This window comes from Mytilus galloprovincialis, chromosome 1 (assembly GCF_965363235.1).
Source record: "Mytilus galloprovincialis chromosome 1, xbMytGall1.hap1.1, whole genome shotgun sequence".
NCBI classification, from domain to species: Eukaryota; Metazoa; Mollusca; class Bivalvia; order Mytilida; family Mytilidae; genus Mytilus; species Mytilus galloprovincialis.
In genome coordinates, this window is record NC_134838.1 from 114,784,097 (window position 1) to 115,072,454 (window position 288,358).

At 31.7% G+C, this 288,358-nt stretch overlaps 12 protein-coding genes across 23 annotated transcripts; 7 read left to right on the forward strand and 5 right to left on the reverse strand.

Annotated features, from left to right (window-relative positions):
- Window positions 1–26,582: 26,582 nt before the first annotated feature.
- Window positions 26,583–30,457, forward strand: LOC143055642 (plasminogen-like). Its single transcript, XM_076228836.1, has 5 exons — window positions 26,583–26,902; window positions 28,262–28,399; window positions 28,741–28,977; window positions 29,311–29,505; window positions 30,213–30,457. Exons 1-5 carry the CDS (start codon window positions 26,605–26,607, stop codon window positions 30,428–30,430), a joined length of 1,086 nt encoding a protein of 361 aa, XP_076084951.1. The 5' UTR covers window positions 26,583–26,604; the 3' UTR covers window positions 30,431–30,457.
- Window positions 30,458–32,364: 1,907 nt separating this feature from the next.
- Window positions 32,365–70,612, reverse strand: LOC143052548 (uncharacterized). Its single transcript, XM_076225605.1, has 28 exons — window positions 70,536–70,612; window positions 70,173–70,294; window positions 69,356–69,457; window positions 64,386–64,553; window positions 63,421–63,559; window positions 61,368–61,509; window positions 60,849–60,909; window positions 60,225–60,330; window positions 59,130–59,221; window positions 58,317–58,443; window positions 57,639–57,770; window positions 56,902–57,174; window positions 54,962–55,165; window positions 53,999–54,136; window positions 53,175–53,284; window positions 52,464–52,600; window positions 51,976–52,097; window positions 50,631–50,757; window positions 49,967–50,085; window positions 48,798–48,932; window positions 45,995–46,174; window positions 44,786–44,942; window positions 39,090–39,196; window positions 38,530–38,634; window positions 37,177–37,311; window positions 35,460–35,642; window positions 34,258–34,459; window positions 32,365–32,746 (listed from the first exon to the last, which is right to left on the reverse strand). The coding sequence occupies exons 1-28, from the start codon at window positions 70,576–70,578 to the stop codon at window positions 32,431–32,433; spliced, it is 3,984 nt and encodes a 1,327-aa protein (XP_076081720.1). The 5' UTR covers window positions 70,579–70,612; the 3' UTR covers window positions 32,365–32,430.
- An 18,554-nt stretch (window positions 70,613–89,166) lies between these two features.
- LOC143055760 (melatonin receptor type 1B-A-like) lies at window positions 89,167–91,367 on the forward strand. The gene is made up of 2 exons (XM_076228881.1): window positions 89,167–89,502; window positions 90,184–91,367. The coding sequence occupies exons 1-2, from the start codon at window positions 89,247–89,249 to the stop codon at window positions 90,978–90,980; spliced, it is 1,053 nt and encodes a 350-aa protein (XP_076084996.1). The 5' UTR covers window positions 89,167–89,246; the 3' UTR covers window positions 90,981–91,367.
- Window positions 91,368–93,889: 2,522 nt separating this feature from the next.
- LOC143052597 (spindle assembly abnormal protein 6 homolog) lies at window positions 93,890–113,296 on the reverse strand. The gene is made up of 16 exons (XM_076225664.1): window positions 112,946–113,296; window positions 109,273–109,333; window positions 108,732–108,811; window positions 108,338–108,442; window positions 107,287–107,461; window positions 106,662–106,739; window positions 105,992–106,111; window positions 105,311–105,427; window positions 103,352–103,621; window positions 102,744–102,887; window positions 102,019–102,144; window positions 100,937–101,018; window positions 100,053–100,165; window positions 98,118–98,225; window positions 97,432–97,577; window positions 93,890–96,893 (listed from the first exon to the last, which is right to left on the reverse strand). Exons 1-16 carry the CDS (start codon window positions 113,008–113,010, stop codon window positions 96,686–96,688), a joined length of 1,998 nt encoding a protein of 665 aa, XP_076081779.1. The 5' UTR covers window positions 113,011–113,296; the 3' UTR covers window positions 93,890–96,685.
- Window positions 113,297–113,532: 236 nt separating this feature from the next.
- LOC143052558 (uncharacterized) lies at window positions 113,533–128,165 on the forward strand. 2 transcript variants are annotated; one of them, XM_076225617.1, is made up of 4 exons: window positions 113,566–113,623; window positions 121,864–121,951; window positions 122,166–122,735; window positions 125,253–128,165. In XM_076225617.1, the coding sequence occupies exons 2-4, from the start codon at window positions 121,947–121,949 to the stop codon at window positions 125,254–125,256; spliced, it is 579 nt and encodes a 192-aa protein (XP_076081732.1). In that variant the 5' UTR covers window positions 113,566–113,623; window positions 121,864–121,946; the 3' UTR covers window positions 125,257–128,165. The 2 variants fall into 2 exon arrangements, 1 of the variants encoding a protein (XP_076081732.1); XR_012971155.1 differs by lacking the exon at window positions 121,864–121,951 and having other exon boundaries at window positions 113,533–113,623; window positions 122,166–122,739.
- A 5,166-nt stretch (window positions 128,166–133,331) lies between these two features.
- Window positions 133,332–136,680, reverse strand: LOC143052572 (PAT complex subunit Asterix-like). Its single transcript, XM_076225629.1, has 4 exons — window positions 136,461–136,680; window positions 135,171–135,270; window positions 134,789–134,886; window positions 133,332–133,697 (listed from the first exon to the last, which is right to left on the reverse strand). The coding sequence occupies exons 1-4, from the start codon at window positions 136,514–136,516 to the stop codon at window positions 133,631–133,633; spliced, it is 321 nt and encodes a 106-aa protein (XP_076081744.1). The 5' UTR covers window positions 136,517–136,680; the 3' UTR covers window positions 133,332–133,630.
- Window positions 136,681–141,268: 4,588 nt separating this feature from the next.
- On the reverse strand, window positions 141,269–168,822 carry LOC143052578 (endoplasmic reticulum metallopeptidase 1-like). 4 transcript variants are annotated; one of them, XM_076225642.1, is made up of 14 exons: window positions 168,084–168,734; window positions 166,612–166,739; window positions 165,340–165,445; window positions 164,719–164,865; window positions 161,373–161,465; window positions 160,913–161,134; window positions 159,831–160,057; window positions 158,912–159,095; window positions 158,372–158,562; window positions 157,397–157,552; window positions 150,775–150,974; window positions 149,059–149,180; window positions 145,401–145,588; window positions 141,269–144,359 (listed from the first exon to the last, which is right to left on the reverse strand). In XM_076225642.1, exons 1-14 carry the CDS (start codon window positions 168,679–168,681, stop codon window positions 144,189–144,191), a joined length of 2,733 nt encoding a protein of 910 aa, XP_076081757.1. In that variant the 5' UTR covers window positions 168,682–168,734; the 3' UTR covers window positions 141,269–144,188. The 4 variants fall into 4 exon arrangements, 2 of the variants coding, with proteins under 2 accessions (XP_076081757.1, XP_076081764.1); XR_012971164.1 differs by lacking the exon at window positions 141,269–144,359 and having other exon boundaries at window positions 145,451–145,588; window positions 150,836–150,974; window positions 168,084–168,810; XR_012971163.1 differs by lacking the exon at window positions 141,269–144,359 and having other exon boundaries at window positions 145,451–145,588; window positions 150,830–150,974; window positions 168,084–168,810.
- Window positions 168,823–169,926: 1,104 nt separating this feature from the next.
- LOC143052626 (zinc finger Ran-binding domain-containing protein 2-like) lies at window positions 169,927–198,362 on the forward strand. 2 transcript variants are annotated; one of them, XM_076225693.1, is made up of 9 exons: window positions 169,927–170,058; window positions 183,166–183,218; window positions 185,972–186,077; window positions 188,905–188,987; window positions 189,523–189,608; window positions 190,046–190,207; window positions 192,151–192,377; window positions 193,271–193,360; window positions 194,283–198,362. In XM_076225693.1, exons 1-8 carry the CDS (start codon window positions 170,006–170,008, stop codon window positions 193,356–193,358), a joined length of 858 nt encoding a protein of 285 aa, XP_076081808.1. In that variant the 5' UTR covers window positions 169,927–170,005; the 3' UTR covers window positions 193,359–193,360; window positions 194,283–198,362. The 2 variants fall into 2 exon arrangements, with proteins under 2 accessions (XP_076081808.1, XP_076081816.1); XM_076225701.1 differs by lacking the exon at window positions 194,283–198,362 and having other exon boundaries at window positions 192,151–192,411; window positions 193,271–193,364.
- Window positions 198,363–201,158: 2,796 nt separating this feature from the next.
- Window positions 201,159–213,678, reverse strand: LOC143052604 (leucine-rich repeat-containing protein 42-like). 3 transcript variants are annotated; one of them, XM_076225683.1, is made up of 6 exons: window positions 213,494–213,678; window positions 207,822–208,264; window positions 206,209–206,327; window positions 205,120–205,208; window positions 202,872–203,049; window positions 201,159–201,575 (listed from the first exon to the last, which is right to left on the reverse strand). In XM_076225683.1, the coding sequence occupies exons 2-6, from the start codon at window positions 208,220–208,222 to the stop codon at window positions 201,247–201,249; spliced, it is 1,116 nt and encodes a 371-aa protein (XP_076081798.1). In that variant the 5' UTR covers window positions 208,223–208,264; window positions 213,494–213,678; the 3' UTR covers window positions 201,159–201,246. The 3 variants fall into 3 exon arrangements, with proteins under 3 accessions (XP_076081798.1, XP_076081796.1, XP_076081792.1); XM_076225681.1 differs by lacking the exon at window positions 213,494–213,678 and adding an exon at window positions 213,448–213,468; XM_076225677.1 differs by lacking the exon at window positions 213,494–213,678 and adding an exon at window positions 212,856–212,961.
- On the forward strand, window positions 213,153–219,168 carry LOC143052641 (intraflagellar transport protein 25 homolog). Of its 2 annotated transcripts, XM_076225710.1 has the most exons (4): window positions 213,153–213,310; window positions 216,097–216,203; window positions 216,516–216,584; window positions 218,941–219,168. In XM_076225710.1, exons 1-4 carry the CDS (start codon window positions 213,219–213,221, stop codon window positions 219,087–219,089), a joined length of 417 nt encoding a protein of 138 aa, XP_076081825.1. In that variant the 5' UTR covers window positions 213,153–213,218; the 3' UTR covers window positions 219,090–219,168. The 2 variants fall into 2 exon arrangements, with proteins under 2 accessions (XP_076081825.1, XP_076081832.1); XM_076225717.1 differs by lacking the exon at window positions 216,516–216,584.
- An 8,688-nt stretch (window positions 219,169–227,856) lies between these two features.
- LOC143052656 (glucosidase 2 subunit beta-like) lies at window positions 227,857–246,376 on the forward strand. Of its 4 annotated transcripts, XM_076225731.1 has the most exons (17): window positions 227,857–228,015; window positions 229,625–229,747; window positions 230,401–230,496; window positions 232,863–232,920; window positions 233,231–233,348; window positions 233,936–233,999; window positions 234,358–234,423; window positions 234,975–235,059; window positions 235,525–235,603; window positions 235,967–236,125; window positions 237,871–237,993; window positions 238,542–238,619; window positions 240,316–240,370; window positions 240,755–240,824; window positions 241,421–241,585; window positions 244,102–244,201; window positions 245,639–246,376. In XM_076225731.1, exons 1-17 carry the CDS (start codon window positions 227,916–227,918, stop codon window positions 245,777–245,779), a joined length of 1,680 nt encoding a protein of 559 aa, XP_076081846.1. In that variant the 5' UTR covers window positions 227,857–227,915; the 3' UTR covers window positions 245,780–246,376. The 4 variants fall into 4 exon arrangements, with proteins under 4 accessions (XP_076081846.1, XP_076081855.1, XP_076081857.1 ...); XM_076225740.1 differs by lacking the exon at window positions 238,542–238,619; XM_076225742.1 differs by lacking the exon at window positions 237,871–237,993.
- Window positions 246,377–281,038: 34,662 nt separating this feature from the next.
- LOC143055886 (doublesex and mab-3 related transcription factor 3, truncated-like) lies at window positions 281,039–283,128 on the forward strand. The gene is made up of 2 exons (XM_076228967.1): window positions 281,039–281,452; window positions 282,056–283,128. Exons 1-2 carry the CDS (start codon window positions 281,101–281,103, stop codon window positions 282,796–282,798), a joined length of 1,095 nt encoding a protein of 364 aa, XP_076085082.1. The 5' UTR covers window positions 281,039–281,100; the 3' UTR covers window positions 282,799–283,128.
- The last annotated feature ends 5,230 nt before the right edge of the window (window positions 283,129–288,358 follow it).

Genomic DNA, 288,358 nt, shown 5'->3' on the forward strand with positions numbered 1-288,358 from the left:
TAAGTTAGGACCCAGGGGACTCAAATAAAAACATTCCAGGGTTATACGGTTAACTGTTTATGAGTTAAATGAACATACCGACAAATTTATTTTGTAAAGGTAGATAACTCCTATAAAATTTCATCGAATCGCTTCGATCCAAATTAGCCAAAAAGTCCTAAGGATGTAACGAACAGTTTGTAAAAAGAATTTTGTCACTATCTTTTTTTGTTACGAAGAAGATGCACACAGAGGGTAAACAGTGAAAAGGGAGATAACTCTTACATAAGAAATGGATCGGCTTAGCAGGGTGAAATTTAAAAGCGCATAAACTATACGATACCATATGGGAAATATCTAAGCGACATATTGCGAAACAAACATTTTGCGCAAGAACAAAATTTGGCGGAAGAAAAAAAAAAAATAAAATTAAAAACCAATTGTTCAGAGAACAATTGAAAGTCTTTCCACACCAAAGAAATTTTGATAAGATAGTTTCTTCATACTGATGCGATAAATAATGGTTTAATTATATTAATGAGTGATGTAAGGGAGATAATAAGCTACTTCCGGTGAAATGAATATCACTTCCGGTCTCATATGATAGCTTCTTTGACACTGATTCCAAAAATATATAGTTTCTATATACTTTTATATGTAGAATGGCAGATAATTGGCCACTTCCGGTTTGTTGGAAGTCATTTTTAGTCTTCAGTAATCAGTTTATGTATCTATATGACAAAATATATGGATTCTGAGTACTTTTATATGAAAAAATTGCAAAAAAGGCTACTTCCGGTTTTCTCAAGGTCACTTCCGGTAGTCATTTTTCAAGGTCATTTGTCACCTTACCTTTTGTACAAGGTCAAATGCCTTTATAATGAACTTAGTTGAAGTTATAATCAAATAACTTCATATCAAGACATATTAGGGGCACCAACTCCTATAAGATGCCATTAAATTGTATCAAACTTAATGTATCATATCTTCATAACAATAAAGCAGACATTTTGCAATTGTTTTTCTTTATGTATCTTTCAAAGCGTCAGAGAAAATGCAAAAACAAGCAAAAGTCACAAATTAGAACTTGACCTTGACCTTTGACCTTGACCTCATTTTCTAAGTTAGGACATAGGGGACTCAAATAAAAACATTCCAGGGTTATACGGTTAACTGTTATTGAGTTAAAAAAACATAACGACAAATTAATTTTGTAAAGGTAGATAACTCCTATAAAATTTAAGCGAATCGCTTCGACCCAAATGAGCCAAAAATTCCTGAGGACAATTTGTAAAAAGAATTTTGTCGATATCTTTTTTTGTTACGAAGAAGATGCACACAGATGATAAACAGTGAATAGGGAGATAACTCTTACAAAGAAAATGGTTCGGCTTAGTAGGGTGAAATTTAAAAGCGCATAAACTATACGATACCATATGAGAAATATCTAAGCGACATATTGCGAAACAAACATTTATCGCAAGAACAAAATTTGGCGGAAAAAAAAAAAAAAATAATAATAATAATCAGAAGAAATACAATAAGTCTTTTCACAAAAAAGTGAAAAGACTTAATAATCAGAACAAATACAATAAGTCTTTTCACAAAAAAGTGAAAAGACTTAATTAGTTGTCTCTGTCTCCTATCACAAACTCATTCATCTCACAGAATTCAACTACTAGTAGCTTTTCTCCATCCTCATTTATTTCTCCTAGACCATGTTTTCCTAGTGTTTTCTCTCTGTCCTTGTTCTCTTTTCCAATCTTAGCATTCATATCACCCTTGACTATTTTGATGTCTCTTTTGGGGATGTTGTCCCAAACATGTTGTAGTTGTTCATAAAAACATTCCTTTACATCATCTTCGGCATCATTGGTTGGTGCATAACACTGTATGATAGTCATGTTTTGGCATTTAGCTTTTAGTCTCACCCACATTATTCTCTCACTTACTGGTTCCCATTCCATCGGGCTCTTCTTTGATGTGTTTGAAAGCATTATTGCTACTCCTTTGGTGTGGTAATCATTTTCATTTGGGTTTCCCGAGTATAGAATCTCCTCACCTGTTACCAGTGTCAAAACTCCACTTTGGTTCCATCTTGCCTCACTTATGCCAAGTATGTTAATATCATAATTTCTCATCTCCTTTGCTATCTGAGCACATTTTCCACATTCATACATTGTGCGTACATTCCATTGTGCAACTTTGGTGACTTTTTTGGGAGAAAACAGTGGTATCGGTCTATTAGACGTCATTCTCTGCATCGCATGGCGGTCAGTTGCATTAAAAACAACTTCTGCTCCAACCCTAGAAGGGCAAGCATGTTTATCGACTGTATTAGTTTCTGCAATCAGCTTTTTTTTTACAGGCTAAGGTGATTAGCCTGACGCCAAACCCCCTTACCAGGAGGGCCAGGGATTTTTTAATCAAGGTTTCCTTCCTCTAGATAAGCTGCTAACCAAAGCTTATGACTCCCATCTAGCCATTGGGTTTGTATCAAGTTGTCCTTCTCTTAGATGAACTTCTTTAACAGAGCTATGATCTTCATCTGACCAACTATTTACCCATAGCTGGGGCAAGGTTGATGAGTGCTAGGGCATATCCACACGCTGATGGGCCTACACACTGCATCTCTGGGGCCCTTGCTGCTCCGAGATCCTCTACAATTATGCCTAGGGTACTACCGTGTGCTCTCGCGTGGAGGCATTGTAGAAGTCTTGCATAGTGCAGAGGCTATGTACTGGCAGAAAGACTTACTCACTCGACTTTCTTTTTCACCTCCACGTTGGTACCATAGTAAAGGTGCATAAAGAGTTACTCTAATCCGTTCGTCCCGAACGTAAAAAAAAGGGTTCCGTTCTCTTAACTTTAGTTGCCTCAACCAAATACTACAAAACTTATACACAAAATAAAAAAGAAGATGTGGCATGAGTGCCAATAAAAACTCTCCACAAAAGACTAGATGACACAGAAATTAACAGCTATAAGTCACCTTACGGTCTTCAACAACGAGCAAAGTCCATACCGCATAGTCATACCAAATTGACAATGTAAAACAATTCAAACGAGAAAAGAAAAGGACAAATTTATGTACAAAACATGAACAAAAACAAATCTGTAACACATAAACAAACGACAATTCATGAATTACAGTCTCCTGACTTGGGACAGGCACATACAAACAGAATGAGGCGGATTAAATATGCTAGCGGGATCCCCACCCTACACATAATGTGGCATGAGTGCCAAAGAAGAACTCTCAGTGTTCTGAATGATTTAACAAATTATATAAACAGCAAATCAATGTCATGTCAACACAAAAGTGTCATTGTGCTGGTAAACGGGAATGTAAGCTAAGGTGATCGAGTAATTTACTTTTTTACGCAAGGTTTATAACCGTAACTTTACAAATACTGCGTGTTCATTTTTATTCGTTTTCCTAAATCGTCGAAAATTAGTACCTTCGAAAATAAATGAATCAACTTTTAGTCATGAATTTTACATTATCTAATACCTCATACAGCATACTTTCAACGCAAATGGCTGCTTCATACTTTTGGGTTCTTTTTAGTATCATTCAGTTGCCACTATGAAATGTCCTGAGGGAATAATGAAGCAAACTATAAGCAATGTACAATGCAATAACGATCGATTTATCTTCTGAAAATCCTTTTTTTCAGTGTTTTGATTACAAAAATTCTGCAAAATATCATTTGTTCTAAGGTTCTGAACATGTATCAATGATCGTCTATTCTGTCTGTTCAGAATTGATAGTTTCCATACGATTGATATCTTTATAAAGACAATTGTCGAGTAAAAAAAACATGTTGATATAACTTAAACAACTACAAATTACTAGTGACAAAAGAACACATTTGCATAGTAATTTTGCAAATTCAAAATTTTAACATACTTATGAGAAACTGACCAATCACAACATGCACCACAAAGCATTACCGACTTGAACGGGTTTAACATCATTTCAGAATACGTGAAATTTTATTGAAAGGTGTCATTTTGTACTGTTTATGGGAGTGTCGTGTTTTTATGGGGGATTTGTCTCAATATGTTTTTTTTTTTCATTAAATGTTGATTATGTACTGTAAAGAGCAAAAAATCTCAATTGGTATGCTCAGAGTTGAATACTACAGTTTTCTCAGTGTCAGTATTCGACTCTTTCCGTCTCGTTAAAGTTTTAAAGCACATGTTTTGTCGATGGTTAAGCGCGGTACCTGGGCTTTTAGTTCACTCTAAAATTAATAATGATGTATCCATTGGCCAGTACCTCCTTGCGCATTTTAAACTTACTCACAGAATGATCCGGCAATTTTGGAAATGTGTATTTTTATCTTCCTAAATTCTCTTCAAAAATGCAAGTGTATTTTTATCTTCCTAAATTCTCTTCAAAAATGCAAGTGTATTTTTATCTTCCTAAATTCTCTTCAAAAATGCAAAAAGACAACTACAGTGCTTTTCTGCTTGATGTTAAGCATGCAGAAGGCATAGCGCCATTGGTTTAAAGACAAACAAAGAATTCCTCTACACCACTGGTTGTTTTGACTTTTTACTTGACCTGTAAATGAAGCAACTACATTCAAATTAGCCTACTTGGAATTATCTATTATTTTTCATACAAAATAGATCTAGAAACCTGTCTTCAGTGTGAAAACTTCATGCTGACATCTATGTGTCTTTAGGGACTACCGTAGGTTTGAAATTCCAACAATTTATCAATGTGGTTGTTTTTTAATTATTTTTTGTCGTTTAATTGCTTTCCGAGTGACATACGTCACACTTTCTTTAATTGCGGAGGTTAGACCATATTGATGAATAATGATAAAGGGGCATATCCAAATTAAACAAAAAGTATCAATATTAAGTGTGTATTTAAGTCTAGACACTGTCTTATCAAACAACCAGATGACCTTCAAAGACTTGCGTCTGTCATATTTACAAAAAAAAAACATTATAAGAAATATGAATATAAATAAATTGACCTATTTAATTTTTTTTTGTGGATTGAATCAGTCAACAAAATGTTTAACCTTTGTTTTGTTAATAACAGAACACACCTAATACGTGCGCAATTAATCTCTGCTAAGGGGTTTAACTGTAGGGGTTATATTAATAACTTATCAAATGATTAATAACTTAGCAATATTATGATCTTATTTTGACAAGTTTGGGTCAAACAGGCTGCTTGTAAAGAAATATGATTTCAAACTCGGCTTTTATTTATACTTAAAAAAATAGGTTTTTTTCAAATAAAGAAAACAGTAGTATATGGCCATATTCCTGACTTGGCACAGGATGTTTTAAGAACAAATGGTAAGTTGAACCTGATTTTATTGTTAGCCAAACCTCTCACTTATATGACAATGTTACAAAATCCATTGCAAATAAACACAAGTACACTCAGTACAGAGAAATACATAAATAAATAATATAATAGTAAAAACAAAAATTGTAGGAAACATAAATGACTTTATGATGTATTACTTCATGACACAAGAAATACACTTTCCACAAAAGAAAGAAAGATTTAAAAACAAAATGCATTTTGGCAATTATTGACAATGCAATTTTCATTAGGAACTCCCTTTTCGGCTAAAAGTGTGCCCCTTTTAGTATGAAGTTTTGTAAATGTTTATATCCTAGATCACCGTGTAGAACGCCACATGCGGGGTGTCGGCTATGTTTGACATGGGGTGGCAATTTTGAAGCGACGAAAAGGTAACAAGGTAAGTTCAAGCATCAAAATTGCTTATTTCTAGAACTCTCAGTACCATATAATGTATTGCACGGAAGGAACCGCAACATAATCTATTTCCTGAAAGCAGATGCAGTCGTTTTCAGTGCTCAGTTTTCTCAAACACCTCGCCCTAGTTTTCCGTGTTGCAGATTTTGAGGGTTTATATGCAAATTTCGGTATAAAAAACTACTCTACACAGCCATCCCCCGTATCATTTATATAGAATTGTATTCCTCTCATTGACTTATACAAAATACCAGTTTCTTAGTTAAAATTAATTGGTTTTAAAACTGTTATTCATCAAAATATTAAGTGTCGCTCGGGGTGTCAGATTTTGCGTCGTAAGGGGTAGAGGCTTGTCATAAAAAAATACATATTTGCTTGTAAATTAGTCTTCATATGATACATTTTATTTCAAACACATCTACTTCACCATGACAAAACAAGGATTTTTCATTTTGCCTGTTTTTGGTCTTATAAAATATATGCTTTTGATTTCATTCACATCTACTTTACCATGACAAAATAAGGGTTTTTCATTTTGTCTGTTTTTGGTCTTATAAAACATGTGCTTTTGATTTCATTCATAGTAAAAAAAAATGGCTTAAAATATTTAGTTTTCAAGCTGGTAAACGATTTCTTTTCCTTTTCAGTCACTATCATGGTAAAAAAAAGTAAAGGCTATGTCTCAATAAACCAAAACATCACAAAGTAGTCCTCAATATAAGATATGCCCGAAGCCTTCACCAGCCAAAATGCATCATAGTTCGTCACCAGGTTCATCTAAGAAGCAGTCGTGTACGCCGCAAAAATCCATTACTCCTAAAAGAATTAGAACACTCTCTCCATTTAAACACTCACCAGCATCTTTTTCAGCGAATGACAACACAACTTCAAGTAATCCTGAAGACGATGATACTACAATTGTCAATGAGAAAACAACGACTTGTACACAAATATACAACGGAACAGGTTTACAAGAAAAAATGATTCAAGACAGTTATTTCTTTCGTAATCGCCCAGCTAGAACTATCCGTTTTCTGTTACACATCTATCATATCATATCTACTTTGAAGGTCTACTCTGATTATATACATATTTCTAAACGAACCGGAATTGAATAAAATTTGAAGAATTTGATGTAACCTGTGTTTTTCTAGGTTGAATTTCTGTTACATTAATGTTCATATTTGTGTAGGTGTGTTTGAATTGAAAAGTATCAGATAGAGATCGATTTATAAGAAAATGTATTCTTTTTTTATGACAAGCCTCTACCCCTTGCGACACTTTATATTTTGATGAATAACAGTTTTAAAACCAATTAATTTTAACTAAGAAACTGGTATTTGGTATAAGTCAATGAGAGGAATACAATTCTATATAAATGATACGGGGGATGGCTGTGTAAAGTAGTTTTTTATACCGAAATTTGCATATAAAGCCTCAAAATCTGCAACACGGAAAACTAGGGCGAGGTGTTTGAGAAAACTGAGCACTGAAAACGACTGCTTCTGCTTTCAGGAAATAGATTATGTTGCGGTTCCTTCCGTGCAATACATTATATGGTACTGAGAGTTCTAGAAATAAGAAATTGTGATGCTTGAACTTACCTTGTTACTTTTTCGTCGCTTCAAAATTGCCACCCCATGTCAAACATAGCCGACACCCCCCAAGTGGCGTTCTACACGGTGTAGATTGGAAAGTTGATATGCAAAACTTTTCTATGGTCAACACATAGAGCTGTGCGGTATTTTTCATCATTTATATTTACCGAAACTCCCGAAATCTTACACTAAAATTCTTTACTACCCTTTTCTTCACATTCAGCTTTCCTCATAATTCAACTTTTGGCGCGACAATATGTTTTCATACTTGAAACATTAAAAAATCATGTATCTTAGAGAAAGAAAAATAGAGATCATATCTTTAAACCAGTACAATTTATTTTAACAAAACAAAATATCTATGTGTTAAGTTTAAGGAGAACACATTTTCATTCTTTCATCCACAGTCTTTTAATTTCATCTCCTGGACTTATATCATGTTTAGAATGACGATTTGGGGACTTTGGAATGCATAACCACAAAAATGCACTTTGTGAGTACAGCTGTTTCACAAATCACGCCTCTTTTGGGGGAAATGTGGGGACAGCTGTATTTACAAAGTGCAATCTTTGTTGTGGTTATACATTTTTTAGTCCCCATATCTTCATTTTAAACATGATGGAAGTCGAGGAGATGAAATCAAAATTGTGAATAAAAGAATGAAAATGCGTTCTCCCAAAACTATTGTACATTTATAGAAATCATCAGTATTCAAAATAAAATAAAGCTTGCGAAATTTTCAAGGATTAAAGAAACACTAGAAAACATTTTCTAATAATATTTGAAGACGTGCAGTATTTGTCCTCAGTTTTTTCTTTATTTAAAATCTGATTTATTGCACTATTGTTGTTATAATAAATCGCATGTCTACAGCATTGTACAGGGCACCCATGTAGGGTTAGTTCCTCTGTAATTTCTTTTCAACATAAGTATCCTATAAGTTAATGCATTTGGTTTTTAGAAATAACTCATATTTAACAAATGTTCATGAATTATGAAAACAACGTACTTTTTGCTGTATATTTATCAATTGAAAAGTAATGCGTTTCATATCATGATTTCCCTGATACTAGTAATCGGTTTTGCTCACAAGGGAGCTATTAAACCAAGAAGATTTTACGGACGCCATATCAAGTTGGTCGACCGCTATCGATTATCTTATTTACAAATGTCGACTATTATATTCCTTTTCAATCTTCGTTAACATGATCTTATCATTTTTTCCTTGAATGCTACCTACTAAAAACACTTATTACTGGGTTTGCACCTAAATGAGCAATACGATGGACGCCACACGTGGAGCAGGTTCTGATTATTCATCCGTAGTATCTGAGATAATCCCACTTTTTTTTGTTTTAAACTGTTGTTGTTCTTTTTTTCACCAAGGCATGGTCGGTTTATTTTCGATAATCAGTTTAAATATTCCTTTGTAATCTGTTTCCTATTTTGTAGAAATCAGAATGGTATTCTTAAACAACACACAGGATCATTTTTGCGCGTGGGTTGAGACACAAACACAAATTGTTTACAGTCATTTTTTTCAATCATGTACATTACACTTTTACGAACATTTGTTAGTTTTCAATTATATCTGCACGATAGATGTTGTCGTATGTATGTCGAGTTGGAAAAAACTCAGTTTTGATTTAACGGGCGTAACATGAAGCAGGATCTGCAAGCCTTTTCTTTGGCTTATGATTGTGAATATTTCTTTCCCTCCATCTTGTGTCTTGATGTTTCATCAGGACACAAAAGGTCTTTAATGTTTTTTTTTTATTGTTTCCCTTCTATTTCTATTTACTCATTCTTTCCTCTATCAAGAAAACAGTAAAATAAAAAAAAATGAACAAAAAGGCAAGTTCCTAATCAAATGGAAAAACCAAAAGTTTCAAACACTTCAAACGAAAGGATAACAACTGTCATATTCCTGACTTGGTGCAGGCGTTTTTCTTTTGATAGAACTAATTTCCAAACTAAAAGACAAATTGAAAGAGTTGGTATGGCTTTGCTTCGTAAAAAAGAATGGCCAACGTAGATACAAGTATCTTGTCTTAGGGAGGGATAAATCCTACTTTGTAAAGGATCACTCTGACTCGAACAAAAAATTCTCTTAAACTGATATTATCAAGATGCTTCATTTCTTGATTGACAACATACTTGTTACATTCAGAGGACGTGTTTTTCAACAGACTGTCGGCATTCCAATGGGAACAAACTGTGCCCCTCTACTTGCCGACTTGTTTCTTTATTATTATGAGGCTGACTTCATGCAGGAACTTCTGAGGAAGAAAGATAAGAAGTTAGCAATATCCTTTAACTCTACTTTTCGCTTTATAGATGATGTTCTTTCACTAAATAATTCAAAATTTGGTGACCATGTGGAACGCATCTATCCAATCGAGCTACAGTTAAAGGATACTACAGATACAGTTAAATCGGCCTCATATCTTGACTTACATCTAGAAATTGACAATGAGGGTCGGTTGAAAACAAAGCTTTACGACAAAAGAGATGATTTCAGCTTTCCAATTGTGAACTTTCCATTTCTAAGTAGCAACATTCCAGCAGCACCTGCATACGGGATATATATCTCCCAATTAATACGATATTCCCGTGCTTGCATTTCCTACCATGAGTTTCTTGATAGAGGGTTACTGCTCACAAGGAAGCTATTAAACCAAGAGTTCCAAATGGAGAAATCATCCCTTCGTAAATTTTTGGTGGGGTTCCTGTTGTTTATTCTTTAGTTTTCTATGTTGTCTCGTGTGTGCTGTTGTTTGTTTGTCTTTTTCATTTTTAGCCATGGCCTTGTCAGTTCGTTTTAGATTTATGAGTTTGACTGTCCCTTTGGTATCTTTCGTCCCTCTTTCAGAAAAAGATCGAGATTAAAAAAATATCTAGAAGTTCTTTAGAGTTTTCTATAACCCACATATGGTTAATACCACTACGCGAGTAAACAGTTTCACAGTATGTCTGAAGACCATCCTTAACTGCGGACAGAATTTTAGTCAATATAATGGGCAATTCTTTGGTCGAAAATGCAGATGATCCGGCAATGTACCGTTGTTTGTACGGAATTTTGGTATCCAATACAAACAAGGTACGTCCTCCGATTTGTTGTTCAATGCCATGTTCATTGAAATTATGGAAGACTTATGATTCGTCCAATTCTCATCCTTATCAAACGATATGTCTTTGTATGTTGGATTATCTGAGTGTTCATTTATTCTTATTCTTTTACAAGACACTCGTAGTAGTACGATTTATATACAGAGACAATATTATTTAAAGCTTTGTCCAAATGAACAACAACATACTTATCATGAAGAGATAATAGACATTTCACAGCCTCTTTGTCTCCGAAAACGGACTTTGGTCGATCATTCACACAGTATTTCAACTTTTGAATGCGACGTTTTATCAGAGACCATAATGTTTTGACCCATTCTGACAAAGTGTCAAGTTTGACTTCTTCTCATTTAGCTCGGGCTCTGGCGTAGTCCTCATGGGAATTCATAATATTTTTTGAAGTTATGGTTCCAATTGATGTGTTGGTGTTCTCTGAACTTAGGACCACCTTTTGAAACTTTCATGTTGATTATGTTTAGATCCCCAGTAATAACATAGCCAGAGGGTCTGTAATTATAAGTCACATGTCAGAGGGTGTTTTAGGTATTGTTCTAAATCAATGTCGTGCAATGCTTGTTTATAAATAAATATTGTGGGTGCAATGTTGCGAAAATAACGCTTCTTCCAGTGGAACGATTGTATTTCCTTGGCCTTAGTGGTGATAGTAGCCTTTTAAGAAATTGGACACAATCCAAAACTTACACAGAACCAATATACACTGCAAAGTAATTTCATTACGAAACTGTCAAAAATTGTCATAAATAAATTTGATTATGTATGTTGATCGCTTACTTGTTTCTTTTATAAACATGAAGCCATTGGTGTGTTGATGTCTTTTATAATACAGTGCATAAAGAATTGAAAAAAATCTCAAATTCATTTTCACCTTTTTGTTAAAAAAGAGGGACGAAAGATACCAAAAGGACAGTGAAACTCGTAGATTGAAAATAAACTGACAACGCCATGGCTAAACATAAAAAGACAAACAGACAAATAATAGCACATAAGACAAAACATAGAAAGCTAAAGAGACTAAGCAACACGAACTGGGAGTAATCTCAGGTGCTCCGGAAGGGTAAGTAGATCCGGCTCCACATGTGGCACCCGTCGTGTTGCTTTAATTATTACAAATCCTGTAAATAGTCTAATTCGATAGGTCACAGCCGTGAAAAGGGAAGGGTATTGTAGTTATGACTAAGGCAACATATCATCTATTATGAAACGGTTATTCCATAACGGTCAACCAACTCGCAATCAAGCATTTCATTATCACATCTAGGCCTAATGCATCTTTTCAAAATTAAAAGGACTCAAGTATGTTATTATTACCTAAATTACACAAAGTCCCTTAAATTGACATTTCATCTCGACCTCATATAAGTGTTTTACAACGATTTTTTAAAACAGTTAAAAGAACATATCAATGACATTGTATAAAAAATATTCATGGATCTACAATCTGTCGATACCTGTAACTTGGCATTGCACAAGGTCATGGTTTTCTCTGACTGTTTATGACGTCTTTACACTAAATCCATTGGATGTTGGATGTGTATTTTTGTCCATCTGATGAGTTAAGCCTTTTTCAACTGATTTGTATAGTTCGTTCTTATGTTATACTGTTATACCACTGTCCCAGGTTAGGGGAGGGTTGGGATCCCGGTAACATGTTTAACCCCACCACATTATTTATGTATGTGCCTGTCCTAAGTCAGGAGCCTGTAATTCAGTGGTTGTCGTTTGCGAATGTGTTACATATTTGTTCTTCATTCATTTTTTAGATAAATAAGGTCGTTAGTTTTCTCGTTTGAATTGTTTTACATTGTCATATCGGGGCCTTTTATAGCTGACTATGCGCTTTTCTCATTGTTGAAGGCCGTACGGTGACCTATAGTTGTTAATGAATGTGTCATTTTGGTCTCTTGTGGACAGTTGTCTCGCTGGCAATCATACCACATCTTCCTTTTCATATATATGAAAATCGTCGAATTAACATTGTATAGAGTGTTAAAATTTGTTTAACATTAATATGGTTACCTATGCTCCTAGTGCTCCTATCAGCATTTGACATGTCAATTGCTTGTCAACGTTAAGTCACAGATAACTTACGCCTTGCCATATTACACAATGACTTGATGAATGTCAAATTTCACCTGTACGCGGGACAGTAGGAAGATTATTAAAAGGCACTAAAACAGTGATTCGAAAAAATGCAGATGACCGTTAATAAAAAGTTGCTTGGAGTGTTTATCGAAATTTATTTTTGATCGTTATGAATTTTCTTATGCCCGCGTCACACTGTCCCGATTTTTATATACGATGGACACCCGAATGCGAAAATTGTACGTTCGCACGAAGTTGGTCCCGATCTCGTTAAAATACCCAAAAGTGACCGAAGCAAGTACGATGAATAACGCAGTCAATACGATTGTGCCGAAAGTATATACGATAGCAAAAGATGGACATACGAATGTTAACCGAAGACGGTATTTAATCTTCATATCTCAGCCGAAGCCTACAAGATGGATCACGAAGGCTACACGATGGATTACGATGATGGCGCGATGGCCATACGATGTTTAAAAGACGTCGTGTACAGCTTACGATGCATTTACATTATATGCCGAAGGCATCATGCGTTTTAAATTGTTTGATCAATATTGAATATACATTATATTGTACATTTAATTTTTGGTTTAATCATAAAACGGAAGACCGTGGGTATTTCCAGTTACTGAATAATTTGGTTGATTTCTAAAAAAATAGTTTATGTATCAAATATGCGTATTCAATTTATCATTTTCTGCATGTGTCATATACAAATATAGTGTCCATGTTTGTCCCCAATATGTTACATACGAGGGGATGCCACGCTCGGCATTGACTTGTTTAAACTGTAAAATGTGTGCACTAGTCTGAATAATCACCCATAATTATGCCCATGTTTACTGATCTATCTTAAAGGTAAGGTAAGGGGTTCGTTGATCCCTTTTATTGAAAAGGAAAGGAAGGATGTGGGGAAAGCAACAAATGTGGCAAATATGACATATAGAAAACAAAATGTTTATGGAGTAAACATTCGTGTGACAACAACTCAGACGATACATAAAAAATCAGAATAATGAAGAAAAAGTTGGTTTCCCTATATACGTGTACCTGCAGTGTTGGTATACGAGGCGCGTTTATGATTTTTATTATGTTATTTGATATGAAAAATTGACAAAAAATAATATTTTATTTGTAAAAGTAAATCCTGAGCCTGTAATACCTGCTTTTCTTGTTCCATTTGAATTAATAGAAACAACGCTGTCGCCTTTCTTGTTTGCATAGAATCATATGATATGAGGTCCATGTTCTTTCTTAACTGTCGTATTAGACTGACCAGTGCATATCGCGCATGGCACTTTAAATGTATTTAAGCGCAAAAATTAACTTACATTTAGCTGGATTTATTGCCGTCGTAGTTCCATCTTGTCACCTTCGTACTTTTATTCGATGGCATCACGACGGGATTACGAGGTCTTCACGAAGTCGTGTTGCCATCGTAAGACCTTCGGTTATCTTCGTGATTCATTCGTGTAGACATCGTAATGTCAAAACTGCCCGATGGAAACGATGAAAACACGAATGCAATACGATGTTCAAAGATGCATTCCCGGTGACATTACGATGGTGAGGATGGTGATACGAACTCAATACGAACCCTAAACATCGGACGCACCTTCGGGGATTTTTTAACATGTTAAAAAATTTAGAACCCTTCCCGAAGTTGTCCCCAAAGGCTAGAAAAAGTGGCCGATGGTTCTACAATGGTTAAAGATGGCACTACGAATAGCCCGATCTGGATACGATCAGTCCCGATTTTGAAAATTTCCATAATCGTGTTGCCATCGTCGTAAAAATCGGGACAGTGTGACGCGGGCATTTATGTATGTTTTTTACATCACTGGATTGATACCTCTGCTGGTGGACTATCAGTCCCAAGGGTATCATCAGCTCAGTAGTCAGTATTTCGGGACTGACTTGATTAAACAAACTTTACTAAAATTGTCTGTTTATAAATTTTGAAATTATTAAGAAACTAAGGTTTCAACTCCCTCAGGCAAAGATGGCTTTAGATGCATTTGGCTATTTATTTTAGTTATTTTTGACATATAGCTCTTCTACGGTTTCGGTAACTTATTCGGATTTCAAATGTTTGGCTTTGAGCGTTCCTGATGAAAGTAAATCCAGAAAAAAGCGCTTCAAACGCAAAAAATTATTCAACGTGTTGTTTTTATTTTTTTATAGGCAATTCATAACACCAAACATAAATATAAGTTTGGCTGACTTTATATTATTTTATTCACATACGTGACACTTTCCGTTTGACATATACATTATTTTCAATCTATTATCGGTATATATTATTCTTTGTATAAATATCTATTGACATTCTTTAACTATAGATTGCATTTCTGTAAATATTGACTATGCATTTTCCCATAGGAACTCCCTTTACGGCTAAAACTGTACCACTTTTACTATGAAGTTTTGAAAAAAATCATATCCTAGAATGGAGAGTTCATATGCACTTCTATTTTTTTCAAAGGTCAAAATATAAGGCTGTGGGGCATATTTCGAAGAGTTTAAACTAACATTAAATTTCTTAACTACCACAACCTCGACTGTAGGGTTACCACATATTTCAATATAAACAATATCCACATGAGATGCAACCTACAGATCAGAACTAGGAACCAGTATGTTAACAAAATTATATATCTATGAATATTATTAATCTCCCCAAAAGAGGCGTGGTTTGAGAAACAGCTGTATTTACAAAGTGCAACCTATATTTTGGCATTGAACAATATGACGTTTTTGGTAAATATAAATGATTATTTTTTATAGACTTTGAACTAGCTTTCATTAGCTGCACATACTCTCAGATATGTACATTTTTTTTTTCGTGTTTTTGTTTGTTGGTAGAATTTGAATTTTAAATCTTTTGTCCGTATTTTAACAGACGCCTCCAAGAATTGGTTGACTGTTATTGTTTATCTGTTTCATCTTGAATGTGACCTACCAAATTCTGCGTATCACTGGGTTAGTAATACACATAAGCAACACAACGAGTTGACCTTCTGGAACACCTGATATAACCCCAGTTTTAATTACTAAATCTTCTATGTTGTGTTCTGTGAATTATTGTTTTTCTTTTTCGTTTTGTCTTGCCATAGCATTGGAAGTGTGTTTTCGGCTAAAGAGTTCGAATATTCCTCTTACATATTTTGCCTCCCTTTTATATCTTGTTATGTGGTATGGGTTTTGCTCATTATTTAAGGCCGTAACCATTTGTTGTAAACCTTCAACGTTGTTAGGTCTTTGGAGTAGTTTTCTTGTCACTGCCAATAACTTAGTAAACATTTTTTTCTATCTGAAACGGTCCTTTTCAAACTTATCCACCGCGGTCTATTAAGTACAGTTCAATCGCTTGCAGGAAATAAAGATCTATGTTCATACTTATTATTTATTTGCCCACATCTACAAACTAACAGTACTGAATTGACTGCACGCGAATTGTAAGAACAGTTCTGAGATTTTCGCAGTTGATAATTCTGCAACTTGACAAAAATACTGAACATGAATTTGATTACAATTTTTTTCAGAATTTTCAGATGATATTTACATCAAAATAACCATTTCATATCAAAATTATTTTACTAGTGAATAACATCATCTTCTTTTTTTCTTCTAAATTGCATGGCTTTGAAAATGTTATATTGATACATATTTTCAGAATAAAGTAAACTTCAATGTTTCTAAACTTAATAGCAAATGTTCATATAAATACTGCTCGTTTTACGCAACTACGCAAATTGTGCTAATTCTTAATCTGGCAAATTGTTTATGGAATTATGTTTCCTAAACAATATCAAAATCAAGCTTGACTTTAAACGCATTCTCATAAAGTCAACTAAAAATCTCGAAACGATATCGTCATTACAAGCAATCGCAAATGTCGTTATATTTAAGAATTGAATTCTTCTTTTTCTAAATTTATTGGGGTGTAAAAGCGTTGACCGAAGTACATTTTGTATGAAGCGCAGAAGCGCTTCATTCTAAAAATGTACGCACGGTCAACGCTTTTACAACCCTATAAAGTTACAAAAAGAAGCATTCAATACTTATAATTACATTTTTTAGCTATGATCATGAAAACACGAATTTTATATATTTTATTATTTAATTCACCTGTGAACTTTATTGTTGGAGCACGTGTTATCATGAGTGAAAAGTTGTATTGAGCAATGCAACTGCTTACGGAATAACACGTGATGTGCAGTTAGCCAATCAGAATAAAATATTATAATGAAACATACATCTAATGTAATTATTTTATGATATAAAAGAAGAATATCGGTGTATTTCAACTCATGAAAAACTTTTTTTACTTTTTCTTTAATACTCGTTCTTAAATTTTTCTTAAAAACGGTCTGAAATACTTGAAATAAATACATATAGTACAAAAAAGATGTGAAATAAATAAATGTGGTAGTGTAAAATATATTTTTATGTATCTGAGTTTACTAGTAACTTTTTAAAATTTTCGAGATATAACATTGCTTTATGAAAGAAATTTCACTGTTCTTTTTCACATTTGACTTCTGTAATCATAGGTAAATGTCACTAAAAGTGCATATGTATTGTCTTTTAATAAAGAAAAAAGATAAAAGCATATATGAATACATCACCTAATAATATTTTACTTATTTGCTTTGATTTTCAAAACATTGGAGTAACGATTGGGGATGTTTAACCCTACATTTATAAGTCAATAAACTATAATTACAGTAAGTGATGTGTTAATATGTATAAAAAATAGTTAAGTCCTTTAAAAACTTTGATATTGTTAACGTAACTTTTAAATGAATAAAGTGCTATTTGTTCATGTGTCCATAAAGCTTTTAAAGTGATTTATTACAAGGAATGGTGTTAAATGTTTTCCTTTTGTATGTTTACACTTATGCGATAGACGACAATGCTGAAACAGAAACTGATGGTGGACTATCAATCCCCGAGGGTATCATCAGCTCAGTAGTCAGTATTTCGGTACTGACTTGATTTAACAAACTTTACTAAAATTGTCCGTTTATAAATTTTGCAATTATTAAGAAACTAAGGTTTCAAACCCCTCAGACAAAGATGGCTTTAGATGCATTTGGCTATTTATTTTAGTTATTTTTGGCATATAGCTCTTTTACGGTTTCGGTAACTTCTTCGGATTTCAAATGTTTGGCTTTGAGCGTTCCTGATGAAGGTAAATCCAGAAAAAGTGCTTCGAACGCAAAACATTATTCAACGTGTTGTTTTCATTTTTTTATAGGCAATTCATAACACCAAACATAAATATATTAAGGTGGTGCTTACGTTTTGGCGGACTTTATATTATTTTATTCACATACATGACACTTTCCATTTGACATTTGCATTATTTGCAATCTATTATCGGTATATATAATTCTTTGTATAAATATCTATTGACATTCTTTAACTATAGGTTGCATTTCTATAAATATTGACAATGCATTTTCCAATACGAACTCCCTTTACGGCTAAAACTGTACCACTTTTACTATGAAGTTTTGAAAAAAAATCATATCCTAGAATGGAAAGTTCATATGCACTACTATTTTTTTCAATGGTCAAAATATAAGGCTGAGCGGCATATTTTGAGCGTTTATATGCCCCAAACTTCTAAGAGTTTAAACTAACACTAAGTTTCTTAACTACCACAACCTCGACTGTAGGGTTACCACATATTTCAATATAAACAATATTCAAATGAGATTCAACCTACAGATCAGAACTGGGAACCAGTATGTTAACAAAATTAATTATCTACTAGTATGAATATTCTTAATCTCCTCAAAAGAGGCGTGGTTTGAGAAAGAGCTGTATTTACAAAGTGCAACCTATATTTTGGCATTGAACAATATGACGTTTTTGGTAAATATGAATGATTATTTTTTATAGACTTTGAACTAGCTTTCATTAGCTGCAAGTACTTTCAGATATGTACCTTTTTTCTTTCGTGTTTTTGTTTGTTGGTAGAACTTGAATTTTAAATCTTTTGTCCGTATTTTAACAGACGCCTCCAAGAATTGGTTGACCGTTATTGTTTATCTGTTTCACCTTGAATGTGACCTACCAAATTCTGCGTATCACTGGGTTAGTAATACACATAAGCCACAACGTGTTTGACCTTCTGGAACACCTGATATAACCCCAGTTTTAATTACTAAATCTTCTATGTTGTGTTCTGTGAATTGTTGTTTTTCTTTTCGTTTTGTTTTGCCATAGCATTGTAAGTGTATTTTTCGGCTAAAGAGTTCGAATATTCCTCTTACATATTTTGCCTCCCTTTTATATCTTGTTATGTGGTATGGGTTTTGCTCATTATTTAAGGCCGTAACCATTTGTTGTAAACCTTCAACGTTGTTAGGTCTTTGGAGAGTTTTCTTGTCACTGCCAATAACAAAGTGAACATTTTTTTCTATCTGAAACGATCCTTTTCAAACTTATCCACCGCGGTCTATTCAGTACAGTTCAACCGCTTGCAGGAAATAAAGATCTATGTTCATACTTATTATTAACTTGCACACATCTACAAACTAATTTTTTTAACAGTACTGAATTAACTGCACGCGAATTGTAAGAACAGTTCTGAGATTTTCGCAGTTGATTATTCTGCAACTTGACAAAAATACTGAACATGAATTTGATTACAATTTTTTTTCAGAATTTTCAGATGATATTAAATGACATCAAAATAACCATTTCAGATCAAAATTAATTTACTAGTGAATAACATCATCTTCTTTTTTTCTTCTAAACTATATGGCTTTGAAAATGTTATATTGATACATATTTTCAGTATAAAGTAAACTTTAATGTTTCTAAACTTAATAGCAAATGTTCATATAAATACTGCTCGTTTTACGCCACTACACAAAATGTGCTAATTCGTAATCTGGCAAATTGTTTATTCAATTATGTTTCCTAAACAATATTAAAATCAAGCTTGACTTTAAACGCATTCGCATAAAGTCAACTCAAAATCTCGAAACGATATCGTCATTACAAGCAATCGCAAATGTCGTTTTATTTTATGATATTAAAGAAGAATATCGGTGTATTTCAACTCATGAAAAACTTCTTTTACTTTTTCTTTAATACTCGTTCTTAAGTTTTTCTTAAAAACGGTCTGAAATACTTGAAATAAATACATATAGTACAAAAAAGATGTGATATAAATAAATGTGGTAGTGTAAAATATATTTTTATGTATTTGAGATTCACTTGTAACTTTTTAAAATTTTCGAGATATTGCATTGCTTTATGAAAGAAATTTCACTGTTCTTTTTCACCTCTGACTTCTGTAATCATAGGTAAATGTCACTAAAAGTGCATATGTATTGTCTTTTAATAAAGAAAAAAGATAAAAGCATATATGAATACATCACCTAATAATATTTTACTTATTTGCTTTGATTTTCAAAACATTGGAGTAACGATTGGGGATGTTTAACCCTACATTTATAAGTCAATAAACTATAATTACAGTAAGTGATGTGTTAATATGTATAAAAAATAGTTAAGTCCTTTAAAAACTTTGATATTGTTAACGTAACTTTTAAATGAATAAAGTGCTATTTGTTCATGTGTCCATAAAGCTTTTGAAGTGATTTATTACAAGGAATGGTGTTAAATGTTTTCCTTTTGTATGTTTACACTTATGCGATAGACGACAATGCTGAAATAGAAACCCGGAAAAGGAAGTGTTTTTATACATTTTTAAACGGAATATAAATGAACAAAGCTGTACTTATTAGCCATTATATATCTTATACATTAAATTAAATGAATACAAGTAATCGATGAAAATGTTATCTTCTATGTTGGTCCTAGATTCACCAGCTATATAAATAAACATTGATGACTCCACCAAATTGATCAACGAAAAGGCGAAAATACAGTTGAATAAGGGATTAAAACTTATATACCAATTTAAAAAAAATATAAACACCGAGTTAAAAAAAAACTAATGCTCATTTCATGATTAGAGTATAATGAATAAACGTTCTACTTCTTTATCTTATTTCTAGAAATTGTAACGGTTATAACATACTGTTGTCCTTTGATTGTTTTTCATTATTTTGCAATAGTATGGTCAATTCGTGTTCGCTTTTGTCTTTACAGAATACCGAACAAACCTACTGAATATTCAATGTGGGTTCGCACAATGCTAACAATAATGAATTTATTGTTCTGCCAATTTCTCGACATAGTCTCTTTCCATTTTCTAAAATTATTTTCCAACCAAACACTGTTTTTGGGGTTAAAGTACACATTTAAAGACGGGTTTAAGCATATCATTATATTATAAGGGAAATATATATTTTTGAGTACTTTTGATCAATTTGCGTTAACGCAACACTGTTATCGAAAAGCTTCTCTGGTTAAAATTGTTTTTATAAAATCATAAAATAACGATTTATTTTTAGAATATAGTTTTGTTATGATACACAATAAGTTAACGTTCATGTACGATTATGATCCTCTCATCATCTACCTAATCTTATATTCGCATGAATATTCTTACGGAACCATTTTATGCAACAATAAAAAGAGAATAAGATGCTTACCTGCGTTTCGATGCACAACACTATGGGGAAAATACAATTATAGCAAACATACGACCAATAGTCCTGAAGGCAAAACACGGACTACAAAACATTGAACTCTACAGAATGATAGGGCATGACTGCAATCTTTAGGTCTTTAGGGATACCCGTCATGACCAATTCTAAACGAGAAACATAATCCACAAATTAAATATAACTTTTTTTAGTTATAAATGTAAATTATTTATTGTAACTAACGAATTAATCGTGAAATTAATAATACCACATGTACTGATAGCGCTGCTTTATACCTTCGACGTTACGCAGGTTATTGCGTTAATACAGTGTAATCAACCAGTCCGGACTAATAAACAGCTTTTCTATAAAATCATAACAGTTAATTATATAAAAATTATATCCATAGACTAGACAGGTAAATACTTTTCCGAAAAAAACTACAAATTGTTTTATCATATTTTACAATAGTCTAAAATAAGGACAACATGTTGAAAAAACGTCAAAAATATACGTGTCAGACGTAACAGACTATACGCATGATAACTTAAGCAGGGGTGTTTGTGTTCTTCAAAACAGTGTTATATCCGCGAAAATTCGAATGAATGATATGCTTTATATATAAAGTATTACAATATTACTGAATATGCGAATATGCGAAATATTACTGAATTGTGTAAATTATGCTCACAAAAGTACACAAATTGACCATACCAAAATCCCCCAAAAAACTTTCACACATAAAACAAATGCAACGGCTTCAAGCAAATGTCTTGCAAGATGTCCAATGTCGGATTTCGCCGCTTTTTACAAATAAACTGTCATTTTCGACGTAATCTATTGAAAACTTAGATTTGTTGAATGCCAAATAGTGTTTTTTCGTAATTGTACTTTAACTCCTAAACAGCTGAATACTTTTTGATAATTTGCGTAGTCAAAACAACTAGATAACATTTTTGTTCGCTTTGGAGATTCCGTATATCGTCAGGTTATCGGAATTCCAATGGAGACTAACTGTGCACCACTTATTGCGGACCTGGTTTTGTATTGCTATGAGTTACAATTTATGACAAAAATCAGCAAAGACCCATCGAAACAACATCTGATACACAAATTTTATAATACTTTTAGATATTTGGATGATATTTTGGCTCTCAATAATGACGACTTCAGTAAGTATACTCAAGAAATTTCTCCTGTTGAACTTACTTTGAATAAAGCTAATACTAACAATGACCACTGCCCTTTCCTCGATCTTGATATATATATATCATTAACGAAAAGCTTAATACTAAAATTTATGATAAAAGAGATGATTTCTTCTTTCCTATCGTTAATTATCCATTTTTAGATGGTGACGTTCTCTTGTCACCATCTTACGGAGTTTATATATCTCAACTTGTACGATTCGCTCGTGTATATTACAATGTTTTAGATTTTTACGAGAGAAATTTATGTATTACTGAAAAATTATTACACCAGGGTTTTCGATATCACAAACTAGTCAAAACATTTACTAAATTTTATCATCGGTATAAGGACATCATTCGGAAATATAGCTCAACATGCAAACTTGTTATACGTTCAGGTATTTCACATCCAATATTTTATGGAAATATTCTGTATAAAGCACAAAAACGTCAGTATTCACCTCAGAAGCTAAAAAAACCTTTAAATAGACTTATTAAGAAGGATATAATTACGATACTGTTGTCAGGTCATTAAAGATTGCATATTTTGGCGTTAATATTGATTCACTTATAGGGTCTTTGCATCGGAACTAAACACATTTATTATTAATAAACCAGTTGTTGGCATGACACGGGTTATGTTCTTCTCATATATGTTATGATGGTATGATACTTAACCCCTCACATGGGGGATTGTGCCTGATATTCATATGATGAAGACATAATTTTTCAATCAGTTTAATTGAAGTCTGGAGCAGGCATGTCAGTTAACTGCTAGTAGTCTGATGTTATTTATGTATTACTGTCATTTTGTTTATTTTCTTTGGTTACATCTTCTGACATCAGACTCGGACTTCTCTTGAACTGAATTTTAATATGCGTTTACTTTTCGGCATTGGCTAGAGGTATAGGGGGAGGGTTAAGATCTCACAAACATGTTTAACCCCGCCGCATTTTTGCGCCTGTCCCAATTCAGGAGCCTCTGACCTTTGTTAGTCTTGTATTATTTTAACTTTAGTTTCTTGTGTACAATTTGGAGTTTAGTATGGCGTTCATTATCACTGAACTAGTATATATTTGTTTAGGGGCGAGCTGAAGGACGCCTCCGGGTGCGGGAATTTCTCGTTGCATTGAAGACCTGTTAGTGACTTTCTGCTGTTGTCTGTTCTATGGTCGGGTTGTTGTCTCATTGGCATATTCCTCATTTCCATTCTCAATTTTATTTCGTTTTCAAAGAAATTAAATGTCTTGCAAGTTTGTCCACTGGTTCAACATTGTCGATTCGGGACACTATTTATGGTGGATTATCGGTATATTATATTTCCTCAGATATAATTTTCTTGATAGTCAGATGCCTCTACTGGTGGACTATTAGTCCCCGAGGGTATCACCAGCCCAGTAGCCAGTACTTCGGTACTGGCATGAAAATACGGATTTTTTGTGTTATTAAAATTTGCTGTTACAAAATATTAGAAATTATTAGAAATTAAGGAATGTATCTCCCTCATGCAAAGCTCTGATTCCTTTCACGGATTTGGCTATACTTTTTGGACCTTTTGGATTATAGCTCTTCATCTTTTATATAAGCTTTGGATTTCAAATATTTTGGCCACGAGCATCACTGAAGAGACATGTATTGTCAAAATGCGCATCTGGTGCAAGAAAATTGGTACCGTTAATTTTATTACTATTAACAAGATAACACAGCATAAAAAAATCCAATGACTGGGGTTGTTCGTTTTGATGAGTTTCTTAAGTTTGAAAAAAGTGTTTAACGAGAGGATAAACAATCATCTTTTTCAAATTTTCAAATTTGTGATAAGTTAAATTGCGATTTGTTTTATTTCTCTGCAACAAGATTCATATAAATATAGAACTTGAAAGTCAAAGTAAAATTGGGCCTGAAGCGTGGTTATATAACTCTTAATATCATACAAAGCTTGTAAACCTGTGAGATGAATAGAATTAACGTTTTTTTTGACAATCGTTTCATTTTTTAACCTATAATTTGTTCCGTTATTAAAGAGAGTAACGTGAATTTTATAAGCAAGACCCGTTCAACTTGTTATTCACGACAAACTTTTTTTCATTAAAACAAAATATATATTTTCTTCCTTTTCAGATCTAAATGTAGAAACATTGCATTTTATTACGTTTTATGTCAATTGGTCTCTGGTAGAGAGTTGTCTCATTGGCACTCATCATACCGTATATATATCTTTTCAATTCAAATAGACTAATGCATAATTACCCAAATACGATATATTTTGTTGTTTGTTGCTTACGTTACTTCTAGTGAAATATTTCATGCATATTCAGTACAACAAAAAAAGTTACCATTTGAGACGCAATATCGTGCGTATCGTCTTCATTCTCAAAAAGGAATTGGAAGTGAGACCGGATAGCCGAAGGGAAAAGAATGAATAATTATTGTCAATTAATTCTATGGAGTATATCTATCTTAGTTAATTTAGCCCAAGGACTTGAGATGGGTCGTTGGCTGATGCCACGGCCAATATGGAAATTGACATGTAATAATCTATTTACCACATATTTTCAAGCTTGAAAAAAAGAAAGCATATATCAAACTATGTTTAATATTTTTTTTAAATATTCAAAAATCATTTGAATCCCCTTCTCCCTTCCCCTAAAAAGATGAATCAAATGTGAGTAAAAAAATTTCTGTGAAAAGTTTACCAAATACGTAAAGATATTCATATTATTTCTCAGAGTTATGAATATTTAGTGTTACATTTAAGATTAATGCTGAGGAAAAATACACATTATCGCTATTTGGAAATCTATTTCGCTTGACCAAAAAATCTGTTCTGCTTGCACTTTCGATGTCATACAAAAATAACCTTTTCATTTTGGCGTCATGTTTTTTTATTACGACGTCAAAATTTTGTGATGTACAGTAATGGCGGACAAATAACTATTTCCACTGTTTCAAAATAACAAGCTTTTTAAAAGATTTGCTAGAGATATAGAGGGAGGAGTGAGATCTCAAAAAGCATGCTTAACCCCGCCACCTTTTTGCACCACCTGTCCCAAGTCAGGAACCTCTTGCTTTTGTTAGTCTTTTATGATTTTGAGATTTAGTTTCTTTTATATATTTTGAAGTTTAGTATGACGTCAATGTTCACTGAATTAGTACCTATTTCTCTTTTGGGGTCAGCTGAACCACGCATCCGTGTGGAGATTATTTTCTCGCTGTATTGAAGACCCATGGGTAGCCCTCGGCTGTTTGTATGCTCTCTGGTCGGGTTGTTGTCTCTTTGACATATCATACATTTTTTTTCTTTTAATATCATTTATTTTCATGACATGTGAACACTTGATTATTTCGTATTTGAGAAGTCCTCGCTAGTTAAACAATTTTCTTTATTTTGAGAATTAAAAAAAATGAAGTAAGATTCCCAAACAGAGTATAGATATTTAGAAAGACGTGTAGTTTAGCACACACAAGACAGCAAGAAACTGATTTTTTGATAGAATTTACACAACTTTTAAAAATCAGCATTAATCTTTTGCGCATCTGAAAATACTCCACCAGAATCTTACGCGGTACGGTTCTTTTGTAAGATCCAGCAATTCCCAATCTAATTTACAGATATAATCCAGTGTAAGATATTTGCATTCATCTTGAACACATTTAATGCATATTTTGAAACCAACATGTGGTGGCGACCAATTATTCAGTTATATTATATCAACCCTAGCTAAGCTGCCGTATTAAAAAAAGAACTGCAATGGAACATAAATATTTGGGCCTTTTTAGTTACTCAGAGACCGACACACTCTTGAAGGACGGAATATCTCATGTGATTATGTTTCGTTATAGGAACGAAACCTTCGCACAAATATACATTAAACAAAGAATATGTTTATTATTTTGAAAAAAATGTTGTTGAAAAATTGATATATTTATTGCAAAAGTTCTACAAAGTCAAAAGATACAACTTTCCTTTAAAATTAATCAATATATTTTATATTTTTTAGAGACTATTTCAGGTTCCCATTCTTTGCACTAATTTCACAAATATATCAATATTTCATCAACCTTGATGAAACATCTGGTCCTTGTCTTATTTTTATCTAAAACCAATAGTTTCCTATACAAGACCACACTATACTGTCATTGGATATTGGACTTAAAGTACTAAACTTATGGACTCAACCAATCAGCATTGCGTTTGGTACGTATTTCATAGAAGTGTGTATATTATAGAACACAGAATTGAAAACCATAGCATAAATTAAGGATGGCTATGTTGCTTCACATTTTACCATGCTTTCTTATAATGTCACACTGTTACCAAATACATGAGGAACAGTTTACAGTATGGCAAGGGTATCGCTTAAATAACACTGTGATTGTAGAACTATCGGTGGAAGTAAAAAACATGGTTTACTGTGCATCAAAATGTGTTAAAAGTCCACATTGTAATGCAGCAAGTTATAACAACTTATCTAAAGCATGTGAACTTCAAGGAACAATTTATTCAACTATTTTTATTACAAATGACACGGACGAAAACCAACATTTGGCCATTCCGAAAGGTAAAGTAATCTCAGTAAAACTACAATCTGTTGAAAATTTGTAAAATGTGTTATACGATGCTCAGATATAATATAAAGTTAGATTCTTTAAATACCATACGAAAATAAATACTTGAAATAATATAACAATTATAGGGATAATACGGTATATGCAAAATGTTTGTTTTTTACAACTTTTTTCTTTCAAAGTAACACACCATTCTCGGTTTGATGGTTATTAATTTAAATGGGCATGATGAATATGTTTATGGATCAACCTAAGAAAGCTCTTCAACCTAAATTGTATTTTGAAGCTTCATATGTAATTTTGCTCTCAATTTATTTTAAATGAATCAAACTACTTCCTTACTTCATGTGACAGTAAAACATGCAAGATTTATAATACTTGTCTTCGCAGTTATAGCATGTTATCTTCTTAAAGACGGTGTATTTTCAAACCATTTGTTTTCTTAAAATTCACAATTTTGCCTTATATGTTGAATAATTAAAAACATCTTTAAAATAGATTTTCATAAGAAAAAATTTAGCACTTGAATATTTCTTCTATCAATATGAATATTTAACAATGCATAGGAAGATAGCAAAGCCACAATTTAAATCTTAATTCGAAAATTACCAGACAACACTATCAACAAAAAATGTAGTTTGAGTAGGCAGTTTTCTCCACCACGTACTGCAAGACAAATTGAAGTTAAGCAACAATAATATTCCAGGATGAACTCGTCACTTTTCAATTTATCAAGCAATATTAAATGAAATGGACAATATTCTGAATTATGTTGTGGAATAGGTCAACGCTAACGTTTAAATTACTTAGTGCAGTATATTTGTATTTCTATTCTTAATAAACTGATAAGGGAAAAGAAATATCATAACATAAAATGGTATTAACTTTACCTCATTAGATGCGTGTTTGAACAAACAATATAAAAACAAGATTATGTGGTATGATTGCAAATAAGAAAACTCTCCAAAATGACGAAAAAGGTAAATAAATATATCTTAAAAAATGATCAAGGTCAAAATATTTAGAAATCCGTAACCTCCTACAACACTTTATTTTCTTTCCTTCAGTTTACTATAATATGTTTTGTGTACTAAGTGTAGTCTGTATGTGTTTGAATGTCCCTCTGATATCTTTCGCCTCCTTTTTATGAGTTGTATAACTGTAAGCTACGGAAAGTATAACCATACCTAGTAAATAAATCAGAGCTTTGATTAAACCCTGCATTGCAAGCGATTTTCGTTTTATCTATGCGTATTTCATGGCTATCAATATCCACGGTTTAGAAAATACCAGAAAATATCAATTGACTAACATTCCGCCAATAAAGGTATTCAATTATTTTATTTTTTCAGATATATATACGACAACGAATTTTGCGGAGACTGTACAATTTGAAACAACTGAAGACAAATCTCTATCCACAGCACAAGAAACAGCATTAGAGACTTCTACTATTATTTCACAACAAAAGAACTGGACAGTACTAGGAGGTACTTCCTATACAAAATTTTACCATTAGATTCACCAATCATTGCGTCATCGAAAAATGAAATACATGTTTCTTGGTTCGATTTTGTTCATCTATTCTACTACTAGTATCGTTTCTTTATTTCTTTACAGGTTATCAAGCTTATGTTTCGCAAAGAATTGTATTGAAATTGCACTTCTACAAACAGAAATATGTGTAGTTTGAAATAAGGTCATTTTTAAACACACTTTTTACATACTTAGTACTAGTAGTTCTTTTTTTTTAATATGTGGTCTATCGATTTCAAATTAAAATATAGGGCGAAAATAAATAGTATGATCAATTTTTGTTTGCCTCTTTCAGCGGATGATTGCTATTGGACAAATAGTTCCGAATATAGCGGTACAATCAGTTATACAACCGGTGGTATCCAGTGTCAGTACTGGAACACCGATAATCCACATTACAGGAACTATTTACCTTTAGACACAACAGCACATGACACAAACTATTGCAGAGAAACAAATCATTACGAAGGTTGTCCTGTGTGTTACACTACTGATCCATCTGTGAACTGGGATTATTGTTACATCGTGAAATGTAAGTATATTGAATTTTGTAGTTTTGAAAAATGCAATCATTAAGCATATCTGTTATTACATTTAACCAGATTAAATAATAACTGAGACATATTGAGTTTTATTTTAAGAAATTTGTTATTACTTACATTCTAAAGAACCTAAAAAAAATGCATGGAGAATACGTTATCTTTGTAAATTCCAACTTTTGGATATAATGAAATAACTATAATACTTGAAGGTAAAGTATTGGGAAACAGTATGCATTGAACTCAAAGCGTCTGTTTACAACTTCCAAGAAAAGTTTGAATATTAATTCTTGTGATTTTAACCAACACATATTTTGTATGAACAGGTGATGCTTGTGGTGTGGATGAAAGACTACCTGCGATACCGACTGGCACAACGTCCATTTTCCAGGTTGGTAAATTCATCGGAATGGTGTTCACATGCGATAAACTGACACCTGGAATTTCTGTGGATCATTGTCCCGTGTCTCAGTGTGGTTCGGATGATCAGTGGACTACTGACTATTCTGTTTCATGCACAGGTACTTTTGAAATATAAGTGGAATTAATTTGTATAACAATCCGTCAAAGATAAAATAAATTTTTCCAATCATACAATAAATCCTATACAATAGAATAAATCAATACTAAATTTTAATAAAACATGAGATGCAATTTCATAAAAGTTAGTATCTGCAAACCGTTCAATAAGACAAGTGTGTGAAATATAAATAATTCAATTTACTGGAGTTTTATGAAAAGTGAACTCTATACCACACTGACCAAGAGTAGCCACACGATTTAAAGACACAAGTATAATATATTTGACATGTATGTCCAGTTATAAGTCATAGACCAATATCAAGACTTAATAAGTTCCAAATTGTTTCAGTTTTTGAACGAAAGATACCAGTGGGATAGTCAAACTCATAAATTGAAAATGAAAAGATAAAAAACATGGCTAACAAAGAAGAACCTGACAAATAATAGTACACAAGAGACAACATAGAAACTAAAGACTAGGCTATGCAAACCCACCACAAAAAGTGGGGGTGATCTCAAGTGCTCCGAAACGGTAAGAATACCTGCTTCACATGTGCCACCTGCCATGTTGCTTATGTTATTACAAACCCAGTGAATTATCTTATTCAAATACAATATTAAATCGTTCATGGTTTAATATATAACAAGTGTCTAGTAAGATTGTATATGAAAGATTGAACTGTGTTTTTTCTTTTTTTTATGACAGCTGAAGATTGTTACACTGATAGCACTACCTATCAAGGAAAAGTCACCTGTACGGTTACTGGTATTACATGCGACTTCTGGACTTTTGAAGGGGCAATGCCAGCAGGTCCAGATAAGAATACCAACTATTGTAGAGATCCAGACAACACTGGAGCCCCTTGGTGTTATGCTGCTGATCCAAATGTACGCTGGGAATTCTGTCCAGTACCAAAATGCTGATTAAAAAAATATCCAAACTAAGCTTTCTGTAAATTATTTGCGTTAATAAAATTTAATATTTAAGGAAAAAGCCTGTGTAAAATATTTTTTCTATCTTTTACGAATGAACCTGTTCAACCTTAATTTTGAAATTTCCTTTTTTATACTGGATATGACAGGTCACATTTACTTCTATTTTTTGCAAATGTCAAAACATCAGGTTGTGTTGTTTATTTTCCTATGAATTGATCGCTATCCTACTTTAATTTGTACTGGGAACATTCCCAAGCTATGATTCTATAAGATGAGACATGGATATCGTATCTGAGAACAAGCATGTGAAAAAAATATCAATGAGTATCAAATATCTCATGAGAAAAGGCGTGGTATGGACATCAATTAACAAAGAGCAACCTTAACCCTTTCATATAATATGTGTGTCTGTTCAACGTCAGGAACGTGATATTCAGTTGTTTTCGTTGGTTATTGTCTGCCTTTTCTTTCGTTTATTGTTAGGTCGTTAGCTTTTTCTTCTGAATTGTTCTTCATTTTGTCAAAACGAAGCTTTTATACTGTGGACTCATTTATTTTCATTGGTACCAATTTTTCTGGATTGAGGAAAACTGGAAATTTCGGGGTTTTGCCAAAGACTTCTTACAAGCCAATGTAAAATTCGTTGCACTTTTATATTCATGATTAACCTGCAACAATGAAATCCATGAAAATTGGTATCCAGCGAATATAACTGATTCCACAGTAGTTCAATGTGCAGTGTTGGTTAATACTAAAATTCTAAGATCGCCGTCATTTAAACTGTCTGATTCCGGCACTTATTGTAAATCTGTATCAGAACATCATAAGGTTATTTTCTATACTATGTGTCATCCTGATTCAAAAGAACATTTATTTAGAAAGAGTGGATCACAACCATTGAGGGGAAAATAAGTATTTCTGATCAAGTAATTTTTAGTCTATCAAATATCATTGTACAAGACAGGACTAAACAATGTAAAGATGAAAAATAGCTGTCATAGAACGCTATCAAGAAACTGATGGGATATTCAAACTCATAAAGTCGGGGGTGGTGGAATGACAACATCATGGTTAAAACAAGACAAACAGACAAACAATAGTACTCAAAACACAAAATAAAAATTTAACGGCTATGCAACATAAACAGTACTACAACTTGGGGTGACCTTACGTTTTTATTTTCTTGGATTTCTTCCCACAATCCGTTACGAATGTAAGATATGAAAACCAACAGTTTTGACAACAACCTAAAATTGGGTCAAATGTTTTTGCTAAATTATGTATGTTCTTTTTACAATTGCCACTAAAAACCTTGATGACGATTGTTACAAATTTACAAAATAATATTTTTTTTTGAAATACTAAGGATTTTCATATCCAAGGCATAGATTACCTTAGCCGTATTTGACATAAATTTTTCGAATTTTGGTCCTCAATGCTCTTCAACTTTACTTCTTTGGCTTGAAAATTATTTTGATTTCAGCGTCACTGATGAGGCTTATTTCGACGAAACGCGCTTCTGACGTATTAAATTATAAGCCTGGTACTTTTGATAACTATTGATAGTATTTACCTTATTTTCTAAAGGAAACGTCAATAAATATAGGGTCAGTGCAATTTTAAAAAACTCTTTTCACGAATGACGAATTTTCATCAATCAGTTATATTTTGTTAAAACAGAAGTCGTTTGGTAACATAATCATATAAATGAACTGTACTGTGATAAACACAAAAAATCATTTCATGCAAAATTTTTTCTAAGATTTTTTCCGTATGTGACACTTGAATTTTGTGTCTTGGACATGTTTCATTTCATCACTCGTGACAATAACTATCACGGATAGCGGTATACTACTGTTGCCTTTATTTATATATAACCGCCATATTCAAACTAAGGAAACCTATTTATAAATCAAACATAAGACGCTGCAATGATTTAATGAAATTAACATAATTTACTCATATACAAAACATAATATTCATAGTATCTACAAGACATAGGCTCGTAGTGAAATTATTTTACAATCTTTGTCCTTGTCATTTTTCACAGAAAACACATCACCAATATTCCATTCTGAAGACGTCTTAATTTTTGTTTTGATTTCCTTTTGATTTCCAAAATCACCATATGTGTACCTTGTTACACATTTGTCAAACGTTATTCCCCCTTTGTTGTCCTTTGGCAAAAAGAATCCTACCAGATCACCTTTCTTAACAGCAATTTGCTCCTCAACTGGAACGTCTACTGATCTTGAACGATGATTCCCTGTACTAGCTATGACATTTTGTCCAATTAATTTATACCTAAAACATACTGGGATATTAACTCAAAACACAATACATAAAAAGCTGTAAGAGAGCAAAAATGATTCAACGGAAGTTAAAGACAAACGCACACATTACTACAAAAGACGAAAACACAAAGACACATCTGAATTTAATCATATAGCATTTGAAAATGCATTTGTTTCGGTATTGCATGCATATTTTAAACTTACTGACAATGCAAAATTTCGGTAGCGATTTATTCTGCATAAAATGCAACCAAAATCATTCCTTTTAATATTTGAAATTTGTCATTTCGTTAAGTAGAAAACTGTGGTTTAAACTTGGTTTTATAACCAACTGATCCTCTCACTAGTATGACAGTTGCATTAAATGACATTGTATTGAAAGAATAAGTGAACAAAACAAACAGACATTATAGGTAAAAATGTCAAAAACAGGGTACATCAAACAACTTTGTGTTTTTAATCTGTCCGTTTATGGTTGTTGTTTTTTTTAGGTGTGTATTTTTGTAATCTCATTTTTTTTATATTAAATGGGATCTTTTCCTAAACAATTTCTATAGATACAATTCGTTATTTTAGATCGCAAATTAAGAAAATTTAACCAGGAGAATAAACTATCAAATCCTACGTTATGTTAATTAGCAATGTATCGACATCGAAGAAAACATAAAATTACCATTTAAATTATATCTGATGAATGTGTTCAATTTGTAAATCATCCATATAAGAAACATGGTTTAAATTCATTCAGGCAAAGCTGACTCACGTATTTGACTGTTCAGTTTAGGTCCCTTTTGATAATACCACCCCTCAAGCATTTTTACATTCTCCTGACGCAAGTTAATCTAAAATTGTGAATTGCATGCCCAAAGTGCCCTTCGTTTCTATATTAGAATTTTCAATCGATAGAAAGATTTAGTTTTAATATATTTCATTTGCTCAAATCAAAACAGGATCAGACAATTTTGACCTATAATGGTTTACTTTTAGGAATTGTGATTGGATGAAAAATGTCTCATTTGCACTCATACCACATCTCCTTTATATATATATTACATTATTATGCCCTTTTCCATATTGGCCATAGTATCATCCCGAGACTCCCATATCGGCCTCGAAGCTTTAACCGAGGTCCGATATGGGTCGAGGGATGATACCCGGGCCAATAATGAAAATACATGTAATAATCTTTTTATCACATATTTAAGATCTGCAGAAAAGAGAAAAAAATGTCAATTATAACAATTTAATGAAAAATAAAAGGTAAAACCTTAAACGTTTTATCACAAACGTGTCGTTAAGGATGCAATGACGTCACTTCGTTTGGAATCGGGGCACAATAATCAATAACCTCTCTTTTTGCTCCGGGCAATTTTAAGGTTATTACATATGCAAAACCCGACGCATTCGTAACAAATATAAGGTAAATATAAATATAGGATGGTAAATCGATACCAGCTCCAGGGAATACTGTTGTGTTGGGTAATATAACCATACAAAAAAAATTCCTGTAATTTCACTTACTTATCACGTTTACCGGTAGGTCGCCATACTTGTAAAGCTACTTCACCATTATACACACTATAGAATTCCCATGTTACTAACTTTCCAGACCTATGAATTCTTAACGCGTCATTATCTGCAGTATATGCCATCCCTTCCCTACCATCTAATGTTCTCTGACGTATCTCTATTCTGTTGTTTGGTGAAGGTACTAAATCTTTATCTGGGATAAATATTATTACTGAACTTAATAGCACCTGAGATCACCCCTAGATTTTGATGGGGTTCGTGTTGCTTATTCTTAAGTTTTCTATGTTGTGCCATGTGTACTATTGTTTGTCTGTTTTTCTTTTTCATTCTTAGCCATGGCGTTGTCAGTTTATTTTAGAATTATGAGTTTGACTGTCCCTCTGGTATCTTTCGTCCCTCTTTTTTAACGTAATGAAAATGTCTTTATAAGAAGGTATATATCCTTGTTGAATTAGTGAACTAATATGTGCTATTTCTCGTTTGAATTGTTTTACATTTGTCATATCGGTGCATTTTGCTCATAGTTGAAAGCCAATCATTGACCAAACTTTTATCTCATTTTGTCTCTGTTGAAGGGTTGTCACATAAAGATCCTACTACATCTTAATCTATGATTTTGCAACCCTTATGTTACATATTCTACAACTAATTTATAATATATAAGGTTTCATAAAGCAAACTTGAAACTAAGAAAGTGATAAGCGTGAAGTAAAACTTAACAGAATAGCTCTGTGTGTGTTACATTTTAATATGTTATTTCTGTGGTGTCGTAATTCACCTCTTATATTTGATGCATTTCCCTCAGTTTTAGTTTGTAACCCGGATTTGTTTTGTTTTTACTCAATCGATTTATGAATTTTTAACAGCGGTTTGCTACTGTTGCCTTTATCATTCAAATGTATGAAAGCACGGCTTAAACGTCAAGCGATTCTGTTCACACAGGTTTAAAAATCCGTACTTGAAAGACTAAGAATAAGTTAACTTGTATGCATTGTTTTGTTAAATCATTCAATTCTTTTTCTCATTATGATAGCATAACGTTAAAACAAAAGAAACTCATGTTCTCTAATGTGATTATAATCAATCGAACAAACATATATATAATATATTCACGGAAAAATATCATTAGATCTTTTCTCTACAGATACTACCAACATTTTAACTGAGAAATAAAAAAAAACGAGACATCATACCTATACAAACCGGTTCATTTCCTGTGAACTTTTTATTAAGTAAGCAGGCCCGTCTAAGATTTCCATTGTCAAGAACGAATCCGTGTTTACATTTGTATTCTATCATTGTACCCGGATGGAGATTCTTTACCTTATTTAACAGTTCCACGTTCTTTGGTGTAGGTGGCAAAGGGCATGTTACGACTAGGAAAAATTAAAACAAAATGTACAAATAAACTCATCATATATACCCAGATCAACATTTTATATTTACGCAAGACAGGAGATTCGTCTCCAAACGATTCATCAGTAACGCTCAAATCAAACAATGTTTATAGGACCAAATAAAGTACGAATTTAAAACGCATTGAGGACCAAAAATTACTAAAAGTTTTGCCAAACACAGCTCAGGTAATCTATTCCTACATAATCATTCTACTATCATAATATAATTTTCCTGATCAAAACGTCATTTCATTTGTGAGATTTTAGAATAGCACATGACTATTGTGGTATAACAAAACACAAAGGTTTATTTTAAGTCTAAGATCAATTGGTTTGTTTCTTCGTGTTATTGTCATATGTAGTTGATGACAGTATATTTATCATATTAAGTCTTTTAAGAAATGTAACACTGTGATAAAGAAAATGGAACGTCTTATTATTCAGAAGATACCACCAAAATAGTTTCATTATATTTATATTCAGCTTACTATTCCCTCAAATATGAAGTTTTTATGTTTTATTATAAGTATGTTAAACTGTGACAATACGTTTTATCTAGAAAGTGTTTTGTATGTTGTGCCTTACAATTAAACAATAATAATAATTAATTTATTCAATTTATCCTACCTCCTATGTATTTATAGAGACATGATTGCTTAAAGAACTACACGTGATGACTATATATATTTGATATAGGGTGTCCTAAAAAATAAAGGGTTAGCAATCATACATGGTTAGTTACCATATGGCGTTAGTAAGGAGTTTCTTCCCTTTCAAAATAAAAAATGATGCCACAAACTTTCATGAAAACAGCACGGAGGAAAAATCTGAAAGGATTTAACAGACGAAGAAATTGATGATGAAAGATTGAAATAAGTTAATAAACACATAATTAAAGCTTACAAATAGTTCATGCTGGCATAACGAGGGTTACTTCCTTTTCAAAACAAAAAAGGAATCTGAAAGGATTCCACGGACGAAATAATTAAAATACATTTAGTTAACGATTGAAATTATTTCGTAAAACAAATTTAAATCTAAAAAGTTGCTACTGTTATCTTTGTTTTCTATTTAGTTAAATGGAACTAGGGTCTTAATACTAAGTATTGAAGACTTGATCACTTTGATAGGACGCTAATCAAAATATCACATGTGAAAATAGTCGGTAAGATAAATTCGTTACACTGTGTGCCAGTGACCTAATCCGAAATATACGGGGTCAGTAAATTCCATATAGAGATTCGAGCTTTGCTCTCACCCCATATGGAATTTACTAACTCTATATATCGTATTAGGTTACTAACACTCCATGTAACTAATATTATATCCCTTTATTTTTCTTTCATCATTGAGTAGCACACCTACAATGCTACTATCCTACTAAATTAATTATTCATACTGTGGTAATGCTTATAATTTTAGGTTATAAGGAATTTATCAAATATTTGTTTTGACATTTTGCAAACGCGAGGTTTTTTATTAAATAAGTGCTTAAATAAATATATAAAGTTACCTGATTCGTCAGGACAGAGATTACAAGATTTTGGACAAACGTGCCATGCAAAGTCTTGATGTGCTCTACATGCTCCAGGATCTTCTTTGATAAATTCCTCACAGTCATCTCTAGCATCATTACATACTGTTCTATCTATAGATTATAGAAGAGTCAAATATATTTAGACGACATCTCCATTCGTGTAAGGGGTGTTATAGAGAGTGGAAGGAAACTATTATCTTGTTTGTAAGTGGTTTCAGAGTTCCTAATTTAATTCATCTTTTATATAAGCTTTGAATTTCAAATATTTTGGTCAAGAGCATCACTGAAGAGACTTGTGTTGTCGAAATGCGCATCAGGTGCAGGAAAATTGGTACCGTTAATGTTATTTGTTTTAAATGATTGTGTAAAGAAATTTCAAATAAAATAAAAATTAAGGAAAGGTTTAAATTCGTAATCAAATTTTCTTGCTATTTGATGTTAGATTATTTGCCTATCGCTGGTTTCTCACTGATTCTGCCATTTGTCTTTTTATCGTTTAAGGTAGATAGGGTGTCTTTCTCCATCTTGGATTTTGAAATACCAGAAAACATCGATCTAGATCTTTGACAGAATTTGCAAATTTTTAGAGTAGTAGGTAATTCATGTGAAAGAATTTTTATTTTAATGTAGAAAATGAGATGTTTTATCATATTCATGGTTGTATTTTACAACAAAACAGAAACTTTTGTTTGATTCAATTTTTTTAAACCTTGCCACACAAGGGGAGGCAACTCAAATGTAAGGACAAATAATTCAGATTTAGGAACATTACAATAGAGTGTGTTTTTTTCTATTTTATTATGTAGCAAGAAACAAGGTCCGGTGACCTCATTTTTTTTCTTTTTCTTATCAGAAAGCATACTATTAAAGCTATCTTCTCATATTTTATCTCAAAATTCTATGGTGCATTTTTTCCTTTGATGGCAGAAATTGGGTTTTTCATACACAATCTAAACAAAATCTGTCAATTTTGAACAACCTGTAGCATGAAAATAAGCCCCGTGTCTCATTCTTATTATTCTGTGTAAAAGCATGCTGTAAACAACATTTTGGCAAATTGTTAAAAAAAAATCTATGGATTATAATTTAGACACCCCATCTACCTTAAAATTACTAAAGAAAACCAAAGAAAAACAATTATGAAACAAACTAAAACAAGACGTTTTAAATACTGAATAGACTTATAAAAAATACGACACCGATCGAAATATCTAGATATATGGAAATTGATGAAAATTTTAACACATCTGAAATGTGTCAAATAAAATATGATATCGAATATTGCTTCATATTCTATAACAAATATATGAAATAATATATATAGCAAACCTGATGTAGACATTTTACAGATAACAGAGAGATATTGGACACTGTTACAATTGACCCCCTTCCACTGTCCGATCTTATCCACATATCCACAACCTTTATCGTTTCCTAAACAAAATAAAACAATGAAGAAATTCATCGAGCAGTTCCATTTGAAATTATTTACATTGTTGTGTATTATCTAAAAATTAAACATTTATAGCTCTTCAACGGGTTCAGTATTTATACATCTTCGGATTTCAAATGTTTGGCTTTGAGCGTTCCTAATGAAGGTGAATACAGAAAAGCGCTTCGGACGCAAAAAAATATTAAACGTGTTGTTTTCAATTTTCTTAACTGATTATAGTTAGAAAATGAGTGGATTTGTTCTAACAATAAGAATATTCCATTTCGTTATAAACTGAATATTTCATACTTTAGACTAGAGATATATGAATGGCTTTACATTTAATTAATGATTCCCTATTTTCATTCAATATAAGTAATTATTATTATTATTTTTATGATGTAAGCTTTGAAAATAATGATTAAAACATAATAATATGAATTACATATTTTTTCACCTGAAACCCATTTGTTGAAAGTAACTGTCGTACCATCCTCAAGCCAAACTGAATCTCCTAAACTGTCATCAAACCGTAAGCCAAGCCAGAATGGACGAACATCAGTCCTGAATAAAACAATTCAGTTAGATGGTACTAGGAGCTAATCCAAAAATGAATTAAAGTTTGTAAATTGTTGTCTCAAGGAATCAACATTCATTACAATCAGACCTGCCATTGAAAAAAAAGTTTTTATTTTAAATTCAAAAGGTTTTGTTTTCTATAAAAAAAAATTGAACTTATACAAAGTAAATGCTAGTCCTGGTAAAGATTTTGAAAATTAATTGTGCCTAAATTCTTATTTTATAGAAACAAACCTCACAATGATAAATATAATTTACCGTACTTATATTATCGAGGAGATTCTCTTTAGTATGAAGAGATGATTTTTATTTCTTATTAAATCTAAAGTTAAATCATGTGACGAGTTTATATTACGAGTAAATCAGTAACGTTTTTTATACATTTGCTTGCTTATTTATTATTTAGAGGTTTGTAACTGCCCAATATTTTTCAAATTGTTGTTTCTTTTATTGAAAATACCAACATTTCTTATACTTCCGTTTTATTTAATGATGCATCTGAGAATTCAGAATTTTTGAAATACTAAGGCTTTCTGTCTAAGGCATAGATTACCATAGATGGATTTGGCAAAACGTTTAGGAATTTTGTCCTCAATGCTCTTCAACTTCGTACTTTATTTGGACTTTTTAACTTTTTTGCATTCGAGCGTCACTGATAAGTCTTTTGTAGACGAAACCCGCGTCTGGTGTATATACAAAATTAGTTCTTGGTATCTATGATGAATTTATTTTCTGATGTACAGTAGTTGTCGTTTGTTTATGTAATTGATACGTGTTTTTTGTTTCTCGTTTTTTTTTATATATATATATCGATCAGACCTTTGGATTTCCCGTTTGAATGGGTTAACACTAGTAATTTTTGGGGTCCGTTATAGCTTGTTGTTTGGAGTGAGCCAAGGCTCCGTGTTGAAGGCCGTACCTTGACCTATAATGGTTTACTTTTATAACTTATTTGGATGACGAGTTGTCTCATTGGCACTCATACCACATCTTCCTATATCTATTGATATATGGTACAATTGAAATAATTTTTCCTAAAACATAAATTACGTACAATTAAGACTTCAGCACTGCATTTTAAAAACAACTATCGCAAAAAACTTCATAGAAAAAATCCTGAGAAACGTAGACCCTCACCAAAATAGGGATGATCTCAGGTGTTGCGGGAAGGTAGGTATGTCCTGTTCAACATTTATCACCCATCATATTGTTCATGGTAAATACACATTCTGAGATAAATTCCAATCGGATATAACGAGGAACGAATGGTGGATACGACAATTGAAATATATCGTTAGTAGTTCAATTCCTCTGGTGATATACTGTAATTATACCATGGTATCAACACTTAAAAGCCAGTACTTTGGTTTAGGCAGGAAAATACTCATTCTGTGTTATTTACATTTAAATTTGTTGAAATAACTTAAATTAAGAAAAATATCTCCCTAATGAAAGCTCTGATCTAGAATCAGTAAAGAGACATTGATTGTCGAAATGCCCATCTGGCAAAGAAGCATTGGTACCGTTGTCACGTAATGATGTAATTTTACCGATAAGCATTCAAAATTGCCATATAAGCGGGAGGTTTGACTTACACCATTTTTTTCTTAAAATGTCCTGTACCAAGTCAGAAATATTTCAAATATATTCAAATGGTTCGTTTCTATGTCTGCTCCATTGGTGTTTCCTTGCACTTCATTCTTTCTGCCGATCCGTTGTTTTCCTCTTATAGTTGACGTGCTTCCTAGGTTTTAGTCTGTAACCTGGATTTGTTTATCTCCATCAATTTATGACCTTTGAATAGCGTATTACAACTTAGTCTGTCTGATACTTTTCATCCGATGACTGTAACTTCACCAATTAAAATAATTAAATTTTGGATATAACGCGTCTTTTGATTGGCTGACGTTATTTTGTTTATAGACTTAATTTCGTCATGTGACCGAGAAGTCATTAACGTTTTTTTATGGTTTACACCGGTTTAAAATGGAAACTAGAATTAAGTTCTAAGAAATTACTGTGATATTTTTTTCTGTCTATTAGAAATAACACCATTTAAAATTACCCGATACGCGTTTTATTAAGTGTGCACCACATTTTTTATGCTATTTCTTCATAGACATAAAAAAAAATTAACTGTCATTCCTTAAATCAATGGAATTTAAGAAACGCACGTTCTATAATATTGCATCAATTTAGCTGTATCTACTCCATAATGTAGTCAGAAAATTCAACTGTGTTAATACAAAAACAGTATTATTGTTAATAAAAATTTTATGCATTTAGTATGTTAATAACTTTTTGGGAAGGGGGGGGTCGTATGTTATGCCTTTAGTTAGTAAAATTATCTAAAATAAGTCCCATTCGATGTCATAAGATATCACGACGGCATTTACAATTCTTTCAAAATAAGGACCTCTACTTTAACATTAGGAATCATGATTCAATAGCTTTCTTAAACGCACCTTCTATCTTTTAGGTCAATGTTGACATGAAATCTTTTGGAATCCAGTATCAACATGGAGTTGTACATTCGATATGCATTTGGTTCTAGAATATTGCCATCTAGAAACGGCAAATTTCAATGATGAAAATTAAATATAATCGTTTTTACCAATACGGTTTATTCTTTAGCTACCACATCAGAACAAAAAGGCATACAGACAAAGCACACTGGTAAGAAGGAAAGAAAAGAAATACAATTAATATTGCAGAATAATACAATGGCAGGATGTTAAAGTTCAGAGTCTTTTAGTATGTATCAAAGAAACATAACAAGGCATATAGACACAGGACATTAGCAAAAACAAAAAGCAATACATAAATTATCATAGAACAATAAAACAAAGACGAAATGTATAATTACATAGCCACTTTATCTGTTATAAAGAAACACAAAAATGCATATAGACAAAGCATATTAGCAAACATGAAAGACAAGAATACAAAAACAACAATAACAATAACACAATGACAAAGTCAATAACCTCACAGCATTTGCGGTTTTCAAAGAAGATTTTCCAGAAAAGCAGGACACCAGGAATTTAACTTTAAAGATATGTTTTTATTGATAAAAAAATCAGCGTGATAGAAACATCACCGCAAGAAAAACAAAGCAATATTCTGAATACTTACAGATATATACTTTTAAAAGAGATTCATTTCACTCAAGTTCTGATTGATAATAAAGTTACTAAAAACCATGTTTCATTTTTCAAGTTTGAATTTTCTAATTTTTAATCTTTTGTTAACTCAAACGTCATACAGATATGATGGCCAAATGTCTTACGGCTACACTATTCACAAACTTTGCGAGAAGGGGAGAAAATTGCAACAAATTTGATATTTAACTTATTGAATTGTAAGACGATTTTCTGGCTTTCAAAAAACTAACGGTTTTAACTTTCGCAATCAAGCAAAATTCAGAAATGCACTTCCGAAGCACGGTATGAATGAAGTGCTATGTTAACATTCTTTTTAATAATGAATAAACTCAGTAAAAACGATAGAACTTAAATGATTGGTCAAATGTGTTCAAAACAAGAATGTTTTCTATTCTCGATCAAAAGATTAAATGTTTTATGAAGATTCTTCATTTCCTACAATATTAACATTATTTTTTCATTTTAATGAAATATGCTGTGTATAAACTATAATATTTTTAGTTGATAGTGAATAAATTGATATACCTTCATACTTCAAATACTGCATCAAAATAGGCCATCTAAAGATTGCTTTAGAAGTGTGAGGTCACGTTTGACAACTTCAGCCTCAGACCAGTTATGACCGCGGTACAAAAATGTCCTAATATGATAATCGGTATTATATAAGGAGGGTGTGGATCAACTGGCACCGATTAAGGTAGATCATATAATCATTTTTTACTATCCAGAAAAGTTGGCGTATCGTCGTATATAAGGAACGAAATTAATGTTTTGTTTCTGTTTATAAGGAAGTTTTAGAAGTGCTGCGTTACAATATGGAGTACAATATCCTTCAACCGTCTTATCGCATATCGGAAAAAACTAAACGGCTAAACGTTATCGAAAAGACTCATTGAAGCCACATATTGTCAGGGTTTTTTGACCGATAGAAGGAGATGTTTCAGCAAGACGTTGTCTAGATCAATACACGAATGATAACAATACGGGAACCAAAATTAATGTTTTGTCATGGACATCAAGGTTGACTGAGTTTAACCTCATAGAACATCTAAGCCGAACTTAATGTTCGTGTCAGTCAACCCTCACCTCAACATAAATCATTGGATCAACTCAATCAAGTGTTGAAATATGAATGTCAAATAATACAATACGTCCAAATGCAGAATGGAAAACACTGTTAGCCTTATATGGTGGTCAAAATAGATACAGACATTAACATCACTGGAAATTGACAACTATATCGTTCTTGGCCATTTTTAAGATTCTGTTTTACATTAATGTTTTAAACTATTGGTCATTACAACAAAACTTAATACAAAACTATTCTGCGTTTCATTTTTTTTACAAGTACGATAGTATATCACGCTTCAGTGCAATGGACCAATATAATAAGGTTCGACGGCTTAAAATATTAAAATGCAAAAGCTAGTATACTAAGGTATAACAAATGTGATATGCTTTATGATTTAGCGGTAAGCTTAAGTGATAAGTTCTAATTTTAGAAGATCGACCACAATGTCGGAATAAGTAACATTTATTTGTACAAGGCGTTTAGCTTTCATCTTTAATGAGATAAAAAGGCGATAATCGTCAAGCTTTCTCTTTTTCGTAAAAAAATACATGTTATATTTTCCTGCACTGTACAAACTATTTTTTAGTCGACAATTTATAATTTACGCTTAAAACATGAACTTTTATTTTACTGACGTTACTTTTTAATAAAATCGAGAATATTTTAACGGAGACCGCAATGTAAACTGCAACGTAAACAATGATTTCAGTGCATCCGTTCGCTACCAATAGGAGCAGGATATACGGTACCTATGCATATACTATGTTGTATCTATAAAGTCAAATGGTCCACTACAAGACACAAGTCCTTCTTGCAGCATCCGAAATAAATCAACACAGTTGCTTTAGACGACTTAGCACGGTTAGGTCTGAAATTAAGTAATGGACATTTGGTTTAAAAGTTGTCAATCAAATATTTTTAATTTCTCTTCCGGCATATTCATTTTTGATTTGTATAACCGACTGTTAACGTCATAATCCAAGTACAATGCTTACGTCTATACTTTCGCGGACCATCGGACTTAGCGTATGATCGCACTTTAGCGTATACCATCTCACTTTAGCGTGACCATCGTACTTTAGCGTCCCCATCGCACTTTAGAGTCCTACATATGTATTTTGAAGAAATAAACATATCATAATAATTAAATGTGTGTTTCTCAAGACACATATTTTGTTTTGGTTTCTCTTTTCCTTGCAAAATACTACATTTGAAAATAAACACTTTTTGTAGATATAGTATTCATCATTTCTAAAATTCTTACCTCAATCGTAACAAAAATTTGAATTCATCCTCATCTTTTATTGATAAAGTATTCATCATTTCTAAAATTCTTACCTCAATCGTAACAAAAATTTGAATTCATCCTCATCTTTTATTGATGTCATTACAGCTGAATGACGCTTACATATCTCGTTAGATAGTGTCATATTCTCATATGTGTCAAACCATCGATAACATTTTCCATGAAAAGGAAACCAACCATTTGGACATCCTAAAACAAATAAAGTATAATAATTAAGAATATTACGGTTAGTGAAATATTAGACTAAATGTAATTAATAAAGCTTATTTTTGGAACAGTCATTATGATTCACCACAGACGCATTGTAAAAAGTCATATGAAGTGGGAAGCACTGATCACAGGTAACAGAGACAAAAATTTATTAAGAGAAGCACTAAAGAAAAACTAGAGTTTGAGTAAAAGATAATCTTCAATTAAACACCGTGGTCGATCTCTATATTATAAGTTAGGGCAAGTAAATTCGTTATAATTTCAAAAAAACATGGCAAATATACCAAGTAGAATTATAAACATATATTTTATATTTTTCCTGATTGATGATCTTATTTGTCCGTCAATGTGACATTACTGCATTACACTTATTATTTGACTTATATAACTAACACGACAGGTGCCACACTTCTATCCTGCAGAGGACAAGAAAACTTAACTCGTCCTCCTGGATCATGGTGGAACTCGGGTTTCTTAGTTTTAAGTGTTCTATGCTGAGTTAGTTGACGGTTATACTTTTTAATGTTTTTAGGCAAAGATGTTGTTATGTCTTCGACATATGATTTCAGAAACAATATATGTAATTATATTGTTAGAGCATTTTGGTCAGTAATAAAATCATGAGAATATTTCAAAAGATACACATGCTGATTAAACCTTTTCTCTACAGGACTACACCGAAAACAGTAACCCATCAAGTAAAATAACCAATAATGGTTTAATTCTTTATAACTATCATAATTTCTGGTCATATACAAGTGAAGTTGAGAAGTAAATGTATTCAAAGTAAACAATGATTTAAAATTTGCGTTATTTTAAAGCAAACATTATTTGTATCCAGTAACTTACAAAATGTTTATTTCTGTAACTTAATTTATAAGGAGGAAACATGTTCATTATTTTTTTTTTTACTTTATTGAAGCTCATTACCGAACATTTTTGAAAGGTAAATTTTAAAAGTAATTTGTTTGTTCTCTACAAAACAAATTTATATACGAAAGAAATCCTGATAGATTAAATAAAAAGCGTACTTCCACAAACAAAATTTCCGCCAGACCAACTTCCATCTGCCAAACATATTCGTCTCTCAATTTCTATGCCTGTTTTACATTTAAATGTGACGACATCACCAACTTTGTAACGTCTCCTAATACGTTCTGTACTTATAGCATCATATAACACAGGTGGGGAATGGCATTTTACTTTTGAGACTGGAAAAAAAGCACAGTGCATCACATTAAAAAAAGCAATTTGAACTAATAGATACAAGAATTATATGGCGTTCTTCTTCCGCTATGACAACACATAGGCATGTTCTTATTATAATAAAATATGGGCTGCACGTGATTGACGTCACAATTTTCGTTTTCTATAATGGATGTTTAACTAGCAATATTTATATAACTCGATAAACACTGCGACAGAAATTCAATTTAATTCAATATTTTATTGGAAAGAGCACAATAGAGGCGTGATCCAAATACAGACAATTATAATATTAAAACAACACATAAATGAAATAAAGATTCATGTAACAAGTCATGAGCCAATTCTATGTATACAAATACATTATAAACTGATATTGATACCATAAACTTATATTTCAGTATTATTCTAGATTTTCATATATTTACTTAAAACACACAATATAAGATTTATATATATATATATATATATATATATATATATATGCATATGCACAAACTAATGTAAAAGATTATTATCTGGTGAAACGGTATGGTGGTCTCTCAAATCAAGAGCTTCTTCAATATACATACAAATAGATTTTAATTCCTTTTCAGACATAGGATTTAACATTTTGGTAAAATTTTCATTCAAATTATTTGAATTAATATCATTAATTTTATATTTAGATCTAATTTTGTTATATTGCGGACATTCAATCAAGAAATGAATCTCATTTTCAATTTTTCCTGTGCAAAATTTACAAAAATCTCTCATTAGATGGTATTTTTGGTCTTGCATACCTCCCAGTTTCTATTGCTAATGAGTGTGCACTAATTCTTAATTTAGTGAGTTTTTTTCTAAGGTATTTAGGAATATTAAAATTTAAATATTCTTGTTGTTTAAATTTAGTATAAATTTTACTAAAAAATAAAAGTTTACAACAGTTTCCATCTTTTAGAACCTTAGATTATCAATAGAAAAAAAGGAAATTTCTTCGGTATTTATGATTTCCAAAATAAAACAACTTGACGAAATTTATAATAGTCATCAAAGTCATATAACATTTAAAATGTTTATCGGTGTACTTCGTAGTTCTGATTGGATGTATTGAAAACCATCAAATCAGAACCACGAAATACACAAAATATTACCAATGTTATTTCACCTGATCGGGCGGAGCTTACATTTTAATTTGCATAGGGACAGTCTAATTGAAGTTGTGTGTGATAAGGATGATTGCCGTTATAATTATTACTGATTATTACTGATTTCTAATCACCTATCAGTGTCTTCAAAGAAATTTACAAAACAAAAGACTAGACACTTCATTGATGAGTTTGTCTTAAAACACCTATCTATATATGGACTGGTATATAATGAGCGAACTGGTTAAACTCCGCCCAGTCGAGTAATACACGAGGAGTAAAACATTTGTTGTAAGATTCCGTTATTCTTTAAAAATTTGATTCAAAAGGAAAAAAGTGTTTCAAAAAAGACAGATCAAACTATCTAAGTACTACAAACACGAAATATTGGGTAAGAGCCACATTGGTCCTGTTGGCTTTAGAGCTAAACTGAATTTTAGGATCATAATTTTCCTATAACCAATATTATCTCAATTGAATGGATATTTTATAAGGAATAAAAGATTTTTAGTACTTTGTGTACTTGTACCTGATACGCATGCATTTACTTATATAAATTATTATGTTTTCTTGCAATGAAGCAGCAATGTTTAGTGTAACAAGTATTGACACAAACAAAGGTTATTTTATCGTAAAATCTTCATAAATTTATCAAAACGTTAGATTTTTTATTTTCTTAAAAATCACTATTGTATATAGCATTAAAAATGAGATCTACAGGAATAGATTTACTAATAAACAGAAAAATGAAGTCTTTCAGACGGTTTTAACATTGACATTAAATCAATGTTGCGTTTTGTTGTTGAAAATCCAATACAATTTGTTATGATTGTAAAGTTTACACTTATGTAAAGAATAGATTTTTGAAGACATATTTTAATCGTTTTAAACAATAAATATTGCTTTAATGCATTTGGACTCTGTAATACAGTATTGATGTGTGGGAATTATGGATGTAAAATAAACACGTCTTGTTATAGGTTCCTTATGATGAAGGCATGCATTATTCAATATGTAATAATTACTCATTTAACAAAATTAATCATCAACTGAGGTGGAAAGAAAAAAAGATAATTATGTCTTTAAATGAGTTTATTGTAAGAAAATATAAAACAAATTTAGATATGTTTTAAACAGTTAAAATATCCTTTCAACCGCATGTTTCATCCATAAATTAACCTGTAATAAGATATTGCAGTATATTAATATCAATTTAACAATGTCCACCAATTATGTCTTAACGCAATTCAGACAATGTAGGAGTCAACGATTTTTTAGTGTTTTTTTTTTTTTAAAGATGTTGTTCAGTCATTTTTGATTTTTGAAACCTAACAAGGAAAGGAAGTTCAAGAAAAACAGACCAAAACACAAAAACTTAACACTGAGCAATGAACCGTGAAAATGAGATCATGGTCAGATTTGTATTAGAATCTTCGAGAAGGATGAGAACGCATAATGTTAAATCTATTAGTTGAAAATAACTTTGATGATTATTATATACCTGGTTTTGGTTTCCCCATCATACAAAATCCACAAGATTGTCTACATATTCTTTGAGCTTCTACATTGTTCAGACAAAATGTTGGTTCTTCAGCAACAAGCATAGCACAGTCATCCAACAAATCATAGCAACTTTCTGTGAACAAATGTAATCAAGATCAATTACATAGCTAATAGCAAAATATTCATCTTGAACTAATGTATACTACTTCTAAGAATCTTGGAGTTGTGGAGATATCACTACTTTTCATGTTTAGAAATTCATTTTTTTATTAGTAAACTTTTTTCATATTACAAAATGTTAAAACTTTAAAGTGTGGAAACATTTACTTTATACGTAAAAAAAATAAATGTCTCTAAAATAAAAGAAAAAAACATTAGTTTTTTGTTCATTTAAATTAATATTCTAACAAAAAATAAAATCACAAAAATTCTGAACTTAGAGGAAAATCTGATCGGAAAGTCCATAATCACATGGCAAAATCAAATAACAAAACACATCAAAAACGAATAGACAAGAACTGTTATATTCCTGACTTGGTACAGGAATTTTCAAATGTAGAAAATGGTGGATTAAACCCGGTTTTATAGCGCTAACCATCTCACGTTGATGACAGTCTCATCAATCTCCGTTATATTCACAATGATGCGTGAACAAAACAGACATAATAAATAAAATAGTCAAACTATGGGTACAGTCATGAACAGTTGTATAACTGTATCAAATTGTTTATTTCAGGAAAAAAATGACCATTATGTTTAGCCATTTACAGTCTCAAATTATTTTGTCATAACTTTATTTCTATAAAATTTCATCTATTCATCTAAATTTTTATATTTACAGTATTGAAATGATTAAAACTTCTTAAACATGATGAACGCCATATTTCAGTTAAATAATTTAAAACTGCACTTTCTCAACCACGATTAAATTTTGAATAATGCATCTGTCTGCTCTATAATATATATTTTTTCCTCTTTACACAAGATAAATATTAATTTCAATTTCTTAATGATTTCTATGATTTCAGTTGAAATAAGTAAAAAAGACAATCTTTTAACAATGTAACATCAAATTTCTCAGAGTTGATTTAATTATGCTTTTAAAAGATGAAAACGATTTAGTTTTCCCCATTTTTCTTTTCATCTATTTATGTTTATGAATGTTACCTAAACCACATGGATCACAATAATTTCTGTTACAATCTTCATAGTGAGTATAACACCATGGTTTTGTTCCACTTCCTGGATTTCTACAGTAATTGTCAACTAAATCATCGTCCAAATCACTAAATATAATATAAGAAGTACACAAATAACTAAAACTCTTTATGTGTTGGTGAATACATGTATACTTCAAGAACAATATTCAGATATAGAAAAATTAGATACAAAATAATAAAAAATCAAAAGCTATTCTGTAATTCTTTTGTCATTTAGAAAAAGTCTCTCAGGCTTCATTCTTTTCCTATCATTTATTTGTTTTGATAACATTCTTATATATGACAATTTTAACAAAGGGTATTGTGTAAAACTAATAATGACAGTTTCATTTGTTCGATTGAGTTTAAAATTAGCAAGTTAACTAAAGAAAATTCGTCTTCAAACGATAATGAAAACAAAACAAAGTACCAATACTAGAAATTACAAGAATAAAAACATGAAGCTTAATGACTTATTCTAGCAAAAATTAAAACTTGAAGGTTTTTCTACCAAACGGTATAAGAAGATTGACTAACAATGTCATTTTTCAATTTTATAATTTTAAGAGAACGTAACGGAACTTGGTTAAAAGAGAACAAGTTTATTGTAACTTTTAAGAGACGAGTATTACCCAGAATCAAATGCGTGATGAGGACAGTTTTGAACTCTTGTCCAAGGTAAACATGATTCGAACGTTCTTGTGACATTGACAGTGCCGCGGTAATCATCGCCTTTTCCAGTGTAGCACATGTCTTCATCTGTTATAAGAAAGAGAGGATTAAAAGACATGTTCTTGTAAAGATCTACGGAAGTTTCCATCCGTCCTATATCGTTCTGACCGGAGTAGTTTAGCTATATCAATAGCTGTGTGTGTTGTCTTGATGGACACATTTCTGATAAAGTTAAACGTTTGGGATATTTTGTAGATCTTAAAATGTTCATATACGTAAATTGTAACAGAAATGTTCATGTTTATATTGCGTTTTAATGTCGTACAACAACGAATTGACCTTGCATATCGCAGTCAAGGGGAGGGAAAATTACATTGTGATAGCGCTATATTGTATACTTATTGACTCGGTATGAGTGAAATAGTAAGTTTATTGTCCCGAGGAGCAGCTATTGTCCTGAGGTGTAGCCAAGGACAATAGTTGTATCCAAGGGACAATAAACTTACTATTCTACGAATATCCAGTCAGTAGGTGTTTTATCATATCGAAAAAGACAACAGACAATAAATGGTGGTGATAAATCAACTATCGTAATATTAAAAAGAAGAAACCAGCCCATAACGTTTACTTCATAAATATGTTCAAATGCTAAGGCAACCCTATACTAGATACAATAGGAAAAAACGACGACATTACTCCCGCGTTATTTTAAAAAATTCTCCAATCGCGTATCTGCATCTAAATTTCCCCGAAATATGATGACGTTTGCGGTCAAATAGTTTCACCCAGGTCCAATAGTTCAAAGCTTGTAATTTGCAAAATAGTAAAAATATGTGTGTACTTATTTTATATAGAAAATGATAACTTAGGTATAATAAAACGTGTTATCGCTGTCCTATTTATATAATGATTCCTTGTTAAGAAAGAAATCCAAGACAATTGTTTTCATTTGTCAGTTTGTTTGATTTAATTTGGTCAGTTGTGGTATATTTTAATAATGTATGTTTTAACACAGGTAAAGCTGCTAGATCCCGAATATTGTCATATTCGATTTGTATAGTATTACTCGTCGTTTCCTATGAAACTATATCATAATATCAAAATTGGATGTCGCCTTTCACTTCATAACAAAAACTGTTTCAGATCTTTTTAGTTCCTTTTAAAGATTTTACTCAGTGTGTTCTTTACATGTTCTTATGTACTTAGATTTGATTTTATTTATGAACAGTATATTCATTATTATCAGAGATCGAACTCTATCTAAATCTAATCGATATTCCAATGCAAAATATAGAATATACTTACCAGTAATCAATGACACAGAAGCTTTAAAACCATTTCCAGTTCCTGTTACCCCGGAAGATAATGTTAGTCCAATATAATTCACTTCTGAGATAATAACAGAGCTGAACCTTCGTCCACAATAGCTACAAAACATTTTCCCAAAATAAATTGTATCTTTTTTTATGGATGCGTTATTCTAATATACTTTGCTTCCAATATTGTTTGATCTCATTCTCAACAAGACTTCTGGTTTTTATCATTTGTCAGAATTAACTTGCTTACACGGAAAAAAAATGTGAGAAGAAAACTATTTTGAGATTTACTGCACAAGTGGGTTGAGTAAACATGACTTTATGTTAACATTTTGCTTTTTGTATCAAAATATTTCATCTATATAATTTCTTAAGAAGTGATTCAAATGTAGTCCAAAAAATTGTGCATAAAATAAAACGTCTTACATTGGGTCAAAACACAATAAAAAAACATATTTTGATGACAAAAATATTTACTTGACTCCTGGATGACCTGGTAGTGTAAACCGTACTTCTAATGAATCCTCGCATATGGGAAATGAACTTTCACCATCAACAGTGGACTGAATGTCAAACTTATCAAATGCCAGTTTCATTTTGGTATTTTCAGGACTCTGAAAGTAAACATACGTAAAGCCATAACCATTTTTTTTTTTGAAATAAGATATATATTAGAATGAAAAGAACAATCTCTAAAATTGTTTTGAATAAAGCAACATATTTCACAAATTTAGATCGAGAGGTATTTTATTCTACTTACAGTTATTTGCTATAGAACAGTTTATTAAAAATGTTTATCATTGAGTTCTGCAGCTTACCTTTTAGAGGTATATAGGTCATTTTTTTCAAATATTAACAATATGACCAATTCTGACAATTCTACTCTTTTTTATCCAGGTGGATGGTTGAGACAAAATCAGTATCTTTTATGAAAAGAATTTTTTCAATAATTTGATATAAGCATGTTAAAATTGAAAGACAATTCAGAAATTTCACAGACAAACGAACGTGTGTTTGGAGTTCTCTTAGAGTCTTTACAATGTCAGGGGAAATAACTGCTAGTATGTACAATAATTACTACGGTTAACCATACCTACGTATTTATGTTATGATATGCAATTAACTTAATAATAAACTGTCATCATAGTTCTCACAATTTTCTACAGTTGTGTTAGTAATAGGTTTTACCTTTATTGTCCAGCTACATTGTTGCTTAGAATTATAAGCTTGTGGAAAGTTTGGAGAACTTATGATGGCCTTCGGATTCCTCTCTGAAATCGTTACTATACCACCGCAATCTAAAATGTGATATAAATGATTAAACCCGTCATGTATATCTGTATTATAAGAAAGGAATTTCGACAGTAATTGTCACGCCCATTATATAATCTGTTTTTTTACATGATGTTAAAGGGGTAATTTGGGTGTTGTTGGGGTTATGTTGGTGTTGTTGTTGTTTTTAGATACGTGTTCTTTTTATTAAACAATTTAAAATGAACAATGTATACTTTCGTAAAATAGACATGGCACCATTCTATGAATAAAAGCTATATCATTCACTATTGATAAAGGCTGTATCATTAACTATTAAAAAAAAGGCTGTATCATTAACTATCAATAAAGTCTGTATCATTAACTACTAATAAAGGCTATATCATTAACTATTAAGAAAGTCTGTATCATTAACTATTAATAAAGGCTGTATCATTAACTATTAATAAAGGCTGTATCATTAAATATTTATAAAGGCTGTATCATTTATTATTGATAAAGGCTGTGTATCATCAACTATTTTTATGTTTATCTGAATGAATCTTTTCATTAACCATATTTATCATATAATTGATAGTATGGAAAAATAAAAGTAAGTAACAAAATGCAAAAAATAAAGGTTATGAGTAGTATTGTACTTTTCTTTATCTTTATTTCTGTCATTATCTTAACTTTGTTGCATTCTAATTAAAAGAAAACATTATATTTGTATATATAGAACTAAAGATATAGAAGCATACCGTAATTAATTGGCCAGTAGTAGCAAACATTGATAAAAACCGACGTTTTCCTTGCTATCCGTGAATTAGGTGCTAGTCCAGCAATTAGGACTCTGCTGCTACCCTTCAGCATGAACCATTGCTTTTCTGCTTTCATATCTTAATTTGAAGTATAGATATATATAAATCACAATTAAGCACACATTGTTAATCAAACAACAATAAATTCCAGCTAGAAAGATTACAAATGATGTGTTGCTACACTTTGGCACAACTTTTAGGAATTCTGAATCCTCAATGCTCTTCAACTTTGTACTTGTTTAGCTTTATAACTATTTTGATATGAGCGTCACTGATGAGTCTTATGTAGACGAAACGCGCGTCTGGCGTATTAAATTATAATCCTGGTACTTTTGATAACTATTTGCCATACTTGACGGACTGCGAAATTTTAAGATTTGAATAGTGGCAAACAGCTGTTTGTTTGTCAATTTCCTTCTTTTTTACATTATTTTGCGTGTTGAAACATCGTTACAGGTGTAAACCGGATTGTATTCTTTTATCCTTGAAGCTTCATTTTTTAATAAAATGAATGTGTGGTAAAAAAATTATACACTTTGGTTTACCATTTGCACGTTCAGCAATGCATGTTAGTAAAAACTTGATGATGTAATTCAAACAAAACGCATTAGGTTATACTCAGAGTGATCTATCACAAGAGTGGTCCGTTTATGCTTTGCAAAAGTAGGTTGTTATTCATTTGAGCAAATGTAAACTTGTGCATTCCTTATACGTTATTTAAATTTCTATCAAACATTTAACAAATGCCAAGCAAGATTACACAATAAAGTAGTGCAAAAACGCATAGAACAAGCAACACTACCTCTACCATAACGAAACATATATCATCTTAATGACATATATAAAAGTTATATACTAACATTATGCATAGATAATAAGAAACAACCAACAAAGATAAGTTACCTTTGACCTCTTGACATTCACTATCTGTAGGAAATAATGTGAATGGTTCTTTAGTTGGGAGATATACTGGATCTTTCCAACTACCGTCTTCTCTGCAACAGAAATGCCATATCATGGAGTCACCCGTAAACTTCCCGTCCGGTATTGGTTTCTTAACTATCTTCACATCGCCATTGCCAAACTTTATGAATCCCTCAGTAAATCCTGCAATAAGTGTAACACAACTGTGTTTTTATATAGTTTTATTCATGTTTAATGTCTACTCCTTAACATGTAAATTATATATTGATATTTGAAGACATTGGTATGCGTGAATGAGTCAGCAACCCAACGGCATGCTACACAAGGTCAAATTGTTTGTTAATGAAACACTTCAGTCTGTAGCTAATGTCGATTGATATTAGCACAGAATGGCCTATTCACGGTTTGTAAATGTTCTGAAGTAACAGCACATTTTTTAAATCTTACAATGATTTCAGGGGAACATCAATATTATTCAACCGTCTCAACTACTTAAATGTTTCTGGTGCATAAAGTCTAAAAAGTGTTATTTTTCATTTATATTGTGATGTCAACTATTATGATTATGTTGCTTTCCTAACATATTTTTTTTTTAATTCATCTCAAGATGCATGATACAGATACATTAAGGAGTCGATAAGGCCCTAATATGATCCCTTCTTTCAGTTGAAAATTTCAAATAAATACGCACGGTGACCTATAGTTGTTAATATCTGTGTCATTTTGGTCTTTTGTGGATAGTTGTCTCATTGGCAATCATACCACATCTTCTTTTTTTATATTTAGCTATTTTCATTTTGAATCATAGCAACAACAAAGATACTCGCTTTGAAACGGGTCTCTTCGTTGAATATATAACGCGCGTCTGGCGTACTAAACTATAATCCTGGTACCTCTGATAACTATTTACACCATTGGGTCGATGCCACTGCTGGTGGACGTTTCGTCCCCGAGGGTATCACCAGCCCAGTAGTTAACACTTCGGTGTTGACATGAATATCAATAATGTGGTCATTTTTTATAAATTTCCTGTTTACAAAACTTTGAATTTTTCGAAAAACTAAAGATTTTCTTATCCCAGGCATAGATTACCTTAGCCGTATCTGACACAACTTTTTGGAATTTTGGATCCTCAATGCTCTTCAACTTTGTACTTGTTTGGCTTTATAAATATTTTGATATGAGCGTCATTGATGAGTCTTATGTAGACGAAACGCGCGTCTGGCGTACTAAATTATAATCCTGGTACCTTTGATAACTATGATTGTTTGTGTTTCGTTTTTTTTTTCATTACGACACCATACGATGTGTATCTAGATTACATGAAGACAGGATTGTTCCCTGCAAATATTAGGGCCAGAAAAATACAGAACATATGTCAATAAATAAATATAGATAAGAAAACATATAAACCCAAAGATCAACGTTTTTTCAGCCAAGATATAGTTGAAATCTGGACAATTTTGTGAACGTACATCTATATGTATTTGTATAAATGTTACGTTCTATTTGAACTGTAAGTTCCATTTATTTATCTATTTTTTTTTTTGTATGTCCGTTGATCAACATGATGTTTTCATCATCTTGACACAATGAACTAAATAATCGTGGACATATCGGGCCATAACTGAACTAACTTATCTTTATAAATTTGAATGTCTGTGCAAAGAAAAATAACTCAACGTATTCATTTTTGATAAAATGGTGTAGAAAATATTGGCAAATAAATCATGCTTGTGATATTTTGGAAAACAGTATTTTTGGCTTGGTTTTCGTAACGTCATTTAGTGTTGTTATGCAACTTCTGTTAAAACTTTGAACAATAGTTTTGACAAAATACAAACCTTGATGCCACCTCATTGTTAGAGTTTGAATCTGGGAATACAGATTTTAAATTCAGTAAAAATGCTACTACATACCCTTTAGACACAATCCGTTGTGACTTAGAATGCAATATTGACCAGGTTCCCAAACTGCCTGACTATTGGTTTTTGTTTCTGTTCTCTTAGTACAGAATTTGAAATCGAAGCTTGTTTTTTCGTTTCTAGAATCAAGGTTAAATTTCGTTGATGTCCTTATGCTTTCTACGGATTGAATTATATTTCCTTCTTCATAGTTTGAGGGACATCCGTCTACTGGTTTCAAGATTGAAAATGTACCCAATGGCCATCCCAATCCTTGCAAATTTGTATCTGAAAATTTTTAAAAGAGCGTAAACATTAAACTATGTTGCAAAACTAAAAATAATAATAGTGTTATATCTGGTATACACAAGTCAGGAGATTCTGGACTGTGTTAGTCTGGTATGTTTTATGTTTAATTTTTAGTTCATTTATATGTTTTTCCAACTGTTTATAAAATCTGCGTTCACAAAAAACTGTCCATATATTAGCTAGTAGACCATCGATTATACCACATAGAGACACAACACTATAAGCAAGGTCATATGTATAGGTCTTAGAAAAATAAATACAAAATATATAATGTTAATTTGTTTCTTTTTATTATCTATCAAAATGAAAAACAGGGTCTTTCCCTCTGTCGTACCACAGATTAGGTAATATGAAATAAAAAAGTCTACATTCTTTTTTTCTTCAAAAAGGTAGTATTCAAAGCAATGATATGGTTAATTTTGTTACTCTTTGTTTTTAATTACCTCCATGATAAACAGATGAGCATCCTGTTATTGGATCAAGACCTTTGGGACATCTGCATGTACAGGTATCACGAACAAATGCAACATATCCATCGTTTTTACATTCAGTTGCAAAACCTGAACATTTCATATCTAAATAAAAAAGTAATAAAAACAGTTTTAATGTTGTGTTTCTGTTGTGTCGTTGTTCTCCTCTTTTATTTGATGCATTTCCCTCGGTTTTAGTTTGTAAAATGTGTTTTTTTTTTCAATATATTTATGAATTTCGAACAGCGGTATACAACTGTTGCCTTTATTTGCGTCCTGTGTCATACAGTTGAAACAATGTCTGCTATAGATATTGATTCTTCATTACGAAATAAAAAATACTTTTTCCACTTTCGGTTAACAAATACTGAGATGATAATTGTTCTTAAATTCTGTTGTATAATCTAAAATAACAATTAAAGACGAAGCGCAATAAACATGCTGAGAGAAAGATGTTTTTTCCATTAATTTCACAATCTCCTTACAAACAGCCTATATAACTCTGTAACATAAACCGTCTGAGAGCCAAATACTTTTAAATGGTTTAAATGTTTCACGAATTTGCGAAATGATAGTATAAAACGAAATACAGAATTGAATATACTTTTTTAATGAAGTCATTGTTAAAGTAGAAAGAAATGTAATACTTGCCTTTACATTTATACAGAGATGTTACTTCTTTAAACATGTAATACATGTGTGGATCTGGGTTGGTCAGAAGGTACTCCATATTGGAATCAAACAACGTTAATGTTGGCATGCCGTTACTTGAAAAAGCCTAAAAACCAAGATATTCGAATTGTCCTTTTATTATTTAAAAGCCTTTATGTCAAGGTGAAAGACAAATGAAATCGTAAGCCATATGTATACTACTATTAAAGAAACATTTTCTGTTTTCTGGTGCCACTGTAACGACAACATGTTTTGCCGAAGACAAGATTTAACATATGGAATGAAAGGAGTGAAATTTTAAATGCCATAGGAACATCAGGATATGTTGGGTAGGGACAGAAGTTTGTCCTTGCAACAGGCCACCCTGTGGAAGCCGCAATTTTTTATCAATCGAGGTTTAGTACTCACGGACTTTATTTCAAACAATCATTTAACCATGCCTATACTTCTTACAGTAATAAAAAAAGAGGTTATTTTTATTTTTAATCTCTCTTGATAATGAGAAGCATTTCATATCAAATGATTGATAACCCCTAAAAAATAATATCAGCACTTAGAATATCGTTAAACCGAATGCCGAATGTGTTAAGTTTAAGACATTAAGTAATTGAAATATTTAACGACAGTTCACATTCAAATGTGTTTTTTATATTTTTTTTATGCTACCCATATTGAACAGTTAACCCTTATTCGAGATTGTGCATCAAAAGGTGTCAGTAGTCTATACTCTTTATAGAAGTTGTGTTACTAATCATCTGAGATTTATTTATTTATTATTCAATTGTTACTTACGTATTTGTTGTACAACATAACACTGGCCATATCAAAGTATCCAAAGGTTTTGGATTCCATTGGTTCAACCTCATTATATCCACTTATTTTTTCTGTAATATAAATACTTGGTTTGATGATAAACAATAATTTTACATTTCAACAAATGGATGTTATGAAGCCTAAATTCAAATGCATACTACATTTGAAAGTGAAATGGTATAAGCTATTGAAAAAGGTAAATAGTTTATCCTTAAAATATATTCCTTCATACCTTATTATTTCAATTAGAAATGTGCCTGACAAATAGATATAAGAAGATGTGGTATGTACTTGCCAATGAGACAACTCTATATCCAAGTCACAATTTATAAAAGTAAACCATTATAGGTCAAAGTACGGTCTTCAACACGGAACCTTGGTTCACACCGAACAGCAAGCTATAAAGGGGCTCCAAAAAATGACTAGTGTAAAACCATTCAAACGGGACAACCAACGGTCTAATCTTTACATAAACAAGAAACGAAAAACACATAAACCAAATCAACAATCGACAACTACTGAACATCAGATTCCTGACTTAGGACAATTGCAGCGGGTTTAAACGTTTTAATGGTACCAAACCTTCACTCTCATCTAAAACAATAGTGTAATATCACAACATAGAAAGACACACTACAAAATATCAATTGAAGTGGTTTAACTCACTAAGCTCCATTATAAATAAGAAGATGTTGTGTGATTGCCAATGAGAAAACTTTCCCAAAGAGACCAAATGACACAGAAATTAACAACTATAGATTACAGTATGGCCTACAACAATAAACAAAGCCCACCCCGCACATTTAGCTTTAAAAGGTCCCGAAATGACAAATGAAAAACAATTTAAACAAGAAAAACAACGACCAAAAATATTTTTTAAAACGAAAAAATAAATATGAAACACAGACACATAGGACGACAACCACTGAATTACAGGCTCCTGACTTGGAATAGGCACTTACATACAGAATATGGCACAATTACACAAATTGTTGATAGTGAACAAATAATATTTGAAAATATTTTTGCAGTTCATCAAAAACAAGAGATTCGATGTGTATAAAAGATATCTACCTGGTTCAATGTTCTCCTCGTTAACTCTCAAATAGACATCACGTAGTGGACTTTTCTGTTCGTGATGAAGACCAATCGCATGCCCAAGTTCATGAATACACGTTACCTTAAATTAAAAAATACACCAAATTACCAAAACTCCAGGAAACAGAATGCTAATAATTTACATCTTCACTTGCGACACGAAATAAACATTTAGTAAGTAAGTTCACACATCCAGCGAATCCATATAAAGGAATAGAGCTCTACACAAAATAAATTGTTGTCGTTTCATAAAAACGAAAGCAGCGTGGTAAGTTACGTGTATGCGTTTTTGTTTTCACCTTGATATATTTTGATAGTATGTTGTAGCAATTCTTGGAGAAAATTGGCCGCAAAGGTTTTTATTTTATTATTTTGCATATTACAATTAAACTTCAGTTCCTTCGGTTAAACATTTGTTAGTTATGTAATTAAGAATTAGCTAAATATAGATTTACTTCTTCTTACTTTTTTCTATGATGCGCTATAATGAATATGTAGCGAAATAAACATGAAATCTTCTACCCTGTTGTTGAAGAATCAAGTCATCCTGCATAAACTCAAAGATGTCAAGAAATATGAAGGAGATTGCTGTATACTTACACCTTTACAACATGAAATTTTCTGACCGTCCATCTTCATATTTCCAACATGTGACCAGCATCTAACAGATAAAAAAGCATTGATTCTACATATGTGCTTTAATTGACATAATTAACATCCCATTGTTCAAAGAATTTTTTTCTCACACTTTTGATTGTAGTGTTAAAATACAAAAGAAAACGTATTTTTCATTTTTAATTGCTTTTTTGTTTGTTCTTTTGTTGTTGTTTTTTTTTTTTGGGGGGGGGGGGGGGTCGTCTAACTAGAAGAGTGTGCGCTAGAACCAACAACAAATTTTGCGTATATTGCACACTGTTGAAATTATACATGCAGATAGTTTTTAAACATTTTTGTTAGCTCACAAGGGCATTAAAACATTTCATTATTATTATTGTAATTTCATTTGGAATCAAATTGAGTAAGATATCTACGCGTGTATAAATTGCTACCAATTTTTCATACATTCATTATTTGCAATTGTTGTTGATGGAAAAGTCGGTGTTTATTGTTTAATCTTACCCCTTTTTCTCAACATGTATTAGATAATTATCATGGTCTAACGAATATTGTTGACTAGTAGTTGATGTCCAGGGAACAAATCGGATACAACTCCAGTAATGGAATCTACTTTTAGCTCTAATCTTGGACATTACGTTAGACTCTACAATAAAATATTTGTTATATGGTCATTTTTACAAATTTACTGATTGCAAAAGTATTAATTATTCGAAATACCAAAGATGTTCTTATCCCAGGCATAGATAACCTTAATCGTATTTGGCACAACTTTTTGGGAATTTTGGGTCACCAATACTCTTCAACTTTGTACTTGCTTGGCTTTATAAATAATTTGATATGAGCGTCACTGGTGAGTCTTAAGAAGACGAAACGCACGTCTGGCGTACTAAATTGCAATCCTGGTACCTTTGATAACTATTTACACCACTAGGTCGATGTCACTGCTGGTGGACTTTCGTCCCCGAGAGTATCACTAGTCCAGTAAGTCAACATTTCGGTGTTGACATGAATATCAATAATGTGGTATTTTATATAAATTTCCTGTTTACAAACTTTGAATTTTTCGAAAAACTAAGGATTTTCTTATCCCTGGCATAGATCACCTTAGCCGTATTTGGCACAACTGTTTGGAATTTTGGATCCTCAATGCTCTTCAACTTTGTACTTGTTTGGCTTTATAAATATTTTGATATGAGCGTCACTGATGAGTCTTATGTAGACGAAACGCGCGTCTGGTGTACTTAATTATAATCCTGGTACCTTTGATAACTACTTTAACTTTAATCTTTGTTTGACTATCTAACTATTCTGATCTGAGTGTCACTGATGAGTCTTATATACACGAAACACGCGTCTGGCGTATTGAATTATACGCCTGGTACCTTTGATAACTATTATGTCAAAATGAAAAATACCATAAAACAAATAACGATAGACAAAAACAAATGAAACCATCGGGGTTTTTTTTACCAACAAAAGGAAAGATTCCCGGATTTTTTCTATGTAATATAAAAGAAGAAAGAAACAATGAATTTTTTTTTCGATTTGCCCAAAAAGTTGTTCCTTTGGATTAGTAATTTTGAACAGCCTTGCTCCATTCCACAAACTGACAATACCATGACAAACCCAACTACAGGCTCTAAAGAGCCTGTGTCGCTCACTTTGGTCTATGTGAATATTAAACAAAGGAAGCAGATGGATTCATGACAAATTGTGTTTTGGTGATGGTGATGTGTTTGTACATCTTACTTTACTAAACAGTCTTGCTTGCTTACAATTATCTCTATCTATAATGAACTTGGCCCAGTAGTTTCAGTGGAAAATGTTAATAAAAATTTACAAATTTTATGAAAATTGTTAAAAATTGACTATAAAGGACAATTACTCCTTAGGGGGTCAATTGACAATTTCGGTCATGATGACTTATTTGTAAATCTTACTTTGCTGAACATTATTGCTGTTTACAGTTTATCTCTATCTATAATAATATTCAAGATAATAACCAAAAACAGCAAAATGTCCTTAAAATTACCGATTCAGGGCAGCAACCAAACAGCGGATTGTCTGATTCATCTGAAAATTTCAGGGAAGATAGATCTTGACCTAATAATCAATTTTACCCCATGTCAGATTTTCTCTTAATGCTTTGGTTTTTTAGTAATAAGCCAAAAACTGCATTTTACCCCTATGTTCTATTTTTAGCCATGGCGGCCATCTTGGTTGGTTGGCTGGGTCACCGGATACATTTTAAAAACTAGATACCCCAAAGATGATTGTGGCCAAGTTTGGTTTAATTTGGCTCAATAGTTTCAGAGGAGAAGATTTTTTTAAAAGTTAACGACGACGGACGTTATTTACCTCATATAGCTGATGTGTTTCCCTCGGTTTTGGTTTGTTACCCGGGTTTGTTTTTGCTTAATCGATATATTACTATTGAACAGTGGCATACAACTGTTGCCTTAATTTTTCATGTGTTAATAATAAAAAACAAACATGAAAAATTTTGGCATAAACATTAATTTTATCGCAATACACAACCAAAGTAACAACAAACCTTCAATTGTGTCTGTAAATGTATAAGGAATAATTCCTTTATCCCAGTACTTATCAGAATCTTCAATGGCGAGTCTCTTTGTTCTACTTGTCTTCTTTGGCCATTTATTTTTGGAAGATTGTCCAACCTGATAATATTTCTGAAATGAAATGTTTCAGTCATTATAAAAGAGTGTTATCGGTTAAACTCATAATTCATCGCCTCTTTCCTACTCCCCTACCAACTTCAAAAACGCCAAAAAAGGAAAACATGTAATCAAATAGCATCAAAGATCAACAAAAACATCAACTTGGGGGAAAAAATAAGACAAAATGTTTCCTTTTACACAAAATCGTCCACCTTTTGTGTTGTATTCGATATTTATTTACAGCCATTAAAGGAAATTACATGCAGTGATTGAATTAAAAATTTTAAAAAACGTTTTGACATGAACCAAAAAAATCAATAACAAAATCGGAAATTATAATATAATATAATATAATCCGATAACATATAATAGCACCATATTCTTTTCATTAGGTAGCAATGAGAATTTAAAATATACAAAAATGCAGTTAAGGTTCCCAATTGAAATATGATATTGGAACTATAAACATCTTTTTAAGATATCATACATGCATAATATGATGTCTAAAAATTTAAACTTGAATATAATCTAACTGCTAATAATTCTGATTGTTACATTGACTGATTTGACGCCACCTTACGCACATTAGCCTTTTTAATGTGGTGGTGATCAGTTTCATTGATGGAGGATGTTGCATTAATCTGTTCCAGGAGAGACCCACACCATCCATAATTTTTTAGGAAAACTAACAGTTTCAGCAAATAAAGATTGAGAGTCGAGAGCACCTCGGTGTTGACAGGCTAGTGATACAGTCCGCCTACTTAGACCATTTGTTAATTGAGGTCCTTTTTATAACTCTGATATTATTGAATGAGTATAAAACATATTGCGAACATACTTCATAGTGTTTAGCATCATACGATTCTTTAACGTTGTCTGGATCGTCTCCCTTCTCCCTCGCTAATTTTCTTTGTTCCTGGTAATCTAAATATTTCTCTTCTTCCCTCTGTAATTCAAATTCGTATCCAGACGTTTCATCATTTTCCTCCTTTGCTTTAACTTCTTCCTGTCATATAGTGAAACAAAGAATGTGTTTTAATTTCTTCATTTTTGTCCATGATTTCTGAGGAGAATTCAAATTATCTAATAGATGTTGCCTGTCCGAGTTTTGGTCAACAATTGCCTTTTGAAATGTTCTTACCAAACGATTTTTCCGCAAACCTTATCGTTCAAATAATAAGAATGCATATTCTCATCATCAACAAAAATACAGAATTTTAATAAAATTTTGATTCGTTTATTTTTTCATTCTAATATTTCAAAGCTTAATGACAATCGTTTAATTCAAATACTATGTTCGTTAATTTCTTTTTTAATCTATTTTGTTTGTTACCCCGATTTTGTTTTTTTGTCCATGGATTTATGAGCGGTATACTACTGTTGCCTTTATTGTATCTGGGATTATCTGTCTACAATCGATGAATCGTTTCCAAACAAAAATAAGTTTTAAAAAATTACAAACATATCATAAATATGGCCGCTAGTTTTTTTTTCAATTGAATTTATTCCTATTTGTATGTCGAGGCCTTCTATATCCGACTATATGGTATCGGTTCTCGTTGTTGAAGGCCATAAAGTTGCCTTTAATTGATTACATCCACTTTATTTGAACTAAGGTGGATAGTTGTATCATTTGCAACCATACCAGATCTCCTTTTTATAAGTATAGGTTTTTTAATATATTTTTTTATGTATTTATGTATTCATATTTGTACAGATTTTATTGGGATAGTGAATAATTAAGTTCTGAAAAAATCAGTAACTAATGTCTAACAGTTGGATAACAAACCGTAACACAGTGTTGTTAGCCACCGTTAATCTTTATAAAAAAAATCTGTTCCGCTGTCCATGTGGCAATTAATATATTGATTGAAATTTACATATTTGACATTTTAATTGACAATTCTCGTCATAGGAAAGGAGGAAAAAAGAAACCAAAACATGATTTATATCCTATGCTGATGAATCAAAACGAATTTACATATGTATCAGTGATCGTACATCGTCAGATGTCGTTGACTGGTAACGGGTGAATAAAAAGGGAATCTCTTCAGACTTTGAACATAATAATATAAAGCAATTTTATTAAAATCGCTTTTTTCTATATACTATGTTCGTTATTGTATTTATTGGGAAACAAAACAGTTTAAAATAAATATTCATACCTTTTTTTTTAGCCTACTTTTAATAATACAATTTCGAATAAAGAAATTTCAAAGGTAAAAAATGTATTTATAATTATACTCTTTACATGTCATAGCAGGAATTAAACTTTTCATAGATTGGTGAATACTTAGGTATTATGAATATTTTAATTACAGTCGTTCTCTTAAATCTATGCAATTATCGAAGTAATTATCAGTTTCTTTAAAAAGACTTCAATATATTGAATAACATTCTATTTGTTTGCTTAAAAAAGATTACAGATTAAAGACCACTGTTTGTGGAGGTTTCGTCCCAGCGTATCACTAACCCAGTAGTCAGCAATTTAAAGAAAATGTGTTGGCGTGATATATGTTTATTTGGTCTTTATCTAAAAATGGTTGTTTATGAAATGGTATATTCCTTAAAAAAATTGTTTTTTTTTTCTACACCATGCATATATTGCACAAGCCGTATTCAATTTTATGAATTTTTGGTTTTTAATGCTATTTAACTTTGTATATGATTCGACCATCCGACTGGTTTGATTCGAGGTTCACTATTCAATCTTATCAAAACAAAACAAAAAGTGTGTGGCATCCCGAATTATAAATCTGGTATCTTTGATTAGTTTAGACTACACGTTCGAAGCTCCAGTGAAATGCACAAACTGAAGATTTAAGAATGTATTTTTTTTTAGGCTCCTCATAATTACTGATTTTTTTTTTAATTTAGTACAATTTTCTCTAAATGCAGACCACTTTTTCAATCACTTGAATTCGAAAATCAATACTATATAAAAACATATATTCACTAGTCAGGATTCTTCCAGACGTAGGCAATACAATATTTGGATGAACCATATTTATGAACCATACCAGTTTTAGATCTCCTTATTCTTGCTTTTTTAGTCCGGCAACCTATCACAATTGCCAAACTATGTTTTAAGAAAGGATAAATATAGATTTTTTTGAAGGATTTTGATAATTGACACTGAGAGAACTCTACAATACCACAATGTTACATTGCTTGACTTATTCCTATTACAAAAACAAGGACCATTTCCCAAGTCTATTGTCTAGAAAGTCCACTTTCAATACACCCGATAACAAGATCGAAACTCGGTTCATTCAGCGATAGTACAATAATAATGCAATGATGGAGTACAATTGAACAACACCGGTTGTCTCAGTATATAATTTTCTACTGACAGTCTAAACGTTAGTACGCAATTTTATTATTAAAGAAAGGCGACAGATACAAAATGAATATTGAGACTTGTAAATAGTAAAAAAACTGACAATGCCATGGTAAAAAAAACCTGGTCAATACTTCTCATTTCAGATACTTCATATAAACGAATACATGACTAAAAGGGTATGTTTAACGACCTTCACATTATTTTCCTCTATCTGCTTAATCAAAATGTTCAAAATATTGGACATTCCATTGAATTATGCCTATACCATATCTATTTTCTTGGTAAACTATATACTTTTCTGATACAAATTCTATTTGTGAATAATGCACTTCAAGCATTCACTTAGGGGGAGCAACCATTATCTTCAAAATGGGGGGGGGGGGAATAGTTTTTTTCTCATTCAGATTTTTTTCCGAGCATAGCGCTTACATTTCTTTTAAGTTTGTCGATGCTATCAATCACATCAGTTAAGTTAAATACTACAAGATATGGGAAAAATCTGGATCAGAATAATTTTTTTTGTCATTTGCTAGACCAGATTTATTTTGATTGGCATATTTGGGATCAGAATATTTGTTTTAGGGAGAAACAAACCATAAACTCCCCCTAAAAGTTAAAAGGTTGATCCCTTATTCCTTCGCATATCTATTATAATGATTTCTCCTTGTATTTATGGTTCTTCGCACTTAATCACAACCAAACTTTAACAGACGGACAGGATAACAAGATCGAAACTCGGTTCATTCAGCGATAGTACAATAATAATGCAATGATGGAGTACAATTGAACAACACCAGTTGTCTCAGTATATAATTTTCTACTGACAGTCTAAACGTTTTTACGCAATTTTATTATTAAAGAAAGGCGACAGATACAAAAAGAATATTGAGACTTGTAAATAGTAAAGAAAATGACAATGCCATGGTAAAAAAAACCTGGTCAATACTTCTCATTTCAGATACTTCATATAAACGAATACATGACTAAAAGGGTATGTTTAACGACCTATTTTGATTGGCACATTTTGGATCAGAATATTTGTTTTAGGGAGAAACAAACCATAAACTCCCCTAAAAGTTAAAAGGTTGATCCCTTATTCCTTCGCATATCTATTATAATGATTTCTCCTTGTATTTATGGTTCTTCACACTTAATCACAACCAAACTTTAACAGACGGACATATAAATACAAAACTTTTGGTACAATTGAAATTAAAATGTTTGCAAAGGTTTGTGTTTTTTCACGTTATACGCAAACAAAGAATGAAATTAAATAAAAAACAAAGGTATGGCGCTAAAACGCTTTCGTAGATTACCACTTGGAAGTAAACGAATTTGAATCTCAAACGGTCACTTGATCTTAACATCATTTGAAAAGGCTGAAACTAAAAAAAAATGTTTTGTCCTTTTAAGTTGTTTAGAATAATAATAATACTAATTTATAAAGTGTCACATAGTTGTCTACAGATTTTTATACAGAGTATATAAAATACATTGCACAATAATGAAATAAGACAAATACTCAGCCTAGAAAGGCATATGAGACACTATATATACAAATATATATCTTTTTAACAAATACAAATTGAAAAACATAGTAAAATGTTAAAAATGTTTAAAATTACCCGGATATTTCAAATCATTAAGTTCATATTCCGATAAACAGCTAAACAGTCTAAATATCAACTGAACAGATGTACTGCAAGTGAATTGCCTAAACAGTACTGAATTAATCACAGAGAACTTGATTTTGACGACTTGGATACAGAACATTGTTATTAATATAGTGCTGAGTCTTTAAGCGCTGTTGGTACCAAATTGGCCGTTGCAGATTATCTAAATAGTGCCTTGCATTAAAAAGAGAGTTAATTTCAAAACGGATCAAATAACTATAAAATATTTTAAAACAATGATTCACTACATTATGAGATTTCCTTGAGCAACAAAAACCTCCTACACATAAACTTATTCTTCAGGGGTATACTGATCTAACCCTGTATAAACAAGTTTTGTAATGTTTATATAAAAAAAGAAGATGTGGTATGATTACCAATGCGAAAAGTCTCCACAAGAAACAAAAATGACACAGAAATTTACAACTTATGTCAGTTTTGAATCTGATATAAACATAACAAGACTTTTACAGTCTTCTTCATAGACAATCGTATAAGAAACTTATCAACGATGCCAGGTTTATAACCGAAAGTGGTCAGTGTAACATTTATTTACTGTTTTCGACCTTTGCATAATTATAAATTTTGGCACTTGAAGTTACGCTGCTGTTATAATACCAGATATAAGGATATAATCCCCCTATACCACTTCTATTTTTGAAGGACATTTCTCATTGAAACATATATATTATTATTTGTAAAAGGTCTATTGATATATTATACTGTTACATATACGAGAGTGAACAATTTTGGTCCAAAAGGCACAGACCTTCTTTCTGATTAAAGCATTACCTCTAATTCTTCTTCTTCTTCAAACGCCTCTCGACTTTGCCCAACTGGTCCCATGATTTTATAATATCTCGATACTGCTTTAAAACCTATTCCATTCGGAGCCTGTTTAAAGAGAAAATTAAATTAAAACACAATGTTAAATATCATTCAAATAATATTTTATTTTTGTATTCTTAATTAGCTTTAGAAAACATTTGAATATTCTTATCAATATGAGAAACATGGTTGTCTAATTTTTGAGATAAAAATTGAGGAAAAGTATTTCCTAACATCATTATAACACTGTTAACGTAATGTGTCCGTTTCGGTGTTGTTTTAATTTAAGGGACCTAAACTCCATGTCTATTTGTGATATGAACATTCATCATAGTATACACTGTAGCCGCATGAAACAAGTAGGCTACATCGTGTAAATCTAAATTCATTTTATATGAGTAATTATCAATTTAATAAAAGGATCTCTTATTGTCACTAACCTAAACAATATTTTTAAAATGTATATGCTACAAAGCAAGAGAAATTCGAATTCATACTGATGTTTCTTAAATCAAAGTCATTTTGACTATGGTGGATTATTGTCGTCTTAGAATACCAGATCATCTTATTTAATACTGATTCAATAACTATATGAAGGCCCATATCGTTAGTGTTTGTCCGGAGAGCGTAATGCATGGTCTTTGTAATAACTAATACTCGTCGTGAACCATTTAAAAATTAAAGTACTAGTTCTGATCTTTAAATTTTGTTCTTATCCTTACTTTAAAAATTGGTTAAGAGATTTACGTTTTTTAACAATTATAAAAAGTTTAGTACTTACCATGTCTGTAATTTCTGCAAATGTAGCATACCAACCAACTTGGAATAGTACAAGTAATCTTATTAGTTGGAAACTGTTCATTTGCATTGCACCTTCTTGTATGTGGAAAAATTCAATATCCTCTGAAAAACATTACGTTTATGAAGATGTCTTTTCACTAAATAATGTTTTAATTTGTTTATCTATCCGAAATTTACAAACAGATCCACGGGATCACAGTAGTTCAAGGTTAAATAAAAACAGATGATTTTTTAATCCAGTTTATCTTTTGATTTTTATTAAAATATGTATTTTCTTTTTGTTGAAAATGAATACAAATTGTGTTCTGTCGATGAAACGTGAATTTTAAATGTTTGAACTTACCATGTGTTTCTTCGCATTTACATGTCTCCGATAGTTGTGTCATGAGACTCTGGTCCTCTCCTTTTTGTGAAACAACACCAAACAATTAACCAGTCAACAAACCTATAAACAAAATCAAAATTAATTCCGGGCGTTTATTACTTCGCTTCAAACAATATTGACCATACAATATTGAATCTATAGACGACTTCCCTTTATAATTATATCGTTAAGTTACAATATTGTAACCGACCATAAACTAAATGAAAATATTAATGAGCAATAGGTTATAAAAATTTTCATATTATAAGAATATCATTGTATACCTGGTTGAAACTAGACTACGTAAATTAATATTTTCTCATTATATTTTTAAAGACGAATCTAGTTGGTAATTTTACAAATAATAGAGGAAATTCACAATGTGTTTTTTTTTTTTTTTTTTGCACCAAAACAATTTTATCATATAGGTTAATGAAACCTTATTTGGTAATACTGTTCAATGTGGTCTTATTTTTCCCAAGCTCGCTTTCAATCAACGCAAATAAAGATATATTTAGAACATAATAAATACTAAGTAAATGCAAGTAATATGACCTGTGATATTTTGGATAAGGTACGTTTCAAGCTTCAATCAAGATGTCAACATCTCCCTTTTTCTCTCACGTTGTTCTGAAACTGCTGTGTCCTCCCTTTGATTTATTTTTATATTTTACGCCTCTAGTTTTTTACTGTGATGATTGTTTTGCCTATATATGTTATTGTTTATTTGTAACATTGCTTATTTTGTAAAATATCTTAAATTGTAGTTTTGTATAATAACTGAATGGAATAGATGATAGAAAATTCACTGATTTTGACTTGGGAGTTTATAAACTGAAGGAAATAATTTAGAAGGAAATTTTTCACAACATTCACTTCTTAAATTCATGATTTTGTTTTTATAGAATCATTTTATGAACATAACTCATTTTTCGCTTTGGTTTCAAATTACTTCGATTTCACAGTAATATTCAAAAATTGATTTATAAAAGATAAAAAGAATTTGTTTTTTTTTCAAAAACAATTATTTGTTTTGTAGTATGAATAATGGACACAGTAATTAAAAAATAGATATCGGATTGTTTTCTTTTTTTTTGTAGGAAACGAGGCCCCGGGTTTCAATTCATGTTGTAGAGGATTACTAAGACATTATGGATGATTAGAATGCGCGTCTCTTTTCTTTGTCATTTCATTTCAATCGGCAAATATTTGTAAGTTCGCACGGACCTATTATTATAACAAATCGTTAATTATAAGCCTGGTATCTTTGATGAGTTTGTTCTTTTTATATTTTTATATCGATGATATTTAGATCCACATACAAATATTCTTGTTCTGATATTTTAATCATTTCGGGAAGTTTTGTCTAATCATAATGGTGAAAACAATTATACTACAAGTCATCTTAACTTTGACACTTATGATGTTGGTCAATTCTCTACAGCACGAAGATTATTTCAATGTTATGCCAGGCCTACCTCCTGGAAATGAATATTTGATAGGCGTCGAATATGCGGAGAGTAGTATACGTTGTGCCTCCTTGTGTGGAATAACCTCTACCTGTATGACGGCAGTTCTCAATTCTACAACAATGATGTGTGGATTGTATCGTCAATCTCAGCCAACATCTGCAAACAATACTTTATCTCAAGATGCAGTTCTGATCCTACAAAAAGGTAAAATTAAGATATGTTCATAAACTGTGTTTCTCTGTATAGAAGATTTTTTAATTTCACATTGCAAAATATTAAAAAAAAATTCTAAAAAGCACTTGATATAGAATGATGTCTATCTATTATATGATACAAAATTCTTGATTTACTATTTTCATTACATTTTTGAAATTATAAATTGAATAAAATTTAGAAATGTTTTTTTTAATCAAATCGATCAGTGCATGTTATATCATTAACATAAAACACAAGAGATAAGAGTCTTTATCTTGCCTTATATTATGAAAAAAGAAAAAAAGTTAACACAATACTCTTAAGCGAGTGAACACTAACTCAGTAAGAAAACAATAGATTTTAAAACTGTAAAGTATAAAATTTGATGGACAAATAAATCGTTACAAAACAGTATACAGCATCATAATGTGACCGTATTAAATAACTGATAATCGCTGCGTTCATTACAATGATATAATAAACTATATTATTTCAAATATCATTAATCAATGTACAATTAGGACACATTATGTAGATAATAAACTCATCATAGATACCAGGATTGAATTTTGTATTTACGCCAGACGCGCGTTTCGTCTACAAAAGTGACGCGCGAATAAAAAATAATCAAAAAGGCAAAATACTTTTTAGAAAATCTAATAAAATTTGTAAACCTCTGAAAACCAATGTAATACCAAATTTTGTGAACAAAAATATATTGTCAATTTAAATAAAATGTAGATGTTTTTATGTCAAGATTTTTTTTAGCTGTAGAATCTGAAGAAACTATAGAAACTTCAGTATCAACCATGCAGGAAACAACAGACGAAACAGTAACAACATTATCAACAGAATCTACATCAACTATGCAACAAAAGAACTGGTCAGTACAAGGAGGTATACAATGTTTAATTTCTGTTATTGAGTCGTAAAAATAATCAATTCATACATTTGACATCAAAGTTTACCAATACAAATCCATTGTATTACCAAAATACAGACCATTTTTTAAAGAAAGAGAAAACAAAATGTGACACTTAAACCTTTACGAATAATTAAAGAAAAAGTACGTTTTAGAATCTCATATGGTCTATTCCAAATTAATATACCATGCTTAATTTGAAACTAAAGTGATAGTGAAAGTGTTTCCTTGAAAGTGATCCGATTATCTAAGAATTTTGTTCATTAGTATTAATGATTGTTCGTGAAAGGTACAGCAACGCATTATATTGATCGTGATTGTCTGATTGTCAATGGGTAACCGCACCAAATGATCACAAATTTAGTTTACTTTTATCAAGATATCTACTATTGTAGTTTCTATTTTACACATTTGCTACAAAATTACTGCATGCCATATGATACCAATATGTATATGTTACAGTGAATTTGTATAATCAGGGATTACGTAGAATCACTGATTTTTCAGAGAATAAGTAGAATCACTAAAATCATTAGTAATTATATATAATCCCTGAAAATGAACAGTGATTTTACATAATCATTGAACATTTTAATAATTATTCTACAAATTCCCTAATATGATTTCAGGGATTATGAATAATCTAATGATCCTTTGTTTGATAAAAAAATAATATAGACAAATTATATTTTTTTCTTTCATTAATTCCTTGCCAGATGAAATAATTTTGCTTTTAAACACAGAGGATGACCTACAAGATATAACCAACACAGGGTTTCGAGATAAAGTTGAAGACTTCAAAATTAATTATATCAACATCCCCTTTATAGCAATAGCTTTACATGTATTGTTTGTTTATTAAAAGCCAGCGTCAAATGAATATTCAGGTAAAAAAGAAGATGTGGTGTTATTGCCAATGAGACAACTGTCAACAAGAGACCAAAATGACACAGAAATTAACATCTATATGTCACCGTACGGCCTTCAACAATGAACAAAGCCCATACCGCATAGTCAGCTATAAAAAGCTCCGAAATGACAATGTTAAAAATTCAAATGAGAAAACTAACGGCCTTATTTATGTTCTATTTTTAAATCCACAAAGCATTTTTTTTTTGTGATACATGTAAAGCAAATGGTGAAAGGGAAACCCGAAAAACATAATGACAATTGTTTAAAAAAAAAGTCTGAAAAAGGATATCGCCTGACTACAAAACATGGTATCTTTCTTGCTCGAACCGGTTCAAGGTTGCAAATTACCATCTTTTGTTGGGGGTACCTTCAGACTGAACACTTTATTTCACTTAGGCGTGTCATTAAAATCTGATTTCGATACGTGCAGGAAAAGGTTTTCTAAAATGTGGATATTGTGGTAATAACAGATGTGAAGCATATTATTATGATATATTGTGTTTCACATTTTCATGTAGTGTGCCTAACATTTTAAAAAATTTGGGTTATCATTTTGATATATTGTGCTTAACATTTTACAATTTATGTTACTTTATAATGATGTTATTATGTGATTTTATAGAATAAATAATTTCAATTTTATTCATTTTCTTTATAAATAAAACTATTTCTTCATTTCAGTTATTATGTAGAATCCCTGACGTTTTTTCTAGTGATTATACATAATCCCTGAAAATTTTAGTGATAATATATAATCCCTAAACTAGCCAGTGATTCTACATAATCCCTGAAAATTTCAGGGATTCTATATAATCACTGATTATACAAATTCACTGTAACATATATACAAATAGTACTGCATAAACTAATAAATTATAGTTAAGTTATCACATCGAGTTTTCTTATATCGGTACTGTGTGTCTTTTGTCTAATTTGTTATTTGTTTGTGCTCAGTATCGACTCAATAAGTCAATCCCTTTCTATATGATTTTTACAATTTGTTTTTATTGTATAATGTTGCACAACTGCTCATATTTGTAAGCCGTACGATGGCAGGTAAAAGTTCACAAGCAGGTCATTTGGTCTCGTCGGATAAGCAATCTTACTACATCTCATTTTATATTATGATTTAGGTCAAACATACATAGTGTTGAATTATAATGACAGAAACAATGATGATTCAAGACAATGGTGCCAGGACAACGGTAACATGGAAATGATTATGATAAAGACGGTCACTGAATATAACGAAGTAATCAACAAATTAACATCAGAATCTGTTGATATCAAGTGAGTTTATAGAATGATATACATACACACCGTTCTTAAATAGGTTCAGTTTCGAATGTTTATATACCAGATATTTGAATCGATAATTTAAAACGATGTTTGTTTTAAAGGAATTAGGATATATGAACTATGTTTTATTCCTCGACATTTCATTAAACATCAATTGTAATACTTTTAACAAAGCTCGTGTGCATTCTTTTTTTTCATAAAGACATTACAATAGCCTTATGTCATTAAAAACATTGCATTACACAAAAAAAATTATCCCGAGACTTACACTTGGTAATGTATTTTTTTTAATAGTTCATTCTAGTTATTAATGTTCTTAGGGGTAAAATTGGAGAGAAAAATAGCATATACGATCTGGACTATTGTATCATAATTGAGAAATGTATAGCACTCAATTACATTTTGAATTAATGGGTACATATAACATTGAAGTATTTGTTTGATGGTCCATATTATTTAGACACTGTGGAGTTTTAATTCCACCAGGTTTTATCACCTTTTTTTCGTTTTTATCTCCCGAGGTAAAACAAGTGCTGGAACAATTTGTTGACCATATGTCATCTTTGTTAGAGGGTTTGTATAATTATCATATAAATAAAATAACCTTTGCAGAATTTCCAAAAGCAAACTGAAACACTGAGCAAACAAATGGCACTATACTCTAATTGTAAAAGCATCCATATTCAACAAAGCGCCAATGCCAAGCTGGCGTATGTGAAAATCCCATATGCAGTCGTCTATGATACTTTATTGTCTCTTATAATATTTCTAAAACTGAAAAAGAAGAAATTTTCTTACTGTTTAACCCATTAAAGGTTAATGCAGTTTGATTTTGATACGTTCGCAATACATGTGCCATAGCAAACTATAGTCATGTAAAAAAAATTCAGATAAACTGATATAAGGCTTTGTGATGGTGTTTACTTTTTAAATACCGAACTGGCAACAGGAAAAGAAAGAACAAGGATTTGAAGTGAAAAGTTTGTCCGAGAAGGTTATCATGCCTTTTCATGGACAAGTTTAACAATTGAAAAATGTATATTGATATAATATATCCGAAACAAAAACTAAAAAGAAAAAACGTCATCGTTTATTTCTTTGGTTAAATGTGTGCGTTCTTTGTCTTACGTAATTACCTGTCACTTTTTATAATTCATCTTTTTAACTTAAATGAACGGACACGATATTTTTACTATGAAGCAAATGCTTTTCTGTTCTTTTCATTATTGTTGAAGATGTTTTGGTATTGAACTATCCAATTCAAAGAACTAATAATAAAATATTTATTAAAAAAATATGGCCATTAAAAAAAGAAACTATTTAAAGTGATAGAAGAAGAAAAGAAAAGAAAACGATATATTATTGCTTTCTGTTCTCTATTTTCACTTCTATTCTGAAAACGCATGGTGAAATATGCTACTTCCGATTTTCGTATTATATTTGATGGGACATTGTGGTTGGGGCGTACCTGATAAGAACTTTGGTAGACAGAACGCGTGTCTGTCATTAATCCATAACCGTATTGCTCATGGTAGATACACATATGGCGATACATTACTAAGATTTAGTGTCCTAAATGCAGATAATAATTTAATCTATGCTCATTGAACTCTTGTTAGTTGTTCCACCAACGCATTACTAAATTGATACATAAGAGGTTCATATTAGTTTCATGATATCATTAAGAAAAAATGAACGACATTCGATTTTCTTCCTAATTAAAAAAAGCCAAAGTTTATAGCAGTTTTGTTACTTAGTTTTCAGTTCTGGATTGGTCTGAAATGGGATCCTGTCCAACAGAACTTTTTTTGGATCGATGATACCCTTTTGACCTGGAGCCATTGGTGTTTTGAAGGTCAAACAAATTCGGATGAACCAGACTGTATGACATCTTCCTCTAGATTTTGCAATTCGATATTTGAGCCACAACAAGACTGTGTAAGACTTACGCATTACCAACAATCTACCTGGTGTTTTGCCACTCGTCCTTGTAGTGGTACTTATAACACAATGTGTCGTGGATGTAAGTAGTAATTTAAGATATATATTTATTCTATTAATTATTGTACAGTAGAGCTCCGTAAATATCAATGTAATCGAAAGCTTATATATTGTAAACAAACAAGTGAGGACACAGATACGTGTTGTCAGTGGAGCAAAAACGGATACAGACGCATAAATGTCTTGACTGCAATGTACGTTTTTTTTGTCCTCCGAAAAGTCCAAAGATATTGCTTAAATTTTGCTGCTAGAGTTTTTCCCTATTTTTGTAATATGAGGTCTTTTATCAATATGCAGCCAATTGAAGTCAAGGTCATCTATTCTTTTTCATATTTTCTTAACTTATCAGAAACCTTAAAAATCATCGACATAAGGTTTTAGGAAAAGTTTAATTTGTGACATGACGCTATAGAGGTTTAGGTGGAAATGCTCAGATGATTTTTTTTAATAGTTGTTCAACTTAAAAATCCAAATTATCTGTTTGAGACATGTAAGATAATTTTTAAGCACACATATTACGGACCTGTGATCTTCTGGTATGACATGCATGACTTTATACATTTTTTCATCTATATATAATGTGCGCTTTAAAAGTACTTTACTAGATAAATATTATGTAATATCAAATTTAGACAATATATGTTTGGAAAATGTAATAAGAAAATGTTGCTAAAACATGTGAACAGTTGGTTTGCACCCATGGTACTGTCAACTTTTGGCTAACAGAAGTGTAATGTGAATTTTAAAAAGTAAGATTTTTTTTTATGTCAAGACAATTTCTTCTAGCTGTAGAGCCAGGAACAACTAAAGGTACATCAGTATCTACCATCCAGGAAACAACAGACGAAACATTCACAACATTAGTAACGGAATCTGCAACAATTACACAACCAAAGAACTGGACAATACTAGGAGGTAATATATGCTAAAATCTAAGAATACCTACAAGAAGACAATTTATTCACCGAAATCGTCACGTATCATTTATTGCAAAATAAATAATTCCTCAAACAGATACTAATGAAGTCCATAACAGACATCAAGAAAGATGAAGTAGCGCTTGGTTTGATCTGTTTAATCTGTCGACTGTATGGTTGATTGATTTAGCAAAGGCTAGCTCAATTAGACTTAACAAGGAATTTTAATAGTTTTTAAAAGGATTTTACCTCTTTTTAGAGTCGTAAAGGTGTGCGTAATGTAAGGGAATTTGGAAACATGTTTCATTTTCAAAATGTTAAGTGCATAGGTCTTTTTGTCATTTTAACGATAAACACAAACTTACTATGAATAATCTCAAGTCATTGTTTTGTTTTTACCGACTAGGTTAAAAATGTATGGATGATATAATGCTGAGAGAGAGCAGGCTATCATTGCTATTTTTTATTCACACAGCGGATGATTGTTATCCGTCAACTAGTTTGGAATATAACGGTACGATCAACTATACATTCAGTGGTATTCCATGTCAGTCCTGGAATACCGACACCCCACATTTCAGGACCTATTTGCCTGTAGACACCGCAGCACACGACACGAACTATTGTAGAGAAACAAATCATTTGGAAGGTGGGCCTGGTTGTTACACCTCCAATCCTGCTGTCAACTGGGAACACTGCTACATTGTAAAATGTAAGTTAATATCTTCATAGAATTAAAGTAAAAAGTAAAATAACAAAAACACTGAACTCCGAGGAAAATTCAAAAAAGAAAGTCCCTAATCAAATGGCAAAATTAAAAGACAAAACACATCAAACGGATGGATAACACCTCTCAAATTCCTTACTTGGTACAGGCATTTGCTTATGTACAAAACATAGTATATATATATATATATATATATATATATATATATATATATATATATATATATACGTACGTCTGAGTCAGTGACAACTCTACAACAGATGTATCCATCGGATCGCCATCAATGATGGTGATACATGGCTGTGTACATAATGTATATACAACTCGTCTAAACATCAACCCAACAATGTTAGATCTGTAAATTTGCTTTCGCAAATTTTTGGTTCTTCCCTCGCCGGGATTCGAACCCATGCTACTGTGATATCGTGACACCAAATCGCCTGCACTGCAGCCGTCCCGCTAGACCACACGACCACCTGAGCTCTCAAAAAAAGAGCTTTCGCTGGCCGTGTGTTACCTTTCCTCGTCAGTTTTAATCTAGCGGCGTACTACAGTACAAAGCATACAATATGATTACATATGAAACCAATATGGTAGATTGAACTTATTGTAGAATGTTGGTGTTTTTTTTTACTACAAAATATTCGTAAGTTCTGATCACACAGAATAAATATATGACAGATCTATCAGTAACTCAAACAACAAATATCTTATATCCATTGGAGGTTGCATTCAACTACTTGATACATTTATTAATTACACTGTATTTTTTTAAAGACAAAAATATGGCTTTAGTTTAAAAAAAATGTTTAAGTCATGAACAACAAACAAATATTTTGTATGAACAGGTGATGCTTGTGGTGTAGATGAAAGACTCCCTGCAGTACCGACTGACACAACGTACCTCTTCCACGTTGGGAAATTCATCGGAATGGTGTTTACATGTAATACACTGTCACCAGGAACTTCTGTATATCATTGTCCCGTATCTCAGTGTGGTTCGGATGATCAATGGACTACTGGTTATTCTGTTTCATGCACAGGTACTTTTATTATGTAGTAGTTGAAAGTAGTGTCAGAACGTACATTTTTTTATAAAAGTGCGTGATAATATTTTGTGAGGGAATTCGATAATTGTTATACCACTGTTCATTCAAGCTAAATTTATGACAATACCACTTTGTCAATCAGAATGATTTTTTTATTTTTTGTAGTGTTTTAAGGAAGTTCGCTTCTCAGTTTCAAAATAAATAGCTTTTCATAAAAAAAAAGTAGTATATATTGATAGGGGATTAATTTAGGAAGCAAAAAATAAACAATATATAGAGGTCAATGTGCTTGTTTTCGAAATATTAGCCATTGAAATTTTAGCGGGTAAATGTTCTCTCTTCGTTTGTCATAGCTTTATCATTGACAAGTTAAAGTTATCAAAAACTATTAAAAAATAAATAAAATTGTATAACACTTTTACAGATGGCTTATAATTATACATGGAAAAGATTTATAAAAAGAAATATTGTGGTCAATGGGCAAAAATTGTTAAGGCATTCAAATGAATGAAACCAGAGGATTCCGAAAATCTGACAAAAAATCCAAAACATGAGAAACAAACATCCTTAAGAAATGATTTTTCTTTGTAGTCAAGTATTATTTGTGAAACATTCAATGTTTTAAAAAGGCGAATGTTTTGTATAAGGTCAATAACTATGTAGACTTTTGAAGTACAAACTTTCCAAATCAAAGATCAAGAACTATACCAATACATAACGACTTGGTAATGAAATTATAGCAAATCTTTTGTTTGACAAATTTTTATTCGTGATTGCAAAACAATGACCTTACAATTTCTGACATTTTCTCTCTACCCAGTTTATCCCTACTACTTTTTATGATGTTGACTGGTCATTATTTTGAATCTTAGGCAATTTGGTTGGATTAAGTTGTTATCATTTTACCTTAATCTGTTTCTGCTTTGCATACATGACTATTTATTAATCAGAACGTGCATGATGCATGAATATTTACGGTAACTAAAATGACCTCCAAACTGGTCACTGAACGAGTCAATATTATTTTCAATGTAAGTAAAGCTATAAAAGGTAAAAATTGTCACTTTTTCTTTTTTCACAAAATTTTCCGAATACACAGTAAATAGATTATTTTTTAAAAGAACTATTGAGGAGAAAAATGAGAAGACTACAAATAAGACGTTTTATTCCATTAAACAAGTCATTTTTCGAATAGAAATGCCGAAATACATTTTATGCACGGCTACGCCAGGTAAAATTACTATTAATTTTAACCAAAAAAACCATTTTACAGTATTATTAGAACATATTTTAAATCACAGTTAATCCCAAACTTATGTAGTCAGTAAATAAAGCTCTGGTTTCTTTTTCCTTTGTCAGAGATACGACTTGTCAATGCATGCAATTAATGTAAGCAAATAGAAGTATGGAAAAAGCTATAGGTTACGTACATGTCAAACTGGTTTCATGTAAAGTACGTCGTTGTAAATACACGGGGGGTCTCTTCCTATATAAAGGTATATACATATGTGCCGCTGGAATGGGTCCCTTTTTTGATCCGTCAAATATATCAATGGGGTGCAATTTTACCGAGGAAATATATCAATAGGTAGTATTAATAAGATTGTATATGCATATAGGTACTATTTGAGCTGATAAATATATGAATGGGTTATGATTTCGCTGTGAAATATATGTATAGGTAGGGATTTCACAATTATTCAATATATGAATGGGGGGTGTTTTTAAAATCCCAGCTGCACACCTGTACCCAAAATCCCATGTTGAGACCCCCCCCGTGTGTAAATATCTCAATACGTACAATTATTTCTTTTTTATTTGGAGTTTTTGCGCTTCCTTCAGTTGTTTTATTTTTTCGCTTGTAAACGTGATTTGTCTTCTTTATTAATTTATTAAAACACAGTAATGTGCGCATGATGATTAATAAAAATTGAACATCACTATGGTAGCATTCCCCTTTCTTGTGTATAAACAGTTCATTTAATTAAGAATTAAGATTTTAACTCGCCCTCAAAACTAATGTTTGGGAAATTATTTATACGTCCTTTTTTTTGTCATTTAAGCTGGGAAATTATTTATACGTCCTTTTTTTTTTTTGTCATTTAAGCCTTGAGGTATTAATTTCCGGCATTCCACTTTACAATCAATCTTTGTGCAAGTAACTCCATAAAAAACATTATGTACAGATCAAATGGATAAATTGTTGAATAGTTTGGTAACATTGAAACTTCAACGATTTGCAAAGAAATTTGTGAAATAGTAAATCCATTTTTTTTTTTCATTTACAGTTGAAGATTGTTACACTGATAGCACTACATATCAAGGAAAGGTCACCTGTACGGTTACTGGTATAACATGCGATGTCTGGACATTTGAAGGGGCAATGCCAGCAGGTCCAGATAAGAATACCAACTATTGTAGAGATCCAGACAACACAGGAGCTCCTTGGTGTTATACTACTGATCCAAATGTACGCTGGGAATTCTGTCCCGTACGAAAATGTTGAAGAAATTATTCTTAAAAAATCATGATGTCAAGTTCACACAACTAATTTTGCTAATACAAATAATTTTTTTCTGTGTTTTTCAGTTAATAGATAAACATTATTTTCTATTAATAGTTGTTCTGGCTTTTAACTAGCTGTCAGTAACAGCGAGTACTCTCAACTCGTACTTTATTTGACCAGTTGATACTAATTGTAATGCATGTTGTTATTTAATGTTTACTTATTCAAGGTTATATCTGGTCTATATACCTGCTTTGACAGGAGTTTGGCATTACAATAAAGTTTCACTTCTTCGTACCATGAACATCAAAATTATTTATTTTATAAAATTTTTCTTTTCTCCTTTTAAACTGTATACCAAACAACAAAATTCTTTTATTCACCTGTGTATAATATTGTAAATGGTGGATTTTTGTTCAAGCTTATTGTTATTTTTTCTGAAATTGTTTAACATTTCACAGCGGTATAATACTGTTACTTTAATATTTCATCCCTTATTTTATTGATTTTGTATTTACATTGTATAGTAGATCAATTTTATTCATTCAGTGTATGTTTACTTGTGTTAATATGTCTTTTGATTGAGTTAAGCCATTTTAATGATATTTATAGTGTGTCTTTCTATGTTGTGATGTTACACTATTATTTCAGACAAGGGTGACAGTTTGGTACCATTAAAACGTTTCAACCCGCTGCAATTGTTTGCACTTGTCCTAAGTCAGGAATCTGATGTTAAGTAGTTGTCGTTTTTTTATGTGGTTTATAAGTGTTTCTCGATTTTATTTAGATTAGACCGTTGGTTTTTCCGTTTAAATGGTTTTACAAAAGTAATGTGTGTGGCCCTTAATGGCTTGCTGTTCGATGTGAACCAAGGCTCCGTGTTGAAGACCGTTCTTTGACCTAAAATGGTTTATAAATTGTGACTTGGATGTAGAGTTGTCTCATTAGCACTAGTACCACATCTTATTATATCTATTATATCTAAAAGTAAACAATGTTAGCTGTAGACTATTGTATTCCTATAAATTTCAGATTTATGCCTTTACTTTTTTACCTGTACGAATTATCCGCTTTATATTTGTTGTATTCATTTTAACTGTCCTCTTCGAGACTTATCATCAAGTTGTTATATGTATCATTCGGCAACTTATGATTTTTATACATTATACTATTAAAATATTATCAAAATACCAGTAATGCATTTCAATTATTTTATTCGCACATTAGTGAAAGAAGTGAAAAGTAAAATAACAAAAATGATGAACTCCGAGGAAAATTCAAAATGGAAAGTCCCTAATCAAATGGCAAAATCAAATGATAAAACACATCAAACGAACAGACAACAACTGTCATATTCCTGACTTGGTACATTTCTTGTAAAGAAAATAAGGTAATTCAATAAGCGACATAAACTATAAGGTTTTTGTATTACGTCATATTTTATGTCTTGGTTGATGTTTGTATTGCTTGTTGGTCTAATTTTCGGGTATTGGTAGTAATTTGTGGCAATTCTAAGTATCCCTTTAATGTATTATTTCAAAAATTAACTAAAACTGGCCGATTGCGATCATTTCTTAAACTATAAAATTTTGATTTTGTCATATCAATGTAAAATAAAATGTTCATTTCACGTTCAACAATAAATGACACTAAAAGTGCGTTTTTCTAAATGATGTTTCAAAAAGTTCATCGTTCAGAACAAAGTTAATAATAATATACAGCTTTTTCATTTATGTAATGTAAAAATGTCAAAATGTTCTTCAGGACCATTTTGCCTATCATGGTGCATTTATGGCGTACGAACTGATAATATTCTAAGAATTCCAAATGAAATCTTGTCTTTATTCATTACCAGCTGGAAGTGAATGAAACAGCACTTTATTAGTTTGATGTGACTTCAAAAGAGTAGGCAAATGATACCAAGGAGACAATACTTAAATCAATACGTCGAGGGAAACCACCATGACTATAAAGAAATAATAAAAAGACCAAACAACAGTTCACAAAACCTCACACTGTAAAACAGAAAGCTTAAGACCAAACAACACAAAAATACGGTGACTACCTTTAATTTTGTGTTAAATAAACGGAAATTTCAGTAGCTATAAAATGTCATTGTCAACGAACATTCAAAAAATAGACTTTCGAGAAATGATACTTTAAAATAAAATTACGGAATATCATTTTGCTACAGTTACATGTATTCTATACATGTGTTTGTCTATTTCCGGGTTACTCAAATTGCTTTATCTCGAAAAGTATAAATGCAACATTTATTATTTTTTCGAGACTGGTTTTAGGTAATTAGGTAACATAATACATATCTTCATTTGTTCAGAATGTTCCTCTTTGGTTAAACACAAAAGACTTAAGATACAAAACGCACAAGTCAAAATTCAAATAGAATTTGGCAACGTCATTACAAAACACGAAAGACAAACAATTCCACTAAACAACTTTGGTGGGAAACTATGTTGTGTTTCCAGGTGCATTATCTATACCTTAAAATGATACTTTAACAGCTGAACTAAAGATGTCTTATAGAATGCAGAGTAACTGACCTCTTTGTTTCTTAATGATGTCATTAAGTTGTTCCAGCATACATTTTTATTCCTAGGGAGTTGAGCATCAACACATCATTTTCGAACACCAATTCGTGATGGTAACCGTAAAACTTATGCATTCTCGATTTCAGTCGTTCTTACTTGTACATCAGTTTGGGCAGATTTTGTATCGGGAGCACATCTCTGTTAACGAAGTCGTGATCATACACGAAAATAACGTATCAGTTGAGATATGTAAACATCATACAATTGAACAGGGGTATGAAACTGCTAGTGTATGATTGGGAGTTGAGAATTAGAAAGTTGAAATCGCCACGTTTTTTATAGATTCTATTTGAAGTCTTCAAACTCCAACTATAGCATACCTTTCGTTGCTGGTTCAATTCGGCAATTTAAATGAATGATATACAAATTAAAATAGACAATGTTTTATTGACAGGTTGTCAGATCAAAGCATCATGAAAGTTGAAATAAAGACCATCAACATTCAAATTCAACATTGTTTAAATTTGCAACATTCGTTTTTTTTTTAATATTCAACATTAGTTTTTCAACATTCAACATTCAAATTCTGGCTTTTATACTTTTTTTTCACTGTTCACATTTTTATATTTCAGCTTTTTATTTTGATTATTTTTTTACATTAATTTTTACAACATTCAATACATGACATTAGTTTTCAACATTTGAAATTCATACTCCTTTTTTCTGTTTTTTTATTTAACATTCAATATTCTAAATCGTATTATTATTGATTATTCGTTTAAATAACAAATATATTATCATTTGTATATAAAATCAAGTCAACCAACAGTGGTCTACCACTTTTCAAAAGTCATTAATCAATTGAGAAAAAAACAAATCCAGGTCACAAATCAAAACCGAGGGAAACACATCAACTATTAGACGAAAACAAGTAAACAACAGAACACTGAATTGCAACAAAAACAAACAACAATGCAACGTACGAAGAAACGAACAATTAGATAATAAGTGTCATATTCTGGAAATGATATAGGATATTTTAAAAGAAAAAACGGTTGGTTGAATTTGGTTTCGTAGCTAGCCAAACCTCCTCGCTTTATTGCAATGTTAAATACACCACTAAAATAACAACATTACTTAAGGATAATACAGAACAAATAAATATAAGAACACTCAGGACAAAGAAATACATAAATAAATAATATAAAAGTACAGTTCGACATGTTAATCACAGAGTAGCAAGAATAACTATACTTTCGTTTTTCAACATTCGACTTTTTTTTATCAATCCAATTTTAAATGTATATCAATCTACATGCAACAATTCAATGGTCAAAGGAGTAGGGACATTAAGGCCATGGTTTGGGTTTAAGTAAATAGACTGCCTGGCAACAAAAAAAGTATTTCAACTTGGTACATAATGTTTGAATGCATAGAGAGAAGAAAAATAAATGAAAACCCTTACATTTTTTTTTTGACGTCACAATTACGTCATTATTTATAACGATGAAAAAATACATTTTCTGTTTTCAATCATTATTTCCATTGAAGAAACATCGTGCGCTGCCAAGAAACAACGATTTAAGAGTAAATTTTTATATAACTATTCGAATATTCTCCCAAAATATACAGTTGGTTCCTTAGTGCGCACTTACTTTTCAAACTTGAATGTACTTACAATTTGATGGAAAATAAGAAAATCAAGACATTAAGCAAAATATACAAGTGTTTTACGTCATTATTTGTTGACATGTGTTATGTGAATGTTTTTGTATTATATGAATACCTCGTACCAGGGTCTTTTTGAGAAAATAAGAATATGTATGATAACTTTGAAATATGCAAAAATATTTGGGCCTTCAACCTAAACAAAAACACACAATTGAAATTACTATTGGTTGTTTTTCAATGTTTCGATTTCCATCAAATTTTAACATATTTTATTCAACATCCAACAAACAATTTGGTTTTTTTTAACATTCATACTTTTAATGATTATCATTCAACATTCAACACTAATTCTTTTAGTAGTTTTAAAAATTCAACATTCATATTTTCAGTGCTTGTTTTTTAACATTCAACATTTATATTTCGAATGTTGAAAATTTAAATAATCAATGTTGCCATCTAACATTTAATGGTGAAAATATATATGGTGAATGTTGAAAATTTACAATTTATGTTGAATTTTAAATATAAATCTAACTTTACATCCGTTGTTTCAACAAAATATTAGATAGATAATATTTCTCTTAAATTTCTGATAAGCGAAATTTCATTTACTTTTTTTTTTACTTTAATCATAAGCATGATAAGAGTATGATTTTCTCAATGTCATTTGATAGAGGGGCCCATAAGACACACTTTATCAATAAAATCGTAACTGATTTCCTTAAAAGTATAAAAAGTAGACTCCCTTACCCGTAAATTACAAGCAACAGTAGTTACTCGGTGTTCAAATCTGGTACAGTCATAAAGAATAAACAAAAACATGAAAAAACATGAGCTGAGAGAATTTCATGAATATAAGACGAAGCCAGACCGGGTGAATCGACAGAATAAATCTATTTTTCATAATATATGAAATGTTATGATTATGATATTAGCCTAAATAATTTCGTATTAAAAAAAAATTACTGGCTTTTTTAAGATTTTCAGCATATATTAGCAATGAAATACCGTGTCCATAAATCCTTTTATCAAATATTTTTAAGTAGGTAAACCATAGACAGAAACGAAACATTATTTTTTAAATTGATCAATTGTGCTTAGCTCAATTAAAGCATAACTGTATGTCTCCTTAGTGATATCCGAGAACAAATAATTCAAAATCCAAAATATAATGCAAAAGTTGAAAGTCTGATCAAACAAAAAAAGGACATACAAAATTCTATTCATACCAATAAGACAAATTAATACCCTAAACAAAACAAAATTAGTAATAACAGTATCAAGGGCAACATATGCTCTTTAACATTTAACAAATGTCTATACCATCAAAATCCCAAGCATCTCTATTATTTACAAATTGTGAATAAATAATATTTAATATGCAATGAATATGGAATCTTCCAAAATACATTTTGCAAAGAACCAAGGACATGAAACTGAAATATAAGCAAGAAAAACAACTGGCAATGTGTATAATTCAAAAGAGAGCACAATATGTAGCAGGTTAATTAGTTTTTGAGTTTTTGAGAATCAGAGGAAAAACAAACTAAGTAAAATGCTGAAACTTGTTCAATAGAATATTTGCATTCATTAAAAACAAGCTCAAAATACACAATTTGCTTACGCTTCATCCTTTCATAGCGTCTATCTCATTGCGGGGAACTTTCAGGTTTGAATAATGTAATGATGTATTTTTGTTCATGCTTCAAATTGAGTGTCTGAAATACCTAATCAGTGCCCCATATCTATTATCTTAGAACAAAACATAGACCAAATAACAGGATAGGAAGATGTATTAATAGTTGTGCCCTGCAATTGAATGACTTTTGGGACAAACATTGCTTTGTTGAATTTTCCTCGTAGTCCATGTCACCGACGGCAACAGATATATGCCATTTCTCCTCATTTCCTCATTAATTGAAATCCACACATGATCCTTGTAATGATACTTTACTTGTCATTGGCAGTACATCATTGGCACTTGGTGATAAGCAATTATTTACACATCCGGAGCACACAATTCTGGAGAGATTCATTTTGTTCAATTTTTAGACTTATGTGTATATTTTGTGGACTTTGTTTATTAGTCGTTTACTTTTCTTGTTTGATCATGACGATATCGACCGCATTATTTTGATTTATAATGTGTTATACCCATTTGTATTTTCTTATTTTTATGACATTCATGATGATATATACAAAACCATTTGATATTATGAATATAACTTTAAGGATGTATATATATTAGTGGATCGTGTTTTAACTATTTACTGATAGTAAGCTTTTACTATTTATATCTTCAATTGTTTTTAGGTAACATATTATAGTTTGAAAACATCGATCCTTATATCAGCTAAGTAAAATACCTTTTATTTGATTAATCAACTTAAAGGGAAATATTATTGTGAAAGTGAAAACTTCCTTATTAGTTTTATCCTACCAAGACTGATTATTTTTTTTTACTTTAAACATGAACCTGACTGGTTCTTCACCATCAGAACTAATATTTGGGAGATATGAATTTGTTGACGAATCTCCAGCAGTTGCTATACCTATACTTATGATTCTAGTTTTTGCGTCATTTATCGGTACGTTTGGCAACATTCTTATACTTATAACAATCATCGCGACAAAGAACTTACAACGATTAGAATGTATCTTTATGGCTAACCTTGCTTTCTCGGATATGTATGTCACGTTGATAGCTGATCCATTGAGTATAGTAGGTAAGTATTACTTAACTATGTTAGTGCTATTTTTATATTTAAAATTATTTCAAGCTGTCGCGATCATACGAAACGAGAAAGGGGCTATACCTCAATGAAAGAGCAAACGAAATTTAATAATACGTGTACACTACTAGCAACAACAACAACATATCTACGGGAAAAAGTTAATAATATCGTACGAAAGGATAAAATTTATTCGATTCATACTACTGGTGCCTTTATTTAGAATAAACGTTCCTACCAAAAGAATCATAGCAAGCAAAGAATACAAACATATGGCTCAACTTTATTTGTTCTTTGCAAATGATTTTTTCTGTAGAAATATATAGTAATAAAAATGAAAAAGGGAGGTCAATTTGTTAAAATCACAAATTGACAAGTACAATTATGTAGTAACGTCACATGAGGATTATAAAACAAAATGAAGTCAAACTGATCCTCAAAAGACCGTTTAGCCTATTCAAAACTTACCCCTAAAATTATATTATATTTTTTCGTTATAAGACAACTACACAGTTAATATTCGTTGAATATTTACTGTATGCAGACTTAAAGCAAACTGTATTGTGTAAATTAAGAAGTTTGTACTACGCAGCATGTTAAATCAAAATGATCAAAACTTATTAATTGTAGACAATTCTTAATGTTGTTTTAATAGTTAGCAATTTCTTTTTTCAGCCAAACTTGAGGGCGAAGAGTTTTTTGACAAATTACCAGGATTTTGTCGGACAGTGGCCTCTGGATGTACAATAGCTTGTATAAACTCATTAGGAAGTATCACTCTTCTTAGCTTCAACAGATACGTGTTTATATGTCACCACAAATACTACTTTCAAATCTTTCAAAAGAAAACATGCATAATTATGTGTTGTTGTCTGTACGTCATCGGATTAACATTGGTCTTGTTGAACTTTGCCGGAATAGGTTATCATTCATTTGATAGGAAGAGTTTAGAGTGTATTTGGGATCGTTTGGATACATATCCATACACTGTAATATTTTCTGTTGCTTTGGTATGGATTCCTGTTATAATAGTTGGATTTTCATATCTTGGTATATTTCTATCCGTTCACAAGTCACGTCAAAATATAAAGCATAAAAGTTCCATGCGAAAGACGTCGTACTCGAGTGGGCTGGCTAGAACTTTATTCATCATATATGCAGTTTTCACTACTTGCTGGATACCATACGCACTGATAATTGTTTTAGATAGATACAACACATTTCCTCACGAAGTTCATATCTATATTACAGTGTGGGCTCATTTGCATCCTTCTTTTAACTGGCTAGTTTATTATTTTACAAACACAAAATTTCAAGCTGCATTTGACAGGATAGCTCACCTGGACAAAATATTTGGCAGATGCAGAAGAGGGCAAAGTAATGAAGAACTATCAACATCGGGAGGACTACAAAAAGCAGATACGAGTAAACAACATCACGAGACTTCTGAGTTAAGTGATATAACAAAATAATAATAAATAGGACAGTGTCTGATGTTGGATAAAAGTATACCATGGTTTGTATCAGAAGTTTGGACACCCTGGTGTCATATAAATGCGGAATACGAGTTGAGAGATAGTATTTGACACCAGACGTTGATGATTCGGCAATTATGTTCAATGTTTTCTTTTTATAAAACAAATGTGCACTCAATATTGAATTCTTCCAACATTTATTAAGTTATTGATTTCAACGATTCATTTCGCGTGTGCATCATGTTAAAAGAATAACATTATTTACGAAATTGAAGTAATAAGTTGTTCAATTGCATTGCACAACACCTGGTATTTATTGCTTAATGACTAGAAAAAAAACTTCAATGCAAAAGTTCCAACGTTACAATATTTTATAAACATAACACTGGGAAATTTTGTTGAAATATAGTCTTATCGAGACTTTAAAAGTTTATATTGTTCAATCTTTAAGTTAAAAAAAAAAACCATTTCATAAAGATTATACAAAGAAAGATAGTTATTTGAACAACAAAAAACTGGTTGATTTTTAATATCGATCACTATCTTTGTATTATCGGATTTGTTTTCAATATCTCTAAATAATATGAACGTATCTGGTATGAACCAAGATCAACCAATGTAAAAACATTAACTTTAAAGAATAATATATTTTAGAACAAATTACTTGTATTCATATAAATGTATGTGTATAAATTCAATGATTTGTATATGTGTACCTTTGGCTTAGGTAAATAATTGTCACATTTCTCTCTCAGAATAGGGATCAAAATAGTTAATGTCTTTTGATTGAGTAAATATTTGGTTTGGTTCAATTGAGTTTTTCAAAGTCAAGAAGACTATTTGCCTTATCAAAAGACAGCAATTGTAAAGTATAAAATTATATATAAGATTTTTAACAACTTTTATCTATTTCAATTAAAGTAAAATGCAATTCAGCCCTACACTATTAGTAACACAGTGTGCAATTGTCCTAATACAAAATGTAAAATTCCGTATTAGGACAATTGAACACTGTGTAACGAATTTATCCTGATTTTGTTATATTACATATTATTATATTCAAATTCAATATTAGGACAATGTCATCCAAACATATTTTAGATATTTAATCTAAAACTGTGAAAAATTTTTAAAAAAAATAGGGCTATATTATTATTATTTTATTATTTATCAGGTGAATGGTATAAGGGAGATAATTCCAATTGACGTAATAAAAAAATTGTACTGACATTTATTAGGACAATATCAGCCAATCAAATTGCGAGAAATTACTCTAAATCAGGATAAATAACTAATCATGAGAAGATAAATCATAAATGCCTTTTATGTTTCAAAAATAATAAACTGATATCACAGAGATATGTCTCGCCTTTTTGTAATTTTGATTATGCAAATATAGAAATCAAAACAGCAATACCTTAACATCTTACATAAGTTATGCAAACATTCAAAGTCAATGAACCATGACTGAGTTACGTGGCTAAACAATCTCCATGTAAATTATATGTGCCAATGCTAATACAACTGCATACCAAATACTATTGACTTATGTTATAAGTCGTTCCCAAATCTAAATACAAAAATTAGCTTTTAAACTATGTAAAAGTTTCAGTCAATGAAGCTTGAAGAGGGGGTCGGGCTATATGATCTCCATGGAACAATACTGGCAAATTTGCATACCAAATATCATTGATTGAACATTAAATTAGCAGTTCATCTTGAACTGATCTAATCACAAACTAATACATGTTAACTAAGATAAGTTTCAAAGTCATTAGACTATGACTGAGGGTAGAGACCAAATATTACCCATGGAAATGAGATGTGCCAATGCTTATACAACTGAATACAAAATATCATTGACCTACCACTTGTGGTTCCCCATAAACTAGACCTAATCACAAACTAATACATTGTTGATTCCATCGCCGTCACCGCCGCCGCCGCCGGAAACAGCATACATATGTCTCGCTTTTTGACTCCGTCAAGGCGAGACAAAAACGTTTCTTGGATATTTCAGACAGTTTTAAAATAAAGCAAGTAGGGAAACATGTAAGAGGCAATTTTTTATTTAATTTCTGAAACATTTAAGCACTATGAATGTATTTATCTAGTTCTTGTCCTGCCTTAAAACTTGTTTTGATGCACATGTGTGTCTGTTCTTAAAAATGTATGTGGTAAACATGGCCATATTTGTAAATTCTTTCAGACGAACCTTAAGTTGTTTTTAAAGACATCAGTCCATTTACAACAGAACTTTTGTTGTAGTTTAGAAGGTCATTCATTTTAATATGAATACCCAAAACTGCATATTTGTTTTGTGAATAACTCGGTCCTGTATTTTTCAATTAATTTTAACATTTACGAAATTTGTTTAAGAACATGTAGTTTCTCTATCATTTTCTAGTGTTCACTTGATAGGATGATCTATCAAAAGTCATATCAGAATCCTTAGGATTCAAACTTTTTAATAAAAGACTGATTATTATGTCCAATTTGTAAATCTGATCCTGATAAACTGATCCATGAGCAAGTACCTGCAAACAAATAGGTGCTGTTGTCAGAACTGGTCAAATCAATAAATTTCTAAACATATTACCTGATTCCAAAAAGAGAACAGACACAGGTACATTTCACATTTGGTTAAAATAATTCCATTGAAATAATATAAGCACTTTTGTTTGTCCTAAAAGGTTCTTTTTATAGTACTGGTTTAAAGAAAGGTTAGTTGGCAGACATGCTATTTAATAAAGATGGCAACAGCTCTTTGGCCAGGTTAACTAACAACTTGTCAATATTAACATCTATATTCCAATATAACGTGAATGACATAAAACAAAAGAACAAAAGAAAATGAGGCTTGTTGTTGTCTTTTTCTTATCCTTGATTTAATCAATACTACAAAATTTCAGTTTGTATATGAATTTATTATATATTATTTATATAAATAGTTAATACATTTACATAAAATTATGTACACATTTGTATATATTTACAATTATTTGCTTTAGTGCAGTACATGTCAACAAGTCAGTAATTGCTCTCAATAATCTTTAATAAATAGTGTTAATGATGTAATAACATATCTAATACCTCTATAAACCAAGAATTAACAATTACCTCACCTATAACTATATAACTTCAATAAATCATATAAATTTGATATATAAACAACTGTTTTACTGACCAATAAATTTTTGGATGATATTTTATTACAGTTCAATAAGTTGCAGGCAACATAAAAGTTGAATTTGCTGATCTGTTAGTTGAACCACTTGTTCTGTATTAGCTTTGGTTAATATGGAAATAATATAGTGAGACTAGTTCTACAGAGATCCCTTTTTACACTCTTTCATGATTTAACAATAACTGTAAATCAATGATTTCCTGGTCTTCCTTAGAATATAGCAAAATGAAGTAAGTGTCCTTTCTTTATACACTGACAATTTAACCTGAGCAAAGATAATGATATAAATAACATTTCAAAAGAAATATCATCAATACCTAAAGAAAGTGCACAGAGTGATAAAATGTTATCTACATTGTGAAATTCAATGTCATAAATCTGATTTTGGTTATCAGGCTGTAAGGAAAGCACCTCAATAACCTCTTATTTTTCTAAAACACATCCTTCTGTGTAACAAAGTCATTATTCACATCAAAATAATTCAACTGAAAACTAGGTGCAAATAGTGTAGTGGACTAAATTGTGTTTCCCCTCCATCTTAAGTCCCTCCAGGAAATAACATCCACAACAAACGCATTCTAATACCAACTGTAAATTCAGCAATTATTGCCATGTTTTTATTATTGCGAAAAATGCAACAGGGTTACAATCACATTAATTTAAACTTACATTGAAACATTTTATATGAATGAAACTAGATTTTCCTCAATTTCGCAATAATTAAAATTGCATTTTACTCTGAAATGACAAAAGGGCAATAATAAATTGACGCAATAATTTCTGAATTTACAGTAACTAGTTAGTAATGAGAAGGAAATCCAGAATTTAGGTAATAATCAGTGTTCACTAATATAGTGAGCTAAACAAACCTTAAAGGCTTTAAATGTTGTCGAGGACTGGAAATCACTAAACCCATATGATTAAAATACGGTGGAATTTTTCATAAAAAATGTTAATAGACATTATATAGAAACAAAATTTTATGGCCAATAAATGAAAATGTACAAATTTAAGCAGGCACTGTTTCTAATATCTGCCAACATTCACTTTTTCCAACATATGGCTTGAATTTCATCTTTATTACAGAATATCAAAAAAGAATACACACTTTGGTTCTCAAATGGATTTAAAATGTTTTCAAAATCCTTAATGCTAAGTAAAACAAATCTTTACATAAGAGTAAAACATCAGTAAAACATTGGCTGTAACCTGGGGTCCAAAATTACCAGTTTAAAATGAATCCCATGACACAATTCTTTGATTCCAGTGGCTTTTTACATATAACTGGGACTAAAACTATCTATGCTAAAACTATTATAAATTATGAAAATTGTCTTAAATCTGATGTTAAAAAATAAATAATGCAAGTTGAAGGGGTCATAACTTTTAAGGTTATATGAAAAAGAAGTTATTCCATATTATTAGTTATATCAAAATTATTTGTAGGACACAAAATGTCAGATTGAAACAAGAGTGCACACCCTAAAATTGCTTCCCTGTTTTGTTGATTATGATTGAATTTATGTTGAGTCTGTAATATGAAGGTTTTAGTACATGTACATGTATCAAATAAACTTTAATTCATTAATGATCTATGTAAATGATTTCAATGTAAGATAAATCCAGTCAATAGACATGTACACCTTACAATCAACCATACACCATCTAGTTGATATATTATTTATACCATCTGAGATAGAAATGAAAACTTAACTCTGGTCAATGAACCATGAAACGAAGTCAAAGTCAGGGGAAAACTGTCTGATGGAATTTGAGGCCTTGCAAGGATCAAATATAGTTACTCATAATAGGCAATTATTTCACATAACAAAAAACTACCTGGTAATTTTTTTTTAAAGTAGTCTTTGAACTATGAAAATGAGGCCAAGAGCAATGCTCATAGCCTGATAGAGTAAAACTTTGTAACAAAAGGCATCTGCATAGAAATATGATACATCTAGGTCAATCTCCCTTCAGGAAAATAAAGCTTTATATAAATAATTTACATCGTAGCCTCAAATAGTAATCCCTATGTCCAGCAAGCTGCAAAAATTTAATACTATGTAAACCTATTTCAAAATAAATTTGAAAATGTCATCAAAATCCTAACCAACCATACATTATTTATTTTTGTAGTCTTTCAACAATATTTTCTTATTTCTTTCTGGGAAAGGTCTATACTGTATGAAGTTTTTAGATGTACATTGGAAAGCATAAAGTTAAATAAGCTAGATTTATAATCATTCTTGAATCCACTTTTTTTGTTGTTGTTTCACACAAGATAATAATATTGTCACTAAAATGTATCCTCTTCAAATAACACTAGAACATATTGGTAGAGCGTTTGAATTGAAGCATATAAAGTTGAGAATTGACTCCTTGTTATTCTGCAAGATGTGAACTGTTACAGAAATGAATGTGTTATTCTAGTCAAGGTTCTGAACCGACTAGAATTGTTTGTGTACGACACTGGCAAAATTGATATTTTATAAATCTAAAAAATATCTTTTAAACATCAAGACATTTTTTGACCTGGAAAATAAGCTGAGGCAAGAGGAGGTTGTGTAGTCCTTGGTACAATACCCTGCTGACTAAGTCGGGCAGAGTTCAGATTTGGTGCCGAACTAGATATTGTAGGAGGAGAATGTGTCCTAGGTCCTAGTCCTCGGATGTGTATTGCATCATCACTTTTCTGTAAATACTTGGGGTCTAAAGGTGGGTCACTGAAAGCAGAAAATAATAGTATTTATTATAAAGTCAAGCATATTCATGTGTTTAACATCAGAAACATTTATTCTGGGTCAATTGCCATTGAAATTTAATGGAAATTATCTATTTTCATTATTTTCTCATTTATAAGTCTTTGTTAGATAACTTTAATTGTTGTCAATCACTTTATATTAAAGATGCTCATTGCAATAAAGGTAACTTACTACACCATGATAAAATTTCTAGTAAAATTAGAGAATAACCAAAATTGGGACATCACTATATTATAAGAATTCAAATTCAAATACAACTATTCTACTAAAAGCTTAGGAATTCCTAAGTTTATTCAAGTTGGGCAAGGGTTGGTCATGGACTGGTCAGATCTAAATGGTAACTAGATATGGTATATCTCCTTCATTGTTAAATAATATTGGTCAAAGTGTTCAAAGATTCAAGATAGTTGTCTTGGTTCCTCTGATATAACATAGTCTAAGAACCACTAGTACTTGTGGATTGTCATAGTATATTATACAAGTGGCTGAGGTTACTTACTTTTCTTTATCTCCTCCTGAATGGTTGGAAGCAGGTGAGTGGTGGTGAGGTCTTATCTCCTCTGGAATGGGAGGAGGGGGACCACCTCTACTTCCTGATGGCTGAGGTATTGTAGTTCTCCTAGGATTTCCTGGGTTGTATTGCACCTGAAAAAAATTGCTTGAGTTGGATTGTTGTAATATTTTTAACACATTATCCAATGAACTTACAACTGACTTCAGTTCATTTGAATAATTATAACACTTCATAACAAAAGTATAGTTTATTTCATGTAAAGTAGCTCTACCTTAAAGTTTCCATTTGTTTGACAAATTAAAAAAAAAATATCATTATATTCCAAAATGAGTAGTACTTAAGAAAAATGAAAAATGATTTACAAACCTTGTATCATAACAGCAAGTCAGAGGTTTTTTTCAACATCTACTTTTAACATTTTTTTAAGGATATGCAATACACAAAAGTTTAACAATATATGTAAACAAATGTGGTTTCAAGCTTGACTAATGCATTTTTGGGGGGGATGTTTTAATAATTTTTTACACTGTGTTCTGTTTTTTCATCTTTTTTTCAGTATTTGAGATTGATCCTTGGTCATCTATTCCATATATATACCATTTTTAACTTTTGTTACTGGATGTAGTTTCTATCTGTGGCATACTTATTAACAGGAGTTATAATTAACTTACTTGTGGTTGTCTGTTGGGATAATTTCTTGGTACTCCTACCCCTGAGTTATAATGGTGTGAGTCTGTGTGAGATCCTGCAGAACCATAACTAGATGTACTATAATTGTGCTGTAAGATAAAATCAACTGTACATTATGAGCTATCTATGTATGTTTTCAATTGTACAAATTGTACAACTAGAAACTGTTAACTTATAATTATTTTCAAAATCCCTAATATTTCAAACAAGAGGCTGTCACAACGACAGCAAACCCGATTTATTAACATTTATTTGTGTCCTGGCAATATCACAAGAACCATAACTGATGAACGATGAAATGAAAATCGTCAATATCAAATTTGACCTGCATTTTGTCATCAGTATCAACATATTAAAATTTGAAAGAGCTTAAGTTGAATGGTTCATGAGTAAATGCAACAACATGAATGGAAACACCATTTTTTGATCTTTCAAGAACCATAACTCCTGAACGGTAAAAGTCAAAATCGACATTCTTGAACTTGACCTCCATTTTGTCATCAGTAACAACATATTAAAATTTGGGAAGCTTTGATTGAACAGTTCATGCGTAAATGCACAGACACGACTGGAAATGCCATTTTTCAATCTTTCAAGAACCATAACTCCTGAACGGTAAAAGTCAAAATCGTCATTCTTGAACTTGCCCTCCGTTTTTTCATCAGTAACAACATATTAAAATTTGGGAAGCTTTGGTTGAACAGTTCATGCGTAAATGCACGGACACGACTGGAAACGCCATTTTTCAATCTTTCAAGAACCATAACTCCTGAACGGTAAAAGTCAAAATCGTCATTCTTGATCTTCATTTTGTTGTCAGTAACAACATATTAAAATTTTAAAAGCTTTGGATCATGAGTAAATGCATGGACAACATTTGTTTGCCGCCCGCCCGACTGCCCGACCGCCCGCCGTACATCCCCAAATCAATAACCGACATTTTTGTCACAAATATCTGGTTAATAAAAGTACTAATACAAAAAAAAAAACTCATAGAGAGAAGTAAACATATTCCTTTCACAGTCTTTTTCTTGTGTTAACCCTTAGACTGCTGCATTCATTTCTATTGTACTTTTGTGTATTGCTGAATTTTAATCACTGATGAAATAAACATGTTCACTTAAAATTGCTGTATCTTTGTAAATATTGAATATTCATCGATAAAAGTTATATACAAAGTATTTTAGATTCTGTATTTTTTATTTATTTTATTTTTGGGTGAGTCTGTGGTCATTTATTACCTGTACAGGTGCAAATAGAGGTAAACAAACGTAAATATTTTTTATGTTTTATTAACAAATCCATCAATGTAAAAACTTTACAAAAGTATCCATGACTTCAGAATTGTAACAATATAGTTAAAAATCTTTTTTAAGAACTAGTTCTATTGTGATTATCAAAAGAAAAAAGTTTCTTCTCGGACCAACAGCCTTTTTTATGCAACTATTTTCCAGTATTTTTCTTCCGACTTTCACTGCGCCGACTTTTACTTCTATGTACAAATATATTTATACGACAAGTTCATTGTTATAGCTTTCATCAATAAATAATCTTGACAAACTTAAAGTTTGGATATTGATGTCAGTGATCAATATTGATTCACATTTATAAGGCGCAATGATAAACATTGCAAATCCTGTTTCATGTTATCCATTTCAAACAAAGTCTGGGGAATCCCTGTGGTTCTTGCTTTAAAAGTCTTCTGTTCGCAGTTTTGGAGTTACGGAAACGAAAAATAGTTACACGTAGCAGTAGCGGAATGCTTTATAGGAACGACAGTAGTCGCGCTTAGCAGTCTAAGGGTTAAATATCCATTTCTACCATTGTAATTATTATTTTTTTCAGACATAAACATTTGTATATCTTAAATTTAAACACATGCTTCTATTTGTTTAATTGTTAATAATTTTACAAACCACAGCATTTCCTGTAGGTCTAAATTTCGATGTGGCTCCTGGCATTTCAAATGTTCCTAATCTCTGATGTGTCATCTGTGTCTCGTTAATCTGTTTATTTAACCAGTTAATCACTAAATAAAATAAAACATTAATAAAGTACATTGAAAGTACTTATTTGAGAATGGTTGATAGCAAAATTTATGATATCATATGTTATCTACACATTACAATAATAATTGAAAAAGTAGTATAAAATCATAACAATTTTGAAAATGGTACAAATTCATGTAACGATTTACACCACTTGGTCGATGCCACTGCTGGTGGACGTTTCGACCCTGAGGGTATCACCAGCCCAGTAGTCAACACTTCATTGTTGACATGAATATCAATAATGTAGTCATTTTTATAAATTTCCTATTTACAAAACTTTGAAACTTTCTTATCCCAGGCATAGATTACCTTAGCCGTATTTGGCACAACTTTTTGGAATTATGGATCCTCAATGCTCTTCAACTTTGTACTGGTTTGGCGTCACTGATGAGTCTTATGTAGACGAAACGTGTGTCTGGCGTACTAAATTATAATCCTGGTACCTTTGATAACTAATTAAATCACAAAACATTTCCATTTACCTTCATAAGGAACATTCAAACCAAAACTTTATTGTAGACCTGTACATACAGATAAGCTCATTAAGTGCCTAGTTCAAAGAATTTCTGTCTATAAATATATAAAAGAATAATTTGGTAACCATTTATATTTTTCTTGCATGTTTCTAATTGACTGATTTGCATGGGAACTATAAATCTTCACTTAAATGTATGCTAATACAATGCATTGGCATTATCACTTATAACAATACATACACCATTTTCACATTTCACTTATAATACACATACCATTCTCGTTTGTCTTTAACAACTGTTTACTTTCTTCTAACTTCTTTATAGTTGTCTCTAAGTTTTCACTTAACTTTTTATTCTGAAAATATGATGTAATATGAAGGAGAATGCAGTGATTTGTCAATATTGAATAGCCTTTTCAGTGATTTTCATACAACAAAAAATTTGTAAGGGTTCTGCGGAACCCAGTGTCTCGCCTACTTTTGCTGTAAATTGCAGGCTCAACAAAAATGAGGGAAAAAATCAATAAAAATATTCCGCTTGATACTATCTTTTGATTGTAAGAAGCTTCTGTCCAAGTTCGGTAAAAATCCAGGATAGTTAATGAATCTAATAAATGTTTTAAAAACTTTAACCGCAGACTGGATGTAATGTTAACTGGAAGAAAAACTAAGTCCATTTATAAGTAAAATACAGATACACAGGTACAAAATATTAACAAAATTTCCTTCTAGCTACTAGATTTTGATCGCAAACAAGCTTCTGTCCAAGTTTGGTACAAATTAAAATAGTATAAGAAAGTTATAAAAAAAATTAAAATTTAACCACCGAGTGAATGTGTTGTTTCCTGGCAGAAAATCCAAGTCCATTTAAAGTAAAATATGGAAAAAATGGATTTATTGTTTTACAAAATTTACTTCTGGATACTATCTTATGATCATAAACAAGCTTCTGTCCACGTTTGGTAGAAATCCAGTATAGTTTAAGAAAGTTATTACAATTTTAAAAACTTTAACCGCAGAAAAACTAAGTCCATATATAAGTAAAATCAGAAAAAATGGAATTTTATTTTCACAAAAGTTACTTCTGGATACTATCTTATGATCATAAACAAGATTCTGTCTAAGTTTGGTAGAAATCAAGTATGGTTTAAGAAAGTTATTAAAATTTCAAAAACTTTAACCACAGAGTGAATATTTGCGGACACCGTCGCTGACGACACCGACGATGATGGAACTTAGTCTCGCTTTTTTAGACTAAAGTTGAAGGCTTGACAAGAATCAATTTAGCTAAAAGTAGTGAAATATTTAATATACTCATAATTTTAAGCAAAACCTGTAAGTAATTGTCTGACAAACCTCATCATCTGTGGTCTTGAGAGTATTTTTCGTTGTTGCTAAATCTTGACGTAACTTTTCTAGTTCATGGTCTTTATCACCTAAAAGTTTTTCTTGTTCTGTGGCAATCTGATTTCTCAATTTGATCTAAAACAAAGCAAATCATATAAGTAACAATTGTTATTTTTTTCATTTCAACTTACAACGTATAGCATACATTTCTAAAAAAAAAAATTAAAGAGGACTGTTCTTTAGTGATGCATCTATTTCTCTAATCCTTTGTTTGCCTACTACTAAAAAAATGAGGTTTACTGTACTTTTTTTTATTTTTTTTAAGTTATTACAAATTCTTTTAGATACAGAATTTTATTTAAGCCCTTGCTGTTTTTACATTTATATTTCATGAAATTTTCATCGCTGTTTCACAATTTTGAACATTATTTAAAGCACATAACATGACAAACAAGAATGTGTCAATAGTATACCAATGCCCAACTTGCACTATCATTTTCTCTGTTTAGTGGACCATGAAAATTGGGTCAAAACTCAAATTTCCAATACAATTATACGGATCATATCATAGGGAACATGTGTTCAAGTTTAAAATTGATTGGACATCAACTTCATCAAATTTTAACCTAAAGCAGGACAGAAGGACAGACAGACGGACGAACAAACAGTTGCACAGACCGAAAAACATATTGCCCCTAGGTCGGGCATAAAAACATTTCATTAATCATAATAACCTTAGCATGATAATTTTTAATTTCTCCTTGTAATTTTTTTATTATTTCATTTCCCTTCATGAGTTCCTCTGACATTGCTTTAACTTTATTTTCTAGTCTCTGTTTTTCTCTCACTCTACCATCTAATTCTTCTTCATATTTTCTCTGTAAAACAAATAATGAATATATAATGAATGTAAAATAATGAATGTAAAACAATGAATGTAAAATAAATAATAAAACCTGGTGTCATACATACAATAAAATATTTCAATAGAATTGTGTGTACCATGTTTTGATATTTTTATCAACTTCATACCTCTGTTCATGTATAGGATATAAAGGTATTTCAAAACTTGGTGGAAGTATCAGTTACCGAGAATTTTACATGAAACTAAGTGATGTTCAAAAGATGTTACAATTTGTAGACTTTATAGCCTTTAAATTTTAATGTCGGCAATAAACTTTAATCAAACCACTCTTGGCAAATATTTTAAAACGCAGAATCCAAAACTGGCTTTTGTTATCAACCAAAGATTAGTTAAGATACAGTTAAAAAAATCAATCAATACATATGAGATACAGACAGTAATATTTCTGTAATCAAGATTTTTACTTTAATAAGATACCTTTTGGTCCTGTTCTGATCCTAACAAATCAGAAGATTTTGCTATAAGATTTTCCTTATCCTTCATCTCCTGTTCTAACACAGCTAACTTAGTTCTCATTTGGTTTATTAACTTTTCTTGTTCATGATATTCACTGTCCAATGTAGTATTTTGTTTCCGTAAACTCTGAAGTTCCTGTTTTGCCCTCAAATGTTCCTCTTCAAGAGAAGATAATTTAGATTTCAACTCTCTTATAGAAGACTCAGCTTTATATTTCCTGTCTGTTAGATCCTATGATATAAATACAATAAAATAGACACCTAAAATAGCAACAATCATTCTTAAGAATTATCGAAAAAAAGACATTATGTATATTCAGAACATCAGATATCTTCATTTGTTAAGTTTGTGTATGTTCAGAACATCAGATATCTTCATTTGTTAAGTTTGTGTATGTTCAGAACATCAGATATCTTCATTTGTTAAGTTTGTGTATGTTCAGAACATCAGATATCTTCATTTGTTAAGTTTGTGTATGTTCAGAACATCAGATATCTTCATTTGTTAAGTTTGTGTATGTTCAGAACATCAGATATCTTCATTTGTTAAGTTTGTGTATGTTCAGAACATCAGATATCTTCATTTGTTAAGTTTGTGTATGTTCAGAACATCAGATATTTTCATTTGTTAAGTTTGTGTATGTGCATCTGCAAAGTTAACAGAACAACAACCTTTAAAAAAATTTAAATCCTTAACATTCTCAACCCAAACAGTTGCTACTTTTTTTCTTTAAATTTCAGCTTTATGTGTTGCACATGAATATAGGTTGAAAAACTTCAACAAGGTAAATCAAGAAAAAGAAAATCTAAGGAACCTATTGCATTCAAGTATTTGTAGATATGCAAATGATATAAGACTTTTAATTTATTAACATAATATGCACATATTTCATGAAAATGGAGAAATAACTGATTTGATGCAGTTTTATATCCATAATTCCTTTGTGAAAACATTGGGAAAATAGTTATAAAATTTAGAGAATGTTTCTTTTAAGTAAAATACATAGACATCTTCCAACCAAATATAAAGTTGGTGTGCCATCATACTTTTCTAATCCAAAATATACTCAAAATAAATATAACACAAGGAAAATCAGTAACGTGACGGTACCCAAATTGCACCTATTTTGACAGTTTTTTCACCTAAGTTTTTTTAAGATCAAGAAAAAAATGTCCATACTGTGTTTATTTTGTAGCCCTATCCTTCCTTATTGTATAGGTACACCAATTTAATTTTGAATCCATATTGAGTCATAAAAAAATGGGTTTGAATCAACCTCCAAACTATCCATGATTCTGTAATGAGGAGTACCCAAATTGAATCCATGCTTAAATTCACATCATCAAAAGTCTAATAACCGAGCTTTTGTTTAATTTCTTCAAATATTTTAAACAATTGGATATTAGTCCATGCTTACTCTTCATATTTTACGAAATAGATACTTATAATATATTGTATTTGCTAATTTTAAAAAGATGACGTTTTGATGACGTCGCCTGGTGACGTTTTCGTACATTTTGCTTTTTCAGTAAACAGGCCATCTGTTGATAAATACTGTGAACGTTTTGTGTATATCTAAATATGTTTACCTATGTTGAAAGACGTGCATAATATCAAATCATAAAAATACAAATTGTTTAGTCTCTAGGAAATCTTGTAAGATTCCCGCTGCTAATTTTTCTAAATAGGTGCAATTTGGGTACTCGGTGCAATTTGGGTACCCTTACGTTATATCTACAAAATATAATAATTACGTCATGGATTGTTATCATGGTTACTTTTTGAATAGCAGTGGTTTTTCTTTCTGAACTTCTTTAACTTCAATCATGTAAGGGCAACTTTAAGATCACATATGGTAACGTAAAATATGCACTAAATTTAGGCCAATAATTGCCACTGTTTCTTTCAGTCTAAACAAACCTTATTAGATCCTTCAAATTCATACAAGCGTGATTCTAATTGCTTTACAATCTTCATGTGTGCTTGTTCTAAATCTTTTCTATCTCGCTCCTGTTTCTGTTGGAAATTACTCTGCATCTATCAATAGAAAACACTTCTTTCAAATCCGTGACCAAGAACTGTTTGTTCTAAATTCATTGAAATTAGCAAATTGTATAAGAAAGGAAATGTGAACACAATATTATTATACAGCTCTTATTCTTTAAAATGTCTAAAAGTGTTAAGCTTTATAACTGATAAGCAAAATTTATCATGTTTAGATTTGTGAATATAGCCAATACAAATATAACTGAAAGGTCGTGTCAAAATTCAAGAACCTAATATTATTAGTATGCTCATGGGGATATAAAATGCAAATGGGACAGTCACTATTTCAATATGTATAGGACCATTTGTAATTCGGTTGTTCCTTACAGAATTGAAAAATTGATTCATATCGTTGGTTGATTATTCATTAAGCTTTGGTGTATGGTTTTTGAAATTTTACCCCAAAATCTTCAAAATTCTATTTGGTGACTTGGAAAGGCTGTCACATTCCAAACTCTGTGCTCACACTTTCAAAGATATTATATATCATTTTAAGCAGATTCCCTACAATACAATATTAACATGGTTAAACCAATGTTTTACTATATAATGTACCTGCAGCATCTTTTCTTTTTCTGTTGCCATTTCATTTTTATGTTTAGCCGACATTTCATTTAATCTGGCTGACCATTCAGCTTTATGGTTATCTAGTTCTATTGTCTTACTGCTTAATGTCTGTAAAATTACAAGAAATATTTGTTTTGAAAATGCACACAATAGATCAACAGAACATAAATATTCATTCAGCAGAATTTAGTGGAAATTTTGAATAAACAAAATAGGCAATGTGGCAAGCAAAAGCATCCACAAAATCAGACATGCACAAATAGCACACCCATAGTATAACTGCTAAATTATCTTAGGGAAGTATGATCTTAATAAATATTTTTATGATTCATTTTTAAACTGAATTGATGAATAATTAGACTGTATTAAAAATAACACCTATATGTTTTTATTCATTATAGTATTAAATCAAAAGAATTTTGAGATTATGCTCTGCTTTGATTCAATTCTATAAGAAAATTATCGTACAAACTTTCAATCTATATTTATTTAGCTCTTTTTGTTATATTACATCATTGTGTATAAAAAAAATATTAAAATTTTACATGCTAAACTAAGAAAATTTCTACTTTTTAAAGAATTTTGTTTGCAACTATGTTTTCTTGTTAACAAGCTATGCTCCTTTACCTTTTAAGTTCCAGAATATATATTTTCCTACCTCTTGTGTTTGTTGCAGTCTTTGATTGAGATCTGTATCTGTATGCTCTAACCTCTGTTGTAGTAATGCATTGGTATCCTGAAATATACATACTTTTAATTTCAATAATAGTTACTTTTGTTAAATGTTTGTTTTATATACTGTTTTGATTGTAGCAAATAATTTCCATAAATAATGGTTAACTTACTGTGAAGTAATCAACGTCCATTACAAATACTTGGACAAAACAAATATCCAAATACATTTGATTTCACAATTTTCTGCGCGATGATCACATATTTTTTTACCATTTGTTTGACACATCTGAATAAATTCTGTAGTCTACTTAATAAGATATATAACAGAAATTGTTTTAGGCACCGTTCTTGATAGATTTTAAAGTAAAATATATGTATTTTCATTTTCTGATTAAAGCAACCTTCAAATTACAGAAAGATGATAGAAAAATATGACCTCTACATATCTAGATAAATCCTAAGTATAGCATGATGCAGTGAACAACAGTATTCTTTATTCATAAAGTTATCAACACTGTCAAACCAGTACTAAAATTACAAACAGAATACGAATCAAATATGAATGTAATTTTATCGTAAAACTATTTTTAACATCTATGAAATATTACCTTTAGTTGTTTAAGGCAATCTGCCAGATATTTCTTGACATCTGAATCTGTTCCTGGTATAAACTTGAGACTAAGATGAGTAAGATGTTTGAATGGATTTGTCTCTATAACATTTAACATTCCTGTAGTTCTCTCATTAGTGTAACTACCTTGACTTACAAAATGCAAGATAAATCTGCAAAATATCAAATTGACAATCAAATGAGAAAGAAATTTGATCACCAAAAGTATTTATCAACAGGTCATATTCTTTTTTATAAAACACAAAGATATTTTTTCCCAAAGAACATAAAAAATATTGTTTTGTTAGTAATTGTGTTTTATTGGACTTTTTTTAGAGCAGTGGACAGAAAAAAAAGTCTATTTATTCAGTTCTTTATACATGTGTACATGTACTTATATTAATATATAGTTTTCTTCACATGCAGAGTGCAGTGTTTAATATGTATAACCAGTAGAACTGAATTATTGCTCCCTAATGAAACCCATGCTTTAAGTATCTGGTAAACCTGTTGAAGACCAATGGATATATGAAGATATATTTCCCTATGTCATACACTATTTTATTTCATAATTTAATGTATGATATAAAAACATTTATAGAAAAAATAATCTGATCATTGGTCTTAAGGAAGTTCGCTTGTCATGTTTTGGAATTTGTCAGATTTTCGAATTCCTCTGGTTTAATCTATTTGAATGCCTTAAAAAAATTTGCCCATTGACCCCCATTTTTCTGTTTTTAAATCTTTTATATGTATAATGATAAGCCATCTGTGAAAGTCTTATAAAATTTTGATTATTTTTTAATAGTTTTTGAAAACTTAAATTTGTCCATGATAAAGCTATGAAGTCAAGAAAGAATATTTTCCGGCCAAAATTTCAACATGTGTTCAATGGCTATTATCTCGAAAACAAGCACATTGTCCTTTATGGGTTTTTTTTCTTTTTTGATAACTTTATTTATCATCTATCAATATAAACTAATGTTTTGAAAAGTTAATTATTTTGAAACTGAGAAGCAAACTCCTTTTACAAACTTATCTTGGCTTACTTAGGCATTTCCTTGTGTTCTTCACGTATGCACATTTCTAACAGATCTACAAACTTCTGAGGAAAAGCAGCAAAATCCACCAACAAACCTTGCTGAGTTTTCAAACTACAAACAGAAAAAAAATGAAATTTAAATGAACTTGCACATAATAAATAGTTCATGTTTTATATATAATCTATTATCATATTATCATATCATGTTAAATATTAAACAAAAATTGATAGATGGCTTCACAGGACTGAATACAGGTTTTATGTGCACTACTTAAACATCATTCATACTGTATCTCATCATCCTAGGTTAAATGTATGGAACACAAAATATAATTTAGGAAATTTTCCTAAATATTTTGTTAAACATTCTACATGAAAACAAACAAATATGAGTATTTTACCTCTGAAAATCTTCTTCACCTAATCTTAATGTGTACAAGAAAAATAAATCCCTCTCATCTGTCAGTCTTACTACCAGCTCCTAAAATAATAGAAATTAATAATAAGTTTACAATAAATATTTATGACATTGTATTCTGAATTTAAAGATTTAAATAATTTAAATCATATGTGGAAAGTTTATCTGTCTGTCACATTGTTTATCATCATGCTCATAGCACTGTTGTCTTATTTTCTATTAGAACCAAAATTTTAAGTGCATTGTATATGACTACTTCCATTGACTTCGTTGTATACAGAGGTGATGCATGTAACATAACCTTTCCATGAACAGTCAGCCCCAGAAGTATACCAGTAATCAACCATCCAGCCATTTAAGTGTGAACATTGTAAAAGGCTATTGAAAACAGTATAGAATAAGTACATGTATAAATAATATCCGGTAAATATCTTACACAAAAATTTAAAACATCTATTGAATTTTTTTTTTTTTTTTTTTGTTCTGTACAAAATAAAAAAGAGAACAGTGTAATTTGATTTTACCTTTTTGTGGAGAGGTGAGGACAGGGTTTGAAGTTCCATCTTCAAATAAACATGTTCTCTCCTGAAGAATATAAAAAATATGTAATGTACATGTAATTATTACATGGTTAAACAAATTCGTTTATTCCTAATTATCTCTCATTTGTTTGATGCCAAAAATTACAAATACATGTATAAACAAAATCTAATACATGTACATTTGTACATTTCATTTATATATACTTGTAATTTCAACCAAGGTCATGAAGGTCACAATTTACTCCTTGCATTATACAATCCAAAAACCCAAGTGCAATATTAAAGAAAATCATACAAAACTGGCATACATGTGACAATGTCTGACATCAATCCATAATCTATAATTATCATCAGTATTACATTTTTCAAAATATTTAACCTGACTGGTAATTAAATAAATGGTATATTGAAGACAATCTTAGACTATAGAGTCAAATGAGCCAGGGTCACTTTAATTCCTAACAACTAAACTTAAAACTTTGTTGGATCATGAACTTGGTAAATTATTTTTATTCACCAAAAGGAAATGATTGAAGGAAAGGAGACTTCCTAGCTTAACCCCTAGGGTGGTACCAACTAAACACATTTTGATTTATTGCATCAATTAAAATCAAGACAGTAAAATACATGTAAAACTTAATCAAGCTAATGATGTACATTTACATGTTATGATGATGTAACAAGATTATTTTTGTAAATAATCAAATTTTTTTCAAGGAGGAAAATTGCAAATTGATCATGTTGATTGCATAAAAAGTCTCAAATATTTCATTCTTTGAAAGCAATAACTGAACCAATTTTAAACTAGAGGCTCTAAAGAGCCTGTGTCGCTCACCTTGGTCTATGTGAATATTAAACAAAGGAAGCAGATGGATTCATGACAAAAGTGTGTTTTGGTGATGGTGATGTGTTTGTACATCTTACTTTACTTAAACAGTCTTGCTGCTTACAATTATCTCTATCTATAATGAACTTGGCCCAGTAGTTTCAGGGGAAAATGTTAATAAAAATTTACACATTTTATGAAAATTGTTAATAATTGACTAGAAAAGGACAATAACTCCTTAGGGGGTCAATTGACCATTTCGGTCATGTTGACTTATTTGTAAATCTAACTTTGCTGAACATTATTGCTGTTTACAGTTTATCTCTATCTATAATAATATTCAAGATAATAACCAAAAACAGCAAAATTTCCTTAAAATACCTATTCAGGGGCAGCAACCCAACAACGGGTTGTCTGATTCATCTGAAAATTTCAGGGCAGATAGATCTTGACCTGATAAACAATTTTATCCCTGTCAGATTTGCTCTAAATGCTTTGGTTTTTGAGTTATAAGCCAAAAACTACATTTTACCCCTATGTTCTATTTTTAGCTGTGGCGGCCATCTTGATTTGATGGACGGGTCACCAGACACATTTTTTAAATTATATACCCCAAAGATGATTGTGGCCAAGTTTGGATTAATTTGGCCCAGTAGTTTCAGAGGAGAAGATTTCTGTCAAAGATAACTAAGATTTACGAAAAATGGTTAAAAATTGACTATAAAGGGCAATAACTCCTAAAGGGGTCAACTGACCATTTTGGTCACGTTGACTTATTTGTAAATCTTACTTTGCTTAACATTATTGCTGTTAACAGTTTATCTCTATCTATAATAATATTCAAGATAACCAAAAACAGCAAAATTTCCTTAAAATTATCAATTCAGGGGCAGCAACCCAATAACGGGTTGTTCGATTCATCTGAAAATTTCAGGGCAGATAGATCTTGACCTGATAAACAATTTTACCCCCGCGTCAGATTTGCTCTAAATGCTTTGGTTTTTGAGTTATAAGCCAAAAACCCCATTTTACCCCTATGTTCTATTTTTAGCCATGGCGGCCATCTTGGTTGGTTGGCCGGGTCACGCCACACATTTTTTAAACTAGATACCCCAATGATGATTGTGGCCAAGTTTGGTTTAATTTGGCCCAGTAGTTTCAGAGGAGAAGATTTTTGTAAAAGTTAACGATGACGGACGACGGACGCAAAGTGATGGGAAAAGCTCACTTGGCCCTTCGGGATCAGATAAAATTTTAAACAAGATATTGGTAAAGGCTAGCCTACAAAAGACAACTTGGCTACTCACGGAAGGTCATGAATACACAGCATTGTCTAAAGGAGCATTATAAGGAAAATAATTATTTATGAATCATTATTTTAATAAATATTTTTCTGTTATTTATTGCCATATGGGAGTACCCTATTTAGACCCGAAAAGTTTATGATTTGATTGGTTCGGATAACATGCTAAAATCAAAGAGCAGATTGCTCTGAGGGATACGATTGCCATTTTTCATTGACGCATGTATACATGTAGCTGGATAATATTCTTTTCAAAACTAATTCAACTGCACATGAAAAATGTAATTTACGTAATCTGAATAGTTACAAAATAGCCAATCCCAGTTAAGTGTATGAACAATGTACTTAGGCCTATTGTGTTTTATTTTTGTACTAACAATTCCAAGTTTACTTTCCACAGCAGTCACTAAGACTCAGAGTGAGAGAAGTATTTCACTTCGTATCTTATCACCTATTTTCTTACGATAATTCTATGAGGAACCCCATTCCTAACTCTTTAAATATTTAAAGGGAGACAACTAAAAACGATAATATGGGGACGAAGTCCCCTATTACAGTAGAAAATTCAATAAAAAAAAAAAAAAAAAAAATCGGGAAAATTTCCCGAATTTTTCATTGTACTAATGAACTCAAAATCGTTCAATTTTTTTTTGTCGTGTTTTTTAATTTCCGGATCTGCGCAGAACACATAACTCTACTTCCTTAGACCGGTCTTGTTGTCGTGAGACTTTGATTAGCAGTCTAGTAAAATATAGGAACTCAAGGAACACAATACCAATATTTCATTTTTAATCATTCTTTGTCTTTGGTATGAATAAACGTTAGGCCTACCTGATGCATTGCGTTTCTTTGTTTACATTGAACATGACGTCATAACTTAAATAACGTCACAAGTAAAATCCCTAACAACAGAACCAAAATTGGAAACGTTACGGTATTTCCGTATCTTTTTTTTAACAAATTAATATTTAAAGTACAAAAAAAATAATTTAAACAAACTTCTTCCCCATTCACAGGTAATGCCTGCCTCATATTATGGAAGACTCCATTTCGCCTGAAGGGGTGTTTAAGTTAAACCTTTACGATATGGTGGAATCCGACATTGTTACTACCAGAATTGTTGCCAAGGAGTTCCACATGCTCTCCATTTTCTTGTGTCTCTCAGAGCTTTACGTAAAAAGAGCGGGAAATTGTATCATCAACGACAATATATTACTGGGGAGTAACGAATGTTATGGAATAAGGGATCCTCATAGAAACCAAGATGGCGGTTTTACAATGTAAATAATCTTGAAAATGTGAAGGTCAGGATTATACAGTGCAAACACAATAAAAGGTAGGACAGTAGTAGATATTTGGACAGGATTTTACTTCCGCTAAATGAAAAAAATCATCTTGAGTAAACACGGCTGACATTTCAATTTTTTTGGACAAAAAACATGGTGCCAATTTTACATGACAGGGACTTTAAGCTACTGAGGTTCTCCCACTGCCCTGCGTCATGTGTATGCCGTGGAAAAGTTTACCTGTCCTCCCTGTCTGGACTCTTGAATAAAATTGGAACACGCTTTGTAAATAACTCATCACACATCTTCAGTTTATTTCTTTTCTCTCAATATTAAAGAAATGTTATTTCTGATAATACAATAACATTTATTTTACTGGCATGACTTCACGACTTGACTCATGAGCCTAATTAAAGGAAATTATTGTCTATTGATAAAAAATAAACTTATATTAATAATTATTTCTTTGTTGATTAGTTTGTCAGAGTTAATTTCAGTGTATCATAAGTGTTTCAAAGGAAGATAACCACAATTCCATCTGCCATTCCAGTTAAAAATATCAGTTCAATCAAAACAATTTATTTTGACATGTTTGTGCAGCCCGCTAGATTATTACAAATTTCGTACGGAAATGTTAAAAATTAAAACGAATACTTCGATTAAAAAAAAATATGTATCGATTATCACCGAACAAATTCAACCCTTAAGAGTTGAAAATTTTTCAATAACATTGTTGTTTTCTGATTTTTATTTAAAGTCAATATTTTACGCTTAAATTTCTTAACTATTTTAAAATTCGTTTTGTATTTTTCTTCTTAGAAGATGTGAAGAGATAAAGGGAAGCAATCAAGTTTCGCGGGAAATAAAGATGAGATGAAGGTGACAACATCAAAACGAGCCTAAACGAAGAAATGAAAGGTTGTCATGAGGCTACCCACTTTGTCCTTACATTAGTTTGATTTAATTAAGTTACTAGTAACATCTGCAAGCAGACATGTCACTATAAGGACTATAAATAATTTTACACACGGGCATAGCAGAGTCAAATTTTTGAAAGTCTTCCATCTACATCTACATCGTTGAAATGCAAAGGGTCTAAGACCCATAACGCAAGTAATGGGTCTTAGACCCTTTAAATCAAGAACCAAAGTATTTGCACTGACTGACACTGTTCAATTTATGTAGAAGTTAATCATACCCTTTCGACTGCCAAAGATACATGTATGGCACAAAATTATGTGCACCTGCATATAGGTACCGTATCTTGTTTTGTTACCCCCATTGAAGCAATGGTTACATTGGTTACACACGGATACATGTCAACTCGTACTTTCGGCAACTCTTACTCAACCAACTCGTACCCTATTTTTACCAACTCATACTTCTACTAAGTCGTACCCAATATTTTTTGACATTATAATATAAGTTATCGACGTTCATATCCGTAGATATGGATATTTTAACACCCTGAAGTATCCAAGTACACCCTGAGGTAGATCTATAGAATATTTGAAAAGGATATTTTTTACCGAATATTGCGATGGACATGTCGTTGTTTTTCCGTGATAGGAGAAACTATTTTTCCATTATAATGCTTCATATTTTATTATTTTCTAGCTTTTCTACTGATAAGATTTATATCTTAAAAAATTCCTCAAGTGTCAGAATATTTGAAGAGATTTTTTACTGAATACTGTGATAGACACGTTGTTTGTTGATGTGTTAATATTTGTGTTATATGAATATGGCAGTCAATTCGTTTTCTCGTTTGAATTGTTTTACATTGTCATTTCGGGGCCTTTTATAGCTGACTGTATGTGGTAAGGGTGGGCTTTGCTCATTGTTGAAAAACGTACGATTACCTATAGTTGTTAAAATCTGTGTCATTTTTGTCTCTTTTGGAGAGTTGTCTCATAAGCAATCATACGAAATTTTCTTTTTTATATGTCTTATTTCATATATTTTATATATATAATGAATGCATTTCTAATCCATTTGAAACCATAAAGCACATGCATGTATACAACTCTTTAGAAATGCCTATAAGAAGTAACATGTATTGGTTTAATGTTGTATAATTATGATATATAATTTTATTTTATAATTCAATTTTACTAAGGGCAAATAAAAATATATGTGTGGTTCCAGTTACATACTTTTAAAAAATAGGGTCGGAAGGTCGGCAAATTTTTTTTTTTTTTTTTAATTTTTATTTTTGAATGTCAAAATCCGGAAAAAAATCGTGTGTTTACTGAAATTGTTTCCGGTATTATACACGCCCCAACCGGAAGTCCGCCATTTTTACATGTGTTTGGTTGTAAAATAAACAGTCATGATACGTTTTTAGTTAATTTTGTTGCATTCTGTTAAGAATTGTTGCATTTTAGCCGTAACAGATACTTGGGATGGAAATTCAGATGACAGAAATCTATGAATTTAATTATTTTAATTCACAATCCTCAAAATTTGATCGTTTGAAAATTTATTTTTCAGAAATGAAAAAAAAAGTTCTAGAGTCGGGGGGGGGGTTTAACTAGGGTCGGTCAGGTTACTGGAACCACACATATATTTTTATTTGGCCTAACACTTATATGCATGCAAAGGCACTTGCCATCACGTTTATTTAAACATTATTGTTCCTATAAGAAATTGAAAAGTAAATATGACACTTTAATCAACAAGTTATTTTTATACGACCGCAAAAATTTTAATTTTTCATCGTATATTGCTATCACGTTGTCGTCGTCTTCGTCCGAATACTTTTAGTTTTCGCACTCTAACTTTAGTAAAAGTGAATAGAAATCTATGAAATTTTAACACAAGGTTTATGACCACAAAAGGAAGGTTGGGATTGATTTTGGGAGTTTTGATCCCAACACTTTAGGAATTAGGGGCCAAAAAGGGCCCAAATAAGCATTTTCTTGGTTTTCGCACAATAACTTAAGTTTAAGTAAATAGAAATCTATGAAATTTTGACACAAGGTTTATGACCACAAAAGGAAGGTTGGGATTGATTTTGGGAGTTTTAGTTCTAACAGTTTAGTAATTAGGGGCCAAAAAGGGGCCCAAATAAGCATTATTCTTGGTTTTCGCACAATAACTTTAGTTTAAGTAAATAGAAATCAATGAAATTTAAACACAAGGTTTATGACCACAAAAGGAAGGTTGGTATTGATTTTGGGAGTTGAGGTCTGAACAGTTTAGGAATTAGGGGCCAAAAAGGGGCCCAAGTAAGCATTATTCTTGGTTTTCGCACCATAACTTTAGTTTAAGTAAATAGAAATCTATGAAATTTAAACACAAGGTTTATGACCACTAAAGGAAGGTTGGGTTTGATTTTGGGAGTTTTGGTCCCAACAGTTTAGGAATAAGGGGCCTAAAGGGTCCAAAATTGAACTTAGTTTGATTTCATCAAAAATTGAATAATTGGGGTTCTTTGATATGCCGAATCTAAATATGTACTTAGATTTTTGATTATTGGTCCAGTTTTCAAGTTGGTCCAAATCGGGTCCAAATTAAACTTTGTTTGATTTCATCAAAAATTGAATAATTGGGGTTCTTTGATATGCCAAATCTTTCTGTGTATGTAGATTCTTAATTTTTAGTCCCGTTTTCAAATTGGTCTACATTAAAGTCCAAAGGGTCCAAAATTAAACTAAGTTAAAATTGAATTCTTGGGCTTTTTTGATATGCTGAATCTAAACATGTACTTAGATTTTTGATTATGGGCCCAGTTTTCAAGTTGGTTCAAATCAGGATCCAAAATTATTATATTAAGTATTGTGCAATAGCAAGAAATTTTCAATTGCACAGTATTCAGCAATAGCAAGAAATCTTCAATTGCACAGTATTGTGCAATAGCAAGAAATTTTCAATTGTACAGTATTGTGCAATAACAAGAAATCTTCAATTGCACAGTATTGTGCAATAGCAAATATTTTCAATTGCACAGTATTGCGCAATAGCAAGAAATATCTAATTGCACAATATTGTGCAATAGCAAGAAATTTTCAATTGATTGGAGTTATCTTTCTTTGTTCAGAATAGTAGTTGAATCAACTTAAATCATTGTTTTATACAATATACAATGTATATTCACTTTTACTACCAACTGATAAATTAAAACAATCTTTACCATTCAGTGATAACAAGCACCTTTTGTTACATTTTAATATTTTATGATGTATTTAAATGAGTAGTTATTGTTGCAAACTCCATTAGAAATTTGAATTGAGATCAGTTTTGGAAAAAGGGAAAGGGGGATGTGAAAAAAAAATGGGGGGAGGGGGTTTAAATTTTTCTCATTTTAGATTTCATAAATAAAAAGAAAATTTCTTCAAACATTTTTTTGAGAGGATTAATATTCAACAGCATAGTGAATTGCTCAAAGGAAAAGTATTTTAAGTTCATTAGACCACATTCATTCTGTGTCAGAAACCTATGCTGTGTCAACTATTTAATCACAATCCAAATTTAGAGCTGAATCCAGCTTGAATGTTGTGTCCATACTTGCCCCAACCGTTCAGGGTTCAACCTCTGCGGTCGTATAAAGCTGTGCCCTGCGGAGCATCTGGTTTATAGTTCGCGTGCCAGTGATTAATTGATCATTGTTTCACACCTGAAGCATGTCGATTACCAGTTAATCGGCACTTATTCACACATGAAGCGTGCCATTAATTAACTTATCAACACAACTTCACACCTGATCTAATCTTTCTGCATTTACGTTTGCACAAAATACAGTAGCACATTTCAAATTGTAAAAGTATAAAAGTTAAAAAAAATAATAATGCCATTTTAGAAAGAAGCATGAGAGGCATACTAAAAAAGAACTGGTATCACTAGTATTTACACATTGTGAGAGTTTAATAATAAAACATTTTTACAAGGCTTTGTTGCTATTAATAAAGGTAATAAGGGTCCTACAAATATATCTTTTTGAAAATTTATATATACTCTTATTGGCCTAATAACAGGATTATGTACAAAATATTCTTGAGATACACAATTTATATATAAGCCCAGGTGGTCGTGTGGTCTAGCGGGACGGCTGCAGTGCAGGCGATTTGGTGTCACGATATCACAGTAGCATGGGTTCGAATCCCGGCGAGGGAAGAACCAAAAATTTGCGAAAGCAAATTTACAGATCTAACATTGTTGGGTTGATGTTTGGACGAGTTGTATATACATTATGTACACAGCCATGTATCACCATCATTGATGGCGATCCGATGGATACATCTGTTGTAGGGTTGTCACTGACTCAGACGTACTTATGTATATATATATATATATATATATATATATATATATATATATATATATATATATATATATATATCAAAAGTATGCATGGAATACAGCATAATACATGATAATACGAGAGGAGAATGGTATTTGACTACATCAAGTACATCAAGAATAACTATACAAAATTCCTTGACTACATACGAAAGAAAATTACAACAACTATGCATATAAATAATATCAAATTAAGCAAGGGTACGAGTTGGTTGAGTACGAGTTACTGAAAGTACGAGTTGTCGTGTACCCGTTACACACATGGACCTTCAGTAAATGATATGCAATAGCAGCTTTATCTGTTGCAAACTGTACATGTATGGCTGTGCATGGGGAATCATGTAAAAATCATGGTTACATACATGGAGAACAGGGTTACAATGGTTACATACATGGAGAAGTTGGATTACAAGGGTTACATGCATGAGAAAGTCGGGTTACAATGGTTACATGCATGAGAAAGTCAGGTTACAATGGTTACATGCAAGAGAAAGTCAGGTTACAATGGTTACATGCATGGAGAATCTGGTTACATTTTGTAAAATGGTTCCATGCATGGTTAAGTTGGGTTACAATGGTTACATGCATGGGAAATCAGGTTACAATGGTTACATGCATGGGAAAGTTGGGATACAATGGTTACATGCATGGGAAATTAGGTTACAATTGTTACATGCATGGGAAATCAGGTTACAATGGTTAAATGCATGGGGAATTTGGGTTACAATGGTTACATGCATGGGGAATTTGGGTTACAATGGCTACATGCATGGGAAATCGGGTTACAATGGTTACATGCATGGAGAATCAGGTTACAAATGGTATATGGACTGCCATCTAAGACTTATGTGTCCAATTCGGGGAAGGCTTTTATAGGTGGTGCCTGGTGGTAATGTTGCTACTCTTAGATGATAGTTCATGGAAAGAATAAATCTCGGTCTCTTCATTCAAAATCATGTAAACTCCTATTCTCCTTCCCCCTCTTGCATTCACACCTTTTTTGGTGGAAGACAATGGAAGAAGACTTTTAAGTCTTTTGAAGTCCTTTACTGCTGGCATCTAAAATCAATTAAACCGTTACCATGAGTGTTGCTGTATCCCTTTCTGTGCTCAACTATGTGCCATTTCTTTACACTGATGTTAACATATATGATCTAAGAAGCATCTGCATTATTTTATAAGTTGGGCTTGAAAAAACAATCACTATTGTTAACATGGCTAGTGTTATAATTTCTCATGTTAAATTTAATGTATTAGTTAATATAGATCTACCCTTTTATTTATGTGATTTATTAGATTTCCATAGATGCCAACCATTACGATTTTTCCGTAGTTTTTCCGATTTTGTGATAAAAACTACGCTATTACGGTCAAAGTCGAATAGTTACGGATTCCCAATCATCGACGTTCAATTTTGTAAAACGCGGATTTTTATCATTACTTTTCCGTCCTGGTCCAGTATTTAGGAAACGCCAATGTAATGCTTCCGGTTTCTCGGGAGTTATCAACCTATTGTTGGGTAACTAACTGACTTCCGAAGAGGCAAACTTGCATTTTATTAAGTAGCTTTCCCGCTTTCTCTACTTCTCCTTGACAAAACAAAAATGTTTGAGTCGAGAACATCTGAACAATTAATGAATGGAATACATACTACAGACAACATGTTAAATGACAAATTTTAGTGTACATCACTTTGCAACCACTCGTCCTTAATTTTTATTGGTAAATGCACGTTTATGAATGATTACTGAAAACTTTCCAAAAATACGGAAAATTTGATAGTTTGTTACTGATCGTGTCAAAAGGGGGTTGGCATCTATGGATTTCATCTCATCTTGCATGAACATTATTTGTTTAATGTTAACCAGATGCTTTTAAAGTAGATTTGGTAGTAGGTATGCATGAATTTAGTACTAGGTCATTTCGCCCTGATTGCATGTCACCCTGAGTTTGTTCACCCTGGGTTTCGTCTCCTTACTTTTATCAAGGATGTATTATACATCCTTACTTTTATTAAAAAATATTAATATTATGAGTATTAAAGTTTAAAACACTAGTAATTTTGGGGCCCTTTATAGCTTTTTGTTCGGTGTGAGCCAAGGCTCCGTGTTGGAAGGCCATTCATTTACCTATAATGGTTTACTTTTATAAATTGTTATTTGAATGGAGATTTGTCTCATCGGCACTCACAGCACATCTTCTTATAGATATTTATATGGTATAAATTCTCAAAATTCAGGTTTTTTAATTTGTGGCTTTAGGGATTATTCACATGAAAAAGTCTTTCTAAATTAAGTCTGCATTTCATAAACAAGAAAAACAGATCCATGTTGGTTTATCAAAATCAGGAAACATGGTGAATAATTATCTTCAAGCATGAAAACAAATAAATAAAAATTGTAAATATGTCATATAAAAATAAGCTGTACCATCAGTCAGGGGTACTAATTATACAAGTAATTTTTATTTACTTGAGGAAGTAAAAATAAATATACACATAAGTTAATTTGTAGGATACTTGTACAAGTGAATTTTATTTACTTGTATAGGTAAAAAAAAATGGCTTTAGTTATGTCCCTTAGACATTCAGATTTTTTTACTTCTATAAGTAAAAAAGTCATCCTATCTTCTTTTCTTGAATTCTTAGGATTTCTTTGCTCTAAGAGAATTTTAAATTGTCTGCCCTTTGCAATTGTCTTAACTAATCATTTAAGTGTAATTTCATGGACAATATAATTCCATTTGTCTGTTATCTCCAGAACACTGCTCATTTACAAGCCCCCAAGGAGCAATTTTTGAAGGCCTTACGCAAATACGCCAATACTTAATATTTTTGTGCAATCAGTTTCTTTGTTGAATGATTGAGATGAAACATTGAACTGTAATAAAAAAATTATGAGCAAACCTGGGAATAGTCATTAAAGGCATGAATTTACATCTCAAAACTTGAGAATTTTTGTGGGATTGTAAGAAAAATTTACTTGTACAAAATTCACAATTTGTGCAAGTAAATTTTTAAGAAAATTAAGGGGAAATTATTTAAGGAATAACAGTACTGTAGTTGAAGAGTTGCCACCGTCAATTGTAGATTTGACGGTCGCAAATGCAGTTTTACTGGCGACACGTAACAGAGACAGTAAAACGGAGATTTGCGACCGTCAAATCAAAATTGAAGGTGACAACTCTTCAACTACAGTACTGTTATTCCGATTTTAATGCATTACAAAAAGAAAAAATATGATAAAACTTGAAAAAAAGTCTGAATTTGACAAATAGAAAAAAATCTGCAAAACTTTATGATAAATTTTGGCACAAAGACATCATGGCTAAACGTGAAGTCATACACATGAAAACTTCCAAACTGTAGGTTATTACGTTACCTGTACGCTTCAAATTCGGATACAATTACATGACAACGGCGAATTCGATGTAGGTGTTGTTTTATTTTCGATTATATAGTAGTAATCGAACATTTGTTGATTCAATCAATTCAAAATGGCGGGTCCCTCCTTAGTTACGCCTGGTCAACTGTGGATTTGACGGAAACTTTTAGCCAATGAAAAAAATTGTTACATGCAAATTGCATTAGAATTAAACATTATAATTAACTTATATGTGTATATTTTTTTTTTTACTTCTTTAAGTTAATAAAAAAATACAAGTAGTACCCCTGACTGACCATCTGTGTCAAAAACGAAATAGACTCGTTCACTGGAAAGGCAAGGAAATCTGTTGTCATGCATTCCTGTTTTTCATATCCAAGTGCATGAATTTTTTTAAATATCTATCAAACAAGAAAATTTCAATTGGTTGTGAATATATGTATCTAATACTTGACATCTTTCACATTTGGACAGGTCCATTTCATCCAGCTAGAAATTGAAAGGGACAGGGTGCAAAATGGAGGGCAGGGCACTTTTTTTAGCTAGGACATTGTAGGATGAGGTAATGCTTAAATTTTTTGGGGTCTACATTTGTGTGTGTATCCGTCTTGGCTTTATATCACATGTTTGCATTGGTTTTTTTTAAATGTATATGTTGACAATTATATACCGCATGTTGTTTTGATTATTTATTCTATATAATTTAAATTTAATAAGTCATTCATACATTTATGATCTTTCTTTGGTTTGTATCATTGCTTATTTTATATTTTCAGAATGCCACCAAAACTTCAACTATTTAAAATGCATCGTCGAGACAGACAATCACCTGTGAAAGTCCCTAAGGATTTTCCTAATAAGTATTCAATTACTTTAAATAATTGTGCAAAAGCACTCTCTGGAGAGGATTTGTCATCTCTGAAACTAATTTTACAATGTAACTGGCTTATTACAGTAAAAGATCTTGAAAACATACACAATTCTTTTGAATTGATGTCTTTCTTAGACAAAAGAAGTTTTGTAACAGATACTAATTTAGACTTCTTAAGAAGTTGTTTTAACTCCATCCCTAGAATTGATTTGATAAGTAAGTATATAGATGGATATACACCTTCCAACAACAGCTGCACTGAAAGACCCGATATGCTACCTTTATTGAATTGGCAGCCTTCAAGTGCACATGGTAGTGCTTCAAGTTCTCAGGAGAACTTCACAGAAGCAAAAGAATGTTTGGATGGTGCCACAGCAGCTGACTGCATGATGGACTTGATGGAGGATGAGGAAAGTGACTTTATCCCTGATTCACAGGATAGCTTGACAGATGATGACAAAATAAAATTGACCTTGTAGGTAAATAAGTTGTTATGATTTTTAAACCTGTTACTTGGTTTTGTAGGATTGCCAATGAGACAACTATCCACCAAAGTTCAATTAAAGTGGATATATGCAATTTTATGCAGCTTTACAGCCTTCAACATTGAGAAAAAAACAACTTGGCCGGGCATGAAAAATTTGAAACATTTCCCAGTGGACATTTAGAGAGAAAAGAAGGCATATATCTTGTGACAAATGCCTAGCTGAATCACTGCTATTACAGTAACACCTAACTAAAACACTCCCAAATAATCATGAACTATTTGCCACTGGACATTTACGAAATAATAAGCAATCAACACACATGAACAAGTGACAAATTTATGAGCTGTTTTTATTAACCAACAAAAGAGTAAAGTGCAGGGAAAGGACACAGTTATCACCTTTGGTTTTTCGATGTCTTTAAATATAGTCCCTAGAGAAAACAGTGTATAACTTGCAATTTTTTTTATACACATGAACTTTTCCAATTTATTTCTTGATATTTTATTAATGAATAATTGTCGAGCCTGCAACTTTTGTTGCAGAAAGCTCGACATAGGGATAGTGATCCGGCAGCGGCGGCGGTATTAGCTAACTTCTTAAAAACTTTATATTTTAGAAGGTGGAAGTCCTGGATGCTTCATACTTTGTATATAGATGCGTCATGTTACGAAGTTTCTGTCAGTCACATGTCCAATGTCCTTGACCTCATTTTCATGGTTCAGTGACTACTTGAAAAAAAAGTTAAAATATTTTGTAATGTTAAATTCTCTCTTATTATAAGTAATAGGATAACTATATTTGGTATGTGCGTATGTTGCAAGGTCCTCATGCCCGTCAGACAGTTTTCACTTGACCTCGACCTCATTTCATGGATCAGTGAACAAGGTTAAGTTTTGGTGGTCAAGTCCATATCTCAGATACTATAAGCTATAGGTCTTGTATATTCGGTGTATGGAAGGACTGTAAGGTGTACATGTCCAACCGGTAGGTGTCATCTGACCTTGACCTCATTTTCATGGTTCAGTGGTTATTGTTAAGTTTTTGTGTTTTGGTCTGTTTTTCTTATACTATATGCAATAGGTCTTCTATATTTGGTGTATGGAAGGATTGTAAGGTGTACATGTCTAGCTGGCAGGTGTCATCTGACCTTGACCTCATTTTCATGGTTCAGTGGTTATTGTTAAGTTTTTGTGTTTTGGTCTGTTTTTCTTATACTATATGCAATAGGTCTTCTATATTTGGTGTATGGAAGGACTGTAAGGTGTACATGTCTAGATGACAGGTGTCATCTGACCTTGACCTTATTTTCATGGTTCAGTGGTCAAAGTTAAATTTTTGAGTTTTGGTCTTTTTTCTTATACTATATGCAATATGTTAACTATATTTGGTGTATGGAAATAATTTATGATCTATATATTAGTTGTGCAGGTTTTATTTGACCTTGACCTCATTTTCACGGTTCATTGCTCAGTGTTAAGTTTTAATGTTTTGGTCTGTTTTTCTTAAACTATAAGCAGTAGGTCAACTATATTTGTTGTATGAAAGAATTGTTAGCTGTACATGTCTTTCTGAAATGGTTTATCTGACCTTGACCTTAATTTCATGGTTTATTGGTCAATGTTTGGCTTTCTTGGTTAATGTGAAGTTTATGTGACAGTTGTAATAAAGTTTTATATTTAGGACTATCAACATACTATCAATGATTAGTAAAGAAGGCGAGACATTTCAGTGTGTGCACTCTTGTTAAGTAGGGGATGAAATAACATGTTGAAAATAATTTGGGTGCTAAATCTTTATGTGAAGTAGTGATAAGTTCAATCTAATTAAAAACCGATCTCTCATAGCTCCCGTTTTCTGATATGTCGCGTGGGAGATCTAACGAAACCCGCTTTGAGGTCACATGTGAGTGACCTCGTAGGTGTGTCTTTTTCGACCAATGAGATTGAGTCTTCCACGATCTTGGAAGTTTAACGTAAGGTAAAGGGATGTAACTCATTTTATTTACGACAAAATCGTCAGTCAAAATAATTCATAAACTTTTTTGATTGGCTTATTAATAGGTCGTCAACTCATTTGCATATCATTATAAATTCATAACTTTTAGTTCACTCACATGTGACCTCAAAGCCGGTTTCGTTAGATCTCCCACGCGACATATCAGAAACAGGAGCGATGAGAGATCGGTTTTTAATTAGATTGTGATAAGTTAATGAAGGTAAAAAAATTAGTATTATGAAACTGTCAAACTGAATTTTATACTCCCTTAACATAGAATTGTCCATATTATGAGTTAGAGCTGGTAAACTTTTCTATAATTTTGATATTATTTGTCCCAATAGTAGTACACTACACTGTAACAATCTTTTTGAGATAGAGCAGATGCAATTTTTTTAATTTGAATTTATTGTCTAAAAGAAAGAAATGCACTACAAAATAACTGTTAAATGATTGGTTTTAAAGAGTTTGAAGCAGTATAAATGTTAGTTATCTTATTTGTTTTTCAGGTAACACTGTTTTGGACATTGGAAATTCTTATGAATTAAATGTTTATAGAATTTAAGTGAGAAAAGAGAGAATAGGAAGAAAAAGTATTTTATTGTGCAAAGAGGTGAATCAAAGAATGTATACTTCAGGCATATAAGAAAAGCAGAGTGATACTTCAAGAATTAAATGATAGACATAATGAGGTTTCAGAATTGAGTTAACATGGTTATGCATGCTCAAGATTTTTGACATCTGAATGTGATTAAATATTCTAATCTTTGTTAATGATAAGTAATATATATATATATATTTATAAAGCAGTACTGATTTAATAGGGCTTTAATGGATATTTGTCAAAGTATGAAGATATAATTTAGTTATGGACTTGGACAGTATTATTTTTGTGAATTTTAAACTATTTGTTAGCATGGTAAGGTGTATCATTTATACCATTGTTTAAAATTTTTGCTGGCTTATCAACATTGCTATGTCTATGATGATATGATGCAGATGCAGCCATTTTAGCTGAAGCATGTATGTACTCTGAGAGTTCAAACCAATTACCTTCAGAAATCATTTATTGTAATGAGGTTTCAACAACATGTGGCTGAAAAATGCTTTTGGCAGATTTTTTTAGTGCAGAAATTATATTGATCATGATGAGAACCTTAATATTTATATTAATCAAGTCATTCAATGTACAATGTATGTTGGTGATCATTTGTGGTCAATTTGAAAGAAAACAAATGGGACAGACAGTTATGTCTTGTGTGTGTGTGATTATTTAGCATTTCATAATCACATTTGTATATAAGTTTTTGTGCAAATGTTTGTTGCATTCAAGCTCAGTAGCTTAATTTGATATCACTTTAGTTCATCATGTTCATCAAAGCTATGAAGGTCAACACGAACAAACATATGGCATGTAAAAATCAGGGTCCAAATTTTAAAGACATATTTATTACAGATTTATTGTGAAGAAGTTTATACTTTGGGATTCAAGTCAAATTGGTCTCAATCTGATTGAAATAAAGATCATGTATTCACTTAGCTTTGCTTTACTAGAATCTGAAAACACTCCATTCTTGTTTCCATTTTAAAACCTTTTTGGGGCCTCTAGTTTTGTCAGGTTTACACATTCAAAATGAAGGCTGAAATTTCATTGGTTTAATAATTATTAGGACAGAAAGTAAAACAGTGTGTTTAGTCTTAGATGCATGATTTTTTTATTAGTTGTTAGTGGCTATGAACTAGCTGTCAGATAACTGTGAGTAATCTCAGATCTGTTCATTGTGTCTTGTTGTGTCGGGATGTATAAGTACCGGGCCACGTCCACTTGTATTTTTGTCCATCTGATGAGTTAAGCCTTTTTCAACTGATTTTTATAGTTTGTTCTTATGTTGTACTGTTATACCACTGTCCCAGGTTAGGGGAGGGTTGGGATCCCACTAACATATTTAACCCCGACACATTATTTATGTATGTGCATGTCCCAAGTCAGGAGCCTGTAATTCAGTGATTGTCTTATTGAGGCCTTTTATAGCTTACTATGCGGCATGGGCTTTGCTCATTGTTGAAGGCCGTTCGGTGACCTATAGTTGTTAATGTCTGTGTCGTTTTGGTCTCTTGTGGACAGTTGTCTCATTGGCAATCATAACCACATCTTCTTTTTCATATTGTCAGATCCATGTAAATAATGTTTGGAAACAGGATCTGTATTTAATTAGATTGAATTGGTTTGAGTAATTATCATTGAGCAATTGAGCCTTTAGTTACCTTAGGCATGTGCTATTTTGTAAAATAAGTTGTGAAATGAAAATCAATGTATATAATTTTTTGTATTAGCTTATTTCTGTTGTTCGATGTTTATTTTGAAAATTATGCTCTGAGTTTGTGCATGAACAATCATGAAGAAACATTTTCTTAGTCTGAAATGTTAAAGAGGAGAGGTTTGTTAAAAAACAGTATACACCAGATTTCTTAAAAAGTTTACATGATAAATTAACACTGTTAGACAAAGTCTCTATAGGCAGCCAAGTCCAATTTAGTTGATTTGTAATTAAGGGACAAGCATTTTTAAAATTTGCTAACATTAAGACAGGATTCTTTAATATCGATATGGATTTAAAATAATAATTGTTTTACACTCTATTAGAAATATCTTAAATAATATACTTTAGAAATACAAGAGAGTCCTAATTTATTTACTGTGGTTTAGACTTAAAGGGAGATAATGTGTTCAAATCAGGGGGACATAATTGATAATACATGTCAACACATAAATACATGTCTTGTTGATATTCAACATTCCTTATAATCATGGCAATAATAATCACAACTAATATTATTTGAATGCCTTGAAAGTTATTTGCATGTCATTGAAATGTACATTTGGTTTAGTAGGTATATGATGTGTATTATGTGTATAAAGTCTTATGACTCTAACAAATTCCTGGAGAGTTAAAATTGTATTATGCTTTTGAAATGAACCAACTGTGTTCGGTTATTTAAAATGTGTTCAAGTATTTGTGTATAGATTAATATGGAATATATGTACAGTGAAAAATCTTATAAACTGGTTTACCATACATAAAGTAAATAAATTGGACATTTGACAGCTTTCCTTTGATGTCCTAGAATTAAATTAGAAAATTATTGAAATTGTTTGTCAATTGTAGCATGTCCAAATTAAAAAAAATATATTATGGGGATCTTGAACCTTTCTATTTTTATTATGAATTAGGGATCCCATGACAATTGTGGCTATTACTTTCAGGCCCGTGTATGATATTTAAGTTTCCATGTATTTAATTTTTTTCAGTAAACATATCTGAAGGGTTGTTTGTTTAAAGATATTACACTGTATATGCATATTTCTGAATTTTGATTAAAAAAGAGGCATGTAAAAAAAAATAAATGCTTGTGATAATATATTTTTGTCTGTTTTCTTATTGTCATCTTCCACAACAGATATTAAATAAAGAAAGGTTGTGTGATGATAACTTAGTAATACAACATAGGATTACATGCAATCACATGGCATCTTTCTTTCAGTAAGTCTGTTTACTTTTAAATTTCTCAGGTATGTTTCTTTCCTTGTGTTTTTTCTTTGCTGCCAATTTGTAAAGCAAACCCAACTAATATGCTCCATCAGAAGCATATCTTTATACATTGTTTAATATGATTTTTCACATTCTGTACATCAAGGGTTCTGTCAGCTGATGCCAGAGTTCTTTTTTTATCAAACCCTACAGGAGATTTAGGACAACTTTCAGAACTATTAAAGTGACATAAATCATGCTGGAAATAAGTCACGACCATCAATTATTCTTAAGGTTGATTATGAAACAAGCTACGGCCTTCAACATTGAGCCTTGGCTCACATCGAACAGCAAGCTATAATAGGCACCAAAAATAGTAATGTAAAACCATTTAAACAGAAAAACCAACGGTCTAATCTATATAAAAACGAGAATAAAATTGAGAATGGAAATGGGGAATGTGCCAAAGAGACAACAACCCGACCATAGAGCAGACAACAGCAGAAGGTCACCAACAGGTCTTCAATGCAACGAGAAATTATCGCACCCGGAGGCATCCTTCAGCTGGCCCCTAAACAAATATATACTGGTTCAGTGATAATGAACACCATACAAAACTCCAAATTGTACACAAGAAACTAAAAATTAAAATGATACAAGACTAACAAAGGCCAGAGGCTCCTGACTTGGGACAGGCGCAAAAATGCAGCAGGGTTAAACATGTTTGTGAGATCTCAACCCTCCCCCTATACCTCTAGCCAATGCAGAAAAGTAAACGCATAACAATATGCAAATTAAAATTCAGTTGAAGAGAAGTCTGAGTCTGACGTCAGAAGATGTAACCAAAGAAAATAAACAAAATGACAATAATACATAAATAACAACAGACTACTAGCAGTTAACTGACATGCCAGCTCCGGACCTCAATTAAACTGATTGAAAAATTATGTCTTCATCATATGAATATCAGGCACAATCCTCCCCGTTTATTGGTTTATTAAGAATAAATGTGTTTAGTTCCGATGTAAAGACCCTATAAGTGAATCAATATTAACGCCAAAATATGCAATCTTTAATGACCTGACAACAGTATCGTAACTATATCCCTTCTTAATAAGTCTATTTAAAGGTTTTGTTAGCTTCTGAGGTGAATACTGACAATTTTTGTGCTATATAAAGAATATTTCCATAAAATATTGGATGTGAAATACCTGAACGTGTAAGAAGTCTGCATGTTGAGCTATATTTACGAATGATGTCCTTATACCGATGATAAAATTTAGTAAATGTTTTGACTAGTTTGTGATATCGAAAACCCTGGTGTAATAATTTTTCAGTAATACATAAATTTCTCTCGTTAAAATCTAAAACATTGTTATATATACGAGCGAATCGTACAAGTTGAGATATATAAACTCTGTAAGATGGTGACAAGGGAACGTCACCATCTATAAATGGATAATTAACGATAGGAAATGAGAAATCATCTCTTTTATCATAAATTTTAGTATTAAGCTTTCCGTTAATGATATATATATCAAGATCGAGGAAAGGGCAGTGGTCATTGTTAGTATTAGCTTTATTTAAAGTAAGTTCAACAGGATAAATTTCTTTAGTATACATACTGAAGTCGTCATTATTGAGAGCTAAAGTATCATCCAAATATCTAAAAGTATTATTAAATTTGTGTATCAGATGTTGTTTCGATGGGTCTTTGCTGATTTTTGTCATAAATTGTAACTCGTAGCAATACAAAAACAGGTCCCCAATAAGTGGTGCACAGTTAGTCCCCATTGGAATTCAAATAACCTGACGATATACGGAATCTCCAAAGCGAACAAAAATGTTATCTAGTAAAAATTCAACAGCAGATATAGTATCAAAGCATGTCCAATTGACATAGTTTTTTTGTTTATTGCTACTAAAAAATGACCTAAAAGAGTTTGAACATATATATTCACATTCTGACTTTTTAAATGCCCATTTAATTAGGTGTGTGAATTTTTTCTTAATGAGAATGTGAGGCAATGTGGTATATAGAGTAGAAAAATCAAAACTTTGAACAGATTCAAAATCACCAATATAAGCATGCAATTTATCAAGTACTTCCAACGAGTTTTTGACACTCCAAAAGTAATTAATTCCACTATTTTCGAAGGCTTTATTTGAACAATTTATTATCAGGTTTTTGATTGTACCAAGTGTACTGGTAAGAAGAATAGATAATTTAGTAGTGGAACAATGACTTGAAGACGAAATAAATCTATATTTGTAAGGTGTTTTGTGTAGTTTCGGAAGCTGTATGAACTACATAAACAAACGACAACTACTGTACATCAGATTCCTGACTTAGGACAGTTGTGTACAGTTTAAAATTAGGAAGATGTGATATGATTGCTAATGAGACACATCAAGTATAGACCAAATTATGTAGATGTTATCAACTATAGGTCACTGCACATCCTTCAACAATGAGTAAAACCCATACTGGAAGCAAGCTATTAAAAGATCCACAATGACAAATGTAAAACAATTCAAATGAAACAATTACGACCTCATCTCTGTACAAGAAAATAAAGAAAAAAAGAAAAATATAAGCAACAATAAAGTGCTAAAGTGTTTACCTTTTAGAATAAGTTTAATTAAAGGATTGATAAGTTTACCTGGATTATATCTCAACTTTCTTGCTCTATATAGACAACATTGAGGCAAAAAAGATTTTTACAGGTACAGCCAAAGATCCACACCAAATCTTTGTATCTGTGTCAGAATGAGGTTCACATGTCTGCAGAAAGACATCTTGCCATACCCAGACACATATTTTTCTTGTTCTAATTAAACCAACCAGTTGTTGCTGTTTCTCTGTATGTTTGTGGGCTTTGCTGAGAAGCAGCAAATATCAATTTTCTAATATAACCAATGACATTATTTTTATGTGTTGAGCTTCCAGGCTTTTCAGGTACATTCTTGTTCACACATAAAGTGCCTGTTTCCAACACATTAGGGACCAAAACTTTGGAACAGCATAAAGTGAAAATAGTATTTATCAAATTATCAAACTACATTCAGCTGTAGCAGTATATTAAATTAAAGTGTTGGTAAAATGGCTCACAAGTTTTTGCACAGAAATGAATTCTTTTGGATCACTGTTCATTCATCATACTTCATCATTTTAATTGGAAAATCTAGTTAATAATGCTGTGTTTTACAAGAAACGAGTGACCGGTGAAAAATAATGTTCTTCCAAATTCTTGAACCAATGCATACAAACATCATAAACTTAGTCTTCTTTTCAAGAATTTTTCATTTTTTTCTCATAAATTTCGTATACATGTAATAGTCAATTTTTTTCCAATCGGTCAGTGTTGTTGTGAAAATATGGCAGGTACTTAAAGTTCGTGTTTTGAAGCCCAGGTTTAACGATTGTCACCTGTTTGTCAAAAATCAACAAAAAGCATGGAAATTGAGCATGTGTTTAACATGTAAATTCAGGTAATAGTTTATTTTAAGGACATCCATGTGTATTGTGATCACTGGATTTTTACGACATGGGTCACACTGAAGTCACTTTGCATACGGAAAATATGTCGGGGAAATTGCTTCCTACACGACTGGAAGGAAGCAATTAAAATAAAGTAAACTTCTTCTAAATATGAATAAATTAAAGAATTTTCTTCAGAAAAAAGTTTATGTAAATAAGTTTTATAATGAAAACTATCCATTAAGTTATAAAAAAGCATATGCATTATTTTTTTTAATTTGAGGTTTCTTATGACTTTAACATTGACTTTGAGAAGTAGTAGCTTCATTTAATATTTTCACACAGTAAATGCTAAACAAAACATTATTGCATAAACATACATGTAATTGAATAGGAATTTTATAACACTCTGAAATTCATGCTGTAAGTCTGTAATGTGTAGGTTTTATTAAAAAATATCACATTTAATTTACCATAACCAATGTTATATGAAAATGAGGTCATAGACAGACATGTACAACTTATAATCATTCCATACTCTTATAGTGATCATTGCTAATATAACCTGAGAAACAGATCAAACCACAAAACCTTAACATTGGCCATAGAACCCTAAAACAGGTCAAGGTCCCTATGAGACAGACACCTTACAACTGTTCCATACACTTAATATAATTCATCTTTTGCTTACATCTTGGAAATAGATCAAACAACAAAAACTTATATTTGACCAATGAACCATGGAAATGAGGTTAAGGTCAGATAAAACCTGCCATACACTGAGGCAGCCCAGTACACTTGAAAATCATTCCATACACCAAATATAATTGACCTGTTGGTTAAAGGATGTGAACTTAAATTAGGAACTTTAACCTTGATCACTAATCCATAAAATAAGGTCAGTCAGGTGAACCCTCCCTGACAGACATGTAGACATTTCAGGAAACCCATATACCATATATAGTTATCCTATTACTCATAAGAAGCATATTTTTCACCTAACAAAAGCTGGGTGTTTTTTTTAACAAACAGGGTTTTAAGAATTCATGTCTTCTACCTTCTGAAATACAAAACTTTTAAAAAATAGTTTACACCTCAACAACCAGATTGTAATACCTAGATGTCTTGTATACTGCAACTTTCCTCACAGTTGAAACGAAAAATGAGCTGTACTTGCATAGCAATTAGAAAATGGGAGCTTACTGTAATACACAAAAGAAGCTGGAAATTGACAAGCTTATGTAAATGAAATTTTTAGTACCTAAAAACAAAACTGATGTTCTTAATGGTAGATTATATCCTGCTTTGTAAATATTAATGCCAAATGCCACAACAATACACCATGTTTCTGCTTAACAGATTTAAAATTACTATTATCTACATGTACAGGATATGATTCTACAGGACTGCTCAAGGTGTTATTTACCAATTACAACCATTGGTATCATTCAATCAGTAAAAACTGTCTCTCACTTATTCCTTATTCTAAAATCATTTTCTTTGGGTTTTTTTTTTTACATAGCACTATATAACTTAGGTGAATATTTGACAAATGAGTACAAAAATATTCAATTACATTTAAATTTATAAACATCTTTATTGCACTGAATACATTTTTATTTTACACTTTGTACATGATTTCAACAATTCTGTTTAAAAATAGCATAGGAAATTACATGGTTATATTGATCCATGTTCTAAAATTTTATTTTTTGTGTTATAAAAGTGAACATCAATGAACATAATGACTATTTGGACCATTTGAATGGAATTACATATTTTCTTCAAAGAATGTAGACTCAATACAATGTATACACATTACAGATCACAGTTCTCAACTTTACTCAATGAAGTTACAAGGTTCTGTTAAGAAATGCTACCATGGTGGTGACATCGGCTGAGGGTTCTGTAAATATGACATCACAACTGCTGATATTGATAACCTGAAAAATAATACATAATGTATATCAAAATGGACTCAAGGCTCAAATTTGTTAAACAATAGAGAATGATTTATAATCATAATGAATATTTAAATATATTTATAGTTTTTATTTCTGTTTCATTTGGTCAGTTGTGGAGAGTTGTCTCATTGGCAATATACCACATCTTCTTTTTAACATACATTTGTATAAGGAAATATAAAATATATATGAAAGTTAGAAAAACAGGACAAGTAACATAACCACTTCGCACAACTTCAATATGTGTGAAATATTCCATCTGAAGTATCTGGATTGAAAACAAGGATGAGTGGCATACATTTTCAGGTTTGGAAAGAAGGAAAAACGTCATTATACAACTCCATTAAAAAAAGGTGCAAAAATAAAATATATAATGTAAACCAAATTTTTTTTGGAGCTATTTATTTTGGCTAGTAGAAAAAATTGAAAGTATGTAAAAAGTGGATTATTTCTTAATGAACTTCCTCTGGTAAATTTGAGAATCCTGAAATTTAATTGCGCAATATGGTAAAAAAAAGGGCTAAACGTGAAATAAAGTTACTTAATATCCACGAAAAATAAGTTGGTTTATTGTTATTAACTTCTCATTCAGTTTTCAAGTTAGATCCTTGAACTTTACGGAATTCTATAAAGTTCAAGGATCTAACTTGAAAACTGAATGAAAAGTTAATAACAGAAAAATATTAACCGTCTTGTGTAAATTTTGCAAGATGGAAATATATGAATAAAATCACCAGTAAGCTTTGAAACACGTATGGAACATACATGTAGTAATTAAATTCCCAGTAAATGGTCTTCAATTGTTTTATGCACTTTGGTTGGGTTGTTTTCTCTTTTGACACATTTCCTGTTTCAATTTCTCAATTTAAATGGTAGAACATTTAATACCGGTTTTCTACCAAGGGTCTTTTAGCATCATGGTAATGTGTATTGATTGCTAAACTGTGATGCTATCTGAAACTATTTCCTTATACATGTACATGTGTGATGCTATAATATCTAGAAGCACCATGGTGTTTCACATCCAAGGAAGATATAAGAAATTTGTGAGGCTAACACTGAGTACTTACATAAAACTACTGAGCATCTGTTTGGTGTCTTCTGATGTACGAGAATTTGCAAAACTAATAAAAGAACAATAAACTGCTGCCCAAGCACACCATTTTAACTGGAATACAAAGCATGTCAATTTTATATAAGATATTCATAGACTAGTCACTACATAAAAAAGATCTTCATAATATACTAGGTACCAGTCTTATTATTTCAACAAAATGAAAATCCTGTTTTTATGTCTTGTTTGTATAACTTTTAATTTGTATAATAAATAGTTCAACTTTTTTATGATATTTACAATATCCTTGCTAACAATTACTCATTTGTTACCTATAGTGAAGAAAAGAATTTGTAGTTCTGAATGATAAGATTTATCAAGACATGTCAAAATCGTACCTTCATCATAAGTCCACACATACTAAATATCATTCCAAGAAGGTTCATATAATCAGGTGTAGGATCATCAGATGGGCCTCCTTGTTGTGGTGGCTTATACCTAAAAAAAAATTTAAACATGTAGTTTTGTTTATTTGTAATTATTTCATCTCACTATTTTAACTGGATTACATTTAGCAAGATACAGTAACTGAGACATACATTTGTATGTACACACTATTTGCCGTTTCAGAATCTAATGCATTAATTTGTGAATGATATTTTTAAAAGCATACACAAAAACTTTATGTTTGGTTGTTAAGGTACTTTACAATGGAAATTTAACAAATGATTTAACTTTATTTGATCTTACCCATCATGCCCATATAGTCATGACAGTCCTTTAGAGTCTAAAAAGGCAAAATGAGAAAAGTTTCTCAAATGAGTCATTATAAAAATCATTGCAGAATATAAAAAAAAAATGGTCTCAAAATTAAGATAATATGACTTGTAATTTGAAGTTTTCTTAGTTTAAATCTAATTTATAAAAATAATTGATTTTGCAAGGATACATAGATATTTGTATATTGTACATGTCATAATTTTTCCCAGTTTTTTTTTTTTTTTTTTTTGAAAAGAAAGCCACATTATTGTTTGTAACAGGCTATTATCATGATTATTTCATAGTTCTCGTCCTGAATATGCATGAAATATTTGCCACTGGACGTTAAGCAACCAACAATCAATCAATCAATCCGCTTTGAATTATTTTTAATTATGGAATATATATGCAAAATTTCTTCAATCTTGTGCTTGAATTTTTTTTTAATAAGTTCCATGTTTATTCTGCATTCTAATGTGTTGAGTAGTGCATAACACTTTCCATTCAATGTATTTTGAATAGATTTTGGTGTGCACCACACAGTACATGTACATACTATTTTTTCACCTTCTGCAGGTACTGAAAAAATGCCTATCAAAATCCAAAAAAAGATTTGTCTTTCTGAAACAGAAAATGCATGAAAATTGTATATAACTAGTGGATGCTAGTCCTTAAAACCTTCCAAACAGCACATGTTAGTCTGTACACAGAGCATATTTTGATATCTAAGATTTTGAGGTGTATATATGATTATGATATAATATTTTTGTCCATTTGTTATCATGGTTATGATTGACCACAGGGGCTTGTTACAATTGCCGGGTTTACTATCCATACGAACCCCTAAAAATGGTGTTTTTTTAGGGGTTCGTATGGATAGTAAACCCGGCAATTGTAACAAGCCCCTGTGGATTGACTAAAGTTATTACCTGACAACTTTATTCGGTCTTCTAGGGTCAATGACATTATTACCCGCACCAGTCATTTTAATGTCCGCTTTGTGTTATATTCTTCCGAGGTTTTCAAAAAGTATTCGAGGAAAAATAAAAAAGACCCAAAAAATCGGCTTTTGCGTATGCATAAAAAATCAATAAATTTCTTTAATTTGTTGACAGATTTGTGGTGATTTAAAACGTTTAGCTGAAAGACGCTTTTTGAGTTATAAAATTAAAATCGAAAGCACGTGAGGCGACGGTAATATCCGTGAAAATCAATTGTTTTTGTATCTATCTATCTATCTTCATATTTCCGCACTCAGTCACAACTTTGACTATTACGTGCCGTTGCATGCGTTGCTTATTTACAATTTAAAAGAAATAAATTTGCAGTAATATTACGTTACATTGCATTGGTGCTTAGAAAAAATAAATAAAGTAAAAATATGAGTGATTTAATTAAAAAAAAATGTGGATTGTTATCCTATGTATATTTCTTGGTAAAACTATGTACATGTTATGCAGTTTTTAGAATATTTGTGAAAGAGGAGATATAGAAATCTGCTCTTTGAAGCCGTCGACTGTTGTACAATAAACTCATCATAGATACCAGGACTAAATTTTGTAAACACGCCAGACCGGCCCGTTTCGTCTAAAAAAGACTCGCCAGTGACGCTCGAATCCAAAAAAGTTTAAAATGCCAAACAAAGGATTGCTGATGTAGGAAGTAGGTTTCATTGTACTATTGTATGTGGATAAAATGAAAACTTGTAAGAATCTTTATTTGTTTGGATTGGTTGGTATGTTTATGTCTTGTTCTACTGTCTGATTTAACGAGAAGATCTTTAGGGTAGATTGCTATGTGTTGGTGTATGATCTTATAGAATACCACTAGTCTGCTCCTAGTCTTGTTTGTATACGTCTCAATTCTAATGTAGGCCACTGTAGGTGATCAAGCATATTTGAGACAGAGCTGGTATTGTGATATCTATTACATGTATAGCGAACAGCTCTTCGTTGGACCATCTCAATTTGGTTGATTTGATTTTTGGTGTGAGGGTCCCAGACGTAAGAGCTGTACTCAAGCTTAGGTCTGACTAATGACATGTATTTGATTTCTTTGATGTTTTGGGATGAAACTTTAAGGTTAATTAGAGGCGACACTACTTTAAATCAGTGCTGACAGTTCATAGATTTTATTCACCTAGACATTGCTTATAATATCAAATCTATATTTGTACATATTTGCCAACATACTATGACTGCTTCATGCATATGTTTATGATATTAACATTCCTGTTAATAAATTTTGTGCATGTGCAAAGTTACATTGTAGGATTTTCTTTCAACATTTCAACTTTATAATAAATTCTACTTGAATACATTAACATTTAAATAAACAGCTGGGCCATTAATGTTTTATAAATAAATAAGTATGCTTTTATAAGCTGTACCAGAAATTGCAAAACTATACAAAAAAAATTATTCTGGAAATTTTATGTGTTATGTATCTTTAATGTTGTTATGGTTGAACAAACTAGAGGCTTCAAGGACCTTGTGTCTCTCACCTGATATTTCTTTTTACAATTGATGCATGAGCTAATGCAACCATTATACATTGCTTTAGTTTCAGAGATATAAGTTAAACAGCATTTTACCCCTATGTTCCATGTTGGTTGACAGGCTGGGTCATCGGACACATTTTAAAACTATATACCCTGATGTTGTGGCCATTTCTGGGTAAATTTGTCTAAGTAGTATCAGAGGAGAAGATGTTAAAAATTGACTTAAAAGGGCAATAACTCCTTCAGAGGTCAATTGACAATTTTGCTCATGTTGACTTATTTGTAAAATCTTACTTTGCCGAATTTTTTGCTATTACCAATTACCAATTTAGGGGTAGCAACCACCCAACAATGGGTTGTCTGATTCATCTGACAATTTTATGGCAGATAAACCTCAACTAGATGAACATTTTTTACCTAGTCAGATTCCCTCTAAATGCTTTAGGTTCAGAGATATAAACCAAAATCTGCATTTCAACCCTATGTTCTTTTTTTTAGCCATGTGAGCTAAACAAGAGTGCACACGCTGAAATGTTTCGCCTTCTATACTAATCATTGATATTATGTTGATAGTCCTAAGTATAAAGCTTAGTTTTATTACAACTGTCTCATAAACTTAACATTAACCAAGATAACTAAACAAAGACCAATGAACCTTGAAAATGAGGTCAAGGTCAGATGAACCATGCCAGGCAGACATGTACAGCTAACAATGCTTCTATACAACATATATAGTTGACCCATTACTTATAGTTTAAGAAAAATAGACCAAACACAAAAACTTAACACTGTGCAATGAACCGTGAAAATGAGGTCACCGTCAAATAAAACCAGCGCGACTGACATAAAGATCATAAAATATTTCCATACACCAAATATAGTTGACCTATGGCATACAGTATTAGATAAAAAGACCAAAACTCAAAAACTTAACTTTGACCACTGAACCATGAAAATGAGGTCAAGGTCACATGACATCTGCCCGCTAGACATGTACACCTTACCATCATTCCATACAACAAATATAGTAGACCTATTGCATATAGTATGAGAAAACAGACAAAAACACAAAAATTTAACTATAACCACTGAACCATGAAAATGAGGTCAAGGTCAGATGACACCTGCCAGTTGGACATGTACACCTTACAGTCCTTCCATACACCGAATATACTAGCCCTATTGCTTATAGTATCTGAGATATGGACTTGACCACCAAAACTTAACCTTGATCACTGATCCATGAAATGAGGTCGAGGTCAAGTGAAAACTGTCTGACAGACATGAGAAACATACCAAATATAGTTATCCTATTACTTATAATAAGAGAGAATTCAACATTACAAAAAATTTGAACTTTTTTTTCAAGTGGTCACTGAACCATGAAAATGAGGTCAAGGACATTGGACATGTGACTGACGGAAACTTCTTAACATGAAGCATCTATATACAAAGTATGAAGCATCCAGGTCTTCCACCTTCTGAAATATAAAGCTTTTAAGAAGTGAGCTAACACCGTCGCCGCCGCCGTAGCCGCCGCCGCCGTAGCCGCCGCCGCCGGATCACTATCCCTATGTCGAGCTTTCTGCAACAAAAGTTGCAGGCTCGACAAAAAATTAGAATCAGCCTCTGTGTGTTGCAGATTCCAAAGCCCTGTTATAAAGCAGACTAAAAACGTGTCAACAAGGATGAAGCTGTTAAAAACAATAAATAACTAATTAAGACAAATTAAACTTTATTGAAAAGGTTCATGGAAATTTACAACATATAAACATGCATAGATTTTTATTTATCATTGTAAGAGTATCACACAGTTTACAAGAACATTTTGTCAAAGTCATTTATAACAAGGTAAAATATGCACTTCTTATAAATAAGTATTTAAAAAATTATAAAACATCTAAATCATTATAAAATTTTTATATAAATAGATTCAAAATATTGTTAATATCATTTAAAAATACACAGAATGAAGAATATATCATACAAATTTAACAAAGTAAAAGTTATTTATATTGAACACTTTTTATGATATAGTTGTATGACTTCTTTTAAATTTTAATTCAAGGTTCTTCATTTTCTGAATAGGTTATATGTACCTTTATGTTTTTTCCTGAGGATAACTGATGACTAAAACAATTGTTCTTTACACTAAATTTATATCATATTCTAGGAGGGTCTGGATGGGTATTGCAGAATAGAGAAGCAACAACAAAAACAAAAAGAGAAAAAATGAGCAAAAAATGAAGACTAGAGAATAATAGGGTGCCAAAGTAATATGAGTTACTGTGGAATATTAAAAAAATAAGAGGTAATATAAAACTGATTACAGAAATTAACAATTTACAGAATAAAGAAACCATCTTCATGTTATTATTGATTAATTCAAAAGTAAAATATTTTTCATGAGAAATTAACAGAATAAGCATTTATTTAAAAGATAAAGAACCAGGTGCTCAGCAGGGTGCAGCTTTATACGACCGCAAAGGTCGAACCCTGAACAGTTGGGGCAAGTATGGACACAACATTCAAGCTTGATACAGCTCTGAATTTGGATTGTGATCAAATTTTTGGTATAATATGAGTTTCTGACACAAAACAAATGTCAAGATCTTACAAATCTTTTGCACAATATTGTGCAATTAAAAATTCCCTCTTCAAACTTTTTAAGAATTTTGAATTTGAGAAATTTGGAAAAAAAAATGAAAACAACTTCTACCCCCCTTTTTTTGCAATTAGTTTAAAACCTGACATTTCTTTATACATAATTAACAAGAAGTGTAAAGGAGGTTAATCCGAACATACCCAACATTGTATGTTGATTGCTTTTGAATTACCTTCCTTACTCTGCTTTTAAATTGTCTTAATTGTCCATTGACCAGAAAAACCTAGTTTTCCCCCCTTTTTTTGCCCCTAATTCCAAAACATTTTGAACAATAACCCCCCAAAGTCAATACTAACCATCCCTTCATGGTATGGAAACTTGTGGTATAATTTCAGAGAGATTCATACACTTAAACACAAGTTATTATTTAAAAACTACAAAAATGCTTAATTTTGGCCCCTTAATTTCTCAACTATTGGGACCATAACCCCCAAAATTAATCCCAACCTTCCTTCTGTTAAAAATTGATAGAGATCCATTCACTAAAACTAAAGGTTTTGTCCGGAAACTAAATGCGTCTTTGGACGACATGATAGCATTATATGACGCAAATTTTTTTTTGGGGTTGGAATGAAGGTCTAGCTACCTAAACCCTATTGTATTACCTCATTTAACTGTCCAATTACTATATCAACAATAACCTACATATACAAAACTGATAAATCGTCAAGTGTACAGAAAATTCATAACGGTAAATAAAACACAACAAACATTTAACAATATAACAGTTAAGTACTAAAACATATACTTTATGCATATGGAAAATATGCTTTTTCAAAATAGAACTCTATACTTTTGTGCATTCAATCTATATTTATGAAAGCATCTTACATGACTATTTTCAGACAAATATATTTTGTTCAAATGTTGAGTGAATCAAAAGAAAATAACTTTTACTACACTCTGAGAAAGACCAAAGAAAATTAGGAATGAAATAAATAAATACAAATATCACAGAAAAAAGCACTCATCTCACTCAACAAATAAAATTATCAAAATCAAACACACTCAATTATTTACATGCAGTTTATGAAAAATTGACATAATCACAAAAACTTAATGTTTATCCTTGAACTTTGAAATGATGTCATGGTCAGGTTAAACAAGTCTGATAGACATTTTTACCTTATATAAGATGATGTGGTTTGAGTGTCAATGAGACAACTCTCCATTCAATTCATAGTTTGTAACCATGAAAATGGGGTCAAGGATATCTGCCAGATGGAAAGTTCAGACCATAAGGCATCTGTATACTAGATAGTGATTATCCTCCTCTTTTACCTACAGAAATATAAAGCGTTAAACAAAGAGCTAACATTGCTGTCACCAACAGGTTAGCTTACCGCTGTTTCCCTCTCTTAATTTCCACGGCTAAACAAACATTAACACAATTGTCAAAGAGTAGCAAAATAAATTGTAACAAGTTAACATGCTAAAATCCAATTAGTTTTTATAAATGATTGCTTAGGTTGAGGCTTAACCTCCTACACCTCTGAATATTGTATTTCATACATTAAATTCTACCAATAATTCTAAACCTGATCTACTTTATTGACACAAGTCAGATTGACCATTTTAAAACACATTAAACCAGAGTATAGTCTATTTGTGCTACTCTAATTCATACTGAATGTGGTCATGGACAGCACAGACAGTCTTCCAATCATGAACATTGCATTGTATTGGAATATCAAACATCACTTTAAAACATCATGTGGTTGTTGTCTGCCAATTAAAATGATGGAATTCTGAGGAAACATTAGGGAAATGAAATTATTCAGCATCAAAATATTATTTAGATACTCAAAAAGTTATCTATTTTGAATAAAAACACATTTACCTCTAATAAATCTACAAAATGCATTCTTACTATAAAATATATTTCAAATTCAACATTATTACACATTTAGTACTATACAAAACTCTCTAACAAATTTGATATGAACACAATATAAATATAATTAAGTAAACAGGAATATCAAATTTTATAAGCAACTATACACGTAAATTTTAATTTAAACTTTAAAAAAAATCACATTCAACATGATAAATCTAATAAATCAAATAAACAAAACAGCATAAACATTTCACCTGTCATGAACAATAGGCACTTTATGCATTGAAATTGTTCTATCACACTAAGTTACAGAGACAGTACTTGCATTACTTGAATAAAACATTGAGGTAGAGAGCTGGAGAATGGATATTGCTTATATTGGGACTTATATACTACTCAGTGTAAGAATATAGGATATTGGGACTTATAAACTGCTCAGTGTTAGTGTTTAGGATATTGGGACTTATAAACTTTTCAGTATTAGTGTATGGGATATTAGGAATTATGAACTATTCAGTATCAGTGTTTAGTATATTAGGACTAATGAACAACTCAGTGTAAGTATTTAGGATATTGGGACTTATAAACTGCTCAGTGTTAGTGTTTAGGATATTGGGACTTATAAAATGCTCAGTGTTAGTGTTTAGGAAGGATATTGGGACTTACAAACTGCTCAGTGTTAGTGTTTAGGATATTGGAACTTATAAACTGCTCAGTGTTAGTGTTTAGGATATTGGGACTTATGAACAACTCAGTGTTAGTGTTTAGGATATTGGGACTTATGAACAACTCAGTGTTAGTGTTTAGGATATTGGGACTTATAAACTGCTCAGTGTTGGTGTTTAGGATATTGGGACTTATGAACTTTTCAGTATTAGTGTATGGGATAATGGGACTTCTAAGCTACTCAATGTTAGGATATTGGGACCATCGGTCTTTAAGAGAAAAAAACAGACCAGATAACCAGTTGTTAACAGACTTTTACATGTTAATGACCAGTGGGGAGTGACCATGTTTATCTGTTAAGAGAGATGTTCTTTTAATAAAACATTTTCCTGTTTTCAATTTTATACTGTTAAGTTGTTGAATTGTTTACCATATGTTTTCTTAAATTATAAAATTATAGAAAACTTTATTTTTGTATTTATATACTGAAAAATTACCCTCAAAACTATTATTTAATAAGTGTTTAAGATATAAAATCTTATGAATTACATTTACCCCTCACATCTTTACATTAAATTAACAAGGATTCTTGTCAATGATTGTCAATATTTAAGGATATGTCTGGACATACAAGGGTAAAACATAATCTCAATGACCCCTCCGCTATAATGGGGGCATAAAAATGTGGGTAAAGAGCGACAATGGTAGATATATATCACTCATTTATCATTGTTGACAAAATATAAGTACAAAATTGTAATGATATGTATACATGTGTTGGATTTATGACTCTGAACAACAGTGATCTATAAAACTTGATTGATAATACATAACACAATGATACCCACTGATTCATATATGAAATTGATAATTGACACAGGAATCAAGCTTAGTCTAATTGAATTTGAATTCACAATATAAAAAAATTGTAAAATTCTAGAAAACAATGCTGTAATACACCTGAATACTGATATATAAAACAACAATTTTCAAAACAAATATGAATCATAAGAACAAATCCATGACATGGAGACCACCCAATCTGGTAGACTCTTTTTAAAATCATCTAATTCAGGAGATGTCTTGTCTTTGCCATGTGAGTAGTGGCCATTAAAGGCAATATCAACCAATGGCTTGTCCTCTGGATATCCAATTGGTGCCTACAAACCACAAAACTCTGATAAACTGCTAAGTGCTACTAATCATCATTCTAATGCAACAATGTTTGTAACGTTCATTTTGATTGGATAACGTCACTTATTTACATGGCATCAATTGACAATTGATGCTATGGGACTTACGCGCAAGTGCAGACGGCATATGACAGATTTTAAATACATGTTTTAATGTTGTTTTCGGTCAGTTTCATTAGAATGGAGATAACAATATTGTATTTTAAGCTCCAACAGCATCAATTGGGGATTTGATGGTCGCAAATACCCGTTTACTGTCTCCGCTAACGCGTCGCCAGTAAACTTAATTTGCGACCATCAAATCCCTAATTGATGCCATCAGAGCTTAAAATACAATACAGTTATCTCCTAAGTATATAGTACATGTAATACTAATACTATTGGTAAAGATCATTATCAGTATATAGTACATGTAATACTAATACTATTGGTAAAGATCATTATCAGTATATAGTACATGTAATACTAATACTATTGGTAAAGATCATTATCAGTATATAGTATTAGTTATACCATTACTTATTTTAAATTCATACTATCATTTATATGTTTATGAGTTTAGTATGACATCCTTTTTCAATGAAATAAGACATATTTTTATTTAGGGGCCAGCTGAAGCCAGCTTCCAGGAGCGGGATTATCTTTCTGTGTTGAAGACCCATTGGCAACTTTCGGTTGTTATCTTCTCTTTGTCAGGTTGATATCTCTTTGACATATTCGCCACTTCTGTGTAACCCTCTTAAAATAAAGTATTGTTGTTGTTGTTGTTATTCTCAATTTTATCGTGAAAACCAATATATTCATACTGAGTTTTAAATAATAACCACATTTTTTCAATAGCTGTTTAAAAATGTCAAGCAGAACAAGGGTAAAACCCCTCTAACAAAAATTTCCACCTATTGTATAGTTTCAATAGCCATTTAAGTCTAAAATGACAAAGAGTTAACTGTGTTATTCAATTTTTGTAGTCTGTAAATTATGAGTTTATAACATAACAATACTACATACCTTTATATCAACAAAGAAATTCCATGGATGGTCTGGTTTTATCCCATAAGAATAGTAAATGAAGTATGTAGATCCTGAAACACCTGATGGCAGTCTTGTTGGATAGAGGTCAGAATCATTAGTTATAGACCATCTTATTAGTTCAGCACCAGGAACTGGAGTAATATATATGGACATATGATCTGGTCCTACAAATATAAAACAATTGATTTATTCAAATTTGAAGTGTATTAATTTTTTGTATACCTACTGTTGATTTATTTATTTTCGTGGGTACCAATTTTCATGGACTAAGCAAAACATGTTATTTTGTGGATATTTGATTTTCTGGTTTTGTCAAAGACTGCATACAACCCTATAGAAAATATGCAATTCCTTGAACATTTAAGAAATGACATAAAAAATTTGGTGCACACTGAATAACATGCGTAGCGGGTTATTTAACAGTGTGCACCACATTTTTTATATTATTTCGAATAGACAGAACAAATATTACAGTCATTTCTTATAATTTAATTCTAAATTCCATTTTAAACCGTAGAAAACCACGAAAAAACGTTGATGACGTCACGGTCACATGACTAAATTATGTCTATGTGCTGATAACAAAATAATGTCAGCCAATCAGAAGACGTGTTATTTCCAAAATTAAATTATTCAAATTTGTGGTTCACCTGAACCCATGAAAATCAATTTTCCAAGGAATAAAATCTTATCCCCAGTAAAACATGTTTAGCATGGAAGAATGTCATGCTCACCTTTCTTTACATTATTCGCTGAAGACTTATTTCAAGGTATTGTTTGTCATGGGTAAATACAGAGCTCCAGATAAGCTGCGTAATTGCGTGATCACGCAATACAAATAATAGAAAACCCAATGCAATTGTCCATTGAAGGGTTCAACAACCCAATTCATTCAACGGAAAACCCAATTATATGCCAAAATCATGAGTTTTCAACCCTTTTATTGGCTACCGTTTGTGTTATTTACCCTTATCCGTTTACAGTCGTCGCGTAAACTATTTTTATAATATTTATAATTGGAAATTTCCTGTCGTTCTAAAAATAGATCCCTGCATCAAGTAGCTGGAATGGGTCCCTGTTTGAGTTTTCCGTTGCTCATTAGGTACACGTATTTTTGTAAACATTTCAGTCTTCTCGGTGTTTATCCTATTAGCGTGTGTCTTATAGTCATATGGTTTTCGCATTGCTCTGGATTTTTCATAACATACATTGAATTAAAACGAAAGTGAATGTCCGGTTAAAATATTGAATAGAAGCATGTTTTCGGCTTCTTTTGGGAAAATGAAGGAAAGTTATAATGATAATAAGACTCATCCAGTGTTTTTGGGAAGCGTCCATCGAATGCAAGGGCGTGTGTGCGTACCATAACGAGAACATTGCTAATAAACACGGGGTCTCATCAAAAACGAATTCAGTTGGAAAAATTGAAAGGCCAAATCGATTATGAAATGATAAAGCATCAGAAACCAAAAGTTCTAATAAAAGACAACTAAACCCAGATTTATGTCAATTGAATGAAAGAAAATCATTCAAGTATAATACGAGTTTATATACTATTTTTTTATTCATTTAACGGTTAATATTAATGAATACACACACCTAGTCCAAATACTTATGACGTCTTGAAAGGCTATTAGACGTCATAATTATTTGGACTAATACACACCATGCACACAGCCACTGATCAGGCACTGGTCTCAGAATTTATTATATAAAGGGATAAGACGAGTGCCTGTGAGTACACATATCCTTTTTGTAAGAAAATACAAAACTGACATTAATTAAAGGTTTGAAACGGGACACAAATTAAACCTACAATTGCTCCTCAGACTCAGTGAATAAACCAAATAAAACAGCTAGCAAATAACCCTAACCATAACCCTAAACCAAATAAAAGAGCTAAACAAAGACAGAATCATATTAATTTAAGATGGAAAAACATTAGGGTTGATATATTGCCTAAATATTCAATATTGTGTCGATGAAAAAACCCAATACATTAAGGAGCTTGGTGGTGAAAAACCCAATTTGATATTAACCTGAGGGGTGAATTGGAATTGATAATGCAATTAAAAAACTTTGTCACCCAATTATATAAGAAAATGGTGGGTAAAAACCCCAATTTATGAATTCTTATCTGGAGCTCTGGTAAATATAAACCTAATGTCTAAGACTTTTCTTAATTACATTATCACAGCTTACAGAATACTGATGAACTGTTATATTTATTGAGGTCTGAAAATTTTCATTTTTCATAATATCAAAAGTTATCTCCCATTTCTTGAATTTATAAAATATATATCTCTCAATCATGAGTTTTTGATAGATATATATATATGCAGGACTTTGGCCCACTATGGTACACCAAACCATGATGGTCTCACTGAAGTGTTTTGGTGGTAACACAGAAGTGTGTGATAGATCACATAAACTGTATTTCAAATATTCACAAGTTGATGTAGAAGTCAATTTGTTAACAACAATTTTTCAGATTTTAATAAAAGCATATTTAATTCAAAACAGTTACGATAAATAGCCATTACAGTTCCAGTTTAAGCAGCAAAACTATTAAGCAACTCTGAATAAGAGCAAGAAATAAGTTAGATTATGGTAGGTAGTTTTTACTGCAACTGGAGAAAATATGAAATGTTTGGTAGGGACACAAAATATAACTCTATACATAATGGCATTTGCTCAATTATTGTTCCATCAATTGTCACCATCTCAAACACTATGTGGTATTCTGAGAAAGGCCCATAGTGAAGGAAGGGGTAGTATAAAATTTTATAAGTTTAAACTCTTAGAAGTTCAGGGCATATAAAAGTTTAAAATATGCCAAACAGCCCCATGTTTTTACCTTTGAATAAAATAGTAGTGCATATTTTACCAAACTTTGTAGTAAAAGTGGCATTGTTTTGGCAGTAAAGGGAGTTCCTATAGAAAAGTGCATTGTCTATATTAACAGAAGTGCAACCTTTATTTGTGAGATGTATATAATGTTTTTTTACATACAAAGAAGTGTAGCATTATATAAGTGATACAGTGCAGCAGACAGACTCTCAGTATAATAATATTACAGTAAACATTAAACTAATGATAGGAACAAATTTAAACTAAACTGTTAACACATAATTATGTTCACTTGCACCAAAATTAAAGAGTACAATCACTCATTTATCATGAAATTGTAAATAAGAACATACTAAATATGAAAAATATTCTTGTTTTTCAAAGTTGCAAACATCAAACAGATGGACATTAGATAAGATAAAAGTATAATATAAGCAGGGTTCTAACAATTGACATTCAAACAACATACAATAATTACATGATCCTAATTTGTATGGTAAACTGGCTGATTGCAGGATGATAATTCCTTAAAATATGATTCTTTAATTCCACCATACACATAACATCAATCCAGATTGTAAACTAGCTATCATGGGTCAACTAGAACAAAATACTTCCAAATCTTTGCACTTCAGATTGACTATCAAACTTCAGCATTCATTATAAATATATATATCATTGTTTCTTTCTCTCATTTTTTTCCCTGGTTTTGAGTTGTATAACTTTATTGATCTTTATTGGTTTCTTTATTCTCTAATTTTAGAATCATTTGCAAGATACTAACCTGTCACATCAATGTGAAATCTGATTATTCTTGGACGGTCCTTGACAATCATTTTCTTTGTCATTGTTACAGTCACAGGAATTCTAATAACTGGAGGTGGTTTTGAGCTATATAATGAAAGCCTGAAAAATACAAAATAGACAACTGTGAAAGGCAGGGGGAAAAAATCTACCAAAGAATAATAATGTGTATTTTTAGGGAACCAATTTCTGTAATAGTTTTAATGTACAAATGTCTATTGTTTAATTATCATCTGAAAAATGTATTGCTCAAAGCAACACACATTTTTAAGCTACACTTTTTCTGAATCAATTAAAAAAACTTAAAAAGTAATTTACAGAAGGACTGATTATACAATATACATATACTTTGTATGTACATAATAAACATTTTTATTAGTTATTAACTTATAAATGATATTGGATAAACTGTTGACTAAATACGAAGTAATTCTATTCTGTAGAACTTGAGAAAAGTGTGACATTATTTTTTAATTCATTTAACATATTGAAATATTCAAAGTACTGAAAAAAATCTTGACAGAAATATTAACCCCAAATATCCCATATCCCAAAATAGCGTCATCTTTACATGAGTGATTTTTCTGTAAACACTTTAAAGAGTTGAACTGGTATGTTTAAGACAGTTATATTTTTTTGTGTCATGTGGTTGCCAAATTCATGGGCATGTTGAAGCTACAGTTAAAATTGGAATCTAGTAAAGTCCAGAGTTCTTTAAGTACAAATTGAAATTCAAATATCTACCAGCAGAATTTGAATTCTAATTTACACTAACTAAGATCAAGTTCAGACCAGAATACCAATGCAATATCTTCTAGTAGAAATTGGGACATCTAAATATTTACTAGGAGTAAGTATATAGGGGGATTCTGGATTGGTTCTAGTAAAATGTTTTTGTTAAATTCCTTCCAACACAATTTTGGTTTTTGTTTAGAAATTAAATTAATAATAACTCAAAATTTCTGAAAATTGAAGTATTTAACCCTGTATGGTTATAATCAGTGACCACTGACAAGAATCCTGGTTAATATAAATATAACAATGTGTGGAATCAACTAAGCTAGTGATAACAAAAAAATGCATGCAAATTAATTTAACTAAAAATGTTTCCTTTAGCTACCAGTAAATAGATGGTCTGTAAGAGCATGTTTGTCAGTATAGGAACAGTGTGTATATGGAAGCGATGTTGATTATAATACATGTATGACATAACAGTTCATATTCTATGATCAAATTATTATAAAACATTATAAAGTCTCTGTTAAAGTTATTATAATCATGTGTTAAGTTCGAGGTTCTGCAAGTAGAGAAAAAGGAGTTATTGTGGACTTCTGTGGCTCTAAGTTCTCTTATTAAGTACTGGTAAAAGCCAGTCTTTATTTTATCAATGATATTAACTTTTCTACATCAGATTATTACAGCTACTGATTGTTGCTTAAAATAAAAACTGCTAATTTAACTCATTCATTGTTAAGTTCTTTATAATGTGATATTTTCTTTATTTTCTAGTAAAAAAACTTTATTCTTCAAATACTTTTACACCACCCTTCGTACATTGGACTCTCAAAATATGCAGCAACACAAAAATAAAAATCATTGACACTTTGAAATGCAGACAATTTACAAAACAAGTAAACAAGTAACATTTAAAAAAAGCCACAATAACAAAACATGCATTTTAATATCCCACACCCACCTAGCATCAATTACATGTATAAGCGGGTACATGTATGGCATGCCACAGTAGTTACCCTCACACTTGACATAATGGCTATCACGGATCACTGGATTGTCTTGCATTAAGCTGGCACCATTATGATCGAATTCCAAATACCATATCCCTGAATCACTCCTATTTATACTTCTATCAAGGTTGTGAAAGTTTCTGTTAATATGCTGAAAAAAGAAAAGATACAGCTGATTCATATTATTAAATTCAAATAGAATGACAGCATTCCCAAGTTATTTTATGATCCAATATCAAGTTTAATAATAGTCTTTTTAAAGGCATATTATTATAGAAAATACTCTTCCTTTTGATTTGATTACATAAACAAATAAGAGGTTCAAAGCAACTGTGTTGTTCTCCTCACATCTATGCTTTAATTTAGATTTAATAGAAATATTTTTCCATCAACACTGATAACTAAATTATGTTAATAATAATAGTCCTAAATATAAAGCTTCACTAAAACTATCACATAAACTTAAAGTGATCCTAGGAAAGGAGGCCAAGGTCATATTAACAAAATGAGAAATACATGTACTATTGCTTATAGTTTTTAAAAACAGACTTAACAAAGAAAACTATACAATTACCAATGAACCATGAAAATGAGGTCAAGGTTAGATGAACCATGCCAGGCAAACATGTACAGCTTACAATTCTTCAATAAAACAAATAAAAACAGACCTTAACACAAAAACTTAACACTGAGCAATGAACCGTGATAATTTGGTCAAGGTAAAATAAAACCTGCGAGACTGACATGTACATCATAAAATATTTCCATACACCAAATATAATTGACCTATTCTATACAGTATAAGAAACACAGACCAAAACACAAAAACTTAACTATAACCACTGAACAATGAAAATGAGGTCAAGGTCAGATGACACCTGCCAGTTGGACATGTACTGGTACACCTTACAACTCTTCCATACACCAAACATACTAGACGCTTTTGCTTTTAGTATCTGAGATATGATCTTGACCATCAAGACTTAACCTTGTATGTACCTCATAATTTGCAAGAAACAATCCTTTTCATGACCTTACCTAAGTACAGGGTCTCAAGCATAACATCTGTGGTCCAGTATAATTTTATATCAGATTTTACATTGACACCCATCAGGAAACATAAACCAAGAAATGCTTTCATCACTACAGTTGTTGAAGTAATCCATTGGGATTGATTTTCATCAGGATGCTCATGAATTTGTTTATTAGCATACCTGTCTGTCTGTCTCCTGTATGACTTATTGCAAAATTTCATTAGTAAACAACAATGAGAAAAAATCAACAGGCACTTTATTTGGTTCTAATACTGTAGTAGGACATGCATTCTCACATACTAGAAACACATAAGGTAAATCCCTTTTACAATAGTTAAAATTATCATGCCACCCATTAGTTTCAGCTGGAAAGTCATTAGCCTCATGAACATAGGGTATTATTATCATCAGAAAATTAATTTTCACTTTTAATTGCACCTAATTCACCTATCCAAATTTGTTGAAGACTCTAATTGTACCACTGTGCAGTGCCAGCAGCATCAACTTGGTTTTGGGAAAATCCTTCAAACTCTTCATTCGAAGATTTAAACATTTTATGCTTTTCACTTAGACGACAATACTTTGTGTTTTACTACAATTTTACTACGGGACCGACTAAGGGACCCACTTGTAGCCTAGAAAATTTGATTGGCTGCACAAAAAATTGATATTCATAATTTGGAATATGACCTTCAGGTTGTGTGAAATTTATTTGTCGACAAAAATTGTAAACTTCTGATTGTCAACAGAGCATAAATAAAAAACACGCCAAGATGAGACAGAAAGAGACATAATAATGGCTCATCTTTTTATTAAAAACTCTTTAAGTACAGATAATTATTTTTTTAAATAGCGATACATCAATGGTTTAAAGATTTCGCGGGTAAGGTAATCAACTTTCATTTTTAAAAGCGATCATATTGACTGCACATGTCAGACAAATTTGAAAATGGCGCCACATAAACGCAAATCGAAAATACGAAGGAAATGACATCATTATGATTTTTAATTTTTTAAATTTATACATAATATAAAAAATTGAAACTTTTAACATACTACAGTAACATACACTTTACAGCTTTACGTAAATTGATCTCTTATTAAAAAACTGAAAGTAGGCAGTGCATTTTCCACGTTCCATGATGCATTCAAGCATCACATAGATATAGGAAGATGTGGTGTGAGTGCCAATGAGACAACTCTCCGTCCAAATAACAATTTAAAAAAAAGTAAACCATTATAGGTCAATGTACGGCCTTCAACACAGAGCCTTGGCTCACACCGAGCAACAAGCTATAAAGGGCCCCAAAATTACTAGTGTAAAACCATTCAAACGGGAAAACCAACGGTCTAATCTATATAAAATAAAAAAACGAGAAACGAGAAACACATATAAATTACATAAACAAACGACAACTAACGACAACTACTGTACATCAGATTCCTGACTTAGGACACGTGCAAACATTTGCAGCGGGATTAAACGTTTTAATGGATCCAAACCTTCTCCCTTTTTCTGAAACAATAGCATAACATCATAACATAGAAAAACACACATTAAAATATCAATTGGCAGGCTTAACTCAATCAAACAAGAGGCTCTCAAGAGCCTGAATCGCTCACCTGGTAAACAATGCCTTCGGCCATGTTTTTTGACGAAATAGAAAATAAAACACAAACTTTATTTTATACACCCTACTGATCATTCAAATGAAGTTTGGTTGAATTTGGTTGAGTAGTTTTAGAGGAGAAGATTTTTTAAAGTTAGCAAATATGATGAACAAATTGTGAAAAATTATCATTAGGCCACACCAATTTGATTCCTTGTTCGACGGACCCGCCCGCACCTATTTTTTTCAAAACAGATTTTTTTTATTTTTTTTATATTCCCGCTTCCCGCATCCGGAAATGTAATCATGTCCATTTCCTGCACCGTTTTTTTTTTGTAAACATTATAAAAAGATATCAACATTTGTTTTTAAAATCACAGTCTAACCTGTAAATAACGATTTTAAACATAAAAGCACCCCAGCACACTTTGTAAATATCTGTGAGAATATTTGTTTCAGCATGAAACCTACTTATCCAAAGCGGGAGTGCTCCGATCAAGGATTTGTATCTCCGATATAAATCTATATCAGCGGAAATACCGGAGTAAAGAACAAAAAATTGGTTACTTCCCCCTTTCTTATATTCCCTATCAAAACATGTTCGTTGTTAGAATAAAGTACAAAGAACCTCTGAAGGATTTGCCTTCAACTGCAATTATATTGTATGCTGGCGAAACAAAACTATCCATAGCCTCTGCATGTTTATGCACCTGTCCTGATTGATTGAGGGGCCTGTCGTTCAGCAGTTATCGTTTGGTAATGTTGTTCATTGGTATTTTCCCGTTTGGATATACATGATATATAAATTAGATCGTTGGTTTTCCTGTTCGAATTGTGTACGCTAATAATTTTGAGTCCTTTATAGCCTGCTGTTTGGTCTGTATCAAAGCTCTGTGTAAAAGGCCGTACTTTGACCTGTGTTTGTTATTTATATCAGGTTGAGAACAACCCTCCCTCAGACAACATGGACAAGAGGTCATTTTACTGATGTAGAAAAGAAAATAGAAATACCAAGGATTTGTATAGTTCTTCTATACAAAACCTTTGAAAACTTAGAATTTTGTACTCAAAAAGAGGAGAGTTACATCATATTTTAAACAACTTTTTCTAAAAGAGGGGTCCACTTATTTTGAATAATATTAAACTGTTAAAGTAAATGTGTTAGCATGGTTAAAGTCCAGGAATATTACAAAATTCTTGGACATGTTTTGACCATTTAATACCAGATAGATATATAGTTCTTTGAGAAAATATGAGCCCTTTTGTACAAACAAATATATTATAACATATTATAACTTATATTGATCCCTCATAAAACATGTAAAAGGGATATTTATAACATTAAAGGGTTGTCCCCAAACTGATTATGACTTGGATGGAGAATTGTCTCATTGTCAGTCACACATACATGTCATACATAGACCAGATTTAATTATTTCTTGGTGAACAGGGAAAAATACTTCAGAAATTAAAGAAATGTCAAAGTACAAGTGATAAATCAAGCTTTAATATTGTCAAAACCTACTATTTTATGTTTACAAAAAAAAATTATAATCGCTCGCCTCTACTTTTCAAGCTTCGCCTCAAAAATTTGCAAATTAAATATTTTTTTATTTAAATTTTCAAATCGCTCGCTCGCCCCAAATTTTGAAGTCCAAAAATCCGAAGAACAAGAAATTAAATTGGTGTGGCCTTAAAGGACAATAACCCCTTAAGGGGTCAATTGAAAATTTTGGTCATATTAACTTATTTGTAGATCTTACTTTGCTGATCATTTTTGCTGTTTACAGTTTATCTTTATCTATAATAATATTCAAGATAATGACCAAAAACTGCAAAATTTCCTTAAAATTACCAATTAAGTGGCAGCAACCCAACAATGGGTTGTTTGATTCATCTGAAAATTTCAGGGCTGATAGATCTTGACCTAATGAACATTTTTACCCCATGTCAGATTTGCTTTAAATGCTTTAGTTTTTGAGATATAAGCCAAAAACTGCATTTGACCCCTATGTTCTATTTTAAGTAACGGCGGCCATGTTTTTTGACAGATCAAAAATCGAAGCACAAACTTTGTGCAGGATAATCTAAGGAACAATCATGCTAAGTTTCATCCAAATCCATTCAGTAGTTTCAGAGGAGAAGATGTTTGAAAAATTGTTAACGACGACAGACGACGACGACGGACGCCAAGTGATGAGAAAAGCTCACATTTCCTTTAAGGAAAGGTGAGCTAAAAACTGCAAAATTTCCTTAAAATTACCAATTCAGGGGCAGCAACCTAGCAACGTGTCGTCCGATCCATCTGAATATTTCAGGGCAGATAGATTTTGACCTGATAAACAATTCAACCACAGTCAGATTTGATCTTAATGCTTTGGTTTTTGACATTTTACCCCTATGTTCTACTTTTAGCCGTGGCAGCCATCTTGTTTGGATGGCCGGGTCAACCGACACATTTTTTAAACTAGATACCCAAAAGATGATTGTGGCCAAGTTTGGATTATTTGGCCCAGTAGTTTCAGAGGAAAAGATTTTTGTAAAAGATTACTAAGATTTACGAAAAATGGTTAAAAATGGACTATAAAGGGCAATAACTCCTAAAGGGGTCAACTGACCATTTCGGTCATGTTGACTTATTTGTAAATCTAACTTTGCTGAACATTATTGCTTTTTACAGTTTATCTCTATCTATAATAATATTCAAGATAATAACCAAAACAGCAAAATTTCCTTAAAATTACCAATTCAGGGGCAGCAACCCAACAATGGGTTGTCCAATTCATCTGAAAATTTCAGGGCAGATAGATGTTGACCTGATAAACAATTTAAACCATGTCAGATTTGCTCTAAATGCTTTGGTTTTTGAGTTATAAGCCAAAAACTGCATTTTACCCCTATGTTCTATTTTTAGCCATGGTGGCCATTTTGGTTGGTTGGCCAGGTCACCGGACACAATTTTCAAACTAAATACCCCAATGATGGTTGTGGCCAAGTTTAGTTCAATTTGGACCAGTAGTTTCAGAGGAGAAGATTTTTGTAAAAGATAACTAAGATTTATGAAAAATGGTTAAAAATTGACTATAAAGGGCAATAACTCCTAAAGGGGTCAACTGACCATTTCAGTCATGTTGACTTATTTTTAGGTCTTACTTTGCTGAACATTTTTGCTGTTTACAGTTTATCTCTACCTATAATAATATTCATGATAATAACCAAAAACAGCAAAATTTCCTTAAAATTTCCAATTCAGGGGCAGCAACCCAAAAACGGGTTGTCCGATTCATCTGAAAATTTCAGGGCAGATAGATCTTGACCTGATAATCAATTTTACTCCGGTCAGATTTGCTCTAAATGCTTCGGTTTTTGAGTTATAAGCCAAAAACTGCATTTGACCCCTATGTTCTATTTTTAGCAATGGCGACCATGTTTGTTGATAGATCAAAACTTCGGATACAATTTATAAACTAGATACCCTAAGGAACATTCAGTTAAAGTTTGGAAGTATTTGGCCTAGTAGTTTCAGAGGAGAAGATTCTTGAAATAGTTTACGACGACAGACGACGACAGACGACGACGATGACGCCAAGTGATGGCATAAGCTCACTTTGGCCCTTCGGGCCACGTGAGCTAAAAACGTACATTAATACATTACCAGTTGATGCTTTCAGGCATCATACAGGGATTACCAGGTAATGCCTTGAAGCATTATATGCCTTGAATGGGGTAACTGCCAAGGCTCTGTGTTGAAGGCCGTACATTGACCTATAATTGTTTACTTTTATAAATTGTTATTTGGATGGAGAGTTGTCTCATTGGCAAAGAAAACAAAGAAAAATAAGACCAGTCAAAAGAAACAACTAATTTATAACAATTCCCTATTACATGATGAATTAAATAAGAACCGGACTAAGAAAAAAATGTCTTACGAAGAATAGTCCTCTCTGTGACGTTGGACTCTCCACTTTACCACTGTAAGGGAATCCAAGATTAGTAAACTGTGTAAATACAAGACTACTAACTAGTATCACACCTAATACAGCAAGAAGTGGCTTCATATTAGAACATAAATATACAAAACCAACCTACAATACAAATAGTCATTTGATTTAAATCACATTTATATATATATATGCATGAGTTCAAATCCCGACAAGGGAAGAACAAAAAAAATTGTGAAAGCAAATTTACAGATCTAACATTGTTGAGTTGATGTTTAGACGAGTATGTGTGTGTGAATGTGTGTAAACTAAGCTTAAATGCACTAAAATTTGAGATGTTTAGAAATAAGACTCTACAAACAAATGCATCATCACAACTCTGATATTTACAATGATTTAATATCATGCCTTACATATGATGAATAATCAGCACTTAACAAATAAGCATAGCACCAGTACTTTCTTTAAGACAATTGAATTTAAGTTTATTTCCTGTTGGCTTTAAATATAGGAGTTGGGTTAACTAGCACATTGTATTTTTTTTTCTTCATTTGAACATGTTTAAGTGCTGTTCCAGGTAGGCATAGGTCATATTTTTATTAATTAACACTGGATTGTTTTACATTTGTTATCTATGATTCTTAAATCATTCTATTCTATAAAGAACTAATAAAATATCCCAAATCTCCATTACATAAACATCAAAGAACCCATACAATCTTCCTGTTTGAATGGTTTTACAATAGTCATTTGTTTGGAGCCCTTTATAGCTTGCAGTTCGATGTGAGCCAAATCTCTGTGTCAAAGACCGTACTTTGACCAATAATGGTGTACTTTTCAAAATTGTGACTTGGATGGAGCGTTGTCTCATTGCCACTCATACCACATCTTCTTATATTTAATATCTCTATCAATATACAAAATACAAGTTGTATTTACAACAATTGTTTTACAAGTACTTACTAAATACTGCATACATATTAGAACAGTAAAAGCTGTTAACATTGCTATAAATACATCTGGGTATGAATTGCCTCCTGCCCTTCCTGCTATGGGTATAAATAATGTATAAACAGCTTCTATTGAATGAAGTGTGAATAACAATTGGAACAGCTGACCCAGTAAGGTTATAAATACAAATAAAAATGATGGACCTGCAAAAAAAGTTGAATCAAATTAATTAAAATTTTAGATCACAAATTATACCATAATTCATGTAAGGACAAAACATAAGCATTGCAATATGAACTCTAATCAAGAAAAAAAGTTGCCCCTAAGTTTCTTTCTGAAATAGATGAATTATACAAGATTTCTCTTTGAATTATATTAACACTGGATTGTTATACTATTTTTACACATTTTTATTTGAAATCCTGTTTTTTTATTATATACTTTAACTTGACAATAGATGTTTTTAATTTTCTGAACAAAGTTAAATAATATTTCAAAACTAAATTGGATAAAAACAAATGTTGTAAATTAACATTTATAAATAATACATACCTTGAGTGTTATCTATTTTGAAAAAAGGCACAACAACATATCTGGCAAAATATGGTCCTAATATCCATAACATTGGCAAAAAAGCTGATGCAAAGTCCATGTAAGTCAGAAATAATGTTATCAAACAAAATATGATCATTGTTGCATCATGGTAAAGGGATTCCACATACCAATCTGGTGTAGTCTGCAAGACAGATAATATAATAACAAAATGAACTTACTTAGTAAAACATGATACAAACAAAAAGAAGGATGCAATAAAGATAGCCTAATTACAAAATGTACATACTCAACAAAACATGATACAAATGATGTCACAAACAAAACATAGGATGAAACAAATGGTTTACTTTTACAAATTGTGACTTGGATGGAGAGTTGTCTCATTGGCACTTATACCTCATCTTTTTATATCTAATAAAAATTATTAATAGAACAAACCTCTAGGTATTTACTTTATCAATGATGAAGCTTATATTAAAAGGTAAATTTCACATTGAAAATATGTAAGTGGAGATTACTGAAAATTGATTTAGGGCAAATAAAAGTAGTTTAATCACTCCAAAATCTGTATGTCTATCCTAATATAAAAATAAGGAGATGTGGTATAATTGCCAATGAGACAACTATCCACCAAAGTTAAATGCAATTAAAGGAAATGGTACATCCTTTAATAATAAGATAAACAAATATCATATAATTGACTAAAAGATGACCCTACATGAAAAATGTGAAATATTTACCGGTAAGTCAGTTTTGAGCTCCTCGATATTTTATTAGATTTCATAAAATGATACTTTCTGTTATCTTTGTTATGTACTTTGTTTTTGGGTTTTGTAGTTTATGACTGTGATTATTCACTTCATTCAGACATGCATAGTGCATAAATCAATCAAATTTTCTTAAGAGCCCTTTTTACCTTATAAATTGTATATTTCAGCAGATAATGGAAGACTAAGATGATAGTAATTGACATGACACCATACACAAGTATGATATTGTATGGCCTTGAGAACCAAAACATAGGTTGTCCCAGTAAGTCAACTGTAACTCCAACAATGGCTGCCACTCCAGACAACAATATCCAACATGCTAATGACAGAACTAAAGCTTGTAGTAAGGTTTTATCTGTTGATACATCCTGATCTGTAATGTATAATAACATACTAATGACAGAACTAAAGCTTGTAGTAAGGTTTTATCTGTTGATACATCCTGATCTGTAATGTATAATAACATACTAATGACAGAACTAAAGCTTGTAGTAAGGTTTTATCTGTTGATACATCCTGATCTGTAATGTATAATAACATACTAATGACAGAACTAAAGCTTGTAGTAAGGTTTTATCTGTTGATACATCTTGATCTGTAATGTATAATAACATACTAATGACAGAACTAAGGCTTGTAGTAAGGTTTTGTCTGTTGATACATCTTGATCTGTAATGTATAATAACATACTAATGACAGAACTAAAGCTTGTAGTAAGGTTTTATCTGTTGATACATCTTGATCTGTAATGTATAATAACATACTAATGACAGAACTAAAGCTTGTAGTAAGGTTTTATCTGTTGATACATCCTGATCTGTAATGTATAATAACATACTAATGACAGAACTAAAGCTTGTAGTAAGGTTTTATCTGTTGATACATCCTGATCTGTAATGTATAATAACATACTAATGACAGAACTAAAGCTTGAAGTAAGGTTTTATCTGTTGATACATCTTGATCTGTAATGTATAATCACTAATATAACCTTCTCTTTAAATACCAAATGACACAGTATTTTCTGTTTACTGGGAGGTAAACATATGATATTAAGACTAAAAAGGGATTTTTATTTTTATGATATTGATAAAAATCCTGTTTAATTCATATAAAAAAATCAAAATGCAAGTTTTAATTATTGCGATTATAACCCTGTCACATTTTTCGCAATAATAAGAACATCGCAATAATTTCTGAATTTACAGTACTGATTTGTAAAACTCACAACTTAAGATCCTTTTAGTCTTAATCTTGTATTTCAACAGTAGAGTCACTGTTACAATCACAAGAATACCACAGTTAAATACAGCTCCTATTCTGCTAGGATAATGAATCATGAAGAGTCCCAAAAAATCAAAGAACACCATAGTTCCATGCTTATCTGCACCAGGGTCCTCAAGTTTCTCACTGGAACACAGATGTTTTATCACACTCAACAAATTGTCTCCTACAACAACAAATAAAGAACATTTAGATAAATGTATATTTTAACGTTCATGATGGATGCTCCCTGTTTTAAATAATCAGTAAGAATGCTTTTTAAATATGATCAGATATGACTTATCAAATACAAATGCTTGCAACCTGTCAACTTGTCAATTTGTCTTAATATAATTATCATTCTGTTATAGTTATTATAATTCACCAGTCAGTTTCACTATATAATATCACTAATAAGTACTCACCAGCTCTCTGAATACTGCCAGATGGAATATACTCTGGTTTATCATGTTGTGTGTGATAAATGTAGCCATTAGCAATATAAGCAATATCTAACCCTGAAATGTAAATGAAGAATTATATACACTACTGGTTGAGAATTTGAGATCCAGATAGTCTGTGACCATTAACCATCATTAATTGTGCAATAAAACATAATGCATATATACAGAATGTTTACTTCATATAAAATTGTTGGATTTGGTTCTGACAGGAAAATGAGTATAATATTGTTGCTAATGGATTGTGGGAAGGTAACTAGATGTTTCAAAACAGAGCAATATCTAATACCCCGTTCACACTATGTCTTTTTAAACCGGGTTCAACCCGAATAAGTTAATCCGGGTTAAATTTAGGTAGTATGAACGCCTTATCTCATTTGAGGTGGAGTTAATGTGGGGCTAACCCTGATTAACTACCTCACTTCTAAGTGTGAATGCAAAGTGAAGTTAATGTGAGGTTGTTGCTATAGTGACATATATGACGTTTGCTTAAATGTGACGTTAAATATTGAATGACGTCATATTTTGACAGACTTCCAGTTACCCTATATACTGGGTCATGAATTATATAATCATAAAAAAATAACGACAAAAGGAGGGATAAAGTTTTATGTTGAAAATCTGGACAATGACAAGCGATGAAACCTATATTTTTCGGCGAAAAATGGGTGCAATTTGGATAAAGTGACGTTATTTGAAGAAGAACTAGAGGCTCTAAAGAGCCTGTGTCGCTCACCTTGGTCTTTGAAGGAAACAGATGGATTTATGACAAAATTGTGTTTGTAGATCTTACTTTACTGAACATTCTTGCTACTTGTAATTTGTTTTATCTATAATAAACTTGGCCCTTTAGATACAGAGAAAAATAATTTGTAAAAATTTACAAAAATTTACCAAATTAATGAAAATTGTTAAAAATTGACTATAAAGGGCAATAACTCCTTCAGGGGTCAACTGACCATTTTGGTCATGGTGACTTAGTTGTAGATCTTACTTTGCTGAACATTATTGCTGTTCACAGTTTATCTCTATCTATAGCAGTATTCAAGATAATAACCAAAAACAGCAAAATTTCTTATAAAATCACCAATTGGGGGTCAGCAACCCAACAACCAGTTGTCCAATTCATCCGAAAATTTCAAGGCATAAAAGTTCTTCACTTGATAAACAATATAACCCCTTTGTCAGATTTGCTCTTAATGCTTTGGTTTCAGAGTTATAAGCCAAAATCTACATTTTACCCCTATGTTCTATTTTTAGCCATGGCGGCCATCTTGGTTGGTTGGCTGGGTGATCCCTAGATACTAGATACCCCCATGATGATTGTGGCCAAATTTGGTTGTAAAAGTTAACAACGACGATGGACAACGGACGCCAAGTGATGAGAAAAGCTCACTTGGCCCTTTGGGCCAGGTGAGCCAAAAAAAAAAGGAAAGCGGTTGATTGTGATTGAACTCCTTAAAAGCGACCATGTGGGTAAAATATTTCAGACTTTAAAATAATCATCTGTGATGAAAAAAAATATGTACAGTGGACATGCAGATTCGATTACAATTTTGATGCCTTACCTCTTTTTTTTTTGTTGAGAGGGAAAATCCCAAACCGGGTTTATTTTTATCAAGTGTGAACTGGGGTAATTAATTTCAGGATAGTTAACCCAGCTTAGCCCCCGGTGCAGATTTTATAGTGTGAACACGGTATAAGTTTAAATTATAAACAAGTCTTATTAAAAGGGGTTTGTGAATTTCAGAATCAAAATTAATACTCCACTACGTCATATCATACAAATAGTACCATCCTGATTTTCAGTGAAATTAACTCATGATAGATATATGTATAGCGTGAAGGAAATCACACATTTACCTTTCATTTTGTTACTAAACAATGCATCTATATAATAGAACAAGAGTGCACACGCTGAAATGTCTCGCCTTCTATACTAATCATTGATATTATGTTGATAGTCCTAGGTATAAAGCTAAGCTTTATTACAACTCTCACATAAACTTATCATTAACCAAGATAACCAAACAAAGACCAATGAACCTTGAAAATGAGGTCAAGGTCAGATGAAACATGCCAGGCAGACATGTACAGCTAACAATGCTTCTATACAACATATATAGTTGACCCATTACTTATAGTTTAAGAAAAATAGACCAAAACACAAAAACTTAACACTGTGCAATGAACCGTGAAAATGAGGTCACGGTCAAATAAAACCTGCGCAACTGACATAAAGATCATAAAATATTTCCATACACCAAATATAGTTGACCTATGGCATATAGTATTAGATAAAAAGCCCAAAACTCAAAAACTTAACTTTGACCACTGAACCATGAAAATGAGGTCAGGGTCACATGACATCTGCCCGTTAGACATGTACACCTTACAATCATTCCATACAACAAATATAGTAGACCTATTGCATATAGTATGAGAAAAACAGACCAAAACACAAAAATTTAACTATAACCACTGAACCATGAAAATGAGGTCAAGGTCAGATGACACCTGCCAGTTGGACATGTACACCTTACAGTCCTTCCATACACTGAATATACTAGCCCTATTGCTTATAGTATCTGAGATATGGACTTGACCACCAAAACTTAACCTTGTTCACTGATCCATGAAATGAGGTCGAGGTCAAGTGAAAACTGTCTGACAGACATGAGGACCTTGCAAGGTACGCACATATCAAATATAGTTATCCTATTACTTATAATAAGAGAGAATTCAACATTACAAAAAATTTGAACTTTTTTTTCAAGTGGTCACTGAACCATGAAAATGAGGTCAAGGACATTGGACATGTGACTGACGGAAACTTAGTAACATGAAGCATCTATATACAAAGTATGAAGCATCCAGTTCTTCCACCTTCTAAAATATAAAGCTTTTAAGAAGTGAGCTAACACCGCCGCCGCCGCCGCTGTAGCCGCCGCCGCCGGATCACTATCCCTATGTCGAGCTTTCTGCAACAAAAGTTGCAGGCTCAACAAAAATTGTGATATTTCAGATCAAGTAAAAATTTCTGGCATTTAGCTGACACAAGTGATGGTAATTGGTCATTGTAGCCTTGAAACATCAAGCAAAAATGGTACATATTTACAAAGCTCTTGGTTAACTTTTTTGATCAAGGCTGTTTTACTACTCAATGCATTTTTTTCCAATTTGTACAATTGTAAGTCATTTAATATGTATTTAGAGCCTTTTATAGCTGACTATGAAGTATGGCTTTTTCTCATTGTTGAAGGTTTTAAGTTGACCTACAAACCTACATATCATAAACATTATATATTACCAGGAAGATTTCCAAAGTCTCTAAATATTCTATAATCTGTATCAGAAGGAATGACACCACTCTGGAACAGCTCTTGACCAAGTATGGAACCATAAGGATATAATGCTGACTCAGCATATGCCTTGACTAACCATGGATGTTCTGGCCCTAGAAAATAAACATCAACTAGTTAAAGTACATTACTATGGTTGTGGTGACATAAATAAGATATTAAAATAATTCTTATTTCCAGTGCTTCCAATAATCTATTTGTTGTTGTTTACATGGTTTAGTTTGTTTTTCATTCATTAAATTTGTCATTATAAATAATCAATATATACCCTAAAACGACACCAATATTTCTAAATCACTTTTTCTAAATATCTTATTCTTTACATTTATTGATGGCACCCAAGGAAATGATTTTGAAATCAGTATCCACTTACAAACTTGAGTAATAGAATTAAAGAATCTGTGTCTCATTTGTATATTTTGTTTAAACCTCCACCAAAAGATGTGACTTCCAAGAGTCTATCCTAGGTGACAAGTGTACTAACAAGAGGCACACCTGTGCAAGTATCTCACACCAGGTGAAAAAAGTCACCAGTTTGCTGCTAAGAATCTTTACCCCATTAAACCTACCAGTCTGGAAGACTGTTTCCCAACCTCCAGCTCCTGCTGAATCTAAGTTTATAAAGGCTTTAATGGATGGAACCCATGGATGCTGTGTTATAAAACCATGACTTGCCTAAAATTATAGTATCTTAAGATTAACTTGAAACCAAATATTGCAAATACTTCTACTAAAATAACTGTAAGCTTCAATTATAACTGAACATTTTATTTAACTTTTTAACTTTGTATTGACTTTGACAGTGGATGTTCTGAATATCTTTCTCTATTACAAGTTTTTTTTTCTCTCTACAAAGTCTGTGTCTGTCATCTTATTATGATATGGGTTTTTTTCAATGTAACCCTATTATAATTGACAAAAATCAATTCACCACATTACAGTTTTACAATGGTATCAATTGTGCCACTCTCTTTTTTAATCTGATAGTATAAACCATTAATTGTGGCAATAAATGGAATCAAATTGAGTCGCATTTGTTTATTTTTCTACCTATATTATACATGAAACATGTACTATGATTAACCTATTGACTTTAGATTTAACTGAACACTCATCAAAATTAAGAAATCTCACCAGAGACATATAAGTTTATCTCACCAATAAATAAATTGTCCACTAATAGATATATATATAGGCCACAACAGACATTAAAATCTGAAGTGCTAACTCAGAAACTGTGAGAAGATTACATCGACTCAGAAAAAGAAATCTTTGCTTTAAAAAAGTGCCAGTCAGAGAAGTATATGAAAGCAGAAAGAAATATTATATAGTTACAAATACCAGCCATTGGTTTAATTTTGAACAGAAACATATTATAGTTTAAACTTTGTAAATATGAGTGAACAATTTTATTCAGCACATTTGTTTGTATCAAAATGACTTTTAACTTCAACCGTCCATAAACTGCCAACCCAGATTGCAAAGAAGATTTAATCTTCACTTCAACATTGCATTCCACAATTGTATGCAGTTAACATGAACACGTACATAAATTTAGGCATAAAAAATTACAATTAACTTCTTCTATACCCAGCAGTTCTTAAACATGTGTTTTGAAAGATTGTTATACCATACCATACATATTTATCACCAATGCACATGATGCAGTCAATATGTATTTAAGTGCATGGGAGCGGAAAGATTGGATTTGTACCAAATGCACTGCTTATTTACAAGGCTAAATCTTGCATGTCATGTACTGTATCAAACTTATCCCTTCCAAAGACAGAATTAAAGCAATGAATGTTAATAGCTTAAATGAATTGTTTCTACATTTAAACCTGCAAAATATTTTCTTCTGCTCCATTGAATAAGAATATAATGTTATGTTTGAGAGGTTCTTTTGATATATACAAAACTCTCAGTAGTTCTAACATAACAGCACAGCTAGCAATGTTGTCTCCAGCTCCTGAAAAAAAGATATTTCACAAGTTTAATCACAGAAAAACATGAACAACAATTTATTCATGTTTATAAAAGTTATCCAAAATATTGCTTAAAGGTATTGTAAAATATGTTTTCTAATATGACATGCTGCTTTTGCTTTGTACAATGTTGTAAACAACAGTGTGATAAATTTCATGTTACATGTATATCTATAATTAGAGCAGACTCACAAATGTACATATTAATGGCTGTTGCAGTTTAAAACATGATGTCCTAAGAATGAAATCTCTCAAGTTGATTTCTTTACATGTACATGTACACATCAAACTTGGATAATATTTATTTAAAATTGAGTTTCATAGGTACATGTACATGTATGTAGGTGTAGTTTCATTATCTATTCTATTGCAGCAATCACCTGTTAAGTGTGGATTTGACAGTATTGGACTGATTGATTGATTGATGGATACTTGGTGTACAGTGGCAAATATATCATACACAAGCAAGTAAATGATATGTTGATGTAATAAATATGAAAATATTAAATTGGTTTTCTTTTGATCATATTGATCATTTGATGGTCAGTTACATTAATAGGCTTATTAAAGCAGTATATCTACTACATGTATATCAGCTACATAATGTTTTGAATCTAAATCTTTAATTAATTACATAACAATGACATGTCAAAGAATTGGTATTGTTTTTAATAATTGGAAGAAATCAATTAAATGAAAATGAAGATTATTACATTCTATAAAAAAATTGCAGTATCTAGCAAAGACATGTGTTAATTTTCTTACACATTAAAAATATTAACAATTAAAGTTCAAAATGAAGTATAAAAAGAAATTCAAATCAAAGTAACTAATGCATACAAATTTAAAAAAAATACATAATACATGTGTGAGTGCTTCAAAGAAACAACAAATGATTTAAACCTACAATGGTATTGAATGTAATTCACAAATAATTCATGTAAACTACATCATTTTTTGTACATCATCAACATGCAATGACATATAATGCTTTTAAAATAATTAACATGTTTAAATTTTTTTGATGATAATTTTATTGTGAAACTATATTGATATGTACATAGCATGTGTTAAGTCAAATTAACGACTGGGTATATGTGACACAATAATATTTTTTTTATTTTTTTTTATTTATTGTTGAATATTTTTCTCTATTTGAATTCTTCGATTAGTTATACTATAATTACATGTAATTAATAATATACTTAATTACACATTAATTACTGTACACATTAATTACTGTACTTTAAATTATTTTCAAATTCTACAAATGTAATTACTGGTAACAGTTTTGATTACCCCAGGTCTGGTTATTACTGTAATATTACCTGGGCTGTCAACCACTGAATCAAAATGACAGTTAATGAGAAGGCTTGACTTGGATGTATTTGGTGGTTCAAGCAATACCACAACATTCTGAAGATTTTCATACACAGAGTAATAGTTTGTCTGTACAAAATTCTTCAAAAGGAATGATCCACTGACTTTCTGAATGTCAATTGTCAGAGAATTCACTGGTGAATGTTTTTGATTTGATTCTTTTATAATATCTATTTGATTAACAATATATTGTACAGTTTGAACCTCATTCGCATTGCTTCCAGCAGGCTTAGGTCCAAAGCTACACAGTTTCAGCAAATGTTTACGTGCTTCATCTTCAAAAAATTGGCCCTTCTCTGCATAGATTGCTGAGTATTTAGGCTCTGGATATTTGTTATATTTTACTTCATGCAGAAACACAAAGGTGACTGTATATAATATGACCACTGTTGGCCAAATCAAAAGTGCACTTATCTGTTTTTTGTTACGTGATTTGGTGCTTTCAACACTAGAACTTCTCCCTGATGTATCAACGTAAATATTATTAATGTTAGTGTTCCCTTTTCTTGAATGAGCTTTGGAATCGTTGTCCGTGGAGGCTGTCATTTTAACAACAGAATAAGGGGAGGGTCTAAAACGCGGAAGTGGAAAACGCGGAAGTAAAAATTGGGTGTATTATAACAAATATCTCTGGAACCTCTAAAGCTAGATTGAAAAATAAAACTTATTTTGAAAGCTAATATAATAGACTATCAGATAAAATTAAAACATAATATATTTAAATATGCTTTTTTAACGAAAAGTTGACCGGAAGTCTTTCTTAGCGTGACTCTGGCAACACATTTTTGCACATTAAAACTTAATTTCCTGAAAAAGCATATAACCCAGTCAAAATCTGTAAATTGATTCTTAAAAAAAATTTAGTGAAATATAATATGATTTAAAGAAAAATATGAATACATTACGTAAAAAGGGTAAAAAGTTGACCGGAAGTCACCCTTGTATAGAAATGATGAAGTCAAATTTTCAACTTTGAACTAAAATTCACAAAAAAATAAAAAGCCCTATCAAAATCAAGAACATGATTCTGAAAGACAATTTAATGACAAGTAATATGATATAAAGAGAAATATAAATACATCACGTTAAAAGGGTAAAAAGTTGACCGGAAGTCCCCCTTGTATATTAATGATGAAGTTAAATTTTCCACTTTGAACTAAAATTCACAAAAAAAAAAATAAGAAGCCCGGTCAAAATCTTGAGAATTATTCTGAAAGACAATTCAATTACAAACAATATGATATAAAAAAAATATGAATAAGTTCGTCAAAATTGAAAAAATCTTGCCCGGAATATCTTGTGTATAAATGAAGAAGTCGAAATTTCATCTTCAAACTCAAATTCACATAAAAATACATAAATCGAACTGAATCTATGATAGAATATCGAAAAAAAAACTAGATAAAAAATATCTAGATTACATTTAATAAAATTAATGAGCAAAACATTAGAATAAGATAGCAAAGTCTTGACCAACAGTCTTTTTAATTGGTATGCCTAAACACTGCTAAGGACTCCTTAGTGCTCTAAGGCTATTATACTATGCCACTTAGAATTGTTAATAGTATATTTTTTTTAAAGAAATAAAAATAATTGATCGGATCAAAAGCCATAATTTTGATTTCTCAAGGCTACAAGTGGTATCGGATATATTTCAAATATTAACGTGTTTCAAATTTTCAAATGTTTTATATTTATTTAAACGTTTGGTTTAGAGGTGTTGATATTATTTGTTTTTTTTACAGTAAAGAAATGAAAATATTGATCGGAATCAAAAGCCATAAATTTTATTTTTCAAGGTTACAAGCGACAATCAGCACTCAGCAAGGCGTTTTGCAAGGAAGAGCATTTGCCATCTATTCACATAATAATGTCGTCGAGATTTAAACCTAATGAAGGCGACTGGATTTGCAACGATACCAAGTATATAATTTCATGCATTATTAGCTGAAAAAACATATATAGCATACGAATCTATGACAACTCGTCCCACTCTTGCTTACCAACTCGCCCTGCATAATAAGAATAAGAATTTTAGAATGTAGGACAGAAAGTCAAAGGACAAAAAGTCACAGACAAAAAGTCACGGACAAAAAGTCACAGGACAAAAAGTCACAATTCATTTTTTCTGATTATTTTCTTAGAATAAAAACTGCTTACTTCTAGAAAAATATTTTTGTATTTTTCTTGAACTATTGTATATAAACTAACTTTGTTAACAAAATTTATCCAAAAAAATATCAAAGATGATCAAATAATTGTTAAAAAAACAAAATGTCAAAATGGCTTGGCACTTAAATGGCTTCATGGTGCCAAGAAATATATCTTTTGCATGATTAGAATTAAATAAATCTTGATTTTTCAAGTATAATGACACATTTCCTAAACTTTAATATGAATATATGTATTAAAAAGTAAATATTTCAAGATGTTTCTCTTATATATTCAAACACATTATTTGTGACTTTTTGTCCTGTGACTTTTTGTCCTACCAAATTTGTGACTTTATGTCCTGTGACTTTTTGTCCTGTGACTTTCTGTCCGTTTACCGAATTTTATTAGTATAAAATCCAAACAATAGGATTGTTACTAAAATACAAAACAGAAACAAAAACAAACAGACAGAGTGAGACAGGCATATTAATTACAAAACGATAGACATTAAACACCACAAACATGTAGCATTGAATTTTGAAAGAAATTTTTTTTTTTTTATAGATTATTAATTTTAATTATAATACTACTTTTGACAGCATGCCTCCTCTTTAAAATTATTAATTCAAATATTATGCTTATATATAATATTATAAGTTGAGACGACAATTACACAGTTCATATAATGACATTATAATTGTTTCTCTCATTATACATTTCACTTATATATAGTTAACAATAATAAGAAAAATATCACATTCTTCACAGGAAAATATAAAATCAAATTTGTTTTCTTCACTCATTGAATTAAAACTGGGGACAATAGTAGAAATTTCATTAAACATTTTATGTCAATAAATACGTTACCATCATAAATTCTGAGTACATCCATCTGCAGAGGCGGATTTAGGGGGGGGGTGGGGCCCGGGCCCCCCCTTTTTGGGAAAAAATTTGGTTGCTTATATAGGGAATCACTGAAGCGTGACTGGAGCGGGCCCCCTCTTAGGTCAGTCAGTGGGCCCCCACTTATGAAAATTTCTGGATCCGCCACTGCATCTGCGCAAGTCTGACAGGCGGAAAACCCCAAATAAAAATATCATCCAATGAGAAGAGGGATGACCAAGCAGTGCCCGTATAACCATGCCTTTATATCATCCATTTAATTTCCGCCTGCGCATCAAAACACACGTGAAGTATTACAGAGAAGACTTTTAAGTTTTTTTTTTTTTTTTACAATAGTGAATATTGTACGTATCCCCATACGTTTATTTGACAATTTTGTTTTTGTTTGTTATTATATTATTGTTTACAAGTGTTTAACTTCATACTTCATTAATTATGGAGTTTAATGCTCTCAGTCCTTACGAGACCATTACAGGTAATGATGTTTTTTTAGATGGTTCGTTACCCTTTTCTGTGACCGCAACAACGGTAGGGCAGGGAACCCCTCCTAATAGTAGTCAATTAACCGACGTTTTTACTTCGGTGACTTCTAAGACCGGTCAACAGACCCTGAATGCAGGTTCTGTCGGTTATCATGGAGGTGTCCCTACCATTACCACTGTTACGCACACTTTTTCTAGGCCAGTTGACACCACAGGGTCCATTTCATCTTACCCTGGTACCTCTATGGGTTTAAACTTACCTGAGTCTAGAGCACCAGCGTCCTATTGTGGCTTCATTTTACCCGCTTCGGCTAGTAATGCTATGTGGTGGGCTAGACCACCTTGGTCTCAGGGTTATCCTTATTCAGGCTTCCTGGTCAAGGGTTTCATGGTCAAGGGTTTCCTGGTCAAGGTTTTCCTAATCAGGTTTTTCCTAGTCAGGTTCCTAGTCAGCCCTTTCCAGGTTTCTGGCCTTATTGTGGACCAACACCAGTTATTGTTCCTCCGAGTACTACACCTAATCTGTCAGTTCCTGCTCCTCCTTTAGCAGTGTCTAGTTGTAGTGTATCTGTACCTGCTGCTCTGCCTACCTCTTCTGTTAGGCATCAGTTTAATCAGGTAGCTGACTCTGGCCCCTCCTTAGATGGGTTCAAGAGTATTTTGGACGATTTTCGTCAGTCTATTTCTTCTGAATTGACTTCTTTCTCCAACCGCCTGGGTGCGCTAGAGAACATTGCCAGTAAGTCAGATTCTCCAGTGATTTCACTCCGTCCAGATCATGATATTGGAAGTGACCTGGAGGACAGTGATGAGGAAGAACGCTTTTCAGTTGCCCCAGGCAGCAAAGAAGAAGGTTTTTCTTCTGAGGAAGATGACAATTCAGTTCAGGTCCCTCAGAATGTTTCGCAACCTTCTGTTCCTGTGTCTACCTCGTCATCTGTAGTTGGTCAGTCTTCTACCAACTCCAGTAAAGAACCAGAGGCTGAAGATGCTCCTTCCACTTTGAAGGATCTCAGAGATTCTGTCTATACAATCATGAGAGATGTCAACATGGTGCCATTTCAGTCTCCTCCAAGACCCAAGAAACTAACCTCTACTTTCGAGGCTTCTTGTGGTCTGTCCATAGAGGATACTAAATCTCATACTAGTTTTCCACAATATAACCACATGTCTAACTCTCTGCAGATTATCAATGATGGGATTGTGACTAATGAGTCCCAATTTTCCCAAGTTAGTGGTTTTGGTCTTTCCTCATTTACCGACCAATTCCGATCTAAAGACTATGACATTTTTGACTCTACATTGGGTAAACTGGTACCCAAATGTGACAAGGTTTTTTCATCTACAATGTACTATTGCTTCTAAACCCGCTGATGGACTGCGTCTTACTCAGTCTGTTTGGTCTAAAACGGAGAACCTTCTTAGAAACGCATCTCATGTGTTAGGCACTGCTGAACACTTCTTATCAGCAGTTGCTCCAGTTCTTAAAGACGCTTCTCTTCCTCCAGAGGTCAAACCTTTTCTATTACAGGTAGACAAGGCTTTGGGTGCCTCCCAATTGTTGATTATGGGTTCCATCGCCAACTGCACCTTATCCAAAAGATCTGAAATTTTGGATAAAGCAAAGGTGTCAGATAATCTTAAGGATGCTTTAATCAAGTCTCCATTGGATGATAAGATTTTCAAGTTACCACTTGATGAGGTACAGAAGCATCTCAATCAAACTCCAGCCCCAGTGAAGGTAAATGTATCTCTTTCTGGAAATAATTCTTAACGAGGTAGTTATTCTTCCGCTGGAGGCTCATCTTATAATTCTCAAGAGAAGAGGAGGAAAATCACTAATGATGGAGGTAATAAACCTAAGAAATCTTCAATCCCTAGGTCTAAACCTAACAGTTTTAAGAGAGGTGGCAAGAGGGCCAATCCCTCTTCCTAAGAAGTTGCCCCCTCGTACGTTACTGTCAGAACCCAATCCAGAGATGTACTACAAAACTCCTCTTTTTCAATTGCCAGTAGGGGGGAGGTTAACTCATTTTCTAAAAAAATCGACAAGTATTACCTCAGATTGTTGGGTTCTGTCAGTAATTTGAGGGGGATTGACTCTTCAATTTAAAGAACAACCACCTCTTTCTCCTGTTCCTATCCCACTGTCCAATACTCAAGATCCACAGAAGTTTCTTCTTTTGTCAACAGAAGTAGAGACTTTTGACAAAGAGGGCAGTGGAATAAGTCCCTGTATCTTCAATAGATCCAGGTTTCTATTCTCGTCTCTTCCTTGTATCGAAGAAGACCGGAGGAATGAGACCAGTCATCGACTTGTCTATCCTCAATTCTTATATGATTATTCCCCACTTCAAAATGGAGACCAATCGTTCAATAAGATCTTCTATTCTTCCAGGTATGTGGACAACATCCCTGGATCTGACAGACGCTTATTTTCACGTTCCAGTTTGCCATTCATACCGCAAATTCCTTCGGTTTGTTTGGAACAAAAGGGTTTACCAATTCAGGGCTCTCCCTTTTGGTCTGTCAACTGCACCACTAGCCTTTACCAAACTCATGCAGGTAGCAATTGCTCACCTTCATTCACAGGCTATTCAGATTCATTCTTACCTGGACGACTCACTGATCAAGGAACTTTCTCCCGAGAAACTCTATCTCAATACCGATGTAGTCATCAGATTGCTGCTCTCTCTGGGGTTTCTCATTTCTTGGAAAAAGTTGGACCTCATTCTGTCTCAGGCCTTTATTTTCCTAGGCGAACATTACCTTACTCGTCAGTGCATAGTTCGACCTCCTCAGGAAAAGTTTCAGAATCTTTGTTCAAAAATTCGTCTGTTTCTATCTCAAAAAACAGTTACTGCTCGCCAGTTTTCACAACTGCTAGGTCTCTTGAACTCACTAGCGGATGTTGTTCCACTTGGTCGCCTTCACATTCGACCTCTTCAATTTTATCTACATCAACATTGGCTCCAAGCTACACAGGATTGGGAATTTCCAGTTCCAATCATTCATCAGGAATTGTTTCCTCATTTGGTTTGGTGGACTTCCCAAGCAAACGTTTTGAGAGGCCAATTTCTGTCCTCTCCAGTTCCAAATCAGACTCTGTTCACAGATGCCTCCAACCTCGGTTGGGGAGCTTATCTGGAAGGTCTTTCAGTGTCAGGAGTGTGGACTCCAGATCTTTTGAAGGAACACGTCAACATACTAGAAATGAAGGCAGTTCTTCTTGCACTGTCTCATTTTCAGTCCCTGCTGCAGAACAAATCTCTGGTTCTAGCAACGGACAACACCACTGTGGTGGCTTATTTGCGAAACCAAGGGGGAACTCATTGTTACGAGCTGTATCTTTTAGCAAGAGAAATCCTCCTTCTTTGCAATCACCTTCATCTACAGATTGTAGTTCGTCACGTCCCAGGGAAACTCAATGTGTTAGCAGATGCTCTGTCAAGAACACTTACCCCAGTCAATACAGAGTGGGAACTTTTCCAATAAGTATTTCAGGCAATAACACTTCAGTGGGGGTCTCCTCATGTAGACCTGTTTGCAACAAGCCTCAATTACAAAGTTCAAGTGTTCATGTCTCCTGTACCAGATCTGAAGGCTTACGCAGTAGACTGCATGAGTGTTCCTTGGGACGGGATGTTCGCTTACGCCTTCCCACCAATCAGATTTCTGTCACAAGTTCTTCGGAAGATCTCAACAGAGCAAGGGTTGATCATTCTTATTGCTCCAGCTTGGCCCAAACAAGCCTGGTTTCCAGATCTTCTTCATGATGGGCCATTTTAAAAAAAATGAGGCAAAAGTGTGACATGGGGGGTCCAATTTCAAACTCAATATTTTGTATTTCTTTTTGTCTTACCCTATTACCGATACTTTAAATTTTATGATTCCAAAGTTTCAGGCAGAATGAAACAGACACATTGAATAATCTTAAATTTCAATAACATACATCTCAAAAATTTTGAACAGAAACCATACTACTTATAAACAAGTTTGGTAATAAAACAGTTAAGAAAACATTGCTCAAACCTTTTCCAAATGAAAGTCAATAGAAAATGAAAAATTTTAAAACCAAAATTTCCATCTTTTCTGCTAAATCATATGATAACAATCAAATTGAATAGCTTAATTTGAAAAAAAATAATAACAACTAGTGATTGAAGTTTTTGCCAATAAAAAGAATCTTAATATATTTCAGTTAAAATAGTAAACTTTGAAAGCCCTGAGTTTTTGTGATCATTTGCAAAAAAAAAATGTCATTTCATTGTACCGTTTTTACGTAATTGTATGTAGAAAAAGCCTTCTATTTTCAGTATTTTGTCACACTCCTGAAATATGTTACAAAGATTGAAAATGCTTTAAACTTTCACAAAAATTCACTTAACACATTGCTATATCATTGATTTCAATACTGATATCTTTTGCCATAGAACAGGACTTTTTTTTAGGGCCATTAAAAAAAAAATACAAAGAGAGGCACCCAAAAATGTCAGGAGTGTGACAACTGTCTTTAAACATCAACCAAAGAATACAAAGGACTTAAATGTTTTCTTCTTCTTTATTTTTCAGAAGTGGCTATTCCAAAGAGAAGAAAAAAAATTATTACAACTGTGATATGTTTATATCATAGATGTGGTAGTGCATTATATATGTCAGGAGTGTGACGCTTTTTTTAAGACATTTTCTGTCAATTCATAATTTCACAAGGACAAGTCCCACAAGTTTCTTTGTGTTAAAAATGTTGAAACCAAGTTATATTCCTATCATTTACCTCTTAAATGTGTTATTTATCATGATTGTTTTGGCACAATGAGTTTTAATTAGTAATTTTTCTATTTTTTGTGCACAGTACTGCAAATTTATCAAAGGAAATAAGTGTGTACAACTATAATATCATATAGGAAAGTGAGAAAATAAATTTTGTACAAAAAAGAACAATTATTTTGATTTAAAATGGTATATTTAAAGATGTTTCAAGGATTAACCATTCAGATGTAATTCGTCACACTCCTGACATGAATTTAACAATTTAAGAAAAATATGAAAATTAGCTTTATTTTTAGGACAGATAATTGAAAGACAGCTAGTAAAATGAAGGAACTTTTGGTAAAACTTCCATTCCTTAAAACATCTACTAGACTTGCTGAAATAAGCAGGGCAAAATTCTCTAGAAGAAATCAATCAAAGAAATAGACTTCGAAAGAGAGAACCCGCAAATACTGGCTGAATCTGAAATTAAAAGATGATCATAGGAAGTTGGACCATCTTTAACAAAATAAAAACCTATAAAACCAAGCTAACAAAAAAAGGCTTAAAGAAAGAAGAACTTTGAATTCCAAATTTGATAAACAATATAAAGAAAAACAAAGGCAGTGGCAGAGAAACAGAAAAAAAGGAAGAAAGATGAAAAAGAAGTTGGGTTGAATAAGGACTTAGAATTGAACAAAAACAGCTCAAAAATTCAAATGAGAACAGATCTGTGACTGTGTCAGATTCCAGATCTACAGTGAGAAAACCTGCACAACATACAAGAAAACAACTGCCACAAAACCCAAATGCTTATGAATGATCTCATCTAGAAGGCCCTTTCTTCTTGGTGTAGCATTTTTTATGATGTGTTTCAAAGTACTCATCCAAGCATTTGGGTTTTGTGGCAGTTGTTTTCTTGTGTGTTGTGCAGGTTTTCTCACTGTAGATCTGGAATCTGACACAGTCACAGATCTGTTCTCATTTGAATTTTTGAGCTGTTTTTGTTCGATTCTAAGTCCTTATTCAACCCAACTTCTTTTTTATCTTTCTTCCTTTTTTTCTACTTTTTTTCTGCCACTGCCTTTGTTTTTCTTTATATTGTTTATAAAATTTGGAATTCAAAGTTCTTCTCTCTTTAAACCTTTTTTTGTTAGCTTGGTTTTGTAGTTTTATATTTTGTTTAAGATTGTCCAAATTCCTCTGATCATTTTTCAATTTTATATTCAGCCAGTATTAGCGGGTTCTCTCTTTCCAAGTCTCTTTCTTTGAATCATTTCTTCTAAAGAATTTTGCCTGGCTTATGTCAGCAAGTCTAGTAGATGTTTTAAGGAATGGAAGATTTACCAAAAGTTTCTTCACTTTACTAGCTGTCTTTCAACTATCTGTCCTAAAAATAAAACTAATTTTCATATTTTTCTTAAATTGTTAAATTCATGTCAGGAGTGTGACGAATTACATCTGAATGGTTAATCCTTGAAACATCTTTAAATATACCATTTTAAATCAAAATAATTGTTCTATTTTGTACAAAATTCATTTTCTCACTTTCCTATATGATATTATAGTTGTACACACTTATTTCCTTTGATAAATTTGCATTACTGTGCACAAAAAATAGAAAAATTACTAATTAAAACTTATTGTGCAAAAACAATCATGATAAATAACACATTTAAGAGGTAAATAATAGGAATATAACTTGGTTTTAACATTTCTAACACAAAGAAACTTGTGGAACTTGTCCTTGTGAAATTATGAATTGACAGAAAATGTCTTAAAAAAAGCGTCCCACTCCTGACATATAGAATGCACTCCCACATCTATGATATAAACATATCACAGTTGTAATAATTTTTTTTCTTCTCTTTGGAATAGCCACTTCGGAAAAATAAAGAAGAAGAAAATATTTAAGTCCTATGTATTCTTTGGTAGATGTTTAAAGACAGTTGTCACACTCCTGACATTTTTGGGTGCCTCTCTTTGGTGTCCATTAAAACAATAAAATATGTGATTTAGAGCACCAACATACCCTTAATTATAGTGCTAATATACCAATACAAACTTATTTCACATACTGACATTATTGGACTTTAAAACATGGTTACAAGGAAGCTTTAATTTTAAAAGTGTCATTTTTTGAAAGACTTTATTTTTTGTACATACCTTCACAATAAAGGTCAGTGTTTACTTATTTTAAAATTTTATTGGACAAAATTACAAAAATATTTAAGAATAATAATGTAGCAACTACCAGAAATATTTCAGTATAGCATAAAAACGATCCACTTTTTTCAATACTACTTTGAAAATTTCTAATTTTTTAAATGTCACGCTAAAAGTGTCACACTCCTGACAAAAATGGCCTGTTTTTAAAACATTTCTCTGAAGTGGTTTGAGATATCTTCATGAAACTTGGCAGCAAGCTAGCCCTGACTATCCTGCATTTTATAACACCTGTGTTATAATTCTAAACTTAACTAATATAAAAATATACCACAAAAAGTAAAAAGCCTCATTGTTTTTGAAATGGCCCTCATCTGTCTTGTGCTCGTCCACTAGTTCTACCAGTACGACACAATCTTCTGTCCCAGTTCAAAGGCAAGATACTTCATCCCAATCCAGAGAAGCTACATCTGTTCGCGTGGCTTCTCTCAGGGATAGCTTCAAGGAGAGAGGTTTTTTGAATGCGCAGCCAGACATCTCTCAAGAGCAGTCAGAGATTCCACTAACATCGTTTATGATGCCAAGTGGACTATCTTCAGTAGTTGGTGTAGTGAGAAAGAAATTGATCCTTTCCAAATATCTGTACAACAACTAGCAGACTTTCTGATCCACCTTTTTGAAGAGAAAGGATTATCTCCATCTACTATTAAAGGCTATAGATCAGCTATTTCTAGGACGATTCAACTGTCTGGAGGTCCAGACTTTGGTAATAATGAATTCATTTCTCTTTTAGTTAAGAATTTCACTCTTGAACGCCCTAGACAGAGAATTTTAATCTCGTCTTGGAATTTGAGTCTTGTTTTATCAGCTTTAAAAACCCATCCTTTTGAACCTGCTGAAAAGGTTGAAATCAAGTTTTTATCGTATAAGTGTTGTTTCCTTCTTGCCTTGGCCTCTGGTAGAAGAAGAAGTGAAATTCATGCTTTTTCCACTGCTGATTACTGCCTTCGTTTTAATAGGGATAAGTCATCTGTTACCCTATTAAAGAATCCAGCTTTTTTAGCCAAAAATCAAATTCCGGGTAGAGGTTCAGAACTGATAGTGATTCCAGCCCTTCCTCATGATTCAAGTTCTAAAGTACTCTATCCTATCCGAGTCTTACTTTTATATCTTCAGAGAACTCGAAGTCTCCGCACCTCCTCAAATTCCAGGTTATTTATTCCTATTAACAAAGGAAAACAAGATTTGTCTGCTAAAACCATTTCAACTTGGATCTGTAAAACTATTCAATTAGCTTACAGTTTTTCTAATGAAGAACTTCTGAATAGTATGCATGTTAAAGCCCATGATGTTAGAGCTATTTCTACCTCCTGGGCCCTGTTTAATAACGCTTCTTTAGAGGAAGTCTTATCTGCAGGTTTCTGGAGAACTGAAAATTCTTTCATTTCTCACTATCTGCAGTCTTTAGCTACTCAAGCTCAGAGTTTGTACTCCTTAGGACCTTTAGTCTCCGCACAAAGAGTTGTTTTTCCTCCTGCATCTTCTGGTTCAGGGGATTCAGCTTTGTGTTAGATTCTATTTTTTACTCAGAATTTATGATGGTAACGTATTTATTGACATAAAAGTGTACATTTTTAAAGTAAAATGAGATTTTATTAAATAAATACTTACCATCATAAATTAAAGGTCCCTCCCAACCTCCCCTTCATCCCCTGGTCTTTTTTCCTATGGCTTCTTGCTTACATTAGGAAATTAAATGGATGATATAAAGGCATGGTTATACGGGCACTGCTTGGTCATCCCTCTTCTCATTGGATGATATTTTTATTTGGGGTTTTCCGCCTGTCAGACTTGCGCAGATGGATGTACTCAGAATTTATGATGGTAAGTATTTATTTAATAAAATCTCATTTTACTTTAAAAATGTACAATTTTGATCCTAGTTTTATTAATTTCTGAACATGTTATGATAAAATGAAATTCATCTTCTACCTCTTTATGGTATAAAGGACATATTCTATTTTCTAAAGCTGTTTTGTTGTATCTACCGCGTTTTGTTGTATCTACCGTGTTTTTAGCATATGAAAAAGGGTAAAATCCCATTGAACTCAGGTCTGACAATTCGTCCCTTTAATGAAAAGGGTTCAAGATCTCATGTAGTTGTAAAAGATATGATGGCCAGTGGCGGATCCAGATCTATTCATAAGGAGGGGGCCTGCTGACTGACCTAAGGGGGGCCCGCTCCAATTATGCTTCAGTGATTCCCTATATAATCTAGGTCGCACACTAATTCAGAATCATAGGGAGAAGTGACTCTTCTCTTTTTGAAACTGATGGGGAGAATGGTGAGATTTGAAAAAGAAGTGCCACTTCGCGCTGCACTACAATGTTTGGATTTTACTATAGTTATAAAGGGTTATATGTAAATAATGTTCTTTTTTATTGTTCAAGTTATATCTTAGTATACAATTAAAAACAGTTCAAATTCAAAGTTGTTTATGTCGTGTATGTTCTTGTGAGAAACTCCCAACTAAATAGGGGGGGGGGAGGGGGTAGGAGGGGTCTGAATCTGATCCCGAAATCCTGGGCTTAAAAACATGAAATAAATTTAAATCCCAACATCCTGAAATTCAAAAAAAAAAATTCCCGCATCCCGAAAGGGTCAATCCCGAGCTTAAAAACATCTGATCCCGGAGTCCTGATAAAGGTCCTATCCCCCTCAAATATCTAGCACTACACATTGCTACAAAAGAATTTTATTTTTATGTCGAAAAGTTAAAGAAATTATAATATATTAATTACAATTTGATTAAAAACTCTTTTTATATGAAATTCAGTGTTTCTCATCAAAAGATATAAGCTGGGTCATAATTTATTGATATTACAATGTATAATAGTCTCAGAGTAAAGTAACATTAATCAATATTTTGAAACAATCCATATAAATTATATGGAATTAAGATGTAACCAAAAGTCTGTTAATGGGTGTGGAATGCTTAATCATTCCTTTTGGGATCAATATTCTCCTGCAGTGGCGAATCCAGAACCTTTCATAAAGGGGGGCCCGCTCCAGTCATGTTTCAGTGATTCCCTATATAATCAACTAATTTTTTCCCACGAAAAGGGGGATGGGCAGGGCCCCCTCCTGGATCCGCCTATTTTCTGTCATCTGTTCCATCCATGCATAGTAGTTATTATTGTAAAAACATGGATTTCAGTCATAGCTGGTCTGGTTCTAATCCATAGTTAGTAAACTGTCAATGGCGACAGATGCAAGAACATTTACAAAAATAAACAATGTGTGACTAGCTATTTGGAAAGAAACATGACGTTTTTAATGCATTAAATGGATAAAACATTTACTGGAGGCAACTTTTATAACGTTTTAATGAAGAACAAACTTATTTTGCCGCCGAAAGTTAGGTTGATGTATGTTTTCGAGTAACAAGCACCAGAAGTGCATGAAGTGATAAAAAGTTGTCTTTATATTAAATAACCTGCTACACACTGTAAAAACAATGCTTCAACCTCTTTTCTTGAGAAAATGAATCGTTTATGTCTGAATTTCTTTAATTATCAATAAAACATTGATGTTTCATCAACTTGGTAAAAATTGAAAATGTCTGATTTAGAACGAAAGTGAGTATCGAAACAACAGGTTTTTCGCTTTTGAGAGTAGGGAAAGCGACTTCTTTGCCCTAGTTGCCTGGTAGCGTGAGCCCTGTAATCAACCAAATGTTTCCCATAAAAGGGGGGCCCAGTCAGTATTATGATCACAAACGACAAGAGATTCAGGGTTAAATCCCGCTGAATAAAGGTCTGACAACTCACCCTGGACACTTCTCGTGCTTATGAAAAATAGAAAAACCATGATGAATTTAGTCATGACAACTCTTCCCACCTTTAACTTTAGTTAGCATAGATAGTGAAAAAAGATGCAATCTCATTATATAGGCCTAGGTCTGCCAACTTGTGAATAGGAGTTTTATTCCATTGATTAAATATCTGTCAACTCGCCCCACTAATAAATAAAAGAATTCAGCTGTACTGAATAAAGGCCTACCATCTCACCCCACTTTTGAATAAAGAAGAATTAAATGTCAGAATACTTATTGTCATCTAATTTATGGATTCTGCAGGTTCTAAATGTGTATTTCAGATAAATATTTAATACTTAATGGCAATTAATTTCAAATATGAGAGATGAAATTTTACAGAGTGACATGTTATTAAATATGAATTATTTGTTTACCAGGTAAATAACAACATGTTCTAATGAATTTGAATTGACACCATAAGCTTGTACAAGAAGTGATTGAATGGTTACTGTACCCAGGAGGCTGGAATCTTCGAAAACAATTAATATTTTTCAATGGTACAAACGATATCTTGCTGTGGTATTTGATTGTTTGCCAATTATTTTGTCAATATTCCCTATAGCACTGACATTAACATGGTTTTCTTTTGCAGAATGAAATTTTTTCTCAACTATTTGTTGATTATAAAACTTAAAGTTATATGTCATGTATGTATTAAATGTATATCAGTATATGTAACTGCAATATCTATATTACAGGTGTGGAAATGTCAACTTTTCCAGAAGAACTCAGTGTAACAAATGTGGCAAAGGTAATTTATAATTTTTATACGCCTGTCAAAATTTTGACGGAACGTATTATGTTATACAAATGTCCGGTGTTCGTCCGTCTATCCGCCTGTCCGGCGTAAACATGTCGCACCGTAACTTGAGAACAACTTATCCAAATTTCATGAAACTTAATATAATTGTTTCTTATGATGGTCAAATGATCTGTATACTTTTTGGTGAAAATAAAATTAAAACTTCTTGAGTTACGGCACTTTGTAACTAAAACAGGGGTGTGGTTTTTTTTCACATGTCGCACTGTATCTCAAAAATGATTTATGGTTATTGCTTAAAACTTTACACACTTCTTTGTTATATCAATCTTAAGATCTGTATACTTTTTGGTGATGATTCAAAATTTTATTTTTGAGTTATTGAGTATTTTGTAAAAAAGGGGGAGGGTTTTTTTACATGTCGCGCCGTATCTCAAAAACAATTTATGATTATTGCTTTTAAAAAACTTTACACACTTCTTTGTTATATTAATCTAAAGATCTGTATACTTTTTGGTTTTGATTCAAAATTTGATTTTAGTGATATTTAGTTTTTTTTTTTTTAAAAAAAAGTTTCACATGTCCCGTTGTATCTTAAAAATAGTGTTGTCAAATCGTACACTTTTGCCTAACCGGTTACTCGGATAATCGTTCGACCGATTAACCGGTTAACCAGTAGTTGGAGTTGGTGTTTGAAAGCCTTATCAATAGAACCCTTCACATAGATATAAGATATGGTATGAGTGTCAATTTGACAACCTTTCATCCAAGTCATAAATTTACGCTTTTAGAATTGAAGTTTGTCCTTTGGCATTATAAGGCTTGTCTGTGAGGATTCCTAGCGAAGTTTGACTTTTAATAATCAACTACAACTTATCAACTATAGCGTTTGTACCAACTTCAGATTGAAAAATAAAAAAAAAATCTTGATCTCGTAGAATTGAACATGTCTGAAACTGATTATTCTTTCCTTTTCACTTGTTGTCTCCGAAAATAATGTGGAGTGTTTCAATTTGAATGATTAATTATACAAAAAGAAGATGTGGTATGATTTCCAATGAGACAATTCTCCACAAGAGATCAAAATGACACAGAAATTAACAACTCAGTATAGGTCACCGTACGGCCTGTTTCTTTACTTTGTTTGCATGTTACTCGTACTATCATGTATACATTGAGTAAATTCACATTGGTTTTCATTTCACAATTTTTGGGTTAGCATTTCGTTTAAAATAAGACTAAGCCTTACACGACGGAGGTTGCACATTTAGATGTAGGTTTACACAATATTAGATCAGAAACGAAATAATGAAGTAAATCGTAAAATTTAATCGCATTACTGATTAAGAGTTACTGTTAAAAAACATGTATACTAATTATGTTTATTTAAGATTCTGCCCCGAGCTGAGAGACAAGTTCTAATTAATTTTATGTTTATAAAAGCAATCAATACACTGGACAATTGATCTGTCAAATTAATTACCGTGACGACAATTTTTCAAATAAAACATAACTATTTAATGATTTCAATACAAATTTATATCAAATCTATTAAAATTGAAAAAAAGTCCGGTTAACCGGTTAGCGTTTTTGGTATTCGGTATTCGGTCGTTCGACCGGTTAACCGGTTAACCGTTGACAACACTACTTAAAAACAATATATGGTTATTGCTTAAAACTTTCTCAGAAACTATTTATGATTATTGCATTAAACTTCCACACCAGACGTTGGGGGTATCATGCGCTCATGGCGCAGCTGTTTATTACTAACTTTTCATTAACTGACATGACTGACATAATTTGGTATCCAGTTGTCCATCCATCTGCATATTAAGCATTTCTCATCAGTTGCATGGCATTGTCTGTCGTGGTCTGTTAACTTTTACAAAAAATCTTCACCTGAAACTACAGGACCAAATCTAACTAAACTTTTTTAAGACACAAGCATCATTTGATATTCAGTTGACTGATGGATGACATGGCTTAGAATAGAACATGGGGTAAGATTCAAGCTTCTTCTATTATCTTGCAAACCACAATGCACAGATAAAATCTGATCTTTTTTTTGTTTGTTCAAATTGTAATTGTTAGACAAATTCATATAGAAATTATTACCCTTAAATGAAAAACTTAATTAATGATCAATTAAAACTTTATTATGATGACTTATACTGTCACTGTTATTAATTTATAGATCTGCAGGGCACTTCCTGTTTAAAATACTTTGAATTTATATGATACACCTACAGGGGGTCTCATTGGGGGGTTCTGATCCCAGATCCCGCTTACTGTTTTGTCAGGTTCCTGTATCCCGCTTACACTATGTACATAAGCAATTCTCATTTTTTTGTAATTTCCTGTGTCCCACTAGACTTCATTTCCCGTTTTCACGGCACAATAATTTGACTTTCACGTGTCACGCTTACAAAAAATTGCCAATCCCACGTCATGCTTAGATCCCAACAAGACCCACCCTATAGAGCATGACATTTCTCTATCTATATAAAAGAATGATTCATTATTTGATCTTGAACTTTTTATAATGAGTTGAAATATGTTAGTAATGTTCACATCAGCCTTCTGCTTTGAAATTTCCAATAGGTTTAGTCCATAAAGTTAGTTCATATATATCAACAGGCAAATTTTCATGTACAGAAAACACAGACCAGTTCGCAAGACTGAGAGCAGAGTAAATGAAAAATTGTTTAATTTGAACTACTGTAATATTTCATTTCTTATTACAGACAAGAAAGAGGGATTGATTTTTAAGAAGGGAGGAACAGAAATTGGAAAAGGATTGGCAGAAAAAAGTAAAGGTTTATTTAGTGCTGATGACTGGCAGTGTAAAAGGTAAAAAAATGGTGCAAAAAAAAACTGCTCATATACATACAGTATATACCGTAGGTACTCGAGTATAAGTCGATGCCATTTTCAGCTTAAAAATCTAAGGATTCAGTCTTGACCCTCCTATAAGTCGGTTAAAATTGGGACTCTTTTTTTGCAGCAGACAGTAACTGATCATTGGTAAAATCTAGAAATTAAATTGAGTTTCATGCATTGAATGAATGTTTGTTTCTTTAAATAAATACATAGAATTGATGTTCATCCTGGTAAGTTATTCTGTTGATGATAATAAAGATGTATTCATTTCTTGTTTCATGTTTTTATTCACTGTTTTGCCTCATGTTGTTTACGTAATGCATCGATGATTTTGTAGTGTATGACCAAACACCTATTGTGTATAAGGGATTTATCAGTGTTGATTGTGTATAAGGGATTTATCAGTGTTGATTGTGTATAAGGATTTATCAGTGTTGATTGTGTATAAGGGATTTATTAGTGTTGATTGTGTATAAGCAATATACATACAGTGTATAAGTGATTTATCAGTGTTGATTGTGTATAAGTGCTTTATCGGTGTTGATTGTGTATAAGTGATTTATCAGTGTTGATTGTGTATAAGGGATTTATTAGTGTTGATTGTGTATAAGTGCTTTATCGGTGTTGATTGTGTATAAGGGATTTATCAGTGTTGATTGTGTATAAGCAATATACATACAGTGTATAAGTGATTTATCAGTGTTGATTGTGTATAAGTGCTTTATCTGTGTTGATTGTGTATAAGGGATTTATCAGTGTTGATTGTGTATAAGCAATATACATACAGTGTATAAGTGCTTTATCGGTGTTGATTGTGTATAAGGGATTTATCAGTGTTGATTGTGTATAAGCAATATACATACAGTGTATAAGTGCTTTATGGGTGTTGATTGTGTATAAGGGATTTATCAGTGTTGATTGTGTATAAGCAATATACAAACAGTGTATAAGTGATTTATCAGTGTTGATTTTGTATTATAAGGGATTTATCAGTGTTGATTGTGTATAAGCAATATACATACAGTGTATAAGTGATTTATCAGTGTTGATTGTGTATAAGGGATTTATCAGTGTTTATTGTGTATAAGTGATTTATCAGTGTTGATTGTATATAAGCTATAAAGGAGAAAGTGTATTTTGGGACTTATTTGGTCTAGTAAATTCACCAAAAATAAAAGAAATATTAAATATAATTAACAATCACACTTTTAAAAATTTTCTTAACTTTGGTTTTGAATTAAATCATTTGTACAGCAACCCCTTTATTTCCTCGACATTTTTGTAACGTTAATAATTAGGAGATTGCTCTTAGTGCTCTTATTGTTTCTCATATATTTTTATACAATTTATGGTGACTTAAAAAATTATTCATCCTGTAACTTTACTCCATCTTAAACCCCTAAACCCGTTATTAGAATTTATTGATATTTTCTCTGAATCTTGGTCATATAATGCCATTCAGGCATTGTGCACCATATCTGCTTTTTATTGGAATTATTTAGGAGATTTTCTTTACCAGAGGCTCAATATATCATTTTGTGAGCATAGCTAGCAGTACTCATAATTCATATTAATTTTGTGTATTTTATATGTAATTACACCTTATGTAAGAATCCTGGGTTTTGATTGGTTGATAGCAAGTGTATTTTTCACCAATTTACTGTTATCAAATGAATATCGTTTATTTTTTAAAGCTGCCGGGGTATAAGCAAAAAGGATATGCCTATTTTACCCTCTCTGCCGTGGTATTTGCCAAAAAATACTCTATCCGACTTGATGCTTGTAACATCATGATCATCAATGCAATTTTGAAAGTTAACATTCGGTGTAATTAAACAGATATAGCATGTTCTTAAGGGGTATTTGCAAAAAATACCCCTCCTTAATATGATATATCTGTTTACTATCCAATTAAAATGTGTCAGATCATTTATGAAAAGAGTAAATTCTAGCAACTAGCATTTGCATTGAAAAGTATGGACCAAAAAGATCACAAAGTTATTTGATTCCAGATTTTACAATGGTGTAAATAACTTAATGTCAAGCTTATTTTTAGCTCACCTGGCCCGAAGGGCCAAGTGAGCTTTTCTCATCACTTGGCGTCTGCGTCTGTCGTCCGTCATCGTTGTCCATTGTCGTCGTTAACATTTTACATTTTGAACTTCTAGAGAACCACTGAATGGTGCTGACCAAGTGTTACTTTGTAGCCGATCCATCATCCAAGATGGCCGCCAGCGGGGGGGACTTAGTTTAACATAGAACCCTATGGGAAATGCATACAAATGACTTCTTTTAGAGAACCACTGAATGGAATGAAACCAAACATAGCATGAATGTCCCTTATGAGTTGCTGACCAAGTGTTGTTACTGTGTAGCTGATCCATCATCCAAGATGGCTGCCAACGGGGGACTTAATTTAACATAGGACCCTATGGAAAATACATCCAAATTTTTCTTTTAGAGAAACACTGAATTGAATGAAACCAAACATATTTGTTCCTTTCCTTTTGAGGTGCTGGCCAAGTGTTGTTACTTTGTAGCCAAATTTTATCTTTTTTTTTATATAATTTCAAAAACCCAAGAAAAGTCAGGTTAGCGATACAGGCTCTTAAGAGCCTCTAGTTTTACTGTGAAGTTGCAATTGTTGTTTTTCAGAGTTCTAAGTCATTTTTCAAATAGAAAAATTGAATTGTTCATGTAAAAAATATATATATATATACTTTTAAGCATATATACCGGTACACATTTTCAAAACAATCCAAACTGAGCAAAATGTAACAAAGTCAGTATTTTGTAGTTGTGGGAATGTTAACTGGGCCAGAAGAATGACATGCAATCTATGTAATGCTCCTAAGTATGGAAAAACAGAGCAAAGAACAGGTACGATAAGTTTGTTTTGTTTTCCTATTTTCTGCTAGAAAGTTAGACATTTTGAAAAACTATATTTAAAAGAAATATTATACACGAAGACAAAATTCTGTGTGTCTTACCATAAGTTAATTGAACATCAGTTTTGTGTATTTTACTTACAAGCAAGCTGTATTGTTCATCCATAAACATGAATTGTAATCTTGTATAATTCGATTTACTAACACATGTATTAGTATTTATCTATCATAATTAAAGCCTGTGTGCAGTTTTAGATTTTTCACTTATATATAGATATTGATTATGTATGATTTCACAATATTTGGTTTATGTCAAGTGTTTTACTGCAAAAGATGTTCATCGGTTTTTTTTCATTTTTTTGTTTTCTTCTGTATTTGGCATTTGGGACCTCTTGCTGTATTTTCTATCTGCGTTTTAGGGTTTGTCATAGCACATAATATATTACTTGGATTATCCATATCTTCAATTATTCAAAGGATTACAGCTTTGAAATATGCAATACTGATTTAATGTGTCTGTTTTGCAGGATTTGGAGGAGGTTATATGGAGAGGGATGAGGTTGTTGAGTATGTACACAGGGATGTTGAAGAAGATGATTCTTTAGTTGATGAGGTTATTTTTTTTTTATCTTTGAGATTTTTTTTTTATAATTTTTATTTTAATCTTGCATGTAACTATTCACTGAGAGCGTGACATAGGGATTGATTTTCCAGTGATGGCGTCAGCAATTGATCAGTTTTATGCTTAAGTTATTTAAATAGCAACTACTTCATTGCTATTTAATTTAAAGTTGCATTACAATCAGTACATATCAGTTTGATGTTTACGATCATTTTGAGGCTCTGTCCAGTGACTTTGAATTAAAGTCAAATTATTTTACTATCTAAATTTATGTACAGCATTTATATATACATTTAAACTTCTCATAGTGATGAAACTCAAAATGTCTGATCAGTTATTTTAAGATATTTATTCATATTTGTACATGTAATCCATTTGAATACAATTGTGAATGTTGTCAGACTTAATGCATTTTTGTTGTTGTTTAGTTTGGTAGAAAGAAAAAGAAAAGAAATTCTATTGAAACCAAGGTAATTGTACCAGAACCAAAGCATGAAGAAAATGAGGAACAAGAGGTAGAGGAGGAGGAGGAAGAAGAGGATGATGACGATGATGAGGATGTATCTAAATACCAGCTAGATTCTGATGAGGTTAGATTTCTAGTATGTTAAGAATGTTTGCTACTCTTATTTATGACTCTTTGTCAGAAATTCAAAATCCTGTAGTTTATCCGTGAGCTGACAATATGAAATTTGCCTGCTAATCCCTTTTTGAGCTCACCTGGCCCGAAGCTTTTCTCATCCCTTGGTGTCCGTCGTTGTTAGGTTACTGCCCCAGAATTGGTAATATTAAGGAAATTTTGCTGTTTTTGGTTATTATCTTGAATATTATTATAAATAGAGATAAACTGTAAACAGCAATAATGTTCAGCAAAGTAAGATTTACAAATAAGTCAACATGACCAAAATGGTCAGTTGACCCCTTTAGGTGTTATTGCCCTTTATAGTCAATTTTTAACCATTTTTGTAACTCTTTGTAATCTTTTACAAAAATCTCTCCTCTGAAATTACTGGGACAAATAAACCAAACTTGGCCACATTCATCATTGGGGTATGTAGTTTTAAAAATGTGTCCAGAGACCCGGGCAGCCATGGCTTAAAATAGAACATTGGGGTAAAATGCAGTTTTTGGCTTATATCTCAAAAACCAAAGCATTTAGAGCAAATCTGACATGGGTGAAATTGTTTATCAGGTCAAGATCTATCTGCCCTGAAATTTTCAGATGAATCAGACAAACCATTGTTAGGTTGCTGCCCCTGAATTGGTAATTTTAAGGAAATTTTGCCGTTTTTAGTTATTATCTTGAATATTATTATAGATAGAGAAAAACTGTAAACAGCAAAATAGGACCAACAAATAAGTTTATTTGTCCAAAATGGTCAATTGACCCCTTAAGGATTTATTGCCCTTTATAGTCAATTTTTAACATTTTCATAAAATTTGTAAATTTTTAATAACATTTTCCACTGTGGGCCAAGTTCATTATAGAAAGAGATAATTGTAAGGCTTACAATTATCTCTTTCTATAATGAACTTGGCCCACAGTGGAAAATGTTATTAAAAATTTAAATCTTACTTTACTGAACATTCTTGCTGCTTACAGTAAGCAGCAAGAATGTTCAGTAAAGTAAGATGTAAAAACACATCACCATCACCAAAATACAATTTTGTCATGAATCATGAATTTAAGAGCCTCTAGTTTCATTTCATTTATTTATTACATGTAATATTTAAAGTTTAAAAAGCCATTCTTGAAGATCTCATAAAAAATCCTTGTTATATCTTCATTTTTGTAGAAAAAGTGAAATTATACCTCATACATATTTTGCATTCATCTTGCCCATCCTTTTTTGTCTGTCAGCTCTTTCAACACATATTACTGTCACATTTTTCTCGGGTAATACTAATCAGAATAATTTCATATTAGCTCATCAGATGAGTTGCAATATTTCAGCACTTTTTAGATCAGCCAGAATACCACTTCCTGTATGAAAATACTTTGAATTTTCCAATATGTTGAATGAATATAACATTTTTCATCACACATATTTTCTAAACTACTGAACAGAAATGATAAATAGAATGGCACAGTCAGATTTTTCTGATACTTATAATTGTGTTCAAGGTTATACTTTACATGGTGACATGTGCATTCTTGTTATCTTTGTCATTTGATTTAGTTTATATGATGTATCACCAGCCCAGTAGTCAACACTTCGTTGTTGACATGAATATCAATAATGTGGTAATTTTTATAAATTTCCTGTTAACAAAAAATTGAATTTTTCGAAAAACTAAGGATTTTCTTATCCCAGGCATAGATTACCTAAGCCGAATTTGGCACAACTTTTTGGAATTTCGGATCATCAATGCTCTTCAACTTTGTACTTGTTTGGCTTTATTAATATTTTGATATGAACGTCACTGATGAGTCTTATGAAGACAAAACACGCGTCTGGCGTACTAAATTATGATCCTGGTACCTTTGATAATTATATGCAATTATAATATAACCCTTTATCAATTAATACAGGACGATGATGATGGTGGTGATGTAAGCAAATATGACCTAGAAGGAAGTTCTGATGAGGACGGCAAGAAAAGTAAATCATCATCAAGGTCATCGTCAAGGTCATCTAGATCTAAATCACGCTCATCATCAAGATCAAGCTCATCGTCTTCCTCTTCATCAAGGTCAAGGTCTAGATCAAGGTCATCATCAGGGTCAAAAAGAAAAAGAAGTGGGAAGTCCAGGTCAAGGTAACAGTAGGGTTACATTGGTAAAGGTTAAAAGGTCATTATCAATTTACATACTATTCTTCTATATGATCTATATGTATAGTAAGCAAAGGGTATCAAATGATTCACAGGTAAGTAAATGTTTACACACAGGACCTTAGTATAAACAATATTTTAGATATTTATACCCCCTTTAAAAAAGTGAGTAATGCTGGTTAACTCTGTCCATCTGTCAGTCCGTCCATCCGTTTAATGAATATTTTTCAGAGCATCTTTCTCAGGAACTACATTACAAGGATTTCTGAAGTTTGGTTTCAGGGATTATATGAGTCAGCTATAACATGTGATGCATTTTCAGATTCATCACTCAACAACTTTCTGTTTACCTTAAATACTTTAAGCTGGGCGGGGTATCGTTAGTAAGCAGTAGCTCACAGATTAACTTGTTAAAATCTGTATTTACTTCCAAATACTTGTGTCTAACTAACAAATCCACTAGTATGACTGACATTTGAAATAGCACTTCACTCAAGTTAATTCACCATTACCAGTTCTAAAAGTTCTCTTTTAGGATTAAAGTTGAAGTAAAAAATTCCAGGTGTCTTTAATCTTATCTATAATTGAAATGTATCTTTGAATAAAGATTAAATAAAAATTTAATTATATTTTTCTTTGAATATATGAATGGCAGGTTGAAATTTAATATTTTTAGAGAGAAAAAAACTGACCTATAACATTTATGTCCATTCTTAAATTTTCTATTTTAATAGAAAAAAAATAACTTGTAACAGTAACTTTTATGTCCATTCATAATATATTGTATATAGTGAATGTACCTTTCTTAGAAGTTTGGGTTTTTTTTCTTTCTTTAAATCAGTTGAATATTTTCATTGTTTAGATATTTTCTCCCTCAGGTCAGGATCACCCAGTCCTAAAACACGCAGACGGTCAAGATCAAGATCATTGTCATCTGAGAAAAGAAAATCTGGATCAAGGCGGTAGAGGTTTGGTGATAAAATGTGTCTTTTGAAAGGACATATGTTCAGCTGAATTTATTATTCTTTTCTATATATATAGATATGTTTATTTAATGTTATTATGAGTTAAGCCTAATGATTGTAATACAGATGAGAATTATAAAGTTTTAGATAAAATATGTCATTCTTAAAAATTATATACAAGACAAAACCAAAACGAAAATTATTGATCAATAAAATAATGGCAGAAGACCAAAGATCATACAATGAATGATGAACTCAAATATGAGATAAATAGTTCCTGCATGTGTTATGGACACAAAACAAAAGCAGAGATTGGTTCATATTGCAATTTAGTTTTAAAAGATGAAGTTAAATTTTAATATCTTGGTTAGCTGGTAAAATAGTTCAGGAATTTGATTTTAAAGTAAAATATTCCTGCTTCACATTTTAGTTTCATAAGTACAAAAATGTACTAGGTCAATTCTGTGACAGTATACACACAAGTTTGAAAGTCTAAATGTTGTAATTATTATGTGAAGTGAATTAAAGCACATCAACTATTACCAAGAAGAGCCTATTTTCAACTATTTAGACTATTTACCGGATTTGTTATCACATAAGCAACACGACGGGTGCCACATGTGGAGCAGGATCTGCTTACCCTTCCGGAGCACCTGAGATCACCCCTAGTTTTTTGGTTGGGTTCTTGTTGTTTATTCTTTAGTTTTCTATGGTTTGTCGTGTGTGCTGTTGTTTGTTTGTCTTTTTCATTTTTAGCCATGGCGTTGTCAGTTTGTTTTAGATTTATGAGTTTGACTGTCCCTTTGGTATCTTTCGTCCCTCTTGTATAGATGATGAGAGAAAATCATTACAATGATAATTTGCTATAAGTTTTAATAGAACAATTATAACTAGTTTTTAAGTAAAATATCATTTTTCTTTTTAGATAGTCTGAAAGTTAACAGCTCAAAATTGAAAGAACCAGTGACATTATTGGAGAAAATTCAAAATAGAAAGAACCAGTGACATTATTGGAGAATAATATCAAAGAAGCTTTGTTGTCTTATTGTTGAAATGACCAGTAATAAGTTTAAAACGACATTGGCCATTTTAATATGCAATAATATTACCGGTATCCTTTTCCTCCATACTTATAACTATACAGTTTTCTTTCTTTGTGTGGGTTGTTATGATGTTTACAACCAGCTTTAGATATCCATTCTTATATCGTAACAGCTTTGACCATTTGTGAAAAGGGGGGTAATTGTTAAAAAAAAAAAAACTACTTATTTCCCTTTACTTTATTGGGTATAATTACAATATGTTGCTTGCAATTTTCTTAAAAACCTGAAACTTTGAGCAATATTTTTTTTCTCTCAGAAAATGGTTGTCATTTTAAATGAAACCAATAACTCTTTAAATTTACCTAATCAGAACGGAAAGATTTATAATCAATTAATCTTAAGTATTTTTTAACAGGGAATTTTAAAACTTGTAAAAAATTGTATAATCAAGTTATTTATAACAATTTTTAGTGATTTGGTATGTAAATGTTGATATGGTTTTGCAGATTCACTACAAATTTATTGTGGAGTAGTTTTTTTACATTATATTGCATGTTTCACTACATGAATGAAATAGTTTTTCCAATGAATATATAGTATATATTCTATTGCATTGTATTGAAAATACCCTCTGATTGCTATATTATTATGTTTAATTATGTGTGGTAAGATTAATTTAAATAGACAGAAATTCATGAAATCAAACCTCACCTGATCAAGTTTTAGTCATAGGTATGAAATACATAGTTGGTCTGTAACTGGTCAATACACTAAACTAAATTAGATCAATTTCTGCAAAGCATAGTGAAAAAGAAGTTGGAATAATATAAAGTTGTCTAAATCAATAACACATAATTCTGTTGGAGAGGTGTTTGTCAAAACCAAAATCCAAACTTGATCTGCTACTCGTTATTGGATTACAACTGAATAAAAATAAGTTACATATTTGAAGGAATAGCAAGAAAAGTAAAGACAAGTGATACATTTCATTAAAATAAAAATACTAAAGAACAGACATCAGTGTCAAGGTATGTCATATATCTATTGGCAGGGACAGAAATAATATCAATTTACTGTCAACATTTGTATCTTAGTCCCTAAAAATGAAATAACCTTTCCATAGATGAAAAAATAAGTCTTACGGCCAATCAATTTAATAATTTCAGGGGATATTAGCTGTTTCCAAAAAGTCTCACACAACAAGACATGATCTAAAATAAAATAAACATGGTTAAGTGAAAGAAAAATGCTGTCAGACACGCTTTGATTTACTATAATAAAAATATGAATATAGAGTATAATTGTTTAGTAGTTTTGTTATAAACATTATTGTCTGTCTAATTATGATTGTTTTATTATATATTTTTGTTACATTTGTTTAACGAGTGACATTTTTACCAGTAATATATAGACATACATAGATTAGTCATATAACATGTGTTGAGTAATTGATCTAGTTTTTTTTATAAGAGTAAGTGGTTGTTTAGGTCAGACTGTTCACCAAGTGTTCATTCGAAAGAAAGAATGGTTCTTGACAAATAACCTAGCTCAAGGGATACAGAACTGTAGCTCACTTGAATCATTTTGAACTTTAGAATGAAGTTCAGAATTGTTCAAGGAACTGTTCTTTTATTGCTGTATTTTACTAAGTATTAATTTATGTCGACAAATGTCATCTTTCAAAGGTATGGAATTGTCAAAATGCATTTACTCTAACATCTCTATAGCAGATTTTTCTTGTTATTGGAATGAAGCTGTAGTGTTAGAAAAAGAAGTTAGTTAGTCTTAAATCATTTTAATTCTCATAGAGATTGTGTGCAAGTGGATTGTGTTTTAATTATAATATGTAAGTAGATTTGGGCTCATTTTGTTTTGTTTTTTGAGCATTTTTTATATTTTTAGAATAATATTTTTGGTGCTGCAAAAAGGTAGGTATTGAAAAGGATTGTTTTGATTTCGAATTATGTAAAAAAAAAATGGTAAGTGTTATTTGAATAAAAGCAGGTGTTACATGTACATGTATTGGATTAAATTGTTGATTAAACTTAGTGACACAACAAAACCAAGAGACATTTGGAGGTAAAAAATATATGTTCTTCAATGACAAAGTGACCATACCATTTGTACATCTCTGAATCACTCTTATTGGGGTATCTAGTTTAAAAAATGTGTCTGATGACCTGGCCATCAAACCAAGATGGCCACCATGGCTAAAAATAGAACACAGGGGTAAAATGCAGTTTTTGGCTTATAACTCAAAAACCAAAGCATTTAGAGCAAATCTGACAGGGGTGAAATTGATTATCAGGTCAAGATCTATCTGCCCTGAAATTTTCAGATGAATCAGACAACCCGTTGTTGGGTTGCTGTCCCTGAATTGGTAATTTTAAGGAAATTTTGCTGTTTTTGGTTATTATCTTGAATATTATTATAGATAGAGATAAATTGTAAACAGCAATAATGTTCAGCAAAGTAAGATTTACAAATAAGTCAACATGACTGAAATGGTCAGTTGACCCCTTTAGGAGTTATTGCCCTTTATAGTCAATTTTACCCATTTTTCTTAAATCTTAGTAATCTTTTTACAAAAAATCTCCTTCTCTGAAACTACTTGGCCAAATTTAACCAAACTTGGCAACAATCATCTTTGGAGAATCTAGTTAAAAAAATGTGTCCGGTGACCAGGTCATCCAACCAAGATGGCAGCCACGGCTAAAAATAGAACATAGGGGTAAAATGCAGTTTTTGGCTTACAACTCAAAAACCAAAGCATTTAGAGCAAATCTGACGGGATTTAATTGTTTATCAGGTCAAGATCTATCTGCCCTGAAATTTTCAGATGGATCGGATAACTGGTTGTTGGGTTGCTACCCCTGAATTGGTAATTGTAAGGAAATTTTGCAGTTTTTGGTTATTATCTTGAATACTATTATAGATAGAGATAAACTGTAAACAGCAATAATGTTCAGCAAAGTAAGATCTACAAATAAGTCAACATGACCAAAATTGTCAGAGAACTCCTTAAAGAGTTATTGTCCTGTATAGTCAATATTGAACAACTTTTCGTCATTTTGTAGCTATGGGCTGAATTTAACCAAACTTAGTCACAATCATTACTAGGGTATCTATTTTTAAAAAAGTGTCTAATGACCCTGCCTGCCAACCAAGATGACCGACATCAGTTAATGCAGTAACAGGTGAGCGACACAGGCTCTTGAGAGCCTCTAGTTTAAAAAGGGGATGTTTCCAACCTAGGATAAGTCTCCGTTCAAAAGCATTGATTGTCAAAAACTGGGGGTTCTGATTTGACCCCCAGAACCTGGGGACCAGGGGTCAGCTTTTATATGAAACTTTTTTTTTAAGAAATCTGAATGAAAAGGTCTGAACAAGTATTCATGAAGTAAAAAATAATGGGAACATTTCCACCATGGTTTTAAATATTTCATTTAGTTTGCACATGGTAAGGACCCAGATTATTTTAATCTATTTTTAAAATACAACAGTAAGACCAATATTGGTAGGATAGTCAGCCGCTATTCTCCAGTTCATAAAACTAATATTATTTGATGCTTCTGGTAAGTGACTGTTCCAGTCTGCAGTAATATTTGTATGTAATGCTATTGGTAAGTAACTGTATCCTAGTCTGCAGCAATACTATTGTATGATGCTATTGGTAAGTGACTATCCCAGTCTGCAGTAAAACTTGTATTTAATGCTATTGTTTAGTAACTGTTTACAAGTCTCTAGTAATACTTGTGTGTGATTTTATTGGTAAGTGACTGTATCCCAGTCGGACAATGTGATTGTTCTAGGTGATTTAGTTGTCTGCACATTTTGTTATTACTTAATTTTGCATGCATTGATGAATTTGTCGATCATTAATGAAATAAATGTATTTTACATGTGCCAGAATTAATAACTGTATTTAGACAATAATAATCAAATAAACTATTTGAATTAGATCTGATTTGGAATGATTTGTAGTGAGGTTTTAGATTCTCTTCAGCAATCATAAACCAGAGTTCTTCCCAAAAAAGTTTGATGCAAGAAAATTGGTTGAAGTAAATTTTGTTCAATTAATTGCTACACTAATTTTGTATATGCTCCTGTTGTAATACACCAAAAAAATGTTCATACAAGTTCAAGATTTTGGACTCTGTGACTCATGACCTAGTGATTTTGTATTGTAGCATCAGAATTTTTCTCTTGTTTAGCAAATTTTTACAGGAACCTGTGTATTAAATTGTCAAAAAGACCTATACTTTTAGTTCTTCATCAGTATACTTATGAAGATGTGGTATGATAACCATAAGACAACTCTCAACCCAAGACCAAATGACTTGAAATTGAGCAACCACATGCCACCATACTGACTTAAACAATGAGCAAAACTCGTACCACATAACAAGCTATAGAAGACCTTGAAATGACAAAAAGTCTTGGAAAACATTGTTTTTACTGTCGAGATAATGATTTTAGTTGCAGAAAGCTCAACATAGGGATAGTGATCTGACAGCAACGTTAACTTACTTCTTAAAAGCTTTATATTTTAGAAGGTGGAAGACCTGGATGCTTCATAATTGTATATAGATGACTCATGTTATGAAGTTTCTGTCTGTCACATGTCCATTGTCCTTGACCTTATTTTCATGGTTCAGTGACTACTTGAAAAAAAAAATTTTTGTCATGTTAATTTTGTCTCTTATTATGAGTTATAGGATAACTATATTTGGTATGTGCATACCAAGGTCCTCATGCCCGTCACATAGATTTCACTTGACCTCTACCTCATTTCATGGAACCGTGAACAAGGTTTACTTTTGGTGGTCAAGTCCATATCTCAGATACTATAAGCAATAGGTCTAGTATATTTGGTGTATGGAAGGATTGTAATGTGTACATGTCCAACTGGCAGGTGTCATCTGACCTTGACCTCATTTTCATGGTTCAGTGGTCAAAGTGAAGTTTTTGAGTTATAGCCTGTTTTTCTAATACTATATGCAATAGGTCAACTATATTTGGTGTATGGAAATATTTTATGATGTGCATGCCAGTCTCTCATAAATATTTGACCTTGACCTCATTTTGGCAGTTCATTGCTCAGTGTTACGTTTTATGTTTTTAGTCTGTTTTTCTTTGACTAAAAGCAATAGTCAACTATATTTGTTGTATGGAAGGATTGTCTGCTGTACAAGTCTGTCTGTCATGGTTCATCTGAACTTGACCTCATTTTCATGGTTTGATCTGTGTCTTAGAAACTATAAGCAATAGGTCAACTATATTTAGTGTATTAAATGATTGTAAGGTGTACATGTTTTCTTGACCTCATTTTCTTGGATCATGTTAAGTTTATGGGATACTTGTAGTAAAGCTTCATATTTAGGACTATCAACATAATATCAATGGTTAGTAAAGAAGGCGGGACATTTTAGCGAGTGCACTCTTGTTTATTGGAGTATGACAGAATTATCTTTCAATATAAACTGCAAGTACCCTTTGGTCAATACCATATGCTTTTGTTTTTTTATTAGTTATTTGGATTTTTGTTGGGTTAGTGCCTATCTGTTAATTTGAACCTTTCCAAAAAGAATTTTGATAGTTTGTCATTCTGATGTGCTGTTACGCCACTGTCAGGGGTGAGTTAAGTGAACTCAAACATGTATAAACACATCATACTTCTATATGTGCCTGTCCAAATGTGAGCCTGTAATTCATTGGTTGCCATTGTTTGTTGCCTGCCTTTTTTAAGCATAATACAGGACACTGATATTTTGAAGAAATTGCTTCATATTCTGTATGCTAGGCCTTCAAAAAGCTTACTATATAGTGAAGGCTTAATTCTTCCCATCAAATCCCCAAGCTTTTTTGCATTACTTGAAACATAAGTCATACACATAGATTTTGTCTAGCTTGTGAAATAAGTATTGAAGTTAGACATGTTACTTTACCAACAGTCTCATTCTCTGATGATGTCCATTTCGGGATAACATATTTCACATTTATTTACAGTCATATCATCCATGCAGCATAAGATGTTCTAGTGATGATTGATATTTGGAGAGTTTAAGCATAATATTGTAACTACATTTCATGCAGAATATAAGGTCCTAAGTTTCAATTAGTAATGCATCAATGAGTTTGAAATTTTAACATTGTTAAACAATTCTTATAAGATTTATTCATAAATTATAGATATTTCTGGTAGATGATGATGATGGATGACTGTTTAACATTCAGAGGTCAATTAAATGCATATTCAGCATGAGAACATTATAATGTGATGTAAATATAAACTAATTCAAACATATCAACGTTTTGTTTTCCTAAAGGCATCTGTTTCCTTATGTTGTTGTTAGAGATTTCCTTGGGGTCCATGCTCTCATTGTTAAATAGAAAACAGTTATGAGGTTACTCATGAACAATGAAAATGACTCCATCCAAATTCTAACAAAGAAAAGTCCAAATGTGCAAACAGCAAATTCAGCATTTTTTCCATGTATAAAGGGACATAACTCAAGACCAGTGAAAGCGACACCACCCAAATTTCAAATGTGATCTGTGTTTGGGAGTAATGCTCATTGTGTATCAGTTTCAAAATGTTTATCTAGGAAGTAAACAGAGGCCAATTTTGGAATGTACAGACAGACAAGGCACAGTGGGGTCATAAACATTACATATAACCAGGGAGACACAAACAAACTGTTAAAAAAATCTGTATATAATGATTATCAATTTCTTAGCTATATTATTCAAAAATAAAATTTATAAATATATTTATTAATTAAATAATTTTTACAAATATTCTTCCACTCAGTTCTATTGCAGTTTATGTAATTTTGTTGTGTTTTACCAAGCCCCAGATTTCAGGGCAGACTGCAGAGTCATCTTTTGGCCACTTTTTTTTGCATGAGCTGGGTTTCCATACATACTGAGCAAATCAGTGTCTGAATTGTCCATATCATCACTGTTATTTTTTGACTGATTTTGTTGTTTTAATTTGTTTATGGAATGTTTATCAACATCACTACAATTTGTTTGTTGATTGTCGTCAGGTACTGTTTTACTGGTTATTTCCAGTCTGACTAGATGCAGTCTGTATCCAGATACCTTTCTGATATCTTTTGACTCGGTGTCAATCAATTTGTCTTCAGTACTTCTTTTTCTCTTCTTTGAATCTGAAATTTGACAGAAAAGAAAAAATATTAGAACAAATGAAACTTGAGGCTCCAAAAAGCCTGTATTGCTCTAAGTTTATGTCCAATGTCAAAAACATAGGGACTTCAAAACCAGGATTTCATCTAAAGGGAATTTGTGATCACACAGACACAAAAACTGTTCATCATATTTTTGTATTTTCTGTCTATGTTAAGCATATATAACCTTGAACTTACCAAACAAACAAAAAAATTTTTTCCAAACATTTAAATATTTTTTGTAAAAGACCCTGACCTTTGACTCAATGATCCTAATATTAATTGGTTCTTTTCCTTCCTTAGATGTTTCATCTGAATAAGATTAATGCCAATCCTTCAAGGGATATTTAGGATAATATCTAGATACAAATATTAACCTCAAAAATAATTTTAGTGACAACGTCTTCAACCTTTGACAGTCTGTATCATGTTTAACATACTGAAGGAATGAAACACGGAAAAAGCAACAACTTTATGTATATGTTTCTCAATTTTTTTGGATGAACCATAATAATTCTATGACACAGGTGAGCTAACTAGGTGAAATATTCATGTAAATGATGCTTCTATCAATCAAGTGTGTTCTTTGACAAAATAACTTTTATTCAGGCTGATGCAACTAGCATCTTATTTGCCTTAAACTCCTGAACCTCATCAGTGGTTATCTAAAGGTACATGCATTGTTTGTCCTTTCATAAATGTTGTTTGAAGAACTTTGGTAGTCTCTTATAAATCTATTCACTTGTCTAGACTCTGGGTGATATATTAAAGTGCTAGACATATGATATAGATACTTGTCAGTTGATGAAACTTATGCTTATCATTGTCTTTTGGGTTTTTTTTGTGTTGCTAGCTTGCTGCTGTGTCTTCAACATATACTCGATATTTGCTTTTAGTCATATATAGTTTTAATTTTCGAAAGTACTCTATCCTCAATAAATGATAAATCCTAAATTTTCCTCAATGGATTTGAAGATTTATAGTGAAATATTTTGTAAATTGCATGAAATTACAAAAGTATCTTTCATAACCTTGCTCATATGTATCTTTTACAAACCATCTCTTAATATGATAGATGAAAAACAACCATTATTAATTTGTTTTGTATTTGCCAAGAAATAATGTCTGTTCAAACTGATAGGTTGATGTTGAATTTGAGATGAGCCATTTTGGTTTGTTTTCTTGGAGACTGGCCAGTTTTACAACATGTTTTATGCAAAAATAACAAAAAGATAAATAAATATGTCTATAGAGCAAACAGATTGACAAATAACTTACAGAACTGTTGTGTCTTTGTTAGTTCCTTCTTCACTTTTACACAAGTTGCCTTATAAACAGCTGTTTTCATCCATTTCTGAACCACATCTGAAGCCCAACCTACATTGGATATTGTTTTCAAGGTACCATCATCTTTTACTGGCTTAAATTTCCAGGTTTTAAGAAGCTCTTGATTCCCCTGAAACAAATGACAAATTATAAGTCAGATCTTTAAAAGACTATAAAGAACCATCTGGCCTACAAAATGCTTTAGATAAATTAAATATATTTTGTGAAAAATGGAATCTATCTGTTAATCTTAATAAAACCAAGATTATAATATTCAATAAAGCAGGGAAAATTATTAAAAAGCACAAATTCTATTATAATGGAAAATTACTGGAGTTAACTGATGAATACAAGTATCTAGGTATAACTTTTAAACCATCTGGATCTTTTACTTCAGCAATTGATCAGTTATGTAAAAAGGCTAGCATATTAAAAGCTATATTTTGTATTAGAAAATTATTATTTTCTGAAAAGATGAATTTACTACCACATTTAAAGCTTTTTGATTCATGTGTTAAACCTATTCTGTTATGTAGCAGTGAAGTTTGGGCTACTATTAGTTTAGTGAAACAAAATACTACCATCAAGTCATACTATGGATGCAAACTTCAGTCCAAATAAAATTCAAACAAAATTTGCTAAATTTTTATTGGGTGTAAATAAAGGTGCTGTTAATAATACTGTACTTTCTGAATTAGGTTTATTCCCACTTTCATTGTCAGCCCTTAAAAATACAATTAATTTCTGGCTTCAAATCATTAATATGGACAGTGAGAGTATGGTAAAGAAAGCATACAATGAAAACTTAAAACTTTCCTAATGGTTTTTGTAGTAAATTAAAAGTGTTATTAGGTAAACTTGGTTTTCAGCATGTCTGGGAAAATCAAAATACTATGTCAAAGAAAAAATACTGGAAACAAGCTCTTTTTTGTGACTCTAATAATGGTAATAGTCATGGTAATAAACTAAGAACATATCGCAAAGTTAAAAATAATTTTGAATTAGAAAAATATCTTCTACTGGACCTTAACAAAAGTGTTATTTCTAAAATGGTAAAAATTAGAATAAGTAATAGCAAATTACTAATTGAAGTTGGTAGATACATGTATACTAGAACACCTTTAGAACAGAGAATTTGTCCAATTTGCAAGGATGGAATTGAAGATGAGTTCCATTTCCTCATTCAATGTAAAGTGTTAGAACTTAATAGAAATGTACTCTTTTGTAACTTAAGTGATATGGTTCCATCTTTTGTTAATATGTGTGGACAAGATAAGTTTAGTTTCATTTTAAAAAGTAATGATACGGACATTAGTACTGTTTGTGTACCTGGAATAAGCGATATGTATGATTTGAACATTCTTTTTAAGCAAACATAATGTTGTTAAGAGCTTTTATAGTATTAAAGCTGATTGTAATAGCTTAAATTAATAATATTGTACCAATGACACCTCCACGCAATGTAAATATAAAATATGTATCTCTTATCATTGAGAAAATATGGGTTTTTTTGGTGTTTTTTTTGTTTGTTTGTTTATTTTTGTATTTGTATTTTGTAAATGTCGGCTGGTATCATTTCTGTATAGGAATTTACACCAATAAAATTATTTGATTTGATTTGATTTGATTTGGTAATAAAGAGCAAGCATGTTCTCACAAGCAATAGACTACAAAATCTTCCCATGAAATCAACTTTTATTCATACAGGTGATAAAAAATGAAAAATTGTCACCTTTCTTCTTTATTACTAAAAATATGCTTTTAAAATTTTAGACTATATAGCATGCTAATGTGCACAGAACCTTTATATAAGGAAAACTTTACTTGATCAAATGGGTGAGGAAATAATATCAAGTCATCATGGTCATACAATATGCCAAGTGGTATTTTTTTATATTTACTATGTCAAACTGTCTTTGATGGATTGTTGTTCTTTTCAAAACTTATAATTTCTAATATACTGTGGATTCATTTATTTTCGTGGTTACCAATTCTCGTGGATTAAGGAAAACATACATGTTCATGGATATTTGATTTCGTTGTTTTGCCGAAACCTGCATACAACCCTAAAGAAAATATGTCATTCATTGAAAATATAATTTCGTGGTTAGTCTGTACCCACGAAATCCACAAAAATTGGTATCCAACTGATAATAATGAATCCACAGTATTAACAATTTATACATAGATGAGAACTTACTTTGACCTGTGTTGAAGTGACATCAATTACTGTCAATTTACAAAATGGATTTAGATACTTGTAACATTTTCCTGTAACCTCCCAGTTATCTGTACAAATATAATTTATCCATAAATAATGTTGGTAAACTGACTATCTTTAATACATGTGACATCATTATGTCAACATCATAGCACAAACATTTCAATAATTATTATCATGAAAACAACAGAAAAAGCTTTCTGATCAAATTGCTTTGCACGGGATTTTGAATTTAATAAGATATCTTGTAATTAAAAAGATATGATCCAGGTGTTTGTTTCACCAAAAAGAATATGACTTAGATTGATCGTAAGTATACTGAATTGTTCATGACTTATGATCAATCTTAGTAATACGATTTTTGTGAAACCAAATCCAGGTTCATAGTACATGTACATATTTTTTTATACCAGATATATATTTTAAACATCCTTACGATGACTGTGGTTAACACTGGTCAACATTCAAATAAGCCCATTAATATCTATACATTTTGGAAGGACAGTATATTTGTTCTGGTAACTGTCCTTTGTCACAATTTTCATTATTTCTGGTTACATCTTACAGTAACTGTATAACTTGTGTAATATAAACAAATATAACCTCACACAAACTGAATTCAAGGTACATGTAGTGTATTGCTGTGTATGTCTAATCTACATTGGCTAGAGGTATAGTGGAGGGTGGAAATTTCACTAAACATATTTAAACCTTGTCATTTTTACGCCTGTCCCAAGTCAGAAGTTTCTGGCCTTGGTTAGTCTTGAATTTTTTAAAAATTTTAGTTTAATTATGTTCAGGAGGTAAGTGTGAAGTCCACTTTCACTGAACTAGTACACATTTTATTTAGAGGCCAGCTGAAGTCTACCTCAGGGTTCAGGATTTTCTTGCTGTGGTGGACTTTGGTTGTCTTTTTTTCCTGGTCGGGTATTGTCCATTTCCATTCTCTATTTTATGAATGAGTGTATTTCTATTTTTCTTTAGTTTCAATACGGTAACTTAAATGTTTCACAGATCATTTTATATTTATTTTTCTAATCTAATATTATATATTTTTGCTCTATTTACCAGATACATCCAGCTTAGTCAATCCTGCTGGTCCCTGACCACACACTCTGTAAGGACAAGTCAATCTCTGGATCCCTTTATCAGATAAACTGTTGTCACTCAGACACAATATCTCCAACCTTCAAATTAAGTGCAAGTACATATCATAATAAGTGTAATAAGTTGTCGAATGAGTTAAAATACAGCAAGGCTAATATGAAATTCAGAGAACTTTCATACAAATTATCTTCAACATAACATATTGCTTTTTATACGACCGCAAACATTTTTGCGGTCGTATATTGGTATCAAGTCGTCGTCTGCGTCGTCCGAAGACGGATGGTTTCCAGATAATAACTTTAGTATAAGTAAATAGAAATCAATAAAATTTTAACATAATGTTTATAACCACAAAAGGAAGCTTGGGATTGATTTTGTGGGTTATGGTCCCTTAGGTTTAGAAATTAGGGGCCTAAAGGGGCCCAAAACAAGCATTTGTCTAGTGTCAGTACAAAAAGTTGTGTATAAGTATTTCAATTGTTCTGAAATTGTACCACAATGTTTAATATCATAAGTAGAAGGTTGGGATATATTTTGTGGGTTATGGGGCAACAGTCTAGGAATAAAGGGCCAAAAAGGGGCCAAAACAAGCATTTTTGTAGTTTCAAGACAATAAATTGGAGTTATCTTTCTTTGTCCCAAATGGTTGTTGAATCACCTAAAACTAATGCTTTATGAAATCTTCTTTGAAAATTGGAGTTATCTTTCTTTGTCCAGAATAGTAGTTGAATCAACTTAAATCAATGCTATATACAATATACAATGCAATATTCACTTTACTACAAACTGATAAATTAAAGCAGTCTTTACCATTCAGTGATGACAAGCACTTTGATTACCATTCTAGGGTTATGCCCATTTACAAATGGAAAACTTGAAGAATTTTTTAGTTTCTGTTCTCTTAACTTAAGTTTGTCTCAACTCAATTAAAAAGAAAATTTCTTCAAATATTTTGTTTTGAGAGAATTAATATTCAACAGCATAGTGAATTGCTCAAAAGCAAAAAAAATATTTTAAGTTCATTAGACCACATTCATTCTGTGTCAGAAAACTATTTAAACACAATCAAAATTCAGAGCTGTATCCAGCTTGAATGTTGTGTCCATACTAGCCCCAACCGTTCAGAGCTCGACCTCTGCGGTTGTATAAAGCTGCGCCCTGCGGAGCATCTGGTTAAGTTTTTTTTTTAAATGGTGTTTTCAATCTTTATATACCTCAACTTCCAAATTTCAATAAGTAAATAGAAACTATACTATAAAGTATACCACAGATTGTAAACAGATATTTTATCGCACTATCAATTAGAACTGACCAAATGGATAAGCGCAGTTACAAGTGTTTACTCATAAGCCTATGAACTCCATACATGAGGGGCCTGATTGGGGGTGGGGGGGGTCGTATCACTATTCACGAGTTGATATTTTTGTCAATCATGATTCACAGAAAAAAAAATCTGTAGAAAAACGAATCACGATAGCGAAAATGCGCTGATCACGAAAAACGAAAATAACCCATCAGGCCCCTCATACATGTACATTTTCTGTCAAACTGCAGTTTTATGTGGGGAATCTTACCTCTGAAGTTGTCCCAAATCATTCAAGAAATCATGTTCATCTCCTAGTCTACAACCAGTCAAATCTATTTCTCTAAGGGATGTCAACAAATTTAAACGATCCTGACAGAAATTAACTCCAAGGTATTGGTTACAGAGGTTTAAACTTGAAATGATAAGGTCCTCATATACAGTAGTAAATATTGAAAGTGCATGAAAGCTGTTTTTGTCATCTAAATCAAACTTGTCTAAGGATTCTGCTTTTCTGAATATCTGTTCTGCTATCAAATCTGGCAATCCATAAAAAGAGTCAACATAACACAGATTGTCTGCTACATAGTGTATGCACTGTGACAACAAACGTTCTGGTGTTTTTTGTCTTTCTTCAGATATATCATGTGTCTTAAGTCTCTTCCCATTCATATCATTTCAAAATAACTATTTATTATTCAAGTTACACTGTACCTAAAAAGATAAAATAGGTACATTGTTAATCTATTTTTTCAGAATGCCTTACATGACAGAACAAAGGTTCCACCTTTTATCTGTTAGAATTTTTGTTACATAACAAAAGCTCTATTGGGAACTTTCAACAGATAATATTTTATCCATTGCCATACAGCCAGTACGTTGGTACGCGAAAATATTAGGCAGAAAGATCAAAGGGAAAATATACGGATTACCGATAAAATGAAAGTATCAGAACTTGTGTTACATAATAAAATTACTGTATATTGACAAAATTATGTTAATCATGTGAACAAACAGAAATTTCATATAAGTGATAATCAAAATACATGTAAGAGCTCTGCTAGTTCAATGCTGGGCATAATAATTACTTTGTAAAGAATGCCATTGTATAGAATTATTCTGAGTAACTCAGTTGGATCTTATACATGTTATAAGAGAATAATATATACTCCAGGAAATTATTTCTTAAAGAAGGAATAACTGTTATATGATTTAATTAAGCTTTCAAGAACTTTTGTTATCAACCATATAGTGTTCTGTGCAGAATAAATATATAGTATGTCTGTATGAACTACACTTTAGTGACCATGTATGTGAACTGAACCAGCGTTTAAACTTAACATGTAGGGAGCCAGCTTGAAAGGTGGAACATGTATGGGAGTGAACCTGACTTTGGGTGAATGTGTATGAGGGTGGTAATAGGGGGTACCTTCATCACAAATAATAGTAAAAATAATTGACAATTGATATTAACAGTAATTTTTAGTGCATGACGATAAAATGTACACTTGTTTTTAGATGATAAAAAAATCAGGTGTTATTGACAAATCATGTTATTTTTTTAAGGTTAAATTTTTTTTCTCAAAAATTAACAATAACAGTATCGATAATTATTTGAGACCTCTGCCAAATCACAATAAGGATATTTTGACAAATCACAGTAAAATTTTAACCATTTTGACGCTAATTGATTGACAATAAAGGGCATTAATACCCTCAGGAATGAGAGCGAACATGATTTTAAGCAAACGGACATGGATTCCTCAGCAGCTCATGTGCCAGCCTTTCTTGGCAGCGCTAAAACCGGGAACGTTTGCTAGTAATTGATTGAATAATTGTATTTAAAAATATTTTTATCTTGTGTTTTTTATTTAATTCAAATTTTGTTGTGTATTTTAATGATTAAAAGTTTTTTTTTTTTTTTAGAGTCGATATCCAATAAACTACATAACACAAGCTCTAGTGAGCTTTTCAAATCGACTTAATAACAAAATACAATACACACACACAATACAATAAACACATACAAAAGTCATGAAAACAACACAATTTTAAACATATAATGCATAGTAAGATACCATAAATGACATATATAAGTTAAAAGCATATAGTACACTTAAAACATAGCACAAGTTAATAATAAGATTGCACAAATCATATAATCACACAAGAAATAAAAGTAATCAAAGCGCTGTAAGTGCTGTAGGCAGTTAACCAAAAACCAAGGAAAATGTAATCATGAAAACTGTGGCAATGTTGCTTCAACATTAATCATTCATTTATAGTAAATTTATGTTAATCTAATGAGTTAATTATTAAGGCAAATAATTTATATGTAATCAAGGTTTCAAAAGCAATGCATATATCAATGTATATTTTTATGGTGAGTCTGCAGTGATACAAGTTCGCAAGACTTGCAGTTGTTCTACTTGGTAGTTAACATTGGTTTTAGTTGACTGCTAGTAGTACAAGTTGAGGTCTGACTGACTGGTCCATATTAAATGTAAATGATTTGTTATTTTGTCCCATACATGGATATATATGGTTTAGGGGTGGGGATCTCAACGGCTTTCAAGTTCTCAAACAGGAAGGGGTAGGTTGACCCTAGGGACTTCCCCTAAATTTCATTTTATTTGTTATATTGTCCTATACATTAATGTATATGGTTTAGGGGTGGGGATCTCATCGGTTTCCAAGTTCTCAAACAGGAGGGAGTAGGGTGACTCCAGGGACTCCCCCTTTATTTCATTCAATTAGCTATATTGGCCCAGACATTAATGTATATATTGTTTTACAGTTGGGATCTCAACTGTTTCCAAGTTTTCAAACAGGAGAGGTGGGGTCACCACAGGGACTTCCCCTATATTTCATTTGATTTGTTATATTGTCCCATTCATGAGTCTATATGGTTTAGGTGTGAGGATTCTTGACCATTTCCATTTTTAAATTCTAAAACAGGAGGGGTGGGTGACCCCCAGCGACTCTCCACATATTTCATTTAATTTCTAATATTGTCACAAACATGAATACATATGGTTAAGGAGTGTGGATCTCAACCGTTTCCAAGTTCTCAAACAGGAGGGGGTGGGTGACTCCAGGGACAACTCCTATATTTTATTTGATTTATTATATTGTCCTAAACTTGAATACCGGAATATGGTTTAGGGGTGGGGATCTCGGCCGTTTCTAAGTTATCAAACAAGAGAGGGTAGAGTGGCCTTAAGGACGCCACTGATTATCATATGATTTGCTTGCATTCAGGTATTACTAGTATATGATATAGTTGCATTATTTGTTAAAATAAAGTAAAAAACTTCCAGCTCTTTAATTGACCCTACAAAATTGAGAAAAAATACCCCTTTAAAATTGCAGTAATTTGTTTACACTTTAAAAGCATCTCACAAGCATTATCATCATTTATCACTGATAAAGAAATTTTATACTGTAATGTGACCATGAACATATATATTGTTAGATACACTAATTTGAAATTGCCGCCAACAGCATGAACAGTTGAACTTATTGCATAATAGACTATTGACGTTGTACTACGTATTGATGACAAACAATATTCCTACGACTTTTGCAATTTAGGAAATCTTAACTGTCTTAATGTCTTAAGAGATTTTCGGCGATTAAATATTTCATACATTTGTTCTTTGACATCTTAGCCAAAAGCTCAGGGGATAATAAACTACACAAGGATTCCTAATGTGCTCTACTTCCTATGTGCAACTTCAAAACTTTTGTGAAAATCGACGATCATTTAAGGTTTTTCTGGTCATATTTTTTTTAATCCAGAATGTAAAGTATGAAAAAACAGTCCAATAAGTTATAAATAACATAGTAACCAGCTAGATAATAACAATGGCACGTATTTCAGCATTTATTGGGTAGGACACAAATCCAGGGTGCTCGCATAAGGCAGCTTAACTGCCTAAAAATAAAACAGGCATAAACACTATATGAATGCACTGCACTGGCATGAGCTGTTACTTGGATCCCATGTTTGTACCAATTTTTTTAATTGGTCCAAAGATGTTTCCATTCGACAATGGTTCGGTAGCTCATTCTAGGTTTGTGCAGCATTATAGCGAAACGATCTTAAGCCATACTTAGTAGTTCGAACTCTTGGGATTACTGCTGTTTCCTGTGATCTTAAATCATACTTGTTAATTTTTATATCAATCAAATCATGAAGGTAGCTCAGACTTTTTTTGTGAATTATTTTAAATGTTTCTATTGCAATTGTTTTTATTCTTCTTATTTTTAAAGATGGTAATTTAGATTTTTCTAGCAGTTTTTCGTAAGGAATATCATAATCTTCATAAATGAATCTTAGAGCTCTTTCTTGAATTTTTCCCATTTTAAAAGAATTTTTTTCACTACAGTAGTGCCAAATTACTGGACAATAGTTAAAATTCGAAAGTATGAATGAGTAGTATGCTGTTAACCGACCTAGCCTGTTTAAATATTTACCCATACATTTTAGAATATTTAATTGTCTTGATGCCTTTTTACATATTTCCGATAGGATTATTAAAATTAAAGTCCGAATCTAATAGTTCAATATTCCAAGAAGGTTAACATTTTCTTCACAAGAAATTTTGTTTCCATTTAAATTAAATATCAAATTATGTTTATTTGTTTTTTTTCCAATGGCTATAGCCTGGAATTTGTCAGGATTAGCCTTCATTAAATTTATAGAAAACCAGTTTATTAGATTTAAACTATAAGTTTCTAAACTTTCAACAACTTTACCTAAATTATGATCACTGTATGATACAGTGTTGTCATCCACTTGATTATAAATGGTGCTTTTTGTACAAAATGAAATATGTCATTTATGGAGACATTGAAAAGAACTGGACCAAGAATTGACCCTTGTGGTACGCCTATAAACATACGATCCCATTCACTGCAAGAACTTCCAATTTTAATGCGTTGTTTGCAGTTTTCTAAATAACTTTTTAATAATTTTAGAGAATTTTTAGACAGACCGTATGCTTCCAATTCAAGTAAAAGTAAATCGTGCGGTAAACAATCAAATGCTTTAGATAGATCCATCAAAATTGCAGCAATAAATTTGTTCTCGTCCAGAGCTTTTTTCCAGTCTTCTATTATTTTAATAAGTGCAGTTTGGCAACCAAAACCTGACCTAAAAGCCGAAAGAAGAGGATGAAAATGTTTATTTAAGAATTCCGTTAGATTGTCAAATTGTCAAAGCCTGAAGGCCTCTGAAAAGACAACTTGTATATTTTATGATTTTGTGTCACTCTTTCAAAAATTCAACACAAGTTTTTACCTATGGTTACTTTAACATGTTTTAAACATGTTACTTGATAAATAATTTGTATAAAGTGATTTGGAATTTGGCGGGGAAAGTTTCCGAACGGGTCTTTAAAAGGCGGCTATCATTTCTGGTCAAAAAATTTAACCACAGTCAATTACTTTTATTGTTGACCGAATTTGTCTGCATTTGATGATAAACTTTGTTCTATTTTAATTACATCTTAATTATTTCCGATTTATTTTTTAATTTTTGACACGTATATTTTATTTTCAATATCATCTCTCTCAGGAGGTCGGGTCGGGATGAAAAGACTTGATTTGCGGTGACAACCATAAATATTCCGAACAGCCCTAACATTCCTATCAACAGTTAAAAATGTTTGATGTTGCCTTAAAATCTGCTGGTGCCCAGGTTGTGTTAGCAACTTCAAGTGATGATAAATATCCTCCTGAAAATATTATAGACGGGTATAATCTCAATTTTAAACCACTGAGTACACTGCATTATAACAGAAAACTGTTCTCACCCACCGACACTTGCATTGTTTCTTTCTCAATTTATATCAAAAACAGAAAAATACTTTTTGCTTTGTAAAACAATGTACCTTTTTACTTTGTGTGATCCTGTGTGGAAATATAATGCATACATACACCTTATTGCTATTTGTCCGCCATTACTGATATCACACAGGTTCCGTAAAAATTTGACATCATAAAATAAAATATCTTCGTCAAAAGTTCAAGTGGCCTGGTCAGCTGGGATTAGCGATAAGGTGTATTGTTTGTTTACTAAAACAATAGACAATGTCTACAATCCTCATTAATCTTAAGGCATGTTGGCACAAACAGACAAATACACCTTATCACTATTTGTTCGCCATTACTGGATATCACACAGGTTCCCGTAAAATTTTGACGTCATAAAACAAAATATCTGACACCACAATGGAAAAGTGATTATTATATGCATCAAAAGTTCAAGCGTCCGGGTCAGCCGGGATTGGCGATAAGGTGGATTGTCATAACCATGATAACCTGTTAATGACAAATTACATGTATGTGCAGGTTTTTTCCTCTTGTGCGTTTTGCTCAAATTCCCTCCTCTGCTTTGAAAGCTTATATATCCTGGCTAAGATTGGGATTGAGGAACAGCAGTATCAGATTTGGCAGTTCTGTCAATGTAATGTGTCACTGTTTATAGTTTGTCTTTTCAATGTTTTTCCCGTCTTGTCTAGTTAGTATAGTTGCTAAATTTAGGTTTCTGATCTCAACCTCTTTGGATACTTGATGGAACATATCTTCTTGTTTTTTCTCATAGCAAGCACACTCAGGAGGAAATGGTGAGCCTGTCTCCACAGTTGCATGACTCTATGCATTGGTTTGGCCTACTCGGTTCTTGTAACCTGAAATCTTTATTTGTCCAGATCTAGACTTATCATGATTATGTTAGTCCAAATAATTATGACCTCTTCAAAGGCTATTTCATTTTTTTGCTTTGATGCCTTACTGTGACGCAGTCAAAGGATTCTAAGCGAACAAATTAAATAGCCTTTCAAGACATAATAATTATTTGGACTAGACTGACATTTTTTGTACATCATGTACATGTACATGTACAATGTATGTATGTGATTTTCAGATTCAGTTGCCCAACATCTACCTTTCAGTGCTTACCTTCTATGTAAGGTTGTGTGGTAAAATAATTATACTGCCCCAGGAATTTGTAAGTAATATTTACCAGTACATGTATTTAGGTATGAATATTTCTGTGCTGTTTAGGTCACTTAAACATTTGGAAGCTTATTTTGCCCTTTATTTTAATACATTGTTTACATGTGTATCAGATTGTATTATTCACAAATTGTTTTAATATGATATCATTCATTTCTTTTATCTTCTTGAAAAAAAGTTGCCTCCAGCAAGTACATGTATGTTTGTCCAATTCATCTACATCTCTCTTCAATTTATCAATTTATACACTGTTGTTCTCAATTTAATAGGTGATCATCTTTTTGCACTACTATGGTCTCTGAAGATAAGAAGAAAGATTTTCTCTTTTACTTGGGTTCTTTTGAATCACCATCACCTTTCCTGTTTCAGCTTCTAATGTGTGACCATTGGTTCTTTCACAGACATGAGCAATCATTTCAGTCAGTAAAACCGGGGACTGGTTGTATTATTTTTGGTATTTCCTTTAATTTGTTCTCTTAAACATTAATGATGTTTTTACAATGTGTGCAAAGGTTGATCTGACTTAAAGTCGGTTTAATAGACTTCTTTTGAAGGAAAGCTTGAAGACAAGTTATTACTGTCTCTTCTTGCTTTAGACATCTTCTTTCTCAGAAATATCTTAACAGTCTAGCCCTGCTTTCCTTTCCTGATGGCTTTCATATTACATTGAGGCTGAACTGTCAATTTCACTATGATAATACATTTTTGTACCACCATGGTGGTCTTGTGGGAGCATGATTGCCTCAAGTGCAGGAGGTTGCGGGTTTGAACCCTGGCATGGACAAACCAAATACTTTAAAATAGGTTTTTTGCTGCTACTCTCTAAGCTTGCCACATTTAGGAGTAGGAGCAATTACTGGTCGGCATGAAGGCAGAATAATGTGTCCATGTCAGGTGATAAGTCTTCCTTCTGAAACTAACCTTGGGAACTAGCACTTAAAAATCCGGCTCAGTGTGTTGGTCTAGTGCAAAGCAGGGTTAATATTCATATTTACATTAACATGTTCTTAACCTAAATATGCATATTAATTTGTTACTGGACATTAAGCAGCCAATTATCATCATCTCTTTGACAACATACAGTTGTATCTGACAATATGTTTACCACTTCATTAGGAAGACTTGATAATTGACTTTAGGGCTAAAGGTAGATGTGACAAATTACCTAGCTAAGAAGACACTTTGAAACTGTGACATTATACCCAGTTATTGACCAGGAAGGGACTGATTTTTGTCATGCCTAAAACGCAAATCACAGAAAGCAAGACATCAATAGGGATTACAATCCAGGAATGGCATAAACTGTTTGTATAAATAACATTTCAAGAGGTAAAAGACCCAGAAGCTTCATTCCTTGTATACATTTACATGTACTAATGCCTTACGTGTATGTTACAAAGTTTGATAAATACACTATTATCGTAGCATGCATTCTACAATTCCATACACAAAAATAAACCTACATTATTGATAACCCTTTATTGTGTCCAGTCATTTGAGTCTTTAAACATTGTTTATTTCAGGGATTCAGAAACATTCTGGACAACAACAGGTTTGTTTCCACAGGAATTTGTCATAAAATTCACATCAATGATGAACATGTCGAAGGTAGAATTAGCTTCATGTAATGGTAAGTTTATATAAATATTGAAAAAAATATTGATAGTTTTATTTTATACCAAAAGAACCACTGATAAAGGTAAAGACTTGATATTGTATACTTAAAAATATACCATGTTTACAGTAACTAGAAAAACTTAAAGAACAACTGATATGTAGTCAAAAGCATGATAATATCTTATTAGATATTTACCATGTTTACAGCAACTAGAAAAAAAAGTACTTGATTTGTGTCTCATTCCAACAGTTAATATCATTGAATTAGAAATTCTTTTCATTCTACAAAGGTATTTTAATACAAGAAATATTATTTCTTTTTTAGTTAGAAAATTGATCTTAGAGAAAAGTACAGACAGTGAACCTTTAAATTTTGAACCAATAAAAGAAATAGGTAGGTTTCATTTCTTAGTCCCTTACAAACTAAGTCGAAGGGGAATTTAGGTTTGCACTCTCTGTCAGTCGGCAAATCAGTTTTCCACACTTTTTTTCTTCATGCATGAAGATATGGATAGATATTTGGTGTATTCTTTTATCAAGATGAGTTACAGATCAGGTTCCAGTTTGTTCACTCAAATAATTAGTTTTACACACTTTTTTTTGTCATGCTTCAGCTTGAACATATTGACCAGATATTTGTTATATATAGTTTACACCATTACAAGTTGTAGGTCAAGTTGGCATTTTGTTCAGCACAAAGAACTTTTTACTGTTAGTGGACTATGTATTGCCATGCAGTACTCTCAGAATGCAGAGCTCCAGATAAGCTGCGTATTTGCGTGATCACGCAATACAAATAATTAAAAACCCAATACAATTGCCCATTGCAGGGTTCAACAACCCAATTAATTCAACAGAAAACCCAATTATATGCCAAAACCATGAGTTTTCAACGCTTTTATTCTCTATCGTTTGCGTTATTTACCCTTATTAGTTTATAGTCTTCGCGTAATTCTATTTTTAAAATATTTATAATTGGAAATGTCCTTTCGTTCTTAAAATAGAGCCCTGCATCAAGCAGCTTTAATGGGTTCTCTTTGGAATTTTCTGTTGCTCAAAAGGTACACATGTTTATGAAACATTTCGATCTTCTCAGCGTTTATCCAATTAGCGTGTATCATGTCATATTTTTTTCAAATTTCTCGGGATTAATTATCATTACATACAATGAATTAAAACCAAAGTTAATGTCCGGTAAAAATATTGAATAGAAGCATGTTTTCAGCTTCTTTTGAATAGCTGAGGGAAAGTTATGATGATAAAAAGACTCAGCTAGTGTTTTTAGGAAGGGTCCATCGAATTCACGGGCTTACATGTTTGCGTACTTTAACGAGAACATTGCTAATAACATCCCAGAAAAAAATAAAATAGCCTTGTCAGACGTCATAATTATTTGGACTAATAATAATAATGGGGTTTCGGCAAAGACGAAATCAGTTGGAAAAAGTGAAAAGCCAAATCAATTATGACATGATATGTAGTTGGAAAACATTTCTAATAAGGGACAACTTAACCCAGATTTATGTAAATTGAATTTAACAAAAACATTCAAGTATAATTCTAGTTTATATACTATTTTTTCATTTTAGTTGAGTGAATACACATATCTGTTTTTTACAGTTTATATAAGTTGTGAAAAAAATACAAAACTGCCTGGTAGAACTTTGAAACGGGACACAAATTAAACGTACAATTGCTCGTCAGTGAATAAAACTCAACACACTAAGGAGCTTGGTGGTGAAAAACCCAATGTGATATTTGCTTGAGGGGTGAATTAAAATTGATAATGCAATTCAAAAACTTTATCTCCCAATTGCATAAGAAAATGGTGGGTAAAAACCCTAATTTGTGAATTCTTATCTGGAGCTCTGCAATGTTTGTTGTTGTATACAGGTTTTGACATAATCCTAGATAGTGGTAAAAGGCTGTAAGAGCAAACATTTCAAATATAAAAAAAATCAGAGGGTAATTCAAAACTCAAAGATACACATCCATAAAAGAACAAAAGGCCAGCAAAATAGTCATTCATAACAAACCCATGATTATGTTTTAAACATCAAGAGTTAAAAATACACTATTCGTTTAAATTTTCCATCAATGAAATTTAAGATTTTTTTAGTACCGTAATATCGCAGTCCCACTAGGCTACGATTGCACTACGATCTGTGAAAAAAATGAAAATTTTGATGATCGTAGTGAGATCGTGTAGATATATATGTTTTCATGCCGCTCATACTGCGACCTCACCACAATCTGAATAAATTTAAGAACACAGTGAGCATGGTGCGATCGTGGTCTAGTGGGACTGGGGCTTCATATAAATAGGAAATTTACAGGCCAAATAGCAATTTTACAAGACTATCTGTTAACATTGAACAATGAACAGATAACTCTAAACAGTTACTCACTGGGATATTTAAAGATTTTTCCTAATACTAGTAATTCTCAGACTCTAAACACATATATTGAAACTGACTGATCTTTGTTTGTTTTATGTTTACATAAATTCAGACAAATAAAATGACTTGTTAAAAATGGAAGCAACATTGCATGCATTTCTGATTGTACCTTCAAATACTTTATTATAGTCTTGAAAATTCAGTGGCAATGAAGCTGTTTTTAGGGGTGAAAATATATTTATTATATACAAATTATTAATGCAGTTTTCAGGCAAATACATATTCATCCTTTCAAACTTGGGTATATTTTCACATTATCATGATATAAAAATATTTTTCTCTCCTTTTCAGAGATAAATTCTCACGATGGTCAACTACAGTCAGAAGAAATAAATCTAGGCAATATACAGGCACAACATTTACGTGTTGTAATAGATTCAGCATATGACCATTTTGCAGCTGTTTATAGACTACATGTAGACGGAACAGCAGCACATTAATATAAATCCGTCATTTGAACTTTAACATTCCGTCCATGGTGTAATATTTATGTGTATAAACAAAATTGTTATAAATTTATTGTTGTTCTGGTTTCATTGGAAATGTTTCAATAAGGAAATAGAAAATTCACATTTTTGATTTAATAGTAAGATTCAAAAAGATATGATAAATAATCTGTAAACAGTTGCATAAGAATAGGAAACACATATACGTTTTTCTCTTGCTTGGGACAAAAGTTGTGTAAAGTGAGATAAAAGGGATTGCTTTCAAACAAGAATGCTGGTGTCAACAACTGTTTTCTGTGTAGGTTAGTTTGATTGGAACTACTTGTGATGGATCATTGATATTTAATATAAAGTTGCATTACTATCAGTAAATATCAGTTGATGACTTTTTTGTTGCTCTGCCCCCTAGTTCATGTTCAAGTGAATTTAGATTAATTTTGCTAAAGTTAGTTTGATAGGACCATTTGTGATAGATTAATAATATTTTGTATTATGTGGCATTACTATCAGTACATAGTTTGACTACTATTTTCAAGCCCTTCACCTAGGAAATGGTCCAGTGACTTTGGATAAATTAACTTTTTTCCATGTTAAGTTCTCTGCTCAAGTTAGTCTGATAGGATCTACTTGTTGTCTTACCTGTGACAATTTTCACTGTATGCATCTGCTATTTTTCCTTGTATAAACATCCTTTGGCTGTTGTCTGCTCTATGGTCGGGTTGTTGTCTCTTTGACACATTCCCCATTTCCATACTCAATTTTATAGATAAAAGAACAAGACAAAGAGTACGCATTAATGAAACATTAAACCCAAAAATACAAATGAAACCAAATATATTTAGATATCAGCTTACAGTATTCAATCAACATAAAATAGGTTTTGTATTTAAAATATTTCTAGCTCTAAATTGCAGAGTAAACAAAATTGTAAAAACATTTAAAATAGATAACCAAATATTGGCTATCAACACGATGAACACCAAATTCAACAAAATGACAAAAACCCATTGACATATAACAAACAACAACCCTTTGCCATGTTCCTTATCCATTAAAGACACACTATCAAGCAGCATGGTTAAACCACCCTTTGAGATCTCAACCTCTCCTCCAAACTAGTGCACCAGCAAAAGATACACAAGAGAACACTAACAAGAAAGAGTCAGTAAAAGTAAGCATTAAATCCTATGAAAAAACTTAAACAGACAACAGCAACACAAACAAAACAATGATTGACTAGAGCTTTCTGCATAGCAGGTATTCATTTTATATAACCATTGCCTCTGCTGATGTATCAAAATGTGACAGAAATATACATGCTCTTGAACAAAGTCTAAGGTTTGTTTACTTTAGATTTAGAAATTAACTGCACACTTGGTTTTGAAAACATAAGTTCTCCAGAGAACAGTTGTGCTCAAACACAAATAACACATTATAGGGGTCAAGGTCAGAGTGACCTGATTTTGGAATTTTACAAATTTCAATATGATAATGCATCTGCAAGCAAAGTTTCATCAATCTCAGTGCTACAATACAAATTCATGCATTGTACATAAATAGGACAATGTTTTACTAACATAGCTGTCAAGGTCAGAGTGACATGACTGATATATGATAAACTGCATCTACTGTTGCATCAGCTTCACAGTTGTGTTAACCAGGGTCTATTTTGATAGGGGTCAAATGTTACAGAGGGGTGGGGGGCAAGGCCCTTCTTTTTCTGGAAAAAAATTTGGTTGATTATATAGGGAATCACTGAAGCATGACTGGAGCAGGCCCCTCTTAGGCAGTCAGCAGGCCCCTCTTATGAAAATTTCTGGATCCGCGACTGTGAAAAACTCAAGGTCAGAGTGACCAAACATGCAATGAATGTGCATACCAGGTTTTATCATTGTATTTAAGTTCCATCGAACAAAAGTTGTGTGTTGGACAAGAAGAGAGAAGGTCAAGATGATCCCTATATACTCTCAAAAAGTTTTGTAGCAGGGGTATAACTACAGCACACTAAAAAATGGTTTGGCAGTAACTGAAAGCAATCTCAAAGTACCCAAACTTCTAACAAATAACTTCCCAGCTAACACTGAGCCACTCTTAAATTGTTGGCTGCACTTCTTAAAAGATCTTAAGACAGTAACGTCGTCAGAACAGAAAGACACAGTTGTGTACAATGCCTAAAACAAGCTACATTTTTAAAAGTAGAAAAACAAACGAAATATCCAAATCTTGCTTTGCGTTATAGATAAAGGAAATTGAGGTTCGTCAGAAAAAAAAACACAGGTGCAATAGTTGAACAATAATATGATTACCAAGAGTAATATATTCATACTCTTACCACTATAAAGCCAAAACATTTAAATTCTGGTAAAATGATATAAAACGAGCATTGCAAGGATTGTTTTCTAACTATGTGCAATAGATAATAGTGTAGATATTTGTTTATTTATCTAATTCTGTTACCATCAGTTACGATGTTTCCTGTAACAAAAATAAGTTAACCATATTTCTCTCATATTGCTACCGATATAGTTTTCTACAATTATTATCACTAAACCACAAAACGAAGTCAATTTGTTTTGCCTGTGACAAAAGTCGCAGTAAGAGAGACATTGGTATTACCAGGAACATACATATTCCCATGTATTCCCTATCCAGCGGTGGCGGAGGTTCTAACTATTTGTTTAGAGCTTTATATTCCAAAAGCTAGAAGATCTGGATACTTCATATTTTGCGTGCAGATACTCTATGTTACGAAGTTTTAGTCCTTCTTATGTCCGCCATATACTTGACCTGTTTTTTTTTTGTTTTTGTTTTTCATCTGAATTTCAGGCTCTTCTCGTCTTTTATACAGATAAGACCATTGGTTTTCCAGTTTGAATGGTTTTACACTAGTAATTTTGGAGCCCTTTATAGCTTTTTGTGCGGTGTGAGCCAGGGCTTCGTGTTGAAGGCCGTACATTGACCTATAATGGTTTACTTTTATAAATTGTTATTTGGATGGAGAGTTGTCTCATTGGCACTCACACCACATCTTCCTATATCTATCAATTATAATGAGTATTTATAGGATAACCATATTTAGCCTATTTGGTATATTAGTCGGTATTCACGGGCATAGTATACATGTCTGTCGGACAGATTCAGCTGACCTCGAACTCCTTTCATGGATCTGTTATACGTGATTATGTCCGTTTCTGAAATACTATATGTAGTACTTAGTTCAACAATATGTGGTGCATGGAATGAATGCAGCTAGGTTCATGTCAGTCTGGCAGGTTTCACCTGACCTTGACCTCATTTGTATGTTTCATTTGTTAATGTTAAGTTTTTGTTTTTTGGTATATTTCCCCCATATAATAGGTCACACACAACTATATTTGTTGTATGTAATGGGTGCATGTCAATCTAGCAGGTCCCATCTGGCCTTGCTATTCATTCTCATGGTCCATTGGTCAATGTTAAGTTGGGTTTAATGTGTCTATAATTTTTAAATTATTATAATCAAATTTCACTATATGTCTGTCTGAAAGCATTTATCTAACATGAGTTTTTGTAATGTTTTAGTTAAACCTTTATCTTTTAAGACTTTCAACATAAAATCACTGAATGGTCAGTAAAGCAGCCGAGACATTTCAGCGTGTGCACTTTTGTTTAAATCAGTATGTTACTTACTATTACTATCACTTTCATTTACTGTGCAATTAAAGGTAGGAATTTTTTTATAATCGTTCTGTCAATCATTTTTATACGACCGCAAAAATTGATTATTTTGGTCGTATATTGGTATGACGTTGGCGTCGTCGTCGTCGTCGTACGAAGACATTTGGTTTCCGCACTTATCTTTAGAATAAGTAAATAGAAATCTATGATATTTAAACACAAGATTTATGACCATAAAAGGAAGCTTTGGATTGTTTTTTGGGAGATTTGGTCCCAACAGTTTAGGAATTAGGGGCCAAAAAGCGCCCAAATAAGTATTTTTCTTGGTTTTCGCACAATTACTTTAGTATTAGTAAACAGAAATCTTTTAAATTTTAACATAAGGTTTATGACCACTAAAGGAAGGTTGGGATCGACTGTGGGAGTTTTGGTACCAACAGTTCAGGAATTCGGGGCCAAAAAAGGTCCCAAATAAGCATTTTTCTTGTTTTTTGCACAATAACTTTAGTATAAGTAAATAGAAATCTATGAAATTTTAACACAAGGTTTAAGACCACAAAAGGAATGTTGGGAATGATTTTTGGAGTTTTGATCCCAACAGTTTAGGACTTAGGGGCCAAAATTAAACTTTGTTTGATTTCAACAAAAATTGAATATACGGGGTTCTTCAATATGCTGAATCTAACCATGTATTTAGATTTTTAATGTTTGGGCCCAGTTATCAAATTGGTTCACATTGAGGTCTAAAGAGTCTAAAATTGAACATTATTTGATTTCATCAAAAATTGAATTCTTGAAGTTATATATGATATGCTGAATCTAACCATGTATTTGGATTTTGGCCTGATATTGGACCATAATAAGTAAATGTCCAATTTAAAAATTTTAAGTGTTTAAGTTCTTAGACCACATTCATTCTGTGTCAGAAACCTATGTTTTGTCAACTATTTAATCACAATCCAGATTCAGAGCTGTATCAAGCTTAAATGTTGTGTCCATACTTGTCCCAACTGTTCAGGGTTCGACCTCTGCGATCGTATAAAGCTGCGCCCTGTGGAGCATCTGGTTGTATCTGGATACTCACTTCAATACGTTATACTTAATTGCAACAATATCTACATGTGATCACATATCAAGGGAGAAAGATTTTTTCTCTCAATTTTTCTAGAAACATGATTGGAGATGCTCTTATATAATTAACGCGGGATAGCAACCTACTTGAATACATGTATGGTCACATTTAATAAAAAGTAGATCCCTATATATTTGAGGTCCCATCAAAGGACTAGGCCAAATGTACTAAATATAGGCAACAGTAGTTTATCGATTTTATAATCTCATAATTGAATAAAAGACAAGTCAAGGTAACAAACACAAACTGAGTGAATTATATGAACTCGAAAGGGAGCAAGATTTAGACTGGGTGCGTCTGTACCTCATAAGCACACCAACATATAGATAAGAATAGACTACAATGTGTGCAGCACAGTAGTGTCTAGATGCACAATCAAATACTTATATGAATGTCAACCTTACTTGGATTCATTCCAACATATTACATGTAGTATAAGTGGAAGAACCTCTTATTTATAACAAAACAAGAAAACTTAACTATAAACGTAATATATAGACAAATCTCAAAATCTTATACCATCATGATTTTCTAGAAACTGCATGCGAAGTAGATCATAGTATTGTGATGCTAAACAATTCAAGCTCTTTTTCTTTTTTATTAATCGGATATTTTCCACCCAGAAAACGTAGACCACACATCATCATCGCTTCTTATGGAACCAACGCTCTGAAGACGGGAATTTGTGGATGTTCCTGTTCTTACATACGCAGTGGTACCTTTTGTAATGTATACCAATGATATAGCTGTAGCTCCATTGACCTGGTAGTCCTCAGATCCATCAACAAATGATTTTGAATGTACAGAATTATTAACAATTAGCTCCATAGTCGTCCAGCTATTAAGATAAGGATAAAGGGTATATGTTAACACGTCACTGAGAGACCACTGACCGGACACGTAAAAACTCCAGTATTATTGTTGGATATCCATGTCTATTGTTTATCCTCACATTATTAAATATTATTTGTTTATGTGCTGTCACTGGTGCGTTCAACCCCATGAAAGCACGGAAAGCTGTTCGTTTTCCGTCGTCTGTATTACCAGGTAAAAGAAGTCTTGTTTCTGAAAGTATAAGACATTGCTAAAAATTAAGTTAAAGACAAAAGATCAGTTTCCGATGAATGGTTTGTACGAAACTCATCCAAATTGTATATAAAAAAAGAACAATTAAGTAACGAAATGCATGACTAGGATAACATAACAGAAAACTGCTGAATGTTATTCTTGAATCAATTCAAATTTATGCTAACTGATACTATATGAATTTACGCTGATTTCCTCAACCCCCATATTTTGCATTGAGATATTCACACATGCAGTAGAAAATGAGCATATCTTGTATTATTTATATGGTTCTAATTTTGAGTATTTAGAATAGAGGGCATTTTGATCATCCAGGATTCTTGAGGCCAAAATATTTTGAAATTAAAAGTTATAAAAAAAATAAAGAGCTTATAAGTCAAACAGGACAAAAACTAAAGCCAAAGTCGGGCAAGGAATCATGAGATAGATATATTCCTTTAATTAGAATAATTTCTAGAATTTTCAGACACCATTTTTTTTATATTACAATATCCTTATTCATGGTAGTACTGCATGACTACTTGGCAGGTGATACCTCATGGTGCGAACAGTCCACCAACAGAGTTATGGACCCAGTGGTATAGTAATAACATTAACGGTACAAACCTCTTCCAATATGGTCGTTCGCTGAAACAGGCTTCAATCCTCTCTTTGAAACGATTAGTTCAGGCGACTTCGAACCTTCTGTTTGTGGAATACTGTTCGTCACGCTCTTGCCATGTATTAGTTTCTGCTTTAATGTAAATGTTTCTTTTGCTTTTCTGTGGGCCTTCAGGTCGGAGAGTTTAGTCTTCAATTGACCGAGTTCTACCATTAGGTTAGCTACGATTGCCTCGAGTTTTGATATTTTCTCCCACTGTTCAACTTCTTTCTATTTATCATTAACACCAACCAAGTTTCTGACTTGTAGGCGTACCAATTGTTAAAGAAAAAAGCAAAAGTATTACGCACTTGACATCCATTTTGTCATTACCTTGTCCAAAAGTAAGTCATATGATAATGGTAAACATGAAATTTGAAGGATATTCAGTACAACCATTGTAATCTCAGGTCCTTATCCGATATCAAAATGGACCAGGATATGAATAAACAAAGTTTACTTTAGGTATGAGCTTTCGGAACAGAGAGCAAACAAACAAACACATCTAGAGTAAAGACTAACGTCGTACTTATACTCAACTAGGAAGAATTGTTTTAGAAAACCTTCATTATATATATAGAAGCCAAAACGGAAATTGCAATCCTTTTAAAACATTATTTTATTTAACCACTTCAGGCCTAGTATTTGTGGATGAATAAGTGGATGAATAAGATCTACTTAACTTCATTTCTTAACATTAGAAAATCATTTCTTAACACCAGAAAATCATTTCTTAAAGTCATAAGAAACGAGTGACTGGTGAAAAATAATGTTCATCCAATTCTTGAACAAATGCATGTATATATCATAAACTTAGTCCTCTGTGCACGATTTATGATATCATTTTTTACGCAAATATATCGTATAATCGTCAATTTTTTTTCTATCTGTCTGTTATGATTTAACAATTATGGCTACTCATTAAATGCCGTGTTTTGAAGCCGAAGTTTACCAGGGGGGGGGGGGTTCCGGGGGTTGGAACCCCCCTTTTTTAGCCGATCAATGCATTTGAATGGGAGCATATAGCTGGAACCCCCCCCTTTTTAAAATGGCTGGATCCGCCGCTGCCAATTGTCACCTTATAGTAAATAATCAACAAAAAGCATGGGTATGTAGCACGTGTTTAACATATACAATCAGGTAATTGTTTATTCATGCGTATTGCTATCACCGGATTTTTACGAGGAGGGTCACGCTTAGGTCACTATGCATACGGAAAATATGTCGGCGAATTGCTTCCTGTCAGCAAGCAATTAAAAATAAGAAAACTTCTTCTAAATGTGGACAAATTAAAGAATTTTCCTCAGAAAAAAGTATATGTACATAAGTTGTATAATGAAAACTATCCATTTAATTTAAAAAAAAACATATGCATATTTTTTTTTTAATTTGAGGTTTCATATGACTTTAACATTAAAAAATCATTTCTTAATAATAGATATTGTTTTCTTAATATTGAAAACTGATTTCTTATTTTTTTTTTATATTAGGAAATGAAGTTAAGTAGACCTATAAACTGAAAAGATAATAAAAATTAAAAAATCATTTATTGATAAAGGAAAATGAATTTCAAATATATATAATAAGAAAATAATTTCGAAATTTTAATATAATAAATGAATTTTTAATATCAAAAAATGAATTTCTTTAAATATTAAAAAATGAATTTGCAATATAATAAATAAATGATTTTTTAAATATTGGAAATAAAGAAATTAAAAAATAGCGCTTTTTGTCCACATTGTGATGTTTATCTTTTTAATACTGGTTTATGAAATCATTACAGTGTGCACAGGCACTTGTCTCAGAAATTTTTTTCCTATAGACGTGTTATATTAAGGTATATATGGGATTTTTTTTTCTGAGACAAGTGCCTGTGACAGTGTGTACTGGCTGGCCATTATCGCGTATGATACGATTTTGACACGCCTACATAGCTAATGAATATGCATGAATATAGATAAGAACAGTACGTGTAGCCATAAACTGGTAGATTTGTAGCATAACTGTACATATGTAGTTTAGAGAATATAACATTTTTGTATCTATTCCGAGCAAGTAAAACACGGATCTATCAACATTAGCTATTTACATCATCAAGGTCACATTTCGTAGTAAAGTATTACAACGCCTATTTAAATCTAAAATGCACTTTTATTTACTGTTTTTAAAGATACTTGACGCATTCAAATTATTGCGGTCATTTGTACTTTTACAAAACTACTAAAATTATCTCCCTTTAGTCCTTTCTAAACCAATCGGTGTATTCCATGTCGGCAACCTAACTGATAAAAGAAGAAAGAAAATGAGAACACTGCACACATGTTTCATTATATTGGCACAGTTATTGTGTTCCAGTATCACAAATGCAACTATTGGTAGACCAAGGGGTGTCTCTATTTCAAGTGAGAATCCGCTGACAGTTGTTCAATTTCTTATGAAAAAGGGGGATGGTCACTGTTTGTACAAAAAAACCTAAATGTGCTATTTGATTCTGCTTTAGTGATAAGTATGATCGTCTACACACCTTATACCATTTACTCTCTGAAAGTCACATGAGCTATCTTTAGAAAGCCTGAATTTGTGTCAAATACTTGCCACTGGACATTAAGCAGAAACAATCCATCAACCAATACACCTTACCACTATTTGTCCACTAATACTGAACATCACACAGGTTCCAGTAAAATTTGACATCATAATATGAAAAATCTGACACCACAATGGAAAAGTGATTGTTGTATGAAGTTATAGTTCTAGTGGGACAGATTATCGGGTCAGTGAGGAATAGCAATATTAATGGTGTTTTAAAACGTGATTAAATCCTTGTAGAAAAAAAAAAAAAAAAAAAAAAAACAGATTACAGTGAGATGACAATGTTGAGGGATTTTTAGTTTTTGGTATATATATATTTATGGAGGGTGGTAAAGGGTTATTTTCATGCAACGTGATCGCCGTTTTTTATTTCACGTTCAACGTGTTTTACTTTTTTATTTGACGTTCAGTCGTGCAAAACGGGTGCCTCGTTCATCATTTTACGTGCATCGTGATTTTCAAACTTTTATTTTGCGTGCTCGGTATTTTTCAAATAAAATTCAAACACTAGTCAGGGATCGTCAAGAAATATTTTTTTAAAAGCCGTAAATCAATTATATCATAAATGTGTATACTAAATCGGGAATATCACGTAGAACAAAGAGTTAATATATACAAGAAGGCAGTGACTCAGTCATAAAAGATTCAAATTAAAGTTTTTATTTTTCGTGCAACGTTCATTACAGAAATTATTTTACGTTCAACGTGAAATTATGTCATTTCACATTTTTTTGGTGCAAGCACCCCCCTTTACCACCCTCTTTATGTAATGATCAATCAGTGTCACTATTAATAAAAATCATCAAAATATGTGATGGTACCCAAAATACACCTTTCATAACAGTTTTTTTCCTTTTGTCTTTTTGAAAATCAGGCAAATATTTTTTTCATTCTGTGTTTATTTTTTATCCTTATTAACAATGTATCGCATAGTTTCACATGCATACCTGCCAACTTTTCAAAATGCCCATGGGGGTTTTACGTGCAAGATGGCTCTTGTAGTCCTACAAAACCTTTAAAGGAGCCTTCAAAAACATTTAAATGTTGTTTTTTTGGCTTCTTCATACTTTTAAAAGCCTATAGCAATATTTAAAGTCATTATTTTCTTTAAAATTGTGGACAAAATTGCTCTTTCAAAATTTCTATTTGGGAGCTTCCATGGGGGAAATCCCCCGCAAATAGTGACAGTTGGCAGGTATGCACATGTAAATGTTGAATCCATGCTGAATCTTAAAACAAAGAATATGGTAGAAAATAAATCAACTCAATATTCCAACATTAAAGCAAGAGGTGAGTTCATTGACAATAAAGAATAAATCTGACACTGAACTACAGTTTACCTTTTAGTTACTCTCCTCTAGCAAAGAATGAAAAGAATAAGCTATTACATTTACTTATTCAGGATACTTTCTTTTGCAGTGGCTTCATTGTACCAGCCAGCAGAAGATGGAACCTTTACCTGTCTAGATGGATCATCAAAAATTCCATATGAGTATGTTAACGATGATTACTGTGATTGTAATGATGGTACAGATGAACCAGGTATGTATCAAAATAAAAATAATAATTATCAAAATCATTTACTATGTCATTGGCTACATTTTTATTTTTGAGTGACAAATTTTCAAGGCATATTGATGAAACATGATTTTAATTAAATATTTAACAAAATACAAAATTTTACACCTTGATAAAGCTATACAATATTTTTGAACCCATGAAAATAAGAAGTGGCTATCCACAATAATAAAGGAATCTACAGTATAAAGAAGGTGCTTTTTCTTATAGAATCATAATGATCGAAGTCATGTGTAATGATTAACCCAGTTTATTATCAACATGTTTTTTGTGAACAAATTGTGGTATATAAACACCATAAGCATGATAAGATGGTTCCAAAGAAAAATCATCTTCCAAAAATGTACAATTAACATGATTAACAATAGGGTATGAAAAATCATGCATTTTGTCATAAATATTAAGAGTTTCCTATATAGAACTGAAATATCTAAATCTAGGAAAGGACAGTTAAAGCACATTCTCTTCAACATATTGTTTCATATATGCTATTCTGAAGATTAACACACTTTGTCTTGCCCTAATGGTAAATTCTAGGGTATAAATGTGAAGAAACATGTCGTAATTTTGTTACCTATACCTAGTCAGGGAAAATAATTTGTTTTATTTCTTTACAGGTACCTCTGCGTGCCCTAATGGTAAATTCCATTGTACCAATGCTGGGTATGTTCCATCAAACATCTTGTCATCTAGAGTAAATGATGGGGTTTGTGGTGAGTTATAATACAGTAAAACCTGTATAAACCGGCAGCCTACAGGACTATGAAAAAGGGCTGGTTTGGACAGTGAGCCGGTTTATTCAGGTTTCCGTTTTGACCGGAAGCTAATGACTTGTGACGTCCGATATTTTGCATGTAAAAGTTCTCTCTGATTGTAAATTATATCTGATAAATTAAAATACTTTCACTTCGTTTTTCAGTGTTAGCATTTGCATCATAATGCTCGCGTTGTTTGGATTGTGAGACGAGAGTTTCGATTTACTTCCATGATTATTAATTTAAAATGTTGAAATGGCTGATTAAAAAGCCAGAATATAATCAGATGTAATTTCATCACTATTGAAACGTTGTCGTACAGTGTACAATACCCATTGTTGTCATCTGGGTGTTTGTCATTATCAGGGTCATTTGTTTAGGGTTCACAACAGGGAACCGAGGATTTCGAAATCACAATGAAAATTTCTTACTCCGCGATTTAAATTTGTTTATCCAAGTTACAACGTAAGTTCAATCCAAGATATATTTTCGGGGTGTTTTTTCGTTTAATTGACCAGTCAGGGGACTTACTTAAATGAGTGATTTTCTAAATCACTGATTCAAGTAACATTTTGTTCATAAAGGTTGAAAGTAAGAGTTATCTTTCTTTAATAATCACCTATTTAAGTAGTACAAATTTATCACTAGACTAAGTGATTTAATTTTATTGTAGTTTTAAATATAGAATACTAATGATCCAGGGACTAATTATGTTTCTAAACTTATCAGAACCAACATCTGTGTTGTCTAGGATGACCAGGTTATTTCAGGTGATAACCTTGTACTGAATCTAGGATAATGACATTAAAATCACTTGTTTAAGTACCGTACCTCAATTTCCTTCCCAAATATCACTTCTTTAAGTATCATTATTTTAATAACCCCCACTAATTTCAACACCCCCGAACAGTGAAATTTTTATCGCGAACAGTAGAATTTTATTACATAATCTGTAAGATGAAACCTTGAACTTCACAGGAAAAATACTCCCACTGCTGGGAAAAATCTTTTAAGAAAGTATTAGTTTATTATGTAAAGCCATTATTATAGCATTTTTTCAACTAAAATAGAATTTTTAGCTAAATGATAGCATCAAAGGCAATTAACCTTGCTACTTAAAAGAAGCAAAAAGTTTATTTTTTTTTATTTTAATAATTAAAAGATATTATTTAACACCTATGTGTTTAAAATTTTGAAAAAACTACAAAATCCTGATTTGTGACAAAACTTCGAATTTGCTACTCAAATAAGTGATTTAAAAATCACTTATTTCAGTAAGTCCCCTGACTGTTGACACGTTTATAATGTTTTAATAAATAACACAGCTCACTCCTGTACGATTGTAAGTTCACAGTTTAACACCTGACTAATTGATTATCCTGAAAAGCCATATTGTATAAACAAGTATGTTTTGATTGCATATCAAGCATTGAAATTAATTAAACAAACCGGTTTTGACAGGTAATAATTAATGTAATTAAGAATATTGGGACTTCATAATTAGACCGGAATTCGGAATACACAGGGTCCGGTTTACTAAGGGTATTTTAACAATGACTTTGAAGAGGAAAAAATGGGACTTTCATTTTCGGCCGGAATAGACAGGAAACCGGTTTATTCAGGGTGCGGTTTATTCAGGTTTGACTAACATGACAGACATTTTTTTAGATTCACAAATAAATAACTAAGCTAAGTATTTTAAAACTGGTTGATGATTTTGATGATACATGTTTGGCTTTGCTATAAAATCATCATTTCTGCATGAATTAAAGGAGATAAATGGGAAAACCTCAATAAAACAGCAACTTATGGACATAACCAAAATATAACTACAGGTTTGATTTTTATTCATATATATTTAATATATTAAATTACTTAAAATATCAGTATACAATATTAAATCTGCAATTTTGCAGAGGCCAATTTTTGCTCTTCCCTCACTGGGATTCAAACTCATGCTATAAAGATATCTAGACAACACTGCTTGCACTGTCTCCAGTGTTTTAGGCCACTAGGCCACCAAGACTGAACTGAAAAATTCAGATTTCGATGGCTTAGTGCTACCTTTCCTTGTCAGTAGAAACTAGAGTTGTAACACAGTACATACTATATTAGACATGAAGATGAAATTGATTGCAAATTAGCTGAATTACAAAAATGTATCTATAGTAGAGGGTTGTAAGATGCAGACACATAAATAATTATGATGAGTTCGTCTAAACAAGTGACAACTCTACAATATATCTATCCATTGGATCACAAGTAAAGGTGATACATAACTGAATACACATATTATATATACATATTATTTCTTTGAATTACAGATTGTTGTGATGGTACAGATGAAGATACAGGCAGAATTGAATGTGTCAATAACTGCAAGTAAGTAGAAAAGAGAACTGGTACATCTTATGAAAATAAAAAGATGTGGTATGATTGTCAATGAGACAAACCCCCATCCCCACCCCCACACTCACACATGAGACCAAATGACACAGAAATTAACAAATAAAGTTCACTGTACTGCCTTCATTAATCAGTATGAATTATTGGCAAAGCTTTCTTGAAAATTCCAAAAAAAAGGCTATAAATTATAATTCACATGAACTTTTAAAAATGACTGTGTTAACATTATAAAGTTTGCTTTCCGAAAAAGTGTTCTAGCTCAATAGTATGACATATCTGGTTACAGGGAACTTGGAAAAAAATTAAGAGAAGAACAGGATAGAACCAGAAAACTTCAGCAGGAAGGGTTTGAGAAACAGAAAACTTTCTCTGATGAAGGCAAGAGAGTTCATGGGGAGAAGATCGTAAGCATTGTTTTTAAGTATTTTTATGCGCCATTTATGGGCATTATGTTTTCTGGTCTGTGCGTCCGTCCTTGCATCTGTCCATCTGTCTGTCCGTCCGTTCCTCCCGCTTCAGGTTAAAGTTTTTGGTCAAGGTAAGTTTTAATGAAGTTGAAGTCCAATCAACTTGAAACTTAGTAAACATGTTCCCTATGATATGATCGTTCTAATTTATTGCCAAATTAGAGATTTTATCCCATTTTCACGGTCCACTGAACATAGAAAATGATAGTGAGGATGGGGCATTCATGTACTTGGGGCACATTCTTGTTTTTATCTAACAGTTAGGATCAGACTAGACTAGATTTTTATGCCCCCACCGTAGTGGGCAGTGGCATTAAGTTTTACTGTTGTCCGTCCGTATACATATCAGTAAGTCTGTATGTCTGAAAATTGGTTTCCATTCTCTAACTAAAGTTTGCCTCAACCAAATGTTATGAAACTTACACACAATGCCTATAACCACAAAAGATAGATCAATTTCCAATTTTTGTCTATTTTTACCGTTCTAGAGTTATGTCCCTTTATAACTTTTTATCTTATTTCAGGCTAGACAAGCAGAACTAGAAAAAGAAAGAGAAACTTTAGAAGTTACAGTTAAAGATTTAGAAAGCAAGTATTCTCTTTTGAATCAGTAGAAATTTTATGCTTACTTCTTGTATAAGGAGATTGTTGCATATCAAATTTATAGACCTGTATATGAGTGCTGGCTTTTTTTTTTTATCATATTGATGAATCCAGAAAGTCATTCTTTGATAGATTGGAAATGTGTCCTAGTTTAAAAGTTGTGTGTAAGGATGAAATATATGAGGATATGTATTGTTTGATATTGGATAACTTTTATTTGTAGCAATTGTCCCCTTGTTTCAGGTAACACCTGCTTTGTATTAGATATGATTTAGATTAACAACAGTTCTTATTTGATGAATTGTTTATGGTTTCAATAATAATGATCTAATTGGTTTTATAGCGGCTAAATTAGAAGCTGAAAGTCCAGAAACAGAAGCTAAAGACAAACACCAGAAAGCATGGGATGGTACGTAGTAATGGTAATAAATAAGATAAATGTGTATTCAAGGAAATATATATGATGATAAATGTCAATGAGAAAGCAAACCAAAAACTAAAACCAGATAACATCTACTTGTCATAAGGTTTTCAACAGTAAATGTAATGTATGTAGCATATGTCAAGCTCTAATTACCAAAGACTAGTTTTGAAAATAAAGTGAAAGAAGTTTATAAAAACAGTGTTGTTGGAAATCCCATATAAAACTAAAATTTTGTAGTGAAAGTGTAGATATGATTAAGATCTGTGTTCGGAATAGTATATATCATGATAAGACAGATGGACCAGGTCTGATAATAATAATCATTGGTGCCTTTGTGATAAGAGATGTTTCAAATTATTTAAAAAAAACATATGCTGCAATCAATTCTATGGGAGGTTAAATAGATGAACAGATTCTTTTAAAATTAAGATAATTTGGGATTTCTTGAAAAAGTGCAAGCTACAGCTCATATTTGTGTATATACATTGATACTCAGAAATTTTAATTTCTTGAGAGAGAAAACAATTGTATTATAGAGTTAAAAGCTGAAAGACAAGCAAAGAAAGAAGTTGAAGCAGCCTCACTGGCTTTTAAAGATTTAGACACTAATGGTGACAACAGGTAAGTCTATATAGGCTGTATATTCAAACTGCTCAATCTAAGTATTTAGATTTCACATAATTCAACACCATAAGTGTATGTATTGGATTAGCCAAAGGAAACCATTAAGGGATATATCTAATAAATAATAGAATTAAAATATTTGTTTATGATTAACCACAAAAGCAAGGGATAAAAAAAATATATGTGTTGGTCTGAATCAATAAAAGAATACAATATTTAATGGGTGACAGTTCAAATACTCAATTTTGTGTTGCCTTTTGGTTTCTTACAGGGGATAGGATTAACAAAGATATGTTTATTAATAATGTTGACTTTTAGGAATCGTAGCCTAATGAATAATTTTTTGATTTTTTTTAGGTGATAAATGTTGGAAGTCATAACCATTATTTACTTTTTTTGCCATTACTATGTTGACTCCTTTAATATCATTTGACCACATTGACTTTGTTGTTTTTGTTACAGTATCGACATGCAGGAGATCATAGCCCGCCCTGAGTTTGATATAGATTCTAATGGTGTCGTGTCTGAAGAAGAGGCAAAGGTATACAAACTTAAAGTGACAATGCAGTAATTGTTAAATATAGAATATCTGCTTTTCTAATAGAATGTCTGCTTTTCTATGATACGATTTCATCTTGTAAAGGGTTCATTTTGAAATATTTCAATTTTTTTTTTAATCATTTTTTTTTTTAGAATATATGTAAAATGAAGAGCATTGTTTAAACAACTTCAATCAGTATTTTTTACGACACATGTGTCCAGTGAAAATGTACATCTTTTAAACAACAAAATGAGTTACAATTGATATAGGGTTGCATTATAGACTGATAATTGGAAGTTCTGATAATTTGCATATTTTCAATTTGTAAATCTTTGTAAATGCGTTTGGTATTTCAAATTACAGGAACATTTAGAGGATAAGGAAAGTGTTGATTATGACACATTTACAAAAGACATTTGGCCTCATGTCAAGGACATTTACAAGAAACCTACAACAGAGGAACCTCCACCAGAGGTAGATCCAGCGATTGAAGCAAGAGGAGAGGAAGCTCAAACAGAACAGGTAAACTACCTACCATTTATAGAAGGTGGTGATAGCTATATAAAATCCACACATGGTTGGTTTATGATCATTCTTAAAGAAACAGTTATATCAGTTGATTATTAGTTCTTTAGATAGATTCACTTTTCTGAGCTATTTCACTGAAGTGTTTTATTGATTTGGAAGTAAAATGATGAGTTAACAAGTTAGGTACTTTCAAATATAATATATTCACAACACCACTTTGATAGTTGCGTTTGCTTTTGAATTAAGTAGAATGATTCACTTTAAATATAATTACCTTCTTTCTGAAACAATTCAGTGGAATAGCAGTTGGATTTTATTTTACAGAAAACTTGCTTGTACTGAATTCCCAGGAACTTGTGTGACTTAGTTAGTTACATGTTTCCATTCAAAGAGATATGAAAGGGGAAAAAAAATAGTTCCTTTTTAGCATATATTTAAAGCTGTTCCAAAATTAATCAGCAGGAGGATGGGAGGCACTGAAATAAATTAAATATTGGTGGTTGCATTTCTCAGAATTTTGTAAGAATCAATGGAGTAAGAATAGTGCCTCCCATGACCCTGATGACTTTAATTCTGGAACTACCTTTTCCATATACAAAATAAACTAATACAAGTTTTTTGTATTTTGTTTTTGTTTTTATTTTATGTTTATTCCATTTAATTGTCAGAATCTCATTTACTAAAATTTAAAAAAAAAGGAACAAATAGATTGATTCTGCTTATTCCCTTTAGCTTGATAAATGCTCTATGGGGGAAAATAACATTACAAGTCAACATTATTTTCAAGCTGTCTCCCATTTATAAATATTGTGGATAAACAAATTTAAAGGCGTTTGTCAATAGTTATTTTCCTCAAGATTTGCAGTAACTGAACACAAAATGGTCTGGATTTCTTATGGTTTTGATTTGATGCATGTATTCAATTAATTTGTTGGTTAGAAAGAAACTGATTTTTATCAGAGAAAAAAATAAACATAAAATGAACTCATCATACAAATCATTAATTCCCTGTAACATAGTTCTTTCATTATCATACATACACTACACCTTTAGTTCGGCTTTCTGTTTTTGGTAAAAGGTATATATACACATCTTGTATTAATACATTATAGAACATAGAAATCTTGTATAATTGTATTAGTTATATTACGTCTGTTCAGACAAACAACATCGTCATCATCTTCTACGTAAGACAATATTGAATCTGTTGTTTCCCTTACTACATATATTTTTTTAAAGTAATATTTTATTTTCCAATATTTTTATCTGGTCGTTAAGAGTTTATGTCATGCTCATGTCTTTCGTATTTTATGTTATGTAAAAAAAATTGTTTAACTTATAAAAAAAAACAACACTTTTTAGGCCATCTTCCTAACTCATATGATTTACATAAATTGTATGCATTGCTTTCAATGCTTAAGACCTCGAAAATATGGTAAACAAAGATGTGAAATTCCTTTTAGGAAAATTAATACATTTCACTAGTGAACAATTTATAGCATAATCATAAAAAGAAAATTGGTTAATAATTGGCTAGATTTACAGATTCAATTTTTATTTATGAAGGATATAAAGAAATGGGAATCAACTGGATCTTAAGTAAATGCCTAATTTTGTTTGACCTTGAAAAAATTGAAAAAGGTCTTGAAGGTCAAACAAAATACTCGTTTACCTAATCTCCAGTCAGTAACTATATCAATAGTGTTTGAAACAATTATTTATAAACATAACTTAAACAGATAGAGCCTCCTGCCCCTGGGCAACCACCATCCCCCCCAGATGAGGTGGACGAGGACGGGGAATATGATGATGATGAAGATGAAGATGATGACAATGATGTAGATGAACCAGGTGTCAATGATGTGAGTCTTCTTTCACTTTCAGTCTAGTACACTCATGTGCAGCTGAAATGGAAATGCTTACTAACTGTGGGAAAGGCTACTAATCTTTTCATATTCATTCATTTTTTGACATTTATTTGTATATTTTTTTAATTGAGGTTTTAGACTTGAGCATATGCCATAACATTTTGGTTTAGGTTTACAGATACCATTTTAAGAAAAAATGAAGTAAAAAATAAATGTTTACATGATTATTTTGTTTTGTTATTTCTACAATTCTTGCATGTTTTGTTAATTTAAAGATTAACAATATTGAAAATTTTTATTTAGAACAAGTATGGGTACAGAGACATATGTGTTGCAGTGCTATTTTAAAACTAAAATGTTGGTCAAACAAACAGAAAATTGAAATCATAATGGAATGGGCTATAAGATGAAGTTATTTGCCGAATGTATTATAAAATATAACTTATATATAACTGCCTTTTGATGGGATACAGTTTATATATGTAAAAGTATAGTATTCAAAGTTAACGTTCAAAATATAACATTGGCTTTGTGTACAATAGCAAACAGTACCAACTGTTCCCATTACTGACAGAATAGAAGGGGAACCAGAATTGATTCTTGATAAGCCTAGCGAGGAGGTATAATGGTGTCAGATAGATAGTAACTCCTGCCTGCTCCCAGATTTGTCTTTTGACTATGAGCATCAATCAGATCTTTGCTTTTATTGGATTTTTTTTTTACAGGAAATAGAAACAGAATGTTTAAAAATTAAATTACGTTGACCATTAATTTAAAAGTATCCTTGTATTATGGGTTTTTGTGCTACATGTATTAAGAATGCATTGTGACATCACAATTTCTTTGAAAAAGCACACATAGTTTGATTTTATTTGAAGTACAAAATTATATGAACGGACCATATTTATATTACAAATTAACCCCAAAATTATAATACTGAAAAAAACAACAATATTGAATGACTGCCAAGACAAATACTTTATATTGAAACTGTATGATGCTATTAGTCTGAAACACAAACCCAGCATGATTGGTAAAAAAAGTCAGCTTTTATCTTATGTTATTGTTTTGGTTTGAATGTATGTTGGCTTAAAGATATATTGGCTTGTCAAATAGGTTCTATCAGGACAAAATATTAGAGCAAATTACAAATAAGCAAATAATAATTTTAATGTCAGTTTGTTTGCAGAGAATTGTCATAATCTTAGATCTTTTTCTGTTCAAATTCAAAACTTAGAATTACTGATTATACTGCTGTGGTGTGTGCTGCATGATGGAGTTTGTATGCTAATGTGATTGTTGCATCAAAGAATTAGATTGAAACAAAAAAAAAATAAAACTGCATGATATAAAAATCAAAAGATTGACCCACATGAGTTGATATAGTATAAATTATCTCAATCTCATGGTTCAAGCAAAGGCAGGACAGTGGTGAAAAGAAGGATAAATGTATTTAGATTATTTGGGTAAAAATAAAGAATGTTAGTTATGAATCTGGCATTGATTGGAATGAGCATTGTAGTTATGTATGTATGCATGATGTTAAAATATAAGCATGGCATTAATAATCATCTGTCAGTTGTTGTAAGAGTTAGTAAATGACAAAAATGCAGGCAATCTGAAAAGCTATGAACATACACATTTTATGTGTGTTAAAAACATTTTTAGATGACTTTAATAAAAATGTTGAATTCTACTTAATGCTAAAATGAATGTACCTAAGGTCACTGATAATTTAAATAAAATTCAAATTAATAAATAATTTTTGGGTAGACTTGTCTGTTTTAGCATTTTACATTATATTTTTTGGTATTTCACAATGAAAGTCATACAGATCCTAATTTAAAAAAATAGGAGAGTTAGTCTACTTTTAATCTCTTAAAACAATTCAGAAATGATTTTTTTTACAAAGTCTAGTGCATTTAAATCTGTCCTGTCTTTCATATATGTAAAAGCGGCAGAATATAATTATTATGTTCCACATGCCAATGTTTGTTATGTGTGGACCATACATGTACAACTTTCAGAAATCACACTTTGAACTTTGGTCCAGTAGTTATATTTAAAAAGACTTGTACGTGTAAATGAAAAATAGAATATAACCTGTAGAGATGTTTTAGTTGATGTAATTATATAGGTCACTTTTAGCTTATGGACAGGGACAGAGTTAAAAATGTATTGAACAAGATACTGCTATAGAGGCGTTGTTGTTAAATTGAAAGGTTTCTTACCAGTTAATGCCATCCTTGCATGGTAGTAATAAAATGTTATATGCATACTCTTGCCTAAAACCATTATATACTTTGAATTTTTCAGAAGGATGAAGACAGTATGCCAGAATATGATGAAGAAACAAAGAAACTGATAGAAGGTTAAAATTATTAACAAATAAGAAAATGAATCTTTATAATAAAAACTATAAGAGATATGGATATTAAACTACCATAGATTTTCCTAAAATGTATTACATGATAAATGAAAGTTTATAGTATTGCATGAAAATATATTAAACAACAAAAGAAGGTCATGCCAATCATGAATTTCTTTGATTCAAATAAAATGTCTATATCTATGTCGAGTAATGAACAAATGGGTTAGATATTAGTTATTTTGACATTAAGGGCATAGAATTATGTTAAATTTACAATAAACATATAATAAAAAAAATTGTAAGTGATCTTTGTTTAATTATTCAAAAGAGAGAAGTAAAAATTTGCCAACAAGTTAAATTGATAAAAGATTTTTTACATTTTAGCTGCTGATGAAGCAAGAAAGAACTATGATGAAGCCAACAGTAAATTAAAAGAACTAGATAATGAACTTTCGTAAGTATTTAATCCAGGTTTACCAAGACAGTGCACTGATGCATGAGTTGTTGCCTTTTTTCCTCATGTCTGTTAATGCTTTTGTAATTTTTTTTCATGAAACCACTGACCGAATTGCATCAAAACTTTTTTTTTTGGATATTGACTAGGATTGAAAAGGATTTTTTAACCAATTTATTTATATCTGTGTGTGATTTTCTAACCAATTTATAATGATTTACATGGGATTTTCCAACCAATTTATCATGATTTACATGGGATTTTCCAACCAATTTATCATGATTTACATGGGATTTTCCAACCAATTTATATTGATTGACATGAGATTTTCCAACCAATTTATAATGATTTACATGGGATTTTCCAACCAATTTATCATGATTTACATGAGATTTTCCAACCAATTTATCATGATTTTGCAGCATGAGATTTTCCAACCAATTTATAATGATTTACATGAGATTTTCCAACCAATTTATCATGATTTACATGGGATTGATTAACTAATTTGTCCAGATTTGTATGAGATTTTCTAAACAATTTATGATGATTTGTACAGGGATTTTAACCTATTACATATTTTTATGTATTTTCAGATCTATAAAATCTTATTTAGAACAAGATTATGGACCAAATCGAGAATATGCAATTTTACAGGACCAGTGTTTTGAATATACAGATAGAGAATACACATATAAATACTGCCCATTTTCAAAGGGATCACAGCGACCTAAAAATGGTGGACATGAAACTAGTTTAGGGTATGTGACCTAAATGTTTATGAAATATCTTATAGATTTATGATTTGCTGTCAAGATTGTCAGACAAGTAAAAGTTAAGAATAGAATAGATTGTAATTAACTTTTTCTAACTAGGAAAAAGTTAGTTCTGAATATTTTTTATAAGACATTTACATTAAAAAAGTTTTTAATGTGTACAAGATACAAGATATGTTTTAATCAATCCATCCAATGGAAAATTTTCTTAAACCAATCACATAGAAGGTATTTTCTTTTCTATAGAAAGTTACAAAAGTTATGCCCCTTTGAACATTACTTTAGTGCCCATGTAGTATATGCATTGTAACTTCAATTTCTACATGATTTGTTTGTTGTTTGTATCTTCTTATATGATGAGATAGCAACTCCTCTCTCCTTCTGTTTCTCCAACAATTTGTACTATCTCAGAACCTTTCTGCACACCTAACTTCTATTCATAATTTTTTGAATTAACTAATTAACCATTTATTATATGGGTCATTTTCAAAAAATGTCGAATTTTGAAATTGAAAAATTTATTAAAAGTTACTTATTCAAACAACCCTCTACATAAGCAAATCAAAACAAACAGTACTTTAAGAACAACATATTAAAAGATGCAATCTTAATGATGTCATACAAGAATATCTTGAAACATTTTTTGATCGGTGGTACAATATTTTGTCTATCCTGTTACCATTTTCAAAAGAAATTTTGGGTTACTAAGAAAAGGTTTAGATAAAATGTTAAGCTTGTTTTACGTTACCAATTAGATGGTTTTCAAGAGAATAAACTTCTATATATATTCATTCTGTAAAATAATAGATTATTTGCCAATTTTCTAGGTTGTACTGAAAAATGGCTCTAAAAATTGGTTTTCAAAGGTTGTAAAAATTACCACCAGTTATGCAAGTCTAAGATAGCAATTTATATTGTTCGGCCTTTTTTCACCCTTTCAAATAAACCCAACATCAAGTAAATCCCTCATAAGTTAATTTACTTTTCTCTTTATTTCGTTGGTAACAGGAACGTACGTTTCTGATATATCACTATATAAAAGTCTATCCTGTTACCTTTTTGTCTATCCTGTTACCGATATCAGTATTGCACCTGCAAATGCTTAATTGGGAAGATTAAGACGTTATAACCTTAAGATGAGTTCAAACAATGAAATATTTCATTTGTTTTCCACCTACATGTTAAGATAAAAAAAATTAACGACGTTTTTGTCTATAATTGTCTATCCTGTTACTGTAACCATAGCAACCATAGTAACAGGATAGACAAATTTCTTCATTTTTGATTGCTGTTGTGAAATAACTACTCCCTTTGGTTAAGTGATTATGGTTTTCTATTGTGAAATTGATTGAATTTAGTTTGTAGATAATCTGTTACATACAATGATAAAGAAGCTACGATTTTTCGTTAGAATTATAATTAACGTTCTTAAAAAGTCCCGTTTGCAGATATCAAGGTGATCAGAAAATCGGAAAAAAATCATTTGAAATGTGTTTTTCTGACAATGTACGCACACAAATACCCCCAAAATCGGACTTAAATGCAGTTTAATCTTATCAAAATAGATGTAAGGTGTGTTTATTATTAATGTTCTGAATCACAAATCCGACAAGCTTTCATTTAAACCATTACAACTGAAATTTCCATTAGAAATAAAAATTTTAGCATGGGTGTACTGAAAATTCGACATTTTTTGAAAATGACCCATATCTTTATTTCTATGTTAGATAATCATTCTTGCCACAAAATACTTCATTGTCAGATTTAAATTCTGTATGTATTGCATTTTTTTTTTTAAATTAGATAAACATTATAGATAGATATTTTTATTTAAAGTCATAAGAAACCTCTAATTCAAAAAAATAATGCATATGTTTTTTATAACTCAATGGAAAGTTTTCATTTTAAAACTTATGTACATATACTTTTTCTGAAAAAAATTCTTGAATATGTTCAAATTTAGAAGAAGTTTACTTTATTTTAACTGCTTCCTTCCAGGAAGCAATTCCCCAACATATTTTCCGTATGCAAAGCGACCTCAGTGTGACCCATCTCGTAAAAATTCGGTGATCGCAATACGCATGGATGTCCTTAAAATAAACTATTATCTGGTTTTACATGTTAAACATGTTCAATATCCATACCTTTTTTGTTTATTGTTGACAAACAGGTGACAATCGTTAAACTCGCAAGCTCGAGCATTATAAAATTCTACTCAGGACAATATTCCCCAATATTCATGCAATAACCCTATATTACAATTTTAAACATGAGCAGTCAATTAACATGTATATTTATACCAGCCAGCCTTTAGAGGCTTATGATGCACTGTCATTTATGCACAAACAATTATATGAATAAATTTCAAATCCATTAATCCTTATTAGATACAATTTAGTTCCAATAATCAGTTGTGTTTTATATTAAATGAGAAAATAAGGATGAATGTAACTTAATAATTTTGGTTTGATAATGGAAGGGTTTATATCTTCCTTTTTCAGGAATTGGGGAAATTGGGCTGGTCCTGAAAATGATAAATATTCTATTCAGTTATATGAAAAGGGACAGAACTGCTGGAATGGTCCTGATAGATCTGTTAAGGTAAGGTTGTTTGTCTTTTTCTCTGTCTTTTTTTAAAAAAAAAAATGCTAAAAATCTATGCAATCAAGTAGATGCTTTTCACTTATAAAATAAAAAAAGCACAGGAAAATATTTGTTATGTTGTCAGGTTCAAGACAAATAAAAACATAATTGCACTCTTTATTTTATGTCTTCATATTTCAGAAACTTGCATAAGTCACACACCAAACAACGTCTGCTTAAGTAATGAGGATGTTCCAGATACTGGAGTCTGTTTCACAAAAACAACTTACGACTAAGATTTACCGTAACTATACTATGAACTGTTCATGACTTTGCAATTAATCTTAATCCTAAGTTTTTATGTGGAACCGACTCCTGAGGCTTACATTGGAAAAAAATATTGGTTATTATAAAAAAAACAGATACAAGCAATGGATAATACCCTGAAAAAACAAGTTGATGATAAAAATTGAAAAAATATACCAGTTTACACTCTGTATTCGAAAAATGAATAGAATAGATTGTACTGTATCACTATCAGAAAAAGTAACTCAGCCAATTCAATGAATTTACTTATATTTTATAGAAAATTAACCATAAATTTAATGTACAACATTAAAACTGCATGCTTAAGGGCATACGATACAGTTTTGAACCTGTATTTACAAGTTGCTGAAAATTTGCATATAGGCTATTTTTTACCTGATTAAATCAAATATGTAAAAAAAATATACCTTCATGTGCTACTTTTTGAGTAAAATGAGGTCGAAATTTTGTATATTTGCTCAAAATTCAGATTTGTGTCTGTATTTTCTTTTTCGAAAGAAAGACATAACTTTTTTGTTTTAAAAGATAAACACAAATTGTTTTTTGTTAAATAATCAGTAATTTCTGTATTTTATAAGTATCATTAAAAATTATGCAATTTTTATTCCAAAATAACTATATATTTATCAAATGTTCATGAATAGAGGAAAAAAACATCATTTTTTGCTGCATGTTTATCAAAATTAAAAAAAATGCGCTATTTACAGTTTTATAAAATTTGGGTCACATAATCTCCTTGCAAAATGAAACAAATTGCTGTTTTAAAAAATAGGGGTCCATGCACTCGTTTTCAAATTAAATCAGTTTGAATGATAAAAATCAGTCAAAAAATGCATCTTTTCCCAATATGTCACAATTTGACGTCACGAAAATAACATTTGACGTTAGCAACGTCATTACCTCCCCTGTAACTGTATCGTATGCCCTTAAGATTGTTATTTACATATATTTTTTTCTTTTTCAACACCTATCAAAATATCAATATACTTCTAAAAAGAATGTGTTAATTAAGAATGAAGTATGCTGGGCTTGATATTCAATTAAAAACAAAATGTAGAAATGTAGAAATAAAATAGCTGACTTGGAATGGATCAGGTACTGTTAATGACTGATTTAATCTCATTTCAGGTACATTTAAAATGTGGTTTGGAGCATAGACTATTAAGTTCCAGTGAACCAAGTAGATGTGAATATGCTTTTGAATTTGAAACTCCATGTAGATGTTCACAGCCTTCAGGAGGAACAGCTCAACCTCACGATGAACTCTAATCACCAATGTTTTCTTTTGTTTATATGTTTTTTTTTCTTCCTCTTGTTTTTATATTTTTGATAATATTATTATTTTTTACAAGTCATTATGATTATGGGTTATTTTAACTTTCAAGAAATAAAACACTTGAAAGTTAAAAGTTTAAAAAAAAAAAATGTTGGGGTTGTTTCAGAAAAAACTATTGATGTTTTGATCTACTTAATTTTTGTACATTTAAAAAAAACCTATTGTGAGTAAAGGCTGCTTGATAGATACTTTTACCTTTATCTTAATATCATAGTAATGGTTAAAATTGTAATTTTAGATGTTAGAATAACTGTTCCAAGCACAGAAGTTCTTTACTTTCCTTATAGTGATACATCTATCTTGACTATCCCTTTAAATAGAAGCATACTTAAATATTTACTAACATAGTTTTCTTTCTAACGCAACAATAAACAATTATTTTCACTTTAAATCTAACCTGAGAAAAGTACCAATTGTAAAAGGACTGAAGTGTCATTACATAGTCTGTTGAAAATTACCATTCAATTGTTAAAGAAGAAAAACAAAAATGTCAGTTTTATTTCATTGAATAAAAAAAAATTCTTCTGATATTATGATTTATTCTTGTTGTATTATTTTTTTTGTTTTCCCTGATTATGTAATAGAAATTTATACTTCTGTTACCATTATTCACTTCATTTTAGTGTATAGTGTATAGTCGTTTGTCCATAGAACACATGTGGTCTCTTCACATTTATATTAAATGTTTCATGTCAGGAATATAACAGTTGTTTTCCATCATTTTTATGAGTGAGTTTTTGATTTTGCTGTTTGGTAAAGTTTTTTTTCCATTTTGAATTTTTCTTCAAGTTCAGTATTTTTTTGTATTTTACTTTTTATTAGATTGTTTTGTCTTGTGTGATCCAGGTCTTTGGCTTGATGATTTTAACATTTTGCATTTTTTTTATAGAAGAAAGTTATTATTTTTATATGTGTCCTACTCACTTTGCACATTCTTCCTAAAATGACATGGTTCATGCATTTTGCATGTTAATTAATTGGAATTGCCTTGAACCTTTAATGGTAATGTGTTTTCCTAGTGTGAATATTTTGGGTTATATTCCTTGACATTGGTATTTGCTACCTCACCTATAGACAAGCAGCATTTAGGTGAAAGTAAAACATTGTCGACCTACCGGTATTTAATTTTTAGGTAGTTTATCTGTCAGCAGTAAACCTTACTTGCTAGGACATGCCAAACCTTGTTCAGTGTGGGTCTACTACAAAGAAGGGTATATCTTGATGATAATGTTACAAAAGCAGGCCCACATTACGTTTGTATTAATTGCTGCAAGATTTTAACAAACTATAAAACATCAATTAATGACAAAAACAAAATATATCTGGGAGGAACATTCTCCAAAGAATTCAGCATTGAGTGTACAATACACCTTTCCTTCCAAGTTCTGACAAAATACCATCCTACCCCTCAAAGTAACTCCAGGTTTCTTAAACTGAAGGGAGCATGATAATTTTCAAAACACTATCAAATCATTACCACAATGCTAACCAGCTGAGTTTCCATCCTATTCAGTCCCACGAATGGCCATTATTACAGTAATGTTCATTTTACCAGAATTCTATTTTCAATTTACCCATTTGGTCTAAAGAAAATTAGGAAAATAAAACTAGTCTTTGCACGAAAAACAAAACATTCCATCCCTCCTGTTATTACTTCGATTTATATCACAAAGGAGATAATAATTCGTACCAAAACAGTTCTAATCAATTTATGAGTGAAATCAGAAACAGTATTAAACGAGGCATGTCATTACTGTTTACTGGTAGGTTCCTCCAATTTAAAGTCATAAGAAACCTCAAATCAAAAAAAATAATGCATATGTTTTTTTATAACTCAATGGATAGTTTTCATTATAAAACTTATGTACATTACTTTTTTCTGAAGAAAATTCTTTAATTTATTCATATTTAGAAGTTTAATTTATTTTAATTGCTTCCTTCCAGGAAACAATTCCTCCGGCATATTTTCCGTATGCAAAGTGACCTCAGTGTGACCCATCTCATAAAAATCCGGTGATCACAATACGCATGGATGTCCTTAAATAAAGGCAACAGTAGTATACCCCTGTTCAAAAATCGTAAATCTATTGACAAAAAACAAAATCGGGGTAACAAACTAAAACTGAGGGAAACACATTAAATATAAGAGGAGAACAACGACACAACATTAAAATGTAACACACACAGTAACGGACTAAGCATTAGACAAAATCCGATGAGAATAACCAATATAACATCAAAACCAAATACATGAATTTGGGATAGAAAAGTACTGTGACACGTCTTATAGTATTGTGAATTCACACTCAAATATAGGAGAAAACAAACGACTCAACGGAAACACAACGTAAAAATGTTACACACACAGAAACGAACTATGTATAACAATGGCCATTTTCCTGACTTGGTACAGGACATTTTTAAAGAAAAAAATGGTGGGTTGAACCTGGTTTTGTGGCATGCCAAATTTACCTTGCACTTTAATGGCATTGTTAAATATAACATTAAAATGACAGCATAATACAGGACTACAATACAAATAAATAGGAGAACGTATTAGGCAAAGAAACACATGAATAATAGATAACAAAAGGCATCAGGTTTAAAATTCAATAAGTCAAAAACGCGCCTCGTCCACACCAGACTTCCAAGTGACGCCCAGATATAAAAGTTCGAAAGTCAAAAAAAGGTACAAAGTTGTACAGCTCTGAGGATCAAAAGTTAAAAAAGATTGTGCCAAATACGGCTAGGGTTTTCTGCTTGTGATAAGAACTTTTAAAAAATAAGTCTTAAAATAGACTATTATCTGAATTTACATGTTAAACATGTGCTCAATTTCCATGCTTTTTTTTTTTGATTTTTTGTCAATTGTTGACAAACAGGTGACAATCGTTAAACTTCGGATTCAAAACACGAACTTTAATTACCTGCCATATTTTGACAACAACAACGACCGATTGAAAAAAAAAAATTGACGATTATACGAAATTTACACGAAAAAAATGATAAATTCGTGCACAGAAGACTAAGTTTATGATGTTTGTATGTATTGGTTCAAGAATTGGAAGAACATTATTTTTTACCGGGCACTCGTTTCTTATTACTTTAACGAGCACTCCCGACGGATAAGTTTATAAATTCATGAATTAAGTAAATTAAAGATCAGTACTACATCTGTACGTTTATATGTAGCAAAGAAATATCCCTAAAATGTATGTCCGTTCTGTACATACACTGCTGAAAAGTGTTGTTTCAGCATGCCTAGTAATTTCAACAGAAAAGATAAAATATAGTATCATTTGTGTTTTCTTTCTATCAATTGGCACCTATCACACGTCACTTAACAACATCAGCATTAAAGGGTTGTCGATATATAAGTGTGATGATGTTAATTTCGTTATGGTAAATTATACTTTCTATGTATCAACACTCCAACAACACATACATATAAAATATATATATCTCCCAAAGTTGAAACATATTTTCTGGGCTTATCATGATAGAGGGTTGCTATGTACCATATGTACCAATGATCCAGCAGGTTGACAGTAATTGTAATTTCGTATCATAGATCACCACTGATGTACCCCAATCTGGTCCTCTTTACTTCGATTGTGACACCACATAGTCATGATGTTGTGTTTATTCGTCGTAGTTGGCTTGGCCTGTCGGAAAATACGCGAAGTACAAACATTACGTTATGGTAACGTTGTTACCATACCGTTTTACTCTGTGACGTTATATTATATGCATTAGCTATCACAACGATTAAACGTTTAAAAAAAACAACGCATGGTTTATTAATATTCTACAACATTTAATGGTGCCGTAACCTTTGGATATATATGGATTCAAAGCTGAAGTCAGTTCGTGCTGGACACAAAGGAGCCGTCACGAAGCTACTGGTGAAATTCGACGAGTTAAAGTCAAAAACAGACACAGAAGTTGACGAAGTGAAAGCCCTTGATGATGCCGTCACGCAGAAACAGAAAACATTGATTGACCTGAATAACAGACCTTTGGAACAGACATCGGAGGAAAATCTGGAGCAGGAAATCACCGACTCAGATGAGTATATGTACGAACTTGATTGTAAAATTAGACAAATTCGGAAATTTATTAAGTCCTTTGAAACAAATACTATAATTTCGCATGATACTGTTGGTCCTTCAACGAGCAGACTTAACCCAGACGCATATAATTTCACACCCGAAGCTAGAGTTGATATGAACACATGTGCAATAGATTCTGTGAACCAGCAGTATTCAATTCACGCCCCTCCAGTGCATACCCGTCCGTCAGAGAATGTCATGTTTCAAGTCCCGTCAGAACCGAGATCTTCAAAAACTAATTACCATAGGCTTCCAAAGTTAGACTTACCCTATTTTAATGGAGATATTCTCAAGTGGCAGACATTTTGGGAATGTTTCGAGTCATCTATACACTACAACGACACATTAACGCCAATCCAAAAGTTTAATTATCTTAAAGCCCAGGTAGAGGGAAGCGCCGCGCAAACAGTAGAGGGATTCGCTTTGACTAATGGTAACTACGAAACCGCAGTAAACCTTCTTAGAGATCGGTTCGGACAACCTAGCAAACTTATACATGCTTACATGAAAGCACTCATGAATTTACCCGCACCGACAAATGATGCTTTTAGTTTGAGGTCTTACGGAGACAGATTAGAATCATACGTACGAGGATTAAAGTCACTTGGTCAAACACCAGAGATGTATGGTTCGCTTTTGGTACCTGTAGTTTTGGACAAGTTACCGATTGACATTAGAAAATCTATTGCAAGAGAACACGGGAGAGATAATTTGAAATTTCAAAATCTAAGAAAATCAATAACTAAAGAGATTGAAATACTTGAGGCAGGACAGGGAGTCATGGAACCGGACAGATTGCACACCACAGCATTTTTCACAGGTACACAACCAAGATCACACAATAAAGGTAAATTAACTGACACACGGAAGAAGGTAAATACGCATACATGTATTTTTTGTTCAGGTGAGCACTATCCGACGGAGTGCTCTGAAGTAACAGACGCAAACTCTAGGAATCAAATTGTAAAACAGAAACAGTTATGCTTTAACTGTTTAGGGTCACACCGGGTGGCCGCATGTAAGTCTACAAAACGGTGTAAAAATTGTAACGGAATGCATCATACAAGCATATGTAAAGAGAAAGAGGCCAATACAGGTACGAAGCAGGAGCCGAAAAAACAGCAGACAGCTATAAACGTGGTTGAAACAACAGACACAACTAGTGTATTGCATGCATCACAAGTAAGTCCCGACATTCTCCTAAAAACAGCAACTGCACCAGTTATACATAACGACGTAAAAATAGAATGTAACATCTTATTTGACGAAGGAGCGCAACGTTCTTTTATCACTCAGAAATTAGCCGATAAACTTGAAATTAAAACAACGGGGAAAGTCAGCATTCAACTGTCTGCGTTCGGAGATTTATCTCAGAAAGTTCGTAACTTGGAAACGGCAACAATACAATTACAGACCGACACGGGAGAAAATGTGCGTATAAACACACTCATTGTTCCGGAAATTGCCGTCCCTATTCATAACAGTATTTCACAGACTACAAGGAGCTTGCCACATTTGAGAGGACTTAAACTTGCACATTCTGTACACAGTGGAGAGCGTTTTGAGATCGACTTACTAATAGGCGCGGATTATTACTGGGAAATTATCGAGGACAAAATTATAAGAGGAAAAGGACCCACCGCTGTACAGTCAAAGATAGGATATCTGTTATCAGGACCAATTATTGGAAATATCGGCCAGCATTCAAGATCTACAGTTCTTTTAAACGTCATTACATCCCATCAATTGGAGGAGGCAGAGATTGAAAAGTTTTGGACACTTAGGTCAATAGGAATCAATACATGTGAAAACAAGGAGAACACCAACTATTTACAGACATATCAGAACACAGCTATTGATTACGAGAATGGAAAGTACACGGCAAAATTGCCTTGGAAACTTGACCACCCAGATTTGCCTTCAAATATGGCCATTGCTAAAGGTAGGACCGAGAATATAATTAGACGCCTAAACCGGGAACCGCACTTGCTACAAAAATACAGTGAAATAATCAATGAACAAGAAAAGAGAGGATTTATAGAGAGGGTTCCAGATACGGAAGATAATAACAACAAACATATGATTCACTACATTCCTCACCATCCTGTTAAAAAAGATTCCGAGACTACCCCTATTCGTATAGTGTACGACTGTAGTTGTAAACCACAGCAAGATTTAGCCAGCTTAAATGATTGCTTAATGTCAACGCCACCCAATCTAAATGACTTAACGAAAATATTAATGCGATTCAGAATCGGAAAATATGGTATCAGTACAGATATTGAAAAGGCCTTTTTACAGATAGCACTTGACCAGAAGGATCGTGACGCTACACGTTTCTTTTGGCTAGCTGACCCAAAGACCCACATGGCAATCTTACAACTTACAGGTTTAAATCGATATTGTTTGGCGCAACATGCTCACCATTTATTTTAAATGCCACTCTACTTAAGCACTTGGACGAAAATGAAAGTAGTATAACACAAACGATGAAAAGGGACTTATATGTAGACAATATTCTGTCAAGCGTTGAGACTTATGACGAAGCCATTACATATTTCAAGGATGCGAGAAATGTCATGTCAAAGGGAGGATTCAATTTGCGATCTTGGAGCTCAAACTGCAGTGATTTAACTGAAATTGCAAAAAACGAAAATTTAGCCGAAAAGAACATAACGGTGAAAATACTAGGAATGATATGGAACACTGAAAAAGATACAATTTCTTTTCATAAAGTTAATGTAACAGATATTAAGGAACCAAACATTACGAAACGTGAAATACTGAGTCAATCATCTCGAATCTACGATCCTATGGGATTACTTTCGCCAGTGTCCGTTAGGGCAAAAATCTTAATGCAAGACCTCTGGAAAGACAAACTTGAGTGGGATGAGCCACTACCGTTAAACGTACAACAACAGTGGATGGAATTAGCTAGAGACTTAGAATTTTCAACAAACACAGAGATACCGAGACAGTTTTTAACTGAGAGTACAGATGAACCAAAACAGTTACATGTTTTCGTTGATGCCAGCCAGAGAGCCTACGGATCAGCTGTTTATATTACAAATGGACATCAGTCAACATTAGTATTTGCTAAGAGCCGTGTTGCACCTATAAAGACATTGACATTACCACAATTAGAACTAATGGCCGCTGTGATAGGAGCTAGAATTGCAGCACATGTAAAATCAGCTTTATCAATAAACAAAGTCACGTATTGGTCGGACAGTCAAATAGTTTTACACTGGTTAACAACGACTAAACATTTGAAAATATTCCTTCACAACAGAATTACAGAAATTAAATCTTTAACACAGGATTCAGAGTGGAAATATTGTCCGACGAATGACAACCCTGCAGACCTATTGACAAGAGGGATCAGCGCTTCACAACCAGCAGATGCTAAACTGTGGTATAATGGACCGGAATGGATCAATTGTTCAACATCTTGGCCGCAGTGGACACCTAACACATGCATTCTTTTAACGAATATAGATCAAGAGGAGAGCGTTACAAATACAATTGAAGTGAATAATACACATGGCATTCATTGCATATTGGATATTATGAGATACAGTACATTAACAAAGATACTACGTGTTAGTTCATGGATTTACCGATTCATAGCGAATTGCCGCAAATCACGCTTACATAGAATACAGAGCAAATTCATCACATACGAGGAACTACATGATGCAACAGAAAAATGGATAATAAGTGCTCAGAGGATTTCATTTGATAAAGAAATCAAGACTTTGAAGTCGCAATCGAACACACCCAATACCTTAATTCGACAATTACGACTATATATAGATGAGAAAGAAATCATTCGTTGCCGCGGGAGAATTCATAATGCTCCAATTAGTGAAAATTCAAGATTTCCGTGTTTATTACCAAATACTTATCATTTTACTGAATTGATTATATCGGAAGTTCATAAGAATTTAAAACATTCAGGAGTATTAGCCACAGTCACCGAGATTCGCCAAAATTATTGGATACCTAAAATACGTCAACAAGTGAAAAAAGTTCTTCGTAAATGCGTTACTTGCCGTAAAGTAACCGGAAAACCGTACAGTGCGCCAGATCCTCCACCTCTACCAAAGACAAGATTAATGGAAGCACCACCGTTTACCGTCACAGGTGTTGATTTTACTGGAGCGTTATATGTTAAAGACAATAACGGACAAGGAAGCAAAGTATTCATATGCTTATTTACATGTGCGTCAACGCGCGCAGTGCATTTAGAGGTCGTCACAGATCTTAAAGAAAGGTCTTTTTTACAAGCGTTCAGAAGATTTACGAGCCGCAAGTCTTTGCCGAGAGTGATGATATCTGACAATGCGTCAACATACATGGCCGCATCCGAGACTTTAGAGAGACTAACCAAATCTGAAACCTTAAATGATGCGTTATCCGTCTGTGGAACGAGTTGGAAATTCATAATAAAACGAGCTCCCTGGTATGGTGGTTGGTGGGAGCGCTTAATAGGACTAACAAAAATGTGCTTACGAAAAGTTCTTGGAAGATCGTACATTACATTGGAGGATTTACAAACAATAGTCACCGAAATTGAAGCCGTGTTGAACGATCGGCCTTTAACGTATGTGTCCACCGACATCGAGGATCAGGAACCTTTGACACCATCGCACCTGCTTTATGGGAGAAGGATTACAACTACACCGTATCCACGACAAGACATCGACGAAAATACAAGTTTCACAGACAGAAGCGACATTTCTAAACGTGCTGAACTACAAAATTTCGTAATTGACCAATTTTGGTCGCGATGGAAATCAGAATATCTAACGTCGCTACGTGAATACCACACCCGAACAGGAGATAACGACCAGACAATTCAAGTGGGAGATGTTGTTCAAATCCATGAAGACAAGTATCCAAGAAACAAATGGACAATCGGAGTCGTTGATTCTTTAATAACTGGAAACGATGGACTTACAAGAGCAGCCGAAGTGAGAACAAAATCCGGATGCTTTTCTTGACCGATCGTCAAATTATATCCCTTAGAGATATGTGACAATATTCACCCAAAGGAAACACGTGAAACTCAACAACCAGGAACCAGTAACATACAAAGACGATTACCGTTTCGTGAAGCCGCCGTGTGTGCCAGAAGAAAAATCCACGAATGGACTGGGAGATAAACTTTAATTGTGTTAAGTCAAGGTTAAGGAATTTGATTATTTTATTTGAGATGGACATTAATTTTAAATTTATTTATCTATATTGTGAATTTACATTTTTTTTATTTTCGTTACATATTGCACTTTTGTCGGCCCCCAGAATGTCGGAAAATACGCGAAGTACAAACATTACGTTATGGTAACGTTGTTACCATACCGCTTTACTCTGTGACGTTATATTATATGCATTAGCTATCACAACGATTAAACGTATAGAAAACACAACGCATGGTTTATTAAGATTCTACAAGATGGCCTTTATAACACGTTGGTTGAAAAGTAATAGATAATGAAATCCCTCCTATTGTGTTTTAGATGAAGTCATGTTGTTTTGGTCAGCTGTTTTATATACTTCACTGGTTTTGATTGCTTAACTTTAATGCTATTTTTTTTCAATAAGTGTTCTGTTTCAACTGCTAAAGCATTGTCCTTTGCCATAAAACAACTTCACCTGCATATGATATATACATTTCATAATTCATTCGATATTCAAGAGCTTGCAGCTGCAACTAATACTTTGTTAAACATAACCAGTGTCTGAGCAGAATGATGAACCAGGGTCATATTAATTAACGTCTCGTCCTTTTTCGCAAAATATCGGAAGATACCAAAACATTGTTGATAAATATTCCGTATCAGCTTCACAAATTATACATAATGGTTTTGAAGAAAGATTTTCGGTTCTGACGATGTTTACAATCTTTATTACATGTGCTATTGGTTTTAAACTGTCTTTGCCTGTTTTTTTAAACCTTTACTCTTAACTCCATTTTCTCAATATCCTGAGTCGTTATGGCAGTACCTTTCGACATTAATGGTGTCCAATGCTTTTCAACATTTGATTCGGTCAATAAAGTGATTGGAACATCGGCTAACTACTGTCGCCTTAATTTCGAGCCCCACCGATGAGTCTTGTGAAGATGTAACACGTCTGGCGTTACAAATTACATGCATGGTTTTTATTGTCCATGGTGTTGTCTGTTTTCCTTCTAATAAGGGCTTTTGAAGAATCCCTTGATATCGTCTCTCCTTTTGAATACACTCACTCCCTTCGGTATTAATGGAGTTGTTCAGAAATTCAACGTCTCTCGTTGTAAACATATCACAAACACCGTTTAATGTCACCATAAACTATGTCTCAACTTATAAGAATGTCAACATACTAACGTTTCTACATTACAATATTTCCCCTACTTTATTTCCTACTTTAGCCATTGACTCAAGAAAATACCTGTTATAAGCTCACCTTCCCCAAAGGTTAGCTAACCAAATGTGACGATTTTTTCAATTTCCCTGTGATAACGTCTTACAAACGTCTGTGTGGTCTTCGTCCAAAGGTACTTATCCAGTAATATTAATGCATTATTGATATGAGTGTAAACGTTTGTCGATTTTTAAAAAAATCTATGAGTTCGAATAAGGTCAACAATAATTTTTGTAATATTGCATCTATTGCAATTACAAACTTTGATATTGCTGTGTTCATTGTTTGATCCCTTATGTGCTTCAGGCAAAGCACATCTTTGAAATTTCTTGGTTCGGTTACTTTAAGTCCTTTAACATTTATTGACAAGATCCTGCCTTAAAATAACTGTTGGTATGGGCATAAACTTATTAAATTGATTTTTTCCCTTATGTTTTTTTTTTGTTGTTTTTCAGTTGATATGTGATAAAGTGGTAAATGCAATCAAAACCCCTTGTAGGTGCATCGGTTTATTTTCACACCATATCTTTTTCCTCGATAATTCTAGTATAATTGGTTCATCATACAGTAGTCGATTAGTATTCATTAAAGATGTAGTTGTTATGGATAAACGTTGAAACAAGCTTTTTTTTTTTGTATAACCCCTTTAGTCGATCAATATATAAATGTTCTTTAAAAAAGGAAATGAAAATGCAAGAAGACTAGGTGCGTCAACAGTGTAATAATCTTTTGCTTTTAAGAAATCACTTTGTCTTGCGATTTCAAGGTCACAAACGGTATTAAAATTCAAAGATAAGTAGAAGACAAAATCGGTACTAGTATCAAATTGACATGATGGGCATGAAGGATATATGACCGATTGCTCGATTCACTTTGGAATCTTGTTGACCGTAGAACTTACGAAGTAATTTTTCTTTACAACTTTCATAAAATGAATTACATTAAAAAAAATCTCTGTAAGTGAAATTGCCATAATTAAAACATCAACTGAAATACGTATATACTCCAAAATCAGATTTAGTTGGTTTAATATTACTACAAACAATTGGAAGATTACATCTGTGCGTAACATTTGCACGCGTTTTTGAAAATTTATTTCATTGCGTTTGTCATCAATCCTCGTTTTAAATTTCAATCCGAACGACAAAGCTGGTCTTCTTGATTTTTATGATTTATTAATTCAGAAATTCACAGGAATTGTGTGAAAAATTCATAATTTAGAGCATTTCTACTGGAATAAACATGTACATTATCTTTCATGACACCACAGAAATTGTCTCTTCCCAATCGGTTTACCAGAATTGAAATAGGTAAACTACTGTCGCTTTAATTTTAATGAGTGAATAGACAACGTCATGATGTTTTATACCATGAACCCAAACAATGGAATGAGTCATTAAAATTTAAATTGTTCGTTCATAAATTTATAATTTGTAGAGAAACCAAAACAGATGCGAAAATCCAAAGAGACATTCAATATCATAAGTCAAAAATAAAACAGAACGGACACAAATGATCTCATGTGCTCCAGAAAGGTAATTCCTCAGGGCTTATCCATCCAAAGCTTTAATATTCGACCTTTTGAAAGCGTTTCTGATTGTAAGTAAATCTAGAAAAGAGCTTCAAATGCATTGCATTATAAAGTGTTTCCCCTCATTTTCTATAAGTCTTCCGTATGTGTTAATATCAAGAAAAAGATCCAGATATGAATCAAAGCTTCTAGGTTTCGGTTGTACACTTAATTTCAGGTTCACTGGGATATATGAGACAGCGTTGCTAGCACTTATTGGTATGAGGGTTATAGAGTGACAGGACATCCTCAATAAATAAAGGCAACAGTAGTATACCGCTGTTCAAAACTCGTAAATCTATGGACAAAAAACAAAATCTGGGTAACAAACTAAAACTGAGGAAAACGCATTAAATATAAGAGAACAACGACACAACATTAAATGTAACACACACAGAAACGAAGCATTAGACAAAATCCGATGAGAATAACAAATATAACATCAAAACCAAATACATGAACTTGGGATAGAAAAGTACCGTGACACTTCTTATAGTCATGTGAATTCACACTCAAATATAAGAGAAAACAAACGACACAACGGAAACACAACGTTAAAATGTTACACACACAGAAACGAACTATGATATAACAATGGCCATTTTCCTGACTTGGTACAGGACATTTTTAAAGAAACAAATGGTGGGTTGAACCTGGTTTTGTGGCATGCCAAACCTCGCACTGTAATGGCAATGTTAAATATAACATTAAATGACAACATAATATTACAGGACTACAATACAAATAAATAGGAGAACGTATCAGACAAAGAAACACATGAATAATAGATAACAAAAGGCATCAGGTTTAAAATTCAATACGCCAAAAACGAGCCACACAAGACTTACCAGTGACGCCCAGATATAAAAGTTCTAAAGTAAAAAAAAAAGTACAAAGTTGTACAGCACTGAGGATCAAAAGTTGAAAAATGTTGTGCGAAATACGGTTAGGGTTTTCTGCTTGGGATAAAAACATTCTTATTATTTAGAACAATTTATGCTATTGCAAACAGTGAATTTTATCAAATGAATATAAAAGATATACATGATAAAACTGAAGTATTAACTAATTACAGAAAACATAACCCGGATACATGATACAAAGACCAATACAGAAAATAGACACACCCGACTTAGTCCAGGCCTCAACGCAAAAAGTCATAAAAATGACGTCACATACGAAGTGGTGAAAAGGCACATAAATTAGGTCACATTTGAATTTTTGAAACAGCACAAAAATGACGTTACATATGAAAAACTATATCTCAAAAATAAGATAGAATTAGGATTGATTTAAGGTTATAATTGAACTAAATACTGATATTACATTTAAACAGAATGCACATTGCAATACTTATTAATAGCAATTAACTATATTATATATATGTCCAGTTTGTTTTGAATCTAACTTCAAACGAAAAACATCGTACAGATTACGTTGAACAAAATCAAATATAATAAATGAAGGCGGTGATTAATTTTCTTTACCATAACACATGAATATAATAGCAAAGACGTCAACAAATTTGACAAAATCCGATGAGAATTACAAATATAACATCAAACTAAATACATGAATTTGGAATAGATAAGTACCGTAACACGTCTTATAGTAATGCGAATTCACACTCAGCAAAACAGTCACAATCGGTAATTAAAAGATTAGACGACGTAATGACAAACCACAATCTACTATGTGGTAAAAAATGTCCTTAGCTCGTTTGGTTAAAGACACCTCGTACGGATCAACTAACTCGTGATGGTGTCCATAACATTTAGGAGGGGCAATTTTAATCTCCTCATAACTTTGTTGGAGCAGTTTCTGTGTAAGGAGCACACTCCTGTATATGCAGTCCGTATGGTGTGAACAAGCACGAGAATAACGTATCAATTTTAAACACCATACGAAGGGGCAGAGGGTATGTTACTGCTGAGAAATGGGAAATTGATAATTGGGAAGTTAAAATCGTCCCGTTTATCATATATTTTCGTGTGAAGTCGTCCATCTGCGTCAATATTGAGGAAAAGATCAAGGTATGAAGCAGTCCTTCTGGTATCAGTAGTATCCTTAATTTCAAGTCCGTTGGGATATATGAGATGTAAGTATTGGCTGATATATGGGTTATTCAATGATAGAACATCATCAATATATCGTAAAGTAAAATTAAAGAATTTCACAAGGTGCTTTTTCTTTTTGTCTTTTAGAAGGTTCTGTAAACCAGTAGGTGAAATCAAAGAACAATTGGCATATTTTGTAAATATTGAACAAAAAGGTAAAACATGCTACACGAAGGAACAAAGTGATCAGTATGATGGAGTTTCTCATTGACAACATATTTGTAAAATTTGGAGGTAGACTTTTTCAGTAAGTTGTCTTCATTCCTATGGAAACGAACTGTACGTCTCTCCTTGATGATCTTTTGTTATATTCATTTGTGTATGAGTTCCTTCAGACTTGCCAAAAACCAAAATATCAAAGAAGCCAGATCATTTAATTTCACATTCAAATATAGTAACGGTATTTTTTCCATTAACAATCAAAACTTTTCTAAGAGTATATTCCATTACGATAGCCTCCAGAACAAGAAATTAAAGAAACGACAGTCACGGCTTCATCTGCTTCATAATTAGATTTATTTAAACCTTGAATTTGACATAAGAGAGGGGAAGTTGCTACTCAGACTCTAAACATCACCAGTGTTTGGGCAGAAAGTTGGGAAGCCAAAGTTATGCAAAAAGAACTTCTCGTCTAGTTTCTAAAAAGTTCATTGGAAGATACCAAGACTTTGTTGCTAAATATTCCGTATCAACCTCTCAAAAAATACATGATGGTCTTGAAGTATAAATCATAGGCACTGACGTTGTTTGTCATCTAATTTAAGTGACCATTCAATATCCTTGATAATTTTCAACCTTTCCTATTTATCAATTTTTAATGTTATACTTATGAGGTAGATCGTTCTATGATAACTTTTGTATTGTTGTCTTTCATTTTTGCTAATGTGCTTTGTCTATAATGTATATGCCTTTTTGTGTTTCTTTGACATGTATGATGTGACTATGTTCTTATATTTCCCGTCCTTGTTATTGTGCTACTGTGGATTCATTTTTTTTCGTGGGTACCAATTTACATGGATTACGGAAAACTTGCATGTTCGTGAATATTTAATTTCGTGGTTTTGGCGATGTTTGCATATAAGCCTATTGAAAATTTGTTATTCGTAGAAGTTTAATTTCGTGGTTCACCTGTACCCACGAAAGCCACGTATCCAATAATAATGAATCCACAGTATTTGTAAATTCTTATATTCTGGTTTTTCATTTTTTGCTAATGTGGTTTGTCTATATGCCTTTTTGTGCTTCTTTGTTACATATTTGATTGTTTGACAGTGATTAAGATTATAACACAATGTTGACTGCTGTACCCCTATTTTTACCTATTATGTCTGTTTGTTTTGTTCACACATCGTTGTCAAAATAGTGGAATTGGAAGCGACTGTCATACAAGTGAGAGATGTATCTAGTTTTAAAACCAGGTTTAATCAATCACTTTCTACATAACAAACTGCCTGTACAAGGTGTTATTTTGATATGGTTTATTTAGTGTTCTTGATTTCATTTATGCTGATGGACTTTGTCTATACATGCTATTTTGTTTTTTATTGTTAAAACAATAATTTGTTTTATAGTGAGAGAAATTATATTACATTTTTTTCACTCTGTACACCAGTTTTTACGTTTTTACCTGTTATGTCTATTTGTTTATCTCACACATTGATGTCAATATAATGGAATTCTATCTGTCATCAAAGTGAAAGGTTTAACTAGCTTTAAAACCATTTTCTACATTAAGAAATGTTACTTCCAAGGCAGGTATACGACTGTTGTTTTCTATTAGTTGAAAGTATTTGACTGCCTTATCCGTATTTGGCACAACTTTTTGGAATTTTGCGTCCTCAATGCTCTTCAACTTTGTACTTGTTTGGCTTTATAACTTTTTGATCCGAGCGTCACTGATGAGTCTATTAGTCTATTATGTAGACGAAACGCGCGTCTAACGTATTAAATTATAATTCTGGTACCTTTTTGAGCTTTTGATTTTACCATTTTATTAAGGATTTTCTATTTTGAATTTCTCATGTAGTTCGGTATTTTTGTTATTTTACTTTTTTCAACAAATCTGTATTCTTTGTTTGTAGAAAAATGAGTGGAATCTACTATTTTGAAAGTAATTCTATATCTTCATTTGGATACTTTCCATAAAACCTATCCATTTCTATAATTTTCAATCATTAAAACCTATTGTTTCTTCTTTTCATTTATCATGAAATTTGTTCAACTCTTCCTTGACTCTGAAGTAAAAAGATAAATGAATTTATTATCCCAAATAGATAAACTAAAAATGCCGATATCAACTCACAAAGATCTTTCAAATTGAAAACTGCCTTTATTTCAATATCAATATCATATTATCAATTTCACAGAACATGATAATAGCATATTACTGTGTGGTCTTCGTGTCAATTGCTCGTTTGTGCATTAAGTGTTCTTAGTCTAAGTATCCTTCAATCATTAAATCTATCTCGTAATAATACAAGACCATTATCAATACAAAATATCACTTTTCATTTGTAAAAAGACAACTGTCAATTGAGTAAATACTGGGAGTGATTCATAATAATTTTACGTGGGGGAAAGGTGAAAACTCAGTTCTCTGTGGGAGATTGTCAGCAAAATTAGATATCTATAAATAATGAAGAAATGGCAAATATTGAAAAATCATGTTTTTGTGTGTTTTAATTATTATGCTAAAGTCTTATCTTTCAAAATTCATGTGAAGATACAGTCTGCGTTTTAGTGTAGCTACTCTATGTACAAATTGACTTTCCGAAAAATGTGTTAATCTAACCTCATTACAGCTTTATTCTACAAATTGATCCAAAACTGTACAGTATGACAATTACAAGGATACAAATTTATTCATATTTAGGACAGGATAAGTATAAAAAGGTAGAAATTAGAAGTATGATGCTGTATTTGATATTATAAAATGCGTTTAGTTTGGACATATTTTAATTGGAATAAAATGAAGGAAATAAGACACAAGGTTTTCAAAATTAAAAAGTTTTTTTCAGTGTACAACTATATTTTATAGCATGTAAATATTTCACTGCAATGTAAAACTTGATATCTACGATGAGTTTATTTACAACCACTGGGTCGACGTCACTGCTGGTGGAGTTTTTATTCCACAGGGTATCCCCAGCTCAGTAGTCAGCACTTCTGTATTGACATGAATTATGTCACTGACGAGTCTTATGTAGACGAAACGCGCGTCTGGCGTACTAAATTATAATCCTGGTACCTTTGATAACTATTATCATTGATATAATCATAATAATAAATTAACTGTTCACAAAACTTTGAATTTTTGAAATACGAGGTCTTTTTTTTACCTCAAGAATACATAACCTTTAGCTGTATTTGGCAATTTTTGGTGTAGACGAAACACGCGTCTGGCGCAAATACAAGATTTCAATCCTAGTATCTATGATGAGTTGATTCTCCCCGATATGACTTGTGAAGATTTGAACGCTTGTTATATTTAATATTCTAATATTTATATAGTCTGTTTTTTTAGTTTCATGGCAGGGTCGGATCCAGCCATCTTAAAAAAGGGGGGGGGGTCCAACTATATGTCCCATTCAAATGCATTGATCGGCCAAAAAAAGGGGGGTTCAAACCCCCCGGAACCCCCCCCCCCTGGATCCGCCAATGCATGATTATAATGAAAATCTACGTTGTATATTAAAACTTAAAAATGGTCTCTGCTTCGAATTATTATACACAGTTTCTTTAATTATATTGTACTATATATTATAAAAAAATCGTAATATGTAGTAGTATTACTTATTTATCATATGAATTTATTTTCATTCTCAGCCATAAATGTATTGTGTATATTTATTATTTATATTTCACTGATGCATTCAAATAATTTGTAAAAATGTATATTCTATAAGCTGTATTGCTTCTGAATAAAGTATTATTATTATTATTAGTTTCTTGAGCTCACCTCTAATATTTTTATGTACAAAATTAAACACAACATAAAAAATATTGTAGACAAAAATCCTTGGTCAAGGCAAAAGTTCCAAAGCAGAAGGCAGTGGCGGAAAATTGCTATATTCGGTTGATGCATTTTTCTTTCTTACATGAAAGCAGTTGCCTAAAGAAAGAATAAACATCCGTTCTTCTTAATGTTAGCACTGCGAAAAGGATACCCGGAGCAAAAGATATTCTGTGAAAATAAAACAATGCAGATACAATGATGTATAAACAAAACTGTCTAATTGCTCTTATCAGATCATCACTATAAGAAATATTTTGATTTACAGTATCAAGCTCCTACCATATGTTTGTCTGCAGTGTAAAACATATTGTATTCCACAAAAATGTCACTGTTTCATCAGCCTACATGTAGCTTTAAGCTAAGATTTTTTATTTGATATTCCTAGATGTTTCGATCATACAATAGCTGCCAGATTTTGAGATAATGAATTCCATAATATTCATGTTTATATACTGTTTCCTCTCAATATGCTCGCTTAGTTTGAATCAAAGACCACACACGCCAATTTATTGTGTTATAATTATTAATTTGCTTTTTTTGTTTCATTTTTTGCATTCAGTTTCTTTCTGATTTTGTTAATTTGAAGCAGCAATGAATCAATAAAACAGAAGATGTTAAAGACAAATGAAAATGTATCGACAGTTAACTACCTTGGAATCAAATTGGATTTGCAATAAAAAAATATCACTTTTTTTTAAACTTTCATAAACGTAAATCACATCCAGTTTTTGTTATTGACTGTCCTTCATCCTCTTGGAAAATCTAAATATTGGAAACTGAATATAATTAAAATTCATTTTAAAAGAAAATGTTTCCAATGGTATCATAACCTATTTGCCTGGATGCATTTAATACATTTGTTCTTTTACTATAAATATCAGTATTTAGTTTCATGTATGAGGAATAACGGTACTACATTTGAAGACTTCGTCACAGTTAACAGTGAATTTGACGATCGCAAATATAATTTTTACTGGCGACCGTCAAATCCCAAAGAGAAGCCAACGGTGACAGATCTTCTTATACGGTAAAACTGTTTTTATGCTACCCACAGAAAACATAACTAAAATATTTGAAAGAAACGTCGCCGATTGCAACCCGGAAATTGACGACAGACTTCTTCAAAACAAATATGGCGTTTGATTTTGTTATTTAAGGAATGACTGTAATATTTTTTTCTGTCTATGAAGAAATAACATTAAAAATTTGGTGCACACTGAATAACGCGCGTAGCGAGTTATTTAACAGTGTGCACCACATTTTTTATGATATTTGGAATAGACAGAAAAAATATTACAGTCATTTCTTATAATTTAATTCTAAATTCCATTTTAAACCGTAGAAAACCATGAAAAAACGTTGATGACGTCACGGTCACATGACTAAATTATGTCTATGGGCTCATAACAAAATAACGTCAGCCAATCAGAAGACGCGTTACATCCAAAATTAAATTATTTGATAAGGGACTTGTTTTGTTTTGAATGCTCTTTGGAGTTCGGTATTTTTTGTTACTTTACATTTTAAATGAAAAATGAAGGTTGCATATTGCTACTAGTACATGTATTGAAATTTACATAGATCTGTTATCCTTTATCAGCTTTTGATTTTATACCAAATCCTTAACAATGAGTTATCTTCTGAAAGTGTTACTGCATGTGGCAAATTTGAGATAATGACACACATCCTACCAAATCAAAACTATTTTATTTCTTTTTAGAACAAGAGAAAGGATTAAAAAAAGTTATTTGTTACTCGTATGAAAATTTTATGCTGTCGTCTAATATCTTCCCCTCAAAATGAGAAGACTACATCTAATACATGCAGTAAATGTTGTTCATTAGTTTCGTGGTTCTCGTGTTAGATAACGACTTTATTTAGCAACATGAGAATTCATAAAATACGTAAATAAATGTTACAGCAGAGTTACGACAACACACATCTTAAAGAGTCTAAAAGTTAATCGATCTTGTTATTTCTTATTCATATGAAGGTCACTGTTATTCTTCTTTCAACATACAACTGATTTTAAATGATCCAAACATTAAAAAAAGAGGAACATCATTTAATCACAATTTGGGATGCATTATGATCTACAATATTTTATATACTAAATTGAGCGTACAATATTGAAGAAAGAAAACCTTTCAAGTAAAGACAGTAGATAAAAAGATTAAACAAATGAAGAAGTATTTAAATTGACTTTTGACAATTACAATAGGTGAAAAAATGAATTAATTCCTGTAATAACACCAGGTAGTATAGTTACCAGAAAGCGTTACTACTTGGGAGGTATATAATGATAACAACGATACTTTGTGTCAAAAGTGCATACCTTTTAATGGAATATCTAGACAGTTCTCACGATGCCCAAAAACATAAACTATTGGAAAAAGTCATCGTGGCGAAAGAATTAGCTTTTCTCTGCAAGAATCGAGAGAAAACTGACGTTAAGTAGCTTCGTGCTGAAGGATTTAGTCGAGCAAATAGAAACATATGAAACTATCAACAGAAGATTACACGCAATTAAGGAATTTCAGACATTAAGCGATACACAATGTGACAGTTTAAATTCTTGATATGATTATAATGACTTTATTATGACGTGAAGTCCACTCGAAACAAGCGTGTTTGCCTTAAAAAGTGTTGTGTTTATTGAATTCTAACAAAGTGGAGGTTATCATTTATCCCTATCGTCTGTGGGGATCACCGTAAGCGCTGATGAAGAGTCTTTGACAGATGTCATAGGTCGAGACACGTGACCGCAATCCACTTCTGTTAATGGTGAATGAGATTTCAGGGTCTAGATTAAAGGATTTAACTGTGAGATTGGCGCCGTAACAATAATACAATTGCATTTCATCGTTCTTAAAATTCCAATAAATCCTGTAAAGGAAACAAACGAGTATAACTTGAAATGTGACAATCTGAACACATCACTGATAGCTGATTCAACAGGACCACTGATAAAATCTCAAATTATTACATATCCAATCTCACTACAAATTTTAAATACAAAATCTCAATTTTAGCCCAATAGTGTTAAAGAGCAAATTTATAACTATGTTTCTGTGACATTGTGAGAAAAATCCAGCCCTGTGTCCAACCAATTAGGTCTTTTGGTCAGATAGGCTATATAAAAACTCATGTAAGATACTAGGCTTATAATTGTGAACGCAAGACGCATTAGACGCGCGTTTCGTCTTCAAAAGATTCATCAGTGACGCCTAAATCAAAAAGGTAAAAAAAAAACGAAAGAAAGTACGATGATGATGAGTATTAAGGACTCAAAATTCAGAAAAAGGTTTTGATGAACAGCTAATGTAATCTTTTTCTAGAATTAAAAAAATCCTGAGTATGTCGAACAATTCAAAGAGTTAATCTAAGAATATGACAATGTCAGTGATAGTACATTCTCAACACAGAAACTATAGCTTTCGTAAGTCAGTTGATGCCTAAAGTTTCCTCATCGTCTTTACACAAATATGTGTCAATTTTACGGATTTTTCAGTATGTACCTAATTCAATGATTTTTTCGTTGTTTTGTCATTTACCATGTATTTTGAGAGATAGTGTTTGTTGCTACTTTTTCATATTGCTGTCATCACTGCTTTTTCATTTAATTGGTCAACATATAAAAAACTTTATCTTTATTCTAGAATACATAACTTTAACAAACATGCCGGTGTGACAGGAAGAGAAATTTCTCCTTTATGAAAATAAGATGTGGTTTGAAGGACTATGGGACAAATATCTTCATGATCCCATATGACATAGATTTAAGCAACTTTGTTTAACAAACAAGGATGAACTCAGAATTGTTAAAACATATAGAATTCGAGTACTAAATAGTCTATATGATAAAATGTAAGATAAAAAAAAATACTGGACTCCGAGGAAAATTCAAAACGGACAGTCACTAATCAAAAGGCAAAATCAAACGAATGGATAACAACTGTAATAGCCAGATTTGGTACAGGCATTTTCTAAAGTAGAAAATGGTGGATCAAACCTGGATTTGTAGCTTGCTAAACCTCTCACTTGTGTGACTGTCGCATAAAATTCCATCATTTTGACAACGATATGTGAACATACCAAACAGACAAAATAGAAAAAAATGTAAAAAAATAGGGTTACAACAGTTAACATTGTGTTATTATCTTAATCACTATAAAATCAAACATTCATGTAAAAAAACATTGGCACAATAACATAATGACGGGATGTATAAGTACAGAGCCACGTCATATGTATTAGAGAAACACAAAAAGGCATATACATGTAGTATATTAGCAAAATGAAATATAACATTTTTCAACAACTTTACACATTTTCATTTTAAAAGTCAATATATATTTGCGCTTCATAATATTATTTAGGAATATTTTGCAAATTATACAAATTTTTGAAAATTTATTCATTGAAAAATATGTTTAACAAAAGTGTATCTAAAAGGCAATTTACTAGAATTCATAATTGCTTCAAATGGAATTTCGGTTTTGAGAAAAGGTCCTTATTCTTCATTTTCTTCATGATACTAGTAGCTAAAATTTTCCAAAAAAATATCAAATAGAATGAAATTCAAAACAGTGTGGCTGTGGCCATTGATTGACACATTAAATTCATCCATTGACTGGGACAATTTACGTGAACGTTTGTCTGTAACGACCACTGTTCACGACGTACCTACGATAGACATTTAAACTGTGGGGTCACCAAAGGTTTCTTAACGCCTTTAATTATAAGATAATTCGAAAAATTAATCAGGAATTACCTTTATGTTTTGATTTATATAATTGATATAAATCAAAACATCGTGTTATTTCTGATTAATTTTTCGAATTACTTTATTAAGGTGTTGAGAACCTTTGGTGACCCCATAGTTTAAGTGTCTTTAAAAAGTACATAGTGAGCAGTGGTCGTTACAAACAAACGTTCACCTAAATTGTCCCAGTCAATGGATGAATTTAATGTGTCAATCAATGGCCACAGCCACACTGTTTTGAATTTCATTCTATGAAAAAGAAGATGTAGTATGACTACCAGTGAGACAGTTCTCCACAAGAAACTAAATGGCTCAGAAATTAACAACTATAGGTCACCGTACGGCTTTCAACAATGAATAAACCTCATACTACTTAGTCAGCTATAAAAGGCCCCAAAATGCCAATATAAGTTTTTTTAGTCAAGTATATGATGTAATGACTTGTTCGGAAATACAAAACAAAGTTGTAAAGAACATAACGAACTCATATGAATCTGTAATAATGTGAATTTTAATAAAATATTGACACGATTTTTTATTGTTTACACCCTGCATTTTGTTGTTGAAAAGAAGATCTCTAAACTGATTGTATGTGCGAAATATCTTGATTATTTGTGTATACCCAGAGTGTTTTAGACCTTTACATGTGTTGCAAACATGTGTTTATCTTAAATTACTGTTGTTGATCGCTAGATATCTCTTTAGCTTTATTGTAGAGTAGAGTTTGGTGACTGTCCAATGAAGTATACCTCACATGTTTGTATTCGTATATAGCCCACAAGAATATTCATGACAAACTTGTACATTTTGAACTTAACTCTCTATATTGATGATACGATGGTAGTGTTTAAATAACTACTGTGATAAGAATTAATTATACTTAATATATTCATTTTCTACAGGAGATAGTTTGAACAAAGATTTACCACTCACAGAACTAATGATGACATTGTATAACAAAGATGACATTGTATAATAGTTATTTGTGTAGTTTATAAGTCGTGTCACCTCTGTTTCCAGATTTTGTTTCTGAAGTAGCTCTAAATAAGTACTATATCCAAATATCAACCTCTTCAAAGTGAAATCAGTTGAAAAGAAACCATGACAGTAAACAGCAGTATATAAAAGCTATGTAAACTACCAATATTACAAAAACATAATATCTATTTATATGTCAAAGATGGGACAAATTATAATCCGTTCTTCATACACTCGTCAAAGATTAACCCGGTGATTTTGTCTAAATCATATCAAAGTGATATCAGGTAACGTGTTTGTTTTTGTATCTATCTACCATTAAATCAACACGTTCTCAGTCTGTCTGGCTATCACTTGACCGACAGTTTATTTTGTCAAAAATTAGTATGCAAAATCTGATTGAACATTGTTTCGAGTTACATGTTTTTGTATGTTAGGAAAGTGTTTTATAGAAATAGTGTGAGGAAACAGATTCTGGCGGGTAATATCAAACAGACTCTATGACTACAATTTTGTAAATATGTCTGTAACGACTGACGTGCTGTGACTTTTAATATTAAGCTTACCGGGTATTATATAAATATTGCCTCAATTATTATATCTATATCAAGTCATTTTTGTCATGAATTTTAGTGGGGAAAATAAATACAGTAACAATGTATAGAATATGCTCTACAATGTCAATATTTTATACAATACGTCTATAACGACAAATATATCTATATAAATTGTTATAGTGATATTAATAATAAATATTGATTCGTTTTCATTATTTCCTTTTTATAACCATTCGTTTGCGAAGCAATGAAATATTATCTTATTGCATGGTCATGAAGTGTTTTGCGTTAAACATGACGAATTCTAAAGAAATTATAGAGTAAAATGAGTTATATTTTCGGACATTGGAATTTATAAACGAGTTTTCGGAGGGGTTTGTGCTGCTCAATCTTTCGTTTTCTATGTAGTGTTTGTAGATTGTCTTTTAATCGTTCTCTGCTTTTGTCATTGTCGGTTTGACTCCGTTTTATGAATTTTAATTAAGCCCCAGTCAAACTGTCACGTTTTATTCCGTTTTAAAATGCTACGTTTCAACCACGTTTTGAATAAAAATGCCCCGTTATTTTGAAAGCTAGGGTTTACTAGGTTTGTGCTACGTTCTTATCACGTTTTGCGACGTATTAGTACGTGTAGACCCACGTTTCCATTACGCATTGATACGTTTCGATACGTAGTAAGCACGTTTTGTTACGTTCCGCTAGGCGTTGGTACGTATTTACTAGGTTTCTACTTTGTTTCAATTTTCGCTACGTTTGTTGTTGAATTATCAAAACATACGGGACAGGTCCCGTTTTGAACAAAGGTTCACTACGTTTCGATACACTTCGTTACGTATAATCCCGTTTCGCTACGCTTTCAAAACGTAGTACAACGTAGCTCTTGAAACGTGACAGTGTGACTGGGGCTCTAATAGTTGTAACCTCCGCCTCTTTTTTGAAACAACCAAAATGTAATTACTGAACAGAATAAGTGGGTGTGGTCAATGGTTTTCATAAGTAGGAATAGAACAATAAATATGAGTAGTCAAACAAGTTTCATTCATTAAACTGTTTTGAAATCTTCATTGTTTTATTTTATTTCAATTTTAATTTCAATAATTTATTTATTTATTTTGATTGATTTGATTGATTGATTTATAATTTATTAAGTTATTCAATTTTGACGACTTAAATTTGTAGATAATAAAAGTATCATCACAATTAAAAGATGCAACATGAAATTTAATTCTGACAATTTTCGTAAAGCTAAAACAAATTTTTTCAGCAATATTAATAACTATTTCAAAATTTTATGTTTTTTTTTTTTTATTAGATACTAGTTGGTAAATCAAGAATAACAGATGTTTTTCGGTATAAATAAAGATAAAGTTAAGTGAATTTATCTAGAAAATTAACACGATTTTGATACTATTGTAAATTATATTTGAAAATATATGATTAAAAAGGTTATTATTTTTTTTTGGCATGGTTCCTTTTTTGAAAATTGTAACAAACTATTTTTTATTGGCACTTCTTTTTACTTTATTCCATAGGGTCAAAAATATATTTTATAACAATGAAAGCTATTCTCCGTAGAAGCGTATGATGATAAAAGGAACAAAAGACCACCTTGGGGTTGTTCAATTGAAACAATGAAAAAGTACAAGCAAACCATCATATTATTTGAACCATAGTATTAAAGCAATGGTACAGGTGCAATATAACAAACAAATAACTTGAAATCTTCAATGCACATAAGATGAAAAGTAGACGATCTTTTATCATTCTATGACAACGTTAATCCATTACGAACTAAGATAAGTTGTTTATTGTTGCACACTTAAATGATAAGCTGCTAAACCATACAATTGTAAATATTTTAAATAATACTAATTATCACTAGTAAACCTCATGGCTGTTCAATATAAAACAATTGATTTCTGTATATGTTTTAAATGTAAAAGGTTCATACTGTGAACAGAACACCATCAGTTAGTACTTCTGATCGCTCTGTGTCATTTTTCAGGTATATGATAGCGACTGAAAGTTTACAAACTGAAGGAATGTTTTGAAACATAAAAAATCACTTAGTGTAATAAAATAGAACCAAAATAGACATATTTCTACACCTTGCGTATTATAATGACGGTGGTAGGTGATATTTATATTGTAAAACATCAATCATAAATGTCATAATGAAACCTCATCTAGGAACAGATTCACTATCAGGCGTAAACACATTTTTTTAACTACAACAAAGAAAGACAGTAAACAACGTAAGTCATCAAGGAGTACTGACCAATAACTGCAACTCAGAAAAGTTTCAAGTACTGTAGTCAGATTTTAATCGGAAAATAGGGAACTGAATTACATGTGAAAGTCCACAAGTAGGTCTATAAGGGTGGCAAGATGACAAAAAAGTTTAAAAGGTTTTCAACAATATTCTACAAAATGCTCAGTTCATTAATATGAATTTAAAATTAAATTAATTCATTTGTTGTTTTAATTTATTTTTGCTCACACCGTTTGGTCATTATAAAAAGACAATATAACACAAGACTGTCTTTTGAAACTAAAATAAATTTATATTTCCGAAAATATACATGCATTGTTTTTATCCTTTAGTTTACAAACGGTACTTGTAACTTTATTTTCTTAAATACAAATTGTTGTCTATGATTTTTCAAAGAAATCGACCTAGTTTAAACCGGGACCATGAAGAGTACCCCAAAATGAAGTGGCACACAAAAAGAAATATTGACATTACTGGTTTCTCAACATGGTAGCGGGATAACAGGAGAATTTATTTAGCATATAAAGCAAAAATGTATTTTAAAGTTGGCTAAAGCAGGATAATTTTCTTTATCTGTAAACAAAACCCCGAGACTACTCAATAGCTAACAAGAATCCGACTCGATTTACGAGCAGCTGTAAAGATTAAGAAAGCTATATGTACTAAAGCACCATTCCGCTGATCAATTAACGATTTCCTTACTTCTCCGTTTTTGTTTACATATGACGAAGTTCTATTATTTTATTAGCCGATACAGGAACAATATCGTTTTATCTATTAACAAATCCATTTGCAGATTTAACAATTCAAGAAAATTGTATTATCTACACAAACTGAAACAAATAAATAACTGAACGACAATATCTAAAACAAAGTCAAGTTTTTAGGGTTTCGAGAAAACAATTAGCTTTCATTTTTGACTATGACAATGAAAATCATGTTTCCAGTAAAAAGTTAAAAACAGTGTTATTTAACTTAAGATTCACACCAATTGTGCTTAAATACAAATTATAAGTTGCATGTAAAAAAAAAAATCATAGTCTGCTTTGATATAGTAAATAAATAGTTTTACAAAAGTTTGATTCGTATGATAAAACAACAATCATAGTTTATGTTAACAGTGTTAAACAAATCCTTCCATGCAAGATCAAACTCTTTTGTTTCTAAGATGGATTTGAAAACCGAAGGTATCAAATTGCTCGAATTTGTTTTTTACCAAGTTACATAAGCTTTTATTATCGTCATAATTTGGTTGTAGAAACAAGACAAAAGATTGCTACAAACACGTTTTGCCTAAAGTATACACTATATGAATGATAGGAGATATGGGGTAAATGTCAACTAGACAGAAACCAAACGACAAAAAAAAACAAAAGATATCTAGAAGTGAACACACAGGTTTCAACAATATACTTAATAATATGTGATAAATCGCCCTTATCCGTCCGTATCCTTACAAGTTCTGTGTTAATTTAAAAGACTCCATCAACGATAATCTCCTCCAAAATGACAAAACATCCAGATATATCTAGAGACAACCATAATAGACAGATATATCTATCGGTCAATATAAACCATAGTGACTGTAAAAAAAGAGTCCGTTTATTCCAGCGTCATGTAAAACGATTGTGTTGTGCTTTGTCCTCGAAATTGATGGCCGATTTAAAAATGTTAGAATTCACACTGACTTGTCTGGACTGTTCTGATATAGGACTTGACATATTATAAGACAATAGTCTACTGTTAGAGATCTTATGCTAACCTCTGTCTTAATTTTTGTTTTTTGTTTTTATTGTATTTTAGGGTTGATGTATCACAGACGATTACATACAGCGACTTTATTCATGTTGTGAAGCCTTTTTTTACTGTAAAAAGTAACTAGATTTAAAGACACCAACATAAGCGCAATCACCGTATCATTTCAAATCAAAAATGAAAAATATTACCTTAGGTTTGAATCATAGGACTTAATATATTAAATGATACATCCTGAATAAGACAGTTTTACTTTTAAAAGTAGAATCTCTCAATTAGCAAAACTGTCAGAGAAATTTTATATGCACAAGTGTGTTTAATAATTTAGTTTGATCTATATTACCCACTTTCCCTTTTATTTGTCAAAATTAAATGTTGAAAAGGTGTAAGAATATGTAAATAAAGACGGTTTATGAGATGTTATCAGTTGAAATGTCAGTTTTCATATGTGTTTAATTCAACTCTTGTATCTGTATATATCAATATACTTATACATGGACATGTGGCTCAAATCAATCTCACCTATAGGTCTTCAAGAATTGAAACATGTCAGCAATCTATAAATATTGACTTCAATTAGAACCAAACAAGTTTCCATAAAATGGCCACACATATTGCACATATGATTCTCACGAAATTTGTTGTTTTTGTTTCTGTATTACCGGCAGGGAACACATAGGAAGATTACAATATCTTTTTCTTGTAATTTCATTTGTTTTCTTAGATTTCCACCGCAGTTTTTGTCCATGTTTTCACAGATTTCAGTTGTAAAAGTTTGCTATTCATACTTAACAAACAACAAGAAAAATATAACAAAAGGCTATGGGAAAAAAAAGGAAACACAAGGATACAATCTAAAACTGTTTTTGAATAATGAATTTGTTTGATAATATCTTGCATACAATATAAGAGACTATTATAATATAGGTCCTCCAATAATTTTAATTGCATATGAATCCTTAATATTTTGACCAATGGATCCCACAATAATCCGTAATTTCTTTTTACTTTTCAAGTTTGAATTAAATAATTTAAATTGTGTTCTGACATAATTTTGTCTATATCTTATTTTATCACTTTTAGGTATTTTCTCACTGACAACATCAAATATCTCAAAAGACAAGACATTTCCATTAAAAAAAATAATTACGATAAAAAGCAGTTATTTATTTTCTAATAATATGCATGGTCATTAAATCACAATATTTTAGTAGAATTTTCTAGTGGAGAAATTGAGTATGCCACCAACAAACTAAATGTTTAATTTTTGTATCAATTTATAGATCTCGACAATGGAACCAATAATTAAGTAGGATACAAGTTTTTTAATTAGCTGTGCAACCATTATATTACAACTGGTCTATATGGTGTTCAAGATGAGCAAATATTTGCCGATTCTGTTTAAAATGGCGTTTCAAATGTTTGACAACTCTCTGGCGCCAAAACTGCTCATTTATTTATCAAATCACCAATATTTAACAAAAGATACCTAGATTATATACATAGAAAATTAGCACTAAATCAATTAAATTGATCTAAAAGTAAACTGAAGAAATGAAATTTCTGCATACAGTATACTGATACTATTAGTTTATTCGCATAAGATATAATAAAAGTAAATAGTAAGGTGTATTATTTCATTATGTTGTATCAGATTAAATATCAACGGAAAGGATTATATCAAATACTTCCAGGTTAATTTTTTAAAAGAGACATTTTGTCTAAGTTTATATATATAACATATTAATTTGTAAAAAGTAGTTAAAAAATAAATGAATAGAAAATGTTTTGTATACACCTTGTACATACATGACCGTGTATGAAATATGTACATGTAGGTCTATTTTCTTTCAGAGAAAAATTACATCCCCGTCCCAATGTATTACTTTAACTCGGAGACATTAACTCACAGTTTTGCTATTGAAGAAATGGTGAAATAAAGGCTTTCAACAAGTATCAGATGTTATGTTTAAGATTGATTAATTGTTGATTGCTTAACGTCCAGCGACAAACATTTCATGCATATTCAGGGTGTCTTCCTTATGTTGAAGAATCTTTGTACAAAATATTTAATGGATTCTCAACAATTATATACCTATATGTCCATGAAATTGAAATGTTATTCAACACATCACAGCGACGTGAATACATTTTATACGATATTGCAAATTTTACAGGACTTTTCTTAAATTTGTAACAAAGTACATACCTAATCAAAATGCATTATTTTTTTTTTTATCTGAAAGATGATTTTTGTTAAAACATACTGTTTGTTATCGCCTTCTTGGTTGTCGTTCTTCTAGTCTTATAATGTATTACCTTATTATGGATAGAAACATTATTCTTATTAAAAAATATATAATTCCTTATTATTGAGTCTGCAGACTGTTATTATCAAGCCAAATATTAAGGTATACTTCACAATGATGTTAAGATCTCAGAGTATACTGAAATACTGGGAAATTTAGTAAAAGGCATTTCTGTAGTACACGAAACCACTTTTTTAGCGGTCAATAAACAGTTATGGACTCAACAACTGCATGATAGATACATATATGTATATAATGTTTTATTCTTTTGTTCTTTTTATGATGTATTGTAAAATTATTATGTTGGTTTATGTATGCCTTCAACCCCATTTGGGTACAAATGTGCATTTATTAAATTAACACATTGATATAACTATAATTCAGAAACGTGTCAGAAAATCAAAGATTCGTATGAAACTTTAACAGTGTTAATGTAACTAAAATATTCAAAAGCTTTATGAAAATAAACTGGCGTATATATGGAAATGGAAATAGGTGGTACATTTTTTTTGGTGTTTTTTTCCTCGGTGTTGTTATGAAAAATTCAAATATGCACTCATATTACAACCTATCTTACACAATTTATACAAATTGATTATGATACAAGGTGTAAAAGTTTTAGTGTAATGATATCAACATCAATCAAGAGGAGACTCGAACGATCCTTTGATGAATTATGTGGACTAACGTAAAAGGTGCATCATACCTTTATCCCCACTGATTGGTCATGGCGTATTACATGCATACAGGTTATAATATAAAAGCAAAGGAATGCCTTTTATCATTCATAATAAAATTGAACAATGTCAAATGTACTATTTTAATCAAATTAACGACTTATTTGATAATATATATTCTGAAAAATTATAATTCAATTCACTTTTATTTAATTCAATTTATCAAATGTATAATTTTGACTAATGTTACACCCGGCGACCGTTCCATTAGTCTGTAATTTGATAAAATTAATTAGATTTAACAAATCAAATATGAAATTTTACATAAAATATGATATTCAAAATTACACAAAATGACATCTCAATTTAAGAAAAACTCCGCCTTCTATAAGTTCAGCATTTTGTTCTTTTTCACTTTTTGTGTCTTTGTCGTTTATCTTGCATTCGAATTAAAACCCTGCTCAGGTGTTTAAATTAAAATAAAATTATATTTTTGACATAAAATGACACAATGCTAAAAACTATAATCATCCTCATTTGATATCACAGAATCTAATTAAGCTTCCCTTTATTAAGAAAACGTGTAAGAAAAGATTTAATTTTACTCTTTAAAACTCCATTGAGAATTTGTTAACCGTTTTAGAAATTTATTGATACACGACAAACTGCACATTGAAACCTCTTGTAAGTCTGCCCTGTCTTATTGGAATACTGATTGTACGGTATTGAATCGCCACTCTAAAAGGTTATTGTACTCGATCCGCCCAACCAAGCCCAGTGTATTTAGGATGTGTGAAAAATGAATAAAGTAATAAAAAGTATCCTGTCGCAAAGTATTACTTATTTAAATACTCAATTGACACTCTATAATTTGCTTAACTTTTTTTGGTGTCAGTTGTATTGCACTTTCTGTAAAAGCTGTAAGGAAAAACGTGAAAAATTTACTGAATTTCAAATCTACACGGTTAATAATTCTGTTAACTCTAATCAAATCGACTCTTGTTTTAAGCGCTCCCAAATGACTATCGGCATTAACTGAAAACACAAATGCTTAACTTTTTAAAACACTTTAAAATAAAACAGTGCATGAAACAGAATGATCTTAACTGTAAATTGCAATATCAAAATGAATATGTGTAGTTGGTCTATTCCAATACAAGTATCTTACAAATGGAAAACAAAATGGTTATGGGATTTTCTCGCTGTGTTGAAGCCTCAGTGGCCTTGGGCTGTTTACTGCCATTGGGCAAAGTTAGGTTGTTGTCTCTTTGACTCATTCCCCATTTCTATTCTCAATTTTATTTTTCGAAAATACTTGACAATGCTGTCAAGTTCAACAGGACTACTGTTTTTGAATGCTTTCATTGACTTTCAATGGAGTAAAAATATGGTTACGAATATGTAATAAATTTCATACCCTACTAAACACAACGAAAATTTAGGATGAATGAAGTATTCTGAAAGAGATTTTAAGTCGTATTAATTTGATGGTTTACAAGTTATCAATGGTGTTACAGAGTTTAAGGTTTCCCTTCAGCCCATCATCTCGTTGGTCTCGCGCCAAATAGCAGTAAGAGCAAAGACTAGTCGGCTGGGAATCGAAATGATATATTCGGGTAGGGTGAAATATGTCTTCCTTCATGGGAACTGTTACAGTGTGAACTAGCACGTTTACTATCTGACTCAAGTTACAAATGTCTAATACAAATCTAGGGTTCATAATCATATCTCTGACATTTTCTTGTTCTGAAATGTATCGTATATTTGCCACTGAACTTTAAGTCCAAATACATAATCATTATGACCTTTAACATAAGTTAAGGGGGAGGGGGCAACATCTTTCGTAACTGCTTAGCCATTCTATAAATTTAGCAATGATGAGCATCGGAAGATTGTTCTTATAAATTAAACATTATTTTTCGTTTTGTACCAATAAGATATTTTGCCATCAGAGGAAATTTTATCTTTTTTTTTTAAATTTCGCCTTACTTGATTATAAGCATGTAACGGCATCTATTACATAATAATTTAGAAAGCATTTACAAATTTTCTTTGCTTCCGGATGGAGCGATAGCATCGTTAGAGGAATTGCATTTTTTGACCGATTCGAAACCCGTTATAGTTTGATTACTGCATGAAATTTTTTTTTTTTAAAACCTTCCCGTTGTGTTCCAATAAGACACACAGCCGGCTAGAGGCAATGTACTTAGTGGTTAATTGACTTATTATTTCGCCTTAGAATGAAAATAACATATTGGTTGAATCTTATATTAGTAGGTATTATGGTTGTGAGATCCTTATGTTGGCATGCATGACGGCTTTACTACAACATAGGTTTCCGACGAATCTGAACGATTCTAGAAATAATTGGTGGAATAACAATCTCGCATGTCGTTTATCTTATTCCGAGGACCATGTGATAACAGTAAATTCTGTATTGTAGTAGTCTATCAGAGTTTATAGACTGTTACTAGTAATCCAAACTCATTTAACAATATACAGTCAAAGACCTTTGAAATAAGCAATTTTCGCACAACCGGTATATGCAAATTCGAGACTTTTATCAGCTGTATGATAGCTTGTTACTGCTTCAAATAATTAAAACACAATCAAATTTTAAGTTTGATGAAAAATAATACAAGACGATTTAATCCGTTTGAACAAAACACCAATAAGAAGACCTAAAGAGGCAACCACTTTGTCTTTTCTTCATTATGTTTTGAAATGAATTATTTCTCTTCTAATTTGAAAAAATATCGGTATTCAATTTAATTATTCCGAGCTATAATTTTTTACTTTCCGTAATACTAAAAGAAATCCCAAAGAAAAATATATTTGTTAAATTCTAAGTAAGCAATATATTTTACGTAAGTGACAAAATTTTCGGAAGTTGAAGCAACATATTAGGGTCAATAAAGAAAGGCTAGAAATAATATCAAATGACTTATAATTCTGATAAATCAAATCCACACAGAAGAAAAAAAAAAGTTGGAATGCTTTCTCCATTTTTATATCACCATAATGCCAATTATTTGAATCTAATCTTGCTTGCAGATAAGTTCATTAAAATAAGGCGTTTTTCCTCTCCTTTTTCAAAAAAAGTATTTCTAGAAGAGAAAAACTAAGGGGACACAGTGAAACGAAAAAACAATTAAAAAAAGTTACGACGAAAAGAATAGTAACATTTTGATTCCTGAACAGTAAGTTTTATATTCGTTGTTAAAAAGAAGTTATTCGATATTTGAAAATAAATTATTATGAAACACCAGGTATGTTTAACGGATTCTTTTGAGAAAATTAAGGTTTATTTACCTAATTAATATTTGTTATGAATATCTTTATTCCTCGGTTTGATTAAAAGATTGGAGTTAATGCAAATTATGTGAAATAACGCACTGTAACTCTGTCAAAGGAGAAGAAATGTAAACAAATGAAGTGTATAGAGGGTAGAAATGATTAGACTATTATGACAAGTGTGTTCAATATGGTTCTATAATTACTATCAGGGAGGTTCGTCAAAATATTCTAACCAATACCAAAACACTTCCAGTGAATCTCAAGTGTTTACATTACAGCCCGTCTTAGTTCTAAAGTAAATATTTAACACAAATCTAATGATATAATTCTAACTTGGGCGGAGTTATCATTTTGGTTATAACATCTCAGTGCTGAATGATAAAATTAAAAACGTGTGAAGCTGTTGATAGGAAACGATAATGAATCCGATAACAGCATTGTACCCTGTAACAGAAAAAGGGACGAGAAAGCCCAAGTGTGCCCGATGTAGAAATCATGGTATGGTATCATGGCTTAAAGGACACAAAAGACATTGTAAATACAAGGAATGTGCTTGTGCCAAATGTAATCTAATTGCCGAGCGACAGCGAGTTATGGCAGCACAGGTAGCACTGAAGAGACAACAGGCCGCTGAAGATGCCATTGCCTTGGGTTTAAGGGCATGCACAAGTGAGCATGGCATACCAGTAATGACGCAAGGACCTTTATGGGGATCTTCAGCTATTACTCCTGCTGAGAAATCAAAAACAGATGAGGAAAAACAGGGAAAAGGTAACATTTAATTAATTTATTTTGTTCATGTTTGTTAAATACGAAAATATATCAAAAAGAAAGAAAGCAGAAACGGATTTATAAGTTTGCAAATAATTTGTTTAAAATGAGACTGCAGTATTGAGATAATACAGTGACAAGAATTTTTTTTTACAAGAATTCATTTTTGAAACAGATCTTTTGTCAGTCTTGTCTACCAGTAACACATATTGCAATTAAAAAAATAATGACATACAACTTTCAGTTTTGAAAAAAATAATCCATATAAAACATATGTTATATACTTATTTGAAAGTAGTATAAATTCTGGACTTAAAAGAATAATAAGTAAAGATAAATAGTGCAGCATTTTGCAATATCTAATAATTTGATAAAATAATAGGTTTATTATTATATATACTTTATAATGTTATAGTTATATGGTGTCAAAAACAATTAATAATCTTATATAAATTGAAAACACAGTATTTTATAGTTTTATTTTATTTCAAAATAAATACAATCCATCAACGCAGTTTCATTTTTTTTTTTTTACTAATAAACTGTTGTAAGATATTATGAAGTATTTCAAGCAAATCTCAAACATATTCCTTTTGATTTTAGGTTCAGAATCTGGTAATGAGCGTCGGATAGACTCATCAACCCCAGAGTCTATAGACAGCGGCGACAAGTACCACCAAGAGGAGACTACTCAGTACGCACCAACTACATTTCTACCAGGGAGATTAAACAATCTAGAAATACTGGAGAGAGTATTTCCGTTTCAAAGAAAATCAGTTTTAGAACTTGTTTTACAGGGTTGCAACGGTGATCTTGTGAAAGCCATTGAGCAATTTCTTTCGACGCAAGAAAACAGGACAGCACAACAGACATGTTCTACAATTAAAAAAGACTTCAGGCACCATCCATATTTAGGATCTCATAATTTTCAGAGTACATTGAGAAACTATGACATGAACAAACTATCGCCATTAGGATCGATGAGATCTGCATTTAGTCCGTTCTCTTCTCCTTCTGCTTTATCATTTAATGGACTACATTCGGCATTCAGTCAAAACATGTCGCCGTCAAATTCTTATGGGACGCCGTTTTATTCTCCACATTTGAGATCGATGGAATTATTTTCGTCACCTGCACAGTATCCGTATTCTCGTTATGCATCATTGAACTCTAGTCAGTTGCCTGGATTTTTCGCATCGCCATTTTGCGTCCAGCCATACGGCAAAACTGGGTATGGTGGAATTTCTTTAAATACAGAAAACCGTGATAAAAACAATAAATCGCCAACGTCAGAAACCGGAAATGGATCCGATTCATGGGACGACCATGGAAAAGATAAGGACTGAAGAGAATTTTCAAATTATATTGACACTTAAAACAATTGAAACAGTTTAAACTGTGACTGGTTAGTAAATTATTGTAGGAAGTGGAGTGTTTGCTCAACATCTTAATTTTTCAAATAGCGATGTGTGAAAGATGTGAATAATATGTTGTATTAAAATAACTATTTGTAGAAAAAAACAAAATGTTGTGTTTAATAAGCCCTTTACAGTCACCCGTGCTAAAGTCATGAACAGTCGTGAAAGAACACAGACCTGTAAATGTGTTATTATTTAATTGATAATTTATGTAATATTAAATCAGTTGGACATAAATAAATCTATTCTCTTAATCTATTTGAATATGTCTACAAATTTCGTTATTTTCAATAATGATTCTTTATAATTATATTTAAAAAAAAATCTTCTTTTATAAGGCATTCTCCCCTTCGCTTGACTCTAGTCGAAATAAACAAAGTATACTATATTGAAAATGACCAAACTTATCTTGGACAATTTACTGTGAGAAAAATAATATTATAAAATATTATTTTATTAAAAGCCGTTAATGAAATGATAAAATTGTGCATTTTGAGAAAACTTGACAAATTTTGCTCTCTCAGAATTTCATATAAACATGTAATATTTTCATTTTAAATATTTGCTTACACACTAACACCTTATAATAATATCCTGTTATGTACCCATTGTAACGTTTATCCAATACAGAAAGATACTTCGTATTTTCTAAGAGGATAAATATTTGTTTTTGAAGACGGGATTAAATTGTTCACAAACCATTTGGCGTTTACAATGTTGAAAATTGTATACAATGTATCTGTATAAGAAGTATAACAAACTAATTAATAACTTGTGACAGTTTAAAATACACACATAATGTTTACATCATTATAATTTAATGCTGTAATTGGTTTACTCTTTCAAAATTAATTTATTTTTAGACTAAGTATGGGTAGCAGAATTACCATATATTAACATTTAACCAGTATTTCGTTCATTCGACTATGCACAAAATTAAAAAAAGTCCGACGCATGCATATTTTTTGTGTCTGTCTTAAGTTAGGTACATTTACTCATAGTTATTGTTTGATTAAAAAGTTTACAAGTAGGTCTTCGATTTAAAGTATCGGCTCTATCGTTTGAATTCATTCGTAATTCCAGTTGCTTTTGAGCAAATTATTTTTTAGGCGCTTGTCCGTCGTTTGAGACAGTGGGATGACTTACAATATAGATAACAAGAGGACAATGTTTTCTTGCGAATGAGACAACTTTTACCATAAACTAAATGACGTAGATTTAGACAACAACAGGTCATCATACGGAATTGAACAATGACCAAAACCGATACCGTATAGAGAGCTAATAGGGACAGGGAGCTAATAAGGTCCCTATGTGACAAAATGTAAATATTGCCATGGCTCACACACTTACATCCTATTTTAAACTTGTTTCTTTTATTTTCTTGAATGTCTATTTCGTCGTTGTAAGATGAGTTGTCTAATTGCTGTTTACTTCAGTGTTACCTGTTCTATACTTGCGTGTACATTTTGAAGCATTTTACTTGCATGTTATTAATGGAAACGGGATTATAACGGAAGTTTGATATAGTTCTTACCAAAACTGAAAAAAAGCTGAAAAAATATCTAATAAACTGAATTTCAATTTAAATAGATTCAAGATATTAAACAGCAATTCATTTGAAAAATGTAATAATGAAAAAATAGATTTCTTAAATCTTTAAAATCGGTGACATTTAGTGTCAGAATGTAATACATGCAACAACTTGCCAGTGTCTTCACATAAGGATGAAACATATCTTACACGTGATTCTTTTTCCTTACCACATTTCCTCTTCTATTCCTATTGCTTCAGCACATTCCTTTCATATTGTTCTTTTCCTTCATACCATGAACTGTTTAAACCCCAAAGACAGTACAGAGTTGAATACAAATGTAAAACATCATTTGTATCATGATCCGTGTATCACAATGTAAATGATTGCCAATTATTCACCGTGAATTTGTAAAAAATAAAAAAAAATATAGGTCAAAGTAAGGCCTATAACAAGGAGCTTGGCCCACACCGAACAGCAAGCTATAAATGGCCCAACAATAACTGGTGTAAAACAAATCAAACAGGATAATCAACGGTCTAATCTATTAAAAACGAGAACCACTTATGACAACCTTTGACCAACAGGCTGTCGACTTAGCACAGTTGCATACAAAAGTGTGCATAAATCATCGAGGAACTATAGCTATATTACCAAAAGGGACATAAAAAGAATATTGAAATCTACTTGCGGTTTCCTGAGTTTTCTAATAATTTATACAATTATCAAATGCATAAAGGAATGTAATAAACAACGAGAAGTGCTGTAAACTAAGCTGATGGTACCACAGTTAACGGCGATATCAACTTTGATAGAAAATGAGAACGACAACTTATAAAGTGGCTGAGTCTGAATTGCCAGTCTTGGGCCTGTAACAAGGGCTATAACAAAGCATTTTCCCCAATCCAAACATTAAAATAAGGTGCTAATTATGCAACATCCATCAAAATAGAAATATAAGAACAGTTGGTCTCTTAATTTTAAAGACTATTAACATTGAAATAGGACCATTAAAATACCATCATAGCATGCTGCAATCTCATTAGAGATATTATTGTACATATTATTGTTGGTCAATTGGTGAAATGACATCTGCACTCGGAAGTTTAAGCAATACAACCGTAGAATGTAGGTCACGATGACTTAGCATCGGTTTTATGAAATATGGTTAATGTTACATTCATCTTTTATCACACGATCACATAACTTAAGCTGTTTCAGTATACTTTTAAATATTTAGTTGAATGGTTTGATTAATTTAAGTTACTCTGAGATCTGGTAGTTGACGCAGACACAGGCGTAAACCCCAGGGACACTGCATAATTTTCCCCAACTTCTTTTAGGCTAACTAAAAAGAAAAGGAAACCCTAAACTATTGAAAAAAATCCCAAGGTTACACTTGCTCACAATGTTAAATAAAACATAACAAAACAAGAATGTGTCCCAAGTACACGGATGCCCCACTCACACTATCATTTTCTATGTTCAGTGGACCGTGAAATTGGGGTAAAACTCTCATTTGGCATTAAAATTAGAAAGATCATATAATAGGGAACATGTGTACTCAGTTTCAAGTCGATTGGATTTCAACTTCATCAATAACTACCTCGACCAAAAACTTTAACCTGAAGCGGGACGAACGGACGGACGGACGAACGGACGAACGAACGGATCCACAGACCAGAAAACATAATGACCCTCTACTTTCTTACTTTAGATGGGGCATAAAAATAAGAAATATTGTTCCTAAATGAAAAGTTGAATAACTACATATATGTGTCGGGTCCATTTTAATCATCGCAGAAACAAAGATTGTAGTTTGATAATATTAAAATAGTTTTTCTGCTTTCCAATACCTCGTAATCGAAGCTGCAAAAATAGTCGACAACAAGATATTAAAAAGTCTTGGTGCTTTTAAGTCTGTAACATATTTTCAAGAAATGTGTTGGTTTTCTTTATCTGTAATGTTGACTTAGTTATAATCTTTTAAGTAATAATGAAGTAATGACAGTCATCAGAAACATGATGAACGGTTTCCCGTTACATCGTATCGAAAAAAGGAACTACATTTCTAGTTCAAACAAATACCCCCAATATAATAAGTCAACAAAGAGAGGCAAATGTGTACTGATCTAATAGAATGAATGAATGGTTTAAAACAATTATGATGTCTTTTTAATTAAAATAGAGTTTGTGATGTTGACATTATAGTGTTACCTGTTCATGGTTTGCACGAATCTGATGTTTGTTGTTAACCTTTTTAAGATAGAAATAAGATAAAATATCAATGAATTAAAAACTATCCATCATAGACTCCGTATGGTACACTCTTAATAAGGGAGGCGACAGTTTTCGTTTTTCAACTCGCAGGCACTTGTCTCTGAAAAAAATACCTATTTAATTTAGATAGGAGCGGTAAAAACAAAATTCAGAGTCAGAGGCTCTATTTCAACTGAAGTAAGCTATGACAACGATATTTGATTAAAAAAAACCCAACTTTTTTTAAATATTAAAAAAATTTCAAGAACAAATGAAATTACTTTCCTGCGTTTGGAAATACCTAATCCAATATCATATTCTCTAATCATATCATTTAAAAGTGATCTAGGTATAATTTTGTGAACTGAAATGTAGGCTTATAAGAAAAAGTCACGTAATAACAAGTCATAATTATTCTCTCTAAATCTGTGATACATTATAAACAAAAACATGTTGTTCCTTAAAATTAAATTTATGTTGTAATGTTTCGATTTGAACGGTTAACTTACGATATAGTATGTATATCTTCAATACGGCGTTCATGCAATTAAACACTTCTATATAGATGATATTTTCAAAAGTTTTTTTAACTAATAAATCCTTGAATAACCAAAAAGTCTACTGTTCCTTTACAGAAAGTAGTCGAGAAAAAAAGCATGCACAGAGACAACAAGAAGCAAGTTTGTGTATAAAACTATAATAATTCAGGGACTGCATCAATGAAAGATGTTTATAATTTCACATGCTAAAACACTGTAGTAATGATTATGATCTTTTCATTCAACAAACACGAAAAAGTAAAGAAAAGAATAAGGAAATTTCTAATCCCAAGTCAGACAATTATTTTGTTTTACAATTAAGCTTATTCCATGCTACATTTTACATTGTTTTATCGTATATTAATTGCAATCGGAACTAGTCGGCCTTTCTGGTTGCACGAAGAAATAACTTTGTACTGCATAGCGAGAATGGCCGAGTAGTTACGATTGATGTTAATTGGGAAGGGTCTCTTACCATTTTGATCTCAACTTGATAAAATATTGCATTACTATTCGTCTTCATTATAGCATAGATAGATGTATTAATATATACGCCAAAGTAGGTCTTAGAATATAGAAACAAAATTGTACGTATTTCATGTGTGTTTGTGTTATATGACAGAATAGTGTCCGGATGCATTTCGGCGTCAGGGTGTGATAACCTGATACATTTTGTCCACTTTAAACATCCTACCTATATTTACCAATACTAGTGGTCTGGAGACTAACGGCTGACTATGTCAGTCATCTATGTACACAGACTGTCATCCCAGTCTATTTCGTTACATGACACTATTATACCTTTTTATTTATTCAAACACTCGAACATTTCTCAAGACTACTTATTCTCACCAAAAACAAACTGAACTATCAATGGAAAGATGACTAGAGAATTGGTCTTAGTTAAATTATTCATATGATAAAGTAAACTATTTGCTCCAACTTTCTATACGGGATGTATCGTTTTGTTTGCCTTTTTACTGTCATGACTTGATCACACAAGTTGACGAACAACGTGTTAGGAACTTAACTATACACTGTATATGTGGAACAACTATTATATATAAAAGTGTTTCTTCATGATTGTGACGAAAACTAAGAAAGGTGTTTGTCTTTTCAGTATCTTATTGTGTCAATGACAACATGTCATATTTAT

Coding starts and splice junctions, on each gene's coding strand:
- LOC143055642 (XM_076228836.1), top strand. CDS start 26,605: ATGGCTATGTTGCTTCACATTTTACCATGCTTTCTTATAATGTCACAC. Junction 28,400..28,740: donor GAACTGGACAGTACTAGGAG/GTACTTCCTATA, acceptor TGCCTCTTTCAG/CGGATGATTGCTATTGGACA. Junction 28,978..29,310: donor TTATTGTTACATCGTGAAAT/GTAAGTATATTG, acceptor TTGTATGAACAG/GTGATGCTTGTGGTGTGGAT.
- LOC143052548 (XM_076225605.1), bottom strand. CDS start 70,578: ATGACACAACTATCGGAGACATGTAAATGCGAAGAAACACATG. Junction 58,444..59,129: donor TTATGTTGTACAACAAATAC/GTAAGTAACAAT, acceptor CTTGGTTTTTAG/GCTTTTTCAAGTAACGGCAT. Junction 53,285..53,998: donor CTACTGGCCAATTAATTACG/GTATGCTTCTAT, acceptor ATCACATTTTAG/ATTGCGGTGGTATAGTAACG.
- LOC143055760 (XM_076228881.1), top strand. CDS start 89,247: ATGAACCTGACTGGTTCTTCACCATCAGAACTAATATTTGGGAGATAT. Junction 89,503..90,183: donor TGATCCATTGAGTATAGTAG/GTAAGTATTACT, acceptor TTCTTTTTTCAG/CCAAACTTGAGGGCGAAGAG.
- LOC143052597 (XM_076225664.1), bottom strand. CDS start 113,010: ATGTGTGATGAGTTATTTACAAAGCGTGTTCCAATTTTATTCAAGAGT. Junction 107,462..108,337: donor GAACACAAGGAAATGCCTAA/GTAAGCCAAGAT, acceptor GATATTTTGCAG/ATTTATCTTGCATTTTGTAA. Junction 102,145..102,743: donor TTAAAAATTATCATGCTAAG/GTTATTATGATT, acceptor GCTTTGTTTTAG/ATCAAATTGAGAAATCAGAT.
- LOC143052572 (XM_076225629.1), bottom strand. CDS start 136,516: ATGACTGGTGCGGGTAATAATGTCATTGACCCTAGAAGACCGAATAAA. Junction 135,271..136,460: donor AGACCGAATAAAGTTGTCAG/GTAATAACTTTA, acceptor ATTTTTTTTTAG/GTATAAGCCACCACAACAAG. Junction 133,698..134,788: donor CAGATGCTCAGTAGTTTTAT/GTAAGTACTCAG, acceptor ATTATTTTTCAG/GTTATCAATATCAGCAGTTG.
- LOC143052578 (XM_076225642.1), bottom strand. CDS start 168,681: ATGACAGCCTCCACGGACAACGATTCCAAAGCTCATTCAAGAAAAGGG. Junction 157,553..158,371: donor TAATATGTATGCAGTATTTA/GTAAGTACTTGT, acceptor TTTGTATTGTAG/GTTGGTTTTGTATATTTATG. Junction 144,360..145,400: donor ATTTCTTTGTTGATATAAAG/GTATGTAGTATT, acceptor TGTGGTTTGTAG/GCACCAATTGGATATCCAGA.
- LOC143052626 (XM_076225693.1), top strand. CDS start 170,006: ATGTCGTCGAGATTTAAACCTAATGAAGGCGACTGGATTTGCAACGAT. Junction 186,078..188,904: donor GATGACTGGCAGTGTAAAAG/GTAAAAAAATGG, acceptor AGTATTTTGTAG/TTGTGGGAATGTTAACTGGG. Junction 188,988..189,522: donor AAAAACAGAGCAAAGAACAG/GTACGATAAGTT, acceptor TCTGTTTTGCAG/GATTTGGAGGAGGTTATATG.
- LOC143052604 (XM_076225683.1), bottom strand. CDS start 208,222: ATGAATGGGAAGAGACTTAAGACACATGATATATCTGAAGAAAGACAA. Junction 205,209..206,208: donor GACTAAGCTGGATGTATCTG/GTAAATAGAGCA, acceptor ATATTTGTACAG/ATAACTGGGAGGTTACAGGA. Junction 203,050..205,119: donor TCACTTCAACACAGGTCAAA/GTAAGTTCTCAT, acceptor CATTTGTTTCAG/GGGAATCAAGAGCTTCTTAA.
- LOC143052641 (XM_076225710.1), top strand. CDS start 213,219: ATGTTTGATGTTGCCTTAAAATCTGCTGGTGCCCAGGTTGTGTTAGCA. Junction 216,204..216,515: donor AGAATTAGCTTCATGTAATG/GTAAGTTTATAT, acceptor TTTCTTTTTTAG/TTAGAAAATTGATCTTAGAG. Junction 216,585..218,940: donor TGAACCAATAAAAGAAATAG/GTAGGTTTCATT, acceptor TCTCCTTTTCAG/AGATAAATTCTCACGATGGT.
- LOC143052656 (XM_076225731.1), top strand. CDS start 227,916: ATGAGAACACTGCACACATGTTTCATTATATTGGCACAGTTATTGTGT. Junction 228,016..229,624: donor AAGGGGTGTCTCTATTTCAA/GTGAGAATCCGC, acceptor TTTCTTTTGCAG/TGGCTTCATTGTACCAGCCA. Junction 240,371..240,754: donor AACAAAGAAACTGATAGAAG/GTTAAAATTATT, acceptor TTTACATTTTAG/CTGCTGATGAAGCAAGAAAG.
- LOC143055886 (XM_076228967.1), top strand. CDS start 281,101: ATGAATCCGATAACAGCATTGTACCCTGTAACAGAAAAAGGGACGAGA. Junction 281,453..282,055: donor TGAGGAAAAACAGGGAAAAG/GTAACATTTAAT, acceptor TTTTGATTTTAG/GTTCAGAATCTGGTAATGAG.